Here is a 282,651-nt window from a genome sequence, read left to right on the forward strand (position 1 = left end):
CCTTGTTCATGTGTTGAAATCAATGATATTTGCAATAAAAATATTATATGATCAGATTAACAGCTGAATAAACTTTTACCAAATAGTCCTTTTCTTTCCAAGTTTTATATAATATGGCTTTTAGAATTTTCCCCACCAGGTGCAGTGGCTCACGCCTGTCTGTAATCCCAGCACTTTGGGAGGCTAAGGCAGGCAGATCACGAGGTCAAGAGATCGAGACCATCCTGGCCAATATGTTGAAACCCCGTCTCTACTAAAAATACAAAAAATTAGCTGGTCATGGTGGCATGTGCCTGTAGTCCCAGCTACTTGGGAAGCTGACACAGGAGAATTGCTTAAACCCAGGAGGCAGAGGTTGCAGTGAGCCAAGATGGCACCACTGCACTCCAGCCTGGCAACAGAGTGAGACTCCATCTCAAAAAAAAAAAAAAAAAAAAAAAAAAAAAATTCCCATTACAGTTTCTAAAGGAAGAGAATGAATTCCAATGTTTATAATAGCTAATGTTTAAGTAACATGTATTCTGCCATGATATATACTAATCCCCTTACCTAAAAAAGCTCATTTAGCCAGATTTGGTGGCTCACACCTGTAATCCCAACACTTTGGGAGGCCAAGGCAGGAGGATGAGAGTTCCAGACCAACCTGGGCAACATAGTGAGATGCTGCCTCTACAAAAAAAAATTAAAAACTAGCTGGGTGTAGTGGCACACACCTGTAGTCCTAGCTACCTGGGAGGATGAAGTGGGAGGATGACTTGAGCCTGGGAGGTGGAGGCTGCAGTAAGCCATGAATGTGCCACTGCACTCCAGCCTGGGTGACAGAGAGACCCTTTCTAAATAAATAAATGGAACAGAAAATAGCTCAGGAAACAAAGGGGCATGAGCAAGAGACTGAGTAGAAAAGCCAGTGATGTAGGTTAACAAAAACAGTATGGTGTTCTAGGGACCCGGGAAGAGTGTCTTAAGGAGGAGCTGTATCAATTGTTAGGTCAAAGTGATACTGATGATCAACTTGAATTTACAAACAGAAGTCACTGATAAAACCTTAACAGAAGCGTTTTTAGTGGAGTGGTAAGAATAAAATCTGACCGGAGTAGGGTAATAAACTTGAAAGAAGTAAAATTTAGTACAATTATTTTTAGCTTTTTTTCTTTGCAAAACTCTTTGCTCTGGTTTGAATGTATGTCTGCCACAAACCTCATGAAATTTAACCCCCACTGGTGCAGAGGCATGTGCCTGTAATCCCAGCTACTAGGAAGGCTCAGTGGGGAGGATCACTTGAGGCCAGGAGGCTGCAGTGTACTATGTTTGTGCCTTTGAATAGCCACTGCACTCCAGCCTGGGCAACATAGCAGGACTCAGTGTCTAAAAGTGGATTTAAAAAAAGGAAAAAGAAATTTGATCCCTAATGTTGGAGGTGGTGCTTAATGGAAGGTGTTTGGGTAATGAAAACAGATCCCTCATGAATGGTTTCAAGTTGCCTTCTCAGTAATAAGTGAGTTCTCACTCTATTTGCTCCCAGGAGAGCTGGTCATTAAAAAGAACCTACCACTTCCCCCTTCGCTCTTGCTTCTTGTCTATGTGATCTCTGCACACATCAGCTACCCAACTTCTATCATGAGTGGAAGCAGCCTGAGGCTTTCACCAGATGCCCAATCTTCCAGCCAGCAGAATCACGAGCCAAATAACTCTTTTTTAATGTATAAATTACTGTTTCAGGTATTCATTTATAGTAACACATAGTAAGACAAGTGCCTACTGGTAGGCATCTATAAATTCTGAAAACTGTAGATTTTCAAATACACGGAAATGCTACCCAAGGACATCTGTATTTAAATGCAGCTTTGCCTGCTGACTTTATTAACACGAGAAATCAACAAAACAGTCTGTCTTCTGAATGAAGAAGCACAGCAGGGCCAGAAGCAGTGGCTCACGCCTATAATCCCAGCACTTGGAGAGGCCAAGGCAGGCAGATTGCTTGCGGTCAGGAGAGAGACCAGCCTGGCCAACGTGGCGAAACTGTCTATCAAAAATACAAAAATTAGCCAGGGATGGTGGTGGGCACCTGTAATTACAGCTACTCTGGAGACTGAAGCAGAATAGCTTGAACTCAGGAGGCTGAGGTTGCAATGAGCAGTGAGCCGAGATCATGCCACTGCACTCTAGCCTGGGCGACAGAACAAGACAGTCTCAAAAAAAAAAAAAAAAAAAAAAAAAAACAGCAGCACAAGCACAATTCTAAACATTCAAAGAAAAAAAAGAGTGTGTTATCTTTCTTTCTTGGCAGCATTGGTATCTGATACATTTGTAAATGACAACTTCTTTAGGTTGCCATTGAAGTTTGTTACATAGCAGTAATATAGTTTTTTCATTAAGACATGTCCTATTTCATGCCAAATTTAATATTTATTCTTACATTGCAAAGTCCCAGGATAGACACAAAATAGATACTACTCAGAATTTTTAAGGATTCATAAAATGATCCTCAATTCTAGAAAATGTTATTACTAATTTCTTAATGTAGCATTTATTTGGAGTTGCTTAATAAAATGTTTTTCAATTATGTGACACACTGTTTCTTTACAGTTTTAAACTTTGAGGTAATTTGTGCCAAAGGATCTAGAGTAATTCTCAACAGAGGTAGGAATGGACCAATTTTGCCCACCAATGGACATTTGGTAACGTCTCCATTTTTTTCATAGCCTGTGGGAATTGGAGGGAAGGAGTGCTTTTTGTGTGTAGTGGCAGAGCCCAGGTTAGCTGCTAAACATGCTAAAACGCATGGGATGGTCTGTTAAACCAAACTGTCTTTCAGAAACAGTCAATAGTGGCAAGGTTGAGAAACCCTGCTCTTAGAGGTTGAAATTATGCATGACACATAGGAACTAAAAGCATGGAATCTGGTAACTGAAAACACTCTACACACTCAAAATTCAAAACTACATGGGTTTAAATATCCACCATTTGACTAACAGAATGAATTCAAGTAATTCAACCTGTTTAAAAATTTAAAAATTTTTGAGATAATCCATGTACTTCAAATACTTAGCTCAGTTCCTGACATTGAAAACGTGTTCCTACTACCCTGTAAACATTTAATTGTATACTTATATACCAATATCCAAAATTAATGTCAGTAAATTCCTCAAGTTTCTATGACGTGATGACTTACACACACCTATGTGAAAACTCACCACATTCCCCACCTTAAAATTATGAATATACTTCCTGGCCTTTGAAAACCTGCACCATGGCTGAGCACAGTGGCTCACACCTGTAATCCCAGCATTCTGGGAGGCTGAGGAGAGTGGATCGCTTGAGCTCAGGAGTTCAAGACCAGCCTGGGCAACATGGCAAAACCCTGTCTCTAAAAAAAATACAAAAATTAGCTAGGCATGGTGGCACATACCTGTAGTCCCGGCTACTTACGGGCTGAGGCAGGAGGATCACTTAAGACCGCGAGGTCGAGGCTGCAGTGATCCATGTTTGTACTACTACATTCCAGCCTGGGTGACAGAGACTATCTCAAAAAAAAAAAAAAAAAAAAAAAAAAAAAAAGAAAAGAGAACCTGCACCAAGACTCAGCAGCAGAAATTCTCAAGATCTCTTGACTACCAGCACTATGGTTAGCAGTGATAAACTCAGATTTCAACTTCAATCCTAGGACAAAAGTCACTTATAACCTTGAAAATCACCACAAAGAGAATGCCAAGTAAAGACCATTGTTAAAAACTGCACACACTTCAACAACTGCCAGTAAGAGAAACTCAAAGCTTTCTATTTTGCCAATGTCAGATGCTTGAGTATCCTTCCCAATTTACTTTTGTGTAATTTCCAGTTCCAGTTGTTATGTATGCTCTAGTGAAGTTACCAATGGTCTATACACAAAATGGAAGTGTTTTATTAAAGCAGCTTAAAGTCGTATTTTCAAACTATAGAAATTCAGAAATTGTTTAAATAGTTAATTTCCTATACTCTAAAGTTCAGAGTGTACTTTCAGCATAAAAAAGTGACACATATCAAGTTTCAGTTATTTATTAATCAGTGTAATCTCCAATAGAGATTACAATAGAGATCTCCAACATGATTTCATGCATTTAGAGGAGAAATATTTCCTGGTTAAGTGGAAAATTGTGCGGATGTGGCTTCTGGAAGACCTTCATTCTAAAGCAGCGTTATAGTGAAACATTTCATTTAGAAATCTGGACGTTCCTTCTTCAGTTTGTCGTAATCCACATTCACTGAGTAGAACTTGGAACAGAAAAAAAGATATTTTAAGTAATCTTAAATACACAGAGATGGTACAAAGGTTTTAGAATTCTTTGTATTTGGTTTTCTACAGTAACAATTACAGACATGAATTTTTAAAAGAATAACAACATAAAAGTCATTCACAGAAAAATACTATACCTAAAATTCCAGCCTTCGATGATAGTTTTGGCAAGGTAAAAATATTCAATTTATTTCAGAAGAGCAGTGTCAGTACAGTCTACTACTTGGACCCTATAAGGAAAATTCTTCTATTTCAAAGTGAATAATTAAGAATTCCTTCTGATACACACTTCCAGTTCGGTAAGTTTTTGCCTTAACTCTACTAAGTACATGGAAGAATCGCCAACAGAATAGAGGATTAACAAGAAATTACATTCCCTACTTGCTGAATGAACTGCTGTAATTTAGAGGGAGAGATCCTGCAACAAAAAGAGGCTAGTAATATATAAAGTATTGCTTTGTTTTGTGGTTTACATAACTTTTGAGATATTTTCTCTCTCTCACTAATTTCCTAACCCAGGCTATATTCAATATCAAACTGACACTTCACCTCTGGTAATGGCTTTTAAATAATATGGTATTTCTGCTGTTTAAAATTTCCAACATTTCTTTATAATCAATTAAAATTAATTTTAGAAATAAACCTTACTGTGATTGCTTAAAAAAAACAAAAACAAAAAAACAAAACACTCCCTCTCTCAGTAACTTAAAAAAAAAAGGACATATTTGAAACTGGTCCAGAGTTTCTACTAAGGACACATTACTGCTTGTACACAAGCCCAAATAAGGCTAAAATCTTGGGTTTACTCATTCTTGCGCCAAAGAATGCTAGAGAGGTTGTGCTATAATTACTTGAAGACTATGATATTTATCGCCCAAAGAACCACAATTTCAGAATGATAAACATTTTCTTCAGGGTTTTTAAGCATGAAGTTCACAAATCTGTATTCTTTCTTTCTTCAAATCCCTTTTATTTCTTCAAATACACCCGAACTTATTTATTTCTGAAAAACTCTTATTTATTTTACTGATTAAAAAAAATCCTCAGGTTGTAAAGCGTATTACCAAGTTATCCTTGAGATACAGACAGATACAGGCTTTTATGGACAGAAAATTATAAATAATCCATAAAGCAGTATTCTTTGTTCTGACAGTGTTCATTTAAGAAACAATTAATCTAGATAATAAGATTAAAAAAAAACTATTTGTGCTATCCTCTAACATATTAACAAAACATTAGAAATAATTTACAGAAGGGTTTGCAGGTATATATTAAGGAAAGGAAAATAAACATTTGTTGGGCTCCTGCCCAGGCACTGGGCTAGATGCTTTATGTATATCTTAGTTAATTATCACAATAACCCTTCTCATTCTTAATATACAAAAGAGGTAATTTAGATCAAGTTCTACAACTTGCAAGATCAAGGCCCTACACCCATGCAGAGTCAAAAGCGCATACATGGTGGTATTTTTGCCAATTTTCTTAAAACTAAGCAGGCTTCTGATTTACTCGCTTCAAATCCAAAATTCTCTCTAGAATTTTAAAACCTGCTTCAACTTCCCTGCCTCTATTCTTTTTCTGTTTAATGCTGGCTACCTTGAGAGTCTCTGAAACAACAGTTGGGAAGGCACAACATATTCTGATCTTAGCTTTGGGGAGCTTCAACTGTTATTCAGTTGAGAAGTATTGCTGGGTCTTTAATGCTCAAATCTTATTTTGGTCCTGTCTCTTGCTGTTTTATTCATAGCTTTTGCTAGATTATAGCATGGCAACAAATAATCCTCTGCTTTGGACTGAATGTTTACATCCTCCCAAAATTCATGTTGTAACCCCAAACGCCAATGTGATGGTATCTGGAGGCCGGGCCTTTGAGAGGTAATTAGGTCATGAGGGTGGAACACTCATGACTAGTGCCTTTACAGGAGGGCTCACTTCTCTCCTTCCATCTTGTGAGGACACAACTGGGTTGGGCCCTCATCAGGAGCAGACTTGTTTGGCACCTTGATCTGGACTTCCCAGTCTCCAGACTGAGCAATAAATTAGTTGTTTAAGCCACCGGGTCTATGGTACCTCGTTATGGCAGCCCAAATTAACACACTCAAATCTTAGTGGCTTACAACAATGAAAGCTCACTTTTCACTCACATTATATGCCATTAGTATGTTGATTGCTTTTTTTTTTTTTTCATTCCAATTCTAAGGTGAATGAGTAGCCCTTACTTGTCAATTTTGGTCTCATGAGAGATGCAAAAGAACAGAGGAATCACACAGTGGTTCAAGAGTGGCAGGTATCATTTCCTCCAACTCATAATTTCCCACAAGTCACAAATCAAATCTGATGTCAGTAGGCCAGTAAAACAAATTCCCTTAGGTGAGAGATTATGAATGATGGAGATGATAATCTAGTCTACCTGAATGTGTTTAGAAAAAGTATTAGGTAGGTTTCATTTACTCCAGGTTCTCGTTTCTGGATTTGGTTCCTTTTCATTTCTGTCATACATAACATGACACTCTTTATCTTCCCGCTCTGATATCAGTGTCATAGCTATTAACAGCCCAAGCTATGCCACACACATTAGGTTTTTGTTGCAGCAACATTTCATTTTTGGTTCCCAAGGCCTCATCTTGGCATGTGTTGCGATATTTCAGAACATTAGTAAACTAGCTGCATTATCAGAATCATCTGTTACACCTTTTGAACTACACATACCCATAGATTCCAATACGTTCTTTGGTGGAAGAACCAAAGCCTGCTAGTTTTTTTTTTTTTTGTTTAGTTTTTAAAAGTTTCTTGTATGTGGAATTATTTTTTCTGGAATAGACTTACTTTAAACAAATGTGTAAGACAGAAAAATAAATCAGGATGCCCATTTGATCTTTTTTGAGGAAAAATGTAACACACAGATGAGATAGCTGTTTCAGCTTAGCCACTGCATTTTTATTTTCTTCTTGTAAGGAGATCTACTTAAGGATTTAGAAGCCAAATTATAATCAGGTTAAGCGGAAAACCTGAAATCCACAAAGGGTGATCTTAAAAATTGCTATCAGGCTGCGAGCACAGTGGCTCATGCCTGTAATACCAGTACTGGGAGGTTGAGACAGGCGGATCAACTTAAGGCCATGAGTTTAAGACCAGCCTGGCCAACATGGCAAAACCCCATCTCTACTAAAAATACAAAAAATCAGCTGGGTGTGGTGGTGTATGCCAGTAGTCCCAGCTACTCAGGAGAGAGAGGCACAAGAATCGCTTGAGCCTGGGAGGCAGAGGCTGCAGTGAGCCAAGATAACACCACTGCACTCCAGCCTGGGTGACAGAGTGAGACTGTCTCCAACAACAAAGAAAAACGTTGCTATGAGTAATGATAATCCATCATAGATGTATACCTGTCGAGGAGTGCTAGACACACGCTGATCGGGGATCCTGTTCTTCACAGTGATAAATCAAATGGCCAGTTACTCTCTTTTGATGAAGTGGCTCGATATTATGGAAAGTGTATTGAGTGAGTTATAAACTTTAAACACATAAACTGTATGGTATGTGAATGGTATGGTATCTTAACGAAGCTGCCCTTGGTTTTTGTTTTTTTTTTTTTTTTTTTTTTTTAGACAGAGTCTCGTTCTGTTGCCCAGGCTGGAGTGCAGGGGCGTGATCTTGGCTCACTGCAACCCCCACCTCCCAGGTTCAAGCAATTCTCCTGCCTCAGCCTCCCGAGTAGCTGGGATTACAGGCATCTACTACCATGCCCAGCTAATTTTTGTGTTTTCAGTAGAGATGGGGTTTCACCATATCAGCCAGGGTGATTTCGAGCTCCTGATCTCAAGTGATCTGCCCGCCTCAGCCTCCCAAAGTGCTGGGATTACAAGGGTGAGCCACCGCGCCTGGCCTGCCCTTGGTTTTGACACTGTGCAGGTTCTTTGTATGCAATTACATATAAGAAAGGTTATGTCTGGGGAATCAATAAATGGTCTCAGTCCATGAAATCATTCTCTGGAAGAGTAGCTCCACAGACCACTCTAAATTCTTATGTCCCACAACAGACCAGCTGAATCAGAATCTCTGGGGATTAGGCTGAAGAATCTGTGTTTCAACAAGCTCTATGTACAATGAAGTCTGAGGACACTGTGTTAGACTATCTAAGAACTAAGAAAATGGTAAATGATAGCTATACTATTTTTCCTTCTTTTCTTATACTAGCAATAAAAAGCTAGCAAAAAATATTTATTAGAGCAATTAACTACCTAACAGCGCTTCAAAGTTCAATATAATGGAATTTTACTCATATATCCAGTTTCAAGAAAACCCACCTCATGACAAAACTTATTACAACACAATTTCTAACAACCTCAAAACAATTTGGTAGTTTACCTTGTATTGATCATTGGGACCCAGTTTGTTCCAGGGCTCTGGGTTATTTCTGTCCCAACTAAAAGAAATAAAACATTATGACTGTTATAATAATAAAGCACTATTTAAAATAGTGTTTTGTACTTAAGAATACATTTTTGAATAGATCAATCTTATTTTCTATTAGATGAAGTACGGTGTTACTTCATTATGGAGTTGAAACAGGTAGAGGATCTATAATAAGCAATCTCATGTAATCAATTAGAAAAATGGTAGAACACAGAATCCCTATCACAAGATACTTTTTACCCGGCTTTCACAAAAGCTTTCCATTTCATTAATAAAGTGATATATAGAAAAGTGCATAGAATAATGATGAATCAATCTTTACTGTCTATTGTTTTTCAACTGCAAATGTGCAAGTGCGGGCAAAAAACATTTACATGTGCCAAGAACCATGATTATTTTACAAAAACAATTATTATTATGTCAATCCTCAAAACATTACAAGATTTGGTATTAGCAGTTCTACTTTACCAAAGAGAAAACGAGACTCAGAGAAATTAGATAATTTCATGTACCAGAAAAAGTAAATGAAAATAGCCGATTTGAGATCTGAACTTATTGTATGACTGTAAATGGAAGATTCTTTCTACTACCCTGATGTTATCGACCTACAAAGACTGTGGCTCCTACACTCCCTTGACAAGCTATCAAAGTTTTAAACATTTTTAAGTACTTACCAAACATCTGGACTGAACAAGGCCAGACGCAAGAGATACAGTGTTGCTCCAGTAGCTCCAGTTCCAAGAAATACAAAGAGGGGGATCAACTAAAACCAAACACAAAATAGAATAACCATCTTCAAATACTTAAGACACTGACCAACGAGAGATTACAGTAGTTTCTGCACATTTCCAAGTCTCAAACTGTTATTGTGCTGTTTTGTCTTAAAATTTAAATAAAATAGATGTTACATTGAGGTAAGATTTTTCGTAACTGTGTTCTAAAGAAAGAAATGGAACTTGGAAAGGATGTTAAGATGACTCTGGTTTAAGTGTCTTACTTTTTAATGTGGAACAAATTATAGGTACATTTTTTTAAATTTCCAAGAAAATGTATCGAGTCTTCTTCACCTCTCTAATATTTACATGTCATTCCCATTAAATTTTCTGCTTCTTTTATCCTGGGGCTTGAAAAACAAATTCTTTGCAAATTATTTAAGGGTGCCTCCATAAAGATGTATGAAAAATAAGAGTCTGAATAAGTAAACATATCTATTACAAATACTGGCTTTAAGCATTATCTCTGAAAACGTAATGCTGCCAATGCTTGCTGCGTATTCAGGGAACTGGATTTAAGACAGATTAAAGATGGCATAGAGTTAGCTCTACAGCACGTTGATGTGCTGAGGGAAAATGAGATGCGAAAGAACTTAGCTGCAATTAAATTCCGCACTACGAAATTTCCCCAAATGCAACGCCGTCCAGACAAAGTGAGGATTCAGATTACAGACCCCTCTTATTTACCAAAAGGCCTGGTGGTGCAATGCGGTGAATACAAGATCCTCCAGAGATGGTATAACACATAGGGAACCTGACCTATGCTAGTCTCTGACCCACACAGCGCACATCTATCCCTCCTGGATCGCACAACCTGCAAAACAGCGCGGCCACCAGACTGTTCCAATATTCACTGTTTTTTTTCCCTAGCAGTGTCCGTCACCTTCCGCCCGCCAGACAAAACCCCACAATGCATGACGTAGAGGGTCACAGAGGCCTGCGGCAACTAAGAAGACAAACACTAGGAGAGGTAGGGTCTTGTCTGACGGACGGTAAGAGGCCATAAATAAGGATGCTCCCAAGGAACAGAAGGAGGCGCACCCTGACGCAAGAAGAAGGAAAAACATTAGGAGAGAGGTCAAGAACTTACGCTCGGATGCTTCTTGGCCAGACCGAGGATGTGGCGGAGCATGTTTGCGGCAGAGGCCTCCGACTGGAAAGGAGAGAACCTGTCTAGCCACCAGGCCCTGAGCTAAGTAGTATCTGCAATGAGACACTGCAGACTTCCAAAGTCACTCAGTACCTCCTACCTGAAGGACCCTTGGCTGGAAGGGCAGCTTGCGGCAGGAGGGCCCGAATGCGACTGTCCTTAACAATGCCTGCTTAGATCCAACTCTTCACATGTTCTTCCTGACCTGGTCGGACCATCATCATTCCACTTCATAGTGAAAACCCCTTCACTGCTGTGCTATGTACATTTCTGAGGGGAAATTTTTTTGGCGAAATGAGGACTCTTCGATTGACCAGACAGGCACTTTCCAAGGATGCCACGTACTGAGGAATGCGGTCGACGCCAGGGCGCACGGGCCGCGCGCTCCGCGAGTGGGGGCCTCTCCCGCGGCGCCTGAGAGCCGGGTCCGCGCGCCGAGGCCCTGGGGGCGCGCGTGCCGGGCGCGCGCTGGCCGGCCGTGACTGCCGCTGAGGGAGCTGCGCGGCGCCTCTGGGAGCCGAGCGCCGGGCGCCTGGAGGTCAGGTCGGGTCTCTCGCCGCTAAGGTCAGCGGCTGCGGTTTGAGAAGACTGCAGCTGCTTCCTGTCTTAGGCTGTCACAGACAATCAGAAGTTAAAAACTAGTAAATGACTTAAAGATGGTAATAGTCCTGGCAGTGTGTTTCTAAACCCTGAGATCCTGGCCCTCGGTTGAAAGTTCGTCGCCACAAAGACCTTTCCAACACGCCACTATCCCCCCTCCCTGGTCCCAAATTGCGTCCTTAAAATGTGTTTTCAATGGCCGTGTACCTACAGATAATCTTTCCCACTATCCCAATCCAATTTTCGTTTGTGTTTTTTGTTTGTTTGTTTGTTTGTTTTTGTACCCGAACGTCTTCCATATGACAGGCTTTGCGGGGAGCGGTGGGGGAGGGGGCTTGGGATAAAACGTACACTCTGAACCCTCTCCAATCTCATACGTAGGTTAAAGCATTAAATGATCAAGCAAATATTAATTGGGACCAGAAATCATAGGAGAAGGCTCCACCGGAAGTTACACTAACTCTGAAGGAAGAGTAGACATTAACCAGGGGAAAACGGAGGATGCAGGTGTACAGGGCGGAGGTAATAACACGTGAAGGTCTGAAGCTAGTGAAAACCCGAGGAGCTCTATGAGGTCTGGTGTGGCTGGAAAGTAAAAGGGAGAGCAAGGTGGGGATCAGATCTGCTGGGCCAATAACCGCTTACACATCATGGGTTTTATGTTGAGAGCTAGGGAAGGTTGTGCTTTTAAATGATTGCTTTGTGAAGAATTGATTACAAGGAATAAGCGTGAAAGGGGAGGGACCTATCAAGGGGCCATTGCAATAGTCCATAGTCTGTGTGAGAGAGAATGGTAGCTTGAACTATTGTAGAGAATGTAATGATGAGATAAAAAGATTCCAGAGATGTTTAGAAGGTGGCACCAACAGGACTTTGTGGTTGACTATCAGGGAATGAGGAGAGAGAAGTTAAGAATAATTTCAGAGGTTCAGTTTTGAGCAGCTCTGGTTGTTGCCAGTTATTGAAATAAGAAGCCATAGAGAATGATGTACAAGTGCCTATGTAAAGTTCAAGTGGATTTCTGTGGAGCAGAAGAGACCTACACTAGAAGTATAAATTTAGGACTAAGTTTATGATAAGAAATGAGCCCATGTGACTGAACGAGATTACTTAGGGAGAGGAGGTTGAGTGAGAATTTTGACAGAGGACACAGAGCTGAGGAATTCCAACATGCAATGCTTAGAAGAGGACGTAGGGCCAGGAGGTAGGAAAAAAAAAATAGATGGTAACTGTTAAGGTGGTATGTCGTGAAGCTTATCAAGACTGGTCTTTTTTCATTCATTCAGCAAATCTTTCTTAAGTACCTACTCTTTACTAGGCACTGTTCTAGTCACTAGAGTTATAGCAGTGAACAAGAAAATTACTCTGCCCTAATGGAGCTTACATACTAATTGAGGAAGACAAACAATAAACAAATGAGATAATTTTTAGATCGTGACAAGCCAATAAAATAGTAATCTATGAGACAGACAATGACATGGAAGACGTGGAGGAGAGAAGGTTACTTTAGGTAGACAGGACAGGGAAGGTCTGTCTGAGGATATATGAGTTGAAACCTAAATGCAAGGAAGGAAGTAACCTGGTAAAGATCTGGGAAGAACACTAAATTGGCAAGAGAAATAGTTTTGAGACTTAAAAAAAGAAGAAGAAGAAAAAGAGTATTTAAAAAAGTATCAGTGTGGTTGATCCAAGGAGAAGAGGAAAATGAGAGCAAAGAGTGGAGTCTGTAAGGTCTATGTCCAATTCTCTGACAAGGACCTTATAGGCGAGGAGGAAAATGAGAGCAAAGAGTGGAGTCTGTAAGGTCTATGTCCAATTCTCTGACAAGGACCTTATAGGCTATAGTAAGGAGCATGGCTGTGTTAAAAGATCAGCACAAAAACATGGAAAATACTTAGAAGTGAACAAAGAAACCTTAGTGAGTGTAGATAGGCTTTCAGCAAATAAATTAGAAGAAGGGAGACCTCTTCTTCCAATATTTTATTTTGAATAGTAATAGTTGATAAGTAGGTATATAGAAATGCCATTATTAATAAGCAGGTAAAATCCAGTGACTTACTTTTTTTGTCATTGACCTAGCTTCTAGAGACAACAATAATATAGATAGCTAAGTGATGCCTTTATTTATTTTTGTTTATTTATTTTTTTGAGATGGAGTCTCGCTCTGTCACCCAAGCTGGAGTGCAGTGGCACAATCTCGGCTCACTGCAACCTCCACCTCCCGGGTTCAAGCAATTCTCCTGCCTCAGCCTCCCAAGTAGCTGGGACTACAGGCACATGCCACCACACCCGGGTAATTTTTTATATTTTTAGTAGAGAGGGGGTTTCACTGTGTTAGCCAGGATGGTCTCGATCTCCTGACCTCCTGATCTGCCCCCTCGGCCTCCCAAAGTGCTGGGATTACAGGTGTGAGCCACTGCACCCAGCCTAAGTGATACCTTTAGAGATATTAACAAAGCAAGGTTACAAATATAAATTTCATTAAATATTAACCAAAATGTCAAATTGTGAAAGTTTCAATTTTGCACATTAAAGTTAGTCGAAAGAGTATGTCACCTATATTTTAAGTAGGGATAGGTAGAGGTGACAGTCTAGAAAAAGAAGCCGTGGTAGAAGAAACAATGCAAAATTCCTGAGCTGCAGAAGTGGAATTGGTATGTGTTGTAGATTAAATTGTATGCAGATACCTTCAGCCTCTACCTAGAAGAAGATATCACTTGCCTCATTAGGGTCAAGCTTAATAAGAAGACTTGCCTTACTAGCAAATGAGAAGTGAGAAGTAGCACATGCCATGCACAAGCAGAAGCTTTAAGAGCCAACATGTGCCATGTTCTCACTTTTCCCTCTGCCACAAGACTAGCGATATTCTAGATAGAGCCTGCTCTATCAGCTTAGGTGTGAGGGTAAGAACTACTTAGAACAGAGCCACTACTGACCTGCAGTGTACATGTATTAAGAATGAGAAATAGGCCAGGCCTGGTGGCTCACTCCTGTAATCCCAGCACTTTGGGAGGCCGAGGCAGGTGGATCACCTGAGTTCAGGAGTTCAAGACCAGCCTGGCCAATGTGGTGAAACTCCGTCTCAACTAAAAATACAAAAAAATTAGCTGGGCATGGTGGCGGCCACCTGTAATCCCAGCTACTTTGGGAGGCTGAGGCAGGAGAATCGAACCCGGGAGGCGGAGGTTGCAGTGAGCCGAGATTGTGCCATTGCACTCCAGCATGGGCGACAAGAGTGAAACTCTGTCTTTAAAAAAATAAATAAATAAATAAAAATAAACGTCTATTGTTGCAAGTGACTGGATTTGGGAGTAGTTTGTTAATGTGGCATAACCTATCCTACCCTGACAAATAAATAATTTGACACTGAAAGTGTGGTAACATGTTATCATAATAAAAATCCTAAAATATGAGCCAGGCACGATGGCTCACACCTGTAATCCCAGCACTTTGGGAAGCCAAGCCAGCCTGTCCAACATGGTGAAACCCTGTTTCTACTAAAAATACAAAAATTAGCTGGGCATGGTGGTACATGCCTGTAATCCCAGCTACTTGGGAGGCCGAGGTACGAGAATTGCTTGAACCCAGGAGGCAGAGGTTGCAGTGAGCCAAGATCACAACTGAGTGATAAAGTGAGACTCTGTCTCAAAAACAAAACAAAACAAAAAAATCCTAAAATATGTGGCATAGGATTTAGGTCCTGGCAATAGGTGACAAAGTAACTGTTACCAGGGACTAGAAGGAAGGCTATCTATATATAATGCAGTATTGCAACATTTGGTGAAACACTTACTTTAATTAATTGGAAGGCAGTTAATGTTCCCAATGAGCTGGTAGCTTTCAGTGAAACAGCAGGCAAAGAGTATGTTAGCATGTATCAGTTACTATTGGCTACAGTTGACAAGGTAGTACAGTAAAGATTTGGACTCACAATGATTGGTCAGTTTGCAAACTGTAACAACAGGGAGTAAAATATTCAGAAATTTAGAGACATGCAGAGTTGGAAAATCTGATTGATTCTCGTATCTAGCTGTCTAAAATAAAGATGGGAAGGCATTTGGGCTACAAAGGTGAATTGATAGGAAGACAATGGCCCAATCAAGAATGTGGCCATCATACCTTTGTTAAAACATTCCAGTAAATTAAGATGCCTTCAGTAAATCCTTTCAGCTGAACAATTTTAAAGTCTAGACAAACAGGTAAGGATGTAACTCTCCAACCAAAGCATGATGGGATTAAGGTGACTGACATTAAGTCTAAAGAAAGACAGAGGTATGTCTCAAAAAGAATTGTGGCTGTGGCATTGGTGCACTGCCACAATGGAGTTGACTGAAATCAAATAGAAGTAGAGTAAGTACTGTGAAAAGAATTATCAGCATTGGATTAAAGAAACTGTCATGGTTTGAAATGTGAAAAGACACTTGGGCTCCTCCATCTTTTGCAGGTAGGAAGCCGGTAGAGAGACATACTCATTTTCCAAAGAGGGTCTATTCTCTAATGGCTTTCTTAGACGGCTCTAAGACAAGACTTCCCAGAGCGTGAGGCAAGAGCCACAGGGAAAATTCGACTAGAACTAATCCCAAAATGGCAAAATCAGGGCCTAACCAAGGACTATTCCCCACTTTAAGTTAGCAGCAACTTCAAGACAGTGAAATTTCAGGACCATTCTTTACTTTCTGAGTAGTATCATTCATTGTAGTTATCCAGTTCCTGTTTCACCATTGTATTTTGGGTGTTGTGGGCAAATAACTTGTTTTTGTTCTTCATAGATCTCCAGATCAAGAGGAGATATATCGAGAACAAACGTAAAGACTATAGCATTATTCATAGATTGTCGACTTTGATCAGGAAATAATGACAGTATAGGGCTTTTAAGTTATCTCCACCTTGGTGAGTGTATTTTGAAGGAGGAAAAAGATCTGAATGATTGTAATCAGAAGGACAGACTGTGGTAGATTTTCTTTTGCTTGCAAATATTTAATGTTTTTACTGGTAAAAGATTATATTTTCTCTCTTTTTTGACACCAGGCTTAACCAAAGTGATTTGATTTGAGTAATGAAGAAAACAAAAGTAAAAATACTGATAATACACAGGCCTGGTGCCGTGGCTCCTGACTGTAATCCCAGCATTTAGGGAGGCCAAAGTGGGTGGTTCACCTGAGGTCAAGAGTTCAAGACCAGTCTGGCCAACATAGTGAAACCCCATCTCTACTAAAAATACAAAAATTAGCCAAGCATGGTGGTACATGCCTGTCGTCCCGGCTACTCGGGAGGCTGAGGCAGAAGAATAACCTGAATCTGGAGGGGGAGGTTGCCGTGAGCCAAGATCATACCACTGCACTCCAGCCTGGGCAACAGATGAAGACTTTGTCTCAAAACAACAACAACAACAAAAATTGATAATACAGAAAGAAGTAAGACTGTGGGACCTGTGAAGAGTTTAATGAAGACTGTGACCTTGTACTGGATTGTGCAGAATGATCAGGCCAAAAAAGAAGGAGAACTGCATTTCATACAGATGAAATAGTCTGAACAAGGCAGAGAAATGAAAGTTCATAATATAAGTGCATAGTGTGTGGAAGAAATTGAGATGAGTGCAATGCGATGGGGGTGTGGATTGCATAGGAAGTAGTTGTAAGAAATGAAACTGAAACCGGGCACAGTGGCTCACGCCTGTAATCCCAGCACTTTGAGAGGCTGAGGCGGGCAGATCACTTAAGGTCAGGAGTTTGAGACCAGCCTGGCCAACATAGTGAATCCCCGTCTCTACTGAAAATACAAAAATTAGCCAGGCATGGTGGCATGCAACTGTAGTCCCAGCTACTCAGGAGGCTGAGGCAGGAGAGTCGCTTGAACTCGGGAGGCAGAGGTTGCAGTGAGCCAAGATCGTGCTACTGCACTCTAGCCTGAGCAACAGAGCAAGACTCGGTCTCAAAAAAAAAAAAATATATAGATTTGGGGCTGTATCCATTAGGCAGTGAAGACTCATAAAACATTTTATATCTAAGCACAGAATAAAACAACTGCAGGACATAAATTGGGGATATCTTTGTCCCATCTCCTCTGAGACTTGGACTTGTGCCCTCTGGATTTCTTCTTCTTGTGTTTGATTTAATTTTGTGAATAATTTTAAAATACAAAAAATATATAAATGTTAGTTGTCCAAATTAAATGTAAGACATGGCAAATAACTCTAAAACTCCTATGCAGTATATCAGTGGCACCCAAGGTAAAGTATTTGTCTTGCATACTTTTCCTGATGTTTCAGGCCTAGAAAATTCTACATGGTATGGTAATTATGTGTTGTTATCAGTGTGTGACAGTGAAGAAATAGTTTCTGTAGAGAGAAGTAATTTGATAAGTGAGCCATGGAGTATAATTATATTAATGCAAATTGAAGACAGAATCTATATTTTTTATTATGTTTGCATTTAAGCACTTAATTATTTTTCTAGTAGATAAATTGACAACTGGTTGTTTTACTGATAACACAAATATAAATTATACCTTCACTTGTTAATAAGGATTCTACAGCTATCCTTAATCTAAAAACAAATATGTTCTTCCACTAGTATTATGGTTATTTAGCATAAACTGTATTTAATTATAAAATTTCTATTAGAAAAATTAAAACATTTTTTGGTCTGTGAAAGTTTACTTTCACCATCATAAATCTCAAAGCTTCACACATTGTCATGAGTTTAAATTAAATACCTGAAGTGCTTTATGTACAAAATTCAATGAATACTAAAAAGCATAGAGACTCTAGCAATTTTAAGTAGTGGTACTTCTTTTCACTGAAACCTTCTGGTTAAATAGTATTTTAGGAAAACTGTGTCTATGAATTTTGGAATATTATACCAAAGACCTAGGTCTTCAATTTATAGCCATTTTAGATTACCTATGTTCTATTCCTCTTCTATGTTGCCACTTACTATTTCTCTGCAATTTTTATCTTTTTAAAAAAAATCCATCCATTCATTCAGTCATTTTCCACTTATTTATCTTATTCACTTATTAAACTTATGTTGAGTGCCTACTATATACTGTTCATTATGCTGAGTGCTCAGGATAAGGAGATTAACTCACTGGTGTCTTCCTTCAACACTTTTCATCTAGTGGGAAGGTACAGAAATATTACAAAGGTTTTTGATTAGCCCTGCAATAGACCTTGTATATGATTTAGGTTATGGGTATATAGTGGTGCTACTTACCAAGATCAGGAATATGACGTCATTTTTGGAAATATTGAGACTAGGATAGCTGTGGAATATCCTCAATTACAGATACTCTGAAGGCAGACAGAAACATCACTCGACCTCATGAGAGAAGTTTAGGCTGGGGGTACAATTTAAACATAAATAGCATATAAGTGAGAGTTAATACAATGGAAATTCATGAGCATGTCTGTAAAGAATGTGTAAAATGGAAAGTGTAAGAAGAGAAGAGGCTGAATGCTCAAATCCTAGAGAGAACATGAACAAATGAGGACCAGGCTAGGAGGGAAGAGTCAGTAAAGAAAAGTTAGAACAAGTCAGAAATGTAAGCACTTATATTAGGGCTCAACCAGAGAAGCAGAACTCCTAGGATATATACATATATAATAAGAGATTTATTAAAAGCAATTGACATTATGCAATTGGGGGAGAAATATTTCCTTTACAGCCTGTAGTCATTAGGGGACACAGTCAAAAAGGGAAGCAGCACATAAAACAGAGGAGCAAAAACACATCAGAACCTGTGGGGATAGTGGAACTCATGAGGACACAAAGACCCCATTGATCTCTTGTTACTTTCAAACTCCCAACCTCAATGATGTGGGTGCCCTTCAGTGGAAGCTACAGCTTTTTGTTACAGAGCTAAATACAAACCAAATCCAGAAGTATAGAAATTAAAAGAGGAATTTGGCAAGAACAGGAGTCCTAAGAAGTGTCAAAGGATTTCATGCATTCCAGACATACTCCTTTGTAACCCCATTAAGTTGTATACCCCAAATTTTCCTTAATAATTAGGATCAGTCACCCAAGTTAATGGAATAACCTCTTATTTGCCTGTTGATTGACTGACTTGAGGACCCCAAAGTGACCAGTCTCAACTTCTAGTGTAGCGGAATCATTGCCATATCTCCTAATAAAAGGATTTCTTCCTTAAAACTAAGATTCCTAGACCCGCAAAGCCCAAAGCTGCTAGGTTGGGAATTTCACCAGTGAATCACTAGAAGTAATAGTAAGAGGTGCACTGCCATATATACTCCTTGATTCTCCTGCTATTTTCATTTAAAATAGCAGCATATATTGCTCATGAATTTAGAGTATACACCATATACCAGAGGATATTATTGCAGCTCTCCAAGGTGTTGCTTTCAACTGGCACTGTAACTGAGCCTTCACAAGGCCATTCCACCTATTCTATTAGGTCAATTGTTCCAGAGTGATGGAGCATGTAATAAGACCAGTGAATGAGTATAAGTCCATCACCATATTACATTTGCTACAAATTGAGTTTGTTAGAAGCAATACTATGTAGAATATTATTATAGTAAAGCATTTTATAAGTCCACGGATGCATTGCAGGCAAGGAAGGCAAGTTCATGCCCACAGTGTCTATGCCACTGACAACAAAACATTTTCCCTTCCATGATTATTCATATACTCCTCCACTGCAACAACTCTTTGATGAGCATCCATATGGAATACAAATATCTTCACATGCTGTACCAACTCAGAAACATCTATCCATATATCTCTTTCTCAGATCTTGTTACCAATTTTCCAGTTATATTCCTTCCAAATCCCTGGTCATCCAATGGAAATATTAGCCACACCCACAAGTAAATGTAGAGCCATATCTCTGGCCTTACTTCCTTCCAAACATAATGAATATCAAAGAGAACTGCTAAAAGTTCCACCTTCTGGGATGATTGTCTTTTACTACTGTCTTTCAGGGCCAATCCAGAGTGGGACTATAGTGCTACAGTTGTCTACTTTGGGGTATTGACAACATTTCATAAAAAACCATCTGTAAACTAAGTTCACATATTAGTTCTTCATTTAAATGGGAATGGAGAACACTCCATGGAATCATGCGTACATGTTGAGCGGGGAGGAGGCACTACTGCAGGAATCTGAACCATGGGAATTTGTGACACTTGCTCCTGAAACTTACACCTTCAGGACCTGTTCAAATCCTAGTTTCTTCTATTTCCAACTGGTGATGTAATATGGCTGTTCACATAGAATCTTATGGCTTTGTTTGTCAGAAAAGACCCAGTTCATGATGAATAGTAACTTGCTTCAAGCACCAACAGATATGCTGTTTTATGTATCTCAGCCAAAGAGCAATTTGCATGGAAGCCTAGACTTCTTGCGGATCTTTTTTTTGTTCTGGGTCCCACCCAAAACTAGCAGCTTTTCAGGTTGCTCAGTAAATGGGTAAGAGTAGCACACTCAATGAAGTAAATGTTGCCTCCCAAATCCAAAGCAGCCTAAATGGCATTATGCCCCTTCATGGTTAAGAGAAGCCAGATGCAGTAACTTGTCTTTCACTTTAAAAAGGACATATTGGGCCAGGCACAGTGGCTCATGCCTGCAATCCCAGCAGTTTGGGAGGCCGAGGCAGGTGGATCACTTGAGGTCAGGAGTTAGAGACCAGCCTGGTCAACATGGTGAAACCCTGTCTCTACTAAAAATACAAAAATTAGTCAGGTGTGGTGGCACCTATAATCCCTGTTATTCAGGAGACTGAGACAGGAGAATCACTTGAACCTGGGAGGTGGAGGTTGCAGTGAGCCAAGATCATGACAATGCACTCCAGCCTGGGTGACAGAGTGAGACTCCGTCTCAAAAATAAATAAATAAAAATAAAAAGGACATACTGACATGGCCCAGTGACACAGGTCAGGGTCGCTGGTCTTGTCTAAGGTGTTATCTGAGCTGGTCGTCTCATGACCAAGAGAATTAAGGAACATGGACACAAAGGGTGAGGCTGGAGTAAAAGTTTAATAAGCAAAAGAAGAAAGCTCCCCACAGCAGAGAGGGGAGCCCAAGTGGGTTGCTGCTTTTACAGTCAAATTCAAAAGCTTTTAAAAGAAACTCCTCTTCTCTGTGTAGCTGTTTGAGTAACTTTTCTTATCTGAAGAGCTATCTGCACAACTCTTCCTTATCTATACAGTTGTGGATATGACTCTAGGCAAGCACAAAGTGCTGCTTCACCTGTTTGTATAACTGCTGGTTTGTTTTAGGTAAGTGCCCCCCTCCCTGTGCAAGTTCCCATTGGAGCCCGTGGTATATATGCCTGAGAAGGGGAGGAAACTTTTCCTGGGAACCTGCTAATCACACAAGAAACAAAAGGCCTCGGTGTTGGACCTCGTCTATGCTGCCTGCTTATCTGTGCAGGTGCATTTTGAGTTTTCCTCAGGCTACTCTATTTTTGCCTGTAGCTGTGATTTTTCAGGCAGGCTGCTTCTCCAAGGACCACCCTTAACTGATTTTTCCTTTTCTTCTCCCTCACCAGATCAATGGGACCCTAGACATTTCATTGAGATGGCAGAAACCTGATTATTTGTCAGATTTGCTTCTCACCACCTGTCCTAATGTATCTCACCAACATGTCTAGAGTAGTTGTTAACTTCTTTCTTAGTAGGTCCAATTAACATCATAAAGGCATACCCAAGACTGGGCAATTTACAAAACAAAGAGGTTTAATGGACTTACAGTTCCACATGGCTGGGGAGGCCTCACAATCATGGTAGAAAGCAAGGAGGAGCAAGTCATGTCTTACATGGATGGCAGCAGGCAAAGAGAGAGAACTTGTGCAGGGAAAATCCCTCTTATAAAACCATCAGATCTTGCAAGACTTATTTACTATTATAAGAACACCATGGGAAAGACCTGCCCCCATGGTTCAATTACCTTCCACCAGGTCCCTCCCACAACATGTGGGAATTCAAGATGAGATTTGGGTGGAGACACAGCCAAACATACCAATGATGCCATCCATGTAACTGGCCAGCATGATTTTCTGTGGAATAAAGACACAATGAAGGCTCTGCAAGAGAGCCTGACCAGCATAGCCCCGAGGCTAGACAGTCAAGGTGTGTTACTAACCAACAGAAAGCAAACTACTTTTGATGGTCCTTAACGACAGCTATAGATAAAAGCCTTTGCCAGTGCAATTATTAAACAGCAGAAGCCAGGGTATGTGTTGATTTTCTCTAGCAACGAAACCATATCTAGAATTGCAGCTGCAGGGCCAGGCGCAATGGCTCATGCCTGTAATCCCAGCACTTTGGGAGGCTGAAATGGGTAGATCACCTGAAGTCAGGAGTTTGAGACCAGCCTGACCAAGATGGTGAAAACCCGTCTCTATTAAAAATACAAAAATTAGCTGGGCTTTGTGGCGGGTGCCTGTAATCCCAGTTACTTGGGAAGTTGAGGCAGGATAATTGCTTGAACCTGGGAGGTGGAGGCTGCAGTGAGCTGAGATCGCACCATTGCACTCCAGCCTGGATGACAGAGCAAGATGTTGTCTCAAAATTTAAAAAAAAAGAATTGCAGCTGTAATGAAAATTGTCACCTGATTAAGTTTGCAGTAATTCACTGTTATTCTCCAAGATCCATGTTTCTTTTCCACAGCCCCAGTAAGAAAGTTAAATGTGGTCGACCTAAGAATTGCCACCCTGTGTCTTTTAAATTAATGATGGCAGCATTAATCCTTTCAGTCTTCCAGTCCTAAAACTTTCTGCTTATACATCAAGATTTTAGTAGGTTTACAATCTATTTTGGTTCTGGAAACTCCACAATCAACTAGCCAATGCTGTACATTTTGCAGCTACTATTCTTATTACTGCTTTGGCTCTGCGGCCTAATACAATAACCATGCCTACCTTGTATTTAGTAATTTATGTGTCACCACGTGGTCCCTACCACCATCTGATCTCATCGAAAGGAGTGATTCCTTCACGGAATTCAGAGAGCCTAGTCCAGGGCTTCTCTCAAATCATATTTCTCAAAACTTTGAGTGCTCTCTGGACCCTCATGGGGGAAATATTCAGTGGATGGGCAAGCAAGTCTTAACATGATAAATCCACCTTATCATTCTAATGTTCCTGAGTCTTTGGGTTTGTTTGTTTGTTTTTGAAGATTGAGGGGGTACAAGTGCAGTTTTGTTATGTAATAGCGAAGTTTGGGCTTCTAGTGTACCCATCACCCAAATAGTGAACACTGTATTCAGTAGGTAATTTTTTAACCTTCATACACCTCCCCCACCTTTACCTTCCCATCCTTCTGAGTCTCCAGAGTCTATTATTTCACTCTCTATGTCCATGTATACACTTATTTAGCTCCCACTTATAAGTGAAAGCATGTGATATTTGGCTTTCTGAGTTATTTCACTTAAGATAGTGGCCTCTAGTTCCATCCATGTTACTGCAAAATATTAATGCCTGAGTTCATTATTTTTTAGGGCTGAGTGGAATTCTGTATCTTTGCTCTTATGAATAGTGCTGCAATAAACATGTAAGTGCAGGTATCTTTTTTTTTTTTTTTGAGATGGAGTTTCACTCTTGTCACCCAGGCTAGAGTGCAATAGCATGATCTCAGCTCTCTGCAAGCTCCACCTCTTGGGTTCCAGTCATTCTCCTGCCTCAGCATCCTGAGGAGCTGGGATTACAGGCACCTGCCACCATGCCTGGCTAATTTTTGTATTTTTAGTACAGATAGGGTTTCACCATGTTGGCCAGGTTGGTCTCAAACTCCTGACCTCAGGTGATTGCCCACCTTGGCCTCTCATGAGCCACCACCCCCGGCTGCAGGTATCATTTTCATGTAATGATTTCTTTTCCTTTGGGTAAATACCCCGTAGTGAGACTACTAGATTGAATTGTAATTCTATGTTTAGTTCTTTGAGAAATCTCCATACTGTTTTCCATAGAGGTTATACTGATTTATATTCCCACTAACAGTGTAGAAGTGTTCCCTTTTCTCCTCTTTGCCAATGTGTGTTATTTTTTTACTTTCTAATAATAGCCATTCTGACTGGTGTAAGATGATATCTCATCGTAGTTTTAATTTGCATTTCTTTGATGATTAGTGATGTTGAGTATTTTTTCCTATGCTTGTTAGCCATTTGTATGTCTTCTTTTGAAAAAGTCTGTTCATATTGCCCACTCTTTTTTTTTCTTTTTTTTTTTTTTTTTTGAGACGGAGTCTCACTTTGTCTCCCAGGCTGGAGTGCAGTGGCCGGATCTCAGCTCACTGCAAGCTCCGCCTCCCGGGTTTACGTCATTCTCCTACCTCAGCCTCCCGAGTAGCTGGGACTACAGGCGCCCGCCACCTCGCCCGGCTAGTTTTTTTGTATTTTTTAGTAGAGACAGGGTTTCACCGTGTTAGCCAGGATGGTCTCGATCTCCTGACCTCGTAATCCGCCCGTCTCGACCTCCCAAAGTGCTGGGATTACAGGCTTGAGCCACTGCGCCCGGCCTTTTTTTTTTTTTTTTTTTTGAGATGGAGTCTCCCTCTGTCACCCAGGCTGGAGTGCAGTGGTGTGATCTCGGCTCACTGAAAGCTCCACCTCCCGGGTTCATGCCATTCTCCTGCCTCAGCCTCCCAAGCAGCTGGAACCACAGGCACCCGCCACCATGCCCGGCTAATTTTTTTTGGATTTTTAGTAGAGGCAGGGTTTCACCGTGTTGGCCAGGATGGTCTTGATCTCCTGACCTCATGATCCACCTGCCTCAGCCTCCCAAAGTGCTGGGATTACAGGTGTGAGCCACCACGCCTGGCCTATTGCCCACTTTTTAATGGGGCTGTTTGTTTCTTTTGTTGTTGAGTTGTTGAGTTCCTTGTAGATTCTAGTTAATATTCCTGAGTCATTTGATACCATCCATTCTGTGGCACCAGGAAAGTTTTGGCAATTCGACTCCCTTAAGTATAGTCTACCTTTTGGCCCAGGTTTTAGTTAATCAACAAATAAACTGTTACAGTTACTCCCAACCCCTCAAACACACTAAATCTGGAATTTCTGCTAGTGAAGCCATGTTAATAGAGTTTAATCCAACTTTATATTCCCTCCACCCTGATACCACACTCTTAAGATCCATCCCCACACAGGTTCACCTGTCAATGTAAATTGACAAAATCAGCCAATTCTTTTGGTGTGTATTGTTCCTCCTAAGTTTGTGTCTCACACATTGGAGTCTACTTTCACCTGAGTCTGATTATAGATTTAGAAGCAATGAGAGGCATTAAGGGTAGATTATAAGGAACAGTAGTCCCTTGTAAAGCAACTACCTTAGGGGAGGCTATTACAGTTCTTCAGGTAGGGGTAGACTGACAACTTGCCCAGAATTTCAGGCTCAAAATTATCACCTTCATCAGAATCTACTCATATGTTCCCTTCCCAATTTTCAGGAATGTCTTAATTTTATTAGGTTGGTGCAAAAGTAATGGCAGTTTTCGCCATTAAAAGTAAACTCTAGGCTGGGTGCGGTGGCTCGCGCCTGTAATCCCAGCACTTTGGGAGGCCAAGGCAGGTGGATCACCTGTGGTCAGGAGTTTGAGACCAGCTAGTCAACATGGTGAAACCCAGTCTCTACTAAAAATACAAAAAAAATTCACCGGGCATAGTGGCGGGAGCCTGTAATCCCAGCTTCTCGGGAGACTGAGTCAGGAGAATCACTTGAACCCAGGAGGCAGAGGTTGCAGTGAGCAGAGATCATGCCATTGCACTCCAGCCTGGGTGACAAGAGTGAAACTCCATCTTAAAAAAAAAAAAAAAAAAAAGAAGTAAACTCTACAGGACTGGAAATTTAATTTACAATTTTTCAGCTATCCATAGAGTTTAGATTTTGGTTTGGTTAGATTTTGAGTTTATTTTTCTATAATATAATTCCTATGGCTATAAGATATAAAGATTTCTTTTAGAAAAGTCTAAGAAGATTTCAGGTCACTTATAGGGCCTTTGAGCCCATTATTTCTTACTTCTGAGTGCTGGAGAACACTTATAAGCAACTCCATTATAGCCTTTTATCACCTAAAATGTTCTATGACAGCAAATAGTTGGTCATTCAATTAAGGCTAAGGAAGACAAGTTACAATAAGGTAAGGGTAATAAAAAAAAAATAAAGCTACAGATAAATCTTAATGGAAACTGAGTGTCTGGGCATGGTGGCGCATGCCTGTAGCCCAGTTACTCAGGAGGCTGAGGTGGAAGGGTTGTCTGAGCCCAGGAATTCAAATCCAGCCTGGGCAACATAGCAAGACCCCGTCTTAAAAAAACAAACAGATAAATAAGTAAATGAGTCGAAATAACTCATCTATTAAAAAAAAATCTAAGGGTGGTATAATAAAAGGTACAGAAGAAATTTTTTAAAATTATGATGCATCTAATGACATTTTTTTAAAATAACACTTTTGTAAGAAAATACACATAAACAAACATAGTTGGCCCATGGTGAGGTTAAATAAATTAAATCAATAATAGAAGAAATTGAGAACACTCAAATAATAATGTTTAAGAGTATTTGTCAAAATGGTTTCATAAGCAAAATGCTGTATCTTCAAGGTATAGATAATTCCTATGCTATTAAATCTATCTCAAAACATTGAAAAAGTAACTTTCCAAATTCACATTACAAGGGTCATAACAAAACTTGACAAGAATAGATAATCTATGCTTTATTTAATCTCAACCAGATTAGTTGCAGCAGTTTTAGCAAATAAGTATCAGATGTCTCAAAATGTGAGGCCCTATGAAATACTGTGAGTTAAAATTGCTTGATTTTCCGTCTGGGAAGTGAGGAGCGCCTCTGTCCAGCCCCCGCACCGTCCGGGAAGTAGGGAGCGCCTCTGCTGGGAAGTAGGGAGCGCCTCTGCCTGGAAGTGGGGAGCGCCTCTGCCTGGTCGCCGGAACGTCCGGGAAGTGGGGAGCGCCTCTGTCCGGCCCCTGCACCCTCCGGGAAGTGAAGAGCGCCTCCGGCCTGGCGGCGCCCCACCGTCTGGAAAGTGCGGAGCGCCTCTGCCCGCAGCCGCATTATCAGGAAGCGAGGAGGGCCTCTGCCTGGCCACCGCACCGCCTGGGAAATGCTGAGCGCCTGGGCCCGGCTGCTGGCTGCTGTGCAACCTTCTAGGTGTGAAGTGGCAGCTTTGTGTGTGATCTTTCTGCCCTCCCCAAGTTTGCATTTTCGACAATAAAGTTTACTTTTAAATTAAAAGATTTAATTTGAGGAAGATTAAAAAAATTACTTGATTTTAAAACTGTGCACAGACTTTCACTTTCAGAATTGACAGACTAGGTTATTCAAATGGTTCAGACCATGGTTTTTTGTTCAAAGACATTGGAAAGTGTAATTAGTTGAACACTGTCCTTCCAAAATTCATGAACACCTAGAACCTCAGGATGTGAACTTATTTGGAAACAGGGTCTTTGCAAACGTAATTAATCTTGTAAGTTCATACCGGATTGGAGTGGGCCCTGAATGAAACGACTTGGTATCCTTATAAAAAGAGGGAGGGACACACAGACACAGAGACACACAGAGAAAGCCAAGTGAAGACAGAGGCGGAGAATGGAGTTATGCTATGGCAAGCCCCGGGAATACCAGAAGCCACTAGGAACTGGAAGATACAAAGGATTCCCCTCTAGAGCCTTTGGAGGGAGTGTGGTCCTGTTCACACCTTTGTTTCAGATTTCTGACTTCCAGAACAGTGGGAAAATAAATTCCTGTTGTTTTAAGCCAACCAATTTATAATAATTTTTACAGCAATCCTAGAAAACAAATGTAGATTTCGGTATCAGAAGTGAATAACTGCTATAACAGATACCTAAAAATGAGTTGGTAGAAATATAAATGTTAACGTGCTTCTGGGAAGGTCTCAGAAATAAACGAAGATGTTGTTGGAGGCAAATTTGAAAATAGGCTTAGAGTCAAGATAATGACTACCTTTAGGTAAGCAAGAGGGGCTCAAGAGAGGCTTCTTTGGTGTTGGTGTGGATGGTGTTTATAACGGTGTTTACTTCATGGTGATTTTTTGATCAATACATTTACTTATTTGTTTTTCATTTTTTTCTCTGTTATATTTTCCAAAAAATTTCAAAAACCTGTTGTGTAGGTTTAGAACAATGTTAATGAGTTTGCTTATGATTTGTCAGTTAGAGATCTGATTGATTTAAAAGAGCAGAAGGTATCACTGTGCATTTTTGTTTGTTTGAAAGCTTCTCCACCTTTTGAGTTGATGACATGAAACCTCCTGTTCCTAACTAACCTTATTTGTCTGTCTAACATATAATATTGTAAGCTTTACGACGTTGCTCTACTGATGCTGTCTTTGCCCATCTGTTTTGCTTTCTTGGGACTTGCCCCTTGTGAAAAACAGCTCGTAAGCCTGCCATTCATATGCACTGAAACATGAGTAAACACCTCAGCTTGTCTAAGAGATCTGTCTAATAAACAGCTATTGTAGCAAAAATTGAAGTACTCACTTCCCGCTTTTGTCTTTTCTTCATGCGGAACAAATACTGATGCCATCTCATGGTATTGTGTTTATTTAAAAACAAGTTATATTACAACATGGATGAGCCAAGGAAACATGCTAAGTGAAATAAACCAGACACATAAGACCACTTAGTTTTTATTCCATTTAAATGAAATGTCTAGATAGGGAAATTCCTCAAGACAGAAAGTAGATTGGTGATTACCAAGGTCTATGTGTGGGGGAAATGAGGAGAAACTGCAAATGGATTTGGTGTTTCTTTTGAGGTTGATGTAAGTGTTCTGGAATTAGACAGTGGTGATGGTTGTACAACTTTTTTTCATATACTAAAAATCACTGAATTGTACACCATGAAAGGGTAAATTTTATGGTATATGAATTATATCTCAGTAAAGCTGTTATAAAAACTCAGCCCTGACCCAAGCACCTTAAAAAAAAAAGCTCATCTTGTTGCTGCGTCTAGAGAGATGACTGACGGGCTAGGGCATAAAGGTGGAATGAAAATTTCGTTTTCATGGTACTCTTTGATGCATTAAAAATTTTTATACCATGTATACATATTATCTATAAAAATCAATTAGCTTAAAACATTTTTCAATATTATCCATTTGCTAAATATGTGGAAAGTGTTTACTCATACAATACCAAAGTCAATCCATGCTACCTAAATATTGAAGAAAATTCTGTAGTCAGTATTTTAACATAATTTGAAAAAGAGTTATCAACGAACTCTTTATTAGAAAATATTGAAATGATTTTAGAAGTTGCCAGCCATCCAGAGTTGCAGTTGAGAATTCTGATTCCTATTCCTTTTCTGTTTCCTAAATATCCTGACTTTTCTTTCTGGGAGTACTTATGATTTTCCTGAAGTTCAGAAATTTCAGCACATTGTTTTCTTGCTTTATCAATGCTGTTTTCTCTTGGATATCTCTGAAAATATGAACTACAGCAAGATAAAATGAGCCATTCTCCATAACGAAGGATTTATGATCTCTTTAAGCAATAGTAAATGATAACTGTTTGGCCAGCTGCTTACTTCTGTAGTTTTGGTTCACTTTCTAGGGACGGGGTCTCATTTTGTCACCCAGACTGGAGTGCAGTGGTACCATTGCAGCTCACTGTGGCCTCAAACTCCTGGGCTCAAGTGACCTTCTCACTTCAGTCTCCCTAGTAGCTTGGACTTCAGGTGTGCATCACCATGCCCTGCTAATTAAATTGTTTTTTCTTTTTTTGTAGAGACGGGGTCTCACTATGTTGCCCAGGGTTGCTGCTCATACTTGTGGATTGCCAGGTTAGCTCTGCAAGGTAAGAAGGAAATTCCTCTGGACAACGTAGGAGTCTTTTAAAAATGTGTATCAGTCAAAGTACAGCATAGTAGAAACTAAAACCACTCTGTTTTTTATCAGAAAAGATTTAGTAGATGGAGTTAGATATAAACTCAATAGGAGGCCTGGAAAAGAAGTTAAGGAGCTGCTTCCTGAATTTTGGCTCTAAGGCTACACAACTATATTTGCAATCCAGATGTCAGAAAGCTGATGCTGTTACCGTTTTTGTGGCTGCCCAAACCATAACCATCGAACAGCCACAACACTCATATCTAGACACTGGAACAAGTCAGCTGGTCACTCCATATTGGAACTCATGCCTATTGGAGTTTGTTTGTCCACATTTACACCTGCAGAAAGTTTGCTATTACCTCCCTCCTACTTTCTAAATATCACAGGATCCCTTGGGTGTTGCCTCATCAGGTGGAAACCTCTATGGCCAGTGGCGAGGCAACTTAGCTTGAGTTTTGTTCATGCCTGCTGGGCTCATTCTGCCCATTCATCCTGGCAGGCTGCACTCAGCTCATGCTACTGGCTCAGATCCCATGCCCACTGAGGGTGAGCCAGGCAGAGTGGTGAGAGGTGAGTGAGTGAGTGAGTGTGGGGTCTGGCCACTGTGCATAGCCAGGCACACCAGCTGCTGCATGTAGGGTGGGCAGTTCCAGGTGCTGGCACAGGCACCGGCTCTGTGCGAGGCTGTAGCTGGACCAGGAGTACTGCAAGTGGCTTACGCTGTGGGCACCGGCATCTGGACGAGGGGAATGCAATGGTGCCCCAAAACTTGGAGATGCCAGCAATATCAGAGCCCCAAGGGTTGGGGAGGGCATGTTACAGATCTCTTGTTCCCGCCATCCATAGCACAGCAAGCCAGCCAGAAAAGTGGTGTTTCAGCCATTCAGTTAGTCCTGAGTTCTTGTCCCACATCCAGGAAGAATGAGGTTATGTAGACAACTGGAGGGTGAGCAAGGCAGAGAAGAGCTTTATTTATTTATTTTTAATTTTTATTTTTAAATATACATAGAGAATTTATTTGGGCCAAGCTTGCAGATTGCAATGCAGGAGCACAGATTCAAGTTGGCCTGAATATACTCCAACAAGCAGTAGTTACAAGTGGATTTTAAAAAAATTATTATTATACTTAAAGTTCTAGGGTACATGTGCACAATGTGCAGGTTTGTTACATAGGTATACATGTGCCATGGTGGTTTGCTGCACCCATCAACTCATCATTTACATTAGGTATTTCTCCCAACACTGTCCCTCCCCCAGACCCCCAACCCCCAACAGGCCCCAGTGTGAGATGTTCCCCACCCTGTGTCCATGTGTTCTCCTTGTTCAACTCCCACTTATGACTGAGAACATGTGGTGTTTGGTTTTCTGTCCTTGTGATAGTTTGTTGAGAATGATGGTTTCCAGCTTCATCCATGTCCCTGCAAAGGACATGGACACATCCTTTTTTATGACTGCACAGTATTCCATGGTGTATATGTGCCACATTTTCTTTATCCAGTCTATTATTGATGGACATTTGGGTTGGTTCCAAGTCTTTGCTATTGTGAATAGTGCCGCAGTAAACGCACTTGAGCATGTGTCTTTATAGAATGATTTATAAACCTTTGGGTATATACCCAGTAATGGGATGGCTGGGTCAAATGGTATTTCTAGTTCTAGATGCTTGAGGAATTGCCACACTGTCTTCGACAAGGGTTGAACTAATTTCTACTCTCACCCAACAGTATAAGAGCGTTCCTATTTCTCCACATCCTCTCCAGCATCTGTTGTTTCCTCACTTTTTTAATGATTGCCATTGTAACTGGTGTGAGGTGGTATCTCCTTGTGGTTTTGATTTGCATTTCTCTGATGGCCAGTGATGATGAGCATTTTTTCATGTGTCTGTTGGCTGCATAAATGTCTTCTTTGGAGAAGTGTCTGTTCATATCCTTTACCCACTTTTTGATGGGGTTGTTTGTTTTTTTCTTGTAAATTTGTTTAAGTTCTTTGTAGATTCTGGACATTAGCCCTTTGTCAGATGGAAAGATTGAGAAATTTTCTCCCATTTTTTAGGTTGCCTGTTCACTCTGATGATAGTTTCTTTTGCTGTGCAGAAGTTCTTTAGCTTAATTATATCCCATTTGTCAATTTTGGCTTTTGTTGCCTTTGCTTTTGGTGTTTTAGTCATGAAGTCTTTGCCCATGCCTGAGTCATGAATGGTATTGCCCAGGTTTTCTTCTAAGGTTTTTATGGTTTTAGGTGTTACATTTAAGTCTTTAATCCATCTTGAGTTAATTTTTGTGTAAGTGTAAGGATAGTTAATTTTTGTGTAAGTGTAAGGTTCAGTGTCAGCTTTCCACATATGGCTAGCCAGTTTTCCCAGCAACTTTTATTAAATAGGGAGTCCTTTTCCCATTGCTTGTTTTTGTCACGTTTGTCAAAGGTGTTATTTCTGAGGCCTCTGTTCTGTTCCATTGGTCTATATATCTGTTTGGGTACCAGTACCATGCTGTTTTGGTTACTGTAGGCTTGTAGTATAGTTTGAAGTCAGGTAGCCATGATGCCTCCAGCTTTGTTCTTTTAGCTTAGGATTGTCTTGGCTATGCGGGCTCCTTTTTGGTTCCATATGAAGTTTAAAGTAGTTTTTTTTCCAATTCTGTGAAGAAAATCAGTGTCAGCTTTATGGGTTTAGCATTGAATCTACAAATTACTTTGGGCAGTATGGCCATTTTCACGATATTGATTCTTCCTATCCATGAGCATGGAATGTTCTTCCATTTGTTTGTGTCCTCTTTTATTTTGTTGAGCAGTGGTTTGTAGTTCTCCATGAAGAGGTTCTTCACATCCCTTGTAAGTAGGATTCCTAGGTATTTTATTCTCTTTGTAGTAATTGTGAATGAGAGTTCACTTGTGATTTGGATCTCTGTTTTTCTGTTCTTGGTGTATAGGAATGCTTGTCATTTTTGCATCTTGATTTTGTATCTTGATTCTTTGCTGAAGTTGCTTGTCAGCTTAAGGAGATTTTGGGCTGAGACGATGAGGTTTTCTAAATACACAATCATGTCATCTGCAAAGAGGGGCAATTTGACTTTCTGTTTTCCTAATTGAATACCCTTTATTGTGTTCTCTTGCCTGATTGCCCTGGACAGAACTTTTAATACTGTGTTGAACAGGAGAGGTGAGAGAAGGCATCCTTGTTTGTGCAGCTTTCCAAAGGGAATGCTTCCAGTTTTTGCCCATTCAGTATGATATTGGCTGTGGGTTTGTCATAAATGGCTTTTATTATTTTAAGATATGTTCCATCAATATCTAGTTTATTGAGAATTTTTAGCATGAAAGGCTGTTAAATTTTGTCAAAGGCCTTTTCTGTGTCTGTTGAGATAACCATGTGGTTTTTGTTGTTGGTTCTGTTTATGTGATGGATTATGTTTATTGATTTGTGTATGTTGAACCAGCCTTGCATCCCAGGGATGAAGCCAACTTCATCGTGGTGGATAAGCTTTTTGATGTGCTGCTGGATTCAGTTTGCCAGTATATTATTGAGGATTTTTGCATCAATGTTCATTTCGGATATTGGCCTGAAATTCTCTTTTTTTGTTGTCTCTCTGCCAAGCTTTGGTATCAGGATGACACTGGCCTCATAAAATAAGTTAAGGACGATTCCCTCTTTTTCTATTGATTGGAATGGTTTCAGAAGGAATGGCACCAGCTCCTCTTTGTACCTCTGGTAGAATTTGGCTGTGAATTTGTCTGATCTTGGACTTTTTTTGGTTGGTAGTTTATTAATTATTGCGTCAATTTCAGAACCTGTTATTGGTCTATTCAGAGATTCAACTTCTTCCTGGTTTAGTCTTGGGAGGGTGTATGTATCCAGGAATTTATCCATTTCTTCTAGATTTTCTAGTTTATTTGCATAGAGGTGTTTATAGTATTCTCTAATGGTAGTTTGTATTTCTGTGGGATCAGTGGTGATATCCCGTTTATAATTTTTTATTGCATCTGTTTGATTCTTTCCTCTTTTCTTCTTTATTAGTCTTGCTATCAATCAATCTATTTTGTTGATCTTTTAAAAAAAAAACCATCTCCTGGATTCATTTATTTTTTTCTTGAAGGGTTTTTTATGTCTCTATCTCCTTGAGTTCTGCTCTGATCTTAGTTATTTCTTGTCTTCTGCTAGCTTATGAGTTTGTTTGCTCTTGCTTCTCTAGTTCTTTTAATTGTGATGTTAGGGTGTCAGTTTTAGATCTTTCCTGCTTTCTCTTATGGGCATTTTGGGCTACAAATTTCCCTCTACACACTGCTTTAAATGTGTCCCAGAAATTCTGGTACGTTGTGTCTTTGTTCTCATTGGTTTCAAAGAACAACTTTATTTCTGCCTTCATTTCATTATGTACCCAGTAGTCATTCAGGAGCAGGTTGTTCAGTCTTCATGTAGTTGTTTTGAGTGAGTTTCTTTATCCTGAGTTCTAATTTGATTGCACTGTGGTCTGAGAGACAGTTTGTTGTGATTTCTGTTCTTTTACATTTGCTGAGGAGTGTTTTACTTCCAATTATGTGGTCAATTTTAGAGTAAGTGCAATGTGGTGCTGAGAAGAATGGATATTCTGTTGATTTGGGGTGGAGAGTTCTGTAGATGTGTTTTAGGTTCACTTGGTCCAGAGCTAAGTTCAAGTCCTAGATATCCTTGTTAATTTTCTGTCTTGTTGATCTGTTTAGTATTGACAGTGGGTGTTAAAGTCTTCCATTATTATTCTGTGGGACTCTAAGTATCTTTGTAGGTCTCTAAGAACTTGCTTTATGAATCTGAGTGCTCCCATATTGGGTGCATATATATTTAGGAGAGTTAGCTCTTCTTGTTGAATTGATCCCTTTACCACTATATGATGGCCTTCTTTGTCTCTTTTGATCTTTGTTGGTTTAAAGTCTGTCTTATCAGAGACCAGGATTGGAACCCCTGTTTTTTTTTTCTTTCCATTTGCTTGGTAGATCTTCCTCCATCCCTTTATTTTGAGACTATGTGTGTCTTTGCACCTGAGGTGGATCTGCTGAATACAGCACACTTATGGGTCTTGACTCTTTATCCAATTTTCCAGGCTGTGTCTTTTAATTGGGGCATTTAGCCCATTTACATTTTGGTTAATATCGTTATGTGTGGATTTGATCCTGTCATTATGATGCTAGCTAGTTATGTCACCTGTTAGTTGATGCAGTTTCTTCATACCATCGATGGTCTTTACATTTGGCATGTTTTTGCAGTGGTTTGTATTGGTTGTTCCTCTCCATGTTTAGTGCTTCCTTCAGGAGCTCTTGTAAGGCAGGCCTGGTGGTGACAAAATCTCTCGGCATTTGTTTGTCTGTAAAGAATTTTATTTCTCCTTCACTTATGAAGCTTAGTTTGGCTGGATATGAATTCTGGGTTGAAAATTCTTTTCTTTAAGAATGTTGACTATTGGCCCCTACTGTCTTCTGGCTTGTAAGGTTTCTGTTCAGAGGTCCACTCAGTCTGATGGGCTTCCCTTTGTGGGTAACCAGACCTTTCTCTCTGGCTGCCCTTAATATTTTTTTCTTCATTTCAATCTTGGTGAATCTGACAATTATGTGTCTTGGGGTTGCCCTTCCCAAGGAGTATCTTTGTGGCATTCTCTGTATTTCCTGAATTGGAATGTTGGCCTGCCTTGCTAGGTTGGGGAAGATCTCCCGAATAATATTCTGAAGAGTGTTTTCTAACTTGGTTCCATTCTCCCCATCACTCTCAGGTACACCAATCAAACGTAGATTTGATCTTTTCACATAGTTCTTCGAGGCTTTGTTCACTTCTTTTCACTCTTTTTTCTCTAAACTTCTTTTCTCACTTCATTTTCCCTGGCTTGAAATTTGGGTCTCACTGGGGACCTACTCTTTCCCACGTAGGAACCTGTCTGCCTCCCACCACCATCAAAACTTTGAAAGCCCATCTTATTGGTGGAATCTAAATCATATCTATAATCCTAGTTTTAAGTGAGTTTAAGAAATGTAGTTTTTATTCTAACGTGATCTGTAATACAGAGGAAGAGGTGAGAATGAAAGTCACCTCTAGTGGACAATATCTAACCCAATTTTATGCTTTGTCTACTCTGCAGCCAGATATATACCCTTCCATCCATAAACCTCCCCACAATAACAATAGCAATAAAACCACTACCACCAAACATAAGGTAACTCTTCCTAATATAAAAGAAAACACCGTCTCCTTCCATTTATAGGGATGCAGTGAAGGGATGCAATAGAGATGGGCATGAGGAGAATCAGTATCCCTTTGCAAAGTAATGAACTCAGGTGAGTCCATTCATTACAGTGTCTTCAACAAGGCAGGTAGCTTCACCAAGAAAGAAGGGTCTAATTCTACCTAAAAAAAATGAGGTTCTGATATTTTCAGGCTTGATTTTCAATTCTCAAGGTACCATTCTATCCCAATAAATATCCTAAATTCTTGCAAAGTTGCCTAAAACCTGCAACTTGTGTATTCAGATTTATCGATTATTAACAATATCAGTCCTATGATCACATGAGATGAAATTAATTTAGAGCAGTAGTTTTCATTGGAGGAGTGAGTGATGGTGGTGCCACTGTTTCTAGTAGTGATTTTGCTCCCCATTGGATATTTGGCAATGTATGTCCATTTTGGGTTGTCACAATTTGGGTTAGGGAGAGCTGTTAGTGGCATCTAGCGGATAGAGTCCAGAGGTACTGAGATATCCTACGATGCATAGGACAGCCTTCCTCAGCCTTTTGCCACAGGGTCAAAGAATTATCTGGCCCATCAATAATGACAAAGATAAGAAATCACAGAAGCTCTCTGTGTATTGGAAGAAGTTTTGAGTTAAGTAGTTCAAGTCAGCTGGATGTAGTGGCTCACACCTGTACCCCCAGCACTTTGAGAGGCTGAGGCAGGAGGATCACTTGAGCTCAGGAGTTCAAGTCCAGCCTTGGCAAGTAGCAAGGTCCCATGTCATATTTAGAAATTCTAAAAAAAGTTAAAACCCTGGGCTTGCCATCATTGTTCTCTAATTTTTCAAAGGCTGTCAGAACTGCCACCTTAGCCCACCCCAGTCCTTTTATTTCTTATTTCCATTTTAGTGTTCTATCATAACAAACAATTGGTAGCAGATCTTGTGTTCAACAGGCACCTTATTTCAGGTGATGATATATGATAATTTAAGTAAGTGTATTACCACTGCATGTCTTGGACTACCAATATCTTATTTTCCACTGGTAATCAAGATATCATTGCCTTTTAATCCAAACTGGGTGAAATAATAAATATCAAATTTCCAGTGTTGAAGTTTTATTTCTTTATGTTTTGAACATCTTTATATACCAACTATTGTATCAGACAAAATTAGTTAGCAAATAGAAAACACTATATATATTTCATGCAGAAAAAAATTTTGGTATGTACACAATCATTTAAAGGACTGAAGGAGTGAAAGTCAGAGATTCAAGGAAATTTTCAGTTTCAAGATCATATAACTGTAGCTAAGATCTAGAGGTCAGAAAATTAGTGCAGCTGTTTCTGCTACCCTCTCCACAACTGCTCCTCCGCCTTGCCCTTATACCTTTGAATGAAGCTAGTGAATATGGATTCTATTCTCATAGATGATTGAGCTTGTTTTGCTGCTGTTACATCTACACGAAGATGGCCTCTGCCTCCCTTACATTTTCTAAATATCAAAATGCCCATGGGATTCCTAATACATCTGAATTATGTAATTGTTTAAAGTTTTTCAAAATTTGGTTTCTCCAATGTTGTTAGTTTTATTTAAATATTTAATGATTCTTGATTGTCTATATATATTTGTGTTCATAGTATATAATATGTAGTGTTGGTGGCCAGAATTGATTTACTTTGTCCAAATAAGAAGCCCTTTTCACCCGGCAGACGTTAAATGCAAGTTTTCATTATAGGTATACTAGTTCTGATGGTTGTGTGTTTGTTTGTAGGGTGAATGAGGAAGTTGGTGGTATAGGGAGGTTACATGTGAATAGTCTCTTCTTTGCGATTTATGAGTAGTTTCTATGCTGGATCTTCCTATTTCAGCTATTAAGACAACTGAAAGTCAATTGGGTTACTATCAGTCTCCTTCCTATAAACCTGTTTTCCATTCGGTAATCTCTGAAGTTAGACTTCCCCCTTAGTAGAGCTGTACTTGAAATTTTATTCAGGAGAGAAATGCTATTTTCAGTTCCTCTGGCAACAGAATTAATATGTAGTTCTTTTCCTTCTAATGAATTATCCAGCCTACTGTCCAAGTCTCAGCCCTTCTCACAACCCTCATTGTCTCTTGCCTAAGTATTATGCAGAGAATTTATTGGAAGAACTCACTTTAGTGATTCTTCTCTTTGATGATCATCACCTGGATGAATTTATTAGCTCCTTAGTCTGTTGCATTTTGTTGGCAATCTGGACCTACTTCCAGAACTGTCAAAATTCCTCCATAGCCCTCAAAAGTCTGCTGGTGACATTACTCTCAGGTTTATAGAAATGCTATGATTTTATGGATTTATTTCTATTTGTATATTTCTTCTGTGATTTCTGTGTATTTTGGGGAGGGTAGTGAGGTAATTCACATGTTCATTTTGTTCAATTAGTTGTGAACCGGCACTATTATCTTTAGATTTACAGCAAACTAAATTTTACTTTCTTGGCTTCTTAAAAAATTAATCAGGATCTGCAGTTTCTCTCTCAACAAAATAAGACAATTCAATTTTGTTTTTTTCATTTCTCGTATTTTACTTTCCCCAAGCACTCCATCTCTTTACCCCCTACCTCTTGGATTTGGTTACAATAATTTAGAATTATGTCCCCTCTAGTTTGCATATCCTTGCTTAATAAAACTGTATTAAATCCCACAATCTCAGTATCAGCAATTATTCACAATTTATTTTAACTTTTATTTTCTTTTTCTCTTACATCATTTTTTCTCTTACAACATTTTACATGTCCTCTCATTTCTTGGATTTAAAAGACTTTTTTCTTAGAGTAATCTTGGAAATAGGGTACACTGTTATCTGCTTCTCAAAACTTCAAGTAAGTAACCAGACAGGTTATTAATATTATTTCCAGATCTGGGTGATGAATCAGAGGCTCAATGTTGACTTTTTTAAGGTTACACAAATTCAGTGGCAAAGCCTAGACCCAAATTTGGATCTCCAGACTCTGAAGTTTGCTGTCTTTTGTATACATATTTGTTTCTTTTTCTTATAGTAGGTGTCCACGACAAGCTGTTTATTTTACTATCTTTTGTTGGAGTACTTTGAAAGACCATTTCTAAATACAGATCTCTGCTTTTCATAGTTATTGCTGATGCTTGTGCAGTCATATTCAGTTTGCTTAGTTAGAATTGTGGACATTAAGAATATTATTTGGCAAAATCCTACATTGAGGCTGTTTGTGGTTGCTGTTTTTTGGAAACAATTATTATATAATTCTTCTTCTTTGTGTAGTCATACATAAATATCTTGAATTTGAATACCTGACAACTAGAATAAAAGAGAAACATGATGGATTACATAACATAAATATTCTGCTAAGAAGATGGCAGAGCATTAGGAGACTCAAAATTTTCTGAGTTAAGGCTGGGTGCAGTGGCTCACACTTGTAATCCCAGTACTTTGAGAGGTTGAGGTGGGTGATCAATTGAGGTCAGGAGTTGAAGTCCAGCCTGGCCAACATGGTGAAACCCTGTCTCTACTAAAAATATAAAAATTAGCCAGGGATGGTGGCAGGCATCTGTAATCCCACCTACTGGGGAGGCTAAGGCAGGAGAATCACTTTAACCTGGGAGACGGGAGTTGCAGTGAGCTGAGATTGCTGCCACTGCACACTCCAGCCTGGGCAACAAAGCGAGACTCCATCACCCCACCGCCCCCCCAAAAAATTCTGAGTTAAGAATGCCAAAAGTAATTTATCATGTATGCCTTAAAGATGTTCAGAAGAATATTACTGGAGATGCTATTATAGCCAGTTTATAACCAATAAAGACAAATTCTTTATATGACATAAAAATGTAATTTCCTTTATAAATATAAATGGATGCAAAAATCAACAAAATACTAGCAAACTGAATCTAGCATCTATAACAAGATTTATACAACATGACTAAGTAGAATTTATACTACAAATGCAAGGTTGATTAAGCTAATAAAAATCAAGCAATATAATAATATACCACATTGAAAAAATAAAGCACAAAAATCACGTGATCATCTCAATAGACAGAGAAGGAATATTTAATAAAATTTGAAGCTCTTTCATGATTTAAAAAATTGGCAAACTAGGAACAAAAAGAAAGTTCCTCCACCTGAAAAAGGGCATCTATGAAAAGCTATAGATAACATAAGACTAAGTGGAAGACTGAAAGCTTTCTTCCTAAAGTCAGAAACAAGACAAAGAAGTCTTGCTCTCACCAGATTTATTCAACAATGTTCCACAGGTTCTAGCCAGAGCAATTAGGCAAGAAAAAGAAATAACAGGCATTCACAAAAGGGAGGGAAAAGTTCAAGCCCCTTCATTTAATATCATTTCCTGGAAGTTGCATGTACTGTTTCTGCTGACATGCAATTGGCCAGAACTTAACTGCAAAACTCCAACCAACATCAAGAAAGTTGGTATATTATGTCTTTATTCTTTGGAAACTTGTGCCCAGTTAAAATTTGGAGGTTCCATTTTTGAAGAAAAAGGAGACAATGGGTATTGGGAGACACCAACAGTTCCTTCCATGTTTATTAAATGCAGGTCAAAAAAAGGAATTAGGTAATTTTTTTCCTTTCTTTTTACTTTTCTTCTTCCTTCCTTTTTCCTTCCCTCTCTTCCTTTCCTCCTTTTCTCCTTCTTTCCTTCTCTTACTTTCTTTCAATACATGAATTGCAAAAGATTACTAACCTAAATGCAATGTTGTCTTCTGGATTGGATCTTGGAACAGAAAAAAGGACATTAGTAGGAAAATTAGTGAAATATAAATAAAATCTTTAGTCAACAAAACTGTACTCATGTCAGTTTCTTAGTTTTGATAAATGTATTATGGTTACATAAGATACTGATATTAATGGTAGCTGGGTGAAGGATGTACAAAAACTCAGTATTATTATTGCACTTTTTGGTAAATCTGAAATTACTTCAAAATTAAAAGTTAAAAAAAGATGATTGCTGATATCCAATGGCCATGGGTTTGGAAAACTAGAAAGAATTCTTATCCACTCTTGGTGGTATATATATTAGTACAGACTTTTTTTTTTTGAGATGGAGTTTCACTCTTGTCACCCAGGAGTGCAGTGGCATGATCTCTGCTCACTGCAACCTCCACCTCCCAGGTTCAAATGATTTTCTTGCCTCAGCCTCCCAAGTAGCTGGAATTACAGGTTTGTGCCACCATGCTGGCTAATTTTTGTATTTTTAGTAGACATGGGGTTTCACCATGTTGGGCAGGCTGGTCTCGAACTCCCTACCTCAGGTGATCCACCTGCGTTGGCCTCCCAAAGTGCTGGGATTACAGGCGTGAGCCACCGTGCCCGGCAGTACAGACTGTTTTTCTAGAGCAACTAGGTGTTATTTATTAAAGGTAAATGAATTAATACATTTTTATTCATAAAATCTCCTAGAAATTAGTTTTACATAAACACGAATGCCAGATTTTGAATTTCTCTTTTAGATAATTTAGCATAATTGCTCCAAATAAATCTAAAGGGCTATTGTCAAAGAGTGGAATATTTCAATTTATAATTTTATAGGTAAAACTGTCAGTCCATGATATGGTTGGTGTTTAAAGTAGAATGGAAGTTAAGTTCCCAGAATGGAGTTTTTAAAATAACCAAGTTCCTAGGATTTTAACTGGAAGAATAAATATCTGAAAGCCAGTGAGGAGTATTAAGGATGGGATGCCACTTCTTGCACCTTAAGAAAATGAAGTATGGAAGGATGAGTGGTTTTCATTTGAGAGGGCTGCAAGGTAACTTCCATTTCAGATGAGGAGGTAAAAGAATGATAATTGAAAAGGAAAAAAGTTTACTAAGTAGGTTATACATTTTGGAATAGAAGTTTCTATAGCACAATAGAAAAGTTTGAGTGGACACATAGCAATGATAGTTTGGGTGAGAGTGAGGCAGGAGAATAGGGTCTGGAGGCAGGGAACCTAAGGATGTTTCACGCCAACTTCCTAGAACTAAAATGAAAGGAAACCCCTAACTTTCCATGCCTAAGTAACAAAAGGACCAAAGGCTACTCCCTTTGCAAACCCCCACTTTTTCTGCTGGGCAGATGGGAAATTGGCTGTCGGCAACAAATCAGACTGATTGCAGGGGAGGCTTCCTTTGCATAGAAGTATATCACTTTGTAACTTCACCCTGCCTCTGATTGATTGCTTTTTGCACCAGTGTTTGCACAGGAGCATGACCTTTGTAACTTCATTTCGGCCTCTGGTTGGCTGCTTTCTGCAACCAATCAGACTGATTGCGCGTTACTTTATTTACATGAAGTGAGCATGAAGTGGCCAACAGGAAGCTTCTAGAGGGTATTTGGACTCAACAGGATTCTGTATCCGGGCCCTTGAGCGGCTGCTCAGGTCGCTGTCGCACAGAGCATGCTTTCATTTTCAATAAATCCCTGCTTTTGTTCTTTTGTTGCTTAATTCTTTCTTTGCTTTGCTGGGCGTTTTGTCCAATTCTTTGTTAAAAACGCCAAGAACCTGGACAACTTGCAGTCACGACCCTCTACCGGTGACAATATTATTTAATTATTGGTAGTGGCTTAGGGTAGCAAACATCCCTTTGTGGAAAGTTTACTCCGTAAATCCTTAAAAAACAGATCAGAAACAAAAACTGGCCTCCCAGGGATTTGGACTCAGGAGCTGAATTAGGCGCGGACAGGGCGCAGCCTTAGGGGTTTATGGGCGGAGTTGCACTGGTTTGGCGGGCACCTCTGCTTCTGCTTGGCACTACTCGGCTCCTTGAGGCTCCCTGAGGCTCCCTGGGCTTCCACTCGGCTCTGTTCGGCTCCTGCTCCGGAAGGGTGCGCGGCGGCGAGTCCTGCGCATGCGCCCTCAACTCCTGCTGCTCTCAGGGCTGCGCTCAGCCTCGTGTTTTCACTTCCTTCTACTCAGAGCCGTATCCGGGTCGCTGCTTTCCCTATTGTCTGAGGCAGCCGGCCTCGAGCTGTGCAATTTCTGGGTTTTTTGTTGCTTGTGGTCCAGGCTAATAAAGTTTTTCTTTCTTTCTTTCTTTCTTTTTTTTTCTGGTTTTAACGGGAGAAATTAACTCCCCAGGGCCGCCGGGTTGGCTGCGCTGCCTGGGCCGGAGGTCTTCTCCGGCCAGGGAGCGCTGTGGGAAGGGGCTCGAGCGGCCAGGGCCAGGTGAGGCCGGGGGGGCGGGGGGTTAAGGGACCGCGGGGCTACTCTTGGGAGCGCCCCTGTCTGGCTGGCTGCGCGCTGGTTTTAAATAGCATCTTTCGGACTTGTCTTCGCGGCCCCAGTCCCCGACCTCGGCGCTGCCTGGGCTCCCGCAGCCTCTCCCTAAGTCTCCTCCAAACGACCACTTCACGGATTCCTTAGTAAGTGTGTCCAAGGCCTCTGCGGCGAGGGATCCATTTCAGCCATTCTAGATGTCAGGGCCGGTGGGAGCAGGGCAGGGGTGGGAGAACCCTGCGGGAAAGCTGGATTGGTGGACCCTGGCCCTCCATGGTCCGCGGGAGTGAAGCCCGCTTCTTTTATTCCCTGGGTTTTGCGTGTTTTATTGACTGTTACGATGTGTAAGTGGGGGATTACGAGTAAGGTGCAGAACCTACATCTCGAAAAGATGGGCAAGAGGGTCAGCTTCGATTTTAGCTGGCCTGAGTTGGCGTTGGCAGCATCAGGGCTGGAGCTGCCTCTGAAACTGTCCGTGGAGCTGTCCAGCCTTCCTCACCCCGCTTCTGCACCCCAACCTTCTCCTGACCTCTTTTGCTGAGAACTCAGTTAGACAAAAATTCCTTACCCGAGGTCATCTTTGTGTTCTCTTAGCACCACAACTCTCCCCTGTGTTTGGTGTGATTATGAATGACAATGTAATTTTTTTTCTCTTAACAGTGGATCGCAGCTCCAAGAGGAGGCAGGTGAAGCCTTTGGCAGCTTCTCTGCTGGAAGCTCTTGATTATGATAGTTCAGATGACAGTGATTTTAAAGTTGGAGATGCCTCAGGTAAATATTTCCTTCTCTCTTCCCCTTTCCCAGCTTTCTGGAGTTAGGTTTATTTTTAGACTTTTTAAATCGGTTTTGATTAAAATGCCAATTTTAAGTGAAAGCACATAAACTTCATTTATTTTGTCCATTTGATTTCCCATTTTGCCTTTAGATACTGTCACTAGACCTATCGTTGCTTCCGTTTTCCTCAGAGATAATTAGCAGTCAGGGGAAGGACTTTTTCGTAAGATGCAAAAGGGTTTCTCTGTTTTACACCTTAAAATATATTTATGCTTATATTACAGAGGAAAAAACTGAAAGATATCCCAAAGTACAAAAGTATCCTGAGAGGTGTGTGGACCATTAATAGTCTCTGAGCAGGGTTCTTCTTTTTTCAGATCACTTGACATTCTCTTAGGGGAGTTTTGCTTTTTTTGTGTATTAGCTCTTTTGCTAGAATAAAATTGACCAGAGTAAGAGTTGCACTTTAAATTATAGTAGGTGCTGGACCTTGTGGATTGGGCCTTTCAGATATCTCTGAAGTGTAAGTCATGCATGCTTGCTTACTATATTTAGTAATTTTAAAAACTTTTTTTTTAAAGGTGGTGTATTCACGTTGTACTAAACTGGAAAACAGAAAAATATGGTTTTCCTTTGTATCTTCTGTTCAGTGTGCCTTATGTATATAATATATACAGTTTCAATTGAAGGAATCTGAGAAACATAAAAATTATGTTTAAATATTTTATGGGAAAAATACTGATAAACATGAACAATAAAAATTATTTGTAATTTCACCTCTTTTGAAAATTTAAATAAAGTGAGATGAAAATTTAAATAAAGTGAGAAGTAAAAACCTTTCCAATTTCATCTCTTCAGCAGTTTTTATATCCTTCTAGAGAGTTTGCTGTGCTTAGTCACATCTCTCCTTCCTCTGGTTTTCCCTTGTCTTTTTCCTGCTAGGGATAGTAGGAAGGGATGAATGAAATTATATTACTGTTGCTACTTTTAGTAGCATCAACAGCAGAATTTGCATTGTGATTTGCTGATAACTTTTTGTTTGCATAATCTCATTTAATTTTCACAGTAACTTAGTGAAGGAGATACTATTTTACAGGTAACAGGGGTATTGAGTTTAAAGAATTGGCATGAGGTCACTCAGGCAGTAACGGATCCAATGGATTTGACTTCAGAATTTAGTCTGTTTATCTGCTTGGATCCCAAGAGTTGATGGATGGAATCTTAAACAGAAACTCTGAATATTTGGTTACTAATTGAATTCATCCCCAGCAATCAAAAATTGATAAGTTTATCTTGATTAACTGTTTTTTTTATCCTTTGCTTCTCAGCTCTTTATCCCTCCTTTAGTTGGTTTGCTGATGTTTGGTATTTCCAAAGAAGGGAAGGGGAAGGGAAAGGAGGTAAAATTTAAATCTTAATTCTCTTGGTAAAGACCTTGGCAGATAAGAATATTCCTGGCTAGGATGTAGTTTTGGTTTGTTATGGTTGTGGTTGTAAACTTTGACAAACATAGTTGGGTCTTGGAAGTTATGAATTCTTTGAATATTAGAACAATTCTAAAACTTATATTAAGTATTACATAATTATGTGACAATAAATCTTGACTTTGTGGACAATTTGTTTCTAAGGTTTCTTTATTGAGATGGAGTATTCATAGGTATCGCTTCTTTTTCAAGTGATAAAACAATCTGATACAAACAGAAAATACTTTCTCAAAATATTTTATGACATCGAGCTAAGTAGAGATTTCTGACCTTGTTAAATCCTAACTATAGTTGAAGATAACTGTTGTTTGTGAAAAATGATAGGATGAGTTTTGTTAGTTTGATATATCTATATATCCCTTAAACACACTAAAAATATTTACTTTCTGTTCCCTCTTGTAACATAATATCTAGTATGCTGTACTCATAATTTACCCTCCTGGCCCCCTGGGGAGCTTAAATTTGCGACCTGTGGTTTCAGGTCACAATTTTATATGTATAGTTCTTGGTATTTATTGTAAAAGGGAATTTAGAAGAAAATGATTGTATTTAAAATGATTAATAGTCAACAGAAATTGAATCATATTTTTGACTTGTTTTAGGTGCATCGATGCTCTGCATAGCTGAGATACTGGCTTACTCTAGATTACCATTGTTTTCCATTTGAATCTTTTCTGTGCCTGAGGTAGTATATATTTAATTGAAGTCTTATAGAGAATAAGACATTAGTCCTATCACTGGTTTTCAAACATGTTGAAGTTGTGGATTCCCAGCACTACTTATGAATAGGAGATTAAATTGGAAGTAGACAAACGGTAGCTAAACATCTGTCTGATCATGTTTTCTTTCAAAATAACTTCTAGAAATGACTTATTGAATGAACTACGAACTTCCTTAGAACTTAAAGTGGTTAGAGTGGTTGGCCTTAATTTTGGCTAACTGGATTCTGTGGATCAATTTTTTCTTACCTTCATCTTGAAATCTGAAATTCTGACTATAAAACTTTTTATATTTCTGTTTGGTTTTAGGAATAAATATAGAAAACATCTGCAGATAAATGTAATTTAACTCTATCATAAAATAGAAACAAATCAACATTTGGTAAAGAGTGACCCACGAGTAAGATTGGCAAGTGATTACCAGCCTGTACCTTTAGAAAATTATGAAACTGAAGGGAGTTTATATTTTATTTTTAATGCAAAAGCACAAGAAGCTTCTCATTTTTTATTGAAAGCGATCAATAAAGTTTGAAATGAGTAAGTCCTAAAATAGGGTATGTATGTGTTAGAATTATGGTGATAACCACCAGAAGAACAATATGTAGAAATGTTAGGTTGAACCGTATGGAATTACCAGTTTTGTAGGTCCGAAACAGTCAAATATTAGCAATTTCATGGTTTGACCTAGTTAAAGTGTTTATATTTGAGACTTGGGCATAGGGCTGGGGGTAGGATAGGAGACTTATTTACATTTAGTTATCTGCTACATTAATTGAATGTTTTAAAGAATGTTTACATCTTTATAAAGATGCAGACCTGTATTACTTTTATTAACCAGACAGATTAGCCATGCCCTCTACCCCCATCCCCCACCAGCCAAAGTAAAATGGAGTTAACTTTAGATCTTAATCAAAAGGTAGTTTAGTTAGGCCATATTACCAGGAAATAATTTAATGAGAAGAGTCAGCCTGAGACTTTGGTGGTATTTTGTGCTTAATCTGACTTTGAATAATTGGACCAAGATATGTTCATTGATTGCGCATAGTTTAGCCCTTTGCTAGATGTTATGGTGAATTTATAAAACAATAGTAATAATATTAGAATAAGTAAGTAAAATAACATGTAAGTAACATAACATGTAAGTAAAATAAAAATTAGAATAATTAAATAAAATAATTGATACAAAGGATGGTTGATCACTTGTGTAGTTCAAGTCTTTCATAGGAAATAGGATTACTTTAGATTGATGTAGAACAATTTCATTGAGGAGAGGAGATAAGAGTGGAACTATGAACAGAAAGATTTAGATAAACAGCAATCTTGGTGAGGCAGAAATTACAAGTGTTGAGACTTGGAATTGTTTTTTATATTTGGGGATCAGGGTTGACTAAAAGTAGAAGTGATAAGCCTGGAAAAGTAGAATAAGGTCAAATTGTGGCCATATATACGACTTAAGGGTTTCTTAAAACCCTTAACACAAAATTGGCATTTTGTGTTGGATAGTTTTTTGTTGTGGAGGCTTGTCCTGTACCCAATAGGATGTTTAGCAACAACAACCCTTTCCTCTACTAGATGCCAGTAGCCTCTAGATGCCAGTTTCCTACCTGCCCCAGCCTCACCTCCACCCCCACTTCCACTGTTGTGGCAACTGTTGTTTCCAGACATTGCCATTTGTCCTCTGGCGGAAAAAATGTCCCCATTTGAGTACCACTGGCTTAGATTTACCCATACAAACCTAAGATGACATAGCTGGAACTAGAATCAGCAGTAGAGGATAAGTTGTGTTGACTGACTGGCTGTCTTCAAGACATACACAGTTTTGGTCAAATGTAGCCCCAGGATAGCTCTAAATAACTGGTAGAATAGTGATTGGTCTGTTATCTGTTGTGTATGTTTATAGTACTAATACTGTTGTACCAGATCAATGAACAGAATTAGATTGATGAAATTGATGAACAAATTTATGTTGCACATGTTGTATATTAACATAAAACTAAATTAAGTCATATTGATTTTGTTATGGGGAGAACATTGGATATAGTGGCATTGATGGTTGATATTAATTAAATTAATTTTTATTTTATTATTTAATATTATAAAGGGATTCTTGAAGGTTGGTGTTTTAAATTCTAATTTTAAAATTTATTTTATTTTTTGTCTGGCCATTACCACTCAGAGGAGTTTTGAAAAATTCTGTGATGGTAAAAAATTTCTTAACTGTCTGTTAGTTGAAATAGCTGTTGCTTGGAGAGATTCTGATATATTGTATATTTGAGAAAGGTTATCTTTTATTTAACCAAATGGGAAGTAGGATTTCAATTTTAAAGATTTGTTTTTTTCAAATGTAAGAAAAGTTTATTGTAGACTTGAAATTAACTCTGTCTTTCTGCCTAAGATAGCTTTATTTGAAGTGTCTGGCTAATTTCTCCAGTGTATTTCTTTTTTTCCTTTCTCTCTTTTTTTTTTTTTTTTTTTGGAACATGGCACAGAGTCATTCTTTGATTTTTAGTAATGGGAAATTTTTTTCTTTGCAACCTATGGAAAAAATAGACAGCCAAGGACCTTGATTTTTCTCATTATCATTATTACTCAGCTATGCTTGTAAATAAATATGGTTTATCTCCATCCCTCCAGTGCATATGTACAAAAAACAAATAGTGACTAATCAGATGAAGAAGTTATTTTTCAGAGATCAGGGAAAGATAATATTTGATATATTGCTGATCCCTATAGAAAGATAAAATTTGATATATTGCTGATCCCTGTAGTTGGAGTCTACTAATGTACTATATTTGGAGAACGAGGGGTTGGATAAGCTATTAGGACTTGGTTTTGTGGGAAAATGTCCATTCTTCTAATAATTAACAAATATAAAACATTGAATTTTTTTTTAATTCCTTTCTATTCAGGCATGATTATAAATCAAAAACAGAATCAAGGAGTCTCAATTTACCTCTCATTAGAAAAAATAATTAATTGGCATTGGCAGCTACCAAAACAAAATCACAAAAATCTCTGACATTTTGTGAAATTTACCAAGTAACAGCAAAGTTGGATTGGTCTCAGTTTTGATCAGCTACCCACACTTCTGCCCCAGTTAATCTTACTTTTTTATCTATCATTAAGTTTTGATTGGTAAAAAGCCTTCTAGAAGGTTGATCCAGAAGAAAAGTAACCTTTTCTTTCATCTTCGTCTCCTAGCTCTCTTAATTATGGCATTGCTTCCATTCTAGAGCCTAAGGTGTTTCAGTTTTCTTTAGTCAGTGTGCATAAAAGATCTTTCTGTGTCTTAGAAGTGTTTAGTCAACTCTGGTTTTTATTTATTAAATCATAATTTTAAAATGTCTAAAGATTATTATTGTTATTTTTACCAGATGGTATTTTTCCTGGTAGGTTGGGTTTAATTGCTGTGAGTGGTTTACAAAATCATAATTTTCTTAATGCTTTGGAGACTGAAAAGAAGTCACTTGTTTGTGAGTGATATTGGGTCCACACTCTTGAAATCCAAGAAGCTCAAAAATCCAAGTGTTTTGTAAGGTTGACACAAACTTACTTGATGGCAAAGCCTAACAGGAACTGGTAGGAGTTTATTTGTAGTATTTATTTCTCATGCACTGTAAATATTTATATTTTTCTCTGCAGAAATAATGTTTGATTATAGGATAATCCCATGTGCTTTACTGGGGGTATTACTGTAATATATGGTACATGTTCCATGTTACCCTTGAAAATCTGAGAAATTATGAATTCTAAAACACATCTGCTTCTTAAAGTTTCAGATAGGGAATTGCTGACCTGTATGATATTGCTCTTGTATCCTGTGCAAGGTTGTTTAGGATAAGAGTGTTTTTTTCAGAACAGTCACAAGTAAGCTATGGATACCTACATGACAGATGTGAGATTGATAATGATTTCATAGAGTCAGTCAGTATCTCTTAAATGTTAGTGTTTATTTTTTATGTAATTTTGCTTGCAGGATATTTTTGTTAGCGGTCATTTTATGACTTGTGGGGCTCACTAGATACCAGATACTAATTACAGACAGCTTCCTTCAATTTTAGTGCTTAGTTAATTACAGAGGTTAAGCCTAGTTGAGTTAATAGAAATTAAAATGATGTAGAAACACTGTACTTTTTCCACCATTTTATCATTACCTTTTTCTTGGCTATAGGTGCAAAAATTCATCATCCTGTGGATGTAACTATTGGTACTGGCTAAGACTTAACTGGTTTCTTCCCCACTTCCTCTTGCTCCCTGTCCTCTTTTCCTCCTCTCATTTATTTCTCTCTTCAAATATTTTAGATTATTATTTACTTGATTGGGTACAAAGAGAATGGTTAGAAGGTTACTGAGTAGTGTTGGGTTGAGAGGGACTGGGCTGCCCTAGGTAGGAGTGGAAGAAACCTGCTAGAAAGCGTAAGTCCTATGAGTTCTTTAATGTCTTCAGCCTAACTTTTCAGTGACTGCTCATTTTCAGGATGGACTGCTTTATTCATCAGTTTCTTCCGGTCTAGAGCGTATAAATGGTTACTGTGTAGCAGTTTTGAAAGTGTAGTGACTCTTCTTTTATTGATATGAACAGTATCCTAATAAACAGGAAAACTAATAATTTCTCTTGCAACTTCCTTTTTCTCTGCCATTGCTATTGTCTCTTTTCACCTGTGTTCTTGGTATTCCTAAAATTTGTTTGGTATATTAGGGATGTAGTATAAGTTGACTATCATAAATATCCATGCTCATTTTACTGGGTAAAGAGTAAAATAAATGAAGCAGTTTTATGGGCCAGATTTATCTTGTTTTGGTTGTGACTCAATACTTACAAGTCCATATAGTTTACAAAAGATGTTAAAGGGAGGAAGAATTTTGTCTGTGTTATCAGTAAAATTAAAATCAAGTGCCTAATCTTAAAAGAAGCACATTTACTTTAAAAAATAATTGCCTCTTTGGTACCAAATATTGCCATGTGACACAAAATAGTGCTTCTCTTTTTAAAGCATATTTTAATTTAGGGTTATATATATTCATCTTCATTAGAGCTATACAAAACCATTGTATCAACTTCATTGATTTATTATTTGATCAGGTTGGGAATGTCTACCATTCTTTGACTTAAATTTGTTTATATTGTTTTGCAAGTTATTCACAAATTTTGGTGGTTTCATTTGTGTCAGCGTCGTGTGTGTGTGTGTGTATGTATATACATATGTGTGGTTTTTTTTTTCTCATATTTTCAACAGATTCTGAAGGGAGTGGTAATGGAAGTGAAGATGCTTCAAAGGACAGTGGAGAAGGTTCCTGTAGTGATTCTGAAGAAAATATTTTAGAAGAAGAACTGAATGAAGATATTAAAGTAAAAGAAGAACAGCTTAAAAATTCTGCAGAGGAAGTACTATCAGCAGAAAAACAATTAATTAAAATGGAAAAGAAGGAGGAAGAAGAAAATGGAGAAAGACCTAGAAAGAAAAAGGAGAAAGAGAAGGAAAAAGAAAAGGAAAAAGAGAAAGAGAAGGAAAGAGAGAAGGAAAAAGAAAAAGCAACAGTATCTGAGAATGTGGCTGCTTCTGCTGCTGCCACCACACCAGCCACAAGTCCTCCGGCTGTTAACACATCCCCTTCTGTTCCCACTGCGACAACTGCTGCAGAGGAACAAGTCAGCGAGCCAAAAAAATGGAACCTTCGACGAAACCGACCGCTTCTGGATTTTGTGTCCATGGAAGAGCTGAATGACATGGATGACTATGACAGTGAGGATGACAATGATTGGCGACCTACTGTAGTAAAGAGAAAAGGGAGATCTGCATCTCAGAAAGAGGGAAGTGATGGAGACAATGAGGATGATGAAGATGAGGGAAGCGGGAGTGATGAAGACGAGAATGATGAAGGCAATGATGAAGATCATAGTAGCCCTGCCAGTGAAGGGGGTTGCAAGAAGAAGAAGAGTAAAGTTCTTAGCAGAAACAGTGCTGATGATGAGGAACTGACCAATGATAGCCTGACCCTATCTCAAAGCAAGAGTAATGAGGTAGATCAACCCAATTTTTATATCTGTCTGTCTGGGGAAAAGGGAATTCTTCTCTAAGTCACTCTACACATTGTATTAAGTGGCTTCCTTGAAATCCTATTTATAGACGGCTGTGGGATGAATGAGCACTCTAACTGTAACATTTTTTCATTTGGCCAACAGACTTTTATTAAATATCTACTATTTGACACCGTTCTCAAGGAGCTCACAATCTCTGTCCTCAAGGAGAAATATTTAGAGAAATATTTTTATATCCATAGACTTGGGAAATGACAAAGTTTTCCATTCTCCTTTTTATCCCTTTACTCCTTTGTTCATAGGACTGCTGAATGGTGCTGAGTGGAATATGAAAACAAAGGTCACCTTTCTTTCAACGTAGTTATGTCCATATCCTTATTAAAATGCAGGCCTTTAGAATACCTTAGAGCAGGGCAACAAACAATCTAATGATTTTCTCAAACCTTAGAGATTAGTTTTAAAGATTAATTCCTTTACCAGTTGTAGCACTCATCATCTTTTTAGTCACCAAATCTTTGCTTTATGTGTACGGGACATACACATAAGTATAAACTATTTTTACATATATTTAGTAAATAAATTCTCTCTACAAAGAAATGGAATAAAAACCCAAACATTTCCATCATAAAACAGACATTTTTGTCATAAGACTGCAGTAATGGCTCAGTGCTTCTACTTGAAGTTCTACTACTGAAAGTTAGGTTTATCCATTGATCTCAGAGATGCATCATTCAAGACTCTTCAGTCAAACACATTTGTGTCTCTTTGTGTATGTGTTTTTGTATATGTTTTTCTTCAAAAGAAAGATTGAGTTGTTGTCTTACATGTAGATGTATCTGTTACATCACATGTACAACTGTAATAATTCTGTCATTTCTGTTAATGTGTTTATATTCACCACAATTTATTTCCTTACCACTTATTTTTTTACCATATCACTGAAGTAAGTTAAACTGGTAGAAAGATTTTTCCTCTTATGCTTTATTTGTGCTTTCACATTTTTCTGCCTACAAGTTTTGCATAGCAGTGATTATCTATTTTAATTGTTTTGCTTAAAAAGTTGGTGATTTCCTTACGAAAATAATCTATAGCAGGCTGTAAGGTTGTCAGTGGAGATGAGACAACAGTTTATATTTGGATTATAAACACTGGTTTACTTCTGAAACCAATATTTTATATGAAAAAAAATGTTGCCTGCCTTCAATGTCATTCTAATTCTTAACTTTAAAAGAAAGTTGTCATTTGGGAAAAAGTATAATATTTTTAATGATATAGCACAGGCAGTTCCATTTTATCAATGCTATCTTAAACAGGCATAGAAAAATCTAATTGTTTGTATTTAATTTAGGCATGCATGCAGTTTATTTTATAGCACTTAATACTGTATATCTAATGAATAAGTTTATTTTGACAACATCACTTCCCTCATTTTTATTAGGTTGATATTCTTAGAAGTAGTCTAGCTAATGATAGAGGCAGTGTGTATTAGATTTATGCTAAAGAGTGGGGGACACCTGCATATGTTTAGAAATTTGCCACGTAAAATGTGTATAGTATCTGTTTATTAAACCTGTACTTCATAAATACTGCCTAAGAGGTTGTAGACTAACATTTACGATGCATTTGAAGTCCATGTATTGGTTGCTTAGTTTTTTTTTTCCACTAGAAGACACTTCAGTAAATAATGGGACCGTTTATGTTTAGATTAATAGTCCCAAACACAAGCACATTCAGGAATGAGATTCCAAAGCACTTCTTCAAAAAAGTGCCCATGTAGAAGAGATTATAAAAAGTTACTTTTTCTCCAGAATAACATTCTACTTAAAAGCTTGAGTCATTTTCCCCACAACTCTATTATTCAAGTGCTACAGTAATTTTTTGATGATTTTAATTTAAATTATGTCCCTCAAATTAGATAATTACATTTTAATTAAAAAACTAACCAATTGTGATTATTAGTTATATTTCTAGATTTATTATTTGTATGATCTTAATTTTGTAAAAAGATGATTAAAGCTAGTCCTTGTTGCCTGTGGCCAATGTTTGGGTTTTAATCTTCCTGGTTATTTTAGCTAGTGATAATTTCTGTGTCCATTACATAGTTAAGTATATATTTGATTATATTTGAAGTTTGATTTTCTCTGCTTTTACTTTGTTTTCAGAAACTACTTTGTAGTAGAGATAGCTGAAAATGTAGCTTTAGAAATACATAATAGAAATATATAATTATACCATATTTAGTTTATAAGCAGGCAGACATTTTTCTTGGCTGCTATGTTAAGTTCATTTGTAATGAAATGACCTGAAACTTTCATAATTTTGAAGTTTTGTATGGGAACTTGTATTTATTTTAGCAAGGCCCTTTTATAATTATCGCTCTTAATGGCCTTGACATACCTGTGCTACAGACCCTGAAATACTCTCTAGCAGTAATTCTCAAACTGTTTTTTCTTTTTTTGAGACAGAGTCTCACTCTGTTGCCCAGGCTGGAGTACAGTGACGTGATCTCGGCTCACTGCAACCTCCGCCTCGTGGGTTCAAGCAATTCTTCTGCCTCAGTTTCCTGAGTAGCTGGGAATACAGGTGCGTGCCACCATGCCCAGTACATTTTTGTATTTTTAGTAGAGATGGGGTTTCACCATGTTGGCCAGGCTGTTCTCCAACTCCTGACCTCAATTGATCCACCTGCCTTGGCCTCCCAAAGTGCTGGGATTATAGGCATGAGCCACCACGTCTGGCCTCATTTTAAAATTTTTTTAATTTTTATTTTTTTTTGAGACAGGGTCTTGCTTTGTTGCCCAGACTGGGGTGCAGTGGCGTGATCATGGCTAACTGCAGCTTTGATCTCCCAGGCTCAAGCAATTCTCCCACCTCAGCCTTCGGAGAAGCTGAGACTACAGGTGTACGACCATGTGCTTTTATTTTTGATTATTATTATTATTTTTTTTGTGGAGACGGTATCTTACTATGTTGCCTAGGTTCATGTCAAATTCTTGACCACAAGCAATCCTCCTGCTTCAGCCTTCCAAAGTGTTGAGATTACAGGTGTGAGCCACCACACATAGCTCTTTTACAGTTTTAAAAATTATTGAGGACAACCGTTAATATTTATGTGGATAATATGTGTTGATATTTACCATTTCAAATTAAAACTGAGTAAGCACACAAGTTGTCAGATCCCATTTTATATAGTGTCTGGAAAACTTCATTTTACTCCCATGAGAGAAAGAGTGAACAAGACAAATAGTGTCTTAGTATCATTATGAAAATTGACTTTACTTTTTATACCTGCTGAAAGAGAATTCACTGGACCACACGTTGAGAACTGCTGCTCTAGAACTGGGCATTAGATAAATTCCAACTTGCAAACAGGCACCTGTTTTTGTCAATGACCTTCTGGCATTTTTTGGATTTAGTGCAGTCTGAAGAATCCCCTTGAAATATGGTTGTATGTCTTTTTCAGCCGTTAATCTTGCAGCTTTGAGATTCCTTAAGATTATCTTGCCCTTTAGTTTTCTGAGGTAAGTTTTTTGGAGAAGGCAGTTTAGTATTTTCTGAAATGGTTCCCATTTTCAAGATTTTGAAACTGAGAATTAATACATGACAGTAAATTATGTCAATAGAATTGGCATTTTTGTTTTGTAAAAGAAAGAGTTCTTTTCTCATGGAAAATACTTAAAATTGGAGACAGTTTGGATTTTGGATTACTGCTTTATAAATATAACTTTATGTTCTTTGCTGAGTAGAATTTTCTTTTCCATAAAAGGCTCTGTTACAGATATTAGGTGTCATATTAAGAAATGGCAATTGTCACCTGATTTTTGTGAATTAAAATGTAAAAATTTTGCCAAAATTTATAAATATCCACTGCTATTTGAGACTTCTAATTTACTAATCAGTTGCCTTTTTACACATTGCAAAATGAAACAAATTGCTCTGAGTCCTAAAAAAAAGTCAGTTCTGTAACGTTATATAAATATTGAGATTCACGAGAATTTGACCTTTTCTAAAAACTTAGAGGAAGTATGATTGGTCAAGCTTTTTGATATAATAATTTTTTCTTCAGGGCAGTAGGATTCTTTTAATTCTAATTTTACAGGAAATGTGCTGGAATTTCCTTGTATTAAACACATGTGTTTAGATAAAATTTAGCCTATTGTATATATCATTTACAATCATACGTGGAACATATATATATATAAATGAACAGTAAGCATATTTTAGAGCCTGTGAAGAACATTGATCAGTGTTATCATTTTGGGGGTAAGTTTTAAATCCTGATGGAAAAAATGAAATATTTACTATAAGTAGTGATTGATTTATTCATGTAGTATCACTTATTCTTCCTATAATTACATTGGATTCCATTACATTATTCCACAATATTAAAGTTATTTTCTAGGTGGTACTTTTTTGCCATTCAAAACCTATTTTCCTGATGTCTATTTTTATGTAAAACCATATTTTAGAAATTTTATGTTAAAAGCTTCAGCTTAACTACTTTCTCTAAAATCTTGAAAGATGATGTATGTCCTCAGAAATATCCTAACAACAGATGATAATAAATCAGGTTTTGTATTGATCTAATCATAAGTGTGCTTAAACCTATGTTTGATGTGTTAAAACTGAGATCTAGCTGGCCGTGGTGGCACATACCTGTAATCCCAGCTACTCGGGAGGCTGAGGCAGGAGAATTGTTTGAACCTGGGAGTCAGAGGTTTCGGTGAGCCGAGATCTCACCATTGCACTCCATCCTGGGCAACAACAGCGAAACTCCGTCTCAAACAAACAAACAAAAAAAGCAAAAACGAAAACTTAAGATCCTAATTTTTTTAAGGAGGATGTGTTATTTAGATTTTCCAGTTGAAACATTGTCTGCCAGATATTTGGTTAGGGAAATATTTTATCTCTAGTTTTCCCTATTTCCTTCTTTGCATTACATTTCTATTAAGAGTCTGAAGTCATGAGGATCAGAGGGCCAGAAACATTAGTTAATGTTGTTTTCTGTGCCTGTAAATGATAATAGATGTGGAGAGAAATTGGCGTAGAGATATGATTTAGGCATTTATGGTTTTTCTGAGCAAAATGGAAAAATAGGAAAATAGAGGAATTAGAACTGCATTTTGATACAACTTTTTCTGACCTTTTGAAATTTACTTGTTTCCCATGTGGGTAAACCTTTTTTCCAGGGCTGATTAATTTTAATTTCACCAGAGAAATTACCACACAGTCCATAAAGACATGTAGCATCCTAATTTCCAAACTCTGATTGTTTGCTAGATTATTTTGTAGTCTGTAATTTTTTTTTTTTTTAAACTTAGATGTGGTATTCTTTTTTTTTTTTTCTTTGAGACGGAGTCTCACTCTGTCGCCCAGGCTGGAGTGGAGTGGCCCAATCTCAGCTCACTGCAAGCTCCGCCTCCTGGGTTTGCGCCGTTCTCCTGCCTCAGCCTCCCCAGTAGCTGGGACTACAGGCGCCAGCCACCTTGCCCGGCTAGTTTTTTTGTATTTTTTAGTAGAGACGGGGTTTCACCGTGTTAGCCAGGAAGCTCTCTAAGGAAAGTCTTCTTTGGACTTACCATGGGGATGATATTTAAAGTAGCAGTGTTCATTGAGGCTCGCAACTTTTCTTTTGGGGGCACAAGGAAGATCCTCAGTGTAATAAATCATCAGTTCATGATCCTCTTTTTGAACCACCTTAACAAGAGATACAGCGGAAAGGAAAAGGCATTGAACACTTATTGAGTGTCTACTTTGTGCCAGGAACATTCTTGCCGTCTATTGTTAATTCTTATAACCTCCTGAGGTAGATATTATTTTTATCGCCATTTTGCAGATAAAGAAATTACAACTTCGAGGTTCAGTAGCGAATAAGTGAGAGGTGAGAAAGAAACTTAAAATGTTTGATTTCATGTCAACTTTGAAGCATGACTAATAGTATGAAAATCTGGGCAGATTTTTGTTTGCTTACTCTTGTACTGTAAAACCAGATGAGTTTTATTTAGGACGTTTTCACTTTTATTTGCCAGTCACTTGTCAGCCCCAGACCTATTTTTTTGGTTTTATAACATAGAGAAGCAAAATGCAGAACTTAAAAATACTAGAATTCTTAAGAGAAATGATACTATATTCTTGTTGACATTTGCATTCTTTTCTGATTGTTTTACAAATCTGCTGCAATTTTAGATGTTACACACAAAGTATGTTGAATTATTAATTGTGACCTTCAAGTATATTCAAGTGTCACAAATTGCTGTTTAAATGATGGCTCCAAATGTTACTTTTGGATATTGGTTGAGTTTAAAAGAATATAAAAATATAAAAATAATAAAATATATTTATGAAATATATTATGAAAAATGTATAATGAGTGTATGGTATGAAACTAATTTATTAAATTTATTTCTGAATATTGTTAGGTTGATAAATAAAAATGTATGGACTCAAGTACCATCTTTTATTATAGGTAATGTTAAGCACAATCTATTAAATATGCAATAATCATTTTCTTGTTAACTTTTTTAAAGTTTAACTCTATAATGCAGAAGGTTTAAATGAAAACAAGCAGACCCTCTTCTTCTGAATTTTATCTTTTAAATGTTTATTAATATGTCTTCCTATTTCTTTCTTTCTTTTTGAGACAATCTTGCTCTGTCCCCCAGGCTGGAGTGCAGTGACATAATAATAGCTGGCTGCAGCACTGAATTTCTGGGCTCAAGTGATCCTCCCGCCTCAGCCACCTGAGTACCTGGGACTAAGGGCATGCATCACCATGCCCAGCTAATTTTAAAATATGTTGTAAAAACGGGATCTCACTCTGTTGCCCAGGCTGGTCTCAAACTCCTGGCCTCAAGTGATCCTCCTACTTCAGCCTCCCACAGTATTTGGGATTACCAGCGTGAGCCACTGATCCCATCCTCTCTTTTTGTAGTATCACTAGCTAGATGTCTTCATTACCAGTTTACACTAGATATTTCTTGATATAAACCTAATTAATAGAGTTCTCTGACCCTTCTAGCAGCTAGTCAATCTGGATCCTTTTTTAGATTATTTTCTGTATCTGTGTATATTCATATACCTAGGCAGGCTCTCATGCATCTATCTTACAGTAGTTTGATAATGCTGGAATTTCTGAATTCCCCAGTACTTAAGGAGTATAGAGTCCTTAAGTCTGCCATCACATATATACTTGCTTATACATTATTTTGAATTGATTTCTTCCTATTTTGCATATGTGTGTCTTGTCTCCTCTAGGTAGGATTATAAGCTCCTAAAGTGTAAGAATCATGTCCTGTACTTTTAAAACACATGTATAAGATCAGTGATTACTTTGATTACTTGTGGATTCATTTTTCGTTTTTCCTGGTTTAAGGGGCAAAGCAGATCAAGAGTTGTTAGTTGCATGCCTGCTTTTTCATATCGTCTCTCCAAGAGGAGAGAGAATACGAAGCTTGCAGAGAAGTGAAAAATTAAATAAGAGGGTGCTTGTAGTGTTCTTTAACAAAGACGTCAAGTATATATTTCTCAAATATAATGTACTTTGGAGTTAATAAAAGAATGGAAAATGGGGCATACATTTGGAAGTGCATATAATAATGTTTAATAAAGAGAATTTTAGTGATTAATTTTTTTTTAACTTTAAATGTGATTTTCTGATATATGTTAATATTTTAATATTAGGACTCGCTGATTCTTGAGAAGAGTCAAAACTGGAGCTCTCAAAAAATGGACCATATTCTGATTTGCTGTGTTTGTCTGGGAGATAATAGTGAGGATGCTGATGAAATAATTCAGTGTGACAATTGTGGCATTACGGTCCATGAAGGTAATGTTGCTCTCTTTTCTCTCTTTTTAGAAATGGCTGACTGTGGCTCGTTTTACAGTATTTCATGGTGTTTTGGTTGAAATAATGCTAAATCATCAAAGTATGGGTGCTATTTTTCAGGTTATCTTTTCTTTGTTTTTGAGGTAGAGTCTCACTCTGTCGCCCAGGCTGGAGTGCAGTGGCACAATCTCGGTTCACTGCAACCTCCACCTCCGGGGTTCAAGCGATTCTGCTGCCTCAGCCTCCTGGGTAGCTGGAACTACAGGTGTCCACGACCACACCTGACTAATTTTTGTGTTCTTTTTTATTTTATTTTAATTTATTTATTTTTGAGATGGTGTCTCGCTCTGTCGCCCAGGCTAGAGTACAATGGTGCTATCTCAGCTCACTTCAACCTCCGCCTCCCGGGTTCAAACTATTCTGCCTCAGCCTCTTGAGTAACTGGGATTACAGGCATGAGCCACCACGCCCGGCTAATTTTTGTATTTTTAGTAGAGATGGAGTTTCACCACATGGGTCATGCTGGTCTTAACTCCTGACCTCATGATCCACCCACCTTGGCCACCCAAAGTGTTGGGATTACAGGCATGAGCCACCGTGCCCAGCCAATTTTTGTGTTCTTAGTAGAGACGGGATTTCACCACATTGGCCAGGCTGGTCTCAAACTCCTGACTTTAAGTGATCCGCCTGCCTCAGCCTCCCAAAGTGCTGGGATTATAGGTGTGAGCCACAGCACCTGGTCCCCCGGTCATCTTCATTAAAAAAAAAAAATTTAAATAATGAAAATAGAAATACTATATGGAAATCAGTATTTCTTTAAAGGTCAGGGTTATGGTATTGTATTTTATGATACTATTTCTTTTTTTTTTTTTTAATTAAAATTTTTTTTTTCTTTTTGTAGAGACGGGGTTTTGCTATGTTGCCCAGACTTGGTCTTGACCTCAAGCAATCTGCCTGCCTCAGCCTCTCAGAGTGCTGAGATTACAGGCATGAGCCAGTGTGCCAGGCCTTATTTCCAGTTTTTTTTTTTAATTTTAAATTTAAAAAAATTTTTTTTAGTTTTTAAATAAAATTCAGAAGTAGGAAAAAGTTGACTATTTTAGTCTGATAGAAAGTATTCTTAAAATACTTACATTCTATCAATTTTTTGTAGCTTCTTCTTTCATAGATGTGCTTTTATTTTTGAGAGAGAGTCTTGCTCTATTGTCCGGGCCGGAGTGCAGCAACGCGATCTCAGGTCACTGCATCCTTCGCCTCCCAGGTTCAAGCGATTCTCCTGCCTCAGCCTCCCGAGTAGCTGGGATTATAGGTGCCTGCCACCATGCCCGGCTAATTTTTGTATTTTTAGTAGAGATGGTATTTCGCCATGTTGGCCAGGCTGGTCTCAAATTCCTGGCCTCAAGTGATCCACCTGACTCAGCCTGCCAAAGTGCTGGGATTACAGGCGTGAGCCACTGTGCCTGGCCAATAGTATGTATTTCTTAAGAGCAAAGGGCCAGGTGCGGTGGCTCACGCCTGTAATCCCAGCACTTTGGGAGGCTGAGGTGGGCGGGTCACCTGAGGTCGGGAGTTTGAGACCAGCCTGGCCAACATGGCGAAACCCCATCTCTACTAAAAATACGAAAATTAGCTGGGTGTGGTGGCTAATGCCTGTAATCCCAGTTACTCGGGAGCCTGAGGCAGGAGAATCACTGGAACCTAGGAGGCAGAGGTTGCAGCGAGCTGAGATTGTGCCACTTTACTCCAACCTGGCCAACAGAGGGAGGCTCTGTCTCAAAATTAAAAAAAAAAAAAAGGCATTATCTTACATAACCACATAATTATCAAAGTCAGGAAGTTAACATTGATGAAATACTGTTTTATCTAATCTATATAGATTGTATTCAGATTTTGCCAATTGTCTCAACAATGTCATTTCTAACAAAATAAAACTCAGGATCATGTATTGCATTTAATCGTCATGTCTATTTAGTCATCTTTAATGTGGAACAGTCCTTGAGTTTCTGTGTTTTATGTCATAGACCATTTTTAAATATAGACCAGTTTTTTTGTTTTGTTTTGTTTTGTTTTGTTTTTACAGAATGTTCCTAATATGATTAGATTTGGGTTATATGCTTTTGGCAGGAATACCACAGAAGTTATGTAGTGTTCTTAGTGCATTGTATTAGGAAGCATATTATATTTATTTGTGCAGTTACTGGTGATATTACCTTCCTTTTTTTCTCTGTTTTATTGCATAAGCCTACCAATTTAGCATACTGGTGATATTTTGATCACTTGGTTGGGAGAGTGTCTTTCTGGTTTACCTGTGGTAAAGTTATTTTTCTTACCAATTAATTATTATTATTATTTTTTAATCAGGGCTGTGACTACCACAAAACAGTATTTCTATGGCTTTTCTCTTACCTGCTTTTCTGGTATTACAGCCCTTGTCCCAAGTAATTCTGGGAGTCTGCTGGACTTGTGGGACTTGGCAGGATCTGTGATTCTCTAGCTAATCCTCTTGTCTTCATGTGGAGCTGCCCTTTTTTGCTGCTAACACTCACTGTGGGAATATCTCCAGTTACTGTTATTTATATTTTTAGTAATGTTTGTTGAGTACCTTCTATGTGCTTGATATTCTGTAAATTTTAGGCATATGAAATAGAATGTACGAATTGTTGACCTGGTGGAACTTAATGTCTGGACAGGCAGGCAGTAAGCAAACCAATAAATATCTCTCAGTTGGTGGCCCAGATTCTTAAGAAACACGAAGTTGGACAAGGAGTATAGGAATGCTATGCGTGAGGGTGGTTGGGTGAGTTGGCAGAAGTTTGTATTTATAAAAGTTGATAAGGGGCCAGACACAGTGGCTCACGCCTATAAATCCCAGCACTTTGGGAGGCCAAGGCAAGCGGATCACGTGAGGTCAGGAGTTCGAGATCAGCCTGGACAACATGGTGAAACCACATCTCTACTAAAAATACAAAAATTAATCTGGCATGGTGGTGTGTGCCTGTAATCCCAGCTACTCGGGAGGCTGAGGCAGAGATTCGCTGGAACCTAGGAGGTGGAGGCTGCAGTGAGCTGAGATTGCGCCAGTGCACTTTGGCCTGGGTGACACAGGGAGACTCTGTCTCAAAAAAAAAAAAGTTGATAAGGTAAGCCCACTCTGATAAGAGGATATTTGAGCAGTGACCTAAAGGAAGTAAAAGAGCAAGTCATGTAAATATATCGGGAAAGAGCACTGCAAGCAGAGGGAGTAGTGAATGTAAAGATCTTGGCCAAGCACAATGGCCCATGCCTGTAATCCCAGCACTTTGGGAGGCAGTGAATCACTTGAGGTCAGAAGTTCAAGGCCAACCTGTCCAACATGGTGAAACGCCATATCTACTAAAAATACAAAAAATTAGCTGGACTTGGTGGCGTGTACCTGTAGTCCTAGTTACTCAGGAGGCTGAGGCAGGAGAATGGCTTGAACCCAGGAGGTGGAGGTTGCAGTGAGCTGAGATCGAGCCACTGTACTCCAGTCTGGGTGACAGAGTGAGACTCTGTCTCAAAAAAAAAAAAAAATCTTGAAGTGGTAACATGCTTGAGTGTTTGTATAGTGGCACAGAAGTTTGTATGACTAGAACTGGCTGAGCAAGCTGGTTAGTGGTGGGAGTAGAGATGGTAGTAATCCAGCTGGGGTCTTGCAGATTCTGGTACTGATTTTAGATTTTATTGTGATGGATATGGGAAGCCATAGCATGGGTTTTGAGCAGAGGATTAATATGGTTTGATTCATATTTTGGAAGGATCACTCAGACTGCTGGGTTGGGAGTATACTGAAGTGAATCTAAGGTGGGCAACTAGGAAAATATTTAGGAGACCATTGCAGTTATCTAAGAGAGGAATTGGTTTTGAGGTAGATAGTAAAAGTTTGGTTTTACACTGTGTTTATGTAAGATATTAGGACTAGAAATTTAAATTTGGGACTTATCAGCCTGAAGATGTTATGCAAAGATGTAAGACTAAATGTGATAAAGTCATCCTAGTACTTTAGAGGAGGTGGGGAACACATGGCCAGTGAGATATGAGAACCATGGGTGGTGACCCAGAGAAAAATGTTTCAAAAAGAGAAAGTCAGTAAATGTATCAAATAATGTTTTTAAGAGTGGGAAATCACCTTAATTCAATGCTGGACTTCAAGTACACCACCAGGCAAGCTATCCCAGAGGTTATTGAAAAAAAAAAACTAATTGAAAAAATGTTTGTATCACATGATTCATTAAATAAATATAAAATACACAGAAGCAAGGGGAAAGATAGAGGATAAGTTAACACATTTAGACTGAGGTTTAAGTAGGATAGAAGGACCATACTACCTAAATCATTCCTGGGGTACATTTAGACTGAGGTTTAAGTAGGATAGAAGGACCATACTACCTAAATCATTCCTGGGGTATAATGTTTATACGTTTTGGCTTATCAGCCTTCTTTGCTAATGCTGCGGTTGTGAGAACCAGAGCCCACAAGGTAGGTGCCCTGGGCCACAGATACACACACTCTCAGGAAGATACAGGAACAAGTATGCCTGGTCATGGTGTTAGCTCTCCAGTTAATCTACTCAACAGCCATAGGTTTTATTTGTATTTGTTAGTCAGTGGACAGAATAGGTATCACCAATGGGTGGCCAAATTAAGGCCTCATGAATATTGAGTTCTAAGTGTCTCATATATATTTAATGTATTCTGACTCTTTGGTGCTTTTTGCATATTTGCCTCAAGAACGTTAGATACATCTTGGTCCTTCTGTCCCTTTCTGTCTGTGTTTAATGCATACATGCTTTACTTTTTATCTATACATACACATGTAAGTTTTATTGATCTCATTTTGTTTCTGTATAGTAGAGTTTAATATTCTCAAGCAGGGCAAAAACACATTTTAACTGAGAATACATCATTGAATTTAGTAACACGAGGGTCATTGGCCATCTTGATCTGAGAGAGTTCAAAGTGAGAATAAAAGAAGGGGAAGTGCAAAAAGTGACCACGTGCAATTCCTATGATGAGTTTTTATATAAAGAGAAGCTAGGAGATGGGAAAAGGGATGTGAAATTGAGGGAGGATTTTTTCCTTCTTATTTTAGATGCTGTGTTAATTATCTGCTGCTGTGGAACAAATTATCCCAAAACATAGCAGCTTAAAACAGCAAACATTTATTATTTCACATTATTTCTAAAGGTTAAGAAATCTGGGAGCAGTTGGTTGGGTTGTTCTGACTTAGAGTCTCTCATGAAGTTGCAGGTCAAAGCCATAGCCTAGGCTGTAGTCATTTTAAGGTTTGGCTGGACCTGGAGGATTTGCTTCTAAGCTAAGTCAAATAGTTGTTGGTAGGCTTCAGTTCTTTGATGGCTGTTGGCCAGAGACCTCAGTTTCCTACTGCATGGACCTCCCTCATAAACTGCATGAATGTCTTCATGAAGGGCAGCTGGCTTCAGAGTAAGTGATCAAAGAGAGAAAGAGATGGAAGCAGTTGTATAAGAGTACTAGTATATTTTATAATCTAATATTGGTAGTACATACAACCATTTCTCCCATATTCTGCTGTTCACACAAGCCAACCCTAGTCAGATGTAGTTGGGGGCATTCTAAGAGTATAAATACCAGGAGGCACTGATTATTAAGGGCTATCTTAGAGGCTGCCTACCACATGTGCAGAGATTATGTAGCATGTTGTGTGCTGATGGAGGTGACCCAGTGGAATGGGAGATTGGTGATATAAGGAAAATAGTAAGGAAAGAAGGGGGAACAATTGCTGGAACAAAGGTTTTGAGTGCAAGATTAGAGGGGATGAGATCCAGTACCAAGTAGAGAGATTGAGTGGATAAGAGTAACCATAGTAATTAGGGAAAAAAGGATATATGGGTCCAAATGTAGGTAGGTTGTTAGATGTGGTAGTTGGAGCATGTGTAAGTTATTTTTAAAATGTTTCTTGTTTTCTCAGTGAAATAGGAAGCAAAGCCATTAGCAGAGAGTGGGGACAGTGGGGAGTTAGAGATTTGGGGAGGCAGAGTTGTATAAAATTTATTTGGGAGAATAAACTGAATAAGGAAATATATACCTAAAATATATATGTATACACACACACACACACATATATATACACACACACATAGACAGCAATAAGACCACTTGATATTAGTGGTAATGAATAAAAAGGGCTCATTAATATAAATATATTCATTCATATGAATGTGATATTAGTGGTAATGAATACTGTTACTGAGAAAAGTAAACATGGTTGTATATATTTGTATTTTTCTTCTCCAGGTGTGGTTCAGATTCCTGGGAGTAGGTAAATAATATGTTAACTCAGGAGTAGCAGGTACTTTGGCAGTGTTTGTTACATTGATCACTGATGATCACAAACATGTTACTGCTGCTTATATCCATGAATGTCATTGCTGATGTGTGATGCAGTTATGATGAGTTCTGTTAGTTTTGGTGATTCTCTTATGATGCTGAGGGCACTATCTCTCTTTTTCTCTGCTTCATTATAATGGTGAGTACCATCTCTACTTCTTAAGTCATTCTTAGGTCTACTTCTTAGATTGTGGTCATTGACCTTGGATGTATTTTTTAGGCTAGCACAGTAGTTTTAAGTAATTGAATTGGTTGCTAACATTTAAACATTGGGAAATCTTACACATTTAGGATTTCAAGCTGCTTTTGCAAAGTTCTGGTGGTACTAGAGTTTTTTACTGCTGTTGTCGCTGTTGTTGTTTTAAGTGATGGAGTGTCCCAGGCTTGCCTCAAACTCCTGGGCTCAAACAGTCTTCTTGTTTCAGCTTCCCAAGTAGCTGCAACTAAAGGCACTAAAGGCATATGCCTGCCCTTGCAGTAGTTTTCAGTTTCTTCTAGCACAATCTGCTGGAGCTGAATAAGGCTGCTCCCTGCTAGTAAGGCCTGTGGTCTCCAGTTCACCACAGTGGTCTCTCAAACCACTTACTCATTTTTGTTAGTTGCCTAGTCCCTGGAGGTATTTGAATATATAGTTCCTCATCTGCTTTGAGGGTACTGTCTCTTGTTGCTGATACTTGGGCTGCTGATGCCTTGTGGTCTCAATGTCTCACATCTATAATAGTTAAGCAACTCTTTTACTATAGCTTTTACTTTAGGACACAAGCTTGAGCCCACTGGGGACTAGTTCCATGTAAATTTCAAAATGAACCTCGCTCTGTGGTCTGTTTTTGAGTCATGTTTTGCTCCTTGGACTCTTAACTTAGGATGAGTTCTTTCCCAGTAGATTCATTCTTCAGATAAACATAGATTTCTGTAAGGGCACAATATTAGTTCCACTGACATGCTTACAGCTATTAAAAGTTCATAATAGGACCCCTGCTTCAGATGAATAGCCTCAGTACTGGAAAATCTACCTTCTTTCCAAAGTAGCTTTGATTTTCAGAAACATTTAAAAAGTCTGAATCAAGGCAGACAAATGAGATGATCAAGCTGAGTGGTAATGCCAATTAAGTCAACAGGATGTTGTATCTATATAAAGTCATGTAACAACTCTTCTTGTGTAATTGATTTAACTGGCTTTGATGGCAGTCCAAGTTATAAATATTTTTGAGACTTTGCTAATGATAACTCATTTAATTCCCAAAACTAGTTAATGAGAATCGGAGACCTATTTTTATTACAGAGAAGGAAGAAAGTTAGAGAAGGAGAGGGAAATTGATGCATAAATAGGGAAGCTGAATAGTCTTTCACCTCTTTAGGTAAATCTTTATGTTATATAATTAATTTGTTGGTAGTAGTTTGAATTCTGTGAACTTTATATATGTTCCAAGTAAAGATGCAAAAAGGTAAAAAATAAATTTTGACTTAAAAAAATTATGCTACTACTTTCATCCTCTAGTTTAAATAATTTCCCATTTCCCTTTTAAATTTTGGAGTTTCTGTTGTATGATTGATTTTGTATGTTGTATGATTGGAGTTTCTGTTGTATGATGTGGAGTATCTTTTCATATGCTTATTTGCCTTTTTTGTTTTTTTTGGATGGAGTCTTGCTCTGTTGTTCCGGCTGGAGTGCAGTGGGGTAATCTTGGCTCACTGCAACCTCTGTCTTCCAGGTTCCTGTGATTCTCGTGCCTCAGCTTCCTGTATAGTTGGGATTACAGGTGCACACCACCACACCCGGCTAATTTTTTAGTTTTAGTAGAGACGGGGTTTCGCCATGTTGGCCAGGCTGGTCTCAAACTCCTGACCTCAAGTGAGCCACCTGCCTTGGCCTCCCAAAGTGTTGGGATTACAGGCGTGAGCCACCACATCGACCCTTATTTGCCTTTTGTATATCTTCTTGGATGAGGTGTCTATTCAGATCTTTTGCCCATTTTAAAAAATTGGGTTGTTTTCTTATTGTTAAGTTTTAAGACTTCCTTGTATATTTTGGATAACAGTTCTTTATCAGATAGGTCTTTTGCAAATATTTTCTCCCAGTCTGTAGCTTATCTTTTTATTCTCTTGACAGTATCTCTCACAGAGCAGAAGTTTTACATTTTAATGGAGTCCAACTTATAAATTATTTCTTTTCTTTATTATGCTTTTGGTCTTGTATCTAAAAAGTCGTTGCTATGCTTAAGGTTATCTAGATTTTCTCCCATGTTATTTTCTAGTTTTATAATTTTTTAATTGTAAATTTTCTTAATTAAAAATTTTAAAATTTTTACAATTTTGCCTTTCACATTTGGGGTCTGAATTAATATTTGTTATGAGTGTAAGGCCTGTCTCCGAATTAATTATTTTGCACGTGTGTGTTCAGTTGTTCTATCACCATTTGTTAAAAAAGCTGTCTGTGCTCCGTTGTATTGCCTTTGCTCCTTTGTCAAAGATCAGTTGACTGTATTTATTTGGGTCTTTTTCTGGGCTCAGTTTGTTCGTCGACTGACCTATTTGTCTGTTCTTTGATTAATACCACACTGTCTAGATTACTGCAGCTTCATAGTAAGTCTTGAAATTGAGTAGTGTTACCCCTTTGACTTGTTTTTTTCCCTTCAATATTATGTTAGCTCTTCTGGGTTTTTGCTTCTCCATGTAAACTTTAGAGTCAATATGCAATATCTACAAAATTACATGCTGGAATTTTGACTGGGATTGTATAGAATCTATAGATCAAGTTGGGAAGAAATGACATCTTGACAATATTGAGCTTTTTTATTCATGAACATAATAAACATTTATTTAGTTAGTTATTTGATTTTTTTCATTAGAGTTTTGTAGTTTTCTTCATAGAGATCTTGGCAATATTTTGTTAGATTTATATCTAAGTATTTTTTGGGGGGTGCTAATGTAAGTGGAATTTTGTCTTTAATTTCAATTCTACTTGTTCATTGCTTTCATAAGAAAGCAGTTGGCTTTTGTATATTAACTTTGTATACTGCAGTCTTGCTATAATTGCTTTTTAGTTCCAGGAAATTTTTGGCTACTCTTCCAGATTTTCTACTTAGACAGTCATGTCATTTGAAAGCAAAGATGATTTTCTTTCTTTCTTTCCAGTGTGTATGTTTTTATTTCCCTTTCTTGTCTAAAAAACAGTAGTGACAGAGAACTTCCTTGCCTCATACCTCATCTTTGTGGGCAAGCTTCTAGTTTCTCATCGTTAAGTATGATGTTAGCTATAGGTTTTTTTGTAGAGTTTCTTTATGCTCTAGTTGAGGAAATTACTCCTTATTTCTGTTTGTGTGTGTGTGTGTGTGTGTGTGTGTGTGTGTTTTAACTTGTTTGTCTGTTTTGAGACAGAGTCTCACTCTGTTGCCCAGGCTGGAGTGCAGTGGTGCAATTTGGGCTCACTGCAACCCCCACCTCCTGAGTTCAAGTGATTCTCCTGCCTCAGCCTCCCCTAATGTGTGTATAATTTTAAAAGGTGCTTCAAGATTCCTCATGTAGGAGATGGGGAGGATCATCCTTTGAGAGACGTTGGTTTAGAAGAAAGTAAGAATGGGGCGATAAAAGGAACTCTACAATGTGGATGATGTCATGCTGGAGCTTAGACAGCCACAGGTATAGATCATGGGAGGAGCCAGAGCAATGTAGAATGAAGCATGGTTCCTGGTATAAGGCAAGTATAAGGTTGACAATGAGCTTTCTAAAAATTAAGACTTTTTATTTTATTTATTTATTTATTTTGAAACGGAGTTTTGCTCTTGTTGCCCAGGCTGGAGTGCAATGGAGCGATCTCAGCTCACTGCAACCTCCACCTCCTAGGTTCAAGCAATTCTCCTGCCTCAGCCTCCCAGAGTAGCTAGGACTACAGGCATGCACCACCATGCCTGGCTAATTTTTTGTATTTTAATTAGAGACGGGGTTTCTCCATGTTGGTCAGGCTGGTCTCGAACTCCTCTGCCTCTGGTGATCCACCTGCCTCTGCCTCCCAAAGTGCTGGGATTACAGGTGTGAGCCACTGTGCCCGGCCAAAAATTAAGATTTTTTATTCCTCTTAATAATGGTTAGGGCAAGCACAGGAAAGAAGAGGCAAAAATGAAATGCTGATGACAAAAAGTAATGACGTGAGCGCCAATAGAAGGTTGAGGGTCAGTGCAGATGGAAGCTTGGGTGGTATCTGCTAAACAGATGTGCCTCCTCTTGCTCCAGCTCTTCTACTGTTTTCAGGTTGAGTTTTCTTTCTTTTTTTTTTTTTTTTGAGACGGAGTCTTGCTGTGTCGCCAGGCTGGAGTGCAGTGGCTTGATCTCGGCTCATTGCAATCTCCGCCTCCCGGGTTCAAGCAATTCTCCTGCCTCAGCCTCCCGAGTAGCTGGGATTACAGGCATGCACCACCACACCCAGCTAATTTTTGTATTTTTAGTAGGGATGGGGTTTCACCATGTTGGCCAGGATGGTCTTGATCTCCTGACCTCATGGTCTGCCCCACTTGGCCTCCCAAAGTGCTGGTGCATGTCTGTTCATATTATTTTCTGCTTAAAATCAGTCCCTTAAAAATAAAGTTCACACTAATAGCAAGACTCTCTGGAATCCCATACCACTTGCCTTTTTCTCCAGTGTTTGGGGGCTTTCATATATGCTTTTCTTTTTACCCAGATTCCTCTTGTTCCACAAATATAACCTAAATATATAGACGTTAAGCCAGTGTTTACCATTTGTCTTCCTGTTATTTGGATATTTGAAAAATCTTATTTTTAATTTTATTTTTAAAGATTTTATTGTGTATATTTAAGGTATACAATGTGTTGTTATGGGATTCATATAGATAGTAAAAAGGTTACTGTAGTGAAGGAAATGAACGTATCCATCATCTCACATAATTACCCAATTTTTAAAAAGTTTACCAAGTCCATCCTTCTGCAGAACTTACTCATTTTTTTGTTTTTGTGAGAAGAACAGCTAAAATTTACATTTAGCATGAATCCCATACACAGTATAAGTTTATTACCTTGAAAAATCTTTTTTTTTTTTTTTTTTTTTTTGAGACGGAGTCTCGCTCTGTAGCCCAGGCTGGAGTGCAGTGGCCGGATCTCAGCTCACTGCAAGCTCCGCCTCCCGGGTTCACGCCATTCTCCGGCCTCAGCCTCCCGAGTAGCTGGGACTACAGGCGCTGCCACCTCGCCCGGCTATTTTTTGTATTTCTTAGTAGAGACGGGGTTTCACCGTGTTAGCCAGGATGGTCTCGATCTCCTGACCTCGTGATCCGCCCATCTCGGCCTCCCAAAGTGCTGGGATTACAGGCTTGAGCCACCGCGCCCGGCCAACCTTGAAAAATCTTAATTCGTTAAAATATTTTTTCTTAATTATAAGTAACATGTGAGCAGATATGTAAAATAGTTATGCTTTCTGTCTCAACTCTACTTCTTTTTGCATAGGGAATCACTGTTAACAATTTGGTGTGAATCTACCCCATCTGTCCCTGGTACCTTGTGTACCAGGGGTTTTTAAACTTTATTTTATTATGTAGATATATGTCCATTGTAGAAAACATCAGTAGAAATAAGCTAAGAAAACATCTCCCAGTTGGGCGTGGTGACTCACACTTGTAATCCCAGCCATCTGGGAGACTGAGGTGGGTGGATCACTTGAGCTTAGGCGTTTGAGACCAGCTGGGGCAATGTGGTGAAACCCAGTCTCTACAAAAAGTACAAAAATTAGCCAGGTGTGGTGGCTCGCGCCTGTAATCCCAACTACTTGAGGGGCTGAGGCAGAGGATCACTTGAGCCAGGGAGTTCGAGGCTTCAGTGAACCAAGATTGCACCACTGCATTCCAGTGTGGGCTACAGAGGAAGACTTTGTCTCAAAAAAAAAAAAAAAGAAAACATCTCTCATAATTATACCACCTAGAGGTAAATATGCTTAAAACTTTAGTTTTTGTGTTTGTTCTTCCAGGCTTTTTTTTTTTTTTTTTTTTTTGCTTGCTCATGCATATACACAAATATATATTTTTAATTTAATAGCCAATAATATGCACACTTTTCTTACAATCTCTATACCTCTATTATCACTATGGTTTCTCCACACCCCACAGGATCCATTCAGGTACCATGAGTTGTACTTGTGTTATATCTCTGTAGTCTCCATTAATCTAGAACAGTTTTTCTCCCTTTTGATGGTGTTCATGATGTTGACATATTGAAGAATCTTAGTTTTTATAATGTCATATTGAATATCTCTCAGTCTGGATATATCATTGTTTTCTTGTGATTAGATTCAGCTTAAACTTTTTTTTTTTTTTTGGTAAGAGTATTTTTTGTAAGATGTATAATGTGGCTGGGTGTGGTGGTTCACGCCTGTAATCCCAGCACTTTGGGAGGCCAACGTGGGTGGGTCACTTGAAGTCAGGAGTTCGAGACCAGCCTGGCCAACATGGCAAAACCCCGTCTCTACTAAAAATACAAGAATTAGCCTGTAATCCCAGCTAGTTGGGAGGCTGAGGCATGAGAATAGCTTGAACCTGGGAGGTGGAGGTTACAGTAAGCCAAGATTGTGTCACTGCACTCCAACCTGGGCAACAGAGTGAGATTCTGTCTCAAAAAAAAAAAAAAAAAAAAAAGTCTAATGTCAATTTATTGCATTATTGGTGATAGTTCAGGTGGTGTCAACCACAGACCTCTTAATTTTAAAGGTTTTTTTTTTTCTATTTGTAATTAATGAGAAATCTGTGGGGTAATAACTTTGAGACTTTGTTAATATGCCATTCTCTAGCACCTTTCCGCTTAATAGTTTTAGCATCCTTGTCAAAGTCACTGATTACAATTACACTGATTACATATGTGGGCTGCAAGATGGAAATTTGCTAATTCTAATTCTAATTCCTCCTACATTTGTTAGGAAGCATTTACTGTGTAAAGAAATTCTCTTCACTTTTTTTCCTTTTCAATATTACCATGAGCTCATATGTTATAATTTGTTAACTGATTGCTGTTTCTGATACTTGTTACATTGTCCAAATTTGACCAGTGAGAGTCCTTTAAGCAGGCTCTTATATATACACAAACACTTCTCTCTCTCTTTCTCACTCTTTCTCTGTTCTGTCCACCACTTTTCTCTCTCCACCTCTAAATAAATTGGATAAATCGCAAAGATATTTTTCCGCAACTTGCTTTGTTTCACTCATCTGTTAATTCTGTAATTCTTCTCATGTCAGTGTATATGGGATATTTCATTCTTTTTAATGATACATAGAATGGCTCAACCATAATGTACTTATTTTTTTGTTTCAAGTTTTTCACTTATGTATAGTGCCGACAAACATGTGCCATGTATATATATGTAATAATTTCTGTGGGATAGATACCTAGAAGTAAAATTTCTTTTATTTTTTTGAGACGAAGTCTCGTTCTGTCGCCGGCCTGGAGTGCAAAGGCGCGATCTCGGCTCACTGCAACCTTTGCCTCCTGGGTTCAAGCGATTCTCCCGCCTCAGCCTCCTGAGTAGCTGGGACTACAGTCGTGTGCCACTACGCCCGGCCAATTTTTGTGTTTTGAGTAGAGTTTTGAGTAGAGACGGGATTTCACCATGTTGGCCAGGATGGTCTGGATCTACTGACCTTGTGATCTGCCCACCTCGGCCTCCCAAAGTGCTGGGATTACAGGGAAGTAAAATTTCTGAGTCAAAAGATAAGTGTATTTAAACTTTTAAAAACCATTTCCAGATTGACTACCAAAAAGACTGTAGTAATTACCAGCAATGCACAAACTGCTTGATAACATTGCATATTTGTAAATTTTATTTTATTCTTTTGGATATAATCTCTTTATTATAATGTGCATTCACCTTATTAAGTTTGGTATCTTGTGGCCATTTGCCACATTTTGTTTTCTCTTACTTGCCTGTCATTTTCTTAGTCATTTCTTTTCTTCTTTTTTTCTGGTGAAAACATATACATATATTTAGAATTAGCCAGCTGGACCGGGTTTAGATGATCCCAATTTTGTTGGCAACATTCAAAACATTGTAATCAGGAGCCAGTTGAACATATGTCTTCTCTCCATCAGGCCGAATTAGGGTGTTGACCTTGACCACATCAATGTCATAGAGCTTCTTCACAGCCTGTTTGATCTGGTGCTTGTTTGCTTTAATATCCACAATGAACACAAGTGTGTTGTTGTCCTCTATCTTCTTCATGGCTGACTCAGTGGTCAGCAGAAACTTGATAGTGTAATAGTCAAGCTTGTTTCTCCAGGGGGCACTCTTCCTAGGATATCTGCGCTGCCTCCGGAGTCTCAGCGTCTTGGGCTGCTGGAAGGTGGGTGACGTGCGGATCTTCTTTTTTTGGTGGCTGTGGACACCTTTCAACACTGCCTTCTTGGCCTTAAAAGCCTTCGGTTTGGCTTCAGCATTAGGAGGGGCAGGAGCTTCCTTCACTTTCAGTGCCATCTTGTGAAAAGCATAGTCATTTCTTGGCCTCGCGTGGTGACTCACGCCTGTAATCCCAGCAGGTTGGGAAGCCAAGGCATGTGGATCACCTGAGGTCAGGAGTTTGAGACCAGCCTGGCTAACGTGGTGAAACTCCTTTCTCTACTAAAAATACAAAAAATTTGCCAGGCGTGGTGGTGGGCGCCTGTAATCCCAGCTACTCGGGAGGCGGAGGCAGGAGAATCGCTTGAACCCAGGAGGCGGAGGTTGCAGTGAGCCGAGATCGCGCCAATGCACTCCAGCTTGGGTAACAAGAGCGAAACTCCGTCTCAAAAAAAAAAAAAAAAAAAAAGACAAGCTTAGTCGTTAGATTCTCTTTGTCTCTTTTCTCATTGACTTACTGGAATTATTTTTTTAATGTTCGTTGTCTGTTATGTGTTGCAAATATTTTCCATCCTTGCAAATATTTTTTATGTTTTCCATCCTGTTCTGTATCCTTTAACTTTGTGATTTTTTTTGTTGTTTACAATTTTCTGTACGGTTAACACCTATAGATTTTTTTTTCCCCTTAACTCTTTTGGGACTAGCTTTTAAGTTTCAAAATGAATTTTTATCTAAAACTCAATCTAAAGAAAGGGACATTTTAAAAAGTGTAATAAGCAGCTAGTGTTGCTAGAGTCTTCTGTTCCTAAATTCACGTGCTTACAGTGACAGACTTCCATATTGTAATTTAGCCATGCAATTTTTAAAAAACATCTCATGGTTAAATATGAACTTCATGAATACTCTATTTAGAGAAAACTGTTCGCCTGTCATAATACATGAATATTAAATAAAATGTGGAAAATATAGAACAGAGAGAAGAAAAACATTTCTAATTGTCCTAATATCCAGACAGCCATAGTATTTTGTTGCATTTCTTTTATCTTCTTTTTTTTTTTTTTGAGAAATATGCTTATTCTCAAGTAATTGCATAAAGATTTTTAAGTTGAGATTTTGCTAAAAGGTAGTACACCAAATTTTGCTTATTGAATTTATAATTGTTTACTGTAATTACTTTTCAGAGTGCTCGCTTCATCTAAATCTCTTTTCTTTTTGAAATTTGAGGGCTGCAGCGTCTCAGTATAAATATCTTTGTGGGAAGATCTTCTAATATTAGGGTACCTCTGACCATGATGTCACTTATCCTGATATCCTGATTGCAGTGTGTCTGAAGGAAAATGTCAGGTATATGTTAGTACATGACAGAAGTTAGGTAGTGACTTACCAGCAGTTGCCCTCTGGTTTAGTTGCTATTCATTAAATGAGATAAGGCTTACTAAGAGATGTTTCCCCCTATTTTTCAGTTTACTGTTAGCCTAGCCCAAGGCCATTTTTGTTTTTTAGCGTATGCAAAAAGATATCCTTAGGAGTGTTTACTGGATAGTTGAATATGTTCAAGTTATAACCATTTGGTACGTTACTTCTTTTATGCTTTAGGACGGGGGTCCCCAACCAGGTGGTACTGGTCCTTGGCCTGTTAGGAACTGGGCCTCACAGCGGGGGGTGAGCAGCTGGTGAGCGAGCATTACTGCCTGAGCTCCACCTCCTGTCAGATCAGTGGCAGCATTGGATTCTCATGGAAGCGCAAACACTATTGTGAACTGCACATGTGAGGGATCTAGGTTTCATACTTCTTATGAGAATGTGATGCCTGATGATCTGAGGTGGGACAGTTTCATCCAAAATAATCCCCTTGTCCCATCCATGGAAAAATTGTTTTTCACGAAACCAGTCCCTGGTGTCACTGCTTTAGGATATGTTTCTGACAAGTATTATGCATGTTGTAGGTACTGTCTTTCTCGTAAACAATATTACTCATTTTAAAATCTTTTTTTGGCCGGGTGCGGTGGCTCACACCTGTAATCCCAGCACTTTGGGAGGCCAAGGTGGGCGAATCACGAGGTCAGGATATCGAAACCATCCTGGCTAACATGGTGAAACCCTGCCTCTACTAAAAATCCAAAAAAAATTAGCCGGGCATGGTGGCGGGTGCCTGTGGTTCCAGCTGCTTGGGAGGCTGAGGCAGGAGAATGGCGTGAACCTGGAGGCGGAGCTTGCAGTGAGCCAAGATCATGCCACTTCACTCCACCCTGGGTGACAGAGTGAGACTCCATCTCAAAAAAAAAAAAAAAAAATTAAAAAAAAATCTTTTTTATTGATGAATTTCATAGTCAAAAGTCTAATATATTAAGTACAGAAAAAGTGTTTTAAATTTTTAAATGACAACTTTTATATACCTGTTTTATATATACTGAAATATAATTAGGATAAATATTATTAAACACATACTGCAGATGAAGTAACTAAGCTTCAGAGATTTGGTTTGTTCAAAGTTACATAGCTAGAAGGTGGAAGACTGGAAGTCCACTGGCCCCTCTGTGAAAAGCTGAATGAGGAACATTTCCACTGATTGGAATTATCCATACCTTTATACAACTCAAAACAATTGTAAACACATTTTTTTTCTTAAAAATGAGTTGTGTGCATAGCATATATTAGTCAAAGATTGATCCTAATTAAATGGCCATAGAAATGTGTCTTCTATATTACCCATTGGAAACACATTGAGCACATATGAAATGAGTTTTAGGTGTTTATACATTATTTATGTTGTTTACCCATGTGAAAAAGAAAATATTTTTCCCATACTTATGTTTTATATGGAAGAGAGAAAGATTTTAGAATGTATTTATTCACTAATTAAAATGAATTGGAGCAAATATACAGTGCTAGAACTTTGGTCTAGATCTCAGTAAACCCAACAGGTATGACAGAGAAATATGGGATAAGTGGCAAGTAAAAGTGGCAAGTAAAGAACTCTATAAAGATAATGACACAGTATGGATCATTTTTCAGGGACAGCGAAGCTGAAGAAAAAATACGTACACACTTGCTGGTTGTTCTTTGAACTTGCACAACACTAGTCTTCCAGATTACAAAGGAAGAATTTCCTGGGAATGGATTTCAGAATCATTCCTGAGATTGTTTGTAGGAGTTTTAAAACTCTGTGCAAATGTGCACGTTTGCTATGTGTGTGGAATATTCTTTAAAAATGTAATTGAAAATTTTCTTTATTATAAAAAGTAAACTGCTGTGATTTACCTTGATTTGGCTGAATGAAGTTAATAAATTGGATAGCTCCTTAAGGGCTTTATTCTCTTGGTAATTGCCTACTTCTGTGAATGCAGATTTTATCTAGTTTGAATTTGTTTCAAAGGAACATTATTTTGTAAAGAAAATATGTATTTTTTCCCATGTGGTATTGCATAGCACTTGAGAAAATAGATTGATGATGATTGTTTCGTTTTATGATTTTTCTTTGAATATAACATTTTGCTCTTTTGTTGGAAATAAAACTGATCCCAAGAAGAAAATTGTATTTCCTTTTAATTTTATGATAGTGCATTTAAAATAATACATATCTAGACAAGGTGATGAAGATGATGATTGCCAACCACAATTTAATGACATTAAAGAAATTAATGAGTTTCGATTCCTTTGCTTATCTTGTGTGTTACAGTCTAACTCCTTTTAAATATTTTCTTTGACATTTTATATGACTTTCAGATTGTGTGTGTACATATGATATATATAGTTATGTATTAAAGTATATTAAAATATTAAATGAAATTATATAGTTTAATTTATAACTATTAATTTTAACTATATTTAGTGTAACTATTAACATAGTATATATGAAATAAATCCATATATTATGTATAATATATATACACACACATGCATAATCTGAAAAAATATATATACTTTTTTGAGACGAGATTTTTGCTCTGTTGCCCAGGCTGGTTCACTGCACCCTCCACATCCCAGGCTAAAGTGATTCTCCCACCTCAGCCTGTCTAGCAGCTGAGACTATGGTGTGTGCCACCATGCTTGGCTAAACTCTGTTTTGTGTTTTTTGTAGAGACAGGGCCTCACTATGTTGCCCAGGCTGGTCTCAAACTCTTGGGCTCAAGCGATCATCCTGCCTCAGCCTCCCAAAGCGTTGGGATGGCAGGCATGAACTACAAGGCTTGGCTGACTTTCAGATTTTATTAAAATTCCCTGTTATAAAACCTTTGAATAGCAAAGGATAACAATTAAACAGTTGCTTGAAGCAGCTTGTGTAAGTCATAGTTGCAAACCAACTTTTTAGTTTTTTGCTTACTATTAGGCTATTTTAATTTAGATATATATTAGGTAAGTAGTATTTTAATGAAATATATGTAACCATTGACATATAATGAAATCTAGTTAATTAATGTTGGTAATTTAAAATTATTTACTAATTTTATATGGCTCTTTTTCTTTCTCATGGCTGATTTGTTTAACTCAGTATTCATTCATTTATATACTGTAGTTATTTATTTATTTTAGTTGATTTTCTTTAATGGCTGTGAGAGGTGACTCTCCAATTTAGGCTCCTGGTTGTCTGGTTAGTGTTTACCAGTTCAGATAATCACATGATCTTACGTTGGCTAAAGTCTTTTAGGAGACGATCATGTTAAATGTTTCTCATCGTGGCTTATTTAATGTCATCAGTTTGTTGGGGGTTACTTTGGGTGCCACTTAGAACTTGGCCCCAAGACCTACCCTCTTAGAATAAACCTGGTCAAAAGGATGTTGGGATGGTTGCTATTTCATCTTTAGAAATGACCTATCTTGAGATGTAACACATGTGTCTTAGGAGACTGGAGAAATGCCCAAACCTACAGGTGATACATCAGGACTAGAATTAAGTTGCAGTGTATTCATTATTATATGTGCTTTAAATTGTTTCTTTGAAGGATGTTTTACATAAGGGCAGTGTGTTCCTTTTTAGAGGAAGGGAAATTTGATAATGAGAAGTTAGTGTGTGTCCATTACATTTGGGAAGAAGAAATCTATTTAGGAGTCATGACTATCATCAGTAGAGAAGTGTACTTTATTGTTGGTTATCAGTAAGTAGTTCAGCATGGTTTTTAATAGTCTGAATGAAATATTGTCTCAGAACTTTTCAATTTCCATTTATCAGATTCCATGTTTATTATACTTTGGTGGTAGTAATACAAACTTCTAGGCATCTTGATGCTGAGAAAGTTATTTATGATTATGGATGCGACATTGCTTACTAGCAGATTTTGTTGGTTTCTCAGGTACTGACAGCCTCATCAATACTGAGTTCATAGACAAAATTGAGTTATAGGAATTTTAATGATCAAAACCTGATTTACCAAGATATTGTCAATGAAGTCCTGCCTGAATTTCTTATTGCAGCTTTGATAAATAATCTACTCTTTTAAACTCAGAATCAAGGAAAATACTTTGACTTTATAAAAATTTTAGGCAGATTTGGAAGCCTAAATAGTAACTTTAAATATACAGTCACCCCTCAGTATAACTAGGGGATTGGTTCCAGGACCCCTGCAGATACCAAAATTAGCCCATATTCAAGTCCCACAGTTGGACTTGGGGAACTTGGGTTTATGAAAAGTTGATGCTTTGTATGTGTGAGTTTTGTATCCCACAAGTGTATTTTCACTCCGTATTGTGTTGAAAGAAATCCACGTATAAGTGCATCTGACCAGTTCAAACCTGTGTTGTTCCATTGTCAACTGTAACTTGTAATTCCAGAGATGTATATAAGGAAACTTTGCTTTTGATTATTGGAGGGCAGTTGAATTGAAGTATGACATGTCCTACTCTAAAATGTAAAGAACATTGCCAGGTTATCTTGTTGGTTGGGAGTGTTCATGAGAATCTTTAAGGATTTTTATTACATTAGTTGCCTAAGTAATATGATGAACTTCTCTCAGAATATTTAGTTTTGTGAGTGATAAGAGGAAAAAAGAGAATGACATACTGTTTTCATCCATTTCAGTTATAGACAAATTTTCACAGAAGACAGAATAATTTAAAATTTTTAAACAGATTAAATACATCATATAGTTAGAGATTGGCTCAGTTGTGCGTGGAACTCAGTCTGTCTAACGTTATTACTCTGAACTTTTCAAACTGTTCTATGGTTTTAGGTGTGTAACTTTGCTTTTACAATTGTATTATACCTGTTTATATTACAATCTGCCACCTCCAAAATTAGATCAAAGACTTTTTTGTTTGTATGTTTGTTTTGCATGAGTTTGGTCTTTTATATACATATTTTAGTACCTGGTACAAAGGGACCTCAGTAAGTATTTACCAACCAATAATTAACTAATCTAAATTCTTTAATGACAACTTATATTTTTATGTTTTATATTTTTATTTTTTATGAGATGGAATTTTGCTGTTGGCACCCGGCTGGAGTGCAGTGGCGCAATCTTGGCTCACTGCAACTTCTGCCTCCTGGGTTCAAGCTATTCTCCTGCCTCAGCTTCTTGAGTAGCTGGGATTCCAGATGCCTGCCACCACGCCTGGATAATTTTTGTGTTTTTAGTAGAGATGAGGTTTCACCATGTTGGCCAGGCTTTTCTAGAAGTCCTGACCTCAGGTAATCTGCCCACCTTGGCCTCCCAAAGTGCTGGGAATACAGGCATGAGCTACTGCTCCCAGCCTATTTTTAAATATTTTTTAAATTAAAAATTTATTGTTTTCCCACCTTTAATGCTTTTATAGTAGGACTAAAACTATTTTTTAGAATGTCATTTATTTCATTGTGTTACTACATTATGTGAAAAAGTATATAAAATGAGTTTATTTCTGTATTTTAATACATTTCTTATAAATCACTGGTATTTCATATCTTTTTCCTCATCTCTTCCCTTTGCTATTCTTTTTCTTTTGTGATTGTATGTGACTTTAACAAAATAAACCCTATTTAATCATAGTGTGTTTCTTTTTTTTAGGTTGTTATGGAGTTGATGGAGAAAGTGACTCTATTATGAGTTCAGCTTCTGAAAACTCCACTGAACCTTGGTTTTGTGATGCCTGTAAATGTGGTGTTTCTCCTAGCTGTGAACTGTGCCCTAATCAGGATGGAATTTTCAAGGAGACAGATGCTGGAAGGTTAATGTCCTAATTATGTTGATTCATATGTTTGCTTTATAATGTGTCTGCCTTTGACTTCCCTGTTCTTCTGTTTATGATTATCCAGGTTACACACTTTCATTTGATTGCTTCTTTGTATGTTCTTGGCATAGAGTAAATGACCAGTGGGATACAGATGGAGAAGGGTGAGAGGAAAGACCATTTATTGAGTACCTGCATCTGCCTTTACATCCATAATCTTATTTAATCTTAATAATTGACCCTATGATGAGGCAGATGGTAAAGTTTCTCATTTGATAGGTTTAGTACCCAGGGCTCAGATTATTTAAATAACTTATTAGTTCAAGACTAATAAGTTACCTAAGTATATTCAAACTGGTGAATGGTCAATTTTGAACCTAGATCTGTATAACTTTATATCAGTAGATAGAACTTAATACAGTGATTTAAAAAGGAGAAGTTTAGTATAAAGAATTATTAAGCTATGATAAAAGAGTCACTAAGGTATAAAAAAACTCTAAAGGATGCTCTGGGGCTGAGGGAGATTATCCAAGGAATGACAAAATTGGAATGATGACCTCCTACTCTAGGTTGGGGTTCAGGCTTTGTTGGAGAAATTATAGTTAAACCCTAATGGATGGAGAGAATTATGCTGGTTATAGCCTAGGCCAAATTTTGTCTTCAGTTCATGGCAAGTAGGTGGCTGGGTACAGTCTGCAGGGAGAACTGGGGCACTGGTTTGAAACCTGAAGAGTATGCTATCTATGTTGAGAGGGCCATGGAAAAATGATCTTCAGGTTGGGCTAGGGCTGTGAGGTCACTGAGGGACTGTGTATATGGCTGGGGCAGAGCACAGGAGGATGTACTCCACCCATCCCAGATGAAAAGCCCCTCTCTCCTACAAGACCTCCTGCCATTGAGTTTATAGCTCCCTCTACCATTGAGCTTAGTGTCATGCTCACTCTAAGAAGAAATGCTGAAGAATTTTGGTCCATTATTGCAGAGTAGGTATCGAAGCATGCATGAGAGGCAAATAAATCAATAAGTGGCACAAAGACCTGTGTTCTTTTTACTACATTCACACTCGTGTGTTAACACATTTGAGCACTTGTCATCATAATGGTGGTGTCATCTTTCCTGGTTTTTTTTTTTTTTTTTTTTTTTTTTTAACAGGAGACTACCATCTAGGATTGGTAACTAAAATTAAGAGTAATTTTCAACCTTTTCTGTTTTGTGGAGATCACGCTCTGCCTCTTCCTCTCCAGTTTTGGGGGGGGGTACTTAAATTTTTATTTTGTCACATAAGGATATTTTACTATTTTATTAAACATGCTTTATATTAAAAACAAGAATAACAGCAAAGCAACCTATATAAATTATCACCATGATTTCCCATACTTTAACATAAAAAAACTAGGGTACATTATGTCCTAAAATAAAGGATAGGCTTTTAAATTTAATAAATTTTACTTTAGTGAACTAAAACAAATTTTTTCTTATTTTTATCATTTTTGCCTCAATTGGTGAACCGATCCTTGAGAAATGTTGCCATACAAGATTGCTGGGATAGCATAGAGTGTACCATTGGATCTTGGAGAACCCCATGTGTTGATGTTCAAGATAAATGACTAAAGAATGTTACCTCTCCTTCCTTATCGTCTATCCAAAAATAAAGTATATAACAAATGATTTGATGTATTGACATGAATCTGTGGTCTATATCATAGGCATAGGCATTACTTTAAGTTTGGCCTGACAGTGGCCTAGTATTAGGGAGTTCGGTAAGCATTAAGTGTGCACTTTCAAGTTGGACTGTCTATTTTTGGATTCTGGTCTTTTTTTTTTTTTTTCCTTACTAGGTATAATTTTAGGCAAGTGATAATAACCTTTTTATGCCTCGGTTTCCTTAGTAGTGTTGAGAGGACTAAATGAAATGATCCATGAGAAACAATTAGCAGTTTCTGTAACATAAGTGGTTAGAAAATGTCTCCTTACTCTTACTACTGCCGTTACTGCTACTACTAGTTCTTTCTTATTACTATTATTGCTCTACTTATTTTAGGTAATCATGGAGTTTTAGCTCATGCATAGATTTTTTTTTTTTTTTTTTTATAACTCTTCCAGTCCTGAGAATTGAAATTTTTGGTGATAAATTGTGGTGAATAAGTAAGGCAGTTTTGGAAAGACAGAACTTCCTTTTAGGGAAGAGAATTTATTTTACTCTTTTTCTTGTTAATAATTTAAAAGTTCTGTTAGGGCACTGTCAAGTAGTGGTTACTTCATGCTATCATAATAGACAAAACAACAGGTAAAGTTGTTTCTGAATTAAGAAAACTGAGGCCTCTTTACCATTTAGGTTTACTGAGGGATTTTTTTTGGATACTGTGGACGTTACATAAGTAGACATCTCCTGTGATGGTGCAACATGGCAAAAATTCTTTTATATACTATTTGAATACTTTACTTGCGCTAATGTCTACACTCACCTGTAGGCTGTACTGGAAATTATAGGCCTTCATAATATTTCCAAGGATGTAATACTAGTTTGATTCAAGGTATGAAAAGCCAAGAAAATTCGACAAGCCTTTTAGTATATGAGCTTCAAATGGAAAACAGGGAAAAAGAATGAATATTGTGTCTAAAGAATAAAAAAGGTTTTGAAGTTCACTATCACATGGGATTAATCAGACTTTTTTCCTTCTATTCTTGATGGGAGCTACAAGTTCTACATAGAAAATGATGTGATTTAATGTAAGAAAACCAATACTTTCCTGTCATTAAATTTTTATTTTGTATCTTATGGAGAGTAAGACTTATAAACCTGACTGTGGGAAATTTTTAGGCATGCTCTCCTTTTTAATTTTTTATTTATAGTTTTACTATTTGTGGGTACACAGTAGATATATATATTCATGGGGTACATGAGATGTTTTGACACAGGCATGCAATGTGAAATAAGCACATCATGGAGAATGGGGTATCCATTTCTCAAACACTTATCTTTTGAGTTACAAACAATCCAGTTACACTCTTTAAGTTATTTTTAAGTGTGCAATTTAGTTTTTCTTGTCTGTAGTCACCCTGTTGTGCTATCTAACAGTAGGTCTTATTCCTTCCACTTTTCCTGCTCATTAACCATCTGCCACCTCCCCCCACCATTTTACCCTTTCCCTGCACTATCCTTCCCAACCTCTAGTAACCATCCTTCTCCTGTATCCATGAGTTCAGCTGTTTGATTTTTAGATCCCACAAATAAGTGAGAACATGTGATGTTTGTCTCGCTATGCCTGGCTTATTTTACCTAACATAATGATCTCTAGTTCCACCCAAGTTGTTGTAAATGACTGGCTCTCATTCTTTTTTATGGCTGAGTAGTACTCCATTGTGTATTGTGTACCACATTTTCTTTATCCGATTTCAATCTGTTAATGGAAACTTAGGTTGCTTCCAAATCTTAGCTATTGTAAACAGTGCTGCGACAAATACAGGAGTGCAGATATCTCTTTAATATACAGATTTCCTTTCTTTTGAATGTATACCCAACAGTGTGATTGCTGGATTATATGGCAGCTCAATTCTTAGGAACCTCCGAAGTTTTCTTCATCATTTAATTTACATTTTGTGCAGCAGTGTACAAGGGTTCCCTTTTCTTCACATCCTTGCCAACGTTTGTTATTGCCTGTCTTTTGGATATAAGCTATTTTAACTGGGGTGGGATGATATTTCATGGTAGTTTTGATTTGCATTTCTCTGACGATCAAGGATTTTGAGTCCTTTTTCATATACCTGTTTTAGCATATGAACTTCCTTTTGTGTGTCTTTTGAGAAATGTCTATTCAAATCTTTAGTCTATTTTTAATCAGATTATTAGATTTTTTTTCCTGTAGAGTTACTTGAACTCCTTATATATTCTGGTAATTTATCCCTTGTTAGTTGGGTAATTTGCAAATATTTTCTCCCATTTTGTGGGTTGTCTCTTCAGTTTGATGATTGTATCATTTGTCCAACTTGTGATCCTGCTTTTTTTAAAACCTGGTATGATATCTTTTGTCTATTTTTGCTTTGGTTGCTTGTGCTTGTGGAGTTTCGCTCAAGAAATTTTGCCCAGAGCAGTGTCCTGGAGATTTTCCCCAACGTTTTCTTGTAGTATTTTCATAGTTTGAGGTCTTAGATTTAAGTCTTTAATCCATTTTGATTTGATTTTTGTATATGGCAAGAGATGGGGTCTAGTTTCCTTCTTCTGCATATGGATATCTAGTTTTTCAGGACCATTTATTGAAGAAGCTCTTTTCCCGTATATATGTTCCTGGCACCTTTGTTGAATTAAGTCCATTTAGGTGTGTGGATTTGTTTCAGAATTCTCTATTCTCTTCCACTGTTCTGTGTATCTGTTTTATGACAATACCATGCTGTTTTGGTTACTATAGGTCTGTGGTATAATTTGAAGTCAGGTAGTATGATTCTTTTTTGCTTAGGATAGCTTTGGCTATTCTGGGTGTTTTGTGGTTCTATATACATTTTAGGATTGTTTTTTCTATTTCTGTGAAGGATGTCTTTGGTATTTTGATAGGGATTGCATTGAATCTGTACATTGCTTTGGCTAGTATGGGCATTTTAACAACATTGATTCTTCCAGTTCATGAACATGGAATAGTTTTCCATTTTTTGGTGTCGTCTTCAATTTGTTTCATCAGTGTTTTATAGTTGTTATTATAGAGATCTTTTACTTATTTGTTTAAGTTAATTCCGAGATATTTAATCTTATGTGTGGCTATTATAAATGCCACTACTTTTAAAATTTCTTTTTCAGATTATTCACTGTTGTCATGTAGACATGCTCCTGATTTTTGTATGTTGCTTTTGTCTTCTGCAACTTTACTGAATTTATCGGTTCTAATAGTTTTCTTATGGAGTCTTTAGGTTTTTCCAAATATGGCATTATATTATCTGCAAACAAGAATAATTTGACTTCTTTCTTTCCAATTTGGATGCCCTTTATATCTTTCTGTTGTCTGATTGCTGGAAGCTAGGGCTTCCAGTACTATGTTGAATAACAGTGGTGACAGTGGGTATACTTGTCGTTTTCCAGATCTTAGAGGAAAAGCTTACAGTTTTTCCCATTCAGTATGATACTAGCTGTGGATCTGTCATATATGACTTTTATTATGTTGAGGTATGTCTTTCTGTCCCCTGGTTTTGGGGAGTTTTTATGATGAAGCGATGTTGAATTTTATTAAATGCTTTTTCAGCATCAGTTGAAATGATCGTATGGTTTTTATCCTTTATTCTGTTGATGTGATGTATCATGTTGATTGATTTGTTTATGTTAAACCATCCTTGCATCCCAGGGATAAATCTTACTTGGTCATAATGATCTTTCTCATGTATTGTTAAATTCAGTTTGCTGGTATTTTGTTGAGGATTTTTGCATCAGTGTTCATCAGAGATACTGGCCTGTAGTTTTCTTTTTTTGATGTGCCTTTGGCTGGTTTTGGTATCAGAGTAACATTGGCCTTGTAGAATGAGTTTGGAAATATTCCCTCTTCCTCTGCTTTTTGGAATAGTTTGAGTAAGATTGGTATTCTTCTTTAAGTGTTTGGTAAAATTCAGCAGCGAAGCCATCAGGTCAAGCAGTCCCAGGCTTTTCTTTACTGGGAGACTTTATTATGGCTTCAATCTCATTACTTGTTATTGGTCTGTGCAGGCTTTGGATTTCTTCATGGTTCAATCTTTGTAGGTTGTATGTGTCTAGGAATTTATTCATTTCTTCTAGATTTTCTAATTTATTGACATATAGTTGCCCATAGCAGCTGCTAATGATCCTTTGAATTTCTGCAATATCAGTTATAATGTCTCCTTTTTTATTTCCAATTTTATTTACTTGTATCTTCACTCTTTTTTCCTTAGCCTGGCTAAAGGTTTGTTAGTTTTGTTTACCTTTTCAAAATACCAACATTTTGTTTCATTGATCTTTTGTATATATTTTTTTCATTTCAATTTTATTTCTGGTCTGATCTTTATTAATTCTTCCACTAATTTTGGGTTTGGTTTGCTCTTGCTTTCCTAGCTCTTTAAGATGCATTATTGGATTGTTTATTTGAAGTTTTTTCTCTTTTGATGTAGGCACTTATAGCTATAAACTTCCCTCTTAGTAGGGCTTTTGCTGTATCCCATAGGTTTTGGTACGTTGTGTTTCCATTATCATTTGTTGCACTCTTCTTCTTTATGTCCTTTGTTGGATGTCCTCCTAGCTATTGTGAAATCAAATATGGCTCTGAACTAAATTCCTTAATTTTTAAAACTAAGCTTTATGTTGCAATAAAAGGCAGCATTGAAATCTTTATGTCTCAGTTCTTTCTTTTTTTTTTACCCTTCAGACAGGGTCTGGCTCTGTTGCCTAGGCTGAAGTGCAGTGGCACGATGTTGGCTCACTGCAACCTCTCCTTCCTAGGCTCAAGTGATCCTCCCACTGAAGCCTCCCGAGTAGCTCAGGTTATAGGTAGCGCCACCACACCTGGCTAATGTTTGTATTTTTCTGTAGAGATGAGGTTTCATCCTGTTGCCCAGCCTGGTCTTGAACTCCTGGGCTCAAGTAGTCTTCCCACCTCAGCCTCCCAAAGTGTTAGGATTACTGTACCTGGCCATTTTTTTCTTTTTTTCTTGAGAGAAGGTCTGGCTTCATCAACCTGACTGGAGTGCAGTGGCATGATCTCGGCTCATTGTAAATTCCTGCCTCCTAGGCTCAAGAAATCATCCTACTTCAGCCTCCCAAGTAGCTGGGACTACAGGGGCATGCCACGACACCTGGCTGAATTTTGTATTTTTTGTAGCAATGGAGTTTCACCATGTTGCCCAGGCTGGTCTCAAACTCCTGAGCTTAAGTGATCCTCCTACCTCTGCCTCTCAAAGTGCTGGGATTACAGGCATGAGCCACTGTGCCCTACCACTTCTTTCTTTTTTTTCCTTTAAAATTCTAGACTTAGTAAGTCTTAGTTCTGTCCCTTGCTAGCCTTGTTATATTTGAAAATCAGTTAATCTTTCTGAAACCAATTCTTCATATGTAAATGAACAACCTCCCACTCAACAGAAGCTTTTAGGCTTTTTTTTCCTTGTACTTAACATTTCTTGAGTGAAGACAGTGAGCCACACTCTGCTGTAAGCACTTCACATACATCTTTATAATTTCCAAACTACCTTTATGGTGCTCTGTACCTCGTAGACACTTACAATTGATTACTGGATGAAGGAATGAAAATAACATACTTGATGTGAATTTGTTTTACATGCTGTAAAGACATTACTGATACAGAGTACTTTAAACTCCAATTTTATTGATTAATATAGTTTTCATTCTTAAATGAGTCTTTTGAGAAGTATCATTCTACTTAGTCTGTTTTATTAAAATATATGAGTTTAAAATAATCTGTTAATAGTTTGTGCTAGGATGACAGTTCCAACTCTTATTTTTTGGTGGTTTTATGTGATGCTTATTTCCTGTTCCTTTCCCCAATCAACATCTGTCATAATAGCTCCAAGCAAAATTAATGGTAAAGTAACAAGGAAGATTTTTTTTTTGATTTGCAGATTTGTCTTAATTACAAAGTTATAAATTATGTACATCCAAACAAATGAACAATAAACTATTTACAGCTGGTATTAAAAGGGACCATACTTGTCTTGGCCATGATTTTCATTGACTTTGATAGGTATTTTAATGAGGACTCAAGTTGGTATCCTCATGAGTGGTTGGGAGAAATGGTATACTTGTGTGCCAGTCACATTGAAATGGCAGTTTAAATCTGTAGTACTTGTGTACTACATTTTAAGAAGGTCAGTATGAAGCAAGCAGCCAGCTGTTAGGTTTATCAAAGATAAACTTCTACAGAGTATAGCGACATTTAATCCATCAGTGGAGCATGAAAAAACTGAACAAATTAAATTGAGAAAGCAGCTGCTTGTTGAAGATGTGTATCTTTATATTGAACTCCACAGGATGCATTTGGGAGGTTGGATTAAAATATTCTATCAAGAAAATCTCAAAACCTTGGATTTTTTTCTCCAATAAAAAAGATAATTTTTAAAAGGATTTGTAACTATTTTTCCCAGTGCCTCTAGAGAATAATTTTTGATCTTAGTCCTTTAAAACTCATAATGCACCACAAAAACCAGAACCATGTAGCGTGCATAGCCTCTTAAGTTGTGATAAAGCAGAATTTGTTGTTAATATATTCACAGGGTTAATAGAGATTTGTTCCTGTGACCCTCTTTCTTACAAAAGTGATGAGATCTACTATTTAAATTTCAAAGTCAGTGATCCCACTGTTTGTTTTGTTTTAAGCAAGCAGAAAGAGTGCCTAATATATTAAAAATGGTTCAGAGCAGGTTTTTAAAGATGAAATTAGAAACAACTGCAATTTTTTCCAGTGTACTGAAACTCTGAGCATTCTTTGTTTAGTCTTATGGCATTATTCAAACTTTTAACAAATATTTATATTTGGGGCATATGAATTTTAGTATATAGGTTGTATGGTAAACAGATAAGATGAATGAAAATGTGAATTGCTTATTCTGTACCTTTTCCTAGCAGTTTTAACCTGGAAAGGAAGTTAAACTGTATACAAAAATTGTAAAATATGTCCTTAAATATTATTACCCCAGCAGCTTTTGGAAAAGAGTAACAAGAAAGAGAAATTTTACTTAATTACTGCAGAGTAACTTCACAGTTACTAAATTAGTATTCTTAATTCTCAAAGGGCTTAAAATAATGAATGTGACTACCTTTCCTTGCATATGAAAATGTTTTGTTTCATTTGAATAGTAGTTTTATGCAAATATTTAAGAATAGATAAGTGCAAAGTGCAGTGAGTGAATTTTAAGTGAAAGGCAATTATAGTTGTTAGCTCTCAGTTTTGTCTAAGCTGCTGGAAAAGTAATTTCACTCCCCTTTTTTGTAACTGTTATTCTGTAGGTGTTTCATATTTTTTAATGATGTGCCTGAGATTGGGGGACATTTGATTACAGAATTCTCTTGGTAGTATTTTGAGATGGCAGGTGTTTTATATGTTTGTTTTGTGTGTGGGAATTTTATTAAAAGATTTGATAGCAAAATCATATCTTCTTTCCTTAGATGGGTTCATATTGTTTGTGCCCTGTATGTTCCTGGAGTAGCCTTTGGAGATATTGACAAATTACGACCAGTAACACTAACGGAAATGAACTATTCCAAATATGGTGCCAAGGTGAGACATAAAATATTTTTGATAGCTTGAAAGAGAAAGGTTTTACTTGTTAGCTTACATGACTTTTTATTTGTGTTATGTTGACTGCAGACATGCTTACTAGGAATCATCCTATTTAGCACTGAATCATTTATTATTGAGTAGTTTTCCCAGAAAGCCAATAATGTATACATTATTCTATACATTCTCAATTTAGAATAACATAGGAGGTAAAATGATAATTGATACTACTACCATTTCCCTGGCACTGTTCACAGTGCCTAATATATAGACCAAAACCTTATTTACAATTAGTTGGATCAAATACAAGCCTAATTTCTGACTTTACTTTTGAAGTGGAATTTGTCAAAATTATGAAAAAGAATATTAGAAATGATCTTTGATGCTGTTATTGTAATTGTTTTGGGGTGCTGTTAACATGCCGTTAACATAGATGGTGAACTTAATTGATATATGCTGTTAACATAGATGGTGAACTTAATTGATATATGTTATGTGTGTTCTGACTGCTTCACCAACCTGGTGTTCCCCTATCTTTCTCCCTGACTTGGGGCCTCTCTGTTTCGCTGAGACACAGTGATACTGAAATTTGGCCAATTAGGGCTGGGTGCGGTGGCTCACGCCTGTTATCCCAGCACTTTGGGAGGCCAAGGTGGGCAGATAATACTTGAGGTTAGGAGTTCGAGACCAGCCCGGCCAACATGGTGAAACCTTGTCTCTACTAAAAATACAAAAAATTAGCTGGGCGTGGTGGCCAGTGCCTGTAATCCTAGCCACTCAGGAGGTTGAGGCAGGAGAATCGCTTGAACCCAGGAGGCAGAGGTTGCAGTGAGCTGAGATTGCGTCACGGCACTCCAGCCTGGGTGACAGAGTGAGACTCCTTCTCAAAAAAAAAGAAAAAGCAATTTTGCCAATTAGTAATTCTACATTGGCCTCTAAGTTTTCAAGTGAAAGGAAGAGTCATACATCTGTCACTTTAAATTAAAAGCTAGAAATGATTAAGCTTAGTGAGGAAGGCATGTCGAAAGCCTAGGTAGGCCAAAAGCTGGGCCTCTTCTGCCAAATAGCCAATATGTCAGTGCAAAGGAAAAGTTCCTGAAGGAAATTAAAAGTGCTACTCCAGCAAACACATGAATGATAAGAAAGTGAAACAGCCATATTGCTGATAATGGAGAAAATTTTAATAGTCTGGATAGATCATAGCAGCCACAACATTCCCTTAGGCCAAAACCTTATCCAGAGCATGACCCTAACTGTTCAATATTGTGAAGGCTGAGAGAGGTGAGGAAGCTGCAGAAGAAAAGTTGGAAGGTAGCAGAGGTTGGTTCATGAGGTTTAAGGAAAGAAGCTATCTCCGTAATATAAGACGTGAAGAAGATGCAGCAGGTACTGATGGAGAAGCTGCAGCAAGTTATTCAGAAGATTTAGCTAAGACAAATGATGAAGACTCATACATTCAACAAAGATTTTCAATGTAGGTAAAACAGTCTTCTATTGGAAGAAGATGCCATCTAGGACTTCCCATAGCTAGAGAGGAGAAGTCACTATCTGGCTTCGAAAGGCAGGCTGTCTCTCTTGTTTAGAGACTTAACAGAGCTGGTGACTTTAAGTTGAAGCCAGCGCTCCTGTACTATTGTGAAAATCCTAGAGCCCTTAAGAATTATGATAAGTCTGTTCTGCCTATGCTTTGTAAATGGAACAACAAAGCCCGTACACAGCACATCTGTGTACAGCATGGTTTACTGGATATTTTAAACGCCTTGTTGGGACTTACTGCTCAGAAAAAAGCTTCCTTTCAAAAGATTACTGCTCATTAGAGCTCTGATGAAGTACAAGGAGATTAATGTGTTTTCCTGCCTGCTGTCACAACAGCCATTCTGAAGCCCATGGATCAAGGAGTCATTTTGACTTTGAAGTCTTATTATTTAAGAAATACATTTCATAAGGCTATAGCTTCCATACATAGTGATTCCTCCAGTGGATCTAGGCAAAGTAAATTGAAAACCTAGAAAGGAGTCACTTTTCTAGATGTCATTAAGAATATTTATGATTCATGGGAGGAGGTCAAAATATCCATATTAACAGGAGTTTGGAAGAAGTTGATTGCAGCCTTTATGGATAACTTTGAGGGGGTTGAAGACTTCAGTGGAGGAAGTCACTGCTGATGTGGCAGAAATAGCAAGAGAAGTAGAATTAGAAGTGTAGCCAGAGGTGACTGAATTGCTGAGATCTCATGATAAAATTTGAACAGATGAGGAGTTACTTCTCATGGATGAGTGAAGAAAGTGGTTTCTTGAGTTGGAATCTACTCCTGGTGAAGATGCTATGAACGTTGTTAAAATTACGACAAAGGACTTAGGATATTACATAAACGTGATTGATTAAGCAGCAAGAGGGTTTGAGAGGATTGACTCCAATTTTGAAGAAAGTTCTACCATGGGTAACATGCTGTCAAACAGCATCACATGCCACAGAGACATCTTTCATAAAAGGAAGAATGAATCTATGCAGCAAACTTCATTGTTGTTTTATTTTAAGAAATTGCCAGGCCATGCGCGGTGGCTCACGCCTGTAATCCTGACAATTTGGGAGGCCGAGTTCGGTGGGTCACCTGAGGTGAGGAGTTCGAGACCAGCCTGGCCAACATGGCAAAACCCTGTATCTACTAAAAATACAAAAATTAGCTGAGCGTGGTGGCACGTGCCTATAACCCCAGCTACTCAGGAGGCTGAGGCAGGAGAATCACTTGAACCCAGGAGGCAGAGGTTGCAGTGAGCCGAGATTACGCCACTGCATACTCCAGCCTGGGTGACAGAGCGAGACTCCATCTTAAAAAAAAAAAAGAAAAGAAAAGAGAAATTGCCACAGCCACTCCAACTTTCAGCAACCACCCTATCAGTCAGTGGCCATCCACATCAAAGCAGCATCTTTCACCAGTAAAAAGATTATGACTTGCTGAAGGCTCAAGTGATCATTAGCATTTTTTAGCAATAAAGTATTTTTAAATTAATGTATATACATTTTAGAAATACATAATGTTATTATACATATAATGGACTACAGATAGTGTAAACTTAACTTGAAAATGCGTGGAGAAACTAAAAAATTTTTGTGATTTATTTTATTGTGATACTTTATTGAAGTGGTCTGGAGCTGAACTTGCATTATCTCTGATGTATGCTTGTAAATTTAACAGAGGTTATTTGAGACAGATTTTTCTCAAGTTGCCCAGTAAATTAACAGATATATTTATTGGGCAGTACTTACAACTAGAAAAGGCTCAGAGATGTCCACTTTAATAGTGTGAGCAGTGGGTTTTTATTTTCTGAATGTGGAACTAAAGTAAGGAAATTACTTAATTGGCTACAGCTGTGTTGTTTTTCTATATGGGTATGATTTAGTAGAAGGTGTCCAGTTACATTATCTAATGTCTAGTTGGCTGTTGTGGTTAGTTGAAGCTTGTTTTTTGATTTTTTTGTTTTGTTTTGTTTTTAAATTTGATTTATTACAAGGAATTTTTCTAAATTAAATTTCACCTTGTGTGAGATTCCATATACAGAAACAGGTACAGGCTAATTTCCTCTTGCTTATTTTGCTTTAAGAAAATATCACTGGGAAACTGAGTTGAAAATTAGGTACTCTCTGGCGCCTCTGCAAAATCACATACAATGTTGTTAGTTATGACTGGGACAGCCTTCTAGACCACATTGTCTACTCATTTTCCAATCTGAATTATGTTCTCCTTCTGTGTTCTCAGTTGCTTAGTTCACTAGCATTTTAAATGATTCAGGCAATTGAGGAAGATTCTGTTTTCTTTGATAGATTGTTTTATAATATAAAAAGGGTGTCAGGAATATTTTCCTTATATTCATTCTGAAATCCCTTGCTCAATTTCAGCATATTACATGAAATTACCCAGAGAATTATCCTAAACAATGTGTCTCTGTTCACAGTGTTGACATCCTTTAAATAATTTAATTTCTCTTTATCTCTCTCTCTCAGTCTCATGGTTAGATTGCTATTTGCCAATATATTATACCATTTATGTTCTACTGTTATTAACTAGGCAGTAGAATGTCAGGATTTGACTATTGAAATTTTAACATTTTCCTTGTATTTGTTTCCTTCTTATGTAGTTCACTTTTAATACTTATATTAAACAATTCTTTAATTGTCCACTGTCAGTCTTTCATAATTTAACGTCTTTTTCTTTTATGAAGATTTCTTTTACCAGAGTAGTTTAAACTTTTAGACTAGCTATTCCCCCTCCACCCACCTTTTTTTAAGAGATAAAGGAATAAAAAAAATAAATCTGAAAGGATTTGGGGTAATTTCAACAGTTCATACTTTGGTTTTATTACTTTTAGTTGTCTTAAAGAAATTTAAAACATGCATGATTTCTAGGTTGTAATGCCTAGATTTTTTGTTGGATTTTCTCTGATCTCTTGTTTCCTTTTCCAAGCAATTTTATATTGTTTAAGAATTAGTACAGCTTAATGGTGGGCTTTAAAGTAAGATTGTCCTGGTTTGAAGCCTTATATTTACTTTCCTTGTTATTTTTGGCAAGCAGATTTCTTAACATGTCTTTAATTTCCTCATGTAAAATGGGAATAGTTATAGTATCTCTTCTTCATAGTAGTTGTGTTTAATGATTACATATATTTATACATAGAGTCCTTGACTTATGGTGGGTTTACATCCTGATAAATCCGTTGTAAGTTTAAAATATTTTAAGTTGAAATTAATTTAATACACCTAACCTACTGAGCATAGCTTAGTGTTGCCTACCTTAAATATGCTTGGAACACTTACATTAGCCTACACTTGAACACAATCATCTGACAAAAAACTTTATTTTATAATAAAATGTTAACTATGTCGTGTAACTTATTGAATACTATACTGAAAATGGAAAACAGAGTGGTTGTATGGGTACTGAAAGTGTGGTTTCTGCTGAGTGTGTATTGCTTTTGCAACATTGTAAAGTTAAAAAATTAGAAGTGGAATTATTGTAAACTGGGTACTGTCTATATATGTAAAGTGTTTAGAATAGTGACTGGCACATAGTAAATCCTCAAATAATTTTAACTATGGTTGTATTATTATTTGTTATTACCATTAAATTAGTTGAATTTTGATTTGAACCATATAGGTAATTATGTTTTTTACAGTTATTGTTTGTATTGGTACATAATTGGTTCACTATTTGTATTTAACATTTTAAATATTTAGTGGATGCTTTGTATGAGAATGCAGTCTTTAGTCTGGAAATAAGTTTGCTTTGAGAGTTTTTCTGTTTCTTTGTTGTAGGAGTGTAGCTTTTGTGAAGACCCTCGCTTTGCTAGAACTGGAGTTTGCATCAGCTGTGATGCAGGGATGTGCAGAGCCTATTTCCATGTGACCTGTGCTCAGAAGGAAGGTCTGCTTTCAGAGGCAGCAGCGGAAGAGGTAGGTTTATTTAAACCCATAGTTGGTGAATATGTTCACAAGACATCTTTTGACTCTATGTCCTATAACAAGTATAAATAATAAAAGAAATTTTAACATTTATTTTTAAAGTTGTTGCCAGGATCACTGTTCTAAAAGGTTAAGAGTAAATCTCTATGAGTTTTATCAGTCTTAAAGCTAGTCAGACATTTGGAAAACATTAAAATTTTTATAGTGAGATCTGACTGATAAAATGAAAGATAATCCAAGTTGTCTTAAAGCATTAAAATGTCAGCATTTCAGCCCCATGAATTATAGTTTAAAAAAAGGCATATTTTATACGCGAATCTGAAACTGTATTTGAGTAACCTTGCTCTATTTTTATTTAAGTAAAATCATTACTGTGTCTTCAGTATCTCTGTTACTATCTCTTTACTGTTATTTTTAATTCCATAATATTCCTTTCAGATTTATTGTCTTTACATTAAACAGTAGTTTTCAGTGTTTTGGGGACTCATTAAGATTTGTTCAAGTAGTCTGAGTTTAAAACTATTTTCATTACACTATAAAATGTTATTTACTTTTCTGAACTCTGTTCTTTCATGAGTATTTTTTTTTTTTTTTTTTTTTTTTTTTTTGAGACGGAGTCTTGCTCTGTCGCCCAGGCTGGGGTGCAGTGGCCGGATCTCAGCTCACTGCAAGCTCCACCTCCCGGGTTTACGCCATTCTCCTGCCTCAGCCTCCTGAGTAGCTGGGACTACAGGCGCCCGCCACCTCGCCCGGCTAGTTTTTTGTATTTTTTAGTAGAGATGGGGTTTCACCTTGTTAGCCAGGATGGTCTCGATATCCTGACCTCGTGATCCACCCGTCTCGGCCTCCCAAAGTGCTGGGATTACAGGCTTGAGCCACCGCGCCCGGCCTTTCATGAGTATTAGTGGAGACTTCCAGAGATTACATACAGTATAACAATAGAACCCACTGAATATGGAAACAATTTTGAGAACCCAGCTACCTTTTTTTATGTCAGCTATCTAGACTAATGTCTAGATATTTGCAAAAATGTAAAACAGTGCCACTCTCCTCACCAAATTTTTGTGTGTATGTGAATTGTATTTATTTTAGTAAAAGTGTATGCTTCTGTAATGGGCCCTTTGTTTAAAATAAATTAATGAATATTGCAAAAATTTTTCAGTTTTAATTTTTAATATGGTAACTGTCTGAAATATAACTCACATAAACTCTTTAGGGTCTGCAGTAATTTTTAAGAATGTTAACGAATCGTGAGCAGGTTCAGTTCATTCTTTAAGCTCATATAGTAAAGACTGTTTATTTAATAATTTTTATTGTATATTCATGATGGCTTTATGGTAATAATCTAAGCCTCTTCTTGTTATGTTTTTTTCTTTTATTGGGTAAATTTTGCTTATTGTGCTGAGATTTTATCTTAGTACATTTATTTCATTTCCAGAAAATAAGTAAAGATACTCTGATGAAGAAAATTTGTAGAAAAAAATTTGAAGGATGTATTTTATGAATAAACAAATCTTACAGGAATTGTATTTTTGATACATGTAGCTGTTTTTGATACATACAGCTGTTCCAGTCTCTTAATTTTAAGAAGTTGTACTTTGATGAAGGCTACTAGATGAACAGTGAGCATCTTCTCAGCCACTAGGTAGCCATAGAGTTATAATTATACAATGGGGTAGTCTGGATTCCTCATAGCTACAACTCAGGATGGTGGACAAAAGTACAAGAAGGCAATACAGGTAAGACTTAGAGGACCAGATTAAATACTAGGTAAATACTTGGATCAGAGAATCTGTAGGATAAGGTTAGTTGTCTTTTGAGCTTTGCAGTTAGTAGGGTTCTTTTGGAGCCAGTGGAGAGCTTTCTTTTTTACTATGGTACTTTGGATTACTTTGCACAACATCATACGTCATCATTTTTGGCAAGATGGCAGCTAGTTAATTAACAAAAATGTGTGAAGCAGCCACGTTTGGGACAGTGGGGTGTAATATAGTTTATGGGATTTGGAGAGTGCATCTCCTTCTAAAGGCATGCAAATTAAATGAAATTAAACACAATATTAAGCTACATAGTTTACAGTCTGTGGTCTGTACATCTTATCTATAAGCTAATTGGGAAATTTACAGGGAAACAGATACATTAGGATGTGAGAATTAGCCCTGAGGCATCTTCCTTGCCTTGCTGTGTCCCTTGATTGATTAGGTGGGAGCCCTGGATGTTGGAATAATAAAATACAACTTTTCTCCCTATTCACTGCCTTACTTAGTGTGCTGTTGTTTTGGGGGGAAATGATTTAAAGCATATTTACATATACATGCTCCTGGTTTCTAAATATTTTCTGAATGATGTTCCAAAACCCAGGATATTGCATGAATCAGTATTAATGAAATTTGCTTTTGACAGTAATCATTCTGTAAAAATGAAGGTCTTGTCTATTTCTAGATGGTTGTACTTGTGTACATAAGGATTTATGTAATGTAATAGCATTTAAAATTAAGAAACACATTTTAAACTAAAACAGATCTATGTTTGTGAGCATATCTTGCCTTCTATTTCCATTTTATACTCTTTAGACATTCTAGGAAACTTTTTTTAAAGACTGTATCAAATTGGATTTACTACTTTTTCGTGGTGGTTTTATATAGGCTGTTAAAAAAAAGGTTGAAAAATAGAATAAACATATCAGTTTCATCTGATGGCATTGTATACCTTTCTATATTTTTTATGACTTTGTATATAGCCTTCTGACATAGTCCTTTATCTTATTGGTGAGAATCCATATGAAATTTATATTCTCTTTCATCTACTTTGTGAATATTCCAGATTTGTTTAGAATAGTCAAAGCATGTTATGACACAACATGCTTTATTAGAAGGATATTTAAAACCATATTATGAAACAACATCTTATTTTAAAAAATGAACTGTAGGGCTGGGTGCAGTGACTCATGCCTGTAATTCCAACACTTTGGGAGGCCAAGGCCAGAAGATTGCTTCAGGCCAGGAGTTTGAGACCAGCTTGGGCAACATAGCAGGACCCCATCTCTACAAAAAAAAAAAAAAAAAATTAGCTGGATGTGATGGTGCCTGTAGTCTCAGCTACTGGAGAGGCTGAGGTGGGAGGATCACATATACCCGGGAGTTCGAGGCTGCATTGAACTATGTTCTCACCACTGCACTCGGCCTGGGGAACAGCGCGAGACCCTACCTCTAAAAAATTTAAATAAATAAGTAAAAAAATACTGAGCTATTGCGCAGGCTCAGTTATGCTGACTACAACTGAAGTTACTATGTTTTACATTATATAGTCTAAAGTTACTTATAGTCTGAGTAAGCCATATGGTAGTTTCTTCTGTAATTAAGGTATAATTTGCTGCTATTGAACATTGCTGTACTCTGTAGAGTAGAAACTATACATATGTATGTAGAAAATTATATTTGAAACAATATAAAACCGGGTGCGGTGGCACACACCTGTAATCCCAGTACTTTGAAAGGCCAAGCCAAGGAGGATCTCTTGAGGCCAGGATTTTGAGATGAGCCTGGGCAACATAGCAAGACCCCATCTCTACACAAAATGTAAAAATTAACCAGGTGTGGTGGTGTGTGCCTATAGTCCTAACTGCTCAGGAGGCTGAGGCGGGAGGATTGCAGAGCCCAGAAGTTCAAGATTTCATTCTGTTAGAGCATATATGACTGAGGTGGGATGGACAAGAATATTGATAGTGCATAATTGAGAGGATAAGTGTGATATGCCATTAGGTTATTACTGTATTTGAATGTTTCTTGTTTCAATAAACACATCAGTTTTACTATTAAGATACCAATAAAGCATATGTATGTTCTTCAGTTACACTGTTTTTACGAGTGCCAGGTGGTTCTCCATGTACAAGACTGAAACTGTGTCTTCTTTCAGTTTATGTAACTTTGATCTGCTATGTCAGTTTTACCCAGGGAGCTTTGTTTAAAAAGAAAAAAACAAACAAAAAACAAGATTTTAAGATTCTGGACCAAATCATGCCATCTAGAGGCCCACAAGCTAAACTTAATCCATAGATGGATTTTGTTTGTTAGGAATAGGGTTAAAAAAGAAAACCTTGAATTTGAATGCCTTTGTGGGGGGCATTCCAGTATGCCACAGGCTCTGAGTTCTCACAGGCCTCACCATTTACTAACTGCCTCTCATCATTCATTTTTGTCTTTATTTCTTTTTTAGCATCTTTTAGGTCTCTCTCACCCATTTATGTTGATTGTTACTGCTTCTCAAGGCATTTGCATTTAAGGCCCTTGCCTCAGATCTGCTGAATCAGAATTTGCAGAGTTGGGCTCTAGTAACCTCTATTTAGAAACTTCCTTAAATGAATCTGATGACAGTCAGGTAATGGCTAAGGAAGATGGATCTTACATACTGGACATAGGTCTTGGTTCAGCAACTTAACCTCTCTGGCTTTCAGTTTTCTATCCATAAAATTGATATTAAAATGGTAGAACCTACCTCATGTGGTAGTGGTGAAGGTTAAAGAGATAATAGATACAGAAGCACATGTGCTTATTTCATGGTAGATATTCAGAAACATGTCTTTCCCTTTCCATCTTCCACTGGGAGTAGGATCTTGAAAGCTCCATTTCTCTAAGCAGGTTGAAGGGGTATTCCATGTCAACCAATGAATTAATTAGGACACTATTTTGACTGGCTTAACAAAACCAAGTAACAGGTTGCTTAAACGAAGAAGAAGTTGAATTCACTCTAATAAACAATTCTAGACGGATTAGATACTAAGGGGAGTTTGGTTCCAGGGATTAGTTCCCTTCTTTCTTCCTGCTTCACCATCCTTTAGTCTGTTGCACTCTCCTACACAGTCAGAGATGGTTTATCACTATCTTGACTGGATTCTTCCTCATTGGAAGTAGCAAAGAGGAGGTTAAGAGTAGGCAGCTTCCTTTCAAGGGCATGGTCTGGGAATTTCATACAACTTATTGGCCAGAACTTAATCACATGGCCACATCTAGCTGTGGGGAGGCTGGACCAGATAGTTTCTAGCAGGATAGTCATATGCCCAGTAAAAAACTCATAGGGTTCTAGTACTAATGGGAAGAATGGATATTGTAAGACAGTTAGTAGTTTCTGCCATAGTAAGTATTGAGGTTTTTCTTAGGTCAGAATCTTGGTCCAAATGCTTAACTCACCTATGCAAGCATGAACCCTATCTCTAATGACTCAATTTCAACCTCATTTACTTTGAAACATTAGAATAATTACCTAGATCTGGGCATTTGGGCTAAGGTTCAGTATAATCTTTATTTCCATTAAACATCTCTTTCACCAAGATTTAGAGCATGTCATGAGAAAGCAGCTGTTTGTATGTGTTAATGTAGTCTCCTAACTAAATTTTTGTATTTTATTTTTAAAGCTATATGAAGAAATTATAAGTAAACCCTGTTTTACTAATGTGGTAACTGAGGCCCAGAGATGTTAAGCAATTTTTTGAAGTCCCATAGCCAGTAAATGGTAGAGCCAAGATTGTATCCAGGTTTTTATGTCTTGAAATTCTGTGATACACATTGCTGTACTGTGACATCTGTAGATACCACACTACAGAACTGCCTCATATGCTTTTTTTTTTTTTTTTTTTTTTTTAATATTAAGGACACATTAGTTTTTTTAATTCTTTCTATTGTATGTCTCTCCTTGATAGTGTTGTCATTTCTCTTTGGGTTGTAAAACTCTACTTAGAGACACTTGACATAACTTAGAGAAAAACTAATAGCTTATGTTTACTATTCCTTTTTTGGGACAGACATAAAGAATGAACAGCCTGTTGTTTTGTTAGCAATTACATTGTAAATTACTTTTTTGGACTGCATCTTTACAAGTTGTTTTTGATAGAATAAATCCTCTTTTTTGTACATTACTTTTTCTGAATGAAAATGTGCTGTTAGGCTATGAGAGAGCTGTAATTCCATTTGAGATTTTAGGGAAAGAGTTAAGGGCATAACTTAAATTTTTTTATTGACAGGGCTTGGAATTTCTGAATTCTATTTTTTTTTTTTTTTTGAAACAGAGTCTCACTCTGTCACCCAGGCTGGAGTGCAATGGCGCAATCTTGGTTAATTACAACATCTGCCTCCTGTGTTCAAGCAATTCTTCTACCTCAGCCTCCTGAGTAGCTGAGATTACAGGCACATGCCACTGTGCCTGGCTAATTTTTGTACTTTTAGTAGAGACAGTTTTGCCATGTTGGCCAGGCTAGTCTTGAACTCCCAACCTCATGTGACCTGCTTACCTCTGTCTCCCAAAGTGCTGGGATTACAGGTGTGTGCCACTGCACCTGCCCCTTAATTCTATTTTTATCCTCAGTAGAATCTGTCCATTGTTAGTCAGTTAGAAATGCCACACTTATCTTGTTGGCTAGTCGAATATTGTTGTTTTGCAATATTAGTTTATGTGTGAATAACTTTAATATTTAATGATTATTCCTACCTAAGAGTATTAAAATCCTATTTGTTTTAAACAGTGATTTAAAAAAAAAAATACAGCCAGCCCTCCGTGTCTGTGGATTACAAATTCTTAGATTCAACCAACTGCAGATCGAAAATGTTTGGGGAAAAAAAAGCATCATAAAAAAGAATACAAATATAAAACCAATACAGTGTAACAACTATTTGCACATTTACATTTGTGTATTAGGTATTATGAGTAATGTAGAGATTACTTAAAATATGTGGGAGAATGCAAGTAAACTAGATGCAAATACCACACCATTTAACATAAGATACTTGAACATCCACAGATTTTGGTTTCCTTGGGAGGTCCTGGAACCAGTCCCCCATGGATATTGAAGGGCTACTATACAAGTACACCCAAATAATACATTATATTTGATTTCAATATCTTTAAACCCACAGGCCCTTTAAAGAAAAAAGTTGTTGGTAATTTGAAGTTGACATACAAGATTAAGTTTCTAAAGAAGTAATTTTTATCATTATAAAAATTATTTTTGTAATTTATTAGACGTAACTAGCACTAGTAGATTCTTTGAAAAGCAAGTAATATTCTTTTGTGTTAGGTCTTTTATGACTCTTCAGATTACAAATGTTTACTATTTTTCTGCACTTTTTTTGTATAGGATATAGCAGATCCATTCTTTGCTTATTGTAAGCAACATGCAGATAGATTAGACAGAAAGTGGAAGAGAAAAAACTACTTGGCTCTACAGTCCTATTGTAAAATGTCTTTGCAAGAGAGAGAGAAGCAACTATCACCAGAAGCACAGGTATGGGATTCGTGTCAAAACCCGTGTGTTTTTGTTTTAAGGTTATGTGTGGATTTTACATCTCATGTGTGTTTTCCAGTGACATGTGAAGTATAATAAGAAGTTTGGTTAGTTACCTAGGAAGTGGATTGTGATTAAGGTACATAGTGAGTATAATTTTTGCCTGAATACAGTACTCCTCATTTAGTCAAACAGAGCAGTCCTTTATAAAATATATTTTTACATTGAAAAATGTGACTGTGAGGAAATTACTCTATCAGTGCAATATATTGACTACGTCTTGTTTCAGTCTGTTCAAAGGATTTGGTCAGTTTGCCAATATTTAAAATATAATTTTATATACATTAAATCTATGGAGACAATAGCAGTTATTAAGAAGAGAAACTTCAGCTTAATTAAATTAGTTTCTCCAAACTCTGATTATAAGTTAGGACCGTTGTTACTAGGGGCAGATATAGTTTATTGTAACTCAAAAATTATACAGTATACCTTAAGGATCATTCATACCTATAATTTGCCTTGGTATAAGAAGTTCTGATTATCTTTCTGTAAACATGGGAATAAAAATCAATGTAAAAATCATAAGGAACATGTTTCATTTTATTATCTTTTAAAATTTGAATACATTTCTTTTATAGGCAAGGATCAATGCCCGGCTTCAGCAGTATCGTGCCAAAGCAGAACTAGCTCGATCTACCAGACCCCAGGCCTGGGTTCCAAGGGAAAAATTGCCCAGACCACTCACCAGCAGTGCTTCAGCTATTCGTAAACTTATGCGGAAAGCAGAACTCATGGGGATCAGTACAGATATCTTTCCAGTGGACAATTCAGATACTAGTTCTAGTGTGGATGGAAGGAGAAAGCATAAGCAACCAGCTCTCACTGCAGATTTTGTGAATTATTATTTTGGTCAGTATAGACACTGATACATGCACAGTTTCACTGAGAACAATTTGTTAATGAAAGTATTTGATATACTGTTAATTTTTAGAAATTTATTAGGCATGCTATGTATATCATAGAGGAAAGTTTATTTTCCTAATATGTTGTGGGTTTTTATAAAATGCTAGGTTCTTTTATTTGTGAATATACTTAAAAGTTTTAAACTATGTAGGTTTATCAATGTGATCATCTTTATGGCTAGTTTCTTCCTATGTCAGTTTTTACTTCCTACTAAAGTAAAATTGGATATTTCATTTAAATAGAGAGAAATATGCGCATGATTCAAATTCAGGAAAATATGGCTGAACAAAAGAATATAAAAGATAAATTAGAGAATGAACAAGAAAAGCTTCATGTAGAATATAATAAGGTAAGTTAGCTACAAAATATGCAACATAATGTGATAGATCTTAGTGATGATTTCTTTTGTGATTGTATGGCATTTCTTTTATGTTTTATTTTTAAATTCTTCTGGAGCTCTTAGGCTCTTCCCTATAACACCTACTCCTCATTAGCTTCATTATCATCACCATCTCTTTCTGAGCACTTTGTGTGCCAGGCATAATTTTAATCTGTTTACATGTATTATTTAATTCTCAGGTTAACTTTATAGTGTAGGTTATAATCATTGCTTCCATTTTCAGGGAGAACACTGAATCCTGAAGAAGTTAAACAATTTGCCCAGGTTCACACAAGTAGTCAAGTCACAGACTTGACAAGTGAAGTCAGTTGGTGTGAGGCCAACTCATCTGACTCTATTCTCTATTTCTAGCCAATAAACATTGCTAGAGAGCTTCACTTTCTAAGTTTGTAGAAAATTTAGAAACTTTTCTTTAAATTATTATTTATCTTGAATTATATTATAATGTTTGGAATAAAAATTTCCAAATTTGAATTTTCATGTAACCTCTTTATCCTAATGAGAAAAGATTCAAAAAGAAATATCTTATAAAAGCAAAATGTGGTTAAAATGTCATACCCAGTATAACTTGACATATAAAACGGGTATTGACTTATTGTTAGAAAACATTTTAAGTCATAAAGAAATAGTAGGAAGTACATTTCCAATAATCAGCTACACTGTGTAGTAAAAAGAGTACTTAGAATTAGATTCAGAGGACCTGGGGATTCTTGCTAGTTCTGTGATCTTGGCCAACTCACAAAAGCTCTGTGATCCTTAGTTTTTTTCGTTGGGAAAATAGCGGAAATACCTCTTGATAGAGTCACAAGAATTGGTTAGCAGAATGTGATGTTATATAGCAAACTGTAAAAGAAGGTATAAACCTAGTTATCATCATTAGTAAAAATGTCAGCAGAAAATAAAATGCTTACAGCAACAAATACTGCTGAATAATTGGATAGCCTTGTATTTCAGTGGTATTGTGGCTTGAATATATTAAAAATATATGGATATATGGAGGCCGAGCACAGTGGCTCATGCATGTAATCCTAACACTTTGGGAGGCCGAGGTGGGTGGATCATGAGGTCAGGAGATTGAGATCGTCCTAGGAGTTTGAGACAAGCCTGGCCAACATGGCAAAACCCCGTCTCTACTAAAAATACAAAAGTTAGCTGGGTGTGGTGGAGGGCGCCTGTAATCCCAGCTACTCGGGAGGCTGAGGCAGGAGAATCGCTTGAACCTGGGAGGTGGTGGTTACAGCGACACAAGATTGCACGACTGCACTCTAGCCTGGGCGACAGAGTGAGACTCCGTCTCAAAAAAAAATAGATCGAGACCAGCCTGGCCAACATGGTGAAACTCTGTCTCTACTAAAAATACAAAAATAGCTGGGTGTGGTGATGCATGCCAATAGTCTCAGCTACTTGGGAGACTGTGGCAGAAGAATCGCTTGAACCCAGGAGGTGGAGGTTGTAGTGAGCTGAGATCATGTCACTTGCACTCCAGCCTGGCGACAGAGTAAGACTGTGTCTCAAAAAAAAAAAAAAAAAAGAAAAAAAAAATTGTATATATAGAGAATAGAATAGAAATGTAGATATTTCTTAAATTGTCAGATATTTTAATGAACTTTACTAATTTGATTACTTTGTAGCTATGTGAATCTTTAGAAGAACTACAAAACCTGAATGGAAAACTTCGAAGTGAAGGACAAGGAATATGGGCTTTACTAGGCAGAATCACAGGGCAGGTTAGTTTCTTTCCAATTACTGTCTCCTTCAATTCTTGCTCTCTATATGATTTTCAAAGAACAGATTTTTGATACAACTGTCATTTGACTAACCGAAGAATTCTGTTTGATCAAGGCCTAATCCTTTGGGATAATGATTTCTGCTTGAAATACACCTAGAGCATTGGAAGCTGTCTACTGAAGACCTCTAGTTTAATTTGGTTGTTTCAACAGCTATCTTGTGTGCAAAATTTTTTCATTTGCTCTAACTGATTGACCTGTCATTTGTGATGAAGCTTAAGACTTGAAGCATGAGTTTTTCCTAATACATTCTTCTTTTAATTTAGCAGTTTTAGATTGCTTGCTACATTTTTTTCTTTCCTGTTCTTATGCTGTATTTTTTTTCTATTCTTTGGATGTATAATTTAAAATTTAAAAAGGCAAACTGGAGATATTCATTTTTATGTTAGTTTGGTTTTCAGCTGTATAAGAGATGGTTATTTAAACTTTTATGTTAAGATGTATTTTTTCCCCTTCAACAGTAGCTGTGATCGTAGTTATTTAAAAAACTTTATTCATGAACACCTTTAGCCTGTTAAAGTTTTTGGTGTTGAATAATTATTGTTAGATGGATTTCTTTGAATGCCTTTTTTAGTACTGTGTATTATAATTGATAAATTAAGTTTTTAACAAATATTTTTAATTATATTTTTTAAGGATGATGGAGACCCACTGTTTGTGGTCCTTTCACTAAAAAGTAGTTTTATTTGTGAAGGAGCTTTTTGAGGAGATATTTTTCATTATACTTGTTTTAGGGGTTTGTAAAAAGTCAAGTTCATCACACAGCTTGTGTAGACATTTTATGAAGTGATACATACTGATTTGTACTGTGCTGTACCAGCTTTGAAGATGCTTTATGTGAAAAGAATGTATGTGGCTTGTATCATAAAGAATGTTTTAATAGGTGAGAATTAGTAGTTGCCTCTGGGAGGATCAGCCTTGGTCCCTGGTATTAGGTTGGTTGATGGATTTTTGGAAGATGATGGTGTTTTATAGTTAATATTTGGAGGAGTTAATGTTGAGTATAAAACTTTAGTTTATTTGCCAAGCTGGCATTATCTTTTGGCTTGATTTGCAAGTTTTTCTCATAAGAATCTCCTGTTTAAAATATTATCTATCATAAAAGACAGTTTCATTTATTAAAAGACTTTTAACAGAGGTTTGCAAATTTCCTTTTGCAAATGTAAAATACATAGCCCAAGTAGAATTCATTTATACTGCTTGCATGACACTTTTTTTTTTTTCAGTTGGTTGAACAGATGTGGGCCCACCAGGCCACTGAGAAATGACTTTGATAGATGGTTGCTGTCTGAGAAGCCAGCATACTACAGATTAGTAGAAACCCAAAGAGAATCTCACTTGCTTTGTTGGAGAGTTTGGTCCAATAAGATAATTTTTCTAATTAACCTATGGAGCACCAATATAGCTGGGGTGCTGAAGAAAATAAACGGCCTCAATATTCTTTTTGTCAAGTGTTCTGTGTTTTTTTTTTTCAAACCTCCTACATATGTGTCTTTGTCTTTCAAAGCTGAAGTAGAAGTTTAATTTTTATGTTTTAGTGTACCACTGAAAATTGATGGAAGTCTGTAATTATAGATTTCTAATGGAAATAACTATTAGAAGAAAGCTCATTTTAATCCTTTTTGCCAATGTAATAACTGGTAAGGCAGATTTTCCCCTAACAATCCTACTATATTTACTTAGCTTAAGTGGCAATTAGAGGAAAATGTTGCTTTTATTTCTTTCTTAAAACAATATATACTACATTTGTTCAAATCAATAGAAGTTGAATATACCAGCAATTTTGCGAGCACCCAAGGAGAGAAAACCAAGTAAAAAAGAAGGAGGCACACAAAAGACATCTACTCTTCCTGCAGTACTTTATAGGCAAGTAATGAAATTAATAATGATAGAATAATACTGTGTATTTTTTTAAACTGATACTTATTAGAAAGAAGATCCTGCAAATATTTGAGAATGAATTATGTCCGTAGCAGAATTTAAGTGCATTTGAAATTCATTTTATCAAAGATGCATTCCAGTTTGAATGATAGAGGGGATTTTTGTTGCTGTTTTAACCTAAACTCTATGGAAATGAGCAGTGCTCTTTGGGGAATTGGCAAATTACTTTAGATAACATTATGGTTATTGTCTTAAATAATTAAAACAATATAACAGATGGGCATTTGTATTTTATTTTACTTGAATGAATCGTAGAGTTTGTTTTATAGATAGTGATGGGTGTCATATACATATATAGAATGAATCTATTGCCTTTGTGGATAGTGGATAATGAAGATAAGTTTTAGTTTTTTGTCTTTTTTTTGAGACGGAGTCTCGCTGTGTCACCCAGTCTGGAGTGCAGTGGCACAATCTCGGCTCACTGCAACCTCCGCCTCCTGGGTTCACGCCATTCTCCTGCCTTAGCCTCCTGAGTAGCTGGGACTATAGGCGCCCACCACTACGCCTGGCTAATTTTTTGTATTCTTTAGTAGAGACGGGGTTTCACTGCGTTAGCCAGGATGGTCTCGATCTCCTGACCTCGTGATCCACCCGTCTCGGCCTCCCGAAGTGCTGGGATTACAGGCGTGAGCCACTGCGCCCGGCCCGATAAGTTTTAGTTTTGAGGTTCTACACCTTTTTTTCTCTTGATGCTCAGTTGCAATCACTTTGTTTGCATAAGTATTTTTGTTTTTTACTTTCTTTGCTCAATATTTTCAGTGTTCACCATTATAGTAAGTTTATTGTAGTCAAGACTTCTTTCCATAAATAAATAGGTTACGATCTCACTTTTTCCTAAATAATTTATATTGATTAAGTGAGAGAAGTTTAAAAGATGCTAGTGTTTTTGTATGTGTGTGTGTATGTGTGTGTATATTTATCCATGTATATGCATACATATATGTTATGCATGTATAAATACATAAATATTCTTCTCAAAATTTCTTTTTCAGAAATAGTAGCAATAACAACAATATCAATCTCCATAACTACCTTCTTTTTTTTTTGTTGGAGGCTCCCTCTACAAGTAATAGCAAATAACTTCCTTGAAATGTGGGGAAAGCCCACATTGTATTAGTGTACAATGTGAACATTAGCACATTCTCAGGCCAGCTTTTTCAAACATAGTTGGTTCATTTGGAACCATCAGGCAATATCCCTATGCTTCTGACTTTTATGACTACAATTCGTTTTTGTTTCAGAATATATTTTAAGCGATTTTTCTTTTTTACTGAGACCAGGTACTGGTTTTTTATTTATTTATTTTGGCTTTTTAAGTGTGTATGTGTGTGACTTTTTTTCTAGGCGTATTAAAAAAAAAACAAACAAACCTAACTATCATTGCTTTCTGTACATTCCAAATATAAATATACTTTAGATTTTCAGGTGATGGTACTTGTGTACGCAGGTGTAGTTAAATTGCCTTTTTGCATAAGAGAAGTTAGATTTCTGAGAAACCAAAAAATCCTAAAATAATAGTAACAATCACAAAATTCCATAATCTTTGCAATAAATATCAATTGATATGTGTGTGTGTGTATATATATAGTGTGTGTGTTTTTAATTTTTTTACTTTTGAATTTAATTAGTATATTTTTAAGACTCTAAATCCAATATTGAAAAGAGACTCATGTATACTTGTAGCAATATCTACATGTTGAAGACTCTTTGAAAGGTTTACAACTAAACTAATGGTAGGAAATAAACTACATTCTGTTTGTGAAGTAATTTTTTCATAGTTTTAGAAAATTGGGAATTTACTTTGTTCTATCATTTATGTGTCTAGAGAAAAAGTGAACTAATGTGAAATGGATTTTAGGTAATAATTAAAATTAAAATGAATATGATGTTGAGGATAAATACCTTATATATGTAATTCCTTAGAAAGTTTGACTCTAGTAATATTTAAATTTATATCAGATCCAAACTATTTTTAACATTCTCAAAAGTATTTAGAACTAACAGTTACTGACATTGTAAAAAGATGTGTTAATGAAAGAAATTGTCTATCTCAACAGAAGAAATATTAAATCAAGATGAAATTTTATAATTTAAAAAATATGCTATAAGTAAACTGTGTTTCACTATGATAATTATTATTGAAATCTTTACTTGCTGCTTTTATTAAAAGTTGTGGAATTTGTAAGAAGAACCATGATCAGCATCTTCTTTTATTGTGTGATACCTGTAAACTACATTACCACCTTGGATGTCTGGATCCTCCTCTTACAAGGATGCCAAGAAAGACCAAAAACAGTTATTGGTAAGTAAAATAGAGGAGATTTAGATGTTTCAATTGATTTACTCTTAGTTTCAGCAGTATAAGATGAAATATTATATTTGTTCATAATAAAGTATTTGGCACATTTTAAAATTGACTGTCATCAATATTTATTATAGCATTATGTGACAATCTATAACAGCTTTTTTGAGAAATGAATTTTTCATTAATCGTGGCTATTATTTTAGCAATAGATTCTTCTTTAAGGCATGAATTCTGTCCATTGCTTATAATTCTTTTGTTTTATTGTTAAGAATTTCTCAAATACTTTATTGTTATTTTGAAATTGAATTTATCTAAAATTTGCCATCATATGCTTTTACTTGCAATTTAGTATCTTATTTTTAGATTAGTGTCAAAGGCTTTACTTCTGGTATTTGGTATTTGTGCTAGTTATTGAAATCCAACCATACTTTGAAATCTAGAAACGTTTGATAAACATTTCTTAATTTTTTTTATTAACAGGCATATCGAATCACTACAGACATTTGATAAGGTTATAGTATCTATAATGAGTTTTATCCTTTCCTTAATTTTATTCTAAGAAAGGGACAGATGTTCAGATTTTAGTGGAATGATTTCTTATAGGAAGGAGAATATAGGAAATGGAAAACTTTGGAATGAACATGAATATTCTTTGTATACAAGTTCCATAACCTTTCCAGTTTCAGAAAAGAGTGAACCCCAAATTTTTAAATTTTAATCTCTACAAGAGGTTGTGTGTGTTCCTCAAATACATTAGGCCTATTTTTTGACCTCATTGTTTTATCACTTAAGGCTGCCTCTGTTCATTTGATTAGGAAGCTGAAATTTTTTCACTATTTTCACAGGATTGCTTTTTTATAGTGTTCTTTGTATCAGCTTGTTTTCAGATAATCTTACTGGCCTGTTCTTTTGAAATACAGTGGAATATATTTATTGTGGTATTTATGTGCTTCAGAAACTGCTATAGTATAGTATATTCAAATCCCAACAATGTTAATAAGCATCCTGGGTGGGTGTTTAAATTGAAAGCTAGTTTGATAGTCTCCAGACCCAGGATGTTTTGCCATGAACTTATATGGAGATATGCAGTTCTCTCCTTAAATGAAGTTATGGACCCTCCTGTTACTGCTCAACCTGCAGAGCTCTGGTTTCCAGTGTGTGAGAGTTTCTGCAGCCAAAAAAAATAAGTAAAATCATGTTCTTTGTAGCAACAAGGGGGCAACTGGAGGCCATTATACTCAGTGAATTAACCCAGGAACAGAAAACCAAACACTGCATGTTCTCACTTATAGGTGGAAGCTAAACACTGGATACTCATGGGCATAAAGATGGGGCCTACTAGAGTGGGGAGGCCAGGAGGGGAGCAAGGCTTGAAAAAACCGTTGGGTACTATACTCACTACCTGAGTGATAGGGATCATTCATATTCCAAACCTCAGTATCGTGCAGTATACCCATGTAACAAACCTGTGCATGTACCCCCTAAATCTAAAATAAAAGTTGAAATTAAAAAAAAAAAAAAAGAAAAGAAATAATGTACATAGCCTGAGGTGTTTTAGTGAGAGTACTCCTAAAAGGGCCTAAACAACTTAGAGCCTTTTCACTGGTGTTAGTGGTTTTTAAGTAAAAGTAAAAGTTAATGTTGTAGCACAGTGAAGCCTTTAATTTCTCCTTGTTTGTCGTGATCACATTTCCTTTGGCCTCTAAGATCAACTTAGCTTTGGTTAGCAGTTAACTGGGTGTATTAATTTTGGAGTGTGCAAGATTCAGAGAATTATGTTTTTTCTTTAGTGTACCTCAAATGTGGAAGGCAGTTTTTACTTTTTGCTTTTTAACATTTTCAGTTTATTTTTGAAGTTATATTAAAGAAAACAAATACTCAAAACTTAACACTTTCTAAATCTTTTGTCACATTTTACTATTGTCTATGCTCTTGAGGTTATTTAAGTCTATTGTATCAGGATGGTAGAAAAAAAATGATATGCAGGTTGAGTATCCCTTATCCAAAGTTCTTGGGACCAGAAGTGATTTGGATTTTGTTTTTGTTTTTGTTTTGGAATATTTGCATTGTACCTACTGGTCGAGTATCCCAAATGTGAAAATCCGAAATCTGAAATGCTCCAGTGAACATTTTCTTTGACTATAATATCAGTGCTCAAAAAATATTTGGATTTTGGAGCACTTCAGATTTTGGATTTTTGGATTTGGGATGCTCAACCTGTAATAGTTGCTACTACACACCCTTTTCCCCATCCTATATTCTGTGATGCCATGTTGATAATTTGAAACTGAAATTGCCATGGTTAGGAGTATTTGTACTATAGAAATTACTAAATACTACATAGTAGGGCTTTCCCCCCAGAGGGTCAAGTGTTAGACGTTTACTAGTATATCTCTGACTGACATCTGCTTTAGACTCTACCTTGTTCTTGCTAGTCCTTTTTTAAGGGAAAAGGTCCTTTACTTTCTCCTTGTTTCTAGTGATCAAATTTCCTTTTATGACTAGAGTCCTGTTACTGGACTCTTATTTGATGACTGTGCCTTAGTCTTCAGCTTAAACTTCCACAGGTCCTTCTGGTATAACATTTCTGAATGGTCCTTCTGGTATAACATTTCTGAATATTTATTTTTGCTGTTTTTATGTTCTGCAAGCCTGTGGTAACACCCTTACTACTAAATATCCCGTAAGCAAACTGTACCTAGAATTAATTACTATACAATCTGTTACCTTCTCAGATATCATATTCTACTCGAATGACTATTGAAGCACTTGCTATCCAGCCTTTTCTTCCAGTACCAGCACTGTTTTCATGGAGACACTAGTTCTAGATTTGGATGCTTTCTGTTCAGTCCATCCCAGAGTTCAGTGGACTGTGCTGGGCAGGTTAAGACATGTGATATCAAAGAAAAGATGGATACAGATACAGAAGTAATTACAGGTGAAGGGTTGGGAAGTTGAGTGAATTCACGTTGGACAGGCTCAGACATTTTAGTGATATAGGAGTCTGTTGAGAGGGAAAAGACCTGGGATGATGATGGGCTCTTGAGAAGACAGCAGATGGTTGGTAACAACTTACTGTGGAAAAATCAAACTGACTTGCTGAGGCTGTGTAGCAAGAATGTTTAGTGCATAAGTAAATGTGATAATTTGATTTTTCTTGAATTATGCTCTGCTGCCCAGGAGAAGGAGAGGGGAAAACCTAGGGGCTTCTTAAGTTGGGCCAGGGATGTGAAAAGCTAGTAAAGAATAATATTAAAAGGTGGATGAAGAATTCCACAGGGAATAGAGAGGCTAGGGTTGGTGTGATCTAGGTTCTATTTTGTTTGTACCTCTTTCTAGTATTTAAAATGCATTTTGTCTCATTTTTAGTTTGTTATTTTAGTTTTTGTTGTTGTTTTTAAAAATATACAATCTCCACACTGCCTTAAATTCTAAGACATGTTTGGTAGGATACAAATGGTAAGGGCTTGATTTATTAGAGTAGCTCAAATAGTTAATCATCTCTTAATTGTAGAATACTAATGTTATGTTTCTGCCTCCATTCATCTGATTGGAACTTGTGTTGCCTTTTCCAATTGTTTGAAGAATATTCTGAAACACATTATTTAACAGAGAATTGAGTAATATTATATCCTTTTATTCCTTGGATATGTCTGTGTTTATTTTATGATGCAAAGAAAACACAAACCCTTCTAGGAATAGTTTACAGAGGTTTTTTCCTTTGTTTTTCTTGATAATTTGTTCATTTGAATTTTTTTTATTGCCTCTTCTTCCCATTAAGTGCTAGTAGGAATTCCAGCTTTAGAATGGGGCATTTACTGTATATGAATTAATAGGTATATATCTATTAAAGTTTTATACAGATATTATAACTACAAAAAGAATAAAATTTACAAATTGAGTTAAATGTTGTTCTCTGCCCTTCAAAGAGATACCCGTAATGCAGAAGTAGGAGGGACTGAGGTATTACTTGTCTGAGAAGAATGATATTTGAGTCACCTCTTAAAGTTTTATGTAGGCACCTGTCAAGACTTCTTCTAAATACAGGAGAAAACATGGCCAACAGCTTAGATATAAGAAAAAAAACTCTGGTGTGGGATCCTGAGTTCTTGATGACTAAAAAAGATAAATTGTGGAGGAGAAAAGAGTAAATCATGAAATATTTGGAATATGGAATGTTACTGGATTTGTTGCATTTAAAGATTCATAAAATCATTTTTTTTTAACTTACATGAATAAAATTCTCCAAATTAGTACACTTTCTTGTTTTTTTTTTCTTTTTTGGAGATGGAGTCTTGCTCTGTCGCCCAGGCTGGAGTGCAGTGGCACGATCTCAGCTCAGTGCAACTTCCGCCTCCTGGGTTCAAGCAATTCTCCTGCCTCAGCCTCCCGAGTAGCTGGGACTATAGGCGAGTATCACCACGCCCAGCTAATTTTTTTGTATTTTTAGTAGAGACAGGGTTTCACTGTGTTAGCCAGAATGGACTCGATCTCCTGACCTCGTGATACGCCTGCCTCGGCCTCCCAGAGTGCTGGATTACAGGTGTGAGCCACTATGCCTGGGCTAAATTAGTACATTTTCTTGTCTAAACGCTATTAAACATTTTTCTTTAGTAACTAAGATTCTGAAATCTCATTGGGTCATCATTCTGATTATAGGTTGTAGTTGTATGGTGCTAGAAACATATAGAAGGTATAGAAAATTGAGAAAAGGCCAGATGCAGTGGCTCATGCCTGTAATCCCAGACTTTGGGAGGCTGAAGCAGCTGGGTCACTTGAGGTCGGGAGTTCAAGACCAACATGATGAAACCCTGTCTCTACTAAAAATACAAAAATTAGCTAGGAATGGTGGCAGGTACTGATAATCCCTGCTGCTCAGGAGGCTGAGGTAGAGAATTGCTTAAACCTGGAAGGCTGAGGCTACAATGAGCTGAGATTGCGCCAATGCACTCCAGTCTGGGCGACAGGGTGAGACTCTGTCTCAAAAAAAGACAGAAAAAGAGGGAGGGTGGGAGGGTGGGTAAGAAGGAAGGAAAGGAAGGGAGAGGCAGGCGGAGGGGGAGGGAGAAAGAGGGAGGGAGAGGAAGGGAGGAAGGGAAAAGAATTGAGAAAAACCTCTTGGTATTTCAGCATGAAAGTTATTCTGTTGCATAAATTCCTGACATGGATTTTTATTATACTTTAAATTTTTAATTGACTTGGATCAATTAAAAGGTTAAGATTATCTTTAGTATTGTCCTTGGGAATTATAAATTTTAGGACTCTATTCTCTAATACAGTGTGTTAAGCAAAAATATACAGGATTAAGGTGAGTTTAGCTAAATTAATAGATAATAGCAGTTTAGTGGATTACTGAAAGAAGCCAGATATGTATTTGACTTTAGGAAAGATAATCATGATTTTCCTTAAAATATTATTTGATTTCGACTGGGCATGATGGCTCACACATGAATTCCCAGCACTTTGGGAGGGTGAGGCAGGTGGATCACGAGGTCAGGAGTTCAAGACCAGCCTGGCCAACATGGTGAAACCCTGTCTCTACTAAAAATACAAAAATTAGCCGCGCATGGTGGCAGGCGCCTGTAATCCCAGCTGCTCGGGAGGCTGAGGCAGAGAATTGCTTGAACCCGGGAGATGGAGGTTACAGTGAGCCTTAAATCATGCCACTGCACTCCAGCCTGGGCGACAGAGCAAGACTCTGTCTCAAAAAAAAAAAAAAAATTATTTGATTTCGTTGAATTAGACAGGCCATGGATTTAGGTTATTATTTCTTAACATCTTGTATACCAATTGATGTAGCAGAAACACTTTTACATATCTTAAATGCTATTTATAAGATGAAGGCTATAGTGTTTAATAGATTGTTGAAGAATGGGTAAGAAGTATTATGTCCATAATACTCTTGTAGTCTACTCAGTGTAGACTCTATCTACTGCAACAATCATGTGGTGGTTGTCTTGAAATAGGAATGGATATATTCTGCATTGGCCGTTACATTTGTTTTGATTTTTTGAGTTGTTCAGTGTTTTGTGGTGTTCAGGGTATAACATTTCTATTCTCTGGGAATTAGAGAGCCAAATTTCTTTGTCACCTAACTGTATTAGTTTTAGTGGGGATGGAAGTGAACATAAGAATAAATAATGTCCCGACAAGGGTAATAGCTACCGAAAGAGAAGCAAAGAGGAAATATTTCAGTTTTTTTAAAAAACAAAACAATGATTTATCTGAAAAAGGTACTTGCTTCTATACCCAGGGGATTTAGATAACATTACGTTTGCCTGTTATTTAAATAGACAAACAACATATTTTAAAAGTAAATTAGAGCCTGGCATGGTGGCTCACACCTGTTATCCCAGCACTTTGGAAGGCTGAGGCGGGCAGATCACCTGAGATCAGGAGTTTGAGACCAGCTTGGCCAACATATAGTGAAACCCTGTCTCTACTAAAAAATCCAAAATTAACTGCGCATCGTGGCACACAACTCTAGTCCCAGCTACTTAGGAAGCTGAGGCAGGAGAATCAATCGCTTAAAAAAGGTGGAAGTTGCAGACTGTCTCAAAAAAAAAAAAAAGTGAATTAGAACTGTTTGAGAAACTTTGACTATATTTCACTCAACTGATAGAAATGATCAAGGAGCATTAAGATTATAATTTAATGCTGAAAAGTGAAGCAATGGGCCTTTTTGTAATATAATTTGGTAATTTCTCTAGTCATCTCTGTTTCGAAGGCTGTTGCATTTATTGTTACTAACAATATCTAACATTTCTGGGGTTTTCACAGTTCTGCTAATAAAGTCAGAATATACTTACCATTTCAATTCTGAGATTCTGTAAGGTGTGTATTTTCTCTTACCAGTCCTTGATGTTTTCATATGGGACAAATGCAGGAGCAATTTAGTATATTCATTTAGTTGTATTTTTGTTATGATGGTAATCTGACAATCTAGGGGACAATGTGCTAGCTATAGTTACATGAAGGGTAGCAATAGATACATAAATGTTTTCTGAGTAATACAAGATTATGTACATTTTTGTTTTGCTTTCACTGAATTTCTAGTGCTAAAATTTTTGCTAACCTATTCTTAAAGAATTGGAAATTTTAAGATATTTACATTAATATGTTAAGGATTCATTTGTATTTTAGGAATAATATCTTTGCATTAACAAAACAAATGGTACTTGGTATTTAACTCTGTTGTTGGAGTTCAAAAATTAAAGCTGTCACTTTTACAATTAAATATTAGTTTAATAAGTTTACAGTATTAGTGAAAGATGTGAATATTGATGGAGGATGAAATCAAATCATAAGTCTTTGAAAATTCTTGCTATGAGAATTATAAGCTACCTTCAAAGATACTGATATAAACATATACAAACTAAATATCAAATACACTTTTACAGATTATAATCATTTTTATTAAGAGAATACTATCAAACTTTTGGAGAATTTGCCTTTGATCATTCTTTTACAGTTGAAGAAAATATAAGTAAAAATTTACTTTTAACAACTGGTTTTAACTTTTTGAAATGGTCCTTTATGATTCACAATATAAAGATTTCCAGCAGTCCTTGTTTAGATTTTTGCTGTCTAAATGTTAGCCACTAGCCACATACGGCTATTTAAATTTAAATCAATTAATATTGAAATTTGAAATTTTCTCAGTTGTTATTTGCCACATTTCAAGTGCTCAGTAACCATCTATGGCTAGTGGCTACTGTTCTGGACAGTGCAGATATGTAGATAATCCTAATGTTATAAAAAGTTTTGTGGGATACCACTTGTCTAAAGTTTTAGTTTCAATTAATTTTTAATATTACCCATATTAAAATTTTTTATAAATGCTACTTTAACAAATTCCTTTGGTAAATAAATGTATATTTCTTCTTTTAGAAAAGTAGTAGGGGCTACCAACTAACATGACCCTTTTTTCCCCCAACACTTCTTGGAGTCTGTTTCTATAGTTTCTTTAAGTAGTATATTCAGCACAACTTGTCATTGACTACAATTAAAAGATATGATAACTGTGACAAGGAGTAGTGTTAGGGTCCATGAAGGACTTCGATTTTTAGATATCACAGTATATGTCATTTAAAGAAAAGTCATACTTTCCAAAGGTAAATTATTATTATTATTTAAGATAGGGTCTTGCTCATGTTACCCAGGCTGGAGTGCAGTGTTGCAATTATGGCTCACTGCAGCCTTGTTCTCCTGGGCTCAAGTGACCTTTTCACGTCAGCTTCCTGAGTAGCTGGGATTATGGGTGTGTGCCACCAAACCTGGCTAATTTTCTGTTTTTTGGTTTTTTTTTTTTGTGAAGACAGTTGTCTCACTATGTTGTGAGCAATCATCCTGCCTCAGTCTCCTGAAGTGCTGGGATTATGGGTGTGAGCCACTGCAGCTGACAAAACCACCTTTTTAATCAGTGTTGAATCTCATGTTGGTTCACTTAAACATATAGCATTGTTAAATGTGTTCTTATACTTACAGGATACATTAAATTGCCTTAAATATTATATTAACAGTAGTCACTCTTAGAAGAGTGTTTCTGAATGTTTTTTCATTATATATCCTGTGATCATATTACCTGTGTATATTTTTACATATTCTTCTTATATACCTGGATTTTGTATTTATAAAAACTATAGCTAAAGCCTGAAGATAATAATAAATACATGACTTAAATTTTTCCCGTTTATGTAGGCAGTGCTCAGAATGTGACCAGGCAGGGAGCAGTGACATGGAAGCAGACATGGCCATGGAAACCCTACCAGATGGAACCAAACGATCAAGGAGGCAGATTAAGGAACCAGTGAAATTTGTTCCACAGGATGTGCCACCTGAACCCAAGAAGATTCCGATAAGAAATACGGTAGTTTATTTTTTATTTATCATAAGCATCATACAATTCTGACGCCAAAATTTCAGAGGGTGAGAAAGACACAGGGCAAACATATACTTAGAAGTCAAAGAAAAAGACATGTATATTACTATTGGTTACTCTTAACAATTTTTTTCTATATTGTGAAATATACCACATGCTTACCTGAGTGTTTGTAGTTTGTATTTTGTTGGAGGCATAATAATAATGGACACACCAGAGCATCCATCACCCACCTTAAAAGACAGACCATTCCCAAAGCTTTAGAAGTTTCCTGTAAATCCTCGACAATCTCATCGTTATCTGTCTAGCCCAGAGGCCGCCTCTTTACTCAGCTTTATGTTTCTCATTCATTTCTTTTTCTTTATAGAAGAGATTTACACTGTAAATCTATATATTTATGAATAATATGTGGTTTATTTTTATAGGTTTTGAATTTCATATGAGTGGAATCAAATGTTTTTCTCTGGTAATTTGATATTTTGACCAAAATTATGTTGATTTGATTCAGACATGCTGATCCATGTAGTTGTAGTTTATTTATTTTCACTAATGTATAGTTTTCTATGGAAAGAATAGATTATTGCCTAGTTTTTCTTTTGCTTTGTTGATGGGCAGTTAGGTTGTTTTCATGCTTTTCTACTCTATACAGCTTTGTTTTAAATGTTCCTATAAATATCTCCTGCAGCATGGTAACAGGGAGTTTGTGTATGTATTAAGGTGTAGATCTGCTAAGTTACAGACTATCTGCATCTTCAGTTTTGCTAGATAACTGCAATTGTTTTCCAAATCAGTTCACACTCATACTAGCAATGGATAATATTTCTGTTGCTTCACAAACTTTTGTCCAGTGTTTTAATGCTTTCCAATGTGATGCAGGGAAAATAGCATATTGACATTTTATGTTGCAGTTCTCTCAGTACTCATGATTTGGAGCATCTATTTACTTATTTTTGGTAAATTGTATTTCCTTTTCTGGGAAATGTGTATGCACGCCTTTCACCAATTTTTCTGTTGGGGTGTTTACCTTTTTCTCATTGCAAATTCTTTGAGGCCAGGTTTTAAAGAGTTTCTTCTGGGGAAATCATTTATGTTCATTTTTACCAGGTACCTTGAAGGGGCCTCTACCAACTTGAGAATATTTTAAATAAAAGTTTGGTGTGTATGTTTTCTATTACATCAGGAGTGTAAATTTCAAACCTTTAAGTGCTGGCTTACTGTTATGAATTCTTAGGGCATACTTTCCTGGCTTGAGCTGAGGCAGGCACTTTTCAAAAATCTTTCTTTCCACAGGGGAGATATAAAGATATTTTTAGGGTTAGTTGTCATCATTTGTTTTGTTACCTGTTTCATTTTAAAGAGTCTTTGGTTTTTTTTCCTCAAAGTAACAGTTTTCTCAAAAAAAATTTTTTAATCTGTATTAACCTCCTGTATTATAATCACTTGAAAGATCTTATTTGGGAGAATTCACCTTGATTTTTTAAATCAGTTTTGTGTTATGGGCTCATATGAAATTGATAAGGCAAATCTGAGAATTGTTATCTTTTAGATAATTAAAATAGTTTATTTTGGGTGCTCTAAGTAGATAGACTTGAAATAGTTTTTATTTGTAGTTTCTACTGTTGATAACTCTTTTTTTAGGCTTCAAAAATATATTTTGTTTATAAGGGAACTAGAGAGAATTTTCCTTTGTTAAATAAGCCTGCTAGTTTCTATTTCTAAAATATTTTCTATAATTGTTTGAAAATGGTAACTACAGTTATTCTTGAGATCTTAGAGAAGAGTTATTACTTCATATGTCTGTCTGCAAAGATTATCCTCTTATGAAACATTATTTTTCCAGTTTCTTTATTGTTTCAAGAAAGCCTTCTGATTAGTATTATCATCCTTAACTTTGGAGTTATCATATAGAGGGAAATTATGTATATTACAGTGATATTTTTGTGCCCATAGTTCAGTATTACTTGAAATAAAAGAGAACTCTTTAATATTAAAGGATCCTTCTATTTTTTTCTCTCCTTTACTGGTCTGCTTTTTTTTTTATCCTAAGGAAGCTTTAAAATTTGCTAATATAATCACATTCCTTTCATCTTGTTCTTTGTCTCTAGTTTTCTTGTTGAAAAGTTTTAGACTTAATTACAGATTTTGGTCAGTGAAACACCGGGAAAAGAGTCCATGGCCAATAATTTCAGGAAATGCAGTGTGATTATGTTCTTACTTGTAGAAATTCCAATGCATGTTGAAGCTCCAAAAAAAAATCCTAATATTTAGAAATAGGATTACTTTTATCTGTTCTTTTTCTTAACTTGTTTTTATCAAAAAAGCATTTTTTAGGACACTTTTTATTTTATTTTTTATTTTTTGGTAGCATGGAGTACTGTGTGGTGCTAAGTTTAGAAATGATGCTCCAGAGACCATGGATTACTTGCATTAGGACCATCTTGGATATTTATTGAAATGTAGACTTTGGACCCACCCTAGAGCTAGTACAGACTTTAGACTCATTCTAGAATTAATGAATTAGAATTTATGGGGTTTGACTAAGCAGATTTCTTAGGTGCTAAGCTTATACTAAATAAAAGTTGAAAATGACTATCAATGGTGATTACCTTTCCTCTTTCCCTCTCATCTTTTCTGCCTGCCTTCCAACAATCCATTCAGAAAACCAGACAGTTGGTGTAAGGTATCATACTAAACTTCAAGGAATGTAGGAATGAGAGATACAGAAGAGAGTGATCAGTCATTTTGATCTTGATCTTACCATTTATGCTGAGTTCCTGTTGTTACCTTAAGTTTTTACTTATTTCTCTTTCAGAGTTGTATGTATCTTTTTTAATTAATAGGTGGTATGGTGAAAAATGAGGTGTTCTAGTTGTGTTTCTTAGAACAGTGTTAATTATGAGAGACCAGGCATACAACAGCTTACTAACTTGTATAAATACCTTTTGCAATATATAACTGATTTTTCTCTCCCATTGTTACATTTTTAAACTATTGCTCCCAATATCCTCCTACTTATACTTTTATTTTAGCACATGTATTACAATTGGGAACATTCTGTCTTGAAATACATTATTATAGTATTTTTATTTTTGTCAGTGTTTCATTTTTCCTACCATTAATTGATCAAAGTATAATTTGTTTTCATGTTAGTCTTATTATTCTACCATGATTTTGAAGAAAATTTTACCTATATGACATACATAGGGCAATCATGACATACCCCAAGCTCATAGACCTGAATTCCTGGCAGACAGCGATTGTCCTGTTTACCACAGAAGAATGGGTCCCATTCTTGTGTTTCATCAGTGAAATTATAGAATTATTGTAAAGGCAGCCTAAGAAAGCTCTGTTAAAGTACTTTGTTATTTAGACATTTCCTCTGCATTATTTCTATGTGGAACTTTTTACTTCCTTTTAGGCAAGGAAATTAATTTTGAAGAAAATATAAATTAGCTTACCCATATCCCTTTTGAAGTTACTTTAAAATTGATGTTTATACTTATGGACATATTTTCTAATACTCTAATGTAACTTGAAAGCTTTCAGATTTTCTTTTTGCTTTCTTTGCACTCTATGTCATGTAGTGACTTTTTATCTTTTATAGAAGTGCCAAAGGACTTGTTGGAGCCTGTCTTTCCATAGTTTTTACACACATGCGTCATCATCTACTGTCTTTGAAGTTCTGAGATCTTTCTTCCTGACTTACAAATTCTGGTTGTGTTTTATGTATTTTCTTTTTTGTAAAATAAGTGCAACAAATAGTCAAAATACTTTTTAGCAGCTTTGACTGAAAATCATATTGTTTTTCAGGATGCATTATTTCTTTTAGATCATTATTTTGGAAGGGGATTTAAACACATTTAATCGTTTTTCCATCACACTTAACAATGTGAGCCACTAGCCTGTTCTAAGTGGTAGTCTTTATTTGAGAGATAATCAAATATCCTAGAGCCTACTTTTATTACATTTATGTTTTAACTAATTTTACACATGTGTAAAGTACCTATTTAATAATGTTTAAACGTAAGTCTTGAGAATCTGAAAATATGAAATATGTTTCATATAAATATTTTTTAGATGCTAGTTTAGGAAAAATGTTGAAGCATTTGGATTCAGTTCTATTGAAGTGACTAAAGGTTACTATACATTATGTTCATATTTATTTTACTTAACTGTTTGAATTATTACAGTTCTGGGAAAGAAGGGTTATTTGTGGGGGCTTTACATACCAGAGTTTTATATTATCAGACTCAAGGTGACCTCTGAGGTATGAGTCAGATTATAAAACCTCTGTCTGTCATAGATTCTTAGAAGAAACCCTGGCAAACAGTTTTTGTAGTGAACTAGAACTCACTTTGGCTACTTGAAAGAGATCTACTCTGTGGGTGTCCTTAGCTCAAGTAATCTTATTCAAAACCCTGAGACTCCTGTTTTGCTTTTTGCCTCTTGGAAATCCATCACTTTAGTTTATTCCTAGGAGTATGAAATAAAGATAAGAATAGGTGGAGCTTCAAGACTTTACTTATTTTGTATGTACCATTATCTCTGAGAAGGTTTTTATAGCAGCACTTACTTGTCATGTGGAATATATATTTTATTATATATCGTTAGACCCATAGTTATTTCAGTTTATAGTAGTTAAGACAAATTGGTCATGATTTTCTTTTTATTCTCCCATGTATTTTCATAACCCTGTTAATATAAGCTAAATTAGGTAAAAAGAAACTCTACAGCCAGTTGACCAAAGGGAAAGCACTCACTTTTGGTGACTGCCATTCTATCTGTTGTTTATTGATAGCCAACAGAAACAGATGACACCTTGTTCATAATTTGTTTTTTGCATATAGCAGTTTTCTTTGAATATTTTATGAACTTTAACTTGTTTTCAATATAGTTTCATAATTGAAAGACAGATATTTTTAGGAATTATATATAATTTTATATTTTTTAGAAATTATATATAATTATCTATTACTACATATAATATATACTATACATATAATTTTATAGTCTTAGGAATTAAATATATTTATATATATTAGAATACATTTTATATTGAAGCATTTTTGAATAGCTGCCAGAAAGCTATTGGCATTTATTCCCCAGCATAAATCTAATGCTATTTAGCTTAACAGAGGTTTTCAAAGTTTGACTTAATTGTCCTAATTAACACTGATTTTGGAATTTTGCCTGTGAATAAGCATGTTCTATTTTTACATATAAGTTACAGAGAGAGGCATTTCTTATGATTCATCTAACCATATATGACTGACTTTAATTATTAATTTGTATAAATATTGATTTGTCAACAAAAACACAAGTGTTAAATTTAGTGACCTGGTCACAAGTGAATATATGAAGCCTTGTTTAGTGGTATCAAAGATGTTAAAGTACTGACTCTCTTTTAATTTTTTTTTTTTTTTTTTTTTTTTTTGAGGCGGAGTCTGGCTCTGTCGCCCAGGCTGGAGTGCAGTGGCCGGATCTCAGCTCACTGCAAGCTCCGCCTCCCGGGTTTACGCCGTTCTCCCGCCTCAGCCTCCGGAGTAGCTGGGACTACAGGCACCCGCCACCTCACCCGGCTAGTTTTTTGTATTTCTTAGTAGAGATGGGGTTTCACAGTGTTAGCCAGGATGGTCTCGATCTCCTGACCTCGTGATCCGCCCGTCTCGGCCTCCCAAAGTGCTGGGATTACAGGCTTGAGCCACCGCGCCCAGCCTCTCTTTTAATTTTAAATTTAGTTCATTTGCCAAATGAATCATGCATTTAACTTTATTGCAAATTAAAATGACCTCAGTTCTAAAAAATTAAAATGATAGAGGAGTTAGAAAAATGATAGAGGAGTTAGAAAAATGTTTAATTGTTTGTTTTAGATGAATAAACTATTTATTTATTTATTTTTATGTTTATTTTTTTGAGACAGAGTCTCGCTTTGTCGCCCAGGCTGGAGTGCAGTGGTGTGATCTTGGCTCACTGCAACCTCTGCCTCCCAGGATCAAGCGATTCTCATGCCTCAGCCTCCTGGGTAGCTGAGATTACAGGTGTGCGCCACCACATCCGGCTAAGTTTTGTATTTTTAGTAGAGATGAGATTTTGCCGTGCTGGCCAGGCTGGTTTAAAACTCCTTACCTCAGGTGATCCACACGCCTCGGCCTCCCAAAGTACTGAGATCACCGGCCTGAGACACTGTGCCCAGCCAGAATAAACTATTTAAAATTTGCCTGCTAGATAAGATAATTTTACACCTTTTCAGTTTAAATACATTGTCTCTAATACCATGCCAATCTCTTCTATGGATTTTTTAATCACCTCTTTTCAAGTAAGTTTATCACGGACAGATTACAAGCAAGGTGATCTAAGCAGCTCAGGTTGTAATTATTCCCTAGGTAAATCAGGTTCTTAAAAAAAAAAAAAAAAAAAAAATTGAAATGTGTCAAGATTTGGAATGAGTTTTAAACTTTCATTTACTTTTAATAGCTTAACTAATTACTGTCAAAATGAATCAGTTTGGAATTGCACCCCAGCTTGATTAATCATGTGGAGTTTCCAGGTAACGTATCTGTTACATTCTAAAGCACATACTTGAAAAGTAAAATTCTTCTTTCTTCCACATATTATTTTCATCCTACTGTTTTATTGTTGCTAAAGTCATTGTAGCCTCAAAATATATCATAAAAGGACCACCCTGTTATATATACTTCTATTCATCTGAGATGGGACAAGCTCTTTGGTAACTGAAATTTGTCAGATGAGCCATACTTGTTTTTGTTTTTCTTCTTGCTTTTTTGTACCATTTCTCCCTCTTTTAAATTCCGCTTATGTTTTGGGATTCATTCAAGGACACTGCTTTTAAGATAACTTGTCCTTAGGCAGTTATGAATTTCCATAGTTACAGTTGCTGCCACTTCATTAAAACTAGGAAAAAAAAAAACAACACAGCTTTCAACATTTTCTTGGCTGGAGGACTTGGTATTTTATATAGTTATATTTGGATCAAATTCTCTTTTATTTTTTTCTTTGGAAATATTAGTAATGTGATAAATGCTAAATAAGAGTGCTGTAATTACTTTGGTAATGAATCAAGTTAGTGTATAGTATGGAGCTACCAAATTAGGTAGACTATAGTGCCAGTTTGAATTTACCCTTTATTGGGTATAATTCTCTAACTTCATTTGAAATGTAAGAAATCTTCATTGGGTGTCACAATGTTACAGTTTAGTTTAAGTATTCAAGTGCAATAAGAGATTTGCATTCTTAATGATTTTGTTCATTTCTATTTGGGATTAAATTATTAATCTTGGATTAGCCATGCAAGAAAAGTCACTGAAGTGACAGTTGAGATAACTGAGTTTAAGGTTTACCTCAGAAACTTACCAGCTGTGTGACATCAGCAAGTCATTTCTCTGGATTGCTTTTTCAGAGCTCTAAGATGATATTATTTTATATTTTTATAACAAGTTTGTTTTTATAGATGGATATTGTTTATGTGTCTTGTGTTATTTTAAAGTATTTCACGAATATATCAGTGATTACCATTTGGTAATAAAGGTACTTAAAGTGACTATTTTAGATAATTACAAATACACCTAATATATGAGAACAAATTTATAAATATAGAGAGAAATGGAGCTATACCATTGTGTGATTAAATCACTAATTGGCATTATACTATATGATGCTAATTGCAATCTGGGTATGAAGAGAGTTTCAGTTGATGGAGTTATACCAGATATTTGAAGATTTAAGTTATTATCAAAATGGTAAATAAACATCCTTAAAAGAATTGAAAACATGAACTTGCAGCATTAACATACATACTTGAAAAATTAATTCAAAACTAGATGATACATTTGCTAGTTTGTTACCTAAAAGATGAGTTGGATGAAGAAAAATGTGAAAATGTATGGCAGTGTTTTGCACATTCTGTTTAGAAGTTTGTGGAACTCAAATGAGTAATTTGAGTATTTTCCACTTGATGCTGGTTACTAATTTGGAACATCTTACTGAAATGCCCTGTAGGCCAGGTGCAGTGATTCACTCCTGTAATCCCAGTACTTTGGGAGGCCAAGGCAGGTGGATTGCTTTAGGTCAGGAGTTTGAGACCAGCCTGGCCAACATGGCAAAACCCCTTCTCCAGTAAAAATGCAAAGATTAGCCAGGCTTGGTGGTGCACACCTGTGATCCCAGCTACTTGCGAGGCTGAGGTATGAGAATCGCCTGAATCTGGGAGGCGGAAGCTACAGTGAGCCAAGACTGCTGCACTGCACTCCAGTCTGAGCAACAGAAGAAGATTCTGCCTAAAAAAAGAAAAAGGCCCTGTAAATATACATTATGCAAATTAGATAATAGAGTACCAAATTAGGGAAAAATAAACTTTTTGTCAAATTTATATTTTATTTATTTATTTATTTTTGAGACAGTCTCGTCCTGTTGTGCAGGCTTGGAATGCAGTGACTCCATCATGGCTCACTGCAGCATACATCTCCTGTGCTCAAGTTATCTTCTCACCACAGCCTCCTGAGTAGCTACAAGCACTCACAACCATGCCTAGCTGATTTTTTCATTTTTATTGTTAGTAGAGATGAGGTCTCTCTGTGTTGCCCAGGCTGGTCTTGAACTTCTAAGCTCAAGCAGTCTTCCCACCTTAGCCTCTCAAAGTGTTGAGATTATGGCCATGAGCCATGGTACCTGGCCTGTCAGTCAAATCTTTTAATTTGTATTATATAGTATCATCATTCATTAGTTTTGATTTACCCACTTAAAAATTTATTTTATTAAAACAAGTTAATTGAGACTTTATGTCATAAGCATTGTGTTAAGTTTAATTGGGTGTAGAAAGATGAATATGCTATGGTCCTTACCAAGTTGGGAATGAATTTTGTAAGGAGACAGAGAATAAAGCATTAAAGGGCCAGAGTGGCACAGAAGGAAAAGAGATGAATATAGAAATTACTAGCCATAAGTTTTCAGTTAGAACTTGAATAAGTGTTGTTAAGGGCCTTTCTACACTGGGGTCCTTAAACTTACATGTATTTGACCTACTTAGGATTCTTGTTAAAAGACAGATTCTAATTCAGTGTGTCGGAGTGAGCCTGAGATTTTGCATTTCTAATATACACTCAGGTGATGCCAGTGATTATGGGTCATGACTGATATTTTGAGAAGCAAGTCTCAGTATTGTTCTTTGGAAGTAAGAATTATAGATGTAGGATCTGCATTTAAAGGCTTTTCCTAGATATAGTCTTCATTTTTCTTCCTAATTACTTCCATAATATAATTAAAACATACTAATTGGTAATATAAATGTAAACAGATACATATTTTATAAATTTACTTTTTTTGAATGACAATTTAGTTGACTCTTGGCTATTTAGGGACAGATTAAATGGTAAGCAGTTAGCCATGGTATTAAATAACAGTGTACTTAGTATCATGAAGAATTGAAATTACAGTAATGTAAGAAACACTAATATATCTATACTATAATGTAATTCTGTTTAGAATTATTTGGTACCTACTCTAGCTTGGGAGTGTTCCTTGATCTCAGCTGTCAAAGTAATTTGGGAGCAGTGCCTGCATTCTCTTCCATTCTCTAAGGAATAGTGGTCTGCATATGGGAATTATAAAATCTACAGAGGCTGTGCTGTGATTGGTGGAGATTTCTAACATATTGGCTGCAAATACTGATGTAGTTACAGTTCTTTTAAACATTTGTATGCATTCTTTCTAATGGTAAATGTATTCTGAAATATATGAAGTGAATTTTAGCTAAATTAGTTTAAAATGTCATTTTATGTGGCATTTTAATTAGTTTTATGTTAACTAGGATTTTGGATATGTGAGACCGTTTCCTTCTACTTTTTTTGGCTGCTTAAGAATTATTTCTTTACATAAACATGTATGCACATGCATACATGTCGGCAAATAATGTGTGTAGTATGATCCCAGGTTTAGCATTTCAGCTGTATAAGTCATATGTGATAAGTTATGAAAATTTAAATGTAAATCATAATTATGGACAATTATGAAGTATGGAAAAAATCCTTTAAAATAAGTTTGGAGAATTCATTTTTTTCTATCAGATACATGTTTATTTAAAAGTAAAGTACTATAAAGTATATTTAATTTGTTACTTTTTATTTCTTATGTCATAAATGGTAACAAAATGCAGTGGTCCAATATAGTATTAATTAGAAATAACTAATTTTGCAAGTGCCTAACTTAAGCAATAACATTAACAGAGGAAATTTATTTTTATCATTAATTAAACATTAGATATACTGTGGATTTTTGTTTTTTGTTTTTTGTTGTTTTTTTTTTTCCAGAGAACCAGAGGACGAAAACGGAGCTTCGTTCCTGAGGAAGAAAAACATGAGGTTGGAATAAGTTAAGCACTTTTACACAGTCTTAACTTTGAGAAATTTTCTTGCTTAAAATTGTTTCCCTTATATCCTTATTTTGTTCTGTTATGTTTTATTTTATTATCCCTTGTATGGCAGGAAAGAGTTCCTAGAGAGAGAAGACAAAGACAGTCTGTGTTGCAAAAGAAGCCCAAGGCTGAAGATTTAAGAACTGAATGTGCAACTTGCAAGGGAACTGGAGACAATGAAAATCTTGTCAGGTAAGTTGGATGCTAAAACCTTGTCTTTAGGGGATGAAAGTTCCATGTTTATTATTTTCTCATCACAGAAAAAATGAAAAAAACAATTTCAGGATAGGACCTTTCTCAAAATATTATGTAGTGGAAACAATACTTCAGAAACAGATTTCATCCACTTCTTAACCTCTCACACATGGTTATGCTCTGGATTTAGATGTAAATAAAGAGTAATAATTTGCATTTTTAACACAGGGAATTATTTTTCTCTTGACAAGAGAAGTTGACAATGCTCTCTATATAGAGGCTATAAAAGTAATTGATCTAAACACTGTGTACTAAGATTATGTTTTATGTCATAAAATAATAAAGTTACTAAACTCTGTTAGCATATTTTAAATGTTTGAAATTTAGAAGCAATGGTGAGAAGACAGACTTTTTATTGACAAGAACTTAATTAGCATTTTCTTATTGCTTATCAAAACAAATGTGTTAAATGCTTCTCCCTTACGAAATAAAGAAAGGTGAAAAGATGGCCTAGGTTGATTTTATTTTTTGTTTTGTCTTTGTTTCTTTGTTTCGTTTTGGTACTTTTTTTTTTTTTAATCAGACATGATGCTAATCAGAAATCTTAGCTGATGCTGCACATTGGCTTTTCCCAATGGTCCAGAGGCTGCTAATTTTAGCTGAAATGAAGAAATTGATCAAAGCTCTGGGTGAGATGGCAGAGTGAATGGGTGGACAAAAAGAGAGCTAATTTAAAAGAGGCATCAGACTTTCAAAAAACAGTGTTACAAAGGTTTTTACAGTTCTTATAGGGACTTTGTAAGGGAATCCATTCTGATTTCTTTAAAAACATTGTCTTCTGGTAAAGCCCTGTCAAATTAAATGAGGACACAGAAATTAAACATTTCAAAAAGAATAAACGTATTTATAAAACAAATATATTAGTGTTGTTGTATGTTTTTAAATATTTACTTCCAAATGATTTAATCTATTTTGGTCATTAAAAATATGATTTGTCTTAATTTCTCAAAGAAAGGCATGAAGTCTTAATTTTATGAGTTTTTTATACTATCAATGAGAAAGATAAAGTAAAAATTACAGTAGAAAAAGAGAAAGCTCTTCGACAAAATTAAGAAAGTTTATAATAATTGGCTAATTTTTTTGAGATAGTCCATATAGAATGTCTTGGGAGCTATCCTGAAGGTTAAGTTTATTAAAATTTAGGGTAAAGTAGTAAGTAGTTCGAAGTTCAGGAGATACACATGAATAATTCTGACCACAGTATAACTTTTGCAGTATGTCAAAAATGAAATCCCAAGCGTAAGCATAACATAATGGAGTAAATGAAACAACAAAAATAGAGAAAAATATATATATAATATATTTTATATAATGAACAAAAATTTAATTCAGGAAAATTCCCTTGGGGTTGAGGATGGAGTTGAAGACTATGATTAATTTGAAACAGTAGTTAAAAACTTACAGAGGTGGTGATCCTTCTATTAATTATTTGAACCTGTATGAGTCTCTACTGTCTTACTAATTTTTTTTTTAAATATGAGATTGATTCAGGCCTTTTTGCTGTAGGACTTAGAGGTTTTTATCAGGTTTTTTGTTTTGCTTTTGTCATATGTTAGAAATTAGGAAACTGAGAAATACAATTTTTATTTTAAAAGTCAGTTTATGATAGATTTCCAACCCGTCGTATTTTAGTTGTTTAATAAAAAAAAGTGCCATCTTTCTTCTAATTTTGATAAGATTTTTGAATAGTATTACTCTATATTATTTATTTATTTAGTTTCTGTTGTAAAATTTTTATTTCTAATTGCATTATTACAATATACCAATGTCTGGAATTTTGTGAAAGTCTTCTGGAAGGTAAAGATATTTTTCTTACTCTGAAATAATGGATATACAAAGTCCCCTTCCTTGGTTTTGCCTTATTAAGAAGATAATATCGTAAATTGTCTGCAAAGTTTTAAAGAGGTAATGTAGAGGAAATTAAATGTTTTATTGATACTGTATTTTAATATTTCTTAGGACAAGATAAGCTGGATATACAGCAATGCCATAAAATATTTTTGGTTATAATGTGATCTTTAAAAAAAAGTACACTGTTTACGCACTATTCTTCTTGGGTTGAAGAATTTTATTTTATATAAAATTCCATATGTTTAATAAAAGTAATCTCATAAGCTAATATCTGCCATTTTCCCTGGCATCTCATATTTTGGAACTGGCACTGTTATTGTTTGAAAATCACCCCCCAAAAGTCTACACTTTTTTATTATATTGCATCTTAAATACTGTCTATACATGCCATTTTTTTAACTTTCAAATAAGATATTTTAAATAAGGATTTCTTTTCTCTAAAGATATATTTCAGCGCTTACTCAGAGTTATGTGTATGTCTGTTAGGTTCTCTTTTAAAATTAAACTTCATGGGTCACAATTAGTTTTTTATTTAATATACTGTGTTTACTTTCTCAAGTTCTTTTAAACTAATGTTTATATCTCACTAGCACCTGCTCTTCAGCAGTTTTGATTTTTTAAACCACACTTCTCTATGTAATTCAGGCTATGTAGAAAATTCTTTCTAATTGTCCTTGCTTTTTTAGTTATTTGTATATGTTTACTTGTGAATTTACATGTATAATTTTTTATATCATTGAATAATTGCATGCAATTTGTCAGTAAACTGTAATTAGTAGGTTTCAACTGTTATTTTCTGCTTTGCCTGTTTATCTTGGGACTTTGGCGAGTAATTTAGCATTTCTGTGCCTTCGTTTCCCCCCTGTTGTAAATGGTCACAATCATACTGTGCTTCATTAGGTACCTTATGAATAATTGCTGAGTGATAGTAAGGTTCTTTCCATATAAAATATTAGAACAGTAGTAGTATTTAGTAACACAAGGAATACATGTATGTGTGCATTGAAATAAAGGTCACAATTGGTAAATATGTTTCCAGTTATAATAAATACTTGTTATGTCAGAAAATGTACATGTCCTGTTTTTGTATATAATTTTGTCTAGAGTCTAGGAGACAAAAAGAAATTTGTCATTACATGTTTTCTAAAATGATTAGATTGAAGTTTTACAGCATCTTAGGGAATTTTATTTTTTTAAGTGCAAGTTTTTTGCCATCTACTTTTAAAATTTAATTAGAAATTATCTGAGGAGTTTTTATCAAAATATGTATTTCTTTATGTTATTTAATGCAATCTAAATGCTAAAGGTCAAATTGAAAAACTATATCATGGAATTGTGAGGTCTTAAAGGCTTTGTCTGTGATAGGCTTTGTCTGTGATAGGTCATTCTTTGTTGGAAGTAGTTATGGAACTACTTAGTGATACCTTATTTGTTTTTGTTTCCACAGTTCATGGCACATTTAGTACTCAGAAAATGCTTGATAAATGAACTCTGCATAAGTAATGACTGAGTATTCTTTTGCTGAATTAATAAAAACTGTCACTATTATAATTTAATTCTAGAGCAAATTGAGTCACAAAATATAATGTTTGATGAAGATATTTAATGGGCTTAATAAAGGACAATTGATTTTTTGTCACAAAAATGTAGTGGATAGTTGATAGTTTTTCCTCCCCTGTATTTAGTAAGGAAATAGATTTGAGAATAATTGATGAATCTATGAAAAGTAGAAATGAAGTGATTCCTTTCCTTGAACATATGTGAAAGGGAAGTGGGCCTGTCTTCTCTTTCAGTCTTTTATCAAACTATAAAATTAGAAATAACACCAAACTTCTAAACCTCAAATTTTATCTTAACTATATAAACTCAATGTGGCACATTTTATTACTTAATCAGAGATAGGAGAGAGAGAAGAAAGGTTTCCTAAAGCTAAGAACCCTGGAATCCGTGAGCCGTCTTAAATAGCATCTTTAATTTTATTTTGTATTGTGGCCATTTTTCAGAAGCATTGAGGGTAGGAAATGATCTATTAAGCTATTTCACTTTTATAGCTAATTCTACACTATTAATGCTTGCCAGATTCTCCCCTTTATTTGAGTATATGGCAAATTATATAGGTATTGAACCATTTTGATTACAAGGTTAGGGTGTCAATTTGGTCTCTACACATTGTTGTTAGCACTTTTATTTATTTTACATTTAAAAATCTGGCTTGTCAGTGCATCCTCCCCAACTAAATTTGTTTGTATCGTAAGTTATTAGGAACACCAGCAAGAATTCATATATATTATATTTTGATTTCAAATAGTAGTCTCTCATTATTCTAATTATAACTTTTTTTTTTTTTTTTTTTTTTTTTTTTTTTTTTTTTTTTTTTAGTTTTTGTTGTCACCCAGGCTAGAGTGCAGTGGCACTTTTTTGACACAGTATAGCCTCTGCCTCCTGAGCTCAAGCAATCCTCTCACCTTTCAGCCTCCCGAGTAGATGAGACTTGATTTTTAATTTTTAATTAACTTTTCTGTTCTAACTAGTATGGAGGCTTATAGACTTCCTGGGTCATAATTGAAGGGGTTTTTCCCTGTGAGATTTGATTAGACTGAGAGTAAAGCTAAAACTGCTTATAAGTTTAGTTACTATTTTTCATAAAACGTTAGGTCACTAAAAATGGATTATTTTAAATTTAACAAAGTGAAACCAGTCTTGTCCCTCTTAAGATTAGTTAGGATTGCATTTGATCAATCTTTCTTTCTTTCTTTTCTTTTCTTTTCTTTCTTTCTTTCTTTCTTTCTTTCTTTCTTTCTTTCTTTCTTTCTTTCTTTCTTTCTTCTCTCTTTCTTTCTCTTTCTTTCTTTCTTTCTTTCTTTCTTTCTTTCTTTCTTTCTTTCTTTCTTTCTTTCTTTCTTTCTTTTTCTTCTCTCTTTCTCTCTTTCTCTCTGTCTCTCTTTCTTTCTCTCTTTCTCTCTTTCTTTCTTTCCTTTCTTTTCTTTCTTTCGGCAGACAGAGCCTTGCTTTGTCACCCAGGCTGGAGTGCAATGGTGCAATCTTTGCTGTCTGCAACCTCCACCTCCCAAGTTCAAGCGATTCTCCTGCCTTAGCCTCCCGAGTAGCTGGGATTACAGGCGTGCGCCACTACACCTGGCTAATTTTTTTGTATTTTTAATACAAAAATACAAAAAAAAGACAAAAAAAAGACAGTGTTTCACCATGTTGGCCAGGCTGGTCTTGAACTCCTAACCCCAGGTAATCCCCTTACCTCAGCGTCTCAAAGTACGGTCATGAGCCACCATGCCAAGCCTGGTGAATTTCTTAAAACAAATTTAGTTATTTTAATTTGATTATAGACTTGCCAAATTAGTGTTTCTTGTGTAGTTTATCATATAGTAATCACTCTTAATGGTGATAAAACATACATTTTCATGTAGGAATAGAATGATTTTCAAGTGATGATGCAAATGTATGTTATTTATAATACTTAAAAACTAAAACTGAGAAACAAATATAGATTCTTTAAATGATTCGTGTCTTCTAATAAATTTTAAATGCATTAAAAACATATTTCCTGCATAAGGACATTTTAAGATAAACTTCTGTTTCTCTTCTTTAACTCTGCCAACAATTTCCTGGATAAGTTTTTTTTTTTTTTTTTTTTTTTTAAATGATTGTTTCCAGAGCTTCGATTTCTAGGATTTCTTTCAATTAAGTTTGGCAAAGTATGTTCATTCATGTTACCCTGACAACCTGTGTGATAATACCTTTTTCTTCCAATTTGACTACTGTTATTTCTGAAATAGGTTGTTTAAGTTAGCTTTTCTCCTTCAAAGTATCTTAAAAGCATAATTATTGTTCTGCTAATCTTTGTGTAGCTCTATCTTTGCCCCAAGTCACTAAACAAAAAGCACCTCCACAGTCATTAGCCACATTAAGGAATCTTTGGCAAAATATTCAATCTTTTAAATTTTCATGTTAGATTTAATATAAAGTGCAGAGCTAAAGTAGTATAGCAAGATGTCTCTGAAGACGTACGGGCTTTCTAAAATTCTTAGCCTAAAGAATTTGCCACTTAACTCTTTTAACAGGATTTACATGAAAAGGGAAGAAAAGCCTGGCATTCTAAGTCCAAATTGATGAAGCATTGGGAATGTGAAAATTTTAAACAAAGGAATATAATTATGACCTTTTTAAAAGTTCATTTTCGTAGCTTTTTAACTGTCCTTTTGATTTTTACGTTTATTTTTAAAATAACTGTTACCGAAGCAGTTGCTTTTCAGGGAAATTCTGATATGATTGCCAAATAATAGTGTCATCTAATAGTTAAGTAAAATTAAAACTCAATAAAATTAGTAACATCTATTTCTGCTACATTCTGTAGTGTTTAACATAATTACTTTCCTTTTCTGAGAAAATACAAATATCTATTTTGTTCAGTGAACAGTTTTTTCTTTTTGTTGTTGTTTTTTTGAGATGGGGTTTCACTCTTGTCACCCAGGCTGGAGTGCAATGGTGTGATATTGGCTCACTGCAGCCTCTGCCTCTCGGGTTCAAGTGATTCTTCTGTCTCACCCTCCCAAGTAGCTAGGATTACAGGTTCACGCCACCACACCAGCTAATTTTTGTATTTTTAGTAGAGATGGGGTTTCACCATATTGGTCAGGCTGGTCTCGAACTCCTGATCTCAGGTGATCTGCCTACCTTGGTCTCCCAAAGTTCTGGGATTACAGGCATGAACCACTGTGCCTGTCCCATGAACAGTTATTTTTTAAATATTTGTTTAAATCAAAAAGGATACTTTTATTGGGGTATCCTTTAGTTTTGAAAATTTTACTTTATTATTGTTTTTGAAAACCTTTTTATTCAATGATACGAGCTTTTAAAAAGCTACACTTTTTAGTTGAATCAGCTTAATAATAGAAGTAGAGCTCTTTAAAGATTGTCAATATTTAATATATGAATAGTGCTAGAATGTATAAAGAAATCTGCCTGAGCAGTGATTAACAAAGATATTTTTCTTTCCTTTTTAAATCAAAGTTAAATAGACAAAAAGAGCAAATGTTACCACTATTTAAATTTTATTATACATCATCTTTGCTGATATATATTTTTCTGAATATACATTTTAATGGACCACAGTCTTAGTAATTTACATGTAGGCAACAACAACAACAAAAAAGGCTGAAAAAATGACTGTTAACTATGTAGAAACCTCATTATAAATGCCTTATTTTACAGATCTTAAATCTAGACTATGTAAACTAGATAAACAATAAACTTCCCTAAAGTTGAACATTTTGTAATGATGAAATGATGAAACAAATAGAAACAGAAACACTGTTTCTTAAAATAGTATTTATAAATTGTTTCATCCAGTTGTTTGCTAACTTTTAGGCCTCAGCTTAAAATCAAACTTAAAATATGCAGAAAGTAGTTTCAGAATTGCCAACCAAAACCACTGTAAAAGGTAAATCTAACCAAGTTTAATAGTTGTTTGGCCTGTGTGTATGGGTTGGGGGGTGGTAAAAGTTACATACAATGAAATGCATATGTATTATGTGAATAAATTGGTGAATTTTGACAAAAGCATACAATTGTGTAACCCCCGTTTCTATCAAGATACAGAACATTTTCATTGCTCCAGAAAGGTCAGACAAAGACCACGACTCTTCTATTTTTTTTTTTTTTAACCATAGATAAGTTTTGTCTCTTCTAGAGTTTTATACACATTTATACAAATGGCATTTTTCTCCTTTATTTGATTTTAGCCATTATAATGAATGTGTAGAGGTATCCCACTGTTGTTTTAGTTCTCATTACTCTGTTAAGTAATGATATTGAGCATATTTTCTTTTCTTTTTTTTTTTTTTTTTGAGACCCTCTGTTGCACAGGATGGAGTGCAGTGGCACAACATGACAAACTGCAGCCTCAACCAGGCTCAAGCGATCTTCCCACCTCAGCCTCCCAGGTAGCTGGGACTACAGGTGCACGCCACCAAACCCAGCTAGTTTTTTTTTTTTTTTTTTTTTTTTTTTTTTTGTAGAGACAGACATTCGCCGTGTTGCCCATGCTAGTCTTGAACTCCTGGGCTCAAAGAGTCCTCCCATTTTGGCCTTCCAAAGTGATGAGATTATGGGTGTGAGCCACCACACTTAGCTTATTGAGCACATTTTTATTTGCTCACTGGTAGGTAATATGTCTTCTTTTGTGAACTAATTCTTTTGCTTATTTTTTAAGAAATTGAGTTGTTTAGTATTGAATGGTAGGAATTACTAATATAATTGGGATGTAATTTCTTTTTCAAATATGTATTTTGCATACATACTCTTTTTATTTGTGGCTTGCCTATTCATTTTCTTTAATGGTATTATTTAAGGAGCAGAAGTTGCTAATTTTGCAGATGTTCAGCATAGCAATATTTTGTTTTATGGTTATTGTTTTTATTTCCTATCTAATAATTCTTTGCTTAAAAACTTTTTGTTGTCTTCTAGAAGCTTTATACTTTTGGCTTTTATATTATATGTCAGCTATCTGAAATTAATTTCTGTATATGGTTTCAGGTAGAGTTAAGGAAGGTTTGTTTATTATCTTCCCCATGTGGATTTCCAGAATCATTTGTTGAAAAAACTTGCCTTTCCACATTAAATTACTTTGGTGCCACTTTTAAATGCCAGTTGGCATTTTCAATGTGGGTTTATTTCTGAACTTTCTATTATATTCCATCAAGTTACGTATTTATTCCTGTGCCAAGACCAACTATTGATTACTCAGGCTGTGTAGTAAGCTGTTTCATTTTTCTAGATCCTTTGCATTTTCATATAAGTGTTAGAAACAGCTTTTCTAAATTTTTCTAAAATTTTCATTTTAAAAAGGAAAGCCTGGACATAACACCAAAAGCATAGGTAATAACAGCAACAAAAATTAGGTAAGTTGGACTAAAATCAAAGTTAAAAACTTTTGTGGATGAAAGGACACCATCACCAGATGGTAAAAAGGTTAACCCATAGATTGGGGGGAAATATTTGCAAGTCATGTTTCTGTTAAGGGATTGAGAATATATAAAGAACTTCGGCAACTCAGCAATAAGAAACAACCCCGTTAAAAATGGGCATAGAACTTGAAAATATTTCTCCAAAGAAGATACATAATAGCCAACAAACATATGAAAAGATGCTCAACATCACGAATCATTCAGGAAAAGTAAATTGAAACCACAGTGAGATACCACCTCGCACCCATTGTGCTAGTTATCATTTAAACACACACACACACACAGAAAATAACAGGTGTTGGCAAGGATGTGGAGAAATTGGAGTTCTTATACATTACTCTTGGGAATATAAAATTGTGCAGCTACTATGGAAAACAGTATTTTAATTCCTCAAAAAATTAAAGACAGAATTACCATTTGATCTGTTAATACTGCTGTAGCTGTACACCCAAAGCAGAGACTCAAACAGGTAATTGAACACCTGTTTTCATAGCAACATTATTCACAATAGCCAAAAGGTGGAAGCAACTCAAGTTCCACTGATGGATTAAAGGATAAACAAAGTGTACTGTATATATGTATGTTGTCTTAGTTCATTTTATGTTGCTAAGAAGAAATACCTGAGGCTGGATAATTGATAAAGTAGGAAATGTTTATTTGGCTCACAATTCTTATTGTTGGGAAGCTCAAGATTGGGCATCTGCATCTGGTGAGGACCTCAAGCTGCTTTCACTCATGGTGAAAGGTAAAGGAGAACTGGTATGTTCAGGGATCACATGACAAAAGAGGAATCAAGAGAGTGGGAGATGCCAGGCTCTTTTTAATATCCAACTATCAAAGGAACTAAGAGAGTTAAAACACACCCCTGAGGAGGTCATTAATCTCTTCATGAAGGAGTCATCTTCATGACATAAACACCTCCCATTAGTACCCCCCTAAATTGGGATAACATTTCAGCATTAGGTTTGGAGGTGACAGGTATCCAAACCATAGCATACATACAGTAGAATATTATCCAGCCTTAAAAAGGAATGAAATTCTGGGCCGGGCGTGGTGGCTCATGCCTGTAATCCCAGCGCTTTGGGAGGCTGAGGCAGGTGGATCACAAGGTCAGGAGATGGAGACCATCCTGGCTAACATGGTGAAACCCCATCTGCACTAAAAAATACAAAAAATTAGCCAGGCGTGGTGGCGGGCGCCAGTAGTCCCAGCTATTCGGGAGGCTGAGGCAGAATGGCTTGAATCGGGGAGGCGGAGCTTGCAGTGAGCTGAGATTGCGCCACTGCACTCCAGCGTGGGCGACAGAGCGAGACTCCATCTCAAAAAAAAAAAAAAAAAAAAAAATTCTGATAGATACTGCAACATAGAAGAACCTTGAGAACATTATGCAAGAAAAATAAACCAGTTACAGAAGGGGACAAATACTGAATGATTCCACTTGTATGAGGTTCCTAGAGTAGTAAAATTTATAGAGACAAAGTAAAAATGGTGGTTTCCAGGGGGAAGGAGGAATGGGCAGTTAGTGTTTAGGGGGTACAGAGTTTCAGCTGGGAAAGATGAAAAAGTTCTGGAGATGGATGGTGGGAATGTTTGCACAACAGTGTGAATGTGAATGCCACAGAGCTGTACACTTAAAAATGGTTAAGATGGTCAATGCTATGTATATTTTACCACAGTTGTTTTTAAAAAGAACCACAAGAACAAAAGCCTACAGGGATTATGATAGGCTTTGTGTTGAATACATGGGATTTGGTGGCAGGGGGAGGGGGCTGGGGCAGGGAGACATTAACATTTTAACCATGTTGCGTCTTTGTATTTATGATCATGGTATATCTCCATTTATTCAGATACTTAGATAGTCTTTATTGTTTCTCACTGATGTTGTAGTTTTGAGTTTAGGAATCTTGCATATCTTTTATTACATGCGTTTTTAAGAATGTAATGTTTTTGATGCTATTATATAGGATATCTTTAAAGTTTTCTGTTAGAGTTTAGAGCTGCCAGGTGGTCAATTAGGAAAAGAAGCAAAGTTCAAAATAACAAAACTTTATTTTCTTATTTTTAAAGTATCAGAAAGAAGCCAGTCAGGAAAGATTGCTGGCTCCTGAGTATTACATTGTTTCCCACTGAACAGCAGCGGGCAAGAGGAAGTAAAGTGCAGATATTAACACCCCGCCCCCCAACCAGCACCCCACACCACACATACGCTTGTAGAGGAGAAATTTAGTCTCACTGCTAAAGGATTCCCAAACAAAAGTTCCTGCTGTTTTATGGACCCAGGGGCTTCTGGAAGGGAGATGGGAAGGGGTAGGAAGTAGAAAAGTACTGAGTCCACACGGAGAAGTGTCTTTAAGTCTCCTCAGTAAGGGTGTCGATAAGGCACAGTTATTTGAACCGTGTTTGCTGGGCTCCTCCATCCCCTTTCTCCCAGGGAGCCTTCAAAATCAACCTTGCAAATCTGGGATAAACCTTTCTGGTCATGGTGTATTGCCTCTTTTATGTATTTTTAAAATTTTGTTAATATTTTGATAAGGGTTATACATTCTCTATGAATGTATTCCCTCCCTCCCTCCATTCCTCCCTTCCTCCCTCCCTTCCTTTCCCTCCCCTGTCCTCCCTTCCCTTCCCCTCCCCTTTCCCTTCCCGCCTTCCTTCCTTCCTTTCTTTTCTTTCCTCTTTTTTATTGATTGGTTTCACTTTGTTGCCCAGGCTTGGTCTCAAACTCCTGGGCTCAAGCGATCCTCCTGAGTAGCTGGAATTACCACCATGGCTTGGTATTACCACCACACCACCATGCCCAGCTGTTCTTTTATTTATTAATTTATTTTTTCTGGTAGAAGTATCACATTTTGTTTATTAGATAATACTGGCCTTCTGAGTGGAGTTGGAAAGTGTTTCCCTCTTCTTCGTTTTTTAAAGCATTTAAGATACTGTTTATTCATTACATTTTGATAGAATTCTCCAGTGATACCATCTGAACTTAGAGTTTTCATTGTGGAAAAATTTTTGATAATAAATTCAATTTTTAGAACAAATATTTCCTTTCATCTTGTGTCATTTTTGGTAAGCTGTGTTTTTCTTTTTGTTTGAGACAGGGTCTTGCTCAGCTGCCTAGGCTGGCATGCAGTGGCATGATCACAGCTCACTGCAGCCTGAACTCTTAGGCTCTGGTGATCTTCCCACCTCAGCCTCCTTAGTAGCTGGGACTACAAGTGCACGCCGCCATGCCCAGCTAATTTTTTAATCTTTTGTAGAAATGGGGTCTGACTATGTTGCCCAAGCTGGTGTAGAACTTGTGAACTCAAGCAATCCTCCATCCTCAGCCTCCCAAAGTGGCGGGATTACAGGCATGAACCACTGTACTCAGCTAAGCCGTGTTTTTCAAGGAATGTATTGATTTCATCTCATTTGCCAGTTGCTTCTTGTTTATGTGTCAGCACCATGTTATTTTCTTTGGTCATGCTGGCCTCTTCAGTGTTCACTGTAACTATTTGCATTAGACTTTCCTGCTTTCTGTAATGTATTTGGGCATATTTTCTTCTTCCTTCAAAGCCTATGTCAACATTTACTTCTTTAATGTATTCTTCCTGACTTATATGGGCCTATATTAATTGTCCTTGGAACCCTCATAAAATCCCATGTCATGCTGTGATCCATTTTCTTTGTAAGTTGTGTCATTATTGTCTGCCAATTAATTTACTTTGTCCATGACGTGAGTATAGCATCTGGGGCTTCCATTTATTTCTAATGACCCTGATAGTCTAATGCAGTATGACTCAGGCAGTTAATTCAGAATAAATGTTTCTTAATTTACTGATGCACTGCCATATCTGTATATTTTTGCAACTCTATGCAGTTAAAATAGTTTATAATTTCTTTTTGGGCAGGGACATTTCTTTAAATAGTTCCTGATTGTTTTATTTTTGAAAATTTAAAAACTTTTAAAATTACTGAGTACAAACTTAAAAATAGTATATGCTTCTTGAAGCAAAAATAATAGGTGACAAATAGTGGTTTTTGATTAACTGATAATCTTTATTTTTGTGGTAGTTGTTTACTTCACTGAGAGGAGATCTCAACTAGTTTAAGATCTCTTGGCAGCTTTGTAATTTTAAGCAAGTCACTTAATCTCTTTCAATCTCACTTTTCTTATTTTAGGAGAATATCTTAGGCTGTAACCTCTCTGAAGCCTAGTACACTAGCTCTGATATTCAAAGATTATATATTCCATATTCCCAAGTCCATGTTACCTGTTTGTTTACATTTGGTCATAAGCTCCTGTGTAACATACTCAGTAGCATCTTCTTCCAAACTACTCTGTGATTATGTAGACTATGATTATTTTTCTTGCTTAAATATGTTAGAATGGAAGCCAGTTTTCCAGTTGCATTTTCCTCATTACCTAGAGGAGTAGAAAATAGTCAGTTTAAAACACCCACTTCCTTTGATAAATAGCAGATATTTCCTTTTTTTGAAACAGTTCTAGTGAGATCTAATTTTCATCCCATTAATTTTACCCATTATAAGTATAGAGCTTAATGATTTTTAGTACATTTGTCATTGTTCAACGATCACTACAGTCCAGTTTTTAGAGTATTTCCATCACTTCAAAAATTACTATGCCTGTTTATAGTCAGTCATAGCCCCCATTTCCAGCGACAGGCAACCACTGCAGATGTTCTTTTGTCACTGGTTTCTCATAGCCCAGAGACATGTTTCTGATTATGTATAAATTAGATTTTCTTGCCACAACTAATTTAATGCAATAAGAGAACTTCTAATTAAAGAAATGTTAAAGTGACTCTCATATGAAAAAAATTATACCATTTTATTCATTCTTCAAAATTAAAACTCAGTACTTTTAATTTTGAATATTAAAAAAGTGATTCTGCTAAAGTTATATTAAGAGCCTAGATTCTATTAAATTTTAAAGTGTCTACTATTTTGAGAGGCAGTACTATAAAATGAATGATTAAGTATGAGGATTTATAACCATTCTGCTGAGTTGTATTAGTCCACTCTTGCATAGCTGTAGAGAAATACCCAAGACTGGTAATTTACTAAGAAAAGATATTTAATCGACTTGCGGCTCTGCAGGCTATAAGGGAAGCATAGCGGTTTCTGCTTCTGGAGAGGCCTCAGGAAACTTCCAATCATGGCAGAAGGCAAAGGGGGAAAAGGCATCTTCTGTGGCAGGGGCCAGGGGCAAAGAGGGAGGTGTGAGAGATCCTGGATACTTTTAAACAGCCAGATCTTTTGAGAACTCACCATCATGAGAACAGCACCAAGAGGATGGTATAAACCTTTCATGAGAAATCTACCCCCGTGATCCAGTCGCCTCCCATCAAGTCCCATCTCCAACACTGGGGATTATAATTCAACATGAGATTTGAGTGGGACACGTATCCAAACTATATCATGGTTTTAAACCTTCTTTCGTTATTTGTGAACTCTGCTTTTATCTTGCCTGTGTTTTACCTTCCTTATCTATAAAATAGCAATAAAAAATAGTACCTACTCCATAGATTGTCTGGATGATTAAATAATACTGTACAAGTAAAGGGCTTGTCATAGTGGACAAAAAATGATAAAGGCTATGTATATGCAAACAACAGCAACTCTGATATATATAGTGCTTATTGGGTGTGTCAGTCTGTTTACATTGCTATAAAGAAATAACTGAGGCTAGCTAATTCATAAAGAAAGTCAGTTTATTTGGTTCATAGTTCTGCAGGCTGTTCAGGCAGCATGGCACTGACATCTCCTTCTGGTGAGGTCTCAGGAAACTTACAGTCATGGTGGAAGGCAAAGGGTGAGCTGGTGTATCACATAGAGTGAACAACAGAGAAAAGAGGAGATGTCAGGCTCCTTTAAATAACCATCTTTCATGTGAACTAACAGCAAGAATTTGCTTATTCCCATGGGTTCAGTGCCAGGCATTCATGAGGGATCGGCCCCTATGGCACAAACACCTCCCACCAGGCCCACCTCCAATATTGGAGATCACATTTCAGCATGTTATTTGAAGGGGACAAACATCTAAACTATATACTTTCACTCCTGCCCCCCCAACCCCCAATTTTATGTCCTCCACATTGCAAAATACAATTGTCCTTTTTAATAGTCCTCCAAAGTCTTTACTCACTCCAGCATTGATTCAAAAGTCCAAAATCTAGTGTCTCACTGGGAACTGAAGGCAAATTCCTTCCATCTATGAGCCTGTAAAATCAAAAACAAGTTATTTACTTCCAAGATACAATGGTGGTACAGACATTGGGTAAACATTCCCATGTCAAAAATGAGAAATTAACCAAAAGAAAGAGGCAGTAGGCCCCACATATTTCCAAAACCCATCCAGGCAGACATTAAATCTTAAAAGCTTCAAAACAATGTCCTTTGATACCGTATACTGCATCCTGGGCACACTAGTACAATGGGTGGGCTCCCAGTGCTTTGGGCAGCTCTGCTGCTGTGGCTTTCCAGGGTTCAGCCCCCTTAACTGCTCTCATGGGTTGGAGTTAAATGCCAGTGGCTTTTCCGGGCTCAGGGTGCAAGCTGCAGGTGGCTCTACTATTCTAAGGTCTAGAAGGCAACAGCGCCCTTCCCACAGCTCCACCAGGTAGTTCCCTGGTGGGGATTCTGTGTGAGGGTTCCACCTCCACGTTTCCCTTCCGCACTGCACTAGTAGAGGCTTTCTGTGAAGGCTCTGTCTCTGTGACAGGCTTCTGCCTGGACACCAAGCTTTTCTCATATATCCTCTGAAACCTATGTGGAGGCTGCCAAGCCTTTTTCACTCTCACATTCTGTGCACCTGGAGGCTTAACAGCATGTGGAAAACACCAAGGCCCAGATTGGTGGCCCGAACTGTACCTGGTGATGTGAGCTGTACCCGGGGCCGTTTGTGTGGCAGCTGGAGCTGGAGAAGCCAGAATTCTGGGAGCAGTGTACTGAGGCTGAGCAAGGAAGCAGGGCCCCAGGCAGGGCCTCTGAACCCGTTATTTTCTCTTAGACCTCTGGGCCTGTGATGGGCTGCACTGTCTGGAAGATCTCCAAAATGCATTCAATGCCTTTCCCCCATGTCTTGGCTATTATCATTTGTCTCTTTTTTAGTCATGCTAATCACTTTAGCAAGTGGTTGCTCCACCACTTTGAATTCCTCTCCTGAAAATGCCTTTCCTCTTTCCTTCTTTTTTTTTTTTTGAAACAGAGTCTCACTCTGTCGCCCAGGCTGGAGTGTGGTGGCACGATCTCAGCTCACTGCAAGTTCCACCTCCTGGGTTCACGCCATTCTCCTTCCTCAGCCTCCTGAGTAGCTGGGACTACAGGCACCCGCCACCACACCCGGCTAATTTTTTTGTATTTTTAGCAGAGGCGGGGTTTCATCGTGTTAACCAGGATGATCGCGATCTCCTGACCTTGTGATCTGCCCGCCTTAGCCTCCCAGAGTGCTGGGATTACAGGCATGAGCCACCGTGCCCGGCCACATTAGTTCCAACTTTAAGTCATTTTCTTGCTCCTGTATCTAATCATAGGCTGTTATAAGCAGCCAGGCCACATCTTAACTGCTTCACTGCTTAGAAATTTCTTCTACCAGAAACCTGTGTTATCACTCTTAAGTTCAAACTTCCATAGATCCCAAGAGCATGGACAAAATATAGCCGAGTTCTTCGCTGGGGCATAATATGGGTGACCTTTACTCCAGTTCCCAATAAGTTCTTCATTTCCATCTGAGGCCTCATCAGCCTGGCCTTCAGTGTCCCATTTCTATCAGCATTTGGCCACAACCACTTAATACTCTAAGAAGTTCCAAATTTTCCCTTGTCTTCCTGTCAGAGCCCTCCAAAGTCTTCCAACCTCAGCCCATTGCCCAGTTCCCAAGCTGCTTCCATATTTTCAGATATCTTTTTTTTTTTTAGACAGAGTCTCACTCTGTCACCCATGCTGGAGTGCAGTGGCGTGATCTTGACTTACTGCAACCTCTGTCTGCCTGGTTCAAGGAATTTTCCTGCCTCAGCCTCCTGAGTAGCTGGGACTGCAGGCACATGCCATCACGCCTGGCTAATTTTTTGTAGTTTTATTAGAGACGGAGTTTCACCATGTTGCCCAGGCTGGTCTCAAACTCCTGAGCTCAGGCAATCCTTCCACCTCAGCCTGCCAAAGTGCTGCGATTACAGGTGTGAGCCACTTCACCTGGCCTTTCAGACATCTTTATAGCAACACCACACTTCTTGGTACCAATTTTCTGTGTTAGTTGGTATTTCCATAAAGAAGTACCGAAGGCTGGCTAATTTATAAAGAAAAGAAGTTTATTTGGCCCACGGATCTGCAGGCTGTACAAGCAGAATGGCACTAGCGTCTGCTTCGGGCAAGGCCTCAGTAAACTTACAATCATGGCAAAAGGCAAAGGGGGAGCTGGCATATCACATAGTGAGAGCAAGCAAGAGAAAGGAAGAAGCACCAGATTCTTAACCAGCTTTTGTGTGAATAAACAAGAACTCACTCATTCCCATGGGAAGGAAAGAGGTTATTATTATTATTATTATTATTATTATTATTATTATGCAATTCATGAGGGATCTGTTGCCATGACCCAAACACGTCCCAGCAGACCCACCTCCAACATTGGAAGTCACATTTCAACCTGAGATTTGGAGGAGACATATATCCAAACTATATCAATATGTATCAGGCATCTTACATACATGTATTAAGTCATTTAGATACCCTGTGAAATAAGCAGTATTTATATCTCCTTTGAATTGATGAAGAATCTAAATTATAGAGCTTAAGTAACTGCTTAAAAGTTGCGTAGCTAGGCTGGGCGCGTTGGCTCACGCCTGTAATCCCAGCACTTTGGGAGGCCAAGGCAGGTGGATCACGAGGTCAGGAGATCGAGACCATCCTGGCTAACACAATGAAACCCCATCTCTACGAAAAAAATAAAAAATAAAAAATAAGCCGGGCATGGTGGTGGGTGCCTATAGTTCCAGCTACTCGGGAGGCGGAGGCAGGAGAGTGGTGTGAACCTGGGAGGCGGAGCTTGGAGTGAGCAGAGATTGTGCCACTGCACTCCAGCCTGGGCGACAGAGCGAGCAAGACTCCGTCTCAAAAAAAAAAAAAAAAAAAAAAAGTTGCATAACTGGAAAGGGTTGGAACTGAGATTTAAACTTAGGCAGTCTGGCTACAGAGTCCATGGTTTTAACCTCTATAGTCTCAGCATAATTTACATTTGAACAGTGTGGTCGGTAAAACTTTCTTTGATACATGTAATTTGTTAAAGGCTAATTGGTGGCATCCCTTTCATGATCATACCTGATGTTTTATTTTCTTTATTTTATGGTTTTCAATAATATATTTGTTATTCTTTGAGGCTTCAGTGCTATAACCTCTATTCTCTTAAGCATGCTGTTTTGTTTTATTTAATATTAAATGATTTTATTAAAATGTACTGTCTGCTTTTTAGCTTTAGATGTCATTGGATTTTTTATATTTTATTTTGAATGAAGATCATAGCACTGATTGGGAACTGAATCTTCTTTAGAGATGCTTATCTTGCATATGTTTTTAATTTTTCTTTTTCTTTTTTTTTTTTTTTTTTTGAGGCAGAGTCTTACTCTGTAGCCCAGTCTGGAGTACCGTGGCATGATCTCAGCTCACTGCAACCTCTACCTCCCGGGTTCAAGCAATTCTCCTGCCTCAGCCTCCTGAGTAGCTGGGATTACAGGTGCACACCACCACACCTGGCTAATTTTTGTATTTTTGGTAGAGATGGGGTTTCGCAATGTTGTCCAGGCTTGTCTCTAACTCCTATCTATTCTCAAGCAATCCGCCTGCCTTGGCCTCCCAAAGTGCTGGGATTACAGGTATGAGTCACTGTGCCCAGCCTTCAAATCCTTTTTTTTTTGGCAAGATTACACCTTTTTCAGATAACTGTAAGGTATGTTAGTATCTCAGTGGTATATTAATATAATACTAATATATACATTGTACTTACGTTGTATGTGCACGTATCAAAATGCCATGTGTCATATTTAATTCATATGTACTACATTTAATACTATCTGTATCTATGAAAGTTGCTGTTTGGGAAATTCATAGTATGTTACCATCTACACTTTTACTCTTTTGGTCATTAGTAATGTTCATTATGGTCATCTGTTTACTAAATGCTTTTGTAGTCCCTTGTAGATCTTGTCTTAAAGATCAACACATATTATTGCTCTAATTATAAATTGAAGAAACCTCTGAATATATAGGCATAATTATGTAAAATGTTAGAAATGTAAGCATTTGAATTAACCAGTAGTGCAAAAAAAAAAAAAAAAGCGAGATTCAGCCGTGCTCGGTGGGGCCTGTAATCTCAGCACTTTGGGAGGCTGAGGTGGGTAGATCACAAGGTCAAGAGATCAAGACCATCCTGGCCAACATAGTGAAACCCCATCTCTACTAAAAATACAAAAATTAGCCAGGCATGGTGGCACGTGCCTGTAGTCCCAGCTACTCAGGAGGCTGAGGCAGGAGAATCACTCGAACCCAGGAGGCAGAGGTTACAGTGAGCCGAGATCGCACCATTGCACTCTGGCCTGGCAACAGAGCAAGACTCCGTCTGAAAAAAAAAAAAAAAAAGAGACAGATTCAAGCACACTGTATTTGCATTTTGTGAGTATGATTTGGAGAACAGATAAGCCTCATACATAACCTCTTGTTTTCTTGTGATCTTAGAGGTTGTTTTTATTATTATTATTACTATGTTTTGAGAGGAGGGATCAGTTAAATGAGTGGAGCAATACAAAGTAATAGACAATTGCAGTCCCTTGAAATTTAGTAAGCTTAGCAAGTAAGAACATTATCTATTTCATGATCTTCATAAAATAAATGTCAGTTTGTTCTTTATTTGAGAAGTTTTGCACCATTAAGTTGCTTCTCTCTTCAGCATGCATGAAACTGAGGCTTAAATTTCACAAAGACATAACCTCAGAATTACATAACCTTAGACTTATCTTTTTCAAGTATTAAAATGCCTGAGTGTATGTGGCGTGCGGGTATCTTAGTTAACACTGTGATATTTGAATAGCAATGCTTTCACATTTTTTCTGTTGAAAGAGAAGAGAAGCTATCTAACCTTATTTTTTTCCCTTATTTATCCTTATTCAGTTATTCTCTAGGTGGGATGTGTGTCATTAGCTTAACCCTATTTTCCCCTTAATATTGTTGACATACATGGAGAGGTTTGTTAACTAGGAAAACTAGGATGATTATCCTGCCTCTTTTCTGGGCAGTGGTAGTGCATTTAATATTTATCTTAGGGAATAACAAAAAATGAACCTCACTTGAAAATTCAGTCAATAACTAACTAGGGAAAAATGTTGGGGAGAGGGCACAGAGCTAAAAATAAGAGGTTGAAATTTTGGTTAAGTCTCTGCCAGGGAGAGGCTGTATAACCATGAGAAATGCAAATAACCTCTCTGGGAGCCAGTTATCTCATTCACAGAATGAGCAATGCATTAGATTGATTTGAAAATCCCTTTTAATTTTCAAATTTCATGATTTTGTAATGCTTCAGAAGTGAAGCAGAGAAAGAAATTCAGAAATGCAAAGTATTATTCAGGTGTAAGGAATCTGACTCATTTATAGAATAAGCCTCTCACCCAACAGTGCTATTTTTAATTGTATTATTGACCCATCATATTTTTAAAGTTTTGATCTTTATGTATTTTTTAGACTATAGCTATCAAAAACATGGGAATTAATTATAAGGCAGTCACTTTTCATTTATTACTAATTGAGATAAGTTTGTAAGAAACATTTTGTAGTAGAAAATGTTTTATTTTAATCTGAAAAATTTCTTTTTCTTTCCATAAAACAAAATAAATTGAGCTTTTAAATGGACTAAAATATGTGGATTAATATGAATTATATTATCTGCATAAGTATTTTTAGCATTTCTCATATTTATTCTCTATGTAGCTACTAATGTATGATATATGGTTGCTTTTTATTTTAATTCTTAAGTGCCTAAATTCCTTCTGTGAAACAGTTTCAAGGAGCAGTTACATTTACCCTAAACTAAGATGAATTAAGGTTATCAGTTTTTGAATGAGCTCTTCCTATTACAATGAACTTAAAAAGATTTAATCTAAACATAGTATACAGATAGATAGATAGATAGATAGTATGTGCCCTTTCAAAAGGAGCTTCTTCTAATTCTGCTGTCTCTAGACTGACCTCATGTATTATTAATAAAATATCAAGAATTAGGTTGTCTTTGTGAGATGGCTCAGTAGCTGGCTTTTACCATGGCATATAAGCTGAGCAGTTATTCTAAATCACAGCATTACTTTCAGCCAGATAACTGCTAAAATCACCGCACTGTGGTTTCCTGAAAATGCCATAATCTTTCAAATGCCACATTAAACCTAGAGAAAAAAGCCATTGGTAGTGCCTGCGTAGTTATGTAGAAGAATGAACCATGAACCAAGTGAAAAGATGTTCTGGAAGAATAGTAACCTTTCCCTTGATGTGTGTGTTTCCTATTACTTTTTTTTGACATAAAATTTTGCAGAATGATTTAATGGTGGCATTTTGTTTTGCTGACTTTCTTTTTCTTCATTAAAAAGAAACCAAAGTTAGTATAGGGGTGTAGGGGAAGAGTGACCAAGCACTAAATTCTATAATAGGACTCTCTGTTTTCAAATTAAATTAATTAAATATGTTAGGAACATGGCTTTTCCCCTTTTACATTGTAGTGATATACAAAATCATTTAGCTGTATTATCAAAAATGATCTTGTTTGTTCTTTACAGTTAATTTTTTTCTTCATTTTCGTCGTCCTGTTTTTTCTTCTTAGTAACCTTTGATCATAAATGACATGTCAATAATCAGGAAAGCTTTATGACATAGAAGTTACCAATTGCATGTAACTCATAAAGTGCCATACTTTTGATTGTCACTTTTCTTGCATATTACTAGAGCTGATGATACAAAGAAACAAAATATGAATAGACTCAGTGATCTAAAAGATGAATTCTTGTCAAATTTAACAGGATACATTTTTATTACAAATGAATGTCGTAAAGTTATTCCAAATAAAATGAGTTCAAAGTTTATTTGCACCTGTAAGAACAAAGAAGACATTCATACAGCCAACAGACACATGAAAAAATGCTCATCATCACTGGCCATCAGAGAAATGCAAATCAAAACCACAATGAGATACCATCTCACACCAGTTAGAATGGCCATCATTAAAAAGTCAGGAAACAACAGGTGCTGGAGAGGATGTGGAGAAATAGGAACACTTTTACACTGTTGGTGGGATTGTAAACTAGTTCAACCATTATGGAAAACAGTATGGCGATTCCTCAAGGATCTAGAACTAGATGTACCATATGACCCAGCCATCCCATTACTGGGTATATACCCAAAGGATTATAAATCATGTTGCTATAAAGACACATGCACACGTATGTTTATTGCAGCACTATTCACAATAGCAAAGACTTGGAATCAACCCAAATGTCCATCAGTGACAGATTGGATTAAGAAAATGTGGCACATATACACCTTGGAATACTATGCAGCCATAAAAAAGGATGAGTTTGTATCCTTTGTAGGGACATGGATGCAGCTGGAAACCATCATTCTTAGCAAACTATCACAAGAACAGAAAACCAAACACCGCATGTTCTCACTCATAGGTGGGAACTGAACAATGAGATCACTTGGACTCGGGAAGGGGAACATCACATACCGGGGCCTATCATGGGGAGGGGGGAGGGGGGAAGGATTGCACTGGGAGTTATACCTGATGTAAATGACGAGTTGATGGGTGCTGACAAGTTGATGGGTGCAGCACACCAACATGGCACAAGTATACATATGTAACAAACTTGCACATTATGCACATGTACCCTAGAACTTAAAGTATAATAATAATAAATAAATTAAAAAAAAAAAAAAGAACATACCAAGTGTAGCTGGATAGAGGAAGTAACTTACCAAAATAGACTTTATAAGAATTTTGTAGCATTAGATTTTCAGTTTTAACTTTGATGTGGAGTACCTAGGTGTAGGCCCTGTCACATCATTATTTTAAAAAGAGTAAAATTTTAAAAAAGCTTGATAACTTGTATTACACATGCATACTTGTTAACATCTCACTTTTAAAAATGTATTGGGTAGTGACTGACTAAACATTACTTTGATGTTTTTTTTCCTCTCAGAATTATAGAATTTTTCATAAAAGTTGCAATTTCAATTAAGGGAATGGAAACTTGGGTTGAATTTCTCAGTATGGCATCAGTAGTTCCTTTTCACTCAACTAAGTGACTTTTTCAGTAGATTTTATTGCTCTTTATGGAACTCTGCAGGTATAGATTAGATTCAGTTTTTTAATAAACATTAACTCTGCTAGTTTTTCTCCCTGATGTCTCAAAATAGAAGGGTTTACATTTAGTCAGCAATTCTTTGTCTTCATTTTATCTTACCTCATTTTTTGCAAACAACTCTTTTCTAGATCAAAAGTACCGTTCAGGACATTCTGCAGTGCGGATATATATCCTAATGGTTTCAACTAAAAATGACTGAAGTACTTTGTTAGTGATGTGATTAAAGCATACCCTAATGAGCAAGTGCATTAGAGGGCCATCAAGCACAAAGTCTTAAATTTTGAATATAGCAGAAACAGCTAGTTAATTTTACTAATCCATGTGTTAATTGTGCTACAACAGTAATGAAGATAATCTCTAAGAAACTGTTGTCATTCCTAGAGTGTTGCTGGTGATTTGGCCTAAGGTGATAGACTGAAATCAAAGACTTCACCATTATGCAATTCATTTATGTAACCAAAAGCCACTTACACCAAAAAAGCTATTGAAATTAAATATATATGTGTATGTGTGTGTGTATTTATATGTATATATATGTGAGTTTGTGTGTATAAATATATATATATGAAACCATAAAAGAAGTACTTGCAAGAAATGTGTCATTCTAGTTTGGAAAATGAGATAAGCACAGAGAAAGTTATAATACCCTTTTACCCTGGTAGTAGAAAATTAAAGTAGTAAAACTTTTCTGGGGAGTAATTTAGCAATGTGAGTCAAAGGCATTAAGCATGACAATACTATTTGTAAAGTAACAGTACTTGGAGGACTCTTTCTACAGGAATATTCTGAAATTAGCTCGATTTTTATATAAGAATATTCTTTATGGTGCTCATTATAATAGTGAAAAATATTTGGAACCAACACAAATGCCTGGTATTACAAGAATAGTTAAATAAATAAATAATATACCATAAATTTTTTTCCTCTTATTTGACCCCTTATTCAGCCATTTGAAAAAGAGTATTTCCTGTGTGGGAAAACATTTAAGTTTAAGTTAAAATTATCCCATATTTGTTTAAGATTTGTTGCAGTGGCCCACACCTGTAATCTCAGCATTTTGGGAGGCTGAGGCACGCAGATCATGAGGTCAGGAGATCGAGACCATCCCGGCTAACAGGATGAAACCCTGTCTCTAGTAAAAATATGAAAAATTAGCCAGGTGTGGTTGCATGCCCCTGCAGTCCCAGCTACTCGGGAGGCTGAGGCAGGAGAATCACTTGAACCCGGGAGTCGGAGGTTGCAGTGAGCTGAGATTACACCACTGCACTCCAGCCTGAGCGACAGAGTAAGACTCTGTCTCAAAAAAAAAAAAAAAAAAAAGGTTTATGATCTTAATTTTTTATAAATATTTTTATTTCATTTTAAAGCTTTTCTCTGTCTTTATAGGTTTTTGATAGTGAAAGTATCTTACTTTTATACCAGAAAACTGGTTTTTAAAAGCTAATAGTGTACGTAGAAGTCTCATAGGAGACTCTGGATATTAGATATCTCTTGACTGCCTTAAAAAATCAGTTTGAGTGCAGTGGCTCACGACTGTAATCCCAGCACTTTGGGAGGTCAAGGTGGGAGGATTGCTTGAGCTCAAGAGTTAAGAGTAGCCTAGGCAATGTATCGAGACCTTGTCTCTACTAAAATTGTTTTAAAAATCAGCTGGGCGTAGTGGCATATGCCTATACTCCCAGCTACTTAGGACGCTGAAGTGGAGGATTGATTGAGCTTGGGACATATTGAGGCTGCAGTGAGCCATGATCACTTTACTGTACTCCAGCCTGGGCAACAGAGGGAGACCTTGTCTCAAAAAACAATACAAACAAAAACATAAATTTAATAAAACCATAATGGAAGGGCATGAAACAAAGTGAATTCTCTTTTAGTTTGTCTATCCTAAATTAACATAACAAATTTATAATTTTTCTTCCCTCACAGTTGCAGTGTTTATTTTGCATTATTTGCAGATAAGCTGAATTTTCCTTTTTCAATCATTTATACTTTCTGATTTATAAACTCAGCGTTCAGTGTCTTTCTGACTTAATGACAATGAATTGTTGACTTGTACTTCCCAGTCTTCCTTATATCACAATTACTAGAATATAAAGAGTTAGAGATAACTAAACATACTCAGCTTATCCTGACCAAATAGTTATTTCTCCATTTCCTTCTTTATCACACATAGTACTTCCACTCAGCTATGTCAGGAGCCTCTCTTTAGTCTTAGCCTTCACACTCAGTAGTATTTTGGTTTCATTTTTTTCTTGCATGTGGGATATGACAAGATTTCTCTTCAAATAGCCTATTAATCCTTTATTTAATCCACAGTACCCCTCCCCTTCTCTTTTCTTCTCTTTCTGCCTTTACTACATGCCCAGGCATGCCACAGCACCAATGGCTTTTATCAGTACTCGTTCACATTCCTTTCCTTATTTGAGAAGAAAACTAGCTCTCTAGCTTATCACAGATGACTTCTACCCCTTCTCCCCTCTCCCTTGTGTGCCCACCTTATCTAAGAAAAAGTTCAGATGTTTGGAGAATTGGTCCAACCACAGACAATGGGGAAAGGGCACAGGGGCAGGATTTGTGTCAGGGAGAAAAACTTTAACTCTTCTTTGTTCTATGTGCTCTCGTGGCGACTGGCCAAAGAGAAGCACCCTTCTGCGCAGAAGTAAATTTGCTTTGCTGAGAAATCCTTTGAGTGCTCGTTTTCCTTAAGACTCCGAGTTTTTTTCCCAACATTCCAGAATTATAGTTTGGAGTCTTATTCCTCACTTACATTCTGCTTTACCTTCTAGGTGTGTGCACACTGTCTCTCTTTCTCCCCGCACCCCCACCCCAGATCATCGTGACCAGAAAGCCACAGGAAGTTGTTACATAGAAATAATCTGCTTTCCCTATTTTTTTTTTTTTTTTTTTTGATACAGAGTCTTGCTCTGTCGTCCAGGCTGCAGTGCAGTGGCGCGATCTCGGCTCACTGCAACCTCCACCTCCCAAGTTCAAGCAGTTCTCCTACCTCAGCCTCCCGAGTAGCTGGGATTACAGGTGCCTGCCATCGTGCCAGGCTGATTTTTGTATTTTTAGCACAGACGGGGTTTCACCATCTTGACCAGGCTGGTCTCAAACTCCTGACCTCCTGATCCACCCCCTTGGCCTCCCAAAGTGCTAGGATTACAGGCATGAGCCACCACACCTGGCCTGTTTTCCCTAATTTTACCTAATGGGAATTCTTATTTGGGATAGACTCACTTAGTAAGATAATTTTAAAAATGAGTGGTTGCCAGTAAAACCAGTGGGGCTGTACAAAAATTGGCTAAATTTAAGCTAGGAAAAAATGGAGGAAGGCATTCCAGAGGAGGAGAAGATAGGATGTGCCTCTGGGACAATAGGTAGATTCAAGCAGAGGTTTATGGAGAACTTTATCTGAATCCGCACAATTTGTGGTTGTTTTCATTGGAGTATAACATTACATAGGATATGAGAAGATACCTTAAAAGACACTATTTTTACAAGCATTACTATCTGTTTAAAATGTAGTAAAAATAATTATAGAACTTAAACTTCAAAGTATTTACAACCATTACTATTTGTTTAAAATAGAGTAAAAATAATTATAGAACTTAAACTTCAAAATATGTATACACATTCACAATCTGAAAAAAATATTAGAAAAGCAAATGTTTCAGCATACACAGCCTTTTATTTTGAAGATAATTAATAGCGATTAGAACATAAGTATTAACTTACTGGATTTATTTTTAAAGGACCAAGTGTTATTTTCTTCTTACATCCTCTAAACCTGTCCCTTTGAGGGCACAGAATTAGTATATCATCATGCATACTTCTTTCCTCTAAGTACAAGCAAAATATTCGGGGCCAACTGGTGGCCTCCTCTTCATTCCCATTCTAGCTATTATAGGGTTTACTCTTATGGGTTTGTTTGTTTGTTTGTTTTTAACCTCACAATACATAATGGACTTTCTCAGTAAATATAGAACTAAGCCATTTTTTAAGTAGATACACAATATAATTTAGATGTATCATAATTTACTGTAATATTTCCCTATTGAAAATTGATTCTTTTCTGTTTAATTTCTATCCCAAACTAAGTGTGCTAGGCCAAAATTATATGCCTATTTTACATTTTAATGGATAATATTATTTTGTTACCCACTGTACATGAATGTGTAATGATGTCAGCAGAGATTTTTGTCAATTTGATGGATGAAAATTGGCATTTTGATTGTATTTTGTAACAATGAGGTTGAATGTTTATTCACTCATATATTGATGAACCATTTGGATTTTCATATCTGAATTGCCTTTCCATATCCTGTGCCACTTTATCTTCAGAGATTTTTTTTCTTTCTTAAAAATGAGTTTATTACATATCTTTGTACAAGTTGCACATATTTTCTTTGAGGTTGTTGGGTTTTTTGCTTTTGCTTTATTGCTAATGGTATGTTTTGCTGAATTGAAATTTATATTTTTCTGTGTTGTGATATTTGTGTCTGAAAAACTAAAACCTAATTTGATATGTTATGAAATAGACAACAGATATACTTTAGGCAGGAAATGCAAATTATCTGTCTTTGCCGTTTAGATGATCTATGTACAGTTTTGCTTGACATGTTTTAAAGATTTACTGAGATATTGTGTCATCTAAAAATAATTTTTTAATTACACATTGTGACATTAGCTTGGTATAAAAATACTGTTTTGCTTTACCAGATTGTCATATTTTTCTGTTGAAATAAAACAATTTATTAGTTTTCAGAGGCTCTATTTTGTTAATTTTTGAATATCAGGACTGCTGATTTTAAAACATGTTGAAGCTATCATTGATGTAAACTTTCGTGTTAATATATTGGATCTTAAGGGTGTTGAGTACATGTTTGGTGATTAATTCTAAAGGCAAAAATTATTGTTTCTATCATAGATGTCAGTGGTGAACAATGTATTGCTAAATTTAATCATTTTTTAATTTTCTAAATACTCATCCTATTTGGCCTCATTTCAACATTTAACATTGGTGACCAGCCTTCCTCCTTAAAACACTATCTTTTCTTGGTTTTGTTTTTTTCTCTTTTTTTTGAGACAGAGTCTCACTATGTTGCCCGGGCTGGAGTGCGGAAACTGCAGGTGTGTGCCTGGCTAATTTTTGTGTTTTTTTAAGAGACAGGGTCTCACTGTATTGCCCAGGCTAGTCTTGAACTCCTAGGTTCAAACAGTCCTTCTGCCTTGGCCTCCCAAAGTGCCGGAATTTGCTACTGATAAGTACAGTTTTTTTTCCCTAGTTTTTATCAGTAGCCAAACATAATAGTTTTTTTTTTTTTTTTTTTTTTTTTTTTTTTAATTGTGGTTAAATGCTTGAATTCTGGAGCCTAGTTATTTGGGTTCAGATTTTCACCCAGCATTTATTAGTTGTAACTTGTCTAGTTACATAATCTTTATGCTTTAGTTTCCTCATCTGTAAACTGAGGATAATAATCCTTTTTACCTCTAGAATTGCTATGAGGATTAAATGAATAAAAATATGTAGTGCTTATTCTCCTTCATCAACTCTCTCCTGGACCGTTGCAATAACTATCACCTTCTCTAGTTTTGAGTACCTCTAGTCTGTATCCAGTTGTCTTACTAATACATGGATTTGTTACTCTTGTACTTAAATTTGTCCAGAGGCTTCCCATTTCTTGCAAGGTAAATCTAGACTTTATAGCATGGCTTACAAGGCCCTCCAAACCCAGCCTCAGTCTTTTTGTTTTCATTTCCAGCTGTTCACAGCTCCAGATGACCTAAATTTAGATCATGGTAGGTCATTTTGCCTTTCTAAAACTTTCCTGTTGCTTTTATGCCATCTTGTTTTTCTTATACTTTATGTTATACCTTCTCTCTGAAATAATCTCGTCTTTTTCTCTAGGATGAGGGCTTCTCGGTCACGTATACTTAGTCCATTTGTCTTGGTCACTCTATGATTCTTAGTGTATAAGCACCATTTTTTAATAATTAAATTAATTTTAATATTCCAGGTCCCAAGACAATGCTTATCACATAGTATGCCCCCAGTACATAAACAAATTGAAAAAACAGTCTGTGGATTTTAATTAGTGGTACTTAATATTTTAAAAGTTATAATTATCAGATATTAATGGGATCTTGGCTTAGCTATGTTATTTTTATATACAAAACATTGAAATTTTGGTTAGATTGGAATGGTAGTTTTTGTCATCATTTTAATATAATTTGTATAGTAATTTAATTCATTGTTTTCATAGCTTTTGTGGTTCTATGTATATGATGCATTTTAAATTATTGAGTTTTATTACCCTTAATAGTCAATTCTCTTGGGTTTCTATGGATAGTACCTATTTCACTGAAATCTCTGCTTTATCTTTAATCTAAAAATATGAGTGTACTGTTAGTTTTTGCTTATTTTTACTGTTTTGGGTAATATCAAGTCAGTTAAATTAGATCTCTCTACATCTTAATCCAGTTTTTGGCAGCATAAAATAATTAAGGGTATACTTTATTTTGTAAAGTCCCTGGGTTCCCTTTTCATTCTATTCTGAAAGAAATTTGTTAACAAATTGAGAACTCCTAATTTAGCTTCCGGGAGTGATTTTATGGTAATAGAAAGCACTGCACTTCTTCTTTTCTTTTTTTTTTTTTTTTTTTTTTTTGAGACGGAGTCTCTCTCTGTCACCCAGGCTGGAGTGCAGTGGCATGATCTTGGCTCACTGCAAGCTCCGCCTCCTGGGTTCAAGCAATTCTTCTGCCCCAGCCTCCCGAGTAGCTGGGGCTACAGGATCACGCCACCACACCCAGCTAATTTTTGTATTTTTAGTAGAGACAGGGTATCACCATATTGGCCAGGCTGGCTTGAACTCCTGACCTTGTGATCCGCGTGCCTCAGCCTCCCAAAGTGCTGGGATTACAGGTGTGAGCCACTGCACCCGGCCAGCACTGTTCTTCTTTCTTGACCTGGTTTTTTGTTGTTGTTGTTTTAGATATAGGTACTATGATATTGGGCCATAATCTTTGGCTTTGCTCCAATGATTGACTTCTAGGGAGTCTGTACTCATGCAATTACTCCTTTTACTGACTATTGCTAATTATAACCACAACTATATTTGACTCCTAGGGGTCTTCTCACTTAATAATCTGTATGTGATTTCATTTGGCCCATACTTCATCTGTGTATGTGGTATGTATGTGATACACATGGACACATGTATGAGACTTTGTCACTCTTTTCTGGCATTGGATAAACATTTTGAAATATGTAATAAGAAATACATAATTTAGGAACATTATGATTACTTTAAGAAGTTGAATGGGGGCAAAAAGATTTTTAAAATGTATAACTTGAAACTAACATAACAATTAAAAGTTACCCAGGACAATTATTGTTTATAAAACATAATTTTACAAGTTCTAATTTATAGAATAGTCCACTTTGTTTCATTCAGTATAAAATATAACTGCAGAGTTATCATTGTTACAGTCATCCCTCCATATCCGTGGGGCATTGGTTCCAGGACCACTCTTGGATATCAAAATCTGAAGATGCTCAAGTCCCTTGTGTAAAATGCCATCATGTTTGCATATAACTTATGCTTCTGTTTCTGTATGCTTTCAATTATCTCTAAATACTTATTATAATACCTAATACAATGTAAATGCTATGTAAATAGTTGTTATACCATATTGTTTTTTATTTGTATTTTTTTATTGTTGTATTGCTATTTTTTATTTTTTTTTTTTCCCAAATATTTTCCATCCATGGTTGGTTGAATCCATTGATGCAGAACCTGCAGATACGCAGGGCAGACTGTATTAACTTCAGAAGGTAATGTGTATTGTTCACATACACACACACACACACACACACACACACACACACTGTCCTATTTCCCAACATGACAAATTGTCAAATTTTTATGCATTAATAACTAATGAAAATAACAGAGTATTTTTGGTTTTCATCCATTTTTAAATGTCTTTTATAAATGTAATGTATTTCATTTATAATCCTGCTTTTTCATTTTAATGAAGAATTTCATTTTCTTACTGTTTTGGTTTTGTTAGTCATGAAATTTTTTTAAATCATAATAACCCTCCTCCTGGGAATTTATGATAAGGAAATAAAGAAATGCTAATATAAAAAGACATTTATAGCTATAGTTATATTAGGAAAATTATTCCCACCAAAAACATGTAACTCCCTAAATAAAAACAACTGAAAACATTGTATAGGAGGGTAGTGATAAACTATAACAAATCAGTATTAAAAAATTATGTATCTTCTTTAGATTTATAGATTATAAGATATTTATATAGGAATGAAGAAACCTGTTTTATGTCCTAAGTATATGCTACTAAATTGTTACATATAAGTGGCTAGAGATTAGAAGAGAGCAAAAAATGAGCATGGTATTATTTTAGAATGGTAGGAGTCTGAGTAAAATAAAATTCTTCAGCAAAAATTTAAGTACGTTAATCTCATGAATGTAACATTTAAGTAGAGCCTCATTTTGACCACAGACACACTCAAAGATTAATTAGATATTTTTAAAAAGTAGCCCTGATCGGTTAGCCACAGCAAATAAAAACCTAAGACAAACATTTTATCAGGAACCACCACTGAGTAGGGCAACTCATATTCAAATGAAATAAACATCAAATCTCTTCCTCAAAACATTAAAGTTATCAGCTTTTTGTGTATATAATTTCAGTTAGTTATGCAGTATACTAAATAAGGTGTAAGGATATGCATTGAGGCACAAACAATTCATTGACTTTTATATATGTATATCTTTTAAAACTTGGATCGTATTTGAACACACCATGATTTCTCTAAAAGGTGAAATTCAGCTGGGCATGGTGGCTCATACCTGTAATCCCAGCACTTAGGGAAGCAGATGTGGGACGATAGCTTTAGCCCAGGAGTTCAGGACCTGCCTGGGCAGCAAAGTGTGACTCCATTCTCCACAAAAAGGAAAAAAAAGGACAAAAAAGGTGTAACAAGTGAAATTTAGAACTCTGGAAACATTTTTTAAATGAGATACTTAACGTATGTCTATATTCTTAAAATACTTAGGCAAGTTTGATAAAAGTATTATGAGTAGAAGAGGAGAAAGTTAGAATGGTTGATTATTGCCTCATGAATATACTATTAAAAGTGTGACTTTATGGTGTGACTTTAGTGTAGAATTGTTCATGCATTCTTTTTTTTTTCTTTTCTTTTCTTTCTTTCTTTCTTTTTTTTTTTTTTTGAGAAGGAGTTTCACTCTTGTTGCCCAGGCTGGAGTGCAGTGGCGTGATCTTGGCTCACCACAACCTCCACCTCCTGGGTTCAAGCGATTCTCCTGCCTCAGCCTCCTGAGTAAACTGGGATTACAGGCATGTGCCATCAAGCCCGGCTAATTTTGTATTTTTAGTAGAGACGGGGTTTCTCCATGTTAGGCTGATCTCGAACTCCCGACCTCAGGTGATCCGCCCGCCTTGGCCTCCCAAAGTGCTGGGATTACAGGCATGAGCCACTGCACTTAGCCTGTTCATGCCTTCTTTATGTGTGTATGTGTGTTTTTTTTTTATACTTAAGATTATGTGTGAAGCCTCCATGAAGCCTTCAGTGTGATTTAATTAATAAATAGGCAGCCAGTTGAGCTCTGTGAGAAGTGATTAATCGAGCTACATGAAAGTAATTCTTTAAGTATATTCTCTCTGAATCATAGCAAGAGGAGAAGTTCTGCTTTGAATGAAAGTGGTAGGCACTCCCTGTAATTGCCCAGTGAATCAGATTGACAAAGATAGCTACACAAGGAAGATAGGCCTACAAAGGACTAAATCAATGGGATTCAGTCACAAGCAAGTGAAATTATATCAGTCAATAACTTTCCTTAAGTGACTTCCTGAAATCTTCCAGACCCATATTTTCCTTTTCAGGTTACTCATTTATGTCAGTTATTAAAGAACTGCAAAATTGCCTGATTATATCAAGGGCCTTGTTGTGACATAGTCTGTAAATGTGGATCTTTTTTAAAAGGAAGTTTGAGTTTCATGTAAAGCATTGAGCATGTTGGCTGAAGATATGACTTTTTCTGAAGCTTGTAACTGTAAAGAAATTGTGGGATCTAGTTTTCCCTTTAAAAATAAGATTCCTGTGTTTGTTTCTTCTCACCAGATTTACTTTTGAATCTACTTCATATTAAAGATATTGAAAGACATTCACTTACTCATATGTTAAATTGTTATGTAGAGGGTTTATAAGAGACAGAAGAATTCATAGCATCATGGGATCATTCCTAAAAGGATGAAGGAGAAGTCTTCAGATAAACAAAGGTGACTGGTGAATTGAATCTTGAAGTATGAGTAGGTTTTAGGAGATTGAATTAGAGGTAGCAAATCCTTCAAGGGAATAAACAGACATGAATAAAGACACAAACTGGGACCATATGAGTCGTGTGTGATGTAGGTTTAAGAGAACAGGTAGATTGGGGCCTTGAGTGCAAGCTAATGATGTTAAACAGTCTAGTAGGGATTTATTGAAGACAAGGGGTGATACAAAGGAGATGATTGTAAAAGACTGGTATTGTGGTGATATACCTGATGAACACATGGGCAGCTGGAGGAAGACCAGTTTGAAGGTTGTGAACCTAGACTGATGGAAGAAGAAATGCAAAGGATCAGAAAGATCTAGGAAACATAACATCACACTAGGGTTGCAGCAGATAATTCATCAAAAATGGAAAGGCAAGGAAGAAAGGGAAGTGTTTAAAGCAAACTGGATGACCAAGCTGAATAATTGGAGAGAATGGTGAGAGTAGAAACAGAAAAAAGTTGATTTGGCTATATTTATTTTTTGGAGACAAATACACTAGGTGAATAGAAGGTTACGAAGGTTTTTATTTTTTTATTATTATTATTTTTTTTAAGGTCTATTGAATTAGACATTTTCAGAAAGCATTTAAAGTTATGGGATTATAAATACAAAGAGGAGCTGCTTGTGGTTGCTCACGCCTGTAACCCCAGCACTTTAGGAGGCCAAGGTGGGCAGATCAGTTGAGCCCAGTAGTTCAAGACCAGCCCTGGGCAAAATGGTGAAACCCGTCTCTACTAAAAATACAAGAATTAGCTGAGTATGGTGGTGCGTACCTGTAGTTCCAGCTACTCTGGAGGCTGAGATGGAAGAATCGCTTGAACCCAGGAGGCAGAGGTTGCCGTGAACTGAGATCATGCCACTGCACTGCAGCCTGGGTGATGGAGTGAGACCCTTTCTCGAAAATAAAATAAAAATGAATATAAAGAGGAATAGAACTCTGGAAATAAATTTGGTAACTGTTACACATTTATTCTTTACCCCTTAAGTATTCAATTCTAATTTTCTGACCTTTGCTTTAAGTAAATGACTGTGTCTTTCAGTGGATATTGAAGGTGCAGCAGGAAATCATGCTCTATAAGAATGGAACACCTGAAAGAATTATGTAGGTGTCCTTGGTTTAGTTGAGTCACAGGCTGACTCCAGAGAAATTTAATTGCCAAGTAGCAGAGCCTCAAGATGAGATTTTAATACTCTGCCGTTTTTAAGCTTTGTTTTGCTGACTGAAATATCTCTGTATATAAATAATACTTATCTGTGCTTAGTTGTATGTCAGCTGATTCACTTTAAAGTTGTGGAATATTTGTAATTTGTCTTTTACCCCGTTTATCTGTTTTGTATTTGTTTCTATTTTTCTTTGTGGTTACCTTCATCCCAGCTGAATTTGCTCTGTTTTAAGACAGTGGTCCTTAAACATTAGGGTGCATTTGAATCACCTGAAAGGCTTGTTAGATGGGTTTCTGTTTTAAAACTCTGAAGTGGTGACCAAGAATTTGTATTTCTAACAGGTTCCCAAGTGATACAGTTGCTACTGGTCTGGAGACTATACTATAACAATCACCGCTTTATAAATAAAGCCCTTTAAGCTGAAGTCCTAAGATACGGTTCTCAGCTTGGCTAGAGATACAAAAATGTCACCTGTAGAAGGAATTACAGAAAAACAAGCAAAAACAGGCCTGGATCTCACTCTTGAAGATTCCAATCAGTAGGTGAACAATTTAGGAATGGTACCTCAGAGTTTAAGTTTAAGAAGTTTAAGAGTTTAAGGGCATATGCCTTTTTTGCATATGCCCACATATCACTCATCTAAACCTAGTGAATTGCCTTTTTGAAGTCTCTTTTTGTTGTAATGTGAAGATGTCATGATACCAAGAGCTCCATTCTTTACTAGCTGAACCTGATCATTGACTCTTAGAGCTTTTAGGGAGGCGATACAATTGTCTTGGCCAAAATGGTATTATAAAATGTTGAAGCCAGGTGCTGATAAACTCAGAATTATTAAAAGCTCTATATGTAAAATAACAGACCAGTTAAAGAGTGTTTTTTACCCCCAATAGTGACCCTTGAACCAGATTGGCATAGCAACGTTCTAGATTGCTCTGAAATAGCACTGTATCTGTTATCTCCTGAGACAGATCTGTTTTCACTAGTCAGAAAGTGTGATACAGCCCTGCCAAGCAAAACTAGCTTTCAGGCTTTAGATTCTAAACTTCTAATTTCCATTAGGACTTTCTCTTTAACTCATGGGTTATTTAGAAGTGTATTTTATTTCCAAATATTTTGAGGATTTTCCATGTATATTTCTGTTAATGATTTCTAGTTTAATTGCAACTCTAATATCTCCATCATCCCAGAGTTTGTTCTGCTGATTGCTTTGTTTCTTGACAGTGGATTTTTTTTTTCATTTTATGTGCCTCACAACTTTTTTTTTTTTTTTTTTTTTGAGATGGAGTCTTTGTTGCCCAGACTGGAGTGCAATGGTGCGCTATCTCGGCTCACTGCAAACTCTTCCTCCTGGGTTCGAGTGATTCTCCTGCCTCAGCCTCCCAAGTAGCTGGAATTACAGGTGTGCGCCACCACGCCCAGCTGATTTTTGCATTTTTAGTAGAGACAGGGTTTCACCATGTTGGCCAGGCTGGTCTCGAACTCCTGACCTCAGGTGATCCACACACCTCTGCCTCCTAAAGTGCTGAGATTACAGGCATGAGCCACCGTGCCCGGCGTGCCTCATAACTTTTGATTGAATGTTGGACATCATGAGTTGAACAGTAGAATACTTATGCCTGAAAGGGCACACCTGTTCTTTTTCAAGGCTGTTAGTGTGGCAGAGTTGAGTCAGTTTAATCTGGAGTTGAGTCGGGCTTATGTTTTCTTGTTGCTCTGCTTATCTCAGTGTACCACAAGGCTTCAGATTTCTTTACTATTTCCTGTGTTTCTGGTTGAGGTTGTAATGCCAGAGTGCTTTTTGTCATTTGTACTCCCCTGTTAAATTTCACCTTTCTCTATATGCCTGTGCTACTGAAGAAGCCCCATTCCACTGTCTTTCCTCTTACTTAGTAGTAGACTGCTGTCACGTGTTATTCAGTGCTTGCTGGTCTGGTGGTATTAGCCAAAGGAATTCTTAATTTTCCTCATTCAAACTCAGCCTTCAGCCTCCAACGAACCACAGGTTTGGTTCTTGAATGTAGGCCTTTTTCATTGTTCCTGGCCCTTTTTCCTATGGCAGCCTTATTCTGGTTTGTGTCTTTGGCAAATCTTGTGAGGGAGTTTCTTTCTGACTCTCGGGGGTAGGAGACCTTTAAAAGATACAAGGTAGTATACTGGGCCCAGAAGTGTTTCCTGTCACTCCTGTAGGAGTAGAGGATTTTTTTTCCTCTTATATTTTTTTCTTTTCACAGTGAAACTGCTTTGTTCCCTGTGTGGCAACAGGGTTTACAGCCTTTCTTTTAATGACATTATGGCTTTTATTCCTTAAAGGAGAAGGGTCTGGGTGAGACTTTGGGTCTTTCCCACTGTGGTGGCTGCTCCCCTTCTCCAGGTCTACACCACCAACTAGTGAATGGTCTTTCTAATGGCCCAACTTGTCTGAATCTTTTTCTTGAGTACCTGGTGGAGGTGTCTGTTAGTTTTCTATGGCTGTTAGAACAAGTTACTACAAATTTGGTAGCTTAAAACAGCACACATTTTTTTCATAATTTTGGAAGACATAAGTCCAAAACCAGTTTCATTTGGTCAAGGTGTTCAGCAAGGCTGGTTTCTTCTAGAGTGTTTGGGGGTAGAACCCATTTTCTTGCCTTTTCTAGCATTAAAGTTGTTCTACATTCCTTGGTTTGTGACGCCAACCTCTTGCAGCTATAGTCACATCTATTTATCTCTCTGATTTTGACTTCTCCTACTTCTCTCTTATAAGAACTCTCTCCTGTGATTATATCAGGCTCCTCATCTCAAAATTCTTAATCATATTTGCAGAATCCCTTTTACCATACAAGGTAACATATTCACAGGTTCAGGGCATTAGAACATGGACTCTTTGTTATTGTTATTCAGCCTACCACAAGGTTCCTGGAAAAAAGTTTGTGAATGAAGGTAACCGTCCCTGGAGCTGTAGGCTCCCAAGGCTTCTGTACTCTATTAGCCAACATTTTATCTTTAGCAAACCTTTAAAATTCATAACTGAATTCTTACTCACGCAGTGTTGAGCAGCTCTTCCTCTCATGCTCTGCCACAGGTGATCCAGAGCTTGGATCCCATCCCTCTTTTATGGGGCCTATCTTTCTTGGATTTCAGGCCACTTGGTTGCCCTCTGACATCAGCTCTCTGATGGCTTGAAAAGTTACAATTTTGTAGTTTATCTTGTTTTTTCTTGCTAGGATAGAAGGAGTGTTATTTCCAGTTGTTGTTGTTACTGTTTTTCCATTCTAGCCAGAGGCTTTTCAAAGAAACTTCAGAAACTTTACTGAGCCTGAGGGAATACAAGTCAACTGCCAGTAATCACTATTTTCAGCTTTATAGTAATAGCAGCAGTAGTAAACTAGAACAAATTGTAGTGATAGTAAGAGTGGTTGTAGTTGAACTCATAGTGAAGGAAAGTAAGCACTTACCGCAACCATATGCCAAGCATTATTTTAATTACTTTATACACTTATTTAATCCTTAAACTCTATGAGGTGGTTACTGTTTTTATTTACATTTATAAATGAGAAAACCGAGGCACGTGGAGATTAAGTCATTTTCTCAAAGTCTCAGGCTGATACTGACAGAGCTAGGATTTTAGTCCAGGAACTACTTCTCCAGAATCTGTACTTTTAAGCATGAGGCCTGTGCTGCTTCTCAAAAGATAATTTGTTCTGAGGATATGATTCTGTAGTTAACTCAATTTCCTCTGTGAGCTTTTTGCTGAACTACTTCCCAATTTTTTTGAGTCAAGGGCATTTCTTTTAATCCTATATCCCTAGAAGTAGATGGAAATAAGATCAGGTTTTCTCAACCTGGGTTTCCTGGGAGAATTAATTCCTAATACTCTCAGGCATCCATTGAATGTAGAGAATAAATGTTTTTTCGGTGGATTTTAAATCGTATTTGTTATCTACTAAATTGGGAGAAGTGCAAAAAAAAAAGTCAAATAATTTTCTATTTTCTGTGTTTCAAATGAGAAGCTCCTATAATCACCTACAAAATGATAATCGCTACATAATGTAAGTATCAGGCATCATCATGGACAACTCAACTAGAGTATGAGATAAAACCTCACCTTGATTCTGTGGATTTTTTTTTTTTTTTTTTTTTTACCCTGCTCTCATCACCTTTGAAATTGGAGACTCATCTTTTTCTAGTTGTTCTCTAGTCAGGGGATATATCTCTACCTGTATATAGAAGGTCAGCTTTGGGGCTATACTCTGAATTCATAACTTGTAATTCTATTTCAAGGTGCTGTGATTTATATCTTTGTCAGAATGCTAACTTTTAAAGATTTATTTTAAATAAGGAATAAAGAGGTCTTCCTTAATCACATGGTTTTCTCAGTCTTGGGAAGTTCATTTTGTTTCTTTTATTCTTTTTCAGTGTCTGAGTATATGCATGCATGGATATTTGCATGTAAACTTCAACTGGGATTAAAACCATTTAGGGCCATCCATGTATTTTGTAAAGAAGATCATCCTGCACAATTACTCCTCATCAGTAACTACCATCAAATATATTTTCACTTTAGGATATTCTTATCCTAAAGTTTTTGAATGCTAATACTGACCTGACAGTTCCACTTATAGGAGAAAGGGAACTGGATACCATTTTCCAGTTCATTTACAGGTATTTCCTATCGTATGTTACTTTAGCCTGGGACAGAACCCAGCAGCCTTTTAAAACTTTATTAAAAGCTCTATTTGATTGTTGCCAATTATAAAGCAGATTTGAAAAGAAAAAGATAAAGCAGATTTGAAAAGTGGACCTTTAAGAATTGTTTGGATATATCGGGTTTTTACAGCCATTTAAAAAGAACTCAAGATAATCTTCCCACAGGACAGTCATGGTGATTAGTAAGGAACTACATAGGAAGTAAAGTTATTTCTTGAGTTTACCAATTTCTGTTGGTGTTTTCATCAAAAGATTTTCTGGAATTTTGACTTATCACTATATACTGAAAAAAAAAATCAACCTCATCTTCAAATGATTTCAGTCAATTCAGTAGATTTAATCTTAGTACCTATTTACTTCATTGATAGTATCTTGCCCTAGCGATAGTAGAGATAGTAGACTAGAACTTTTTTTTTTTAGATAGAGTTTCGCTCTTGTTGCCTGGGCTGGAATGCAGTGGCACGATCTCAGCTCACTGCAACCTCCGCCTCCCAGGTTCAAGCGATTCTCATGCCTCAACCTCCCGAGTAGCTGAGATTACAGGCATGCACCACTATGCCCGGCTAATTTTGTATTTGTAGTAGAGACAGGATTTCATCATGTTAGTCAGGCTGGTCTTGAACTCCCGACCTCAGGTGATCCACCCGCCTCAGCCTCCCGAAGCGCTGGGATTACAGGCATGAGCCGCCGTGGCTGGCCAGGACTAGAACTTTTAAATGTATTTTATTCATATTGCCACAATTTAGAATTATTATGACATCTAAAATAGATAATATTTTATAAATAAAAGCTAATGTTGATAGATTTAAGGTGACTAATCTATCATACGTACTGATATCAGAATCTCCTCAGTTTTCTAAATTATGACTAGTGATTACCATTGGGCATAGTAGTACGCCTTTATTATTTGAAATCACAATTTAATTTCTTGGTGAATTAGGATTCCAGGGTAGGAGGAATTTGAGATATTGAGCTATTCAAAAATTTACCTAACTTTTGAACTTCATCAGTATATCCCCACCATGTTGTTATGCAGCTATTGTTTGAGTACTTTCTCTTACCACAGTTAATGCTAGAGGTACAGTTCAGGCTAGTTCAATCCTCATCTGAAAGTTTACCTTCCCTTCAGATTCTCAAAGTTCATTGTTGATACCCATTTATCTAACTCAGCATCTTGTTTAACATCATTGTACTGCATAAGAATCAATAAAGTGCACACACTCCCAAATCTTGTTTGTCCCTTCTTCTATTCTATCTTCTCCTTCATCTTTGTCTAACTCTGAGCTGTCAAACGGCCCATGGTGGGAAAATGAAGAGTTTAACACTTAAATTTAAAGGAAGGGGTGTGTATGTCTGTGTTTGTGTGTGTGTGTGTGTGTGTGTGTGTGTGTGTAGGTAGGAAGGGAGTGTATTTGAATCTATGTATTACCTGATTTTTCTGTAAATCTAACATATTCCTTTAAAAAAAGTCTTTTTTAAAAAGTTAAAGGACTGTAAGTAGAAAAATTAATATTTTTCTTTTAAAAGCTTTTGATCATTATAAAAATGTATATACAAAAATATTAAAAGTAAGTTGAAATCACCTATAATCTTATAGTATTTCAATGTATTTACTTCTATTCACATATTTTTAATGATTCTGTTCAAAACATTTAAAAACGTTTAGCCATGGATATAATTTGAAAGCTGAAAATATCAAAATATTTTGGAAACAGTTTTTTGTTAAAACATTTCTTGATCCATTCTCTTCCTTTCCCATTCCTATGACTTCCTTGAGACCTTTCTCAGTGTCTAGCCTCTACTTTCTGCCATGTTATTCTATTCACCTTAGCTTCTTTGCTGTTTTCTCTTGGCTTCGTTCTCTGTTCCTCACTTCTGATTATCTCTCCCTTGGATCCCACTCTGTCTGCCTTGCCTCTCCTCATTTTTATTGCTAGTGTATAATTGGGTTCTGCAGCTCTCCTATGTCTCACTTCCCCCAACCTTCTGGCTCATTTCCTCGCCTGATAAAATGGCCAGTCATCGTGGAAAGTGCACCACTGTCCTCACTAATATCCAGAGCAGGGCATGTGTTCTCTTCCTTCTTTATTCCTCACTGCACCCTGCTATTCTTTACTTCATTCTCTAAATACTGTTCTTCCAAGGCTGTCTTGGACATTTACTGAACAATTTAGGGTAACAGAGGCCTTACACACGGAACAGTGTAAGATTTAAAATTAAATGCTTTGTATTTTGTTCATAAAATTTACTTGGCCATCCTTGCCACTAAGAATGTTTCCTTTTTGCCTTAGACCTAGTTTTATAAAAAGCAGTGATCAGTGACATAAGATAAATGTCTTTAGACTTAAAATGATACTTCATTGTATGCCATCAAGAGATTAGATTCTAAGGAAAGAATTAGAAAATTTAATAAATTTTGTGCTATAATTTTTAAACGTCATTTTCAAAATGCCTTTACTAAATAAATTTTTCAAATAATTGAAAAATTTTCAATTATTTGAAAATTTATAACTAAATAATATTTTAATTATTTAAATATTTATATTATTAAAATATTATATTATTAAAATAATATAAATATTTATAACTAATATTTTGCTAAATAAAATTTTTCAAAATTTTTTTTACTAAAAATGCTTTTAGTAAAAATTAGGGAAGAGAGGTTTAATTTTCAAAATATTCATATTTGGATAATGAGGGTAGCCCAGCTGCCACTGGACTTTTCTTATTAAGGTGGTATTCTGGTGAAATTTAAATTAAAAGTGTTCACTTGGTATATCTTTTCTATAATTAAATTGATTTGCTGATTTTGTTAGACACATGGAATGGCTAACCTGTCTAACACATTTAGTATTTATTTTATCACTTTCTTTGACTTTAAAATCTGTATTTTAACCTCAGACCTTTAAGTGTCTTTGTATTATTCATACATACTTTTTGTTTATGTTATAAATATTTGGATTTTTAAATTTTTAAAACATTTTTAATAGATGCAGTATAGTCAAGTAATTTGTATTTAAAGAAAACAGAAGCCTGAACGTGGTATATATTACATAGTGAAGTGTGGTATTTCTGGGGTACACAATTTTATAAATGATATAATTTCAAGCACCTACAGCAGTGAAATATTTCTCATTTTACACATTTATGTTTCTGTAAGATTTGTTTTTGCAGTTTTATCTTCCATTGCAGTGTGTTAATATTGTTAAATTATACAAGAGAAGGATTATATATTATATACTTAATCATTTGGAAAGACTGAGACTCTTACCACAATTCCTCTATTGACTAAATGCATGACCTTGAATCAAGTTACCTCTAAGGTCATTGTCTTATCTTTAAAATGAAGACATTAACTTCATTTTTTCTCAAGTTATATAACTTTTATAACTGAGAGATTCCAAAACAAATATACAGTTTCAAAAAGGATCCCAAAGTCTGTAATCTCACCATTCATCTGACACTTGATTTATCTGCCTAGCATCACTACTAAGCAGCAGGGAACGAGCTTTGTCAGAGATAGAGCTGTGAGCCCCTTCCTCCCTCTTGGCGGGAACTGTCAATGATTTCTCTAAGTGAGCTGATACGTTTTTACTAAAAATTTCAACCCTTAGAGTCATACAAAAAAGTATAATCCAACTTCTAGTTGAAAAGCCAACTATATTGTTTTTGATTTTTCTTTCATTTTTAAATTAAGCATTCTGTTTCATCTGTTACTCCTATAGCAAGGTGTTTATTTGTATTGATTTTATATTTCTTTGGACATAAGAAATAGACACTTAAAATAAACATAATAATGAAACGAGGTGAAATGAATTTGAAATAGGACTGGACACAAATTTTGAAATTTGATTGATCTCCCCAGTGAAATGTTATTTTAAAGTTATTTTAAAATGTTACTTTAAATGGGAATTATAGTAATGATAATGTTAGATGCTTACTGTATCCCAGACTGTTTTCTGATCTTTGACTCTACTATCACATTCAGTTCTTACAACAGTTCTATGAGGTATACATACCTCCATTTTAGAAGTCAGGGGTACATAGCAATGTGAAATAGAAATTGTTCCAATTATATATTTAAATGATATTATGTAGATTAAGTTATGTATTAGAATATAATTTCTTCCCTTCCAGAAAAATACTACCATAGTGTATGATAAAATCTACTGGCCTTCACATTAGTTGCCAAGATTTATTGAGGGCTTATATGCCAGTCAGTGTGCTGGTGCCTTCCACATTTGATCTCATTTAATCCTCATAACAACTGCATGAGATAGATATTGATTTCTTTACTATTTTATGGGTGAGGAAAATGAGAATTACTTGCCCAATATTATACAATTGGAAAATGGTGGAATTATAATTTGAGTCTAGGCAGTCTTAACCATACAGTTCATGCACTAATCATTAGGCATACCGCCTCACCCCACTACACTGCTTTAGCATATTTGACTTTGTTGCAACAAAAAAAGTAGATACTTCCTCTTGACAGGCAATATGTAACTATATGAGATACAGAATATATTGATAGTTACTGGTATGTGCATCAGTGAAGTGCTTTGAAAACAATTTTTTCTACATTAATTTGCTTACTAGCTGCATATGAAATAAATACAAAGCCCAAACTTGATCTTTGATTTAAAATACTGCACAGTTTTTTGTCCTGGGAAGATAGGAGCCAAGACAAGTCACATTGCTTATTCTAGCTTATTCTAGTGAAATTTAGGATGTGGGGACATTAGCAATAGCTCTTTAGTTTTTATCAAGCTTGACTTATCAACTTGAATTTAATTGGGAGTTAAAGCAGATTTCCATATCTACTGTGTCTATATTTGGATGTATTTCAAAGTCAAATACAAGTATGTATTTTCAGTTGTCTTCTCATCTCCATTATTTGTGCATGTAATTAAGAGTTAATTGTATTTCTCTTATAAATGATATGGTTGCTTCCTCTTGCATTATACTTTTCCAGTAGTAAACTACAAACAAGGCAGTTCTCAGAATATCAGATTCAGAATGTGCTCAAAAGCTCTTCACTTAGAGACTGAAGCACTGAAAAAAGTTAGGATGTGTGACCTTACTATTTAACAAGCGAATTCTACTCTATTATTTCTTATATGTTGATAAATACAACATGTCTTTGAAAACTATGTTTAACATTGTATTCTTTTGGGGGGGGGATGTTTACAATTTTGTTTTTACTTTCTTTGGAGATTATTCAGTTTGGCATGATAGCTCTCCTCAGTAACGCTTTATTTGTCTGTGTGCCACTTTTCACTTTCTTTTTCTCAATGGAACCTAGAAGCATTAAACACATCTCTAATTGTTAATATAAAAAAATGAACTTTTTCTGTGATGTGTGACTACTTGGCATTTTTACCTCATCTTCACAGATCTAAATATTTGAAGGAAATGATCACTTTATGTTTACCCCAGTCAAAAAATTTTACTTCTAATCACTAAAATTTCTCCCCTGAAAACAAAGACAAAAAGGTAACAAATAATTGTAACCAAAGATATTTCTAATACTGTCTTTTTAAAAGAAAGTCTGCTCAGGCACAGGATAAGACTCATTTAAAAATTTCCTCCGTGAGTCTCTGTATTTGAGTATAACTAGCACTGTAACATACTGATTAGATGTGCTTGTTTTCAACACAGTTGCATGTTTTCTTGGGCAATGTTAAATTGCCATATTTGATGAAAAAATAGCAAATTGAAGTTTTTCAAAATATTTATTGATCAAATGTTTCCTTTTATAAATACAAGCCCTTCATCATTTTAGTGTTATTTTCTTTTTTGCTTTAGAAAGGTAGTTTTATTTTGACAACCAAAAGTAATAATAATAATACAAGAGGAGGCAACTCAATGTTTCAAATGATAAAATAGTTCAATTTTAACCAATAGGAACCTACACAAGATCATGGCATTTAGGTTTAGGGTATCTATCTCTTTGGACCAGATCATATGTTATTTGAATCTACTGTGGTTTGTTAGTATGTTTCATAAGACATAGTGCAGAGCTGCTATGATCTTTAAATGTTAATGTTCTTTTCTTATCACTTTACTGTGTAGATACCCTTCATGAGACCCAACTCTGCCACAGCTCATCCTCGGAGGCAATCCCGGAAACCTCTTTTATAAGTGTGATTTTAAAAATGTGGATTAAACTCTCGATAGAGTACATAAAGTAAAGAACAGCTATATTGTCCTTTCTATAAGCTTGTCACTGCAAAAAGTTGCCTTTTGCTTGTCAGGTTTGGATAGAATATAATTGATTGGTTTGTTACTTGGACTAAAAAGGCAGTAGATTTGCCTGTGTGAATTTTTTTTTCCTATTTTTCTTCTTTTTGCTTTTTTTTGCACTAATCAGAAATATTTGATATGTGCATTGTTGAAAAATACTGGATACATGTCTTGTCAGAATTGTCGTATTAAGTAATGTCTTTCCCTCTTGCTTCTTTGGCAAATGATGATACACAGTGTTTGGACTTACTGAAGAGTTACTGAAGCCTGTGGGACTTAATAAATACAGTATGCTACTCCCTGTTGTTATTCAACAATACAAGTAACAAACAAGAAAGACAATGCATTCCATTAGTCTGCTATTCTGTTTCCTTCAGCTTGATACATAGATTCATATAAAGTACTGCATTTTAAAACAACTATAGACTCATATTAAATGTTATTTCTATTTATAATAGTCAGCAAAAGTGAAAGACTTATGAAGTATATGACATTCTATTTTTGACTTATTAGTCCTAGTGTGAAAGCATATTAGCATGACATTTTTACAACTTCAGATTTTAAGCTCATGAATAAAAATATATCTGTGTTGATCTCTAGATACTTTTAGTAATACCCAAATATATGCAGTCCTTATTGTTTTAATATAAACTTTCTGTGTTCAGTATAATTTTATTTTTCTCAACCTTAAATATGAACTTAGGAAATAAGGAGGGAAATACAAAGATTATTGACTATACAACCTACCAGCTGAAAGAAAGATCTTCATCAACATCTGTATCTTTCCAGAGGTATACAGAATTAAAATTTGATCTTCAAGCTTTAATGATCCAGTTTTAAGTCAACGGCAGAAATATGTTGAATATTTCATCACTCAATCTTGAACTGATTTAGAAGAGACTCTTTGCTGAAATTGAATTGCACATATACATGTAAATTGTCAACATGTAATTTGGAATTTTCTGATTAATAAATGTGGTTTTGGACATCTTTTCGGGTATAGTGACAATGGAAAATAGTTTACACTTTAGGACTAGAGTAGGTAATGTTATAGATAATCAAAAGCAATTGTAATTGTAAAGCTGCTGTAATCTAGTAATCTCTGGTTATAGTGAGGAATCCTATGATTGGATGAGATGTTTGATAAAAGTAAAATGTGTACGAAATTACATATAAACAGATTATTAACTTATTGAAAGATCTCATCATATTGGAGGAAAAATATTCATAATCTTTAGCAAAATTAGTAGACTTTTGTTTAACAGAATAAGATAGGACTAGTTATCACTATATTAGCTTAAGGAAATGTTAGTAATTATTACTCTTACTGAAGTCTGGCTACCTTTAAGCAAAATGACAGATTGCCATTTTCTAAGTGGAATATACTAATACATTAGACCATGGCCCTCTTTTAATATTTAGTGAGAAATTACTCACAGTTGCTTTATTTTAGTTGTTTTTGAGAAACTCTTAGGCCTTGTTTTGATATCACTGTTAATCAAAATCCTTTTCACTTTGATTCCAATTAGAATACTATATTATCATCATTCTCCATCTTGCATTTTCCGTGATGGTGGATATTCTATTCCACATTTGGTGCTAGTCCTAAGACTCTTTGTCACATGTTATACATACAGACTGCAAAATTCATAAGATATAGGTCCTGCAAAAAGTATAGTTGAAGTAAGAAAACTTTTGAAGTAACTAGAATACTTTGTGCTAATAATCTCTTAAATGCTCTCATATCCACATTGTAAAATTATTCCCTGTCCATAATCAGTTCAACTGCTATAAGGAGAAAATTGATGTGTACTTAAGAAAATATGTACTAAATGATTCATATTTCACAGACGTACACAAGAAAAATGGCACATCAGGTAAATGATGGTTGTTTATCACACAGTAGGGAAAGGAAGAAACATTAAAATATCAGGAAGGAGATGAAACGTCTCTGAAATACAAGAACAATGATATAATAGTAGATAGTGGTTCTCAAACTTTGTGCATCAGAATCACAGGAAGGATTTGTAAAAACACAGGTGACTACCCTATTCCTCTCCTCATCCTCCCTCTACCCACTTTACTCCCTCCCCTCTTCACCCTGTAGTTTCTGATTTAGTAGAGAATTCGCATTTCTAACAAGTTCCAGGTGATGCTGTTGCTACTGGCCTGGAATACCACATTAAGAACCATTCATAGGTAGTATTTTTTTAAAAAATCATTGTGTTGTGCTCAACATTGTTTGATAAAGGAATGCGCTTTTTAAATCTCCTTAAAAGGGCCCTTAGATTTCCTCTAGATAATAGAATTAGTAATTTCGTCTGCAACATACACAATTTTTTTTTATTTTATAAAATTTAGTTAAATGTTTGTTTTACACTGACTATGGAAACAGCACTATTATAGATACAGAAAGAAATCAATAAACATAGCCTGTGTTCACAATTCACTCATCCCTTTGTTATAAAAAGACTTGAAATTAGAGTTATGTTTTAATATGAAAACAAAATTTAGCCTTAGCCTTTATCCATCTTAACTTTAGAAATTATATTTATGCACTGTTTGTAGATCATTGTCATTCATTGTTGCTTGAGTGTTCATCTGATTTTATATTTATGATATTAAAAACAGACTGCTGACCAATAAATAAAATATTTACACTCTATTTCCCTGTATTTACATCCTATTAATGAAAACCACTGTTTTTAAACAAAGTTAATTATTTCATAAAACTCACCGCTATTTTACTTGATTCTCAATATGGGAATATTTCATGAATATTTCACCAGAATTTATTCAAGGAATTCAGAAGGACTCTCCAGCAGGCCTGAATATTTACATTATTAAATTTTTAAAAAAATTTAAAAATGACAATTGAAACTTGTTTAAGAGACTCAACTTGGAGTTTCGTGACATATGAAGGCAGAATCATTTTTTCTACCTGTCTGAATCAGCACTTTGTAAGTTTACATAAAATTAAGGATTGTGATTTCTAAGGTAGACATGCTTTGCAAATATTTCTTTATAAAAGTGGAAGCCTCTTTGCCATAGTGCTCACTCTAAGGCTTTCTGTAGGCCTGCCGGTAAGATTCACTGCTGTTCAGGTACATAAGATGTAATGAAATTGGATGTGCATGCTGGGCTTTGTAAATAAAATGAGATGGACCCCCAGCAATTATCTCATTTATCTGATTTACATTGTAAAATCAGGATCTACACTATTGATTAGAGCATAATTAGTTAATTATGAACAGGAAAATACAAAGTTACATGGAGCTTGAGCACAGCAGGTTGTACTGCTGAAAAATTTCCAAGGGCATGAGCAGATGGAAATCAGTTTATTAAAGAACAAAGCAGACGTGTTTCAGGTATGGAAATGTCTAATTCTTCTCTCATGCTGCGAAGAGTTGCTTGACCTTATTGTGCATTTTTATATGAATTGTTTTGTCTCATCTTTCATTTTTTTGTTTCACATTTGATCTTGTAATCAGGCTGCCGCAGATATAGCTATCTAAATTGATCTCACTATTTAAGTGACTATTAAATACAGATTTGGATTTGGATACTTTTCTAATTTTCTAAAATTAATTTTTTATGTGTACTTTTATGTGTAAAGAATATTTTTGTCTTTCTTACTACCCATTCATTCATTATTGGCTGATACAGAAGTCTGTAGTGATATTAATGAAATAGGTTCAAGTCCTCCACATTAGTCTTATATTTGTGAAACGATTAGAAAACATTTTCAAACTATTTTGTATAGAAACTGCTCATGTAGGTAATTTGCACTAAAATTGTTGTAAATTACAAGGAATAAAATATTGTACTTATTAATACTAAATGTTACTCAATATTGGTAGAATGTAGAATTTTGTGCAAGCTTGTATTATTTGTAAAGTGATTTAACTTGTTGACCACAATTTGTATTTTCTCCATTAAGATGTTTAATTGAAATAATTGGCCACTATTCAATGAAAGAACTCATCACTACATGTTAATAGATTTGCGTAGATGTTTGAGCTGCTAGTGAGATTTTTATTTAAGTAATGACAGTATTGAAGACTAATTTTTTTGAACATTCTTGTGTGGAATTTTTACACAGAAATGAAAAAGTTGGAAAATGCAACCCATCAGTTCTCTGGATATTTAGTTTTTTTTTAAGTGGACAGACATAATAGTCTATATTTTCGGAGTCCAGTTTTTATTTCGCTTTATATAAAATTATAGGGGCTATAAGTAGAATGTTCCATTGGCATAAAAGATAATGTGATTATCATGAAATTTGCATGATAATTAAATTAAAATTAAATTAAAATACAAAATTTAATCATGAAAATGTACACCCTTGTTCAAGTCTATGTTAATGGCTTTTGCTTCTTTCTAAAGTTTAGCTTACAAATGGCTATAAATTATTTGCATAGGACGTGCACTTAATTGTTTCAGTTAGGTTTTAAAAAGTAGTTTTAGTTTACTCCTCTAATGAAATTATCCATTAGAAATTAGAGATGTTAAAAAAAACCCTTTGGAACACTGACTTTTGGCCTCTTAGGCATCCGACGAAATAAATCAGCTGCTTCTTTTTACTTGTCTGCATATTCTCAGTCAGGTAAACACCTGACCAATTGCTTGTTATATGGATCATAGCACATATGAAGGTAAATCATTTTTTTTCCCCTTTTCTTTGTTTAGGGTGCTATTCTTAATCATATACTAAGTAAGTATTTTACATACATATAGACTATGTTTATTTGGTCACTGTATTTTGTTAATGTGTAAAAGACCATATATTAAGCTACTTTGTTATTTACATCTATATCTGTTATTAATCTGATATCTAGGAAGTTGTATTTAGTAAGAATCTAGGTGTGCTTTTGTCTTATAATTGGGATTCCTTTATGCTCTATAGTGTTAATGTGTACAGTGTTTTTAGAGGCTTAAATGATACTTCTTTATGCATCCAGTTTTAATTTTATTAAAAAATCTTAGTGTTTCTTTACAGGTTAGTTTTATATTCTTTTTTAATATTTTAAGACATTGCCTTCCTATTTAATAATGTGCTATTGGTATAATAATCTGTTTTTATTACACAGACATTTGTGTTATTTAATAAAGTATATTGTGTTATATCCCTATACTTTTGTGGGTCAATGACTGCTTTTGCAAAAGTTTTTTAAAACATTTTATTCACTGTTTATTTTGATAAATTATGTCCTATATTATGTGCTGCATGTGTTTCCAAGTTTATGTAAGAAATAAAGGTAGAAACCATAAATAGGTCAATAACTACTTTAACTCCATTGCAGCTTTTAGATAGCAGATGATTATAGACCCTTACGAGTTTTTGATTTTCAAGTTTTTTAAATGGTCTAAATTTGCAACATAGCCAGAGTTTGTTGGGTGACAGGAGTTGATAAAGATTACAAAGTGGTATTTGTGCGTAAAATTAATAAGCCACTATTTTGGCCATCCACATTGTTCTTTGATTTCTTGAGTTCTTAATGGTGTCTCTTATATTTGTCTCCGGTTTAGTAATTCTTGCAAGTTCTGCTAGAGTTCACTTGTGTCCATCAGGATATTTCAGTGATTAACACATAAAACTATGGATTTTTTCAATTCAGTATTCTAAGATAGAAACAACCAGATTTTTGTCACATTGAAATAATTTGAGACATCTTTACAAAGATCTTATATTTGTATATTTATTTATCACCAAAACTTTGACTTTAAGATTGGATTCTTTTCTTCCCCCTCTCTTTTTTGGATTTTGGCAGTTCCTAAGGGTCCTAACTACTACTTTTTGCTACTTAGTCTTGAAGCTGCAGCTTTTATTTACTGTTGAATGAGCTAGAACTTTAGAGAACTTCCCTATCACCACTAATTCTGACAAGCAAATTCTTTTCCTTTGGAATGCATCACAAATACATGAGTTCCACATGTCAACTAAGTAATTCTGAAAGCTATCGCTAATGAAGGAATCAATCAGTAAGGATTAGGTCATTTTTAAATGGCATATATTTGTTATCTTCTGATAAACTAGCATATAAAATCTCCTCGTCTTTTCATTGGTTCTTGAGCTGAAAGATAACTTGATTGTACGAGTAGTTGAAATCATCAACAGATTGGAACTGTATCAGTGTAGCAAACTTGTTCTTGGTTTATTAGCTGGAATTTCATAGCTATATCAACAAGAATTATTTATGTACATTAAGGTGATAAATAATGAATTGTGATGCACAGTAATCATGATAGTTGCCTCAAGTTATACACTAGAAATCATAATTTGAAAATTATTATGACACAGAGTTATAAATATGCAGTAATTAGGTAGTAAATTGATGTAAACTAGGAAAATGTTAATACTTCATCAAGAACTTTGATTATTAGCAATCTGAACTATATGGCGCACTACCCAAAAACCTGAAGTTAAGGAAAAAAGACTATAGTTAACAAACAAAATTGAGCCCATTTACTTAACTCAGTAGAAATTCTCATTTTCGTGTGTTTTTACTGTCAGTTTACATTGCCTCAATAAGTTTTAGTGGTCTGGTTTCTGAATCCATAACAATTGTTGTTGGGGAATTTATGCTTAAGCAAACACTGACAATATCAGGAAGCAGTGGCTGATAGTTTTCAGGCAAATGAGGACCCTGAAAATCTATAAAAATTGAATACAAGAATTCAAATAGAACAGTCGACTACTGGTCCTCATTCCAAGGACAAAAGGCTGACACACTGTTAGACATGTAGCAGGATATATTATTCTTATTGATGACATGAGATGACAAATATAAATTATATTTAATATGTTTATTTGATGAAACAAGAAATGTGATTATTTTTAAATTTCACATCAAAGATCATTAAAACTCTAATTTTTATGTATGGAGTATGCTCTCAGTTATTTAGAAATCTCAACCTTCTCATAAACTCAGAAATACTTATACTTTGAAGGTTTCTATATCCATAGGTTTAATCGAAATTTTGTCTAATGAAAGGTAAATATGTTGTATTGAGAAAGAGCATAAAATTATGTGGGCTTGCCAGTTAGTCTCTTTATGTCACATTTGAAGTTAGTTTATATTATCTATTATTACTTCTTAATGCCAGAACAACAGGTATTTGAACATTTTAACTGCTTTTAAATATATTTTTAGATATGTGATATTGTCATAGTAACTAAAGTACTCTTGGTCCTATTGGTGCTATTTGATTTTATCTATTCCTGTAGCTAGAACTATCATAGTAAGCGTTTTTCAAAATCTTGAGTCTACAAGATTTTTGGAAAAGTACGTAAGCTTATTTTTTTCATAAGGAGAAAGTTGTAGAGGAAGAAATGCATAAACTTAGGGCATTCAATTGTATTTTAAACTTCTTTATATCTGAGTAACTTAATTAAGTTGCTTAACTTTTCTGCAACTCTTGATTCCCCAAATGAGTTTTTGGAAGATTGGGTTTTTGTAGCATAATATGAAATTTCTACTAAAAATGTAGATTTACACTCCCTTTTGTTATGATAGTTTCTTAAAGTCAATTGTTTTTCTTTGTGTGTTGTTTATGTAAGAAGAGCTTCTTCCCCCTTTTTTCCTAAAAGGTTATTGAATAGTAGTTTTTAACTTTATTCGAGTAATATATGTTCTATAAATCTTCCCCTTGGTTTGTTTCTTAATTGTAAATTTCTTGACATTTGAAGTTTTAAATCAGTGAAAGATAAACAATAAAGAAAATCTGACAGATTGGTTGAGAAAGTATTATTGTTTAATTTTTTTTAAACTACTATGAAATGAGGAATGCAATCCTTTCTATAAGATGTATACTCTTTGTTATTTGTTGTTAAATTTTGGTCTTGTTATTCCAACTGATGCAAAATTCTTTTTACAAAGCACTGAAATAATACAGATTTTTCTTCATTGTCAGCAGGATGAGATTGTCTGAAACGAAGAATAGGTATGATAGTTTTCTTAGATTTTGTACATCATAGGTGGCAAAGACACTATCAAAACATTTGTAAGTTTTTAAATGTACTAGGAAGTACTTTGTAAAACCAAATGGTCTGAAGAAAGTGACAGGTAAATTTGAGGGAATAAAACTAAATTATTGGGGTAGTGTTCTACCTCTTTGTATATTTAAATGTTCTGTGATTTAACATGTAAAGGTTATTTTTATTTGCTGTAGATTGTGTTAGCATGCTATAAATGTTAGAAAGTTCACTTACAATCTACTTTAACTTGAAGAAAGAGAGAAATCAGGTGCAAATCGTATAGCATTGATTGCAACCTAGTGTAGCCTAGTAGAATTTCTGAGTTTTAAAATTTTTTAAATAATCAAAATGTATTTTATTGGATTCATATCCTTGAATTATATATGTATCTTATTAAATAAAGTGATTTAATGGGCAAATGATTAATTATTTAAGTTCACAATTGAAATTATTGTGGTTGTTTTGAACACATGATTATACATATACATTCATTCATATGCTCTTAATATTTCTGCTGTCAGTGTTCTAAATATTTGTTTTGTTTGTTGATTTTATTGCTGTTGTATTTTGTTTTTGCTAAAACATTTATTTCAGGTTTAGTTTGCCTTTATCATCATCATTAATTTAATGATCTTGTGAGCCAAGGATAAAATTAACAGTGTTGAAGTTGAAATATACAATAGTTTGTCTTTTTGTCTTTGAAGTAGGTGGTTTTTATATTATTTAGATACACCTACCTATAAATCTGTTTACCCTGCAGGTGTGATGAATGCAGACTCTGCTACCATTTTGGCTGTTTGGATCCTCCTTTGAAAAAGTCTCCTAAACAAACAGGTTATGGATGGATATGTCAGGAATGTGATTCGTCATCTTCCAAGGTAAGTGGAGGAGTCTATAAGAAAAGGGATTGTTTCCCTTCCGTTTGATAGCTTTCCCATGTCACACAATTAGCTTCTTTAAAGATAATTGGAATATGAAGGACCAACATTTTAACCAGTACACCTTAAGAATATATTGCTATGGTTATTTTCTTGCTCTTAAATTAAGGAAAAAACAACTCTACTAAATTATGTGAATTTTCTCTATGGAAATGTAGTTGTTTAATGTATTCTCTATTATTGTAACATATTAAATAGTGCTCCAGTAGCCCAAACAGATCACTCTTTGCTAATTTAACACACTTGAGAATGGCAGGGAAATTCCACCCTGAGTCATAATAAATTATATTAGCTAACAGAATAACCAGTTAAATAGAATTTTACAGATGTTTTATTTTGAAATATATTAATATATTGTAATATCTTCTAGAATCTGTTCCTTTAAAAAAAGAAAAAACGAATTTCACATCCTAAATCTTATTTCTGATATTTATTTTAGCTGAGTAAAAAGAATGAAATTTCTAACAAGGTTGTTTAATAGATTATACCCCCAAATCAATTTGAAAATTATGTCTTTTTAATATTAACATTCTAAACTTACATTGTAGTAATCTGTAGTTTATTTTGTGGCTCATTAAATTGAGTAAGTAAATAGCCAGACTCATTTTGACTAATTTGGCAGAAATACTGAATATATTTGAATGAAGACATTCTGGTCAACTGTAGATTGATCGGAGTTTTCTTTCTCAAAACAGATGATGAAAATTAACTGTCTGTTGTATTATGGACATCCAGCCATCTTTCTTCAATGCTACTTAAATGATTTTTGTAGTCCTAGAGTAAATTAAATTTGATCATGTAATCAGAAACATTCTTTTATCATTAACTAAAATGATTTGCTTCAGCTTACCACAGAGGCCTTCTGCAAAAGTCTATTAAAAACTGCAAAAAGACATTTGGTTATAGAAAGAAACTAAACTTTTTAAAAATATCAGAATATTTAAAATTATACATATTTTTTGCCGGGTATGGTGACTCACGCCTGTAATCCCAGCAATTTGGGAGGTTGAGGCAGGTGGATCATGAGGTCAGGAGTTCGAGACCAGCCTGGCCAACATGGTGAAACCCTGTCTCTACTAAAGATACAAAAAAATTAAACAGACGTGGTGGCGAGTGCCTGTAATCCCAGCTACTTGGGAGGCTGAGGAAGGAGAATTGCTTGAATCTGGGAGGCAGAGGTTGCCGTGAACCGAAATTGCGCCATTGCATGCCAGCCTGGGTGACAGGGCGAGACTCCAACTCAAAAAAAAAAAATTATACATATTTGCATGAGGATTGTTAAAATATAATATTTGTGTATATTTTATTTAATAATCAAGCATTTTAACCTAAAATTATAAACTATATAGTAGCAATAATTATTTTCCAGGCATTTTATTAAGGCCTAGATTTAAGAACATATTTAATTTTAAAGATTTTATTGCATAGTTCAAAAATATATTCCCAAAATTTTATTTAAATGTAAAAATAATGAAACACTAGAGAGTTTAAATAGTTGTCTTATGAGTCTCTTTAATAAGTTTTTTTAAGTGCATTTTTTGTTTGGGATTTTCTGCTATCCCCAACAAATAAGTTAGGAAAGCAATTTTTGAAATAGGATTTCCTACCTTTTTAAAATATACCTTTTTACATATATTCTTTTGAGAAGGCTCAATAATACTATAAATATGTAGTATTATGTTAAATGTTAAGTTATATAGTAATGTTGTTAATGAACATTGAAAAGGCAAGGGGGCATATTTCAGATTCGTTTGAAATATAGCATACATTTTGTACATGCCATACGTGCCAGTAGCCATTGGAAAAGGTTTTAGTTTTGTTTTCTTCTCTACCACAGAATGGGTCTTTGGACTCTGAGTGGAAATGCATTAGGAAGGCACATTGTTAGAAAACTTTCTTTGTATTTGCTGTACTATGTTTGACCTGTGGTTGAATACCAATATAAACAGCTAACATTTTCAAAATTTTGTAAAATATGGTTTCTAATTTTGGAATGTCACAGCAGTTTACTTTAAGGAATGAAACAACAGTGAAATGGATTCGTATTTTCATTATACTTATATGACTATTAGTATACTACTATTTTCCAGTGAAAAATTAAATTTAATATAATATTTAAGCTGAAACATATGGAGACTTAATTGATTCCCTTGAATATTTGTGCTGCATCAGTTGTTTTTCTTACTTTGGAAGACTTCCATTCATGAACAGTGGGTAGTAAATTTCTGTTTACATTTTCTCCTGAAAGATGTTTGCTAGTATTAGAGCCTAAGAAGAAAACATTGATAGATAATGTCATGCTTTATAATTCAGTGAATGCTGCAGAAGCTTTTACATTAGGAAAGCTGTATATTATTAACATCTGAGTCAAGAAAATTAGTCACATCTTAGGGCTTAAAAGAAACCCAGAATGAAAGTTCGTATGCTTTGCTTATCCTCTATTCTCCTACATTTGCTTTGGTGGAATATTATTTGCTAGGTAGCCTTGGGTTTATTTGCCATGTTCATATATTTTAATGAAATGAAAAGCTAAAAGAGAAATACATATTGCCATAAGAAAGGAAGTAATCAATTGCAAATAAATTTAGATGGTAAAATGTCTCCAACTTCTTTCTCTGTGGTAGTCATGTTTTTAAGTCCAACAAGTCTTCACTTTTATTTGAAATTTTGACTCCCTGTTTGTTTTGCCTAGAAGTTTAGATAATACAAAGCAAGGGTGTATAGTTGAATATTTGCTTGAAAAATGAATTGCACTTTAACATTTTGTCAAAATTTTGTGGACCAGGGGAAGCTCTAAAATATTGCTATTTATACTGTCAGCAGCTATTTATGTATTACTTTGTCTTTCAAGTAACAAGTTTTTGATATGGAGTTGTATGAGGGCAAAAATTTCTATCTTTACCCCTGCCTATTACTTTTGTAGAAATTCCATAAGAGTCTAATAAGATTCATCATATCTAAATTCATAATTTTTTGTTTTAGCACATGAAAGCTGAATTACACCTAAGTATTTAGTTTTAATAATATGATTTAATAACAATTTACCTTAAAGAAGAATAATGACTATTTATTCTACCCAAAACCATGAAGTATGGCATAATAAGACTTTCTCTGTCTCATCAACTCTTCATAAACCTAAGTAGTCATTTTGAGTTTCATAAAAAATAGCCAGTTACATGGATATAAACATCCACATGTATGTACCTACATGGAGGCACAAATATACACACATACAAATACACGGAGACACACACACTCTTACACAAAATGTACCTTCTCCAATAGGCTATGCTTCAAAGCCATTGACTAAGACAGCAGCCACCCAGACAGTGCACTATGCTTATATTCAGTGGAGCTAGTTCATTGCCACCTGTCACCCTGCATTAGGGCTTTTTTCCCTTGCTCGTTACTGTGTTGTGAAAATCCTATTGTTAATAAATGCTACATGCCTGGAAAAGAAATGTATTTTCTTCTTTCTTAACCTCAACTTTTCTCTTATTTTTCCTTCATTTCTTCTTCCATCCATTTACCCAAGTCACATATCTGGAATCATGTTCAAACCTTCCCCATCCTTATCTCACGTAGCAAATCACTTCCTGAGTCCTATGAAAGTTTTCTTCTTTAAATATTTCTCCAGTCTGCTCTTTGCTCCTTTTTTCCACTACTACTGTCTTGATTTGGTGCTTCACTTCTTCTCATTCTATTATGGTTCTTCCTGTTTTAGAAGCTATCTAAATAGGTATGCCAGACTTATCCCCTTTTTATCCATTCTGCTTACGAGAGGCTTCTAAATGAAGTGTTTGCACCACAGTAGATATACAAAATGACTCATTAAATTAGCTTAATTCTATATAACATCTATCTTAATTTTCATGTCTGAGTGTATTTTCATGATTTAAATATGCTAGTCCTATAGAACAGGTACATAAAACTTCACACATATATATTTATGTTGAGGTGCATACTTCAAATGTTTTTACTATTGATATGCATCATCAAAAATAGCTTTCTGAAAATGTATTTATCATACCTCTGCTTGAAATATGTCAGTGTTTTTTCATTCTTCTTCATATCCGAAATAAAATCAGCCAGATTAGGAAATTAACGTTGATATATTATTACTGTCTGATCCTCAGATTTCATTCAGATTTGGCTATTAATCCCAGTAAGGTCATTTATGGCAAAAGGATTCGGTATAGAATCACAGGTTACATTTAGTTTTCATATTTCTTTTGCCTTGAATCTGTACAGTTCCTTAGTCTTTCCTTAACTTTCATTAGCTTGTGACTTTTGAAAATTACAGAGCAGTTATTTTGTAGAATGTATTTCACCGTGTATTTTTCAAATATTTTCTTGTGGTTTATATTCATTATGCATCTTTGATAAGAATACCACAGATGTGATGTTGTGTGCATTCTACACAAAATTTTGATTTGAATTATAGATAATGATGTTATATCTTAGGAGTTGTCTGCCAGTTTCCTAATTAATTAGTGATTTCTGGGGAAGAACCTTGAGACTATGTAAAAATATCTTATTCCTCATCAAACCTTCATTTTCTGTTTTATTCAGTGGGGTTATATTGAATGTTATTATTTATTTTTATTTTCAAATTACTACAAATTCGGCTAATGAAAGCCACTTCAAGCTGCCTTCTATATCTTTTTGACATGAGTCTACCAATCTTCACGTACTTTCTTGCTGAAGGTTTTCCAGGCTCAGCTTATGCTGTCTCTATCTCCATTCCTGGAATCAGCTGTTTCTCCACGGAGCCCAGGTTCCTTTTAGTGGAAAATGATATTTCGAAACCAAGATCTGATGTGGTCATTGTTACGGGGATATTGCTCTTCCTGGTTCTTCTCAGAAAAAGCAGAGGACTAGATGTAGGTATATGTATTCATACACAGCCACACTTACATCTGTATTTTTGTTTTCATAGACATTGAAAACTAATTTTCTTCCTTTTCATCTTTGTAAATAACTCCTTTGTAAATAACTCTCTGCCAGAAAACTGGCTCCCATTTTCCTTAATATATACTCTTATATCATTACTCTCCTGATATGAAACCAATCTCGTGTCACCCTCTACTCCTACCCGCATGGATACCTACTTTGTTTATCATCTGATAACTTTTAAACTGAATTGTTCAGGAAGAGGAGAGAGAATGGATGAGGACTGATGTTTGTATTTTTTACAAGTTCCACAGGTGATTTTATGAGCAGTTAGGAATAAGAACTACTGTTATACCTAGTTTTTAAAAACTTCAATTTTTACAAAGTTTTGAAGCTAAAATTTAACTTTTTGGAATTTTAAAACAAATATACAATGTGTATAACCCAGTCAAATGTCAACAAATTGACATTTTAATGTTATATTGTATATTGCCATATAAGATATAAAGTAGACTTAGGATTGTAATTTTAAAAATTGAACATAGTACATGCTTCAGTCTTTTCCAGGATATTCTTGATAAAGATCTCAACAGCTTGTATCTGCTGAAACACTTAACATGAAGATACTTGTCTTAACATGATTAAATGAACAGGTATAAATATTTCTTTTAAAAGTGCTTCCTCCAGGTCACATGTATTCACAGATGCCACGGAGGATTTAAATATCCGTCATGTACTTTATCGTGATTATGTCAGTTATTATTGTAGCTTTTCATCTTTGTTTAAGCTATGTTTTGTGAGAAGCCATGGAGTATACATGACAGGTCATTATCTGACTGCTACAAGATGAGCTGTCTTAGCTTGGAGACTTCTATTTGGTTCACTCTTATTTGATCTTTCTAGTATGCTACATTTTTTGAGTACTAATAATTTGTGAATTCATATGCATAGAAATTTCATCCAAGTCCTTATGGAAGATTTTCTAGAACTACAAATGCGTGACAGACTAGCTAAGGCAAGTGATACTTCTCAATAATCATTTGTATTAAAAATCTTTAAGTAGAGGACATATGACATTTTTAATTTTGGTTTTATTTTTTATCTTTTCTGCATTGAAATAAATTCTATAACTATGTCAAAACAACATCTATAAATATATATTTTCAAGTAAAACAGTCATTGAGAATTGTGTCTCTTTAAGAACGGAACAATCTCTTCAGGAGTATCTTGCCACAATACATTAAACAAGCACATTTAATTGAACTTGGTAATATTGGAAATTGAATGTCTGAATTTTATGCATTGAGGAGATTTATGAAAAATATAAAATTAAAATGAATTATCCTTTAAAGTTCTTTAAAATTTGAAGCATATAACTGACCCATAAAAAAGGGACTTTTTAATATTTTAACTATTCATTTGACCTCTGGGATTTTATCTGACATTAGATTGAATTTTAAGTTTCTGGATTTTACATAGCTGACAGAGAAGTCATTTTTAGGTAAGATGTATACCACTTAGCTGTCTAAATTCAGTACTCTTCTGGCGTTTGTGTGACAAGCTTACAAAAGCTTACAAAAATGTACTTCATGGAGCTTTACTGAGTTTTGGTTTGCCTTTTTACTAATACAGATATGTAAAAAGTCTGGAAAAAAGGTTGTCTGTATTGTGTCCTATATTAGAATTAAATAAAACAAATCTGTGGTGTTTTGTAGACTTACTAAAAGTCAGAGAATTAAAACTGTGGTATGTGGTTTTCCTCAAGGATGGTTTTAGTTTTGTATTAAACTTTAGATTTCCTCTTTCCTGGTGGGTGGGATAAAGCCCACAGATTTCCAGTTGATCCTGTACTGTAGAACAAGGTCCTCAACTAAGTTCAGGCAATTGCTAATTGCTTCTAGCATGTTCCTTGGCAAGTGAAATTGTTTGTATAAATGTCTTTTAATCTCTTAGTTTCTAAATGAGTGCTGTAGTTTAAGACTATTAATAATGATTTGCTTAATAATCCCACTAATTATAGTTGGTACTTTGCTTTAAAAAAAAAAAGTACAGTGTTGTATTGTTCATACTGAACATTTATGTCCCAAATTGAGCTTATTAGTCATCATTACTGCCTAGTCAAGTAGGTGGTTTTATTAATACTTGACTGTCCTAGATGTGTTTTCTGAAACCTATTTCTAGACAATGTTTTTATCAAGTAATCATTTTCAGTAAAACATAGATTGTTTACTAGTCATTGTTAATAGTATTAATAGAATTGGAATCAGTATTGATCTGTTTAGTTCTACAACCTAAGATCATTTTCATGGGAATCATATAATATATATTAAATGTATATACTTCAGTAAATTATTCCTGAAGAATCATTTTGAAAATATGATTTCTTAAGATAAGTTTGTCAGTGTTTATGATACACATATTTTGATATATTTAAATATCAAATTCACAGAGAAAGGAAAATGATTAGAACTTCTAAAAATAGACCATCTTTCTCTATATTAATAATTTACAAAATTGAAAAACTAAGCCACTTTCTAAATTATGCTCACTACAAACTTGAAAAACTAAGCCACTTTCTAAATTATGCTTACTACAAACTTGAAAAACTAAGCCATTTTCTAAGTGGCATGTGGCCTGGTACATTTACATAGCATGCTGTGGAATACCGTATGTGATGAGAAACTAAATCATAACTGAGATAATTAAAGTACAGTAGGTGCCATACATATAAATGTCTTTTAAAAGTCACAAACCTCATACTGTCCTTTAGTTTAAAATTTTTTGTGTGTGTTTTTATTTTTTGTTATTGCGTTATTTCAGCTACTAAAATGCTGAGAGTTAAGATAAAGGACATTTTATTACGGCTTTACAAAAGTTAATAAAAGTATTTTTACCTTGTTAACCCAGCGTTTGAAATATTAAAATTGGGTTATATAATCAACCAATATATCATAGATCATACTGTTATAAAATTCAGAAGTGGTGTGGAATATATTAATTATGTAAATTTTTATTCCAGTTTTTATTTGTAGTGTGAGTGTGAGAAACATGTTCATTGTGAAAAGATAGTCCTAGTGGAATTAAACTAGTCTATTCTCACAATTGTGAAAGAATCACCTAAATAATACAAAAGGCTTAAATCCTGGCTTCAAGAAAACAAAGTGAGATTGCATGCATTGTAGATGTAGATATAGTGAGAGGAATTTGGTTCCTCTAATTTATTAAACATTTTAATTAGTTCATTAGTTCATAACTTTGTAAAATTATATTGTGGTTTAAGAAGTGCTCTTTTGCTTATGACTAAGAGACTTCTTCAAGACAACCTTCAAATCTAAGCCAAGAAAATTCAAAGAATGAACTCTGATAGTTAATGGAATTGAGTTCTTTGAAAGCAAATAGAGTTAAGCATTCTACTTTTGATTTTCTGATGGAATCTTTCCTAGGTGTGATAAGAAGTTGTAGATAGAGGTTAGAAACATAAAGTACATCATGCCATGTTACTCGCCTTTTAATATATTCATTTTTTGATGTTTCTGAAATTAGATTGTGTATCTATAAGCAGTTTTTATCTTTAAGTGATAATAGTTATTTTTCCCAAAAAATTGCCATTAAATTGGTGGAGTTCTTATAATCGGATGCATTGTATAGTAGGAAGATAGAGTAATTTAAATTATATAGAAAGTTAAGTATGCAATGTGGTATAGATGAAAGCATTTTTGTGAGCTTTGAAAAGAAACAAACTGGGTTGAAGTCTTAACTGTTTATAGTACTTGTGAACTTCAGCAAGTTGTTTCACTTGAGCTTTAGGTTGATCATTTGTGGAAGGTTGAATGGCAATACTGGGAAGTGTAGAGGTGCTCAGTAAGTGACTGAGTAGGTAAGCATTTTAGGCGCAGAGAGAAAAGTTCAAAATTAGTGATAATATTCTGATTTTCAAATGTTAAGAAATGTTTTTTAAAAGTAACCTGAAGAGTAATTTTGTGTTTCATTTTCTGCCTTCACACACATCAAATAAAAATTTTTCCTGTCTCAGAGTTTCACACTAAACAGAGGAAGGTCATGTCTAACTTTTTCATGCAGAAAAAAGTCCATTTGTTATAATTTCTTGGTAGAGTTAAGAGGCAATGAAAGCTATCTTTATAATTAATGTGTTTTTAAACCATGGCATTTATGACTCTCTAAATTTTTTAAAGTATATGCTATCCTATCAGATTTTCTAAATATACTATAGTTAGTACTTTTAATATTGATGGTAATTCATATTTCACTTTAAATATAGAATTGTGGTCCTCTGTGAATTATGCAGAAAATCATGCAGTAATATATTTATTTTATAAGTAGAGAGAATGATATTTAGAAGCAAAAGATTTGTTTTGTTTAAGCCATATTTAAGCCACTGACTCTGCCTGGTATGAATAATAGGAAAAGACCTAACTCATACGGAAAATTGCTTTTAACTGAAGACGTGTTTTAGTAACAAGTGAAGAAATATCCAAGAAATTTTTCTTAGACTATAAAGGCATATTTTTTTCTTTGTCAAGGTCATTAAAACTGTAAACTTGAAACTGAAATGAAAATACAAAGTAAATAAAATAAAATGTAAATGTAACAAACCGCTGAAGACAGTTGTAAGACAGTTTATAAGTCCATTTTGTCAAGGTGTATGCAGTTTCTGATAACAAAAGTTTCATCAACCCTAACGAATGACTTTTTAACAGGTAAATATCAGCAACACACCCTTTTTCTTATATACATGTGGATCCTTTTAAGAATAGTTATGTTGGAAAATCTGAGCTAGCACTTTCACATTCCTTGTGGAGCCTGGAAGTTAAGGTTTTTAACTTTTAGAGCATATTGTTTAAACACATTTAGAATTTCAGAGCATGATTATGTGCCATCAATGTGCCTTACAGCATTTATGCAAAAGAAAACCTTACTCTTAAGTAAGGAAATATGTACTAATTCTCCGATGCTACTAATTCTTTTCTTTTAGAAATGTAGACTCTCAGTACAGTAGCCCCCCTTCCCCTATTTAATTGCAGGGGATATGTTCCAGGACCCCTAGAAGATGCCTTAAGCCAGTTGTTTTTTCCTGGACATGTCTTTTCAGTGAAAAGAAACATCTTATGGCTTCTCTTTGGCATATCAAAATTGTTAGCATCACTACTCTTGCACTTCGAGGTTAAGGAAAATAAGGGTTATTAAGTAAAATAAGGGTTACTTGAACAGAAACCCTGCAATACTATGATGGTTGATCTAGTCACTGAGACATCTAAGTGACTAACCAGCAGGTAGCACATACAGTGTGGACATACTCTGGGCAAAGGGATGATTCATGTCCCAAGTGGGAACGAGTGAGACAACCTGAGATTTCATCATGCTGTTCAGAATGGTATGCAATTTAAAACTTAAAAACTATTTATTTCTGGAATTTTTTTTTTCCTATAACTTCTAGGATATATGTGCAGAACGTGCAGGTTTGTTCGATAGGTATACATGTGCCATGGTGGTTTGCTGCACCTGTCAACCCGTCAGGGGTTTTAAACCCTGCATGCATTAGGTATTTGTCCTAATGCTCTCCCTCCCCTTCCCCCACCCCCCGACAGGCCTCGGTGTGTGTTGCTTCTCTCGATGTGCCCACATGTTCTCATTATTCCACTCTCACTTATGAGTGAGAACATGGGGCGTTTGGTTTTCTGTTTCTGTGTTCGTTTGCTGAGAATGGTGGCTTCCAGCTTCATCCATGTCCCTGCCAATGACATGAACTCATTCTTTTTTATGGCTGCATAGTATTCCATGGTATTTCTGGAATTTTTTTATTTAATATTTAATATTTCCAGATCACAGTTTACCATGGGTAACTGAAACCTGGGAAAGCAAAACCACAGTTAAGGGGAGATTACTGATTGTACTTTATATATATGTGTGTGTGTGTGTGTGTGTGTGTGTGTGTGTGTGTGTGCGTGTGTGTGGCAAAGGGTAGTGATTCATACATATAAATTCTTCAGAACCCTATCTTTATGCTTTACAATTCTTTCCCTTTCTATCCCCTGCCGTCCTGATTCCCAGTAGAGGGAACCATTAATGATATACTTCCTTAATCATAGCATATGTTTCTTTATTTGTTTCCCTTCATGTTACTTTAACAATTGAATTATCTTTTTCTGGGAATATCAGGTATGCTGTTGTTAACACGTTTTTTGTTGGCAAAATGGCATTAACAAATAAGGCAAATTGTAAGAGTATGGCCCACATTGTCCTCCCACTGCCATATAGTTCCAGCTTAGTCCAGTTCTGCTGTATATTAAATTAGTAGTAGCTTCAGTAGTGCTTCCTTGGTCTCCCATAAAACATATTCCCTTTCTCTTTTCCAAGTTCTGAAATTGCCTAGCTGCGTGTCCAGGAACTTCTCTGAGCTGTAAGTTCAGTTTGTCAAAATCAAGAATCTTCCTCTTTTATTCTGTGTCATGTTTCATCTGCCTTGTTGGTAATTTCCTCCTTTTAAAAATACTTATTTCTTGCCTTCAGTGAACTTCTTCCCTCCTGCTTTCCCCTTTTCTTAGTGGACCATTTCTTTGGTTTTCTTCATAGGCTTCTCTAGGTTGGTTTCACAGTCTTTTTTTCTCACTGCAGTTGATAGCATCTATACCCAGAGCTCAATACTGCACCCATTTTGCAACAGGAAATCTTGGGATTTGGGATGTAAGTGATCCATCTACTTTCAGTGAGTTAATGTCCCTCAAGAGAGACTTTTTGCCTTTTAAAATATCCTTTTGTCTAATAATTAAGACAGTATAGCAATAAATTTACATATAAGGTTTAATTGGCCCTTTCCTCTAATAGTCTCCTTTTACTGAGTAGTTTAAATGACATTTACTTAAGTAGGCTAATGTATATTAATTTGATCTTCAAACTAAATATTATTCTGAAGATATGATTAAATATGCTATAATTAAAGTGTTGGACTCTTGAGTGTTGATTAACTTTAAAGCTGGAAAGTTGGCTAGCCGCAGTGGCTTACGCCTGTAATCCCAATGCTTTGAGAGGCCAAAACAGGCAGATCATGAGGTCAGGAGTTTGAGACCAGCCTAGTCAATATAGTGAAACCCATCTCTACTAAAAATACAAAAACTAGCTGGGTGTGGTGGCGTGTACCTTTAGTCCCACCTACTCAGGAGACTGAGACAGGAGAATCACTTGAACCCAGGAGGCAGAGGCTGCAGTGAGCAGAGATCACACCACTATACTCCAGCCTGGGTGAATCACTTGAACCCAGGAGGCGGAAGTTTCAGTGAGCCGAGATCACGCCACTACACTCTACCCTGGGTGACAGAGTGAGACTCCATCTAAAAAAAAAAAAAAAAAAAAAATCTGGAAAGTAATAATTCAAAGTAGGAATTTTGTTTAATATAATAAAATTTATATCCTTTATATAAAATATTGCTTTAAAAAATACATGCCTCTCACTGTTTTTCTCCTTTTTCCTTTTTTCTAACTCCACTTTTCTGAAGAAAGTTGGTATAAGGAAAAAAAATACACTTTGGGGTTTTAAAAATATTATAAAGGTAGTAACTGGTCATTGCTGAATGTTGGAAAAAAATTTTAAACATAAAGAAGAAAAGTGTTTTAAATTATCTGTAATTTAGCACCTAAAGATACTACATTTCTGCTCATGTTTTGGTAGTATGTCCTACTACAACCTACTCTAAAAAAAATTACAGTTATATCATACTTTCTGTTATATAACTGTCTTTTAAAAAATATAATTGTATGGCAGTTTACCATGTTGTTAAATACTCTTAAATAATCTATTTTTAAGTACTGTAAAATTTTTTATACAAATATACTTTCAATGTAATGACTTGATCAAACAATATAAACATTTTTAAAATGAAGTATCATACTAATAATAATGGAAGTTAACATTTTTATTGAGCATCACTATGCGCCTGGCATTATCTAAGCACTTAAAATGTATAATTCTATTTAATCCTCACCACAACCTTTAAGGTGGTTATTGTTTTTTTTAGCTCCTTTCTGCAGATGAAAGAAAGAAATGAGATTGAGAGAAGTTAAGGATTACACAGCTAATAAGTGATATAAGTGATTCCAGCCCAGATCTCCCTGACTCTAGAGCCTGAGTTTTAGAAACTAGATTTTATATATTAAAATAGGTATTTTCTATTTCTTATTGTAAGAGATTCTCAAATTAGATTTTGTCCTAAAGCCATTTTAGATTTTCATCATGTAAAACTCAGATAATTTTTCTACTATAAATAAACATGACTTCTAATCGGAAAGGGGAAAATATTATTAAGTGGGATTTGCTTTTGTCTTTCTAGTGGATAGGGGAATAAAACACAAAGAGATTTTAAAACAAATAAGTTGATTAAAGATGGTGCTATGGTGTGGTGTGGGAAGATGAATGTGGAAGATGACATAACTCCTCAGGGCCCTTTCTTTATGAAATTCTGTTAAATAAGATCTGTGTTAGGGGAGGTACAATTTGACAATATGGATGATTTATGTGGACCCAGCAGAAACTAATCTATTGAACTTGGAGGGAGGTAAGGGAAAGGGATCTAAAGATGAATTTTTTTTATTAGACACTAAGCACAGTATTTTAGCTGAGTCAAATCTTACTTTTTAATGTTTGTCATGAGTTGTGAAGTTTGAAAACCTGTACTGTGAAAAGTAACTACAGCCAGCCACCCTCAGTCCCTTTGCAAAGATAGTTTAAGAATATTCTCATTTGTGTAGTGTCAGCTATTATACTTTGTGTACACACTGGCAGTTTTTGTATGTTTTTATCCTAGTATCAGCATTCTTTTGCGGTACAAGTTACTCTTTTTCAAAAAGAATACTTCCTTGTAAGTGTATTAAGTGTAAATACAATTCAGTTTACACTCATTTGTATTAATTCTTTTGCTGACAATTCTTTTGTTAATTCTTTTGATTATTAAACAGGAGTACAAAATTATTACCTCACCTATAACAGGTTTAGAAATGGTTCCCGCCTCATTGACAAATAAAGGTCTGATGTAACTGTTTTTATTCTACTATATTTCCACCTGTGACCTAGCTCTGCCATCTCTTTTTGTGATTTCAGACTTTTACAAGTTGTTGTAGGTTTAATATATTGTTCCCTTTTTTTCCTCTGGACTATATTCATATATTAAATCTAATCGCTGGTCACCTAAGATACAACCTATTTTAATATTTTCTCTGAAGGTTTCTTAAAGGTTTATGTTGTAGTGTTATACCTTCATTGAAGTTAAGTCGGTTTTTTGTTAAATGTACCTTCAATAATGGCTGCAAAGGATTATGTGCTTCACTGGTTTGAAAACTCTTTAAAGTATGCTTATAGAGGTTAACATTTTTAAGAATCACTTTGAAAAGTTCAAGCTGTATCAAAGTACTTTTGTCAGCAATATGTTCACTTTTGTGTTCTTGATGGCTGGACCATTCTCTCAATTTTTAAAGACCAATAGTATTCTTTATATTCTGTTTCTAAAATCAGATTTCAAAATTTAGATGATTAGTTATTTGTAAATCATTTTTCCAAAGCACAGATGTGTTGGTAGCTTAATGCAAGTAATGAGTATAAGGTATTTCAGCATTATTTCTTTATTTTAATGCAGCAATTTCAACAACCAACAGCAAATCATTACTTAATGACTCAATTTAAAATTTATCCTAGTATCCAATCATTTGCTTAATTATTAATTTTTACCCCTTAAAACAATTTTCAGAGTGTGAATGAAGTACATATTTTTAGGATACATTATTTAGTCTTTTGTAAGCAGGCTAAGTGCTGTAAAGGATACGTATTTTTTTACCTTTCCTTGTGACAGTGTTGAAGCTTTAATCTGTTTACAGCATAAAGACTGTATTAAGTACAATCTTAATCTTTATTTTTTCGTATTCTCAAATCTACTACATATCAATCTAATTTTTGCAGTGAAATAAACTTTCTTTCTTTGTTATTTAACTGTTTCAAAATCCCTAACTTTTCTCTTCCTGTCTACTCCTTCCATTCTCCTTCACATTTCCAGGCAGTATTTGTAAACAGGACACTATATTTGTCAAGTATGTTTATGTTCCTTTATCAAGAAAAAACTTCCTTAAGATAGCAGTGTCCCTAATAGGGTCAAATACAGTTAGTTGGTTTTTTTTTAACCTCCTAATAGCAACATGGAAAAAAAAAAAAAAAAAAAAAAAAAAGCTACAGTCTGAATTTGACATCATTAAACAAAAACTCTTAAAATTAAACAGTATAAAAAGACACAAAAAATTGGTTTTATTTTTCCTTCATATTAAATGCCTTAAGGATTCTCAAGTGAACTATTTTTAAAAGACTAATCTTCCATTTTTATTCTGATTTAAGTAAATTTTGCTCTTGATTCCAAGACAAGGTACAAACAGAAATCAACTCGATTCCTTCCATCCCAGTGCCTTTAAACATGCTCTGTTAGAACTTCCTTTTTCCCTCAGTGACTCTCAGACAAATCTTACAGCTTTTCCAGTTACCTTTAGGTATTAATAGTCTTTTTTTTAAGTATCAAACTCCAGTCCAGTTTAATGTCGAAGCTTTAATTCTCAACCAGCTCAGACCTCCTTTAAACTGGGAACCTGTAGTTTGGAAGTGGGGCATTCTAGATTTTGATTATTGCCCCTCCTTTTTTTTTTTTTTTGGACTCATTGCTAGAGCTTTTCTATGTAGAGGTCCCTTGATATGAGAGATGCCTTCTGTGCATTACTTGTGACTTCCTTTTCAGAACTTAGGTTCCTTTTATCTCTTCTTTGATTGCCATCATCCCCATCCCAGCAACGCTGTCCTGTTTGGCTAGATTCCTTTCTAGAGTCTTGCTCTTTAATGGGCGCACGTTTTGTCCCAGGGGAAACTCACAATCCCTTGCCTTAACAAGCTCAGAAAGAACAGTCATTCCCACTGCAGCCATGCATCTTTGCTTTGCTACTACAGACAGACAGGCATGTATCATCACCTAGTCCTTGTCCTCCAAACTCCCAGGGTGCAAACCTTCTTGAATAATTTTTAGAAAATTCCTCTTCTGAGAGGGACTTCCTTTAAAGTACCTCTTCGAAAGAAGTCTTTACTCTGCAGTTTCACCTTTCCTCATTCTTCAGACTTCTCCTTTAATGAGTTACCATACCAAATTTTGTGTGAGACTTTGAAGAAAATATTTTCTGAAGTATTTTATCAGTGCATATCTTTAAAAATGTATATCTTAGACCATTTGTGAGAGATTTGAGAGAGAAAATTTCACTCACCCATGAGTCCTAAATCAAATATCCTATCACCATGACTCAAATCATGATTTTTTTTCATAATTATCACTTCTTTCACTTCTTCAGACACTTTATATCAGTTCCTGAACTCCTCTCAAGACCTCTAGGCCACCACTTACTCTCCTCCACCTTTTTAAAGTTGTAACTTGACATTTTAATGTGCACTTTTTAAAACCATTAGAGTCCTCCACTGTAACTTCCCAACTTCTCTAGATTCACTGTGTTGGTTTATCTCAACTGTTTCTTTTTTGGCCAGAAATAACATGAAATTTATAGACTTGAGTTCACTACAAATTCATGCCTTCTAATTTAAACCAGACCTCATTGCTATCTTTTGTGAGCTCCCTATCAGATTTCTTATAGCAATTATTTCAAATCTTTAACAAATATATCAAGTCGTCAGTTTTATTCCCAGCACACTTACTTTTTAAAGATGATCTTGTCTCTTACTTTCACTGAGGAAAGGGGGGTGATATTTTTATCTTCTCTCAGCCTCAAAAAAAGTCTTTACTTCATTCTATTTCCTGCCTCAGAAAATAAAACTGCCACTACTTCCTCTGTTCTTTATTCCAAACATCTCCTTTCTCTTCAGTACCTGTTTCTGTTCTCATTAAGCCGTTCTACACACTTTTTCCCAGTCACTCTTGGAAAGATCACTTTTCAGATTTCCAGGTCAGAAAATCCAAGAAAAAAGAAAGGAGCTTTCCATTGTCTATACTATAGGATAGACATCAGGGTTTTGTCCCTGACATTCAAGGCCATATATAATCTAGTCTCATGCTAGTTTTTTAGATATAAATCAGTCTCTCTCTCTCTCTCTCTCTCTCTCTCCCTCCCCACCTCCACTGCCTCCCTCCCGTTCTCCTTCCGTCTCTCCCATTCTCCCTCCTCTCTCCCCCTCTCTTTCTCTCTCCCTCCTTCTTTCTCATTCCTCTTTTGCAAAAAACCTCATATATCATCAGGAGTTTTTTTTCTTCTTAATTAAATGTCCAGTTTAAATTCTAGTTTTCTAGTTTCCCTACATTCCTTAGGCCTAGATTCAATTTCTTTTGCACTTTTTTTGCTAGCCTGTTCATTTGACATTTGGTAGACATTTTTTGTCCTGCTATTGATCTTTCTATATCTGGGTTATTTTTACCAGCTAGGTTACAAACTCTCTTATAACAGAGGCTATTTCTGTCATACTTTCTTAAAGCAAGGAACCTGGATGTTGCACATTTTTTTCTAAGATAGATTTAAGATTGTTCCTGGTAGTTCTCCACTGCTAGCCTGTTTTCTATTAGTTGTTACTGAAATTATTTTTTAAACTTTTATTTTGCCAAATGGCAGTAGAGATGGTGCAGGTTCTAGTTTTTGCCTTAGAGGCCCAAGGCTATTTATTGAAGTAACAAATGATGTTTGGACATAAATTTCGGGCAGCCATGACCCAGATATGCAAAAAAGACCAAGAGTAAGAGAGTTAAGAAGATACCTGTTCAGCAAGTTTAAAATCATATTCTTTGTTAGAACAGATTATTTTCTTATCTAGTTCACTCAGCATTTCTGTTAACATTTAATAGTACCTGTTGATTATAGCAGATTTCTTTGGAATAGACATGGTTTTAAATTAAAAGGAAAATAAATTGTCTCCTTCAGAATAAAGAACACTGGCATTGTCTAAGAGTATAAAACTAATCCAAATGAAAATGCCTATTTTGTGTGGGTTTTTTTTTTTTTTGCCTTTACATAAAATTTAAGAGACAGTAAACCTTTTATTTACCAAGATATTTTCTTTCTCTTGATGGACCTACCAATATATTAGCAATAGGAGTCTCATTTTTATTGGATAAAAATCTGTGTAGTATTCAGAAGGTGTGCCACATACTTCACTAGGTGCTTCAGATGTAGTAAGATGAGACATAAATCTTGCCCTTAAAATACTTAGGTTCTACTAGGATAGATAAAGCATGTATGCATTTAATTATGATACCAAATTTAAAGTGTTAAATGCCATTAGGAAGTATAGGTAAGGTACTGTGGGGATTTTGAGAGAAGGAAGATTGCTTTCAGCACCAAGCAAAAGGAGACTGGCAAAAAATATGACATTTCAATGGAATTATAAAGGCTAGTAGGATTTGATAGAAGTATTAATTAGGATTTGCTAGGTTATGCAGCAAACAAAAAGAATCCCAAATTTTTAGGTGATTAACACAAGTTGATTTCTCATTCATGTAACGTATCAGTACAGGTTGACAGAACAGCTCTGCTCAGTATAGTCACCTGGGGACCAAAGCTGATGGAGGTTTTATTTCAACATATGTGGCCCACGGCATAGTAGCAGAAAATACCACAAATGTCACACTGGCTTTTAAAATCATACCTGGAATTTGATATATACCACTCCAGGCCACATTTCTCAGATGACATAGTCAAACCTAACTTTAAGAAGCCAGTAAGTATAATGCTACCACCATATGCTACCATACTTCCAAGGCCTTTCTGGGATTCATTCCAGGATTCAAGGAAGTCGTTGGAGAGAAAGAGAATGTGTGTACAGTTTATATGGGGGAAACTGCATAATAGTGTGAAATGTAGTAATTATAGTAGTATTAGCTGCTAATATATTCTCTTGATTTTTTTTTCTCTTTGCTTTTTTTGAAATAGCCTTTTGGTGGTATTTTTAATTTTTTTTATTTCTTTTTAAGCAGCTTTAGGTTTTTAGAGAAATGGAGTTAAAACTACAGATTTCCCATATGTCCCCTCATCCCTACCTCCTTCCCTAGTTTCCTCTGTTACCATCTTGCATTCATGTGGTACATTTGTTAAAAATTGATGAGCCAGTATTGATACATTATTATTAACTAAAGTTTGTAGTTTACATTAGAACTTATTTTTTGTGTGGTACATTCTGTGGGTTTTGACAGTTGTGATAATGACATGTGTCTACCATTACAGTGTCATACAGAATAGTTCACTGCCCTAAAGATCTCCTGTGCTCTGCCTATTCACCACTCCCTCTCTACCATCAAACCACTGGCAACCACAGATTTTTTTTTCTGTCTCCATAGTTTTGCCTTTTCTAGAATGTCATATAGTTAGAGTCATATAGTATATAGCCTGTTCAGTTTGGCTTCTTTCCCTAAGCAATACGCATTTAGGGGTTTATCATGTCTTTTCATGGCTTAAGAGCTTTTTTTTTTTTTTTTTTTTTTTTAATCAGTGAGTAATGTTCTGTTGTGTGGATATGCTCCTATTAAAGGTGAGAGAGAGTATGTGTAAAATTTGTTTGTTTGTACACAACAGTCTTATTTGTTTCCAAGTTTTGGCAGTTATGAATAAAGCTACTATAAACATTCAGGTACAAGTTTTTAAGTGGGCACCAGTCAACTTAGTCAGGAAATACCAAGGAGTTCAGTTATGGGATCATTTGGTAAGAGTGTGTTTGGCTGCCAAACTGTCCTCCAAAATGGCAGTACCATTTTGCATTTCATCCCACAACAAATGAGAGTTGTTTTTCCATATCTTTGCCAGCATTGGTGCTGTCAGTGTTTTAGATTTTAGTCATTCTAACATGTGGGAAGTGGTATCTCATTGTTTTCATTTGCAATTTGATAAGGACATGTAGTATTGAGCATCTTTTCATATGTTTATTTGCCATATGTATATCTTTTATGAGGTATCTATTCAGATCTTTTGCCTGTTTTTAAAATTGGGTTGCAAAATTATTATTTAATTTTAAAGAGTTATTTGTATATTTTGAATGCCAGTCCTTTATCAGATACATGTTTTGCAAATATTTTTTCCAATTTGCAAAACATTATCACTGTTTCTTGCAGAGTAGAAGTTTTTAATGTTAATGAAGTCCAGCTTAATTTTTTTATCTTATGGATTATATTTTTGGTATTGTATCATCAAATCTGTGGTCACCTAGATTTTCTACAATGTTATCTTCTGGGAGTTTTATAGTTTTGCATTTTACATTTATGTCTGTGATTCATTGTGAGTGAATTTTTGTGAAAGGTGTCAGGCCTGTGCCTAGATTCTCTCTCTCTCTCTCTCTCTCTCTCTCTCTCTCTCTCTCTCTCATTCTCTTTCTTTTTGACATTTGGAGGTCCATATGGTCCAGCACTATTTGCTAATATTCAAAAGCCAATTGCTTTCTTATGTTACAGCAGTGGACTACTGGAATTTTTTCTTATTGGGCTTTTTAGGTTCTTTTTAAAATTTTTTTATTGTGTATATTTAAGATATACAACATGGTGTTTTGGAATACATATATATGGTAAAAGGTTACTATAGTTCAAGTTAGCATGTCCATCATGTCACATAATTACCATTTTTTTGGGACGGAAGGTTTTGGCAAGAATAGCTAAAATCTACTCATTTTGCATGAATTCCAAATACAGTACAATTGTATACCTGTAGGCCCCATGTTGTATATTTTATCTCTAGACTTTTTCATCTTATATATCTGCTGCTTATATCCTCTGACCTCTACTTCCCCATTTTCTTCCCACTGATAACCACTGTTTTGTTCTCTATCTCTGTATAATTGAGATTTTTTTTTTCTAGATTCCACATAAAAGTGAGATCATTTAATATTTTTGTTTTTGTGCCTGGCTTGTTTCACTTAGTCTTGTGTCCTCCAGGTCCACCCATGTTGTGGCAGATGGCAAGATTCTTTTTTAGGGATAAATAACATTTATATACCACAATTTCTTTATCCATTTGTCTGTTAATGGGCAGTTAGGTTGTTTTTGTATCTTGGCTATTGTGAACGCTGCAGTGAACATGAGAGTGCAAGTGTCTTTATGAGGTGATGATTTCATTTCCTTTGATTATATTCCTAGAAGAGGGATTCAAGGTCATATGGTCGTTCTATTTTAATTTATTTAGAAACCTTCATAGTGTTTTTTTATAATGGTATAATGGTAATACCAACTTACATTCTTAATAACAGTGTAAATGAGTTCCTCTTTTCTCCTCCACCCCCTCGCCAACATTTGTTATCTTTTGACGTTTTGATAATTAGCCATCCTAATGAGTATGAGATGGTATCTCATAGTGGTTTGGATTTGTATCTCCCTGATGATTAGTGATGTTGAGCACTTTTTCATATGCCTATTGATGATGTTTATCTCTTCTTTGGAGAAATGTCTATTCAACTGTGAAATTTAAAACATAATACCATTTGATTTGGCACCAAAAACCCCCATGAAATTCTTAGGTATGAATCGAACAAAATATACACAAAACCTGTATGAGAGAAACTACAAAATTCCAATAAAAGAAATAAAGAACTAAATAAATAGAAAGCTATTCCATGTTCATGGATAGGAGAAATCAATATTGTCAAGATGTCAGTTCTTTTCAGTTTAAACTATAGATTCAGTGCAATCAAACTCTCAGCAAGTTATTTTGTGGATTTTGACAAACCGATTCTAAAGTTTATATGGAAAGGTAGAAAACTCGTAATAGCCAACATAATATTAAAGGAGAACAAAGTCGGAGGACACTACCCAACTTTGAAACTTACTATAAAGCTACAGTAATCAAGACAGTGTTGTATTTGTAAAAGAATACACGAATAGGTCAATGAAGCAGAATAGAGAACCCGGAAATAGACCCACATAAGTATAGTTAACTGATATTTGACAATGCAGCAAAGGCAATTCAGTAAAGAAAATATAGTCTTTTCAGTTAATATATTTTTAATGCAAAATGGTTGGGCATTAGATTGAGACCATATCATAAAGCATTGTAAATATTATGTCATGAGTTTATAGCCACTGAAAATCTATTTGGAGCCCTTTAGGGGAAGTTAGGGATCAGAAGAGGACAGGAAAAGCTAATCTCCAGAGTACTTCCCCTAGTAAGGCACTCCTTTTTCAAAATAGAACAGACAATGACATCAATGTGGAGTTTAGGGTAGTGTCCTTACTGTAAATTTTTTGTCTGTTCATAGTTCTGCTAATTATACACTTGGATTATCCTCAACCACAAACATATCTTTATATTATATTGCACATACTACATCATAAAGCAATTCCTCTTGGATGCTTATCTACTAAACACAACAATTGCAGTATGCAGTGATAGAAAAGGAAGTTTTGGTTTATAGAAGAGTTTGTGGGAAATAATTTTGGAGTTTGAATTTTTATTAAGGTAAGGACTAACCTGGATCATGTGACCCAAGTGAGGAATTTAAGGATATTGATCACTTAAGTAGAAAGCTACTAAGTAGTAAGAGGAGTTGACAAATTAGCCTTCCCACTTTAATCGTTTAATAAAGACTATCCAGTGCCTGAGAAATTTTTCTTGTCAGGAGTCAGAATTTGAAATAGGCCTTGTGATGGGGCTGTAACCCATTTAAAATATTTTTTCCGGCAATGTTCTAAGTTTAAAATGATGAACTTTCCAGTAGGCTTGTAGAATCTAACTTGTTTAGAAACTGAGTACTGCCTGTATTTTCAGTTCAAAAAAGACCTTGAAATCTAAAGTTTATTAGTGAACATTTTGCTGTTTTTAAAAGATATATCTTTAAATCTATTAGAATTATAGAATTTAATAGCTAATATGGACCTGAAATACCATCTAGAGAGACTTGCAAACTTTTTAAACAAAAGATTCATTTTATATTGTTTGCTATATAACTTAAAGATTTCATGGAGTAAAACATGCTGATAATTTTTGCTGTGTTATTTTTAGATTTAAAAAGGTAATCAGTATCCACTAAATTGATTTTACTGCCACTTGTATGGTTAAATAATTTGAAATTATTGATCTCGTCCAAGTGCTTTATTTTACAGATGAGGAAAGTGAGACCTGGAGAGGTAACCTCAGAGAAGCCATAGGGTCACACAGCTTTTTGACAGCTAGTTAATGACAGAGCTATGACCAGGTCAGTTCTGGTCAGTGTTCTTTCAGCCATCATTTATTGGTTCAGTCTATCATTAAGCACTTCAGAAATTATCATAATCTTGTTATTAAATTAACAGTAATTAACAAGTTTAGTGCTGAAAAGTAATTCGTAATAATTTTGCAAAAAAACATGAGTAAACTCAAACTATAGAAGGATACACAATGAGTAATTAGGTAGAGCAACACAGAGACCACCAAGTAAACTTTTTGTTAAAAGACTGAATGCATTCTTATGTGTCTGTAATATGAATATTTGCACATAAACATGCTGATATCTTTGTCCTCTGGCAATGAAACCTACCTTTTTCTTCACTTGACAGACCCTTTAAGGTTTCTAACTTCCCCTCAGCAATATCCCTCATTGCATCTAATACAAAGTGTTTCCTGAGAAGTTAGTTTCTTAGATGTACTCAGTGTCCCTGTACTTCTAGTCAAATAGTCTCCTCAAGAATGCAGACTTGGAATCAAATTATTTAGGTAACTGTGTAAACTTGGGCAAGTGGCATAGTCTCTCTGTGCCTCAGTTTCCTCATGTTAAAATGGAGACAATAATAATACCTACTTATCAGGGCTTTTGGAGGGGAGGGTTCTGTCACTTTCTTAGAATCTAGTGATGATGACAGTGAACCTGACCAATACCTAATTCACTCTTCTGTTTAGTTGCACATGTCCACAGGGAAAAGAAATGGTTTTCATTAAGATAAAGGTGAAAAATGTATTTGTAAATAGATTAATACTTCTGAAACACTGGAAATACCTCATCTATTGTGTTTTTCATTTCTTTATTTAAAGACCATTTAAAATTATTTTGATACCATGCTGGCTAAACTATAATTTTCGGAAATGCTCTTTATTTTAAATTTAATCAGTGTTAATTTTTGTGTATTTTTTTTACAGTAAAGAAATGTCCTTTTTTCCCCATTGAAATTCCATCTTTATTAAGGAGCAACGATTTCCTGCACTGGCAATGTTAAATGTAACTATAGCTTTCAATTCATTGCTGTGGTTATATTTCCACAGTCTGCTGTAAGAGATAAACCCATTGCAAATGAAGACAGCATTCATTTTCCTTCTACCTCAGGCCACACAGAATTGATTGGGGCAATAGAATGACAGCACCTTGTAATATACGGAAGGCTCTTTAATTTGAAAACCAGTTCTAACCTGATTCAAAGCTTGTTTAAAGCTAATTTATAGCTTACATGATTTTCAGCTGGCTGACCAAGGTAAAGGATGATGTATGAAAACTGATAAAGAATTAACATTCAGATATTCCTCGTTAAAGTCAACTGGTATTAAAAAAAAAGAGAAGAAAAGATAGAAAAAAATTAATTGGTAAGCTTTTGGTATACGTAAGTAACATTATTGAAAATAGTTTACACTTCTGTCATCTTTCAAACCTAGCTTCTTGTCCTTTCTTCGTAAGATGAGTTCTATTTGCATTTCTTACATGGTAAAATCCTTCATTTCTCATCACATATAAGGTCAATGTAAGGCTGTAAGGTCAATATAGTCAGTGTTGTGACTTCCACAGTACCAAATCTATTGTATGCTGTGGTGGCAGTGATGCTGTTAAATAGTTCTGGTCTGTCAGAATTTTAATTATAATTTTTTTTCAAGATGCAAACTGAAGGAATTTAGAACTTTTCATTTTTGTTTGAGCTGAAAAATCAGTATTAGGCGTTATGCCTTTGTCTGTTTTTATCTCTTTATTTTAGCATATTTAATCATTTAACCCACAAATAATATAATTACCAGAGTAAAGTGTTCTGTACTATGAATGAATCCAGATTTTCAGAAATTTCATTTCAGCATTCACAAGTAAAAAATGAATTACATTTTCCTTTTTTATGTTTAAGTCTTTTGCATAGTTATTACTTTTTATCTTAAAAAAGTGGAGGATGAGCATGTCTTTTGCCATATTCTATTCTAACATCCTAGAAAGTATCAAAACTTTCAGAAATGCATTTGTAATTCTTAATCATGTGTATTTCACTTTGTACACTACAAATGTTTTGGTTATGTAGGGTAAAGAAAAAAGTGAATAAACAAATGTTATTATAAACATAAGGTTAGATATATGAGACCAAGAAATTCTGTAGTTTCAAAAAGACTTGTCTAGATATTTAGTTAGATATTAAGACCAAACATTTGTGGTCTAATTATGATGTCTATGATCAACATGGAAATAATTATTTTAATTACTTTTAAAATATTATGAACTAGCACATGCTTATTATAGGAAGCTTGGAGAACAGTTAATATGTAAAGGTAAAAAAAATTCAAGAAATAACCACTACTAACATTTTGTTAGGACCTTAATATTATAAGACATATGCAATGCATTTTCAGTGAGGGCAAACATTGGTTCTTATGGGGGCAAAAATGCAAAATTAAAGTGGTTGGTGACTCTCCACAGCTAAACCCTTCCCAAGAAAATTTTATTCTTCATATTTAATCTCTCAGGCTTCCTTGGGTATCACACAAGCATTACTGACATTGAGTTCATGGAAAATACAGAAAATATATACAAAATTACTGCCACAAAACATGACAGATGGCTGTGAGGGGAGGACTTTTGATCAATTGCTTGATCTTAAAGTTACTTTAGAAGAGGTGGCCAGTGCCTGCCAATTGGCCATGTGGATACTTCTTATGCTTGATCTTAAGTACTTTTGTGTCTGACAACTCTGCATATTTCCCTAGTTAAGAGTTACTCTCTCACCAACCAAAAGTTTCAAAAGTCAAAGTTCACCAAGAATGATTTTTAAGACATTTATTTAATTGTTTTTCATTTACTTTAGCTGGAACTACAGTTTTAGTAGTTTTGAATGATTTTTTTAAAACTTGATTTAACTTTATTATGTTTATGTAAATTGATAATGTGTATATATAATTTGATGTATAGCAATTTATATAAATCATATTTAAAGTTACTTAGCAAATATAGGTCTAAAGTTAAACATTAATCACTTTTACATTTTAACTTAAAAATTGTTTTTTTGTTTTATTTTGTTTTGTTTTGTTTTGAGACGGAGTTTTGCTCTTGTTGCCCAGGCTAGAGTGCAATGGCGCAATCTCGGCTCCCTGTACCCAGGTTCAAGCGATTCTTCTGCCTCAGCCTCCCAAGTAGCTGGGATTACATGTACCTGCCACCACACCCAGCTAATTTTTGTATTTTTAGTAGAGACGGGGTTTTGCCATGTTGTCCAGGCTGGTCTTGAACTCCTGGCCTCAGGTGATCTGCCCACCTCAGCCTCCCAAAGTGCTGGGATTACAGGCGTGAACCACTGCGTCCGACCCTGTTGAATCATTCTTAATCTTGTATTAAATAAAAAAGTTAACCGTTATACCCAGCTCTTTCCATGTAGAAAGTATAGCTATGCACATAAACATAAACAGATCAGCAGTATTCAGCAGTATATCTGTGACATTAAAATTTCATGAGGAGACAGGGAAAAAAAAAATATATATATATATATATTTTTTTCTGAGATGGAGTCTTTGCTCTGTCGCCCAGGCTGGAGTGCAGTGGTACGATCTCAGCTCACTGCAAGCTCTGCCTCCCAGATTCATGCCATTCTCCTGCCTCAGCTTCCCGAGTAGCTGGGACTATAGGCGCTCTCCACCACGCCCGGCTAATTTTTTGTATTTTTTAGTAGAGGCGAGATTTCACCATGTTAGCCAAGATGATCTTGATCTCCTGACCTTGTGGTCTGCCCGCCTTGGCCTCCCAAAGTGCTGGGATTATAGGCATTGAGCCACCGCGCCTGGCCGGAAAAGTATTTCTAAAGCGACTCCTTAGAAGGTGATAATGAAAAAAAAAAAGCAGTTGATAAACACTGGCATTATCAACTTTTACCCACTTTATCCCTTATTATTACATAGTAAACATTAAAAATTATTTTCAAGCAAAGCCAGTTTTGTGCCCTACACACAATGAGCGTACTATTAAATTAAGAAGTAAACAGTAGATTCACTTGTGTTAACAGCATCAATTGTGATAATTAAACTAAACAAGGAACTATTTGGCAGAATAAAGTAAAACAATAACATTATGTAAATCATATACTTAACAAATATTTTAATTTCTAAAATTTATCTCACTTGCATATCATTTGTGCAAGTTCTTTAAAGTTTTTAGAAAAGAGATCGTGAGGGACAAGTACTCAGTCTTAACATAGAAGAGTGGGAATAATGTGTTTTTAATTGTATTTTCCTTGCTTTTACAATTTGAAGACTTCTGTTATTTTATACTCAACTTCAGTGTCATTTGCTTCACTGTCATTTGCTTCATTGTGTTACTTGGAACTCAAGTAACCTATCTGAATACCAACAGATGGTTGTTACATTTTTTTCCTATGTTGGTAGCTTGGGGAAGATGATGTTTCTAAAACAAATATTTTCTTTTTTTCCCTGAATGAGTTTTAAAATATCTAATACAAGCTAAGACCATGAAGATATTATAAAAATCTCAGGGAGCAAGGAGGTCTGCAAATGGTATTATTGTTGTTTTCATATTCACAATATTTATATACATATGAAAATTTTTGTTTTTAAAAATATGTTCTTCTAGTTTCACTGAAATTGACAGTAGAAAGCAATTTTGAGTAATTTAACACAAAATTTGCCACTATCATAGAAGTGAATTATTTATAATTTGTTTTAAAATTTACAGATTTTTTAAAAAACAATGAGAGAAAATGTTTAAATAATTTTGGTTGGTGTTTCTAAAAATTAGGCATTCATCTATCTTTCACCATCCAGAATCACTGTATTTATTTTAATGTATTCTCACCTGTTTCTTCTGCTATTTGGGGAGTGTTTAATACATGACTTAGTGTCATTTGCATTATATAAGAAGATTAATTTTACAAGCTCTGTTCTCAATTTAAATAACTTTACATATTGACCTATGTAGGAATATAATCAAGTTAGCCTAATGGAGTTAACTAATTGTCACACTTTGATGAATTTTATATTGTGAGAAATTAAAGACAAACAGAAATCATCAGCCTTTGGTTTGAAATCAAATTTAAAGGATTTTACCAAGTTTTATTATATTTAAATGAAGAATGTATCTATTTCACAGTAACCCTAAAGTATTGGAGGTTTAAAAGGGAAGTCAAGTGTGTATTGTGTCAGTCATTTACCTTGGTTTCTGAAATAAGTGAAAAATAAATTACAAAAACTAGAAAATATAAGACAGATAACTTTTGGTACTCTCTGAGGTACAAAATAAAACTTAAGGTAAATGTTTATAGAATTGATGAAAATTGAGTAAAATTTTCCATAGGGTATGACTTAGTGTACTATTCCTAATAATATACTAATACATCATTGTGATCAGCAAGTCCATATAATGATGACATTAACTTCGAGATTCTTGTTAGAATAGTGAGAATGACCCAGTCTAACAAGCTGGTTGGTTGGAGCAGTAACTTCCAGAGGTCTTTGACTAGAACTCACAGTAAGAAATACAAGTTACCCTGTAACGTCTTACACGTTGCTACACACCATTCTGTACACATCCCTACATACACCTCTATACACATTTCTATACATGACTACACATACTTTTATTCATAAACCTTCTCAAACACCTGCACACCCCTGTACATACATCTCTACAAACAACTCTACACATACCCATAGACACAGCCCTACATAGCCCATTATACAACCCTACCATATATACACATGCATACACCCCCACACTGAAATAAAACTTTTTTTATCCTATGTGCAATATACCCTATTTTATTCTACCTATTCAATTTCACCTTTAAAACAAATGTTGTTCACAACTTAGTAAATCTACATTTTGTTTAGAGTAGTGTGCACTGGCCGTTATAGTACATTATGACTGATATGTAAGTCTATATGTTTTTTGCTAAGTATCTAGGTATGTGAATGCAGTTATAGAAGCAAATATATACAGTATCGGAGAAAGTAATATTTTGCCTATACTGCTAATTTTGTGTAGGGTTTTTTCAGGCTTTTGTGATGAGATCTTTCTTTGTTCAGCAATAATGAGCTATGGATTTATAAATTTCTTGTTTTTCTTATACAAAGAAATAATATAATCCATAATTGCAAGAATATACTATACAGAAATATTTAAAGAGACTACCATTTCAAGCAAATAAGTTGAAATAATAGGATTTTAAACATGGTCAAATAATAGGATTGAAATTTCTATACTATTTATGATAAAGAGCTTTATGCCAGTAGAATGGCAGTAGAATGCAAATGCTGGCATTATCTGAAATTGTTCCCAAGTACTTACTGACACTGAGAAATGTTTAATTCCTGGGAAGCGGCTTTGATATATGATCAGTTTCTTCATGTAAATGTCAAAAAGCCAATACTGTTTCCTGTTTGTTACATTTGTATGTTTTAGGTAACTTCCTTTTTCATGTCTGTTTCCGTAAAATAGAAATTAAATAAAATATGTTCTGAGGAACATGAAGGTAAGAGAGACCTGGATTTGAATATCTACTTCTCCACTTAGCTGTGTCACTCTGGGAAAATTCCTTAACCCTCCTGAGTTTACATTCCTCATCAGGGAATGAATTGATTCTCCAAGGTTGTTTTAGGAAAATATCAATCCAATTACACCTTAAGTTTTACTTGTGTTTCTCATTCATTTAGCATAGTTGAGATTGTATAACTTAAATTTAGATCAACTGGCCAAATTCTTTTAGATCTTGTTTCCCTCAAGATTATCTCTGTAATTAAGAAATTCAGAGTTCAGAAGGATTGTAAATGAATTGTCTGAAGATATGTAATAAGTAGGGGCATGCCCAGATAAGAACTTTGACTTTCTGTCTCCAAGTCTAATGGTCTTTCCCCTGTATAGTACAGAATCCAGTGCTCATTTTGTGATTAAATCTCTTACAGTGCCTACACAATTCCCAAAAAGTATATATATCTTGCAGTATGATTATGCTAGTTGGGTTTATTGTTTGTTATATGCAGAAAAAGTAAAAATATTTTCTCATTGTTTTGATATAAAATAAATTATTTTAAAATGTTCCCTGCATTGTGTTATATCATAGCCTAAGTTGCATCAAGAGTATAATTCGGTAGATGTTTCCTACAGGGAACTTTTATCTTATGTACAGATTTCATCCCTTGAAATTATTAATAGATCCATGTTGCATCAGTGACAGTATGTAAATCTCTACCTGATTATTGGTATTTTTGTGTTTCACTTTTTAAACCTAGTCTGAACTTGTGTCTAACACCTGTAAGTTTTTCATACTTATATGACTTTATTATTGATACAGGTGTTTTTTATTCCTACTTGATACTGCCTTTTTCTTACTGTCTCATCTGTCACAATTGAAAATAAATACTGCTTTTGTGAGAGAAAAATACTAGCATATCTTACTCAAATTACCAAAAGTATTTACCTAGAAAATTTCAAATGGCCATACTTTGAAGATCTGGAAATCAGAAAATTAAATAAGCAAATAGCTTCACTGCTTATTTTTAGATTGGGATTTTTTTAATTTTTAGGGGTTTTCATTGTTTTTAGTTTTACTGCTGCATATGCTTCTCAGTAAAAGCAAATAGTTTTATTGAGCTTTCTCCAAAATGTGGACAACAATGTTAAATTTATTATCAATGAAAAATTATGAACCACAAACACATATTATCCCAACATATAAAATTACAGATTTTTTATTTTCTCAGTAAACTTGGGTATCTTCAAATTTAAAGCTAGTCGAAATACTTGATGCCCTTTTCTGTTCTTATAGTGATACACATAGCAATTATTCACTGCTCCATAATGGATCATTTTTATCTGCATCTTGTGCCTGTTCTGTTTATATAGAATAAATATTTATGTTTTATCATTTTCCTGGACTAGGAAATACAAACAGAATAAGTTTGAAGTATCAGCTATAATTCATTGCTTGAAAAGAAGTGCCTTATTCTGATATCATGTAGAAAAGAAAACTATCTAAATCATTTCAGCAGCAAGCTTATAAACAAGATAACATCAGCATTTTCCTTCTTGAAAATGTGTCTTCCATATATTAAAGTAAAAAAGCAGTATTAAAAATGCTTGTGACAAGTTTAACCTATCATCATCATAAACCTTAGTATAAAGAAGATCCTGTTAGGTTTGATAGGGGAATAAATGATGGTAAGAGTTTGCTTTAGTCACTTGTTAACTATCCAAGATTTTCACAAAACTCCTAAGATGCAATAAAATATAAATGAAATAGTTCCTATGTGACCAGATTACAGTTTTCTACTGTAAGTTTTCAGAAACAAATTGTTATTCTAAGTATACATTGATAACACTCCTTTAATGACTTAAGGGTTAATTGGCTAATATCATACAAACTATCAGTCAAAAAAAAAATCTAGAATTTTCTTCCCACACAGAAATTGTAGCCCTATAATTTACTACTGCTTATATCTTGTTGTACAGTGAAATATTTGTATAGAATAGGAAAAAGTTATCTATTTGATCCGCATCACTTAGAAATCAGGAATATAAAGCATTTTAGTTTTGTCAGAAATATTTGCCTTGCTTTGGGAATCTATATTTCTTGAATTTGGCTTGATAATTGGCTTTTTCAACAATGGAAAAACAAAATTATATTGAACTATGGTTTATAGTACTAAAATGTGTGCCTAAATAATTTTTTGAAGATAATATGCTATAATAATTTGTAAATAAAATATATAAACTTCATTTAGCATAAATGTTTTCTGTAAAACACCATGAAACATTAATTTATTTTTATTTTTTGTAGAGACTAGGTCTCATTATGTTGTCCAGGCTGGTCTCAAGCCCCTGGGGTCAAGTGATTCTCCCGCCTCTGCCTCCAAAAGTGCTAATATTATAGACATGAGCCACCATGCCCAGCCAATTTTTTTATATTGTTCCTTATCTATGATTTATTTAATAAGGAATTAAGTGACAGGTCACTTTAAGAAATAATACATTTTTGACTGTATTATTTTGTTTTCTTTATGGAAATAATGCATGTTTATTATAGATTATTTGGAAAAAGCAGAAAAATAAAGAAAAGATAAAGAAAATAAAAGACATGACCTACCTTCCAGAGATTACTGCTATTTGCATATTGGTGTATGTTTTCCTAGCTTTTCTTTTTACCATTATTTAACAAATACCTACTAAGCATCTTGTAAGTGTAACACCCACTAATTGTACAGGGGAATACTCTAGTATTCTTGCAGGTCATAACTTTTATCCTTTTGATGTTTATGGTGTAGAAAATGTATCTAGACAAGTGACATGAAAACTGGAAGAAAAACCCAAGGTGCTCTTAAAACAGGTACCAAAACCAAAAATTGACAAATGGGACTATATCAAACTAAAAAGCTTCTGTATAGCAAAGGAAACAATCAACAGAATAAAGAAACAACCTATAAAATGGGGAAAAAAAAGTAATGGCAAAGTATTCACCCAGTAAGTGCTCTATAGAACATACCTGGAACTCAAAACAACTAAACAGCAAAAAAACCCCAAATAGTCCGATTTTAAAAAGGATCTGAGTAGAAATTTCTCAAAAGAAGACATACAAACAGTCAATAAGTATGTGAAAAAATGCTCAACATCACTAATCATCAGGGAATTGCAAGTCAAACCATGATGAGGTTTCTCATCCCAATTAGAATGGCCATAACCAAAAAGACAAAAAATAGCAAATGGTAGCAAGGATGCAGAGGAAAGGGAAATCTTGTATACTGTTGATGGTAATGTAAATTCATGCAGCCATTATGGAAAACAGTATGGATGTTTCTCAAAAAACTAAAAGTAGAACTAACTTATAACCCAGCAATCACAATACTAGGTGTTTATCTAAAGGAAAAGAAATTAGTATATTGAGGAGATACATGCACCCCCATGTTTATTGCAGCACTATAATATATAATTATAAATTATGTACCTATACCCCATGTTTATTGCAGCATTGTAATTTATGAACTATGTACCTGTACCCCATGTTTATTGTAGCACTATAATTTATAATACTATATAAAATATAATTAAATATAATATGATATTTATATAATAATATATAATTATATTTACTAATGTTCCTAATGTTTTATAGCACTGTAGGTTGAATATGGTTAACAGTAATTTAGTGTATATTCTTAAAAAGTTAGAAGAGAGGATTTTGAATGTTCATAACACAAATGATAAATGTTTGTGGTGATGTGGGAGAAAAAAAGGAAGGAAAATCTGAGATGTACTACAACATAAATGAACCTTAAGAACATTATGCTAAGTAAAATAAGCCACAAAAAGACAAGATACTGTGATTCCACTTATATGAGGTAGTAAGAGTAGTAAAAAATCATAGAGACAGGGAGTAGAGTAATGGTTGCTAGTGGGTAGGGAAAGGAGAGGATAGGGTATTTTGTGTGGTACAAACGGGAACAGAGTTTTAGTTTTACAAGATAGAGTTATGGAGATGAATGATGGTGATGGCTTCACAACAATATAAATAACACCACTGAACTGTATACTTAAAATGCTTAAGATGGTAATTTTTATATTATGTCTATTTTATACCACAATTATAAAAATGATTTTAAAAAAATTAAATCCTCAGCAGAGGGGTGCAGGTGGCAGGGGAATTCATCTGGTTTGAAAGGTCCCAGCAAAATATTCTTGATATTTTTTAAATGTGGTAGAAGTTTTTCCTTCATTTCAGTACTATTATAGGTGTATGTCCTCATTTGCTCTCTTTTTCGCTCTTATTTTTTAAAATTCCGTTGGCCATTTCAGTGAGGCTCTAGGAGGAAAAACAGTTCTTCCTAGATTGTGCATATATCCTTCATATCTGAAAAATTCACATTTTTTAAAAAGTCACTATGCTATAATTATTGTTGCTAAAACTTATATAGACTGAAAATGAGCAAATCTCCAAATTCATTAGACAGTTACTTCACTATAAGCAGAAAAGAATTGAGCATTTCCAGATTCTTATAATATAAAGGTGCTGATTCACTTTTTATAATTATGAAAGCATTTTTTCCAGTTTTAACACTACCATTGCCCTAAAGCAGCACTTCAATAGCAACTTTATTTTAAAATTATATTAATATACTTCATCAAACTATTTAAAGAACTACTTCTCTGATCAAATAACTGTGCTTTTGTTTGTACCACAAGGAAATATACTAATGAGCATGAAAAGTAACATGCTTTGTAGATATATGGAATATTGTTATGATCTTATTTTATTAAAACAGTAAATTAACATCATAGATGCCTAAACCTTTTAATTTTTTGCTCTTTTACTTCTATCATATACATTAGACATTACCATATGTTATACTTGTTGGATTATCATCAGAAAGCAAACTGAGGAAAATGTAAAAGCATAATTTATATTCTCATTAATTTTTTTAAAAGCAATGGCAGATAACTCTTGAATATGTTGAGCCTAAATTTATCACAAACTATTATTAATTAAATTACATTATTATATTTAAATGTTTTATTAGAAAATCTATGGTCAAGATATTCTGTTTTTTGACAGTTTCTAGTGCTTTACAGTGAAAATGTCAGAATTCCTTCAATAGAATATTTCACATATATTTACATACATTACAAATATATTCATATATACTTACAAATTACAAAATTATATTTTAAAATAATTTTAGTATGATTTAAGACTTTAGAGACTAATGCCACAGGAATATCAGATGGGAAATGTCTTTGTTCCTTCAAGAGGTATTTCTTCTTCAATATTTTCTTTGACAAACAAATGTTTTAACAGATTCTATTCTTCAGAGACTCTAACCTTGTCCTCATCCCTTCTCCAGCTGTTACCCCATTTCTGGACTATGGCAAAATTTCTAAATAGTTATCTAGACTCAGGACCTCCATTTCCTCACCTCCATGTCTCTCCTTTTCACCAGAATTGGAAATGTTTTAAGAAATACGTGAAAGACTACAAAATATTATATACCCCTGATTACAATCATGTAGAGAGAATTCTCAGGACACTAAATTGAAATTGAGATATTTAAATTTGAGTATCTATCTATGGTTGGGGGTATAGGGCAACATATATGTACATTTTTACAGAAGCATTTAGAGAACTCTACTATGTTTGAGATTTTCCTTTCATAGATACATTTAGCTCCACATGGTCACTTCCAGCATAACTAGGACATGTAAATATAAAAAGATGATGAAGCATGTTGTTTACAATAAATGCAATTGACTCACTTTTGTGCAAATCAACGACGCAGCTTTTTTGGTTTTTATTTACTTATGTATCTATTTAGAGACAGAGTCTCGCTCTGATACTGAGGCTGGAGTCCAGTGGTGCGATCACAGCTCACTGCAGCCTCAACTTCCTGGGCTCAAGCAATTCTCCCTCCTCAGCCTTCTGAGTAGCTGAGAATACAGGCGTATGCCATGACACCTGGCTAATTTTGTACTTTTTAGTAGAGACTGGGTTTCGCAGTGTTGCCCAGGCTGGTCTCGAACTCCTTGAGCTCAAGGGATCTGCCCACCTCGGCTTCCCAAAGTGCTGGGATTACAGGCATAAGCCGCCACACCCAGCCTATTTTTTATTCAAACTGAAAACTGAGAAACTAGGATAGAGAGCCATATGTGTTGTTTGGGTGTACAGGATATATTTTTATGCTGCAAGAAAGGTTCGGTTAAATATAGGACATATAAAATATAACACTTAAGAAGTCCAGAGATAGCAGCTCAAGGCCATCAGGAGTGATTTTTACCATGATTCTTTTGGTCTTTCCATTATGATTCGAAGATGGCTGCTACAGCTCCAGTTATTATCCATGTTCCTGAAATTAAGGAGGAAGGGTGAAGTGCAAAATAGCATCTCTCATTCCCTATTTTAGCTATTTTGAACAGTCTTTGGTCCCCATTACTCCACTACAATGACTCTTGTTAATGTCACTTACAATCTCTTTCTTGTCAGACCCAATAGTTATGCCTCTGTCTGAATCTTACTTGACCTCTCAATGTCATTTAACAATGTCGACCATTCCCTCTTTCTTGAAACATTTTCTTTTCTTGGTTTCATGACTTCTAATTTTCTTTGTTTGTAACTGGCAGACCCTTCTCAGTTTTCTTAGCTGAATTCTCCATTTGTGCTCAAGTTGTATTACTAAGGCTTGGTCATTGTGGCCCTTCTCTATTTGTATGTCCCTGAGTGATTGCATGCAGTTTTACCTGTATTTGGGGGACTTTTAAATGTGTAATACCATCCACAAACTCTTCTTCCGAGATCTAAATTCATATATTCGAATGTTTGCCTGACATTCCCACTAGATAACTAAAGATTGGCTCAAACTTAATGTTACTAAAATAGAATTATTGGTTTCTTGATTCTTCTCTATTCCCATCACAATTTACTTCTTTCACAGTCTTTCCCACCTTAGTCTCATCATTTTTGAGAACCAGAAGCAGAGTAATCATTCCTAATTACTTTCTTTTGTTTAATTCCAAAGTGTATCATACTTCTTTCCATTCTGACTATATTACAGTACTCCAGGTTACCATCATTCCTGATCTGTTTGCAATAGACTGCTTCCTTATCTCTGTATTTGTGTTCTTTCCTAATTTCTACCCATCTTTCTCTATACTACAACCAGATTAAGCTTAAAACCCAAAAGCAAATCATATTATTTAAATTCTTAAATCCTCCAGTGGCTTCTCACTGCAAATCAAATAACCATTATGGGCTATGTAGTCAACGTAATTTTTCATCTTATGCTAGGTATCCTGTCCTTTGTGCTGCTAATATATGCCATGCTCATTTCTATTTTAGGGCCCTTGCCCTTGTTCCCTGTACCTGTACATTCTCTTCTCACAGATCAGTACCTGACTGTTTCCTTCAAATCATTCAGGTCTCTGCTCAAATGTCAGCTCTTTTGTAGAGGGGCTTCCTTGACTATCTTGCCTAAGAGAACATGTGCTCCCATACTTTCTGTCCCTTTACCCTGTTTCTTTCACTGTATCAAAATATGAAATTATTTATCTGTTAACAGTGTGTTGCCTCTTTCTATTGAGATTTAAGGCCATGAGGATGATATGCTATTGTTCACCACTGTTACCCCATTTCCCAGAACCGAACCTGACACATGATAGATACACATTTGTAGGTTAAAAAACAAATATAAACATTTATGTAAGTTTAATTCTTAAAATATAACAACTTTTAGAAAAGGACGCAAAATGTTTATATTAATTAGAAGAAAAAGCACTTTCATCAACTCTGCATCTGAGCTCAACTTTGAACCGCAATTTTTGGAAATATATTTTAAACTTTATAATAACTATAGCTAACATTGTTTTGAATATCTACTTTTACTGTGTTATAAACATTTTACTAGCATAATTTGCATACCTAATCATTTTTGTTTATTTAAACCCAAAGTCATTCTTTGAAATAGGGCTTTTTTTGTTTTGTTTTGTTTTCATTTTACAGGTAAGAAAACTGAGACTGAGGGGTCATGTGCCTTTCACAGAGTCAAACCAATAGTAAGTGCCAAAGCAGGATTCAAAATAGATTTGTCTGACACCAAAGCCTGTGCATTTTCTGCTGTGCTCATGTAGATGTTTTAGGTAAGGTCATGACAATTGTTTTAAAAAGATGTATTCATAGGATGCACACACACAAATTTTTTTTTAACATGCTTGATTTGCCATCATTTGATCTAAAGTCATATTGACTCATTATTGTCAGTACTGACTCACCATGGCAATGTATTCCTGACTACAACTTAGAAGACCTAAATTCAGATTCTAACTCTACCAATTGGCTATGGGACTCTGAGGAAGTTCATTATGTATTCTGGGAATGACTTTTCTATCTACAAACCAAACAAAAAAATGGATCAAATGATTTTTAAATAAGATACCTTCTAGCTCTCACATCTTACGGCCCTTTAAAGAAAAATGGTCTAGAAATCTGTTGACAATCTATTGCAACTTACCTTGGCATCTGATTTATCTTTTGAATGCAAATTACTTACTTAATATATCAATTTGCTCTTCCTAGAACTACACTTGGTGGGCAATATTCCTTTTAATCAGTCTTGAAATTTAGGGAGATAAAAGAATACTGATACAGAATTTAAAAGTTGTCTTGAATAATCTGTAGTTTTATTTTTTGTTACCTCCTGATGATTTTCCACATGTGTGAATACAGATTCTCACTGAATTATCTTGTTTATAATAGTGTTTCAATTGATTGTTTTTGATATTTCTAAGTATACAGCAGGTAAGGATAGTTTCACCTCTTCTTTTACAATTTTTATACTTCATATCTGTTTTCTGCTTGTGTTGGCTAACATCTCTAAAATAAGATTAAATAATAGTGATATATTTATTGTTACTTTAACTTGAATGTTTCTGGTGTGTGAGGCTAGCTTTTGATATGAAAAACATATATGTTATATTAAATATAACATGGATAAATATATACATGTAATGTTGAAAATACATTGCAAGTCATGGAAGATTTACATAGCATTATACATTCATATGAAATGTTGAGGTATAACAATATGCCAGAGAGTGATTAATATTCAATTCATTGTATTGGTCACGTCTGGTAAGAAGGAAGGGAGGAGAATGGGATGGGGAAAGAACATCCAAGAGAGCTACAATAAGCGTTAGAATGCTTATGGTTATTGTTACTGGTTATAGTTATGGTTACTGTTGTGCAGGAAACATTTTATAACAAAATAATTTGATATGCTAAAGAAACATGAAGGTTTCTGTGTTTGCTGGCTATAAAGAAGAACGGAGGCATAAATTGAACGCAGGTTTGCCTTTCAAGTGTATAATTTTCTTGAGAATGGAGATCACCTCTGTTCTCCTCCCTGTCCTGAACATGTGGCACATCATAAGAATTCATGACGTAACTACTGAATGAATAAAAGAAGAAAGTAGGAAAGGAAAGAGCAAGGAAGTGGGAATTTTTATTTCTTTCTTCTCATTCTTTAATTTGCATCATTAAATTTTTAAGTCAAGCTTACTTTAAATAATGCATAGAGATTTATTTGTATATTAGAATCCTCTATTTTTTCCAGGAAACAGAATATTAGCAAGTTTTCTATACAGCTTTCTAGAAATCAGTATATTTTTAGATATTTATTGGGCTGTATGTGGTGCGTGTGAAACATGTAACACAAATTAATTATGGAATATATCGTTTCTGTGCTGAGTCTTCTGACAATGATTCAGGCTGCTTAGATTCTAAGAGTTCAAACTGGTATCAAAGTCTCAAATGTCTACTGTGGTTCACTTGTATTCCTGGTTTAATCAGTCTTTTGAAATTCACTATGTTAATAAGGTTTCAAACAATCCTGAAAGTTTGAAATGTACAAACATTCAACTACAGTTTATTTTCTACTTTAAAAGAAAATTAAAAGTTAACTACACTGTCTTAATGAGTTTTCTGTTTACAATAAAAGATACATCAATAATTTTAAAAATAAGAAAAGCAAAATAAAATCTTGGACAAAAAAACCTGCCATAATGCAATGAAGAAATATAAATTTAAATTTTTGAGTAATTGTTGAACATCTATATTATGAGAAATAGCACTTACTAAACATTTAAAGTATTTTTATTGAACAACGTGGTTGCCACATAGTGTCACTATGAAGTCATTAACTTCTATATATTTTCTTATTTTTATATACTTAAATTTATAACTTGAGGCCAGGCACAGTGTTTCTCGCCTATAATCCCAACACTTTGGGAACCCGAGGTGGGAGGATCGCCTGAGGCCAGGAGTTTGAGACCAGCCTAAGCAACATAGTGAGACCACCATCTCTACAAAAAATAAAAACTAATTAGCTGGTTGTGGTGGTGCACACCTATAGTTCCAACTACTTGGGGTGCTGAGGCCAGAGGACCATTTGAGCCCAGGAGGTTGAGGAGGCTGCAGTGAGCCATTATCACACCACTGCCCTCCAGCCTGGGCAACAGCAAGACCCTGTCTCAAAATAAATAAATTTATAACTTCATGTTTGTTGTTGTTGTTTTTAACTGTAGCATTGTGTCAGAGTTTTGTAGTCAATTTAATAGTATTTTGAGATTTTCCTTTAAGACTCTTGAGTTTGAGCTATCAATGTTCCCAAGAGCCCCCCAAGTCCTGCGTGGACCTGGCTCTGTAGAGGCTTGTGATTCTTCTTCTTACAAAAAAGGTCATTTTTTTCTTGCTTGGAAATAACTTATTTTGTAAGTAGCTGTTAAAGAATTGAGAAAGCTACTATATGAGTGTATTTTAAGACATAAGAACAGTCATTCCAAGGTAATGACAGAATTTTATGTTCCTTAGAAGCTGATCCATGTAATATTTTCCCAATGTACCTTTTTCCTCTTCTATTTCTGCATCCTCATGAGATTTAAGAAGTATACCACAATAAATCCTAAATATTTTCAGAATAGTTGAAAAACTAGAAGGAGAATTCATATGTTTACCAAAATTTTCATAAATAATCTTCAGGTAGCAGAACTGTCAAGCTGTTTGGGATTTGAAAATTGCTTTTGATCAGTACTGCAAGATAGACTTAGGACCTTTTAAAATAACTGAATAATAATCTGGTCAGTATCCATTGAGCAAAAATTGAATTGTTTTGGAAAAGTATGTGAAGCTTTTAAAATTTATCATGAGCAATTCTAACTGTACGTATGGTATATTGAAAAGAGAATACTTCTTGTAGTCAGAGCTGAGTTTGGAATCCTAGCTCCTCTAATATTTTTGGATATGTGACCAAGGGCAGTTCCTGAGTGTCACCAATCTTCAATTTCCTCAGTGGGACATAGGAACAATAATATTTATCTTGCCTGGCTTTTGTGAGGATTATAAATAACGAATGTAAATACAAGCCTTTAATAACATATTCATTATATATTTTGTATATATTTAGGACGTACTCAAAAGTCGAAATTATTATTTACTTGATTCCCATGCTTCTATATAGTAGGGAATTCATTCATATGTTCAAGAACTTTTTGTAAGAACTATTCATTGAAAGGCTACAATATGATAGGAATAAGACTAACTTCTAAGGATATTGTAGTAAGAAAAACAGAAAATCTGCTGTCATGGAGCATGCATTCTAGTAAAGGAAGACAGACAGTCTGTAAATAACCAAGTAGATGATCATTTTATTGTAGTAAATGTTATGGAAAACAATCTGAGTGATGGAGGAAGGGCAGATTTTGGACATAAAGTCAAAGAACTCCTCATTCACTGAACCTGCATGACAAGAAAAATGAGCCATACAGAATCAAAGTCAGAGGAAACATCTAGTGCACTTTGTTCAGGAATCAGAGGGAAGAGCAGCATGTTTGGAGCCAGGTGAAGAAACTGAACTTGTGACCAGATTGGAGAAGTCAATGAGGCCAGAAAGGTGAGAAGGGCCTGCTGATGTACTTTCTAGGTCATGGCAGTGGTTTGAATTTTACCCTAAACACAAAGCTACTAGGGAGTTTCAAGCATGGGTGGATTGTGATGTAATGTGTATCTTACAAAGATTACTGCCTCCTATATAAAGAATAGGTATACAGTTATAAAACCAAAACAAGGAGGCTGATCAGGAAGCTATTGGATTAATCCACAGGCAAGAAACATGATAGCTTGAGCTAAGATGGTAACAGTGGAGACAGAAAGCACTAAACAGATTTTAGATACCTTGGGTGATAAAGACAACAAGAGTTGGCTATAAAGTATGAGAGAAAGAGAGGAATTAAGGAATGACCCCTAGAGTTTGTGTTTGAACAAGTGAGTGTTACAGACCAAGAGAGGTATAAGGCTTTTTTAGTGTGGATAGGGGAAGTCAAGGGATGGGAAGCAAGAATTTGGCTTGGTACATGGTATGTTTGAGGTCCTAATTAAAAAGTTTAGTGGAGACAAGTAGCAGTTGGATATATGAGTTTAAAGCATGGTATAGATGTGAGGGCTGAAGATATAAATGAGAAAGTCATCATAAAGTAGTTAGCAATTGTGGCCATTTAGAGTCATCTCCAGTTAACTTTTACCAAAGGATAGTAGAGTTCTAAGGACAGCATTAAAGATAAGGGAAAAACTCATAGAACTAGAAGAAATTTAAGAGGCCAATATTGTCATTGGTAAGGATTCTTTAACAGAAAACCTACATACTTTAATATTTCATACCCCATATATTCAAAATTGAGAAAATTGAGTAGTTACAGGATTCACAGTGTGTTGACTTTTAACCTTAGACTTACTCCCATGGCCACAAGATGGCTACACGGTCTCAAAGTATTGTGTCCTCACATTATAATACATAGAGGCAAGCCTATGGAAGTGGTCCCTGTCGTGTGTGTGTGTGTGTGTGTGTGTGTGTTTTAAGAATAAGGAATACTTTCCCAGAAGCTCCCCTGTAGGCTTCCATACATGTCTTATCCAGAATCAGTTCATGTCTCCAATAGGGTCTACCATGATAATGATAGACAACACATTTGAAAGAAACTAATGCATTTAACCAGGTTATTTATATGGAATTTACATTGCAGTGAAACTTCATTGCTATAACTTGGACTATTTACTAAATAATTACTATTGTATTTATTTATATTAAGGAATACTGATATTTACCATTTATGTATACAGAGTTCCTCAATTAAAAATCACATCCACTTGAGTATGTGCGTGTCTGCACATTTCCATATATAAAAGAAAAACAAAAATTAAACACCATTTCAAGAAGGTGAATTAAATTACTTTTAATTTCTCTTCCAATTCCAGTAGTCAGTATTTCTAAAAATCAAAGTTACAAAGATAAAAATGCTTTGTATTTGTAAGAATATGGCCTGCTTTCTTTTAAGCAACTATATGCCTAAAAAGGCCTTAAGTCAATTTAATAAACTATATTTGTCTAATTTCTGTACCAAATCATTATTTAGTCTTCTAAATAATGGTCCTACCTAGATCTATATTGGTCCTACCTAGATTCCCAATATTGTTTTCATATCAGTTGGATGATCATGCTAACATTATTGCTTTATTCAGAGAGAAAGAGCATTAGTTTACATTCTCTACAATGACAGCATCTTGCAGACTATGGAGTAACTCTGGGAAGAACTTCAGTTAAAAATGCTAATCAAATGCCCATGGTGTGACTTGGAGGAATTATTTAATTAATAGCCTTTTCCTAGTTACTACTTAGGAACAAATGTCTTTAAATGTAATCATTCACCCAATTTATTTACTCTTGCTGTCTATGAATAATACAATTATATTGTAATACAAACAGTTGAATTGCAAGATCAAGAAATTAGTGACATAGGTAGAATTGGCTTCTATTTAATAACATAATGATGGTTATCTAGCTAAAAACAAAAACAAAACAAACAAACAAAAAAATGTTTTTGAAGAGGATCCTTACTATCTGTAGGTACCTATCTTCACTACAGCGGTATGTCATTAATCATTAAAACCTGTCGTAAAGTTAAGCCTAGAGAGAGGAAAGAATAGACTTTATTGTGCTTTCTATGGGCCAGGATTTGTGCTAAGCTCCTCACATTTTATTTTATCTAATAATTTTAGTCATCAAAAATAGTTATTGCCATTTTATAGATGAGAAAACGAGGTTCTAAAAGTTTAAGTGATTTCTTCAAAGTATTTTTGGGTAGTGTAGGTATCACAGTTAGGATATGAATCTAGGTTTGCCAGTCACTGACAACAAAGCCGAAATTTCCTCCACTACACAATTGCATAGAAGAAACAGAACAAATACGAAGTATGTCAGAAGTAACCAGCCATGAGCACTGTGTAGTGCTAGAACCAGAAAAGCAGAATTCCCAACCTTTCTGTGGTATTTTCCACTACTTTGCTCTTTCTCACTGGGCTTTGGCTGACTTACCCTTCCCACTGTTCCCTTTACTTAGAATATTCTTCCCTCCATTGTTTGCTTGACCAACTCTTTCTTATCCTTCATGTCTCAACGTATTAATCATTTTTTGGAGAGTAGGAGACTTTGCTGAAATTTTTAGATCCTTCTACTAATAGTCACATAGAAGTATGTTTTTCTTTCATTGAATGTGTCATAATTGCAATGATACAGTTACTTGAGTGATCAATTGTTTTAGTCAGATTGTAAACATAAGGCAGGGATGTGTCTGTCATACACAATTTTTTTTTTTTTTTTTTTTTTTTTTTTTTTTTTTTTTTAGCAATTAGCACAGTGCCTGACACATAGCTAGCTAGTTGATGTTCAATCAGGGAGGAATATATATCAGGAATGAATATATAGCATGTTGGAGATCTGTTTTCAAGTAAGACATTTTAAAATTTTATTGTATAAAATAATTTTGTCCTTATATTTTATAGCCTATATTATGAAATATTGGGAAACACTTTATACTTATAGAGTAGCTAATAGGTAATAGAAACCATTGTCTAAATGAATGCATTTTCAGACAAACTTTATAAGTAATTTGATACTTGCAAAGTGGCCTGTTTTGTCAATCATTTAAGTACATACCAGTGGTGGTTTTCATTATGGTAACAGTTCAAAAGAGTTTTAAACATTTGATCATTCTTTAATAAAAGCAAAGTAGCTAAGACATAACCAGTAAATCCAAGATGTGGAAATAGTGAAAATAGAGACATTATTTTTGACACTGATAATAAAGTGCCACTATTGAGGAATTTTTTTGTGTGAAATTTTCTAAAATCGTATTTTAAATTTTTCTTGAAGCAAATTCAACTTCTTTTTAATCCATGAAAAATTAATGTGCCATAGGAGATGTGTTACTAAGATGTCTAATGAGCTGTTAAGTTTCAATAAAACTGTGAAGATTAATGGGTTCACTCTGGGGAAAATAACATTCCATTTGAAATAAGGATATTTGAGGCAACTTAATCTGTTCACTTGGTAGTAAAGTTTTAGAAATTCACTTTCTACACTTAAGTTTATTTCCAAAGCATATAGTCCTTGATGTTGAGTTTACGTTAAAAGAGCAGTATAAGTTACATTGAGAAGTATTTGTTTTAAAGATTCACAATACTCGCCTTTGGCCACGAGGAAGGGTATATTATTTTGATATCATAACTGAACTCTGTAGCATAGTAATCATAAAAATACTGTCCTTATATATTGTCATGGTTCAGTTATCTTTATCACCTCCATGTATACCTGATGCACTTTATTATATACTTTCTTCATTGTACTGCGATTATTTGCATGCCTCTCTACCACACTGGAGCACGAGATCCTCTAGGCAATAAAACATCTCATTCATATTTTTCTGCAACACCTTGCTTAGTATTTGGCACACAATCATTGTTCAATAAATTTTTGAGGGAGGAAGAAAGGAAGGATTCTAGGAATCCTTCTTGAAGTGACTTCAAGAGTTAGTATCATTTTAAAAAGACAAAATGTCTAACATGAGTCAAAGGACTTAATATATCCCAAACTCTTCTAAAATGAGAACATTATTTGATCAATACAATAAAGTCTGTCAATGGGTTACCAAAAAAAAAAAAAGTGTTGATTGCCAAACATTTTTACTTTATTTTGACATTTTATTCTTAATTCAGTCCACCCTAGATCAAATGATGCTTCTAATGATGCTCCTATGGAGAAATTTCTTAAGTACCTCTTTTTCCCTACATAGTAGACATTGTTTTGAAACCCCTGATTAAATGTACTGAGATAAAATGTCAGTATTAATAAGGACATCTACCTCCCAAGGAAACTACAGTTGAAGAAATAAAAACGGATTATATTACATTTTTACCATGTTACAGTTGAATAATTTTCTAATGGTTCTCAAACTGCATGAGTTTAAAAACATGACAATGAATTTCATGTGTTAGACATCACTCAGTGTTAGTGAATGACTGTATGATTCTACTAGCTGACAGTAAATACTCATTTATAGTGTGGAGTCATTATAATGAGCTTTCCATAGCATAGAAATACTGAAACCCCGGTTTCCATAACTCTGATTGCCTCTGCACATTATTTTGGCAGGTAACTTTATAGTACTTGAAATCAAATGTACTTACTTCTAAATCATCTAACAAAAATTAGATGTTTGTCTGTTTTTGTTGTTGTTGAGATAACTTTAGATTTTAAAAAGTTGTAAAAAAAATGGAGTGTTCTGATATACCCTTTACCCAACTTCTCTTTAGGTTAACATCTTATATAAGCACAGAACAATTCTCAAACCTAAGAAATTAATCTTAATATAATACTGTTAAATAAACTGTAGAATTTATTTGTATTTTACCAGTTTTGCCACTAGTGTTCTTTTTCTGGACCAAGATTCAATCCAGGATCTCCTGTTTCATTTTGTCACTATGTCTCCTCAATCTCTTCCAGTCTGTGGCAGTTCTTTACTTTTTCCTTACCTTTCATGATCTTGACACTTTTGAAGAGTACTCTTCAGTTATTTTGTAGAATGTCCCACAATTTGGGTTTGCTTAATATTTTCTCATCATTAGACTGAATTTGTGCCTTAATGGGAAGGCTACCATAGATCATAAGTGATGTCGCTTCTCTGTGCATCAGAGCAGGGGAACATAATGTCAGTATACATACTATACATTACTAGTGATGTCAGCCTTGGTCGATCAGTCAAGGTAGTATTTGTCAGCTTTCTCCACTATGAAGTTACTTTTTTTTATTTTGCTTTAACAAAGTAGTTTTAAATCATTTTAGTTTGGAAGACAGTTTGGGGAACTGTTTTATTTTTAAGTCACTAAGCAGTTTTAAAAGTTTGGTGAAGAAATTGATTTTATATTTTCATCAATCTAGTGGTATTTTCATACATACAATGGGGATTTAAATAAGATATCTTAGGACTCTTTCACCTTTAATGTTCTATGACTTGATGTCTCTAAGGAAAAATATAAAGAGAGTAAGAGAGATGTTCCATATATGTCATAGTTGTTTACAGATTAGCCTGAAGTCCATCTATGAATTTGATTGGCTTTTGAAATGAATACCTTGACACCATTCTACTTACGAGGGTATTGTACATTGAGGACATCTTATATTAAACAGTTTCTAAATTTCCTAACTGAAAATCTTTATCTAGACATTTTGTTATTTAGATACTGAGTTGTTTCTTAGTCTCCAAATTGTCATTTTAAACTATTTACAGTTTATCTGGCCTCAGAAGTAATAATATTAAAAGATTTTAAGTATTGGAATATTTAAATCAGGCTATTTTATATCTTAATGCAAATTATAATTTTCACTCTGAATCTTATAAACTTGATACAGTTAAATCAAGTTCTTATGTAGCTAATATTATTTTCCTTAAGAAAATTTGTTACTTTCATTTTTTGAATATCTGTTATTTATTCTAAAGTGATGTTAAGATTGTTACAATGCCATTTATATAAATTCTGTTTGTTTTTGGTTTTTGACATGATCTATAATTTTTTTTTTAAGTTCTGGGATACAGGATGTGCAGGTTTGTTACATAGGTAAACATGTGCCATGGTTTGCCTAGAACATCAAGACTCAGCAAAGGAAATATAAAATTATATTTTTAGCATTTTCTTCTACTTTTTATTGTGATGTCAATTAAAATGGCCAAAGATGATGATTGTTATTTTTCTGTTTATTTCTGAGAGAAAAATGTATATTATGAAATGATTTTCTTAATTTTCAAAGAAAATATTCAAACCAATCATAATAGAGATGATTACCACAATAGAAAAGTGGGCAAAATTAGGAAAACTACATTCTTGACTCTATCAATGTGGGTATCTTGGTTATGAGACTACACTACAGTTTTGCAAGATGTTACTATTGGAGGAAACAGAATAAAAGGTACAAGGGATGTCTGTATTATTTCTTTCAACTGCATGTGCACTACAATGATCTCAAAATTAAAAGTTCGATTTAATTTTTGAAAGTACAGAAAATTTAGGAAAGGCAATTTATAGAAAGAAAAAATTATAATAATAAACAGATGAAAATATATTCCTTTTTATTCAAAACGCAAATAAAAAGGGAATGAGAAACAATTTTCCCCTTCTATCAACTTAATAAAAAAATTTTTCAACTTTTATTTTAGATTCAAGAGGTACATGGGCAGGTTTGTTACATGAGTATATTGTGTGATGCTGAGTTTTGGGGTATGCTTGATCCCATCACCCAGGGAATGACTCTAGTACCCAGTAGTTAGTTTTTCAACCCTTATTCCCTCCTTCCCTCCCCATTCTACTAGTCCCCAGTATCTGTTATTGCCATCTTTATGTCCCTGTGTACCCAGTGTACTCCCACTTATGAATAAGAACATGTGGCGTTTGGTTTTCTGTTCCTAAGTTAATTCATTTAGGCCTCCAGCTGCATCCATGTTGCTGCAAAGGACATGATTTCGTTCTTTTTAAAGGTTGCATAGTATTTCATGGTATATGTGTACATTTTCTTTATCCAGTTCACCATTAATGGGCACCTAGGTTGATTCCATGTCTTCACTATTATGAATAGTGCTGCAATGAACATACAAATGCACGTGTCTTTTTGGTAGAATGATTTGTTTTCTTTTGGATATATACCCAGTAATGGGATTGATGGACCTAATAGTAGTTCTGTTCTTAGATAAAACTCCAAACTACTTTTCACAGTGGCTGAAAAAATTTACATTCCCACCAGCACTGTATAAGCATTCTCTTTTCTCTGCAGCCTTCCCAGCATCATTGTTTTTTGACTTTTTAATAATAGCCATTCTGAGTGGTGTGAGATGGTATCTCATTGATACCATCTCACACCAGTGAGATACCATCTCAAAAGAGAGATCTTTCTGATTTGCATTTCGCTGACAGTTAGTGATGTTGAGCATTTTTTCATATGTTTGTTGGCTGTATGTCTTCTGAGAAGTTCATGTCTTTTGCCCACTTTTTAATTAAGCCATTTGTTTTTTGCTTGTTGAATTAAGTTTCTTATGGATTCTGGATATTTGATCTTTGTCAGATGCATAGTTTGTGAATACTTTCTCCCATTCTGTAGTTTGTCTATTTACTCTGTGTATAGTTTCTTTTGCTGTAGAGATGCTCTTGAGTTTAATTAGGTCCCATTTGTCAATTTTTGGTTTTGTCGCAGTTGCTTTTGAGGACATAGTCATAAATTCTTTCCATAGGCAGATGTCCAGAATGGTGTTTCCTAGGTTTTGCTCTAAGATTCTTATAGTTTGACGTCTTACATTTAAATCTTTAATACATCTTGAGTTAATTTTTGCATATGGTGAAAGATAGGGATTCAGTTTCATTCTTCTGCATATGGCTAGCCAGCTACCAGCACCATTTATTGAATAAAGATAATATGACTTTTTTTTAATGGCAGTATAGAAGTTGGGTAAAACTCAATTTTAGGGTCTGACTAAGCAAAAAAACATTTTTCTCTCAATACAAGTTTTAAGTTTGATACAATGAGCTGAGTGTTGTATTAAATTTTTCATTGTCCAGTGAGAAGGATAAACAAAATGTTGTCATGTCCTATTAAAGAAGGCATTGTTTCCACAATGGCCAATCCTGAACAATTCATGATTATTGCTTATATTAATGAATAAGTAATATACTTGTTTTTTTGTGTGTATGACAAACTTAGTTATTGCTGAATAATTTCTAGTCATTTATGTCTCTGAAAATTTTAATGGGCCAATCACTGATTTTTATTCAATCTGAAAATCTCCTGAGTATGGAACTGTAATTTGACTAGTGATCTTGCCTATCTTGAACATTTTTAGATATTATTTTTAGATTTTAGATAACATTTTTAGATATTATTTTTGTCTAAATATTTCAAAAGCAGGTAATAACTTTTAGATAAAAATATTATATTTTATTTAAATAAAAATACTATATTTAGATTTCAGATAACATTTTTAGACATTATTTTTGCCTAAATATTTCAAAAGCAGGTAATAACTTTTAAATAAAAAAATTATAAATGAAGGAAGGTTACCAATGTAGGAGCCTCTAATATAGATTTCTAGCATACACTTTCATGCATATTTCCCAGATATTAGTAGTTTACTACCCAAAGGAAAATTTTCTGTTGTCAAGACCATTAAGTTCGTCATGGTTATCAAACATACCCACCATAAAAGAATTCACCTGTCAGAAAAGGCTGTTACAATATTCTTAGCCCCTTCAGATTAGCACCGTATATTAAATATGTCTTTTCTTTTCTTTTTCTTTTCTTTTTTTTTTTTTTTTTTTTTGAGACAGAGTCTTGCTCTGTCTCCCAGGCTGGAGTGCAGTGGCACGATCCCAGCTCACTGCAACCTCCACCTCCCAGGTTCAAGCGATTCTTGTGCCTCAGCCTCCTGAGTAGCTGGGACTACAGGCATGTGCCGTCACACTGGCTAATTTTTTAATATTTTTAGTGGAGACGGGGTTTCTCCATGCTGGCCAGGCCAGTCTCAAACTCCTGACCTCAGATAATCACCCACCTCGGCCTCCCAAAGTGCTGGGATTACAGGTGTGAGCCACGGCGCCTGGCCAGATGTCTTAAACACCTAAAAATATCCATTATAAAAGTTGTAGCTTTTCATGTTTATGGAAATGTATAAATTTATCAAATTGGGATTGTGCCCATTAAGAGTCTACCCTAACTCATGCTTATCATCCATCATTCATTTCCTTTCCTTTCTTTATCGTATTTTGTCACTGTTACTTTTCACTCACTGATCTTCGTTGCCCTTAGTGTAAATATGCCCTCTTCAGATGGCTATGCCAATCCTTAGGGCCTTTTTTTCCCAGAACAGAGGGAGTCCCTGTTGATCTGAGGTCATACATGGGAAATCCAAAGTTGTTTTTTTTTTTTCTTTTCTTTTTTTTGAGATAAGAGTTTTGCTCTTGTCGCCCAGGCTGGAGTGCATTGGTGCAATCTCGGCTCACGATGCAACCTCCACTTCCCGGGTTCAAGTGATTCTCCTGCCTCAGACTCCCGAGTAGCTGGGATTACAGGCACACACCACCACTGCCCCATTTCTTTGCTACGAAAAGCTGCCACAAAGAAGTAAAAAGTTACAGATGGAGCTAAAAACTTACTCTACTCAATCTGCTCCAGAATCATGAATTGGAGAGAGAAGTGATTGCTCAAGAAAAGAAATAGTTATTTATGTATTCTCATACATGAAATTAGAAATTTGTTACTGCCTGTTTTCTATCTTATTTGCTATGTAAAAAATATTTCCTATTAATAAATAACGAATGTAATGTTGTAGTATTAAATAAAAGGAGATCTCTTTGATTATCCTTTGTTTGAATCACTAAATAGAGAAAAAAGGTAAGGTTTTAAAAAAGAGCTCTATTCTACTTAATGATATATGTGTTTGAGCTGAGTTTACTAAGAACATCCCAAGTTACTTTAATTTCATAATATAGCCTTAGAATTTCTAATTAAATATGCAACTTGTGTCATACGAAAAAATTCTTACGCTTTTTACAGTAAATTTAATTAAGCATTTCTTGTAAGTTCATTTCAGTATCTATCATGGCTCACTAAAGTTGGAATTCAGTTGTAAAATGGTATATTAATTGCCTTTTGTATTAAATTAAATAAGAATCTCAAATATGCAAAGTCAGGAAATTTAATTGTGGTCTTCAATTGCTTATTCAATGCTTTGGAAAACTGAATGCAGAAGTATAGGGAAAAAAAGGCCAAAGGTTGTTAAATGTAGCATATCACACACATTTTGCACTTTACTTAATGATCCAAGTGTTTATTACTATGAAGTAAATGCACCATTTAAAGAATTATGGTGAAATTGTAAAACGTTAAAAACTCTAATTAATTTCAGGCTGAAGCATGCAGTGTGCTCATTTTGCCTAAAACATTTTCATTATCGTCAGTATTTTTCCAGTTATTAAGATAAATTTTTTCTTCATTGTGCAGCACTAGCATATTTCTGTATTAAAAACACAGTTTTAAATGCTGTCGAGAGTTATATATCTAGCGTATGTTTTCAAATGAATAAAAGAATGTCGTTTTTTGACCACAGATTGAAATGATGTAGTCTATCTGTTTTTCTACACTTGTTTCTGTAGCTACCAACAGTTAGAACAGGTTGACTGTCTGCATGTTTTTTCCCTAAAAGCTATATATGCTTGCACTTTTGAAAGAAACATTATTAAAGTATAGAGATAATTCTGACTATTAATTTGGATCCAGTTAAAATAACTGTTGCTTGTCTGGTTAGTAAAAGGAATATTTAAAATCTAAAGAAAATATCATAAGAATATAGAAACATTTTAAGTTAGTGCCTGCCTGCACCGTCTGACCTCATTTTACTGTTGTACCTCCATGTATGTTTGCCTGCTATGAAGAACATATTTGGTAAAATAAAAACACATGACATCTTCTCTTTGTAATCATAGAGTCTTGTAACTCTTACTTATTTCTGGAAATAGTTTATTCATATGGCCAAATTATAAAGGGACTTAGTAAAAGAAAGCTATATTTTCTGATTATGAAAGTAATCTATGCTCACAGTGGGAAAGCAAGAAAATGTGGCAAAGCACAGATAAAATAAAAATCAATAATATCACCATTATGAACATTTTAGGTACTTAGGAATTTGGGGTAGAAGGATGGAAAGCAAACTATTAATTATAGCTGAATATTTCAGTGTAGAGGCTACAGGTGCGTCGCCATTTCTTTTCTCGTAAAATGTTTGCCCATACACTTTACTTACTTTATTTGAATTTAGGAAACTTTCATTAAGTAGCCATTTTTACTTTCTGTTTCTTTAATCATTTTACTTTGAAATAATTTTAAATTTACAGAAAAATTGCAAAAATAGTATAGAAATTTCCCATTTGCCTTTTATCCAGCTTCCTGTGGTGTTGCCATTTTATGTAACCATAGTACAATTACTGAAAGCAAGACATTAACTTTGAGAGGCTACTACTGACTACTCTATGAACCATTTTAAAATTTTACCAGTTTTCTCACTAATGTCCTTAAAATATATAGTCCAGGATTTCCACTGCATTCAGTCATCATGTCCCAATAGTCTCCTCCAGTCTGTGATATTTCCAAGTCTTGTCATTCGTAACCTTGACTTTTTTTTTTTTTTTGAGATGGAGTCTCACTCTATTGCCTAGGCTGGAGTGCAGTGGCACCATGTTGGCTCACTGCAACCTCCACCTCCCGGGTTCAAGCAATTCTCCTGCCTCAGCCTCCCCAGTAGCTGGGACTACAGGCTTGCACCACCACACCCAGCTAATTTTTGTATTTTTAGTAGAGACGGGGTTTCACCATGTTGACCAGGATAGTCTTGGTCTCTTGACCTTGTGATCCGCCTGCCTCGGCCTCCCAAAGTGCTGGGATTACAGGCATGAGCCACCGTGCCCAGCCGACCTTGACATTTTGAAAGCTACTGTTTAATTATATTTTAGGGGGTTTATCTGATGTTTTCTCAGATTAGAATTAGGTTGTACACTGTTGGAAAGGATACCACAAACCAGAGGTGATGTACCCTTTTTAGTACATCGTATCAGGGTGTTAATATATATTATTGGTGATATTAACCTTGACCATTTGGTTAAGGTGGTGTTTGCCATGTTTCTCCATTATAAAGGTCCTTACATCAACATCTATAAAGATACAAAGAAGTAATAGGGAGAGTTGCCCCTTTGTATAATCCTTTTATATAAAGGATTACAAGATTTTAAGAAATCTTTTAAACTTGGGCATCTACAAGGTAAACATAAAGTTATCTGTACTCATAGAGTGTAATTTGTATCCAAGTATTACCTGAGTGATATAAATTCCAGATGCTAAAATAGTTGACCATTGTTAGGAGCTGGTTACCTCCTAAGAGGAAGGAAAAGAATGGATACGTTTTATTAATTGCCATCAATTCTTTGAACTATCTTGAGAACGAAATCACATTTATAAATAAAGAAAAACAGAGGTTTTCCTGTATCACAAATTGATAGAGCAAGCTGACTAACATTTAAACAAAATCTTGCAAGTTTTATTTAGTAATAAGATAAATATGGCAGTGTTTTTATTTAATTTCTCTGTTAGAATAACTCAGTCTCATATTGCCACCTGGAGTATCAGCCCATTATTACATGGTCCATCTGTGCCTAGAAATTACCATTCTCACTACAGTTCTGTCAAAGTAAAAAGAGCAAGGCTAAGGAACCAAATTTTGTCATTTGATATTCTAGGTGTTACTGTTAATTGAGTGCACAGTCTTGAAATTTCACATATAACTAGCAGATCTGCAAGGATGTTACAGTCAGTGTGTTTTTTTAGAATATGAATTAACAAGTTTAAACATTAAGAGGTAAGCCTGTCTACTTTCCAGTAGCCTCAAAGGGTACATTTTCTTCACGACTATTTCAGAACACTTCATGAAACAAATGTCAAACTTGTCAGGGCTGTCACTAAAAAAATGATCCGTGTAGCTAGGGTCTTCTTTCATTGGGAAACAAACAGATGTCTTATCTCAGCAGAGAGAAAACAAAAACCCTGCTATATATCAGAAGACATTTTTACTTGCCTATAATATCCAGTAGTAAAGAAATGCTTTGGTATTATGCAGTCATTTATCAATTATATTTTTTTGCTGTCTGAGTCACTTTAAAGATTTTTATTAATCTGGAACTGCATATACAGTTCTTAGAAAAATTGACCTGCAATGTTAAAAACACAAATTAGCACTTCCAAAAAGACTTCCCTAGAGCTTTATTAGATCAAATATTAATGTTTTTAATTTGTGATAAAATCTATTACTATTATTTTGGTAATGTTATATTATAGCAATTTTAGTATTATACTCTAGCAATTAGAGTTGAATGCCTTTTTCACCCCTTCATAATCCTTTTCTGCATCTAGGGTACAGCTATCCTTCTAAAAGGAAGAAAGAGATTTGCACTTATTTGTTATGTAAATGACTTAACAGCATAAAAGGCAAGATGTTTTAAGACAAATCCTCAGCACAAAGAAAGGTGTGAAACAGTTATGTACCTGTCCTGAATAGCAGGCAGTGTTAAGGCATGCATTTATAAGCTGTACTTTATTACTAAGAAAAATTCAACAACAAAAAGACAAACATTGTATTAAGGAATGTTACTTAACTGGCATATCTATCTATATCTTATCCATATATTAAAACATATTCGAATTAATGGAAGTTGCAAATTTTTATTTCACTTAACAATGTTCCAATAACTTGTATCCATAGTTAAATATGAAAACAAAGTGTATAAGTACCTCCTAGTCCTCAGAGTTATAATTAAGTCTTTACATTTCTATTTTGACTTAGGGCAGCATTGAAGGTTGCTAGAGAAAACTAGATAACCAAGCTTGTTAAATCGGGAAGTCATGTGGTGTAGAAACTTAGTAGACTGTCCGTGTGATAAAGGCTCCATCTTTCTTTTATAAAGGGTATGAGGTTGATAATGGCTATTTTGACTTATGTTGCTTCAAACATTTTTGCTTATTTTTATTTTCAGTGCTGTTATAGTAAGTTAAGATTGCTAGAAGTGTGAGTACTAGCAATCTTAATTTACGATAGTTAAGAACAATATTGTGCTTTTCCAAATTATGTATTAATTCAGGCATACCTTTTATTCATTCATTATTCCACTGTTTCACATGGTTCAGAAAACACTGATTGTACTACAACTATATACTAAGTATGCCCTGTTAGATGGTAGGAATGTCTAAGATACAGAAGATAAAACTTTCCTTTGAGGAACATAAGGACAAATTCAGTGCTACATATCAAAAATGTATTGCCATTGGTACCTGCAGATTTAACACTTTCTAAGTGTCGCTCCTGAAGAAGACAGGGGAAAGTGAAGAGTAAGATTTACTTTTTATTAGAATGTAGTTAAAATGTAATCTCTAGGCTGGGCGCGGTGGCTCATGCCTGTAATCCCAGCACTTTGGGAGGCCGAGGTGGGCAGATCACAAGGTCAGGAGATCGAGACCATCCTGGCTAACATGGTGAAACCGCGTCTCTACTAACAACACACAAAACTTAGCCAGGCGTGGTGGCGGGCGCCTGTAGTCCCAGCTACTCGGGAGGCTGAGGCAGGAGAATGGCTTGAACCCGGGAGGCGGAGCTTGCAGTGAGCCGAGATTGCACCACTGCACTCCAGCCTGGGTGACAGAGTGAGACTCCATCTCCAAATAAATAAATAGATAGATAGATAGATAGATAGATAGATAGATAGATAGATAGATAGATACATCGATACATAGATGCATAGATAGATAAAAATGTAATCTCTAGGAACTTTTCTCTAAAAGTGTAAACCACATGTTCATTAATAAATTTTCACGAGTCAAACTTAACTGAATTTATCTATTCACAGGAGATAAAATAGGGAAAAAATGAAATGACACAAAGTGGCTATCATACTTGGAAAAATATATTAAAGTTACATTGCCAAAATGATATTCAAAACCCCATTCCTGGTGTTCTATGTATCTATAATGATTCAGATTTGTTGATAATATTGATAATGTCTCTACTTTCCCAGTGTTAACAAAGTGTAAATCACAGATTCTATTGAGTTTAGAGAAACAAAGTATATAAAAAAGCTTTTTTCACCCACCTTAATGATTACTGGCAAGTGTGTAGTTTGTCATAGAAAACAAATATGCATACCTTGGTTTGCTTTTACTTAATAAAGTCAATTCAAAAAGTAAAGCTCAACAATTATTTAATTCAATTATTTGATTTCATCAGATACAGAGATAGAGTGATATGTTTGATGATACTGGTAATTATTACTGTTGTCTAGAAATACTTAAGAAATTGATGTTTATGCTTTAACTCAGAAGAGTATCTTTATGTCAGTTAATAAAAATAGGTAATCTTATATGATAAATCAGAAATACTAGGAAAGCAAGACCATTTTGTACTTGGGTGTTATTGAGGGAACATGTATGATGAGATGGGTTACAAATTGTAAGATGAAATATTTTTCCAGACTCTCATTATTTATACTTTGAAGGTTACCATTTAATACTGAACAGAAAATGCACTTCATTTCTATGAAAGCAGACATTATGATGTCACTTCATCTATTCACCATGTTCCACAGGAACCCGCTATGAATTATGAGGCCACCACTTAGAATCGAAACTGTAGAAGATTGTAAGCATTCTAAGCCTGACATGCACATGTTTCCTATTTTAGACCTCACTGATCTTCAGATAACATATGGTGGTACAAGTAATTGGAAAATTGGCACACCTGTCAAGAAAGTGTACTAGATGGGACAAAAAATGCCATGCTGAAGCACATGAAGTGTCTTAGAAATTATATTTATTGCTTTTTATCAAGCAGTGAAGTAAAAATATCTAGTTCATCCCCTGCAAAGAACACTTTTCAGTGGCAGGTGTTTCCAAAGTAATTTTTAGGGCATTGTTAAAATTGGTTGCTTTTAAAAACATATAGAAAATTTTAATGTGTACTATAAAACAGCACCTACTGCAAATATTTAAATGTTACATAATTTTACCATTTGTGTTTAGGATTACTGAAATTGCAGTAGTTCATAGTTCTACAATACAGTTAAAATGTGTTAAATATAGCTGATAAATGTCCTAAAGTTTATATTTTAATGTTTTCTAAAATTTATTTCACAGGAAGATGAAAATGAAGCTGAAAGAAAAAATATATCTCAGGAACTCAACATGGAACAGAAAAATCCAAAGAAATAAAAGATTTTCTGTAGTGTTTTTGAAAAGTTTGCAGCTTATGTAATAACAGATAAAATTTCTAATTGTAAAATGTTAAATTGTAAAATCTAATTTGCAAAACGTTCTCAATAAAGTCATTCAAAATGAAATACGAGCTTGTATTTGGAATTCATATATTTTAGAGTAATTTCGACTTTTTTATTTAAAAACTGGATCTTTCAAAGTTCTTAAAAGGAGAAAAATTTTTGACTCAAATTTGAGAACAGAGACAGAATGTTATTTTTTTGTAACCTGTTAACACATTTAAATGACCTAAAAAAAAAAAAAAGAAAAACTCTATTGGTCCTTTTTCTCCTTACTAGACTCTGTGTTCTTTAAGGGCCTTAACAGAATTCTGATTTGCAATATAAAGAAAAACCAACATAGTTCAAAAATGAACAAGGAATGCTTGCACATGAAAGTGGTTAAAACCAGTCAATGCCACAAGGAGAAATACTGTTTCCTGATTTCATATATTTATGTATCACACGATACTCTAGGACTGCAGGGAAAGACTAAAAAGAAATGATAATTTAACATTCTCTGGCAGAAGTAATGCCATGATTTATAATTTATAAAACATTTACTAAGGACCTGCTGTGTGCAAGGTCCCACACACTTTTCCTGGACATTTCAAGACTAGTTCTTGTATGTATGTCTTTGGCTTAGGAATTTTTCAAAATTCATCTGTCCCCTATCTTTATCAGAGCTCTCAATAACCAGCCACTTTACTCTCCCCAGTTCTAATTTCCAAGCTGCCATTTGCCTACGACAGGAAGAGCAATGAATCTGCTTGCTATCTGCAGAGCCAAATGTTTTTGGCAGATGTCTTTGTTTGATTATTTAAGGCAGGGTTTCTTAAAATGAGAGGCAGAACTTTGGAAGACTTGTAAGAGAATGTGAGAATGGAATCAGTGTATTTGCCTTGAAGCCATATTATATGCATTCAACAAGCCCAATAAATTTGTGACAGCAGGACACGCTAACAGCTATGATACAGTGGGCTGAGATGGAGGAAACTGCGAGTAGTTAAGACAGAAACATCAGAATAGTCTCAAATCTCAGTACGCATGTCAGAAAAACAGCTAGAGCCCACAGATGGGATCCATGGACTAATGAATTCCCTGGGTGAATTTTGGAGTAAAGACTTTAAGACAAAGAAAAGGTTGAGATGGCAGTTCAGAGTCTGCAGGGAGCCTTTGCAATAAGCAAATACAAAAATTTGACATTTTTCCCACATCAATTTATTTCAAAATGCCCACATTCACATAGATTTCGGTTATATCAGTAGTTTCACTTTTAAAAAGAAGAAATAATACATGATCAACAAATAGCAGAAGCGGGAAGGGATATTATGCTACTCTTGAATGGAAATTGCTGGGCACTAAGATGCTCAAGTTTTTAAAATCATTCAACGAAGCTTTAGTAGGTCCTACTATAAGTTATACACTGTTCTGCTTATCACTGGGGATTCAATGACAGACAAGCTTACTCTGCTGTTACGGTCTTGGAATTCTTAACTTTTGACAAAGAGACCCCATGGTTTTACTTTTCACTGACCTTACAGATTACGTAGTGGATACCACTAATGTTCATACTCTTTAAATCAATTCTGTTGGAGTATAATTTACCTAAAATTCACTCATTTTGAATGTGCAATTCAATAAATTTCAACAAATACATATATTCATGTAACCACCTCTCCAAGATATAAAGCATTTCCAACACCCTAAAAAGTTCTGTCCTTCAGTTTTGCAATCATTTACACTTCCCCACTGTAGCCACTGATCTTTCTTTCTTTCTTTTCCCTGTTCTAAGACTTTATACAAATAGAATTCTATCATACACATCTTTTGTGTCTGGCTTTCTTCACTCAGCATAAAGTTTTGACATTCATCCAAGTCATTGCATGACTTCATTTCTTTTTATTACTAAGTACTTTTTCATTGTGTGAATATACTACAATTATATTGTGTGAATACTACTACAATGGAATATATACAAATGGCCAAAAAGCACATGAAAATATACTCAACATTATTAGTTATCAGGAAAATGCAAATTGAAACCACTGTAGCTCTGTTACCCAGTACAGCAGCTGTTAAAAATATGTAGCTATTGAATACTAGAAATATGGCTAGTCCCAATTGAAATGTGTTGTAAACATAATATATACATCAGATTTTGGAGCTAGGGTGCAAAAAAAAAGAAAAATATATCCATAATTTTTATTCCGATTATATGTTGAAATGACAATATTTTGAATAGATTTTATTAAAGTGTTAAATTTCAACTATTCTTTTTAAATTGTGGCTACTAGAAAATTTGAATTTATATATTATGATTTCCATTGTTTTCCCACTGGACAGGCATCCTGGGCTGTAAGTTGAAGGCCAATAATGAAATGTTGGTAAGGTTATGAAGCAAATGGAACTCTTGTACATTGTTGGTGGAAGTGTATAATGATACATTATTTTGGAAAAGAGCTTGGAAATTTCTTATGAAGTTAAACGTACCTTTAATATATGACCCAGTCATTCCACTAACAGGTATTACAAAAAGAAATGAAAACATGTGCCCTCACAAAGATTTGTACATTAATTTTTTTTAAGATCTTGTTATGTTGCCCAGGCTGGATTTCAACTCCTGATCCTCCTACCTTGGCCTCCCAAAATGCTGAGTACAGGCGTGAACCACTGTACTCAGCCTTGTACATGAATATTTTTAACAGTTTTATTTATAGTAGCCCAAAACGAGCTAATTTCTTTTTCTTTTCAAGTAAAAGTCACACTTCATATTGGTTATTCTTTTCAGAAACCATTTGTCACACTAAGCTCTGTGGTGTAGTTCACAAAATTAGGGTTTAATCCTTGATTTTTTTAGGGGAGAAATTTGACATGTTGTGTAATATTTATAGTAACAGTGTAAATGTTAGAAAGAATCACTGTCTATAAAACATGTTAATGAAAGACCTAAAAAATCTAAACAATATACAAAATTTTTTACAAATCCAACATTCAAAAACTAGTCAGTTCATATCTAGAGGCAAAAAGTAAAAAATAAAAATAAAAATAGTGTATAGTATCTTATATGAAAACATTTAATGTAGTTAAAGTTTTTAAATAATTTCACATTGTTTTAATGGTTTTTGAATGACCCTTGCAGTTAGAAATATATTTAAACTCAATTTTAAAATTATAAAATTATAGTTATATCTTCTGATAAATTGTATCCACTTTCCTTGGGATTAGAAAACTTGAATGAGGGGAAAAGCAGAGGTGGGTGCCCAGTTGCTCCAATTTTAAGTCTATGAACAATTTTGAGTCTATGAACTGCTTTAGGTTTCATTTTTATATGTACCATACCAAATAGGACATACTCTTCTCAAGATATAGTCATTTTTCATTTGTGACTTTCTAATCATCCAGATAGAATGAGGTGAGTCTGAGTAGTTTTGTTCCTCTAATATTTTTGAAAGGAGATAATGATATTCTTATTTCTCACTTTATATATGTATATTCTTTCTGTAAAATGTTCTAAGATTTTATACAAATGAAATTATGTTACACATACCTTTTGTGTCTGGCTTTCTTCACTCAGCATAAAGTTTTGAGATTCATCCAAGTTATTGCATGACTGTAGTTATTCCTTACATTAATGATTTTCCTCTAAGCTTAAACAGTTGGAAGCATTTGATATGTCTGTACTCTTCTACATTCATTATAAATTTGTCTAGTTTTTCCCCAGATGCAACAAACTATTCCTCTTTAAATTGAATGTATACCAAACAAAAAAGGGGAATCTTTCCTACAACTGCTTCTTTCACATGGCTACATCAGATTTATTTTGAAGCCCATTGAGAAAGAAGAAATAAGTTCATTTAATTGCTTTGGCATTTCCCCAGTGCCTTGGGTCCTTGAGACCTGCACATATTTCTATTGGTTGTGTGCCAACACTGCTTGGGACTGAAACAACGTACTTCTGACATTAGGCTAAATAAGATTCACTTTGAATAGTGAAAGTCGATTAGAAAACTATTCCATTTCTCATTACCTCAAGAAAACAATTTTTACATAGCCATGAATGAGCAAATTACACCCCCATCCCAGACTATCCTGGGCATTTATAGCAGGTAATAAATGTCTCCCCATGGTGAATTCAATGTGAAGTCCAAGGCTTTGTTATCTAGAGAGAAAGTTAAGTGCTAACAGCAACAGCATGAAAACGCATGCAGCTATGGTATAATTCTGATTTGTTTTAGAAAAACTATTAATTTCCTTGTTACAAAGCCAAGCAAGAACAACCCTTTAAAACTGTTGAACCATAAAAGCCATTTTCCTTAAGGGTTTTAAATTTGGGAACAGACTCATGAAATTTATAGCTTTGATGAGATATTCTTTGCCTGCAGTCAAGATGAGAGCTAGATCATTGGTTTCCCAGCATGACACCTATGTGTTCTTGTGTGCACTAGATATCATTAAGCTCATAAGAACACAGCCAGCATCACATTTAACGTTTGAAAGGTTCACTTTTGTCTCGTAGTTTACATCTTTCATTTACACCTATTGCATGCTAAATATCCCACTCTAGAAAATGAGATACACTCTACCTATATTGATACTGTCAATGGAGTAAAAAAAATTGCTATTTTCATGTCCATGGCTTTTAAGCTGCAAAGAGTCAATAGATAATGACTTCTAGAAACAATAGATAATTGAATCAGATATTCCATGTGTAAGTCTGAGTATGAAAACCTTCCCTGACATATAAGGAGCAGAAAATGTGAATCTCCATGATGCATGTCAGTTCCAACTGTTATCATTTTTAATATTATGTATAATTCTAAAGGTGATGCAAGATTATTATTTCTTTTAAAGATAGATGAGCTCTTTCAGGATATTCTGATTTTAAGGCAATGAGAAAGGCAGCTTATTAGGTAGTACCTAATGATCAGAAACAGGTAATAAACACTGCAGGAATCTGTCATTGTATGTTACATGATGAAATAACATGTGAAAAAACTCTGAAGAAAACTATTGTTTTCAAAATATTATTATCTTTTGACATTAGGCAATGAAATTGTGATTAAGGAACCTATTTCTGCAAGCTGTTTCCTTAAATGTGTGCTACTGTTTGAAGGTATTTTATCTGTAAGTTTACAATTCCTTTACCATTTATTATTATCAACAATTTCAAACATATACAAGACTTGAGAGAAGAGTACAGTGAATCCCTATGTACTCAGGACCCAGTTGAATGACTATAAGATTTTTGGCATGCCTGCCTTATCTGTCCCTTCTTTCCCTTTCTACCAAATTGTCTTAAAGCAGATCCCAGACTGCCATGCTTTTTAACATGCATGTTTTTCTCCTCTTAACAATTCTTTTATTATTAAATGTATTTAATATATACATATTTTTCCATAGAAGATGCATATTTTGTTTTTTAATAATGTAAGACAGTCAATAGATTAATATATAATAGAAGATTGGATGACAGTACATTCTGCCTGATGCACTTCAGATTATGTTTTTAGTAAGATTCAAAAGAAGAATTTGTTTTGATTTTTTTTTTTTTTTTTTTTTTAAGACGGAGTTTCGCTCTTTTTGCCCAGGCTGGAGTGCAATGGCACGATCTCGGCTCACAGCAACCTCCACCTCCTGGGTTCAAGCAATTCTCCTGCCTCAGCCTCCCGAGTAGCTGGGATTACAGGCATGCGCCACCATGCCTGGCTAATTTTGTATTTTTAGTAGAGACAGGGTTTCTCCATGTTGGTCAGGCTGGTCTTGAACTCCCGACCTCAGGTGATCCACCCACCTTGGCCTCCCAAAGTGCTGGGATTACAGGAGTGAGCGACCGCGCCTGGCCTGTTTTGATCTTTTTAATGGCGATGATGTAAGAAGCAAAAATTATACAGACTCTTAGTTCACATTTGCATTTTTTGCACCTTAGGCAGAAAAACATATCTAATCAGATCTACAAATCATAAAGGAGAACACATTTCAATCTCTAGAGCATTGTGGAACTGAGATGTCTTACTGATGATACTAACAAGGGACAAAACTAGTACATTCAGCAATGCCTTCAAAAATGTTACCTTGTTAGTCAAAATGAAATTAACAAATAGAACATCTCTTCAGGGTTATGATTCTTTCTTATAGGGAATGCTTTATTTGAGACTATATATTTTTGGCAAGTATTGATTTGAGATTTATATATTTGATTATATCTAACTCTGGAAGTCAGGAATAGTCTTACAGAAAATGTTTTAGTAGGTTTCCTTCATTGTCCCTAGGCACGTCACATTTGGGAGTTTCTTTTTCCCTCATCCTAGCTTTGGTCTACCTTTCCTGGGGAACAATTTCTGCTCAAGACGTTTCCTTCACAACTGCATCTAAAATCAACCTCTTTTTCCTTCTCCCTTCAAAACCCAGAATCTCTTTCCCATGGATTCCACATCCTCCCTTCAGTTCCAACACAAGAAAATAGCTGAAAAATATGGTGAGTAAATTCTTCTTGAGTATATTAGTCAGGCTAGACTAGGATATGCTATGAAAACAATCCCTGACATCTCGGTGGCTTAAACCAACAAAAGTTCACTTCTCACTCACACCACTGCCTGATGTGAATCAGGTGGCTCTTCTTGGAGAAGAACTGCCTCATGGATTCATGTGTTCATATTGCAACTTCACCATTTGAGTATTCTTCGTGGAGAGCAGTAGGGTGTGGGCTGGGGTGAGATTGAGAGATCATATTTCATTCCTTCAGACTATGCTGCATCACTTCCGTCCACATATCTAGTGGCAAGAACTGAGTCCCATGGTTCCAACCTAAGGATAAGAGAAGCTGAGTAAGGTGGTCTTGGCTGTGTGCCCGACAAGAGGCAACACTGCTAACTAAACACAGACTGTTGAATATATCTCAATTCCTTTTCTTAATTGTCATTTGAAAACTGTCTTAACATATTTTCCCCTCTACCCAGAAGCCCTGTAATATATGGCATGACTCTTAAGAGCATAGGGTTTTTATTTTATTTTATTTTATTATTATTATTATTATTATTATTATTATTATTATTATTATTTGAGACGAAGTCTCGCTCTGTCGCCCAGGCTGGAGTGCAATGGCGCGATCTCAGCTCACTGCAAGCTCTGCCTCCCAGGTTCAAGCGATTCTCTCACCTCAGCCTCTAGAGTAGCTGGGATTACAAGCACCCACCATCACGCCTGACTAATTTTTGTATTTTTAGTAGAGACAGGGTTTCACCATGTTGGCCAGGCTGGTCTTGAACTCCTGACCTCAGGTGATCTGCCCACCTTGGCCTCCCAAAGTGCCGGGATTACAGGTGTGAGTCACCTCGCCTCGCCTAGAGCATAGGTTTTGAATTAGACCAGCCTGATTTCCAACCACAATTTTAACACTTCTTGTGTTACCCTGTGCAAGTGTCTTAACCTGTCTGAGCCTTAGTTTTCTAGACTGTGAAACAGAGATAATACGCAGGTTTCACGCTTTTCTACTTTTATCATGGTAAAAAACATAACATTTACCATCTTTACCATTTTTAAGTGTTCAGTACAGTCATGTTAACTATATGCATATTATTATACAACAGATCTCTACAACTTTTCATCCTGCAAAACTGAAACTCTGGGGCCACTGAACAAAAGTCTTCTTTCTTCTTGCCCCTCAGTCCCTGGCTACCACCATTCTCCTTTCTGTTTCTAAAAGTTTGACTACTTTAAATACCTCATATAAATGAAATCGCGCAATGTTTGCCTTTTGTGACTGGCTTATTTCACTTAGTGTAATGTCTTCAAGGTTCATCCATGTTACAGCATATGACAATATTCTCTTTTTTAAGGCTGAAAAATATTCCATTTTCACACAAACACACACACTACTTTTTTTTATTCCTTTGTCAATGTACATTTAGTTTGCTTCTACCTTTTGGCTATTGTAAATTGTGAATAATGCTGCAGTGAATATAAGTTTATTCAATTATTTTATCTACAGACCCAGAAGTGACATTGCTGGATTATATAGTAATTTTATTTTTAATTTTCTGATGAACCTTCATACTGTTTTTCATAGCAGCTGCACTATTTACATTCCCATCAACAGTACATAAGGGTTTCAATTTTTCCACATCCTTGTCAGCACTTACTATTCTCTGTTTTTTGGGGTAGTGGCCATTCTAACAGGTGTGAGATGATGTCTCATCATGGTTTTGATTTGCATTTCCCAATGATTAGGGATGCTAAGCACATTTTCATATGTTTTTGGTCATTTCTCCTTTTGAGGAATATCTATTCAAGTCGTTGGCCCATCTTTTAATTAGATTATTTGTTGTTTATTGTTGTTGAGTTGTAGGAGTTCTTTATATACTCAAGATATTAGTCTGTTATCAGACATGTGGTTTTTGAAAATCACATGTCTGATATATATTACATAATTATAATATGTAATAATATATCATATAATATATGTCATAATATATAATATATATAATATGTCATATATAATGTATGATATATAGTGACATAATAAATGACATGTTATATATTTTCTTCCATTCTGTAGGTTGCCTTTCGCTCTGTTGATTGTTTCCTTTGATGTGCAGAAGTTCCTAAGAGTGATGTAGTCCTGTTTACCTCTTTTTGCTTTTGTTGCCTGTGCTTTTGGTGTCATATCCAGAAAATCATAACCAAATTGAATGGCATAAAACTTTTTTCCTATGTTACATCTTGGAATTTTATAGTTTCAGGTGTTGTGTTTGAATATTTGGTTCATTTTGACTTGATTTTATATATGTTACATAAGGTAACATTTTTACATGTAGATATTTCCATTCTTTTTTTGCATATAGATATTCAGATTCACAGCACCATTTGTTTAAAAGCATGCGTTTCTTTCTTACCCTGTTTTTCTGTCTTGGTTCATGAAACAGGAACTTCTTTAAATTCTTTAAAACTCTCACCCTCTTGGGCAGTAATTGAGGAAAGGACTTCCACCTTTCTCTTTGCCTATTCCTAGCTGCATTCCACTGTAGGAGAGACTTTTTGGATTACTGTTTGTGTTTCACATCCCTTGCTTCACTCCCCAGCCATGTGATAGCCTCATATCAGAAGCCAGGTGAGTGAGTCAGTACAATTTAGTGGCAAAATTGTATACAGTCTATTTTCAAGTACAATCCAGCTTTACCAGAAATAGGCTGATGTCATATTTTAAATTTCCACTTGGCCTCTTTTTATACTTCTCAATTGGTTCAGAATCCAGGGAGAATAAGCAGTGACATAGTAACCAGGCTTGCTCAGAACCTCAAACATAATTTTTAATAAAGATTAAAAGGGATGGCCGGGCGCGGTGGTTCACGCCTGTAATCCCAGCACTTTGGGAGGCCGAGGCGGGCGGATCACGAGGTCAGGAGATCGAGGCCATCCGGGCCAACACGGTGAAACCCCGTCTCTACTAAAAATACAAAAAATTAGCCGGGCGCCTCTGGTCCCAGCTACTTGGGAGGCTGAGGCAGGAGAATGGCGTGAACCCGGGAGGCGGAGCTTGCAGTGAGCCGAGATCGCACCACTGCACTCCGGCCTGGGCGACAGAGCGAGACTCCGTCTCAAAAAAAAAAAAAAAAAGATTAAAAGAGATGATATATATAAAGCAGTTAGCACTGCCTGTTCCATCATGCATACTCAATAAGGGTCCTGACTATTTGGGATCTGTCAACTGCACTTCTTTCACTGACACATTCTCCAGAGACTGGATCACTACTTTGGTTTTATTGCTGCTCCCAAAATTATACCATCCATTGTGACCATTCTTCTGCTTTAATATTGATGATTGTTTCTTAACTCATTCATCAAACAGTCTCTGTTATGAGACACACACTGTGTGGAGCACTGTCTCCGCCCACAAACAGTTCATGGTCCGGTAGGAGTGACATACAGACACGGAAAGTTGTCATGAGTAAGCGCTCGATGGAGCTTGATAAAGGGTGTCATAGAACGCAGAGGCGAGGAAGCTACATAAACCTGGGGGTGGGAAAAACTTTCCGTAAAAACGATGCTTGGGTCTACCTTTGAAGGCAAGGGATTTCATCAGATCTAATAGTGGGAATACTGTTTCAAAGGGACAAAATAGCAACGTGCCGTGGTAAAGAGTTTTCAAAGGTTAAAGATGCTTCTGTGCGTCTGGATCCAAGAAAACGCCAGGCAGTAAGTGCTAGGTGCAGAGTCTGGGAATATAGGATGAGACTTTCTTGTGAAAGGCTTTGGGGGTTTGCTTGAAGCACTTGGATTTAGTTCTGCAGAATTGGATACATATTAAAATGACATGGGGCTAAGGAACTAGCTATGATGGCTACATAACATTGTAAATGTAATGCCACAGAATTGTACACATAAAGTGATTAAAATGGCAAGTTTTATGTTGTATATATTTTACTTTTTAAAAATTAATAATGGAATATGCCAAAAACATTGAATTGTATCCTTTAAATGGGTGAATTATATGGTATGTAAATTACATCTCAATAATTCTGTTTGAAAAAAACATTTATAACCTAGGCAATATAGCGACACCTCATCTCTACAAAAAATAATTTTTAAAAAATTAGCTGGGCGTGGTGGTGCACACCTGTTGTCCAGCTACTTGAGAGTCTGAGACAAGACGATCCCTTGAGCTCAGGAGTTCGAGGCTCCCATGAGTTATGATTGCGCCACTGCACTCCAGCCTGGGTGACAGAAAAAGATTCTGTCTCGGAAAAATAATTAAGAAAAAAAAAGATTTAAGCTTTAAAATAATAAAATCGCATGAGGAGCTAAACAAACAAACAAGCAAACAAAAAATCTGACCCTTGACCAATTGGAGGTGGGCCGAGCATCTGGCACCTTGAAAAGTACTCCAGGTGATTCTAATGTGCAGTCTTGGTGCAGAATCACTGCTATAGACAATGGAGAACCAGTGGCAAATTTTAATCTGGAGAACAAGATGGTCAGGCTTGCATTTTAGGCAATCTGGTATGTCAATTGTGTGAATCATAGATCTCTGGCCTTTCTGCTCAGATCTTTCAGGAGCCACAGGAATGCTCACGGAGACGTTATGCACAGCAGCCAGAACATGGAAACGACTCGAATGTTGCTCAACTGGCAACTAGACAAATAGACTCTGGTAGATTCATACAATGGAAAGCAACTCATCAATAAAAAGCTCCCACTAACTTGGCCATATTAACCCTATGTATTTCTAGTGCCTCAAACTATTTGCCAAGGCAGAATCTGCCTTGTTTTTTTTGGCTGCCTTGCCAAGTCTATCTCTATTATTATTATTATTATTATTATTATTATTATTATTTGAGATAGGAAGTTGCTTTGTTGCGCAGGCTGGAGTGCAGTGGTGTAGTCATAGCTCACTGCAGCCTTAAACTCCTGCGTTCAAGCAAGCAGTCCTCCCACCTCAGCCTCCTGAGTAGTTGGTACTACAGGTGCACATCACCAAGCCTGACTAATGCTGTATTCTTTTGTAGAGATGAGGTCTCATTATGTTGTCAAGACTGGTCTCAAACTCCCAGCCTCAAGTGATCCTCCCACCTTGGCCTCCCAAAATGCTAGGGTTAGAGGCATGAAACACAGCTTCTGGCCCCAACCTTTTCTATTCACCTCAGCAATATCACTCTCCAATTGTCACCCAAGCCAGAATCCTCATTCCTTTTTCCTTAATTTATAAAAGTTATGATTTACATATAATAAAATTTACACTTCTAATGTACAGTTCTGTGTGTTTTCACAAAATGCACAGTTGTGTAAACATTACCACAATTAAGACAGAGAAGAGTTCCATCACACTAAAAAATTCCCTCGTGCCCCTGTGTAGTCAACTGTCAATGCCTCCTCTGTGCCCCAACCTCAGACAACCAGTAGTCCATTTTCTGTCTCATACTATTGCCTTTTTCAAAATAGGGTATAAATGAAATCATACAATATGTAGCCTTTTGAGTGGGCTTCTTTCACTTAAAGTAAATCATTCATGTTGTTACATCTGGTGCTCATTCCTTTTTATTGCTGAGTGATGTTCCATTGTATGGAGGTACTACAGTTTGTTTGCCCGTTCACCCGCTGAGAGACATTTGAGTGGTTTCCAGTTTTTAGTGATTATGAATAAAATTGCTATAAACATTTGTGTAAGGATCTTTGTAATGGCATAGTTTTTATTTCTCTTGTAAGAAATATACATTCAAATTCATAAGATTCTGTAACAGTTTACATTCCCACCAGCAATGAAAATTGTTACAGTTGCTTCATATCTGTACATCTCACTAGCACATGGGATTGCCAGTTTTTTATTTTTGATTTGCTTTGTCTTCTTTTTATCCATTCAAATGAGTTTCTGGTGGTATTTCATTGTGGTTTTAATTTGTTTTTCCCTAATGACTAATGACGTTGAACAGTTTTTATGTGCCTATTTGCCATCTATATTTCATATCTGCTGAAATGTTTGTTCCAATATTTTGTCCATTTTTCTATTGGGTCGTTTGCTTTCAAAGTCATGTTTTTTTTGGTTTTGTTTGTTTTTTGTTTTTTTGAGACGGAGTCTCCCTCTATCGCCTAGGCTGGAGTGCAGTGGCGCGATCTCTGCTCACTGCAAGCTCTGCCTCCCGGGTTCACACCATTCTCCTGCCTCAGCCTCCCCAACAGCTGGGACTACAGGTGCCCGCCACCACGCTCAGCTAATTTTTTTTGTATTTTTAGTAGAGACAGGGTTTCACCGTGTTAGCCAGGATGGTTTCAATCTCCTGACCTCGTGATCTGCCCGCCTCGGCCTCCCAAAGTGCTGTAATTACAGGCTTGAGCCACCACGCCCAGCCTCAAAGTCATGTTTTAATGTCCCTGAGTGCTTTTCTCTATGACTGAGGCAGTCAGTTGTTCTTTCATGGTAATAATCGAATTTTCTTTTTCCCTCATATTTTCTAGAACTGTAGCATCCTCTTGTTATTTTCATTTGCCTATCTTTCTTTCTTTCTTCGAGGCTATTCTCTCATAAAGTCGATGTCTCCAAACACTCCCTTCATCGGATGAAGCTTTGAACTCCGGCCTTTAACTTCTTCCTCTGCATAATTTAGACTTCCTCATTAATACACATGGCTCCAACCCTGCATTTAACTGAGGTTATCTTGCAATGTCTTCTCTCCTCTATTCTCCCAAATATACTTTCCTCCCTCTTTCTCTCCCTTTGAAGGGCTTTAGTAGGGAGTAATGGTGTGTTACTCAACTCCAGCTATTTCTCTCTTCCAGTAAGGCTGAGACTTGTTTTCTGCTAATGTGCCTAAAGCTAACCTCATTTCACCACCAAAGGAATTCATGTCTAGCAACTTAACCACCTATGCGAGTCTATGAGACAGGATCAGACCCACAACCCGGACTGTGCTTCCTTGCCCTGTAGCTCTCCATCTGTGGTTCTTCTCAATAGCAGAGTCCCCTCGTGCTTTACTCTTTATTAATTTTTTTAAAAATATCTATGACTTTTCAGGAGCATGTCTATTATGAGACAGAAATCCCCAAACCACTTTATAAACACATAATCCACAAATGCTCTTTGAGGCTTTTGTTTTGCTACACTACTTGTGTCAGAATGGAGAGCAAAATGATACCGAAAGTTCTAAGTGAGTCAGAGAAACTCTTAAGGTTGTCCCTGTCAAAAAGAAAGAGGGGAAGACATTTGTCAAAGGTGGCCAGATAGATTTTATTTAAGCCAGTACAGCGGTGGAGAGAGACTTCACTAGACTGAGACAAAAAGCAAGAGGCCTTTTTAACTCTGGGATGTGCTAAAGAAAACATACTGGAGGATGTTATGAGGCGAGGTCTGCCAATGTGATTAAGCCATCCAGTCTGCCAACTGCTGCTATTTAAATTAGGCTCCTACCCGCCTACAGAGACTGGGAGCTAGGGACCCTATCTGTCTTGATTTCAAAGGGATGACTCCTAGGTCCTTGAGAAAGACATTTCTGGTTGTAGAAGATTAACATCTCAAAGGAGCTGAGAAAGAATTTACAATTGCGAGTTTTCTAAAGTAAATGCTCTAAGAGAAGGGAGGTCAGGGGACAGGTTCTAGTTGGAAGAAACAGTAAATTCTTTTGGCAGTGTTGAGGTTTCTCAGACAAACATTATAAGGGCCTTGAGATCATCATCCTAGGGACATAGCCTTCAGTGGACAGAAGCCATGCTAGAATTTGTTCAAGTCTCCTACTCTGGGTAATGGCAAAGTCATCTGTGTCAAGAGTTTTACAGTCCTCACCACGTTCTCTACCTCCTGATATTCATACCTTTGTTTAACCTTCTCTCTCTGAGTGCAGGTGAGACTTATGACTTCCTTCTATCTAAGGGATTATGATAAATATGACAGGATGAACATGAATCACATATGTAATTATGTTATATAAGATAGTAATGCCTGGCTAGGCATGGTGGCTCACGCCTATAATCCCAGCACTTTGGGAGGCTGAGGCAGGCAGATCACTTGAGGTCAGGAGTTCGAGACCAGCCTGGCCAACATGGTGAAACCCCATCTCCGATAAAACTACCAAAAAATTATCTGGGCATGGTGGTGCCTGCCTATAGTCCCAGCTACTGGGGAGGCTGAGGCATGAGTATTATTTGAACCCAGGAGCCAGAGGTTGCAGTCAGCTGAGATCATGCCACTGTACTCCAGCCTGGGTGACAGGGTAAGACTCTGTCTCAAATCAAAACAAAACAAAACAGATAGTAATGCCTGTCTTGTGAAGACACTTGTTATGGACTGAATATTTGTGTTCTCCCAAAATTTATAGGTTGAAATCCTAACCCCCAAAGTGATGGTAGGTGAGGACTTTGGGAGATGATTAGGTCATGAGAATGGAGCCCTCGTGAATGGGATTAGTGTGCTTATAAAACAGTCCCAGAAAGCTGCATGATTCCTTGTACCTTGTGAGGACACAGCAAGAAGGCACCATCTATGAACTAGAAAGCAGGCCCTCACCGGACACTGAATCTGCAGGCACCTCGATCCTCATCTTCCCAGCTTCCAGAACTGTGAGAAATTATTTACTGTTGTTTATAAGCCACTAATTTATGGTATTTTGTTATAACAGCTTGAACAAACTAAGCCAAGACTCTCTGCTCATTTGCTGACTTTAATGAAAAGACACCCAAGTGGCAAGAACCGAAGGAGGCTTGTAGGAACTAGGGATAGTCTCCAGCCAGCAACCTGCAAGATCATGAGGCTGTCAGTCCTACAACTACAAGGAAGTAAATCCTGCTGACAACCTGAGTGAGCCGGAAATACATCCTTTCCCAGTAGAACAGTTGGATGAGATGCATCCTTAGACAACACTTTGATTACAGTCTTGTAGATGACCAAGCTAAGTCATGCCCAGACTCCTGACCCACTGAAACCATGAGATAATAATGTGTGTTGTGTTTAGCTAAGTTTGTGGTAATTTGTCACACAGAAACAGATAGCTAAAACAGGTTTCCAAAAGCAGGTTCAGTTGAACATATTCCCACATCATCATGCACCATGAGAGAAAAAAAAAAAAGTTTTCACATCTTTCCACATCCACATCAGTTTGGGAAATGTTGCATTCTATATCCTCTACCCACTTAGAGAGGCACAGTGTATTCTGAGAAATACAATGAAGAAACCTTGTTACATTGGAGTTACTCCAATATTTTTCCATTATGAAGTCCTATGCAGTTTTTTTTTAACTTCTAGTAATATCCTATAAAACTACTTTTCAAATTATCTCACCACAAAGTGGTGGTTGGAAAAAGCAAGTCTTCAAGCTGGGGAATGCATTCCCCCGAGGTACATTAAGACCTGCAAAACACACTTGCTCATTGTAGTTTTAAGGTAATCAATTTCCAGATTCTCAACTTCCTTATATTTTCTTTTCAAAATGACCTGCCAAGAATACCCCTGGAAGGAGTATTCAAATCAGTTTTCCATTCCTACTTTACGAAAAAGTCATCCCTCCCATCCATCCCCAATAAACCTATAAATGACAATCAAAAGGACAATTTGAAACATTGGTTCCATATTGAGAAAGTGAATGACTTGAAGCCTGGGTATTGAATTTTTTCACAAACCAGATTCTCTCTCTTTTTTTTTTTTTTTTTAAATCCATTTTTATTTTAGATCCAGTGGGTACATGTGCAGGTTTGTTACAAGGGTAACAAACTGTAATGCTGAGGTTTGGGCTTCTACTTATCTTGTCACCCGGATAGTGAACATAGTATCTTTTGGTGTCCCCAGTGTCTACTGTTCCCATCTTTATGTCCATGTGTACCCACGATTTAGTTCCCCATTATAAGTAAGAAAATGCAATATGTGGTTTTCTGTTCTTGCATTAAATCACTTTTGATAGTGGCCTCCAGCTGCATCCATATTGCTGCAAAGGACATTATTTCATTCTTTTTCATGGCTTCATAGTATTCCATGGCATATATGTACTACATTTTCTTTATCCAATCCACCATTGATGGGCACCTACTTGATTCTATGCCTGCTATTGTGAATAGTATTGCAATGAACATGTGAGTGCATGTGTCTTTTTGGAAGGACAATTTATTATAATTTCCCTTTAGTATATATCCAGTAATGAGATTGCTGTGTCAAATGGTAGTTTTCTTTTAAGTTCTTCAAAAAACCTCCAACTGCTTTCCACAGTGGCTAAACGAATCCCATCAACAGTGTATAAGCATTTATTTTATTTTTTGCAGCCTTGCCAAAATCTGTTATTTTTTGACTTTATAATAATATCCATTTTGACTGGTGTGAGCAGGTAGCTTATGGTGGTTTTGATTTTCATTTCTCTGACGATTAGTGATGTTGAGCATTTCTTCGTGTTTTGGAGCTGCTTGTATGTCTTCTTTTGAGAAGTGCCTGTTCATGTCCTTTGTCCACTTTTTAATGTTTTTTTTTCTTATTTGTTTAAATTCCTTATAAATTTTGTATATTAGTTCTTTTTTGGATGCATAGACAAACCAGATTTCCTGTTCTTTACTTTCACTTTGCAGAAGAGTTTATAGCATGTGAGGAGTTGATGTCCATCATTGGAAAATACAGTCTGCCACAAATGGACGTAAATGAAAGTCTCCTCATAGATAGTTAAGGTAAAATGAACTGTGTCCGAGGATATGTCTAGGCACATCACTCTTGACAGATAAAACCGAAAGCTCTGAGCTTCTTTTGCTAAAGGCTGCTTGAGTGTGGCCATCAGTCATCAGGAAAGAAAGAAGCTGAATAAGTGCTGGGGTTCATGAATACCCTGAGTTAACTCTTACTGCAAAGCAGGGAGGGAGCAGGTAATGAGGAAACCTAGCTCCATGCCAAACCTCTTGACACTGAATCCTCACAGCCACTGTAAAGGTTAGGTGGATTATTATCCATGTTTTATAAGTGTAGGAAATTACATTTTGGTAATTTGCAAAACCAGAACCTGAACCCAGATTTGGGGCTTCACATCCAGTGTGCTTTTAATACCATCAAGTGAGCTTTCCCCACTTTAGCAGCAAGGCAGCAAACCAACCCATTTCCTTTTCCTTTGTAAGGCAACTCCTTAGGTTCCTTTTAGGGAAGTTTTTCTTGTCCAAGGGATCTGGAGAGCACCGGGCTCCCAGCGTGATTTAGATGCAACTTAAGTCCCTGAGGTGTAAACTTGTTCAATTACATACTTAACTTGTAAGCATAATGGCAGGGCCTTTTTTTTTTTTTTTTTTTTAACCCCATGAGAAGTTTATAGAAAGACTGATGGGATTCAGGTGATCAGAAAGTACTTTTCTTTCTTTTTCTTTCTGTCTTTTTTTTTCTTTTCTTTTTTTTTTCTTTGAGACAGAGTCTCACTCTTGCTCAGGCTGGAGTGCAGTGGTGTGATCTCAGCTCACTGCAACCTCCGCCTCCTGGGTTCAAGCGAGTCTCCTGCCTCAGCCTCCCAAATAGCTGGGACTACAGGTGCGTGCCAGCACATCCAGCTAATTTTTTTTTTTTTTTTTGAGACAGAGTCTCACTCTGTGGCCCAGGCTGGAGTGCAGTAGCATGATCTCCGCTCACTGCAAGCTCTGCCTCCTGGGGTTCAAGCAATTCTCCTGCCTCAGCCTCCCGAGTAGCTGGGACTACAGGTGCCCACCACTGAGCCTGGCTAATTTTTTTTGTATTTTTTAGTAGAGATGGGGTTTCACCATGCTGTCCAGGCTGGTTTTGAACTCCTGAGCTCAGGCAATCCTCCCGCCTCAGCCTCCCAAAGTACTAGGATTACAGGCATAAGCCACCACTCCCGGCCTAATTTTTTGTATTTTTAGCAGAGATGGTGGTTTCACCATATTGGCCAGGCTGGTCTCGAACCCTGAATTGTGATCTGCCCACCTTGGCCTCTCAAAGTGCTGGGATTACAGGCATGGGCCATCACGCCTGGCCAGGAAGTACTTTTCTAATAAATGATGGTATGGCTGAGAAATATTTACAGAAACGGAAAAATACAATATTATTTAAATAATGTAAGTCACTGTAAGAACTGAGACACACCAGCTTAATTTACTCTGACTTTGTTTATCCATTCGTAAAGTATATTCAGTAGTTACATAGCACATGAACAAGTTAAAGAAGATACTCAAGTGCAGTGCTTCATTGTCTCTGAATGAAATATACCAGGAAAAAACAATGACAAAAGACATTGTGATTTTCTCTGGAATTTCTCATATAAGATGAAAAATAGAGGCATATATAATCTACCTGTATAAATTTATTTCTCTATAGCTGGCCTATTCCCCAAAGGATACATGGCTTATAAAATGCACAAAATACAATAGAAGGAAACAAACATAAGTAAGTAAAATCAGGAACAGGTAAAATATAAATTTGAATCCAAGGTTAAGACTGGAGAAAAGCAGAATGCAGACAGGTATGTCCTACTGAGTTATTAAAGTCGAGTTGCAAATTTGGCTCTGGGCTTCCTAGAGGCTAAACAGCTAGAAATTAATGGATAGACTAACAGATTTTGATATGTTATCAGTGGGAAAAATGTATTTTCCATTAGCCGTCTAATTCTTTAATACTTCACACTAAACATCCTTTGCAGATAAAGTTTAAATATGGAAATTTTGTGCAAAATAAAGGGTTTGCTAATTAGAAGGAAATGTATAAAGAAGCATGTTTACAAAAGTGTTTCTCATTATGAAAACCGATGGTTTCAAAAAACATATTATGATAAGGAAGAGTTTCAAAGTGTTCCCAGGTTAATCGGGGGAAAAGTAACTAAAAGCCTGCTGCTTTGAAGGTTTAATCCAAGATGCTTATCCAACCTCTCTGTTGAACAAATCTTGCAAATAAGGCCTTCTCAGAAGATTCACAGCATATTCTGTGGGAGCTTGAAATGTCAGCAGAACAGGCTTTCTGATGATATTATGCAGGCATAACATCCTAACAGCTGGGGTGAGGGTGGAAGAGGAAGATAGCAAAATTCTTTCATTGCCTGGTTCTTCTGCTGTGCTACATAACAGCTTTTCTGGCAGTGACGATAGGCATAACTTAAAGAGAAAACAAAACAAATAAACAAAAGAAAGAAAACAAGAAAGCTTGACAAGAGCCCGCCACACAAATCCTTAACAGAAATCCTTGACAATTACAGGTGTTAACAAAACATTTCAAAAGATGATAGAATTATGACTCTCATTCAGATAAAAAACAAACGCATGATAAAGATTTTATTTAACTCCTTGTTAAGGAAAGAACCAGAGAAATGTTACCATCAGCTCGAAGGAGAATCCAAAGAGCAGATACATTTATAGATCAGTAATACTGAAATGAACTTTAAAATGTACCTCTAAGTGGCATTTCCATGGAGGAGGAGGGCTCTTCCTCCACCAGACAATTCAGCTGTATGCCCATAGACATTATGGTTTGCTTTGTCATCAATTACACAATAGCTCAAAGCTAATGAAAGGCTAGAATTAGATACACCTGGAAAGGTATCTCTAAATGAGGCACCGTTTTCCAATGGAAATACCTAGGAATCTTATTTGTTTGCTCTGAATTTCCTTATTCTGGTAAGTAAATCTGACCTCCATCCTGGACACCCCACTGGTACTAGTGAGACAGCTATGTTGGAGGGGTCTCTGGAGAAACTCCAACTAGCCTGCCCACTGGGGTGCAGCTCGGGAAGTTCCCAGTTTGCAGCACGGAAGAGCCTGGCCCCTCCTCTTCCTGTGTGGAGCTTGGGATTCAAACTGCTGGGCGGGAAGCATGCGAGCTGAGGGACTCGGGCCTTGTGAGAGTTCCTGTTTCCCCCTTTTTTTTCCCTTTTCACCCAATAAAATCCTGCTTTACTCACCCTTTAAACCATCTGCAAGCCTAAATTTTCATGCCCGTGGGACAGACAAGAACCCCGACTTTGGCTGAACTAAGGAAAAGTTCTGCAACATTTTTTTTTTTGAACATTGAAAAGCAAGTTTTTATTTATTTACTTATTTTTAGAGACAAGATCTCACTATGTTGCCAACGCTGGTCTCAAACTCCTGGGCTCAAGGATCCTCCTCATCCTCTCAACTACTGAGACTATAGATGCCCACCACTGTGTTGGGTCTTTTTAAATTTAAAATTTTAAGGGAAGCACAAAGTTTATTAGTTTCAGAGAAAGTCAAATGATGTACATGGGGGATATTCATGAGTTATCCCATGAACATACAAAAATAAATGCCACTTTACCTCCTTTTTAAATTTAAACAGCTATAGGAACTTGCATTCTTGATTTTTTTTCAAATGTACACTTATTATTGACCGTAGTCACGCTGTTGTGCTATCAAATAGCAAGTCTTATTCATTCTTTCTAACCTATGATGGAACACTTTACTGTCTGCTATCCCACAATGATATTCACCCTTTTGTAACTGATCTTTTCCAAACCAGGCTTTCTCAATTTCACCATCCCCACCTCCCCACAGCACATCTGAGGCCCATCTGCTGAATGGTTACAGAGGCTGGGAAGGGCAGTGGGGGATTGAGGGGAGGTGGGGATGGTTGAACTCTCATGGGTTCAATTGTTTTCATTTTTAGCCCCCACAAATAAGTAAGAACATGCAATGTTTGTCTTTCTGTTCCTGGCTTATTTCGCTTAACATAATGATCTTCAGCTTCATCCACGAAGTCCTGCAACATTTTTGGTGCCCAATGTGAGGCTCAAGAAGCGGTAAGTGAAATGGGGAATCAAAACTGTTGCTTCTAAGCCTTTTCATCCTCGGACTTCCTAGGGTGGGGAAAGCATGCCCCTATCCCCCGTCGCTCCCAGGCCAGGCCTTTTCATGGCCGTTCCTTCCTTTTTTTTTTTTGAGACGGAGTCTGGCTCTGTCATCCAGGCTGAAGTGCAGTGGCCGGATCTCAGCTCACTGCAAGCTCCGCCTCCCGGGTTCATGCCATTCTCCTGCCTCAGCTTCCCGAGTAGCTGGGACTACAGGCGCCCGCCACCTCGCCTGGCTAGTTTTTTGTATCTTTTTAGTAGATACAGGGTTTCACCGTGTTAGCCAGGATGGTCTTGATCTCCTGACCTCGTGATCCGCCCATCTCGGCCTCCCAAAGTGCTGGGATTACAGGCTTGAGCCACCGTGCCCGGCCCATTCCTTCGTTTTTCAGGACTCCCTGGTGAGCAGCAGCTCCCCGCTCCCAAGCCGGGGCTGGGACACATGGCCCAAGGGTCCCGCACAGCAGGCTGGCTGGTTTCCAGCCACGCGCCACTGCGCAGCCTTCCCCTTCCCTCTCCAAGGGGTTTAACTCTATTAGACAGTAATTAAGCTTAAACTTTTCTCCCTGGTGGAGGAACCACTTGCATGAGAATAAGAGGTTGCTCCCCAGGTATATTTACACCTTTTTTTTTTTTCCTCTTTTCCGCCCCATCAGCAGCAAAACCTTTAAAGTTTTTTTTTCCTCCCTATACTAGGCTAGGCCCCCCAACTATCACTCTTTATATTTTCTGTAAAGCTTTAATTGTGAAAAAGGATTTGTGGGCTAGTCTTGGGCTGTGGCCAGTCTGGTGTGCTTTCCGTCTTTTTGTTTGCACCGCAAGCCTCCAGCATGTTTTACATCCTGGGGGCATGGCCAGTAACCACTTGACAAGGCTTTGTTTAGCAACGGTGCCTTAGGGAGTGAGCCCTCTCTGGTTCCACATCAGCATGTTTTCCTATCCCTGTCTCTTAAAGAGCCCCGCACAGCGACTGGGTTTTCTCCCGTCTCTGTGCGCGTTGTGTGTAATGTCTGTAAAAAGAGCTCTAATTGGCCTAAAGAAAGACAAGTGCTTGGATCATGTATTTTTTTTTTTAAGGGAAGTTAAAATCTGTGGTATCTTTCAGTTCACATGACTTTAATCTTTGAGAAATAAAAACAGCCTTAAAGACTATTGGTAAAATGCAGGTCAGATAAAAGGTTTGATAAGTGTTTTGAGGTTACAAACTGCTTTTTGGGGTTTGAGAACTATTTGACTTGCTGGCTTCACAATTGGTAAGGGGCTGGGGACATATGGAACTAATCATACCCTTAACTAAGAAGGCAAACTTGGCTGCAGTTAGCACACAATTAAAGCAACTTACCAAGTTTTACCTTAAAGTTAAAAATTGCCAGGTGTTACCGTTATAACATGTAATTGAGACCACTGGAAATAGATTTACAATCAACATGTGTAAAAACAGCAAAATGTGTTTTTGTGTGTGCTGTTTTTTTTTGTTTGTTTGTTTTTGTTTGTTTTTTTTTGTTTGTTTGTTTTTGGTAAAAGGTTGTAAGAAGGTGTAGAAATGTAAACTTTGGCCTAGGGTTAAAGGATTGTTTTGAGTTAGGAAAAGCTGAGGTTCAAAGAAGTGGCGGAAGAATTGCGGAAATGAATCTTGCAGAAGAGGTTCTCTGTGTGAACATATTGACTAAATTCAAAAAAGATATTACATTTTTTTTCTGTAAGTTGAGCATTGAAACAAAAGGACAACGTGCTCTTTGGCAAAATTTGTAAAGTGTTATAAAAGGTTTTTGCTTCTTTAAAATTTCTGAGTAATCATTTTGGTACAATAAATAACTCATGGTAATCTGGAATTCTATTTCATAATATTAAGTGTTTTAAACCTCGAACATTTAACAGCCTTCCCCAAATAAAACTTTAGTTTCAAAATTGTCTTCCTTGGCACCTGGCTTTTTGAATATTTCAGAGGGCCTCTGAAGTGTCCAGGAAAGAGAGGTACACAGGATTATTTGACATGTTTAGGTACACGGGAATGCCAAAATGATGCTCAGTCTTCTTTAGGTTATATCTTGGTGAATAATTCTATGTTCCAAAATTGTATGATATTTCTAAATTTCTAATGTCTGAGTATATGCTGTCAATCATAATTAAGTTTGTTATGTTAAGCTATTGAAACCACAGAGATAACCAAACGTCTTTGTCAATTGTGTTTCTGACTGTAACTAAACTGAACATTTTGCATTCACAGACAATTGTCTTGTTTTAATCCTTTTCATAGATAGTCTATAATGAGCTATAGCACTTTAACAGGTGCTCTCAAATATAGGCTTCTGATAACTTTGCAGATTGTAACATTGGAATAAAGGAAGATGTACAGTACTAATGAAGAGCTGAAATGTTTATGAATATCAAGCAAAACAAGAGTTAACTAAATGGACTGAACTCAGGAAGCTGAAGCAATCTTTTTAACCTTTGCTTGGAATATTGCAGATCCTTGTTTTGTTTTTCAGAGTTAAGGAAAGTTATTTTGAGCTATTTATGGCTTTTAATAATTAAGCAAGGTATACTCCTATGATCAAAATTTGGAGCATGTTTGTTTCTCTCTGCCTGGTTCCTCTGAGAATTTGGAAACTATCTGTGAGCATTCTTAACTTGCGGCAATACGGGTGTTTGCATCAGTGCAGTAAGAATCCATTTTGCTTTTGCAACAGGATATGATTGGAGAAAATGGTTATTTTACCAAGGCTTTGATTGGAAGGGTATGTTTCCTTTTAAGGAGTCAATATTAACTTGCAGAGCCAATAAAAGCCCATGGGGAAACTGGCTTCCTACCCTTGTCTTTGCAGTCCCCATACAGGGTTCCTGGCTTGTGGTCAGTAAAGAATGTCACTTTCTAACAGGTCTAGGAGCTCCCAGTTTATCTTGGGACCTTAAGAGGAAAGGATTACCCAACTCACAGGTGTTTGAGGATACAAACTCATGGTTGGGCTTGGCTTTAAAAGGTCTTATCAGAGATTCTTTGTGGAACAAACTTCCATCAAAGCCAATCCAAAAGGCCTATATAGAAACAATTATTCTTGCTGCACTTTATGCAAACAATCAGGCCAAGAATAAGACTATAAAGGCTGTTTTGCAAACCATTCAGTCCTATGATGATTTTTTTTTTTTTTTTTTTTTAGCAAAAATGAGGGCTGGAGAGAGAGATCATGTTTCAAAACTTACACATTTGTGATTAAATTCTAAACTAATTAGTTGTTTTTAAGTTTTTGCCTACATTTTAACTCTGCTTGTTCCTGTGAACCTACCAGCAATCTTCAGCTGCAGCTCAGAAAGAACCAGAGGGATGGGTAATGTAGAAATCTGGATCACTATTCTAGTTCCCAGTGATTATCTTGCAAATCCTGCCAGGTGAGGGAATAAATAGGGTGCCCATCACCCAGAAGTTTTCTTTTTGGGAAAGTAAAACCAGGTGAGCTAATTGAAGTCAAGCATCATGACCCAAATCCTAGCAAGCATCACTATAGCCACCAGTTACATGGGTGTGCCACGAGACATCCTTTCTCTCCCTTGTTGGAGGAGGACTGTGTTCCACAGTTTCACCTTAGCATCTGGCTTCTAATAAGGAGTCCATGCAACCGCCTGCAACACATTTTTGTCCCTGACTCAATTCCAAGCTTCAGGTCAGAGCCCTAGAAAAGAAAACTGGATCTGAGGGATCAAGAGGCAGACGATAACGGAAGTTAAAAGGCAAAGCGCAGGTGAGCATGGCCAATTCCTGCCGATTAAGCCAAACCCAAGCTTCCTGTTTCATGGATAAAGGCCATGTTAATATCCATGGCATAAATGGGGTCTAGGGAACTCCCAGGCTACTGAAAGTAGGTTGGAAAGAACCATAGGTGAGAGCAGATAATTCCTGTTCTCTGGGCCCTCCCTGCTTCATGGGTGCAAGTCACTTTGACACCCATGGTGGCACCTGCCAAGGTCACCGGGACTCGGGGATGCAAGGATGGAAGAGGGAATGAGGATGCTCTTCCTTCTCTCCCACACATACCCTGAGTATCTGCTAGGAAGAGAAGGGAACCAGGGATGCCTGCGCCTCTCTTTCTAGATGGGTAGCCATTCATCTTCAGTCTGTACACCTTTTGAATGCATCCTGAACCCTTGAGACTCTTTTAAAAAAAAAAAGTCTCCTTTTTTCTTTCTTCTCCTCGGTTCCCTCTTCACTAATAGGTAATTGTGACTCCATGCTATGGGACACCCCCCTCAGATGCATCCTCCAAACTAGAAAGAGTTAATTTCCCAAACCTTAAACTGCTTGGCTTGGGATTAGTTTCAGAGGAAGGGAGCCCAGAAGATCAACATGCCTGCAAAAGGATAAAGTATTTTTGCCATTCAGGCTTGTGGCCTCCCCTTCCCTGTGCAAACTGGTAAAAGGCCTTGGAATTTTTTGAGCTGTCCTACCCCTCCCCTTATTTTGTTTTGACACATGTTTTCTGATAACTTGGTTTGTCTGTTCTTGTCTTCAGGCCATCAAACTCCAAACAGTCATGCAACTGGAGCCTCTGAGGATGGCCCCTTCAGCCGGGAACCCTGAGATCAGCCTCTAGAGAAGCTTTGATGGCTGTTTCCCCAAAACAGCACCTTCTGCCATCAGGAAGCAGTTAAGATTGACTTTCATCCTTATCCTTAATCTAATGGCAGTTAGATGTACTTCTTTAGAGAGGGAATGAGGCGGCCAGGTGGGAGGGGGTCCCTGGAGAAACTCCAACCAGCTGCCTACTGAGGTGGAGTCTTGGGGAGTTCATGCTGTTTGTAGCAGGGAGGAGCCTGCCCCCTCCTTTTCCTGTGTGGAGCTTGGGACTCAAACTGCCAGGTGGGAATTGCTCTAGCAGAGGGACTGTGACCTAGTGAGAGTCCCTGTTTTCCCCTTTTTTCCCTTTTCACCCAATAAAACCCTGCTTTGCTCACCCTTTAAACCATCTGCAAGCCTAAATTTTTGTGGCTGTGGAACAAACAAGAACCCCGTCTTTAGCTGAACAAAGGAAAATCCTGGAACACTAGCAGGGCTGACCTTTGGGGCATTTTGAAGACTACTGTGTTCTTTTTTGTTTGTTTGTTTTTGAAATGGAGTCTTGCTCCGTTGCCCGGGCTGGAGTGTAGTGCACTGTAACCTCTGCCTCCCAGGTTCAAACAATTCTCCTGCCTCAGCTTCCGGAGTAGGTGGGATTGCAGGCATGCACTACCATGCCCGCCTAATTTTTGTATTTTTAGTAGAGATGGGGTTTCGCCATTTTGGCCAGGCTGGTCTCAAACTCCTAACCTCAGGTGATCCACTCACCTTGGCCTCCCAAAGTGCTAGGATTACAGGCGTGAGCCACCAATTGTGTTCTTTATCATACTTCCTGGGATTCAGAAATGAAGCAGTAGCCTTCAGTCTTGAAGGAAACAAAATAAGGGGTCCTGGTCAGAGTCCTGTTGTCCGTGGAACCTCATGATCTGCCCTAATAACACATCTTTGGATGTGTTTCTGGCTTTACCCTAAGACTTAGGCATTTGATGAATAGATGGGATCTGAGAATGTGCAGATCTCATCAACATCAATAAGTCTGTCTTGTTTTCAGCCCTGTTGTATAAGTGTCAGTTTGCACTACAAGAACAGTTACTGAATGCCACAGTTTCAAAACATTGCACTAGTCATAATTTTAAGAACTCAGCAAACAAAATTAACCAGACCTTTTTTCTTTCTCTCCCTCCGTCCGTCCCTCCCTTCCTTCCCTCCCTCCCCTTCCCCTTTCTTCTGATGTCAGAGATTGGCTACCTGTCTTCCTGGCTTCCTTTGTAGTGGGTGTAGCCATGTGGCTGAATTCTGGCCAAAGCCTTCCAGGACCATTTCTCCTTCCCACTCCCTGCCAGCTGGATGCAGAGGACTCCAAGATACATGGGAGGATGGAGATCTATTTTGAATAGAGCTTGGGTCCCTCAATGATTATAGGCTTTTGGCCTGAGTGAGAAATGAACATATATTATATTAAGCCTTTGATTTTTGTGATTTATTTTCAATAGCATCTAGCATTACCTTAATGAATAAACATCTTCAATTTCTGTTGAATTTAGAATTAAAAAAAATAGGCAGTATAGTCACATTGCTCAAAAATCAAAACAATATAAAAACCGTACATTGACAGTCTCACTTCCACTCTATTCTGTCCACCCTGCTCCATGCTCTCGTTTCCCAGCCCTATGGTGAACTACTAAGCTTCTTGGATCTCTTTCCAATGTTTGTTTATGCATATAAGACAAAAAGTATATGTAAATAATATATATGAATGTATTCTTTCCTTCATAGCTCAAAGGTAGCATACTATTCAAACTGTTTTGTATTTTGCTTCTTTCACATGACAAAATCTCCCGATGACCTTTCCATTGTGGTATATAAAAGACTTCTCAGTCTTTCATAGTTGCGTAGTATTTCATTGGGTAAAGTATAGATTATTTACCAGTCATCTATTGATGGACATTTGTCAACCCATCTCCTTGAAAGTAGTTATGTAATTGGAATAAATCATTTTCAGTTTAGGATAAGCCCGGTCCTAGTTGACTGCAGATCCTAGGCACTACCCCACCTTCTTTAGGTAGAGACAGGTACTTGGAAGAGTCTTTTCCTTATTCACAAAAGGCAACAATATAAGGCATGAAGTGGGAGTCAGATAACCAAAATAAAGTGAGGGTGAGGTTGAATGGACTTGCCCTCATCACACCAGATGGCAGGAGAAAGACACGCCACCTCTTTCAGCTGTCTCCACGTAGTATCTGTCAACAGAGCATTACAATTGTATTTGTACTCCAAGGCCCTATTTATCCTATCTCTAGTGAAACATCACTTTTGAGATCATCACTAATTTACATGTCAGAACCAACTCTTTCAGCCTCTAGCCCTCGTTGGTGAAGGAACAAAAAGTATACTGATTTTATTGCCAGTTTAAGAATTTGGGCTGCGCACAGTGGCTCACGCCTGTAATCCCAGCACTTTGGGGAGGCCATAGTGGGTGGATCATGAGGTCAGGAGTTCAATACCAGCCTGGCCAACATGGTGAAACTCTTTCTCTACTAAAAATACAAAAAATTAGCTGAATGTGGTGGCACATGCCTGTAGTCCCAGCTACTCAGGAGGCTGAAGCAGGAGAATCGCTTGAACCCAGGAGGTGGAGGTTGCAGTGAGCTGAGATCACGCCACTGCACTCCAGCCTGGGTGACAAAGCAAGACTCTGTCTCAAAAAAAAAAAAAAAAAAAGAATGTATAGCTCAGGGCTCAGGATCTCCACTCTATCTTCTCTCTCTCTGCCTCTTTCACAGCTTCTCCAGAATGTCTAAAACTAGACTCTGCACCCTCATCTTCCTATATCTTCCAGAATCAAAGTCAAGGAGCCATTGCTGAGTGTCATAAACCCTAAAGGCCAGAAACAAGTCTTATAGATTCTTTCCTCACAATGTTCCTCACATGGCGGAGGAGGAGGAGGCATGATTTGAACATAGCTTTGTGTGATTCCAAGTGCTGAGTGCTGAATGCTCTTCTATGCCATATAAATTAGTTATTGCAGATGGTTTAGCACATAGACAGAGTTCCCACACCAGTGTTCCCACCATTCTCACAAATAACAAAATACACTGAGAACACATTGAGGCATCCATCCTGGAAAAGGTTAGGAATTGTGTAGTCTGGTGGAATCCTACATCTTTCAACATGGAAAGATCCCTAGAGATGAACTTGTCCCACAGGCTCCTTTCACAGATGAAGAGAGAGCATCAAAGAGGCTGGGCCTTGGTCAAGAGTGACACAGATGAGCAATGGGAATTTGGTGTTCTGATGTCCATTGCATTTTTGATTATGTTTCAAGCCTCACTTTCAAAAGTTTGTGTTATTAGCCATGCTTTTAACTCCTCTTAATTTAACAACTTTATTAATAGGCTGCTTTTGACCTGCATAAGTAGTCCTTAGTTTAATTTAGGCTGAAAGAAATCATTCATCATTGTAAAACCATTGACCTTCACAGCTGTGAGGACTGCAGGTTCCTGTGCTGTTCTGAAGGCAATGCTGAGCTTCGTGGGTAGCAGTAAGGGAAGGCCGGCTCCCTAGGCTGAGATGTGGAGAATGACTGTATTAGGCTGTTCTCGAATTGCTACAAAGAAATGCCTGAGACTGGGTAATTTATAAGAAAAGTGGTTTAATTGGCTCACAGTTCTGCAGGCTGTACAGTGCCAGAATCTACTTCTGGGAAGGCCTCAGGAAGCTTTAACTCATGCAGGAAGGTGAAGCAGGAGCAGGCACTTCACATGGCAAAAGCAGGAGCGAGAGAGTGTGGGCAGGGAGGTGCCACACACTTTTAAACGACCAGATCTCATGTGAACTCAGACTGTGAGCTCACTTATCACTGAGGGGATGGCCCAAGCCATTCATGAGGAATCTGCCCCTGTGATCTAAACACCTCCCACCAGGACCACCTCCAGCTTTGGGAGATTACATTTCAACATGAGATTTGGGTGGGGGCAAATATCTAAATTCTATCAGACTGCATCTGCTTTGAGCACACTACTCCTCTTCCTACTGTTTCCCCTGAGCATCTACAATATTGCTGATTCCAAAGCTTCTTTGTCAATGTTGCAGAGCACATGAGTGCATCCCCAAGAAAACGACATCGATAAAGACACCCATTTTTTGTTATCCTTTGATGCTCAGCCAGATTTTTCCACCCTGGTGTAAATTTAATACCCCACTCACAGTGTTGACCTATACAGACTTAATCTGTGACCTGTCAGAAAGCTTGTTCAACTTGCATTGTCACAAATTATAACTTAAATAAATGCAGTGCCAGAGTAAAAGTTGTTGGACTGCTCCATCCTTAGGAGAAGAGGGGAGTGGGGGAGGCAGATCCATGTGCAGTTCTCTACTTTGTGGAGAACTGAGTTTCACCCATTATCCTTGGGATCATTGGGCATTAAACATAATTGGTTCAAGATAAACAAAGGTGGTGATGCTGATTTTCTCTGTTGAAGGATGCGCCCCCATCCTCCCAAACTTTGTAACAGGAGTCGTACCCATCTCTGACCACCTGAACCCACACTAGACTAATCATTGTATTTTGGCATCTCTCACAAATGAACATATAATCCAAATCTGAACAATAGGAAGTATTCTTTAGGATTTCTTTTGCTGGAATGAGCAAAATCACTTTTTTCCCCCATTTTCCTTGTGAGCTATAAACTATGACCTCAGAGCGGCCAGCATCTTTCCACACATAGAAAAGCCCCAAACAATGGCAAGAACAGAATGTGGAGTGCTAGGTTCCCTAGACTGCAGGCCTCAAAGCAGCCCTGGTTCCTGATATTCCTCCTTTGCAAGCCAAACTGATCATTTTCCAGAAAACCTCTTTGCTTAGCGTAGGTTGGATTCATGTAAAATAAAGAGTGCTGGCTATGCACTGAATTCCCAAGAGTTTGTTTTATAAACTAGGCTGTCAATTTTAAAATTTATGCTAAGAAATAACTGCCAAGAAGATTGGGGTATTACTGTAGGCTGGGTAGCTCATTCTCTTCCCTAGAGGACAGGCTATGTGGGAAACCAAATTATGATGAAAAGGTTGCTTCGCAAGTGCAATGTCGGGATAAAAGGAGTAGGACAATCTCAAGGGGGCACTTTTGACAATCCGTGGTGCTTTGGGGACATAATGCCTGCTAAGTAGGACAGAACAATTCTGCCAACTAAACAAGGCTCTGCTCCCTTGCGTAGTTCTTAGAGGCACACTGACAGTTCTTCTGTCCAACTTTCCTCTTTAATATTTCTCGTCAATCACCAAATGATGTGTACCTCTGGGACTTTGCCCATTGCCCTCACCATCCTCCCCCAACCCAAAGCACCTCACTGCCACCCAACTTTTCTCTTCTCTGACTGTAGAAATTCATCTTATCTTCTTGAACCTAACAGCCCACACCAACTCCTCTGCGAGGCATTCCTGTTTCTGCCCAAATCAGAGTTTAATTCCACCCTTTCCTGTGCTTCCCTTTCAGAGCAAATTGTGCCCATTTTGCAGTGTTACAAGCTGTGGATGTGTTATGTCTTCTAGAAAATGAGTTCTTTGAGGACAGGGATAATGAGTTCAATCTTACCCATTCTTTGTGACCCCCAGTTTCTAATGTAATTCATTGCAAATAGTAGATGCACAAAATACATGTTGAGTGTTGCATATGGTAACATAAATTAGTGAAGTTTATTATTTATTTCATTCATTACAGAGGGTTGGGTTGCTTAGGACTTTTTGAGTAACAAGTCACAGAAAATCAAACTAACTTGAAAGCGTTTGGGGTAAAGACCTCAGAAGCAGGCTTGAGCAACCAAATGACAGGGAGGGCAGGGACACAGTTGAGGCTTGAGAACAGCTGGTCCCAGGATTGTGGACATACTGAGACTTCCTGTCTTTTGTCTCTGTATCACTCTCCAGTACCAAGGCAGACTGTCTTTCTCCTCACACGGGGGAATGTGGATGCTCTGACAGGCATAGAGTTTCACATCTCATCGTGTTTGCTACCCACAGGAACTGAAAAATTCCCCAGCTTGAGATGATAAATTCCTGTAGGACTAGAGGGGATATGAGGTAGATTGTGGCTTTGGCCCCAAATCTTTATTTCTCCCTGAATCTTTATTCTTTGATTTTCACTGTGAAAGTTCTCCCCAGAAGACAGGCTACACTTCCCACCTCTTGACTTCATGTTTGGATGAAGTGGAGACAGCAGAGTATCCGGTCTCAAAGACTTCGTCTGCTTCTGCCTTGCTTTTGTTCTTTGTCTATTTCATGAGAAGGACATGTCCAGGCCAGCTCTCAGGTCCCAGGATGGGATAAGAGGCCTGTGGAGCAGAGCCACTCAGCATAGTCCAGGCTGCAGATGCTGACCCCCAACTCACCTAATTGCATGAGCGAGCTCAGCCAAGATCATCAGAGCTGCACAGCTGAGTCCAGCTGCCATTCATGTTACCCCCAGACCAGGGAAAATAAATAATTGTTGTTTTTAGCCACTGAGTTGTAAACCTAGAATTTTTGAGGCAATAGTTAACTGATATGAACTAAGTCTCAGGTTTGTGACTTCTTAGCTACCTGACCTTGGGGGAGGTGCCTACCCATCTGTATTTCATTCTCTACCTCTGTAAAATGGGGATGGTAGCAGCATAGAATTTTTATGAGAATAAAAGTTGTTAAATATACAATGTCTGGTACATGAAAAACACTAATATATTTTAGCTATGATGGTGATGATGATTACTCTTTGACATGCCCACTCACAAACTGTTGTTGCCAGGGAGGTGGGAGAGGTCCTAGGACATGACCTTGCTTGGGGAGGTGTTCATCCCTGGGCGAATTCAGTGAGGACAGAGGAGTGGAGGGTCTGGAAAAACATTGCAGCTAGTTGGATGTGGTGGAAGGAACATTCCCCAGAAGACGTGAATTCTGATGCTACATTAAGATCAGAGGAAGTTTTGGCAGACAAAACAAAAAAAAAAGTGCACTTTGAACATTTTAGTTATTTCTAAAATCATAGTGTCATTGGAAACTCTGGATCACAACAAATGACCTCAGACACCTAACATAGGGCAAGGAGCATGAGTGCATCCCGTCTCCTCTGTTTACTGGGCATTTAATCTTAGGGAAGCTTGAATGAAAATAATAATTCCCATCTCCAATGTGGTGTAAGGAATTAAATGAGATAATGTATGTAAAACAAGTGCTCTAGTCCATGACATATAGCAGGCACTCAGTAAGTGGTAGCTGTTGTTGTGGCTGATATTCTTGGCCCCTCTGTGATGGGCTATTTCTCATTAGCTTCCACCGAAGGAGGGGAGCCTTCATGACCTTGTCTCTTGCATTTCTGGAGTTCTCTCCACTGACTGCAGCCTAAAGCACATGCTGTTAAAATCATGTTTATGAAGTCTGAACATGAGCAAGGTGCATCAATTCTAGTGCAATTAATGTTGAACATGTCCATGTCTCTAGTTTTTCAAAGGTGACAGGCTCAGAAGAAACCCTGTGATATCCGACCTGGAAATCCTTTTTGGTGCAGAATCTGAATTGCAAAGCTGTTGTTAAAACCTGCAAATGATCAGCAATGGAATGGGAGATGTTAACTGCCTGTAACTCTTTGTCTCTCTTTGGCTGACACTCCTGACTGATGCTGGGAAAATGGCGAGCAGCTCGCTATGCTGGGCTGTAATTAGTGTATGCCTGGAAGTGCAGACATTTTCATAAATAGAACTTTGCGGGGAATTGCTCATTATTCCCATGATTTTAGGAAATAAAGAAAGACCCCAATTAGTTTTCAATCTCAAGAAAGAAAAAGAAGCAACAAGCAGTTATCCTCTGGCAACAAAGAGAGAGAGAGAGAAAACCTGGTAATACCCAGGGTTAAGTCTACAGGAATCACAATCTGATGGAGTGGATTTTTCCCCTCTCATCCCCATGCGTGGCAGCAAATAGACACAATCTCCATCTTGCCCAGAGAAAGATGAAGATGTGTCTTAATAGGCTGGCATTTCTGAGCACTAAGCAATCACCCTTTGTTGTACCATGTGCTGGCATCAGGAAACTGAAGAGGAGAACAGTTCATAGTGTTTCAATGAAAGGCTTTACCTTGAAGAGGAGATGAACAGAGAAAATGTATGATGTCACTATGTGGAGTTAAACAAACTGCCATTCGTAATTGTAGATACATTCTTTGGATAAATTAAAAAGTTTTCATCATGGTCAGTATATGTTTGAACATGGGGTGTGTTGTAGTGACAGAGAGGTGGGAGGGTTGTAAGTGGAGCTCAGAGGGCTAGAATGTTCTAATACGTTGCTAAATTCAGGAAAGTGGAATTGTGCATCATGGGTTGTTCTGGTGCTTGGTCACTAGTTCATCAGAGGCGACAGAAAGACATCAGCAGGCTCAGGCATCTCAGCATATCCACAGAAATGTCACTGCACTTGCTGTCCTTCAGAATAATTGGTTAATTCTCAGCCTGGGACGGGGCTTCAATGAACTATGGAGATGCTATGATCACACAGCACCAGTGGTCCCAGCACAAAGGAGTTTATTTCAGTGGCTTTGCGGGGAAGACATGATCAATGGCTGTTTTTGAAAGATCTTGATTTTGGGTAAATTTACTTTCCCATCATGAGTGCCACGCTATCAGAAAGACAAATTAATTTAACATGAGTGACTTACTGCTCCCTTATGAATTACTTTCCAATTGTTTTTAATAGCATCTCTTTATCTCTAGCACAAGAAAACACAGTTGACCTTTAACAGCCTCTTTTATAAATGAACCCAATTGCAGTTCAGCTTTCCCACTTTCAGATCTTTATCTCCTGGCACCTTGAATCCAAACTCATCTGGATGCAGGTCCAGCTGTCTCTCTAATGGTATCTATCCATTAATTAAACACTCTATGCTTAACAGCTTGTACACCAGCAGCTGTAAAGGATGAGAAGGCAGTTCTCCTTTCATCTACAACTGTTTATTTTCTTTTGGGAGGATTGGTTGGGAAAGATTAAGTGTATAGGAGGATGACCAGCTTATGGAGAATGTGTGTGTTTTGGTGGAAGTTTCCTGCCGAGTCACATCAGGTGCAGTTAGTAAGCAGGAAGGCTGGCTCCTAATCCCTGCAATCATAAATTATGAAATACCAGTTAAAACAAGCATCTGGGCTGAGGGATGTGTCTTTGTCCTCTCACTATTTTAATGAATGCATGTGAATGAGTTTACAGGGAAGAGTGAATATAACTCAAATGGAATTGGACTCTGATATTTATGGGCTCCTGTCTGCACAGGAGCCGGGTCATGGCTTGTATATTCTTATCCTGCCACAGTGCATTATGGGGGCGTCCTTAGTCCATTTACCTTTTTCCGTGTTTCTCAGATTCATTCATCACTGAATTGTATGGAAACTTCCCTGGAATAGCAAAATAACAAGTTGAAAGTTAGGCACAGCATTAGCTTTTTAGAAATATAATTTTTGATTACAGAAGGAGTATATGAGTGTGGTAGAATATTAGAAAACACAGAAAAGTAAAACTAGCAGAATAAATAGACTATATTGCAAATGCCTAAAGACTGAACAGTGGATACATCTTCCCAGATAACTTTTTATGTCTTTGGGATATATATATGTATATAATGTTGGGGGTAATCTGATTCTTTAGTTAACAATGTCTGTTTTTCAATTCAGTATTACTTTATTTCATCAAATATCAGACTATATTCACATTTTTATAATTGTCTCAAAAATGTTCCTTATTGCATTTAATTGTTATATCTCTAAGATCTCTTTCAGTCTGGTGTGGTACATGGTTTCATGCACTAATGTGTCAGAAAGAACGGACCAGTCATCCAGGAGGATGACTAAATTAAACTAAGCTCCATGGCTCAGTGTAGTTTTCCTGGTTAGCAGAGTCTGAGATAAAGACTTGGCAGCCAGTAGTTTTGGGAATGTGATCCCACGAAGTAGAAGTTAAGGAGCAGGAAAACAAACAGGAAAAAGGAAATGTTAATGGAGAGAGAGATGTGTTATTAAAGTTGCCATTGTAAGCAGTGGGGTTCAATTCTGTCAGGATCTCTGAGAAAGATCCAGAATGCCCCTGGAATTGCCCACCTGAAAGACAGGAGTCTGAGGTATTTCACTGCCTCCCTTGGGAAGGAAGACATTAACTTCTCTCTGCTTTGAGCTGTGCTTATACAGGCCTGGAGCTTATGGGGTATCAGAGAACATCTTGAGCAAGAATATGGAAACACTCACCCAGCATCTCTCCACTCTAGCTGCAATCAGAGGTGGGCCAAGGGCATGTAATGTGGGCACTGGAGCCCGTGTTATAGATTTGTCTGAATTTTTTCGCCTCATTTTTTTCTCGATTTATTGCAGCATTCAGCTTATTTCTCTATTGAGGAATTTTCTACAAACAAAAAAGTTATCTAAGGCTTGATATAGTTATATTAACCATTTTGAAAAAAGAATGAATTGATTACTATTATCTACATATCCCTGCAAAGATGTGCTGATACCTTTGATTTTATTTTTAAGAGATTGATTCATCAAATAAACTTTTACTGAATACCATTGATACAGTTTGGCTGTGTCCCCACCCAAATCTCATCTTGAATTGTAGCTTCCATAATTCCCACATGTTGTGGGAGGGAGCCAGTGGGAGGTAACTGAATCAAGAGGGCAGTTTCCCCCATACTGTTCCTGTAGTAGTGAATAAGTCTCACAAGAACTGATAGTTTTATAAGGGGAAATCCCTTTTGCTTGGTTCTCATTCTCTTTCTTACCTGCCACCGTGTAAGACGTGCCTGTCACCTTCTGCCATGATTGTGAGGCCTCCCCAGTCATGTGGAACTGTGAGTCCGTTAAACCTCTTTTTCTTATAAATTACCCAGTGTTGGGTATGTCTTTATCAGCAGAGTGAAAACAGACTAATACAACCATGTTTTGAGGTTTGAGGTAGGCACTGATGAAATAACCCCACCTTTAAGTTTAGCAAGTTTTGTAAAATAAACTGTGGTGGTGATGTAGTAGAAGTATCTGTGGGGTGTGGGGCTGGGTCAGTGGAGGAAGTGACCAATTCTTTCAGGGTAGCAAGGGAGAGAGGAAAGTCTGCATTGTTGTAGCGATGCTTGCCTGGGTTTTGAACTGCGGTTAGATAGGGAGAAATGTCTTCTAGGCTGAGTTACATAAAGGCAGGGTTATAAGGTTTATAAGCATGAAAAACAAAAACATATTCGGGGAACTGAAAGTCATTCATTGTGACTGGCCAGTGAGTAGGAAGAGGTGGAGCCAGAGCTGGAAAAAGAGGGAGGGACAGATGGTGAAGCTCTTGTACCTCAGGCTAGATATTGTCTTCATTGCTGAATTTACAGGGAAGATTCCTGTTAGGAACACAGCATGCTCAACTGTGTTCAAATTTGTGAATTTTAGGATACACAAAACTGCGATTAAAAACCACTCTGTCTAGAAGGCAACTCCAGAAGGTTGTTACTGTTTAGTAAAGACTTACTGCATAAGCCTGTCTTTCACATGTTTTACAGAATGCAGCTATGCGTGTAACTTCTTTTTGGCACCATAGAATTGCATTAGACATTAAATGAGTGATATAGAAGCAACTTAGGAGGTGGACTGTAGGAGGAGCCAGTAGGGTTGGAGCCTCCTCAGCCTCTGTTTGCAAGAGTTGATGGGTCTGAGTGGAAGTAAACTTCAGGAAAGCCAGGAACAGGGGAGGAGAGGTCTAAGCCAGGTTTGCTGCTTCTGGGGGAACTTACGTTGAGTTCTGTAAAGAGGGACTAGAGGCAGAGACTGATGGAGCTGTTTCTGGGAGGGAATGTGGGACGAGGGGCATGGACCAAGTTGCTTTTGTACCTGGGTGCTGCAGGGAGAGGAGCATGCTTCTGCTTCCTCAAGGAACACAGGGCCACACTAGCTCCTTAAAGGCAGGAAAAAATCAGGAAATTGATCCTGGAAAGAGAGCTTCAAGTCCTCACAGAAAACATGGCCAGGAGGACATCACCTTCAAGTGCCTTTGCTGGTAGCAGTTACAAAGGAGCAGACCGAAGAGAACATGGCAGGTGCTGCATTGTAACTCTGGAGTGATCTGACAACTGGGTATAGGAGCACATTAGGGTGACTCCCTGCAGACTCCCCAAAATAATTGAATCAGACTTTACAGGGTATTGCATAAGTAGATGGAATCAATGCCATTGAAATTAGTGTTCACGTAGATAACTGTGAATCTCATTTCTTTCCACATAAAAGTAAGGCCTAGAAGATTTGGGTTACAAATAAATCATGACAGAGCCAGAAGCGCACCTCACTGGGCCCGGTGGCTCAGGGCCCTTAGCCTGTACTGTAAAGCCTCTCTGGCATGTGTTTATAACACTATCACAATAGTGTCCAGCTTGTGATCCTATCCTCCTAAAATGTGGAGTATTATTACGGATTACACTGTGGAGGTTAGAAACCCCTCACATGTGACACATAATTATGGAAAGAGCCAGTCCTTTTGCTCTTGCCCACCCTTTGTTGGCTGGCTTATCTCTGTGTAGGTATTGATCACTGCTGGGAGAAAGGTTGTATATTCAACCCCTCTGCCAAAGCAAGGAGATTTATCTGAGTACAAGTAATGGAAGGTAGCAGGAAGGGGAAAAATATGGCCAGGAATCAGCTACATTCAATGAGACAGTGATGCCTGGAGGAGTCGGTGACAATAAAAGAGGAAAAGCAGAGCACTGTCACTTGGCAGAGCACGGTCAGCAGCACCTGCAGGTGATGTATGATGACACAGGCCCCCGTGTGCTACCTTTCTAAACTGGACTATGTCAGCCTCTCATGAACAAGCAGATTTATTGTATTGTCACTGGTGCATCAACAAGCAGGGAAGTTGTAAGGAATTGTGGGTAATAGAGTTTTATTTTTTTCTGGTTAAAGCCAACAGCCTACCTCCTTTGTCTCAGCAAGCAGGGGACTCACAGACAGAACAAACTGGAGTTTACACATACATTGATTATATGGATATTATATATCCTTCCGTGTTTTGTTATAGTATGCTTTGGATTTTTGTTGTTACAAAAATAATGAAAATAACACAAATTATAGTAATATATAATATGTGAAGAATAAGCTTTATCTTCTGTGTTTCCTGCTATTCCTATATTTTTATAAATTATCTATGATTATTTATATTTTTAGTAATTGTGAGCGAATAATAAAATATACCTAGGGAGAGAGTTTGTATACTCTTGGTGTATACACCAAGAGTGTATTTGGTGCATTGTTTTAGGAGGCAGTTTGGAAATACGTAGTAGAATTTAAAATGTGAATTCCCTTTGATCATGCAATTTCACTACTAGGAAAACTCTCCTACTGATATGCTTGT

The 282,651-nt window shown here is 36.0% G+C and overlaps 2 protein-coding genes and 1 pseudogene across 10 annotated transcripts; 1 reads left to right on the plus strand and 2 right to left on the minus strand.

Annotated features, from left to right (window-relative positions):
- Positions 1-4,019: 4,019 nt before the first annotated feature.
- On the minus strand, positions 4,020-10,710 carry LOC105475593 (NDUFA4 mitochondrial complex associated). The gene is made up of 4 exons (XM_011730983.3): positions 10,550-10,710; positions 9,361-9,449; positions 8,639-8,696; positions 4,020-4,251 (listed from the first exon to the last, which is right to left on the minus strand). The coding sequence occupies exons 1-4, from the start codon at positions 10,589-10,591 to the stop codon at positions 4,195-4,197; spliced, it is 246 nt and encodes an 81-aa protein (XP_011729285.1). The 5' UTR covers positions 10,592-10,710; the 3' UTR covers positions 4,020-4,194.
- A 32,350-nt stretch (positions 10,711-43,060) lies between these two features.
- On the plus strand, positions 43,061-243,575 carry LOC105475592 (PHD finger protein 14). 9 transcript variants are annotated; one of them, XR_983486.3, is made up of 20 exons: positions 43,404-43,593; positions 44,108-44,218; positions 51,662-52,446; positions 60,145-60,289; positions 81,979-82,138; positions 91,248-91,359; positions 96,670-96,807; positions 103,943-104,089; positions 104,728-104,998; positions 105,295-105,401; positions 107,084-107,179; positions 109,002-109,105; positions 111,351-111,482; positions 120,186-120,354; positions 130,689-130,739; positions 130,863-130,984; positions 184,648-184,677; positions 185,472-185,589; positions 223,230-223,366; positions 243,373-243,575. XR_983486.3 is itself a non-coding variant. In XM_011730974.3 (20 exons), coding segments are annotated over exons 1-20 (2,853 nt in total). In that variant the 5' UTR covers positions 43,404-43,592; the 3' UTR covers positions 243,374-243,388. The 9 variants fall into 9 exon arrangements, 7 of the variants coding, with proteins under 7 accessions (XP_011729278.2, XP_011729276.1, XP_011729275.2 ...); XM_011730974.3 differs by having other exon boundaries at positions 223,230-223,282; positions 243,373-243,388; XR_011622187.1 differs by lacking the exon at positions 184,648-184,677 and having other exon boundaries at positions 43,405-43,593.
- LOC105475591 (large ribosomal subunit protein uL23 pseudogene) lies at positions 74,675-75,136 on the minus strand (annotated as a pseudogene).
- Positions 243,576-282,651: the final 39,076 nt, after the last annotated feature.

Source organism: Macaca nemestrina, chromosome 4 (genome assembly GCF_043159975.1).
Source record: "Macaca nemestrina isolate mMacNem1 chromosome 4, mMacNem.hap1, whole genome shotgun sequence".
NCBI lineage: Eukaryota > Metazoa > Chordata > Mammalia > Primates > Cercopithecidae > Macaca > Macaca nemestrina.

Coding starts and splice junctions, on each gene's coding strand:
- LOC105475592 (XM_011730973.3), top strand. Junction 111,483..120,185: donor AAGACCAAAAACAGTTATTG/GTAAGTAAAATA, acceptor CCGTTTATGTAG/GCAGTGCTCAGAATGTGACC. Junction 184,678..185,471: donor TTGTCTGAAACGAAGAATAG/GTATGATAGTTT, acceptor TTTACCCTGCAG/GTGTGATGAATGCAGACTCT.
- LOC105475593 (XM_011730983.3), bottom strand. CDS start 10,591: ATGCTCCGCCACATCCTCGGTCTGGCCAAGAAGCATCCGAGC. Junction 9,450..10,549: donor TGGCCAAGAAGCATCCGAGC/GTAAGTTCTTGA, acceptor GTTTGGTTTTAG/TTGATCCCCCTCTTTGTATT. Junction 4,252..8,638: donor GTCCCAATGATCAATACAAG/GTAAACTACCAA, acceptor TTCTGTTCCAAG/TTCTACTCAGTGAATGTGGA.